Raw genomic sequence first — 288,358 nt, forward strand, 5'->3', positions numbered from 1 at the left:
GTATACCCACTGAAAGGCAGGTTAAAAGGCCCAATTAAAATGTTGTAATTTTTCTGAAAGGAACAAGCTATTCCTCTGAAGAGACTAGATTTCATCAGTTTTAAACAACTCAAGAGAAAGCCCTTTTCTTGGTGCCTGATAAGTGGGTTACCCTGGGTGACAATGTCCTCAAACGGGCCTCTTTGCAGATGTTAATGACAGGTCCCCTTCATAATGAGAGTGGTCATCTCAGTAGTCTAAGCCATTTAGGCCCTTCAGATTTAAAATCAGCCACCTTGAGATGAAAAACAACTGGCATCCTGGCTAAAATCCTGCTGGAATTTATATACAGTATAGTATTGGGGGGACTAATCCTCCACCCAGGCAGGATCAGGTAGCGACTACAGAGACGGCCTAAATGTATATTACAGCTGGCTATACATTGGCGCATCTTGCACATTGAATCATTACCCCAAAGAGGTGTCCAAGTGTGAGGGAGAATCCAACTGCCAGGGCCACAGATCCCATGCGTCCATTACGTCTCTCATCATAGGTGGCAAAGACACAGAGGACAAACTGTAGAGTCAGGATGATTTCCACAATGGTAGCTTGGCTTACATTTACACTGGGGTGCATCTGTAGCCAGGGAGATATGTGGAAAAATAGAACCATTAGGAACAGCAGAAGTAATTGTTCATTCCATTCCTAACTGCATTTCATAGGGGCTTTGGTTTCCAGAAATTCTTCATGCATACCAGGAGGGAGCACTGACTGCACGCATATCTAGCATAGGTTTGTGGCACTGGATATGGCAATCATATCACATTTTAATAGCAGCCATGTGATTATCTGCCAGACCTGAGTCTAGTCAAGCTAGAGGCTCGGCAAGGTGAGGCAGGGTTAAAGGAAAGTAAGGTAGGCCTAGAAAGCCACAGGAAGTCTGTAGCCAGGAGGAGAGCTCTGTCGATGCTTAGATGAAGGAGCAAGACAAATCCGAGAGTCTACCATCTATATCTTTATATCAAATGGCTAAATCAAACACAGTGGCACTTTCTAATACAAGTCTGTCTCTCACGTATAGCTGATTTTCCTCCTTCAGTTCTCTTAACTCTGTAGGGTGGGGGTAGAATCCTGACAATTCCCAGGGACACACTCATCCAGTTAGTTAATGCCAATGTGCCTTTAATCTTTATGAATCATCCTGACTGGGATTTGGAGCCTGGGGTAAACTTATATTTCTGTAATTGATCTAGCCATCTAGTCTGACTTTTCCACATTACATCTCTCCCCAAAGAAGGAACAACTGTTTTATTAGTATATTAAATATTTTCCTCATCTGAGACTTGAACCCAAAGATCCCCCCATTTGTTTATCCCATCATACTCTGTGTCAATGGGTGGATGAAGCGGGCAAATGGAAGGGCAGGGAAATCCACCAACTCCATTTCTGGCTCTGACCAGTTTTAGCCAAATTATGTCATCCTGTCCCACCACCACAATACACTTCGAAAATAAGAGTTGAAGGGGGTTGCCCAGAGTAAGCCCCTTCTGCCTGCAGTGAAGTTCAAGCACCAATTTGTGGACTGTGGATCTGCAGTCTCTGTATATCACTGGCCACTGCTGCTTGCAAAGCCCTCTTTTACTCCCAGCTGACTAGTGTTCAGAACCAGCTCCTGGTTTGAGTAGGTCTTGGGAAGTGTTTTTTGATGGCTACCCATCATTGCTGAGTAGTGGATTTAACGGGGGGGAATTTAACATGGGGGGGCAATATTTTAATTTCCCACAATGCCACCCAAAGTGACGTTTTGGCAGAAATTAAAATGGCAGCTAGACTAACTCCTTTTTGGTACTTAGTGCACCAAGCAGTGACGTAAAATATAACAGGAGGCCTAGCAAAGCCCTGCTAGTTTTCCTTCAGTCTACTGTCTCTCAAACTTATTGTCTTCCTTTTATCACATCTTCCTTTTGAGGCTGGACTGGACTTAATATTCTAACAGATCGCAGCCACTCACAAAACAGCCCATCTCATTCTTAATGCATAGGGTTAGGGTTCTGCACCCACCCCAAATTTCTAACTGCCTCAGGATCAACACTGCAGTCCAGCTGCATACAATTTTCTCCTCAGGGTCAAGGTCTTGGGGACAGCTGGTTGGCTCATCTCGCATTGAATGGTTTTTTGTACTATTTGGGAGCTGAAGGTGAAACCCTCCTATCTTAGCTGACAGAAAAATCAGTGAAATGGTGGAATTTTACTGATTAAAAAATAAAGTACAGAGAAACTTGAAAATAAAATAATAATAATCAAACAACACCTGCCTATCCCAGGTCCTTGGGAAGGACTTGCTAGATAGATAAAAACGCCAAATCCGGTCTAAACATCTGGCTGACTGTGCAACCCACCATAATAATGTTCCTGCTGAGTTTCAAGGCAGTAACATTTGACTTGCAAGGCAAAACTTATATTGACTACAGGTAGTCCTCATTTAGCGATCACAATTGGGCCTGGCAGGTTGGTCATAAAGTAAAGCAGTTGCTAAGTGAAACCACGACTGTGCTTACAATCTTACTTTTAGCTTTCCTTTGCTTTACAGACCTGCATTTACAATAAATGCAAGGATTGGTTGTAAAGTTACTTTTTCATCACTGTCATAAGTGCAAAGAGTCACTAAACAAGGCAATTGCTAAATGAGAACTACCTGTATTCTAGTGCAACAATTAGTGGTCTAAAAGCCAGTAGAGGTCATGCATTGGCTCAGCTGAAGGGGCGGTCCTTCATCTGCAAAGTAGCCAATGAGCTGCTGAGATTAGCCTGCCACAAACTACCCTGTCCCCATGGGACACCGTTGCTCAAGGTGTTGTAAGATGGAATGGTGTACAGTATTTTGGAAGCAGAGATGAGAAATGTGCCTTGAGGTTGCTTGGCAGGTGAGGGAGGGATTAAGAGAGGGCAGTATCATCCATTTCTGCCTTCCAGAAACAGTTGCCTGCCTATTCTAAGAGCAAGAAAACTAGGCAGTGCTGAGAAGCCCTGAATCAATAAAGGAACTGATAACATATACATCAGTTTTTCCCATAGCAAAAATGGGAGGAAATTGGCTCAACTATGGCTTCCCAGTAGCACTAACCATGATATAAATATATCATGGCAATGCCTTTTTTCTGTTGTGTCCCCATGAGCTCACCTTCATTTCATCCCCAGTCTGAGGAGCCCTTGGTGCTCTCTGACCTTGGTGATTTGCTTGCAGATGTTTCTTTACCCAACTAGGTAACATCATCAGTGATGGCAGCTAATTGGGTAATGAAACAACTGCAAGCCAACAACCAAACTCTGAGAGCACCAAGGGCTCCACAGTTCAACCCTGAGCTATAGATATTCTTTTCTTTGGCATCCCGAGTCTGTGAGTGAGATAGGCTTAAGCCAACCTTAATTGTACCAGTGTAAAAATAACTGTCTAAAGGCAGCCTCAGGATGTGTAAAATCTGTTAGGCCTTGTCACCTGTTACAAACAAACCTCTAAAAAGAATTAAAATAATTTCACAGTCTCTAAGAGAAGGATGAACACAGATGCCTTCCATTCATCTGGAACGGAACTGTATCATCATTAGAATTCTTCTAGGAATTTTAATCTCCATTATCGTGCACCTCCAAAATTTGATATCTAGAATTAGATTGCCAGCAAAATGTAAAAATATGACATATATAGTACACTAACACAGAATGTATTTAGTACAATCTAATTCACTCGGTCTCTGAATATTTCAAGATACATTCTTGGTATAATTTTCATTCAGATGATTGATATTTGAATATGCAACAGTTACTGCTCAAATCCAAAATATGGAGATTCAAAATCCATAATTAAAAAGCTTTTAAACTCAGCTGAAATGCTAGTTTGAGGGCTTTTAAAATACGTTTTCCTCCTGAAAACAGTTCATTTACTACCTAAGGGTGTATCCAAGGGAAGCCTTTAATGTGCTGTTACCCTGCCTAGCGATGAGGATCCTGAACTTTATCTTTCACATGAAATGTTCCTGTGTTTTTGCACGAATTCTAACTTTTCTCCTTTCACAAAAACAAAAATAACAGTTTCACAATTAGTAGTAATGATAATATTAGCAGACCTCCATCTGGGAATGTTCTAGCAGTGCAGCAGGTTTACATCAAGAGTGGAAGGGCTTTTTTATATAGGAAAGTTCATTAGATTTCATTCTAACTCACGCCTAATATATCTGAAAACCCTTAAATTGGGACTGTTTTTGAGAAGAACAATGTTATTTGATATGACCAGCCAACCAGCTGGGGATTCAAAGATTCTGGTGAGGAGAATAATCCTTGCTTTTCCTTCAAAGTGGAGTAGGACTGATTTATGTTAGAACTAACTGCAGATCTGATTAAAAGTTACAACAATGATAGTCTTGTTTCATGAAAAGTGCTTTTGATATCACTCATACTATCCTAAAAACTTAATCTGCATCTCTCTTCTTATAGATCTCTCTCTCTCTCTCTCTCTCTCTCTCTTAGTCCCACTCTTTTACTAATCTTAATACATCCTATTACAAATTCTAGCATATTCTCCTTTATCCTCTGTACTCTCCACACTACTCAGGCATGCAAAGTATCTTGGGCAATCTGGCTTTTACTCAACAACTACTCCAAGAGACTAGCTGAGACAAAAATAGTTTGCCAGCTCCCATGAAAACATTTCAGTCCTTGTTTCAGGTTCTGTGCTAACAGATTTGTCCTTCTAGATTTAGGGTTAAAAAGCCCTCCTATATGGGATGGCACTTTCTACCTTCATACTTCTGGTCCCCAATTAGTCTCCCTGATAATCCAGATTTTAAATGTCACAGTGTGCAGCCCTTTAGAGGCTCTCCTGCATACAGCAATGCTAACTCATTGCTTGTTTATAGCAATAGGGATACCACCACCCGCTCAAAAAGCATTCCCAGACAGCTCTTCATGATCCAGTTACCGTGTTGAGTGCCAGGTTACCCCGTAGTGCTGCTGGGGTGACTCCGTAAAGCACAGCTGCACCAGCCAGTCCTCCCAACACCTGGGCAACCACGTAGAAGACAGCACGGAAGAGGGAAAGTTGCGAGCCCAACAGAAAGGCCATGGTGACAGCTGGGTTGATGTGGGCACCGCTCACATGGCCTAGAGACTGCACCATGGTGGCTGCTACCAAGCCAAAGGCCAATGCCACCTGCAAAACATTTGAGGGGCCAACAATCCAGCGAAGTGAAGCCCCCAGGCCAAAAAACACATAGAACATAGTCCCAAAGAACTCAGCAAAAACAGCTCTCCAAAAGGAGGATGAGCGTGCCTCCCACATGACGTGTCAGGAGGAGGACAGACACTGAATATGGTGCAGCAGGATGATCTTCAAGCTCACTGCTGCTTGCTTCTTCACTCAAGCCCCTTGCTTTCTATTGTGGCTATGAACTTTATAAGGTTTGCTAGTCTAGTCCAGCCCAGGAGGTGGGAACTCAAATTGACTGACTGGGGTCTCTTAACTCTTCACTGCCTGACCTAAAGGTTTAGGCACAAGCCGATTCCTAGATCCTGTGGCTGCGATTAGAGCTTTAACTCCAATAAGTCGAGCCCTTTCATTTCAGCTTTTCCCTTTTCCTTGCTCATCTCTCAACTAAGGTGCTTTACTTTCATTTTCTGCATAGCAACTATTGGAGAAAGACCCCAAGTGTAGCTTGCAAATTGCTTCAGTGGAGCTCATTGGGAGGTGGCATGGAGTCATCCTTCACAATCCAAATCAAAGGCCGAGAGAACACACTTGCATATTCTTCCCGATGCAGAGGTGCACGAGAGGGAAACAGCCTAATTTCCAACACTTGCAAGCAGCCAGAGTTTTTGACTATTTGTGACATGCCATTGCTGGATCATGTATGTGAATGCCAGGGAAGTGTCACTGCTATCATAGGATATTATCTGTTCACTTTTCCCCATTGCCGAATTGAAGAGCTCCCAACCCATTCATGAGTTGTCAGAAAACTATACTTGCATGAATTTTGCTATCTTGATTGATGATCACTACTATATCTCTGTTGCCTCTGAGTGCATCTCCACTGCCACCTTGCTGTGGTTGGAAAGTGCCACATTTAGTGTTTGGTGAACATATGTCTTCATGATGTTGCCTCTGTCTCATTGTCAGTCTGCTGTTAGGGGAGCATGAAGACAACTCTAGGTGTTCTGGAATGGAAGTAGTGTTTTCAATGTTATTCCAGCAGAAGGCCTTCCATGTGGACAACCTTAGGCACATGGAGAAGGCTGCTTGAGATGATGTGGTCAGGGTTGATCTGAATTGGGACTTCCCCCTTTCGTTTGGACACTGGCCTTTGTGCCTGTGGTGCAGGGTGATTTTGGCACAGACCAGAAACCATGCTTTTGTAGCCATTTTGTGGTTTCTTTTTTGTTGTTCTAATAATTCTGTCAACTGAAGTGCTTGCTTCCTCAACTGAGAGCTCACAACCCAAAGCAGCTGGCAGATGGACACTGCAAAGACACCATTCCTATTCTTGAATACCATTCCCATGCATCTTGGGATGGTAGGTGGGCAGAGGGCCTTCCTCTGATTTTCTGTTGCTCTGGCTGTGGGGTAGACTGGAACCCAACTTCTGCAACTGCTTTAGTTGCTGTATTTTGAAGAGTAGGTTGATCTATCTACCTGCACACAAGATAGAAACCCCCCTTTCTCAAAATCCAGCTCTTCAACCACACTTACCCAGCAGATGCCTCTCAGTTGCACAAATCTGGTTGACCCCTAGATGGAAGCCAAGATACATCTCTCTCGTGCCATCTACTGGTTAGCAGGTTGAGAGGTCAATACAGTAATCATTTTGGGGAAATGATATGGCATTTATCCAAGAGCACCGCACAGCTTAATGCTTCTGTCACATATACCCAAGGTGATTGCTACATTGCAGTCAAAAGAGACAATTCTTCATTGTCTGCTAGGGGTCATTAGACCGATAGGTCAACAGTTCTTTGGAAAAACAAACAGGAAAAAAATGGATTGGACAGAGTGCTAGGACCTTACAAGCCTTGCCCCAGCATATGTCCTATACAGTGATTGGGGGTGACTTTTCCTATGGCTGGTGACATTCAGATTTCAGCCAGAGAAAACATCAATCACCACCTATACAGCATTATGCAGCACAGCTGTACAGACAGCAACACAGGACGGTCCCACTCCGAATGCACAGTAAGGATGCACTCTGGGACAGCAAGATTTAAGGTGACGGGATTGCCTCCTGGTTCCAGAACGGAAGGAAAACACAGCAGAAGCAGATGTGTGGAAATGTCTGTGTCAGTTCTCTGCTGTACCAGACTTACTTCCAACATCGTACCTAACACATTTTACACAGCCTGTGGCTGATAAGGTGGGGAGCAGGGGGAGAGAAATGCCGCTTTAGCATCAGTACATCTAAGAAAGAGTTAAAGCTGTCTCACTCACGGGCTGGGGGCAAGATGAAGGCAACATCACAGGGACTCAGCAAAAATAATATGTTGTCCGGAGGATGTTTGTCCTAGAGTTAGGTGTGAGTAGGAAAAGACCCTGTGTCTCTTAAGACTCTTTGTGATATTGTTTCTGACTAGCACTGGAAACTGGAGGCACGTCGGATGTTTTATGTTTTTATATTTTCTGTAGAGTATTTTTCCCCTTTTCTTCCTGGATTCAGCATCCCATAGGACGCAGTGACTGTTCTGCCAGTGAGGTAAGAGCCGTTCCATTATTTCCAGCCTGTCTCATTTGAGCATGGAACTATCAACATTTCATTAGCAAGTTAAAAGGAATGCCAATATGTTGCTTTGTTCTGTAGTCCTGAACCAAATAATTTCTCTTTATATCACTGGACATTTTTCTCCTAGAAGATCAGCATTTCTTGACATGTAACATCATATCAAGGGAAACCCTGCAAGTTATGCTGCACTGAGACCACCACAAGACTGACACGAGATGTGTAAATCCATAAGGGAGGAAATAAAATGTTTTGACCTCAACATTCTGGAAACATCTATGAGGATCTGCCTTAATTTTCATGCCATGTGCTTGCTAAGACTGAGGTGGGCAGTCCTATCATGATCACTGAAAACTTTTAATCAGGCAGTAAGCATAAAATCAGAAAAAGACACTGAATGTCTCTGCTTCTGATATTTTTCCTAGAGTTAGGTATGGGTTGGAAGCATGTCTGATGTTTTATGATGTTTTTTGTTTTCTGTACAATATTTCCCCCCCAGCTGTCTACTTCTGATATTTTCTTCTGAAACCATTCATTCATTAGCAATCCCAGAATCTATAATGTCCTTAATGCAGAATTGCACAACTTGTGGCCTTGTAGATTTAGTTGAAATAAGATTCCTATAATGCTGGTCATCTCAGTGAGCTGATGCAAGGTGGTAAGAGCTACTAATACAAACCATATTTGTTTATCCCAGGGTTTCCCCCAATTCTATCCAATTTATAGACCACCTATATCTCCTCCACTGTTTTTTCCCCAAAATAGGCTCAGGGGTATTTTTAGACTGAGATTTAATGTTTTAGCTCACAAACTGGGGGATAGCAGTACAGAATAACTGTGGAGGATGATTGCTATTTGTGAATTTTATCATTATGTTGGTTAAAAATAGAACAAAACAAGGATTCCACTCACAACAGTCAAGATACAATGGCGGTCCTGACAACTTCCTGAGTACCAGTCTGGTGACTAAAGCTTACCTGAGTTGTAAGCAGTTGCTGCTATTGCTACCCTACATGCTGATACCGCCAGAATAGGCGATGATTGTGAATGTTCTACAGTATTTCAGCCTTCCCAAACCTGGTGGTCTGCTGATATCTTGAACTTCAACTCCTACCATGATCACCCATCATTCCTATCAACAAAATGTGTTGCCAATAAACAGCTCTTTGTATTCTATACTCCATCATAATTACTAGGGCACAACTATTACGTTGAATGATATTACAGATCTCTCTGTGAACAAAGAATGCCATCTTCTGCCATAAAGCAAGGTGAGTAGGCCATGTGAATCTCTTGAATCTCTCTTCTGCAAGGCCAAAGTTTATTATCTATGATTTTCAGTGGAAAAGAAGAAAAAAACAAAATGGAAGTCCTGCCATAGGTAGCCCTCAACCCACAAAATATTGCCTGCCAATAGCATGTGTTCCCTGCATATTGAAAGAGTACCTACCTCAACATACTCAGTAGTTTGATACACTCAAATGATGGACACAGGTTAAATTAGGAGGGGTATTTCTAGACAGAGGAGTCCTGGCATTTCCATTCAATGAAAAAAAACAGAAAAATAGATTGAAATTACAGATAAGGACAATATTGTCTGGATCCCTGTAACATTTCTGAATGAGGCAAGGTAATTGTATAATAAAAGTCTTATCAAGAAGCACCCGGATGTATCAGGCAATACCATGGCCGAATTGATTCTGCCCATCCAGTCAAGTTATCAAGAAAGAGCCTGTTGCAGGTCCTCTCTCCTCACCAGGTACACAGAGTATGAACCAGGTGACAGGCCTTCTTAGGGGCGGCCCCCATTTTATGGAATAATCTCCTCCTGGAGGTCCAGATGACCCTGGCCCTACTGGCCTTTCATAAACAAGCTAAAACAGTTCTAATCCATCTTCTGTTTAGCCCTTAGATCATTAGTTTAGTTTTATGGGTTTCTGTGATGTTGAGATTTCAGATGGTTTATTCTAACTGTTTATTGTTGGTTTTTATTGGGCCTCTTGACCTTGTTGTACCCTGCCCAGAGTTCACTGGGACTGGGGCCAGTTATAAATACTGATAGATAGATAGATAGATAGATAGATAGATAGATAGATAGATAGATAGATAGAGCTAAAGTAAGAGAGCAACCAAGACAGAAATACATCTATGGAGGTAGAATCTTAGGGGTTAACTGCTCACTGAAGGGATGAGGATAAAACCACCAGGGCCCTCTGTGCTTCAAAAGAGGCCTCTCTGGAATATTTGTCATCGTAGCATTTTGAAGCAGCGATTTAATCAGAACTGTTCAACAGGCCCTAATTCTCTCTCTGCTCTAGGGGATTTATCTGCCTGCTCTGGGATTGGGCAAGTCGAGGAAAAACTGCCAAGTCCGAAAAAAGCAAGGACAATGGGATGTGCTGGGCTCAGCATTTGACCTGTTTGAAGTACACAGGAGAGGAGAATCAGCTTATGCATCACTTGCTCAATCAGTCTCCTACTTTATTGCACATCAGGTCCAGGGGTGGGTGTGAGTGTATTAGCTTAGGCCTCTTGTCAAACTCCATCCATGTGGCAAAGAGAAACACTGTGCTTTTCCTGAAATGTTTGCTAATGAGGGTGGATCCATCTCAGGCTTCCAGAATCTGTTTTGGCTTTTACTAGTTCCACTAAATAAAGCTCTGGTTAAAAAGTTCACACAGCATTCTGAAGGGAACAGTTTGGAGCCTCGGAACTGGCCCTGAATACTGAATATCAGCAATCTAATTTAGGAGGAAGGAGTAATATTGTGGCTGGTTGTCAAACCCTTGGAAATGAGACATTCTTGACAATCTACTTTTGATTGCCCAGAGATATACCAGTACAGCAGTACAGTACAGTAGTGCAACACAGATGTGAGAATGAGACGCAAATCTAGGGAAAAGCTCTTGTCTAAGGTCATGCAGTAAAATAAGAAGCAGAGTTTAGAATAGAAGGCAGAAGGCTTGGTTTCCGATCCTTCAGCTCACAGATTATCATATCAGTCCTTAGAACAGAAACCAGAACATCCATTTTTTTCTTAGTTCCTTTAGATTCATCTCATTAGCTCATAGGGTCAGCAAACTTTTTGGGCCAGTGGGCACATCTGGAATTTCTAGAGCAGGTCATGAGCACCTCCGTAAAACCTCTGCCATTGCAGGAGTGATCAATGACAAAATAATTACTGGACACTGTGACTTTTGCTAGCCCTCCCCAAACCAGAAGGCCCTGACACCATAGCTTACTTATATCCCTTTTTCTTGGCAGGCAGGCGCACTTCCAAAGAAAGCACTGGGCTCCATCCTGCAACCATCTTTAGTTTCTAAGAATGCTTCTAGGATCTATGTGGGATTTACTTTCCCCTTACATCTTTTTTAAATTAAGTGTATCTAAAATCAGTCAGGTGGGTCATGGAGACTGATAGATGACAAGGGAGGAGCCACCAAGTACACTGAAGCTGATGAGCATCATGTTGGGGTCCCATGCATTAGGTCCTATCTAGAAACAATGAGAATCTAGGAATCCTGGCTTCTCTCCTTCCTTGGATTACTCTATTTGATTCTATTTATGCTGTAAACTGTGAACAGAATTAGACAGTTCTGGTTGGGTCATGATGGCTGTGCTGTGCTTTAAGAACTCCAATTTCAGCTTAATGCCAGTACACATGCACATATATATGAAGCTGGATAAGATGGAAGGAAGCTGGAAGCTGAACAGATGGCTTTACAAGAAGACAAAGAGATGGGAAATTGCTGTTGCTTCCTACTCAGTGCCATGTTCTTCCTTGTCAGGTGGTTTAGCCTGAGCAGCAGCAGAGAGCGAAGACCGAGACATGCTGGCAGCCTCCACAATCTCAATGTCACGACAGGTCAGGCAGGCAACAAGCTTTTCCCGTGAAGCACTGTCAGCAAAGAAGAATTCATAGGATACTCCAGCCAAAACAGCACCCAGAATAGGGCCAAGCCAATACACCTGGAAGGTGGGAATGAGAGATAGTGTGAGAACCCTGACATAGCTTCTGGAACAGTGTGTATCAGCCCTTGGAAGGGTGGGAGAAGATGACATAAGAGCCAACAGATTGGCAAGAAGATGGTTGTAAAGTATTTTAGCTGAGGCTCAAGCAACATACGGGTAAGCATAAGGGAAGATTAGGAGAGAGAGAAAGAGAGAGGAAGCAGGTAAACCCATCTTGGGGGGAAAAATACCTAAACCTGGCTGAAATCAGTAAAGATGAGGAATAGAAGATCAACCAAAATACTATTTTAAAAAGCTGAAATGTGCGTTACTATTCTTCAGCAAGTTCTACGTAGCTTATAATCAATTAACATTAACATCCTGGCTGCAAAAAATGCAATATATCAGCAGAAAAATATTTAAAATGTTCCAAGTTATAGATTTAAATGCTGAGTATAATCATCCATTCAAGGTCTTCCTAAAAAGGAACTTCCAGAAAGTCATCCAACAGGAAGCAGGAGAGCCTCTCTTGGATGGGCAATCCAGAGACAACTGCCAAAAATGGCCCTCTCCCTCTCTGGCACCCAAGGGGTGGGGGGCCTTGGGCCATTCCTCTCAACAGGTTTTGCAGTAACCACTCACCCAGTGATGTTCCCAGAATCCTGTGATGACAGCTGGACCCAAGGATCGGGCTGGATTCATACTGCCTCCAGAGAAGGTACCCTGTGGAAATATAAGTTTGATACAAGCTACAATGGTGTTTTATCTCCTCCTTTGGCAGATGGTTCTATGAATTTTTTCCTGTTTATTATTTTTTAAAAAGGGATCTTCCTGCTAGCTGCTGTTGGTGCACCGGCTGAGCTTCTGGACCACTTGCCATCCCTGAAATTCTTGGCTGGGGCCAGTTTGGTCTAATGGTTAAGGCACCAGACTAGAAAGCAGGAGACTCTGAGTTCTAGTCCCACCTTAGGCATGGAAGCCAGCTGGGTGACTTTGGGCCAGTCCCTCTCTGTCAGCCCAACCCACCTCACAGGGTTGTTGTTGTGGGGAAAATAGGAGGAGGAAGGAGTAATAGGTATGTTCGCTGCCTTGACTTATTTATAAAGATAATAAAGGCGGGATGAAATAACAACAATAACAACACTCCAGAAAGGATCTATAGAGAATACAGTAAAGAGGATGACCTTGACAGAGAGAGGGAAGATCCCTTCCTAAGACTACGAGGAGGCTCAGATGAGAGCTGTTTCTTGATCTAGGGCTGACAGTATCTTCTAGGGCTGACAGTATCACACATTGTAATTTTTAATAGGAGAAAGGAATTATTAAACGCATAGGTTGTAATCACATTAACTATAATGGGATTTTTCAATTAACATGTAATTAAATTTAAATAAGTTTAGATTTTGCCCTGGGGGAACCCATTTCTTTGCTTGTGCCAACTACCTTTGGGAACCTGGTCCCCAAACCTCACCCCATGGCCAAATGTGGCATACAGGCCCCCAAATATTGCACAATCCTGTTGTAACTGATCTTATGTAGCACCTAATAAGTTGCAAGTAATGCATATGTATGTATACACACAGAGAGATATAAAGCCTTCAAATTTCGTTTATGCAGTCATTTTTTCCCAATAATTGATATTCAGTCTGTTGAAATTCTGAAGCATTTTTAAGGCATTAATTATTTACTTTAGTTTTTTGGTTAGCTCCAAGAGCTCAAGGCGGTATACTCTGCACTCCTTCCTCCTGGTTTTTCCTACAACAGCAGGAAGGGCAGAGAGAATGAGAGAGAGACTGGCCTAAGGGGACCCAGGGAGCCTTCATGGTCGAGGTGGACTAGAATCGGGTCTTCCTGGTCCTAGCCTGTAATGGTCTGTGGGAATGACCTGAGGAGACAGGAGGAAGAGCCGCAGACTGGACAACTGTCATGTAAAAGATATCTCAGTCCACAGAAGGAGAGGGGGAGGCACGGGAAGCATTTCAGAAAGGATTCTCCCTAATTTTCCAGACAGTAAAAGAAGAGGAGGGGAGAAATACTTTCATTCTTGCAAGATTCTGTTAATGTAATCTTACAATAGAGTCAGTGCTTATATTTGTGCTTCTTGTCTGACTACCTCAAAGGACTAACATAGCCTAACACTGTGTGATATGAACATTTTTTTTTATTACAACTAAAGGCCAGCCACTTAAGATAGCCTACTAAAACACCCAGACAATAAAGCAGCACACAGTATAACACATAGGAATGTAAAAAGCAATAGGAAATTATATGCTATCACTGCTGAGAGAAATGGATTACAGTTTTGCTGGGGACTGTTCATTATCTGTTGCTGCACTCTGCACATTGCTGTGCCAAAGTTTACAACCATATAGGTAGCAGCAGGTTGCCTGTCCCTGGGTAGTCTAATGGGCAAAACAGGTTTACTGTTTAGATCTCTATAAAATTTGCAATCTAGCAGGACACGCTCAACTGGTTTGACCAGCCATGAAGGGCAGATGTGCTCCTGATAGGGGATCCTATTAAAGCTGCCTTCCAGCTGTGCAGATGGAAATAAGTTAAATTGAGCCTGAGAAAAAGCTCTGTGATAGGCATTTCCAAGGTGGTAAGATATTTGGTAGGCTGCAGATTCAGACTCAGACTCCAGAACCTGAAACTCTCAACAACCTAACACCTACGGGAGTAGGTTCAATTCATTTTGTCACTTGCCTTCCAGGACTTTCTGTTTAAGAATCATCCTAGTTTTGTCACTGCCTGTGGACAGCAAAAACTGTGGATAAAAGCTGTCATTGCACTTTATACAACAGGGTCCACTTCCAGAGGAGGAGCTCCATTGAACAAAAGTGAAGCTTGAAACCATGGTTAAAGATCAGCAGCCAACACAAGTCTCCACCTTCAGTAGGCCAACCTTTAGCTGCAAGTAGGTACTTGGAACGTATTTGGGGATCTGATGCTCTGCCATCAGCAATTTGGACTGGGCAGCTTATTTGGCTGGGCTCTTACCGCAGCTAGAGCTCCTGCTATCACAGAGAAACCAACGGCCAAGATCCCAGCAGGTTCCCCTAGTTCATGCCTCCGGTGATCTTCTACAGCAAAAATGGTGAGAGCCAGCTGGAAAGTGGAAAACACCTCCATCCCCAGAGCCTGTCCTGCGTTCCCTTCAGTGCTGACCTAAAATGGAGAAGGGAAAGGAGGAAGGGTTCAGAGCAAGGGCTGTGATGTCCTGCAAGTCATCCAAGGGCTCGACATAGTAACTCGCATAAGTTTTGACTGTCCCATAAAATATTTTGCAATCCACATTTTAACTGCTGAAACTGTGCTCAAGCTACTTAGACGCAAGACTACTAGGGCTATACATCCTGGAAGAAAGCAATGGCAAACTATTTTCATATTGCTGCTAAGAAAGCTACATGGACGTGTCTATGAAGTCACCAGGGGTCAGAGAGACTTTACTTGTATAATTTCAAAATTGTTAACATAAAACATTTTTAGACAGGTGACATTAAAGAGATCTTATGATTTGACCACTTTTTTTCATCTTGCTATATTAACAGCACTATAATCAAAAGGATTCAGATATTAACTTACCAGATATAAAGTGAATATGATATATAGGTTGGCACATTTAATCTTTGGTATATAATAGAGTCTAAACAACAACCAAAACTTCATATGACAAAGATTTAAACTCATACAAATAAAGGGGATGTGTGTGAGAGAGGATAAGTCCTATAAATTGGGTTACTTGTATAAACCTTGGGTTTGTTCCTTGTTTTGTCATTATTATGCGACAGCTAACAATTTATTCTTTGCTATGCTTGAAAATATGTGACACCCCCCCACACACATTATATTAAGACTAAAACACCTTTACTTTATACATTGTGCATACTCATAAGAAATAAGGTATATTGGGCAGGGCAGAGGAAGAAATCCAAATAGATAGTTGTGGTAAATTATATTTCTGTCAGACTTTTGCCTGGCAGGCTAGACTGGAGCCATTGAAAGAGGCACACATTATCAGTTTAATTGTAAAAAAGCAAAGAAGCTACTACAAAAGACTTCCAGAGATTGTTGTGTATCAAAAGGGAGTGTTTTATATATATAGTGAAATCAACGTGTGTAACTTTTGTGCTTTGTTATAGACCTTGGAGCCTGGGAAATGAATGGCAATTCCAAGTTCCAAGATAAGAACAGCTCCACAATCCTCTTTTATAGTGAATGAAAGGTAATTACCTTCCCACTACATCATCAGATGATTTAGTACTGTAAGAGGATCAAGGAATCTCTGCCCTAATAAGGTAATGGGGTGCTTATGTAAACATATCCAGTTGCCAAGATTTCTGTAACATATCCCCGCTTTTCTTTTTCAATGAATCTGGCTGATAAGACACTAAACATCTACCTTTCTCTGTTGTGAATGCATGCTAGAGGCTTTTCAGCCTCTTTCTCTTAGATCGTGTTTCTCAACTTTGGCAACTTTAAGATGTCTGGACTTCAACTCCCATAATTCCCCAGCCAGTATGGCTGGCTGGGGAATTCTGGGAGTTGAAGTCCAGGCTTCTTAAAGTTGCTAAGGTTGAGACACACTGCTCTTATCTCTGTACGCAATGGGATGGATAGCCCTCTCATGGAGGCTGCAAGCCTCGTTTACATCCATTTCTTAGTTTAATAATGGCCAGATCTTCTATCAGGTTGCTTTCCTCTGACCCTCTGAGAATTAAGACTCAAACTGAGAGCCAGTTTGATGTAGTGCTGGACTAGAAACTGGGAGACTATGAGTTCTGGTCACCCCTTAGGCCTGAAAACTGGCTGGATGACTTTGGATCTGTCACTTTCCTCAGCCCAATCCACTTCAACGAGTAGCTGTTGTGGGGAAAATAGGAGGCAGGAGCATTATGTACACTTCCTTGAGTTGTATAAATAAAGATGGGATGTAAATCTAAAAATAAATACATTTCCACCCTTTGGATAGCCAATTACTTTGCACTTTCACTATCCAATAGGAGAAGGACAAGAAGCCAATGGGTCGGTGAGAGTTTATAGCCTGGTCATCTCAGCAGGCGATAAAGAGGTTAGGAAGTAGCAAAGTAAGAGTAGAGCAAATCACAAGTGATATGTGTAGCTAGCAAGATCAGGCTTCCCAAGCTTCCTAGAAGCTTTTCTAGGATTCAAGGAGCATCTCCTGGTAGCTGGTGTGTGGTGGGTAAGGTAGTGGATTAGGACCAGTGAACCTCAAATTCAAGTCCATCCTCAGTTGTGAAAACTTGCTGAATGATAGGGGTCAATTGCTCTCTTACACCACCCTGTTTTACAAGGAATAGAGGAAAGAAAGATCCCACTGTAAGTTGCACTGAGCTCCTGGAGAAGGGCAGGAAATAAATCTAACAAACAATTGACAAGAGTAGCACGCTTTGACCCAATGAAGGAAGATGACTTCCTCCGCTCCATTTCCATTCTTTAGCCAGCGATAGTAATACTGAACCAGGTTACTTAGCAGTGAACAACCACTGTGGGCTCCTGACTGATAGCACTGGGATGTGTTATGTAGTTTTATTTTTGGTTCTTGATATAGTGGCTAAAGTTAATTTCATCTCGTTGGATGTCTTACAGGAAGGGAGATCATCAGGAAGAGGGAGAAAAGGATGTAGCTAGCTTACCTTTGTGACCAATTGCCCAATGGCTGAGCTGGGCAACACGAGATAAAAAAACCCTGATGCTAAGATGGCACCCAGACACTGGGCCAGGATGTAGCTTGAGGCATGCAGAGCATCCAGTTTACGAGTGCACAGGAAGGCCATGGTGAGTGCGGGGTTGACTTGGGCACCACTGATCTTACCGAAGCAGTGCGCCAAACTGATAGCTACCAATCCTGCAGCAAGGGCTGGCTGGAGTGGAGTAGGCAGCACTTCTTTAGGGCCAGCAGGGGATGAGGCACCCAGCACTATCGAGACAAAGATAAGGGTGCCTGTGGCTTCTGCCAACAGGCCACACCAGAACTGGCGGCTCTGCAGTTCCTGGAGAAGAAGGAACAAGGAAAAGTCTAGACACAAACTGACAAAACAGATGGATAGGCGGTTGAGATACACTACTAAAAAACCTGTTTTGGGCAGAAATACAGGGAGATACATTGCTGTCGATCAGAATACCAATGGCCAAACATATTAGGAGTTAAAAAAAAAAAGTTTGTGATTTCTGTCTCATAAGTCAAGTTGGTCCAGCAAGGTGGGTGCACTCTAACTCTAACCAGGTCCTGTCAATTAAAGAAAGCCATCCTGGCAGGACCCGGGAGATGCACCTATTCTGCACAATTCCTGCCCTCTAGAATGAGCTCTCCCCAGAGATTCATGAGGCTCCCACCCTTATGTAATTTAGGAAATCGCTAAAGAGCCGGTTGTTCTCTGAGACCTTGAGGACAGGATGGCTGTGGAGCCCCCTTTTTGTTTTGTTTCGTTGGTCTGGGTTGTTTTGTTTTTGTTTTGGTATCATGCTATTCTGGTTGGTTGCATTTTCTATATATTGTTTTTTTAGTTGCAAGCTGTCCAGAATTGTTTGGGAGTTGAGCAGACAAATAAATAAACAAATCAATCAATCAATCAATCAGTCTCCAATATCTAACAAAGGGGCACTATATTATTATCTGTCAATGGCATCTGCTCTCAGTTGTCATGATTCCAGTCTTTGAATGGAGGAATCTCTGCAGAAACTCTGAGGGAGAATCAGAACAACCTGTTTGATGTCCTAATTCTGTATATCACCAGTAAATTTAGAAACAAGCATTCCCCAGCTTAGTGGTCACAATCCCAATTATCATCCTTTCGAAGAAGCCAGCAGCATTATACAAATCTGCAACATCTTCAGGCGCAACACTAGAAGAATAGAACCTCCAGAATTAGTCTTCTCCAATATGGTTCCCTCCAGATATGCTGGAGCTACAACTCCTAGAATTTCCAACCAGCAGGGCAAAGATCTGAGCTAGCTGGGAATGGGACAGCGCCAAGCTGGGAAAATCTGCTATAAATCAGTGGCAATTGCCCCAGCCCAGTGCTCAGGAACTTGTCTCATTTCTGTTTCATCTGTAGTGTTAACAGCTGTGGCCCTAAAGCATACCCATTGGTCCTGTATCTCCAAACTAGTCCAGGGTTCTGCTTCATGTAATTTCAAATGTATAGCCTTACCTCTTGCTATCTTGCTTCAGTTGCTGCCACCCTCTGAGTCTTTTATGGATCAGGGAGGTCTTTCTTACTCTCCAGCCAGATCTAAAGAGTGGGCCTCTCTGACCTAGTTGGTACAACTCCAGGCTTGTTTCTCAAAACAATCGTCCTCAACCTGGATCCCACCTGATGATGTTTTGAGCTACAGTTCTCATCAGTCTTGACCAATATGACCAATAGTCAGGGATGGCTGGTAATGTAGTCTAAAATATCTTGAGGGCAATAAGTTGAGGTTCTTTTTCTATTCAATGAAGAAAGATTCAATTTTTAATTCAACTAATTCTAGGGACAGGAGGAGCAGAATCTTCCAGCCCATTGGTTTGCCAATGAAAGCTCAGAATCTACAGCTAATAATATAACTTAGCATAAGTCAAACCAATGTTATGGAAGGAAGAGAGGAAGAATTATATTGTTTAATTAAGGAATCCTTGTAGTTAATAGAGTTCTATGAAAAGTTGGAAATTACTGTCCACCTAATTGTACTGAGGTCTTTGTATATTTTGTTTTGTAAAAAAAACACCCTTGAGAGAACAAATACCATGCTTGACCTTCAAAAACTATCTGCCACTATTTCTTTTAATATCTTTGTAATTGTCTCACCACATTAAAAAACTGACAAAACAAAATGAAAATACATTTTTTCTCTCTGAAATAGCTAGTATAGATCTATTCTGATTAATAAAACTGAAACATCCATTTTAAATATGTTTGCCAATTTTTTAAACATTCACACTTTTCCTCTCTGAAACAGCTAGTGTAGATCTCTTCCAATTAATAAAACTGAAACATCCATTTTAAATATGTTTGCTAACTTTTTAAAGATTCACCAGTTGAACTTAAATTCTAAATAATGGAAAACATTGTGCTTGGAGGTGAGAGGAAAAAATACAGGAAGGAAGACAGAATCCACCAGGAAGAAAATAACTGATAATAGAAAGGAATTTAGAAAACCAGTCAGTAAGTAGATTCATGGACAAATGCATTTTTATAGAAAAAGCCAGGTGGGCCAAAACATAAATGAGACTGTCCAACTTGTTGGCTGAGAATTATGTCTATGTGTGGTTACCAGGAATCAAGGTAAACTTGAGGGAGTCTTCATCGTTACAGTATCTCAATATTTAAAGAGGGATCTCCTTACCTCCCGGATGCCCATGGTGTCCTGCTTGCAAAGTCTGATTTGGGCAAGAGAAAGTGCGTTGTTGCTGTCATCTAGTGGTTGACCAAACACTGTCCTCTCCTCACATTACCCCCTTTCTCATCCTTCCTTATCATCAGCTAAAATCTAAAAGATGAAGCAGAAAAAAACCAAAAGAAAAGGAAAGGAAAATCTCAAGCAACAATCCAGTGATCAGAAGGACTTAATGCTGGAGTTCCAGAGATAGCTCAAGACGTTCCAATAACCTATTTTTCTTTCATCAGTATCATCAACTCACTCTATGCCCTTGATGCAGCTCCACCAATCAATAAACTACAGTGACCCTCGTCTCTTCCCCTTCCAGCTTCTGGGGGAAAAGAGAGAAACCACTTGGGACAAAAATGTTATAAATAATTTATTAAAAAAAAAAAACTTTAAAAGCAAACTGCCTGGATGCGTGAGTAAGGAGTTTCTGGCACATCTCAATAGTGAGAATGTCAAGGCAACGGGCTCTTTGAACTTAATCAGGAGGTCATGTGAAGGGGGTTGTCACAGTTACCAGTGTTCCAGCATGGGATTTATTTTTCTATGATCAAAGGAGGCTGCAATCATATTTCAATGAATTTACATAGAGAATGATTTTTTTCACTTCATTTAAAAGAGGGAAAATCCTACATTAATCAATTAAATATGCTGCAGAGTTTCCAACACTGTTAGCATAAGAAGCATGTCTAACCAAAAATGCACACTTGGAACATAATAGGTACTAAATCATATATTATTTATTTATTTTCAGGTTTAAATATAGCCTACATTCATCCCCAGAGAGTGCAGAAAAAGAAAGTGAATCTGGGAATAATGCAGCCATCTCAGCTGGCACACCTAGAATGGCAATACCCTGCCTTGAAATACTCCAGAACATTTACCTTCCCTATGCATTCTTAGACTAATGCCAATACCTTGTGTTTTACTTCGCCCAAAGAAACTACAACATCATTTGCAATAAAAGCTGGGAAAGTACAATAAAAAATAAATCAAAACACACCATGCAAAGCTAGCATTAATTAAATGACACACTATCACTAACTGTAGAGAGTAAGGAAGATTACCTTGATGGAAATATGCAAGAACTGTTGCTTAGGCAAAAGGGGGTGAAACATTTTAAGTCCAGAGCAATGAGATAACATTCAGAAGTGACTCAGGCAGACACCTCCCTAATTCACTGGAGAATAAGAAAGAGGAGGTAGCACAGCACAATCAGGCTTCTAAGATTATAACCAACTTATTATTTATTATAACAATTATTATAGCCAACAGAATCCATTGCTATTATAAAAGTAGTTTTAGCCTTCCTGTGGAGTTGGTTCCCTGGTCTGGTCTCCCTAGTATGGCTGACACTAACTAATATAAGCACAGCTGAACAGTCAGATACTACAGTATATATTTCTTCAAGCTGCACCATCTCTCTCTTTCCAGGTTTCTTTAAAAAAAGAAAGGCATTTAAAAATGGCATGCCTCACTGTGATACAGATAAAAAACCACTACGGTATAGTTATTGTTGGCACAGAGGTTGTGGGTTTAAAACCCATAGAGTGGATCAATCTCAGGGTATTTTTGAACTTTCCTCAGACTCTGCTTTTATGCAGACTGAGTGTCAGAGAGAGTTTGCATCTTTGTAAGCTTCCCACCTGAGACCACTCACTTTTCAACCAGCACTGACATGGGCACATTCCATGAATACTAGATGGCCTGGTGACTGAGCATGCTAATAGTATATAAGCATAAACTACCCTATAAAGCATGGGTCCTTAATCTTTTTGTGCCATGGACTCCTCTGAGAATCTGGTGAAATCTCAGATTCTATTAAATACATCTCAGAAAAATGTATTTATTTCTAACTGGGCACAGGGTCACCAGATAGTTGTCCAGCCACATTGCTATTTGAGAAAGAGGCAGAGAATGGGCAAAGACTTCATAGAGAGCAAATGCAATGGATTCTTCTACAATTGTAGGATTAATGACTTGTATGGATAGTTAGGAATAAAAGAATTTTTGACATTCAGACTAGGTTGATCATTATCAATTATATGCTTTTGGAAAAAAAAGATACTTCCCACAACCAAATGAATTCTGATTTGACTTTTTAAGGGTATCAAGTAATTTTTGATAGTGAGGTGTATTGAATTTAACAAACATTTTTGGCTCTAGAAGCCATGAATTATTTTGTAGCCTACATCTGTTATTGGATGAAAAGCTAAATTTCAGTTAGAGGTTTGTGAAAATAAAGTTGTAAATTTTTTTCCCATCCAAGTTCATGGACCCCCTGAAATCGACTCACGATCTATGAGCCCCAGGTTGACAACCCCTGATGTAAAATAAAGAAAATTTAGAATGTAGACAGCTTTCACATATTTTGTTATGATAAAGCACTCAGGACAGAAAGTTTTTATTTACTATACTTTTGCCTATATTCATCTTTGATCACTCACAGCTGAGTGGCCATACCCACGCAACTTCTGTTCCACAATTCCCTGTTCTCTTCCAGCTTCTGTGTCTGGCCATATCGATCTATTGTCTCTCTTAGTGTTTGTCCCATGTGGTTTCAGAGTCAGCTTGTTTTTGCCCTGTGCTCACCTAGTTCTCAAAGCAACATTATCATTGCATGATGCAATGAGGGGTTTTGTTTATCAGCTAGCTTGTCAAATAGACTGAGGTCAATTTAGGGCTGAGAAGGAGTGACTGGCCCAAGGTCACCTAGCTAACTTCTGTACCTAAGGGAGGACTAGACCCTGAATCTCCCTGCTCCTAGCCCAGCATCACCCGGACTCTTCTGTTGATATAGATATATTCTATATCTATATATCTATATCTATATCTATATCTATATCTATATCTATATCTATATCTATATCTATATATCTATATCTATATCTATATCTATATCTATATCTATATCTATATCTATCTATCTATCTATCTATCTATCGATAGATAAATATATAGATATATATATGATATATATCTATATATAGATATAGATTATATTCTATTCACCATAATACATCTTTTTTTTTCAGAACCAGAAACTGAAACAGTAACTATTTACAGGATATATTTATGGATCTGAACACCCTACATCCCTCGCTCAATCTTAGAATTTGCAAACAGTAATTTAGTCAGAAGTTGCATCAGAACTTGGTAAAATCATTTCTACATCCTGGACTCATAAAGTCCTTGAGGTATGCTGATTTCTTTAAAACTCATCCAAAGCTGGCCAACTATAATTCTTGACTGTTTCCCCACTGAATAGAACTTTGATTGTTTTCTGTGCCTCATGAATCAGGCCCCACAGTTGCTTATTCCGACAGTCATTGTGATTGATCTCTCTGTATTGCTTCTTTATACCTAGGACAGCACAGATTTCTATGACTGCAATGCAGAATCAGGCCTTTTAGAATAGTCACCTGATATGATCTGGGAGCTAGTCCTTTAGTCACCATTCCAGATGTCCATTTTTTTAGTGTTTTTCACCAGATTGTATGCACACCCAAAAAACCCTTTTTCAGAGGGTCTCTGGCTGAAAGGTTATAGTGTTCTACTTAATTAACAGTCCTTACTTCCTTGCAGTTTCCTACTGTTTCATGCATTAGCAAATTTCTACACATTGGGAGCAGATTTTTGGTTTTGTGACCAATAAGAGCTTCTCCTGGAGTTGTCAAGCAACTCTAAAATGGGGTATTTTATGGGGCCAAGAGAAACAAAATATGAGTTGGACTCAAATAATGAGTTTATCCAGAAACTTCTTTGTTGTTTTTAATAGCTGATTCTACTTTTCCACTACTTTGTAGATATTTTGGGGTGGAGGTAAGATGAATCAAATTCTCCTTCTGGTGAAAATAGCCTGAATACATCACTTTGAATTGAAAGCTATTGTTACTGAAAATTGTGCTTGGTATTTCATATCTGGAAAATGCAGGATGAAACCCATGTTAGTCTAGGGCAGCGCTCCACAACTTGGCAACTTCCTGAGCTATGGCCTTTAGTACACAGAGTTCCCCAGCCAGCATGGCCATTGCTAAGTATTCTGGGAGCTGAAGATGAAAGTTGCCAAGGTTGGGAAATACAGGTTTAGGGTACCCCAAAATGGGTCTGCTAGCACCTTTTAAATCAAGCAATTTTTATTTAAGGCATAGAGTGGTTTGATTGATATGGATTAAAATACAAATAGATGGGGTATGGAGAAGGGGAAGCGGAAGGGGAAGACAGGATAGTAATGCAGATTAAGGTCCCATGGGAGATAAGTTACAACAACTGTAATATGTTAAAAATCCATGCGTTTGCTCAGGCCTTCTGAGATAGCCTGAAACCTCTTTATGCATTGAATTCAGCTGTATCACACATAATAGTGCTGATGAAGTTTCTTTGAGGTCTATAAAGAAATGTCCTGGGAGTTTAAAATGCTCTGCTGTTACGTTCTCCTTGTTTTGAGTCCTGATGTCAAAACATACAGTAATTTTTTTTGCACAAAGTTTGTTCCATTTGTCCTACATAGATTCCAGAGGGGCACTGCTAGCAGTTGATGGAAGATAAACATGGAAAGGTGCCTCTGATTTTGTGCATGCACTTGTTGGGGTCTGTGATGGTGCTGTTGGTGCAGATGTGGGGGCAAAGTAAACAACTGGGTTTGCTCACAGTCTGGTATCTTGTTACTTGTGGGAGTCTGCTTCAGGGTGGGTGGTTGTGTGTATGCAAGTATGGGCCTGCCACCTAGTACATGAGAAAATGCAGTGTCATTGTCCAGTATGGGTTGCAGCTTATTAATAATTCAAGTTTAATAAAGTGTTGTTGTTGTTGTTGTTGGTCGCAGTCAGCCAGTTGTTTAGACTAGATTTGGCATTTTTGCCCATCTATCAAGACCATTTTCTATCAAGACCTGAGTCTATCAAGACCTGAGATAGGTAGATGTTATTGTTTGATGGGGTTAAGGGTATTGTCACAGGATATAAGCTGTTCCAAATAAAGCTGCCTTTTGCTGATGGTGATTTTGTCAATGCCGATGGTCTTCAAGTGGTGCTCCAGATGTTTTGGGATTGCAGCTAAGGCGCCTATAACTATTGATACTATCTTTGCTTTCTTTTGCCACAGTCATTCAACTTCTATTTGCAGGTCTTTGTCTTTTGTGATTTTCTCCAGTTCTTTCTCTTCTATTCTGCTGTCTCCAAGGATTGCAATGTCCACTATCCAGACTTTCTTGTCTTTCTTATCAACAATTGTTAAGTCTGGGGTGTTGTGTGGCAGGTGCTTGTCTCTTTGAATTCTAATGTCCCAGAGCACTTTAGCTTCTTCATTTTCTCTTACTTTGTTTGTTTTGTGGTCCCACCAGTTCTTGCTTGCAGGCAAATGGTATTTCTTGTAGATAGTCCAGTGCACCATTGTTGCTACTTCGTCATGCCATTGTTTGTAGTCAGTCTGTGTGATCTTCTTGCAGCAGCTAACTAGGTGGCCCACTGTTTCTTCAGCTTCTTTGCAGAGGCGGCACTTGCTGTCTTCTCAGTTCTGGCTTTGTATGCATCTGTTCTTAAGGCTTGGTCTTGTGTAGCCAGAATTAGCCCCTCTTTCTCTTTCTTCAACTTTCCTGCTCTTAGCCTTGTTGTTATCTGTTTTGCCTGCCAGTTTTTTTGGTGTACTGGCCATGTAATATTTTGCCTTGCCATGTCTCTTTTCTATTTTTCATTTGGTCTTTCTTATAGGCCAGTTTGGTTTCTTTGGTATTCAGTAAGCCTTCATGGTGTACTAGCTTCAGTGCATCTTCTTCACTGTCCTATTATTATTATTGGTTGAGTATGAGCTGTAGGTGATGACCAATGGTGTTATGTCATTCTGTTTTTCTGATCTCTCCTTTAATAGGCCTTCCTTGGGAATTGATCTGGCTATTGATTTGTGTATTGATCCTGCTAGGTGGGTAGTTTGGTGTCCTGAATGCCTAGTTTAATCCTATTAATTGAGCATCTCTGTCTAGTGGGTCAGGACAAATGTGATTGTAATGTAGGGCCTGGCTATAGATGGTAGATGTCATGGTATGTTAATCCCACATTAGTCAAACCATTCTATGCATCTGATGAAGTGAGCTGCAGCTCATGAAAACTTATGCCTTGAAAAATTGGTTAGTCTTAAAAGATGCTACCAGACAGTAAAAGTATTCCTTTAATTTCCAGGTCATTTCTTTGGCTCCTGTATCCTTCAGGCAATCAGTTTCTCAGAAGTTGGACTAATAATCAATAATAAAAGATACTGTACTGCTTTCTTTTAAAAGTAAATAACTCTTCTCCAATGGGCTAATGCAAAGTTAACGTAGTTTTAAGGTCTCCTTTTGTTGATGGTTGTCAAATGAATGGCAGGTCTCATACCTTTTCATGCATGCCTTCCCCTAGGTCCTTATCCCAGGCCAATAAACACACTCTTGAGCTCATAACAAGCAGCTTCAATCCCCACGTGTGACAAATAATTTTTTCCATAGTTCTGTTGCATAGTGAAGCTGGAATTATGCATCTGTCCACAGAATATAAGAACATCATATATTATTATCATTATATTATCATTAACATTATGTTTTTATACTGAATTCTTCCTTAAACTGAAAATATATTTTTGCTCCTATGGGCATTTGATTTTATTTGCAGACCAGCCTTCTAAAATTACTTTTTCAACCACCTGAAGTTATGCATTCTGCTCTTGAGCCTCTTTAATTTCCTTTAGAGTTTCCATTGGGAGTATGGTACCATGTTGATTGAATCAGTGTCCTAATATTCTTGAACAGCTTTTCCAACATAGGGTGGGAAAGTACAGTTCAGTGCCTCTACCAACATAAGGGCTTCTCCTGGGCCATATCGATTCTCAGCTCATTTCTGTAAGTGTGTCAACATATGCTGCACTCATTTGTGTGCTAAGGGGAGACAGCTGTCATAATGATCTCTAGTCGCTCGTGATCTGAAAGCACTATTACTAGTACCCATAAGTATACTGGTGAAAATGCTCTGTCCCAAACAATGCAACCAACAGCTTTTTTCCATTTTTGCATACCCTTGTTCTGTTGCTGACAGGCCTCTCTTTGTCTATTTTCTGTGTTGCTTCTGGTAAAGAACAGCATCCAACCCCTTTTGAAATGCATCATACTGTAGGTAGCATTTTAGGACAGGGACATTAGAGACCTACACTCGTTGCTGTAGGTCTGACCATTCCCACCGTATAGTCTGTTTTGTCAGTTGGTCTACAGTAGCAACTCTACTTTGATTGCCAAATGGAAACAGAAATTTGGCAAGAAGTTAATCATCCCATAAAGCACAGTACAGTACTCCAATCATATTGGCAGCATATTCTGAATTGCCTCAAATTGTTAGTATTTATTTATCACAGATGTTTTTGCACTGCTTTAATAATCAAGAGTGTAAGCAGTTCATAGCAGCAACATAATAGGCATTGGAATAATAATCATGCAAATCATAATATTTAATAGTAATTAAATAGCCCTACGTTTTTGTTGTTGCATGCTGCCCAGAGTCCTTCAGCATTTGGCAGCTTATAAATGCTGTAAATTAATAAATATATTGCAATTTGCAGACAACAAGGTCATTTATCTGTAATAAAGGACCCATTCTAGCCATCCCTTCAGCTCCCAAGATTAGGTCTTATGCTAGGCAAATAAATTCTCCTGCTGCTGTTGTTTTTACCATTTACCATGGAAGATAATTTGCTTTAGAAATAATGTCAAGGGAAATAAAATTTGGGGTAAGATTTTCATGGATGAAGTGTGGTGTTCCTCTCCAGGCAAATGATTGCTTTTGATAGGAAGACAGTATGAGAATCTGAATGTCACAGGTTTTTCCAGGCAGACCCACCTATAAAGTGCCATTCCAAACTTGTCCAACAGATGGGAACTGAATGCAGAATTATCCCAATAATCCTACAATAGCATGTAGAAAATATGCACTAATGTGATATGAAAACTTGTGTGCCATAAGAAATTAATGGAATAATTAAAAACTCCAATTAGCCTGCAGTGTTATGCAGGCAGAAACTACTAACTATAAATGCAGGCACCGCTGTTCTTTCCTACTAGTTTCCAAGTCTCCATTGATTTAGGTGATTGGAACCTTTTAATAAATAATTCTCGATGCAAAGACCAGAAACCCCTTCTTCTGGAGCAGCTGCCTCTGTAGGAATCAATGCTCTGAATAATAGGAGAGGCTCCTCAGGAATGTGAATAGTTCTTACTTTTGACATACAGGAAATCAGACTGAAAGCAGGGATGCTGTAAGATGGTGGAAGAGCCAAAATGTGGCAGCCACCACCGTGCAATCAAAGCCCTGCCCTTTTCATGTGCGTGTGTTAAAAAAAGGGGCCATCTTGACTTTTTTAAAACCCTCCCCTCTTCCCCAGTGTAGACGGTAGAGGGAACAGCCTTGAAGGACAGGAGGAAGAGCTGCTACCAAGGCAAAAGTCAGATAAGCGGGGCTTGAGGCCAGGCCAAGAAAATAATGTGAGGAAATGTCTCAGACAAGCCCCTCCCTAGTTCACATGAAGATAAAGTGAGGGAGGGGAAAGCACATTCAGACTTGCAAGATGCTGTTACAGTACAGTACACGCAGCCCTGACCTACATGCAATTGGTTTCTTAGTCTGATTACCTTGTTAGGCTGACATCTGGAGGCAACCCTGCTTCCGAGCCAAAAGAGTGTGTCTGTCTCGACTGAAGGAGGAGGGGAGTGTGCCCCAGCTGTCCAAGGGCTGCACTATTAGGCCTGTCCCCAGAGGAAACCTGTGCCTGAGGGTAGCTCAGGTTAGGCAGCGGCAGGGGCATTTGCCCCAACAGCTACAGGAACCTGAGAGGCTCCAGCCTTTGCCTGCCATGTGCTTGCTGTCATGTCAGCATCTGACTCAGCAAAAGCAAGGCCTGGTGCTGACCTAGGTTCCCCCCTCTCTCTGTTTGTCCCCTTTCTGTGGCCGGCCTTTGCTGAAAGACCCAGAACAATCCTGTCAGTGAAAAGGTAGCAACCGAAGCCATCTGCCTACACCCTACCACAGTCATGCGTCCTTGTTGCATTGAATTATAATTATGTAACCAACCCTGGGGGTGGCTGGCACCCTGAAGACGCTCCCATAGGTTAATAATGCTCATTTACCACCAATACCTTGGCATGCATTATTTATTTATGGGCATCGTTTTTATTGTATTTTAATTAGTATTTATTCTTGTTTTATTGTGGAGTCCTTGGGGTTCTCTGAGCTTGGTTGTTTTCTTGCACACGTGTGCAAGAAAACAACCAAGCTCAGAGAACCCCAAGGACTCCACAGTTCAACCCTAAGCTACACATACTCTCTTCTATTGTTTTATTGTAAACTGCCCAGAGTCGCTCCTTGAGTGAGATGGGCGGTGACTGGATTTGAAATATAAATAAATAAACAAATAAAATTAGGGTTTAGTGGAGACTCAGAATGCTACAAGGAAAACGAAGGGAGCAATTTTGAAATTGCTCATAGGAAAATAGAGGCAAAAAATGAGGTTGCCGAAAGTTTGCAGGAACTTGGAGTAATATTTTCAACATTAAATCTGTAAAATGATCTTTTCATACCAGGGCGGGGAACGCCAACAACACACGTTTAAATCTCTAAAACTGGTGTCTTCCAGACAAGGCGAGTTCTGATACTCATGAGAAATGATCCCCATCGCTGATCATTTACATATCTCAACAACCATCGTACCCCAAGGCCTAGGAGAATAGCCAGGTTTTCAGTGACCTGAACATCACACATCTCTGGGGAGATGCTGTTCCAGAGGGCACGCACCGCGACAGAGAGGGCATATATCCTAGGTCCCAATAGATGACATTGTTCAATTGAAGGGACCTGAAACATGCCCACTCTGCCTGACCTTACTGGAAAGGCAGAAACTATTGGAGATGGGTGGTTTCTCAAATAACCAAGCCCTATGCCACGAAGGGTTTAATAGTTGGTAACCAACATCTTGAATTGCACTCAGAAGCTGACTGATGATCAATGCATTTCATGGAGTAGTGCTGTCACATGGCTGTACCAAGGCATGTCCCTTACTACCTGCATCACCACATTCTGGACTAGTTGTAGCTTCAGACTGGTCTTCAAGGGCAGCCCCATGTAGAGCACGTTGCAATAGTGTATTTATGAGGTGACTAGAGCATGAGTAACTGTCTGAAACTTCCTAATCCAGGAAAAGGCACAACTGGTACACTAGATGAACCTACGTGGAGGCCCTCTTGACTACAGCTGCCACCTGCTCTTTGAGATGGAGTTGCAAGTCCAAGATAATCCTCAGATTGTGCACCAGTCTCAAATGGAGAAGTGTCACAAGTGCTATAAGAACTGCATGCACAAAATCAGCTGAAGTAGATTAATTTGTAGAGAGCAAGGATTTTGTTATTTTCTATAGTTTTATACTACCCCATATTACAGTGTACATGTAACAGTGAAACCCAGAATCCTCTAATTGAGAATGCATGCACTGATGTATAAAACATCTGTGCCTATCTTCACCACTTAGATGTTTAGAGGAGTGGGCAAGGGAAGGAGGAGGTGAGTTCATGTACCTCAGAATTATAGTACTGTACTACAGTATGTATGTATGTAGCTTCGGTTTGGGCTGTTGTGCTTAAATGGATTGTCTTGGTTAAGGGCAAAAATGTGGACTAATGATGTTTGCCATTTCCACACTAATGATTTGTTGCATCCTATAGCATTCTCCAGCCATTGCCATACCAATATATCAGTAATGAAGACAGGCTTTATATCGCCCTGGTGTTGGCTGGAGGATTCTATATATATATCTCTAGTGCCTTGTCATATTACCATAATGAAGTATGCACAATGAATATTAAAAGATCCATCCAGAAGGAGCTGCTGCTTTACCAAATTATTTCTTTCCAGGATGACAGGATTAATTATTCTTCTGCTTCTTTCATGCAGCCCACAGGGAAAAAGGAATGAATTGCTGTTGCATTAATTTAACACTAGTTCTGCTAGCCAAGGCAAGAGCAAAGTATACATTTGTAGTTTTTGATTCAGCAAGAAACCAGTCAAAAAGTTCTAGTACAATTCAGTCCTTGAAATCCAGGAAGATTTGTGTATGGCTGCCAAAAGTCACCATTCTTTTCTTTAAAAGATTTCTTTATTAAAGAAGCATAGCTTTTTTCCCCACAGATAATGAGCATCTTGGGGGAGGAATTAATATTGGAAAAATAGCACAGGGGAAAAGTTTACAAAGATTCTCATAGCACAACTGCTCTGATATACAATCCTAGAATATATGAGTTGGATTGGATTTTATAGGGGATGTAGTCCAACCTTATACTCTATGCGGGAATCTACTAGACAATCCTTGACAAATGCCATCCAGTTGCATTTAAAAACCCACAGCAAGGGGAGTTGATCCCTGTTGTGCATAGACAGTTCCATTGCTTAACCAGGAAATCCCTCCTAATATTCAGCCTGAGTGTCCTTTCTTTTAATTTCAATATGTTGCTCCTTGTCCTGCTTTTGATTTCAACAGTAAACAGGCCTGCCTCTCTTTTGCATGTGACAGCCTTTAGATATTTTAGAGCGGTGTTTCTCAACCTTGGCCGCTTTAAGCTGTGTGGACTTCAACTCCCAGAATTCCCCAGCCAGCTTGGCTGGCTGAGAAATTCCGGGAGTTGAAGTCCACACAAGCTTAAAGCGGCCAAGGTTGAGAAACACTGTTTTAGAGTAATATCTCCCATTAGGCTTCACTTGTGCAAGCTAAACATATTCAGAGCCCTTAATCATGGTTTATAAGATTTGATTTCCAGAGCCTGTTTCATCCGGATAGCTCTCATCTGAGTCCCCTCCAGTTTCTCCATATCCCCTTTAAGGGATGGTGTTCAATACTCCAAGGGTGGTCTAACCAGCACACTTTGCAAAGGAGTGATTACTTCTGGGGATCCAGTGTTTTTTATAATGCAGCTGAAGACTGACTCTGCTCCATTGCACTGCTTCTTCATGTTGACTGGTGCTCCACTAGTGCTCCCTAAATCTTTTATGTATAATTCAGCCCCTCTTGTACTTCTTTCTAAATGACAATAATGACAGTACAGTATTTTAAAATCACTGTCAAACTTGCATTATCACAATCTGTCTGAAAAACTGACCCAGTAAATTCTACTTTAGGAAAAGAAAAACTGATCCTCCCTTCTCCAGGCAATCAATTTGTTGTTAATTCCTAAACAAATTTACAAGAGGGAAATTGAGATATTGGGCAATATATTTTTGGCTAAGAGACCAAGGATCAGTTACAATAGTACAAGCTTAAGTTCCCAAGCTTAATCATTCTTTATACAGAATTTTTAAAAACTTGAGCCCATTTAGATAGTTGTATTTTTTTACTTTTGTTACCATATTATGTTTATAGAACTGCTGGATTTTCAAGCACAGTGAAATTTTTTTCTGATATTTCAAATCATAGAAGCATGTTCCCCCCTTTCAGATTTTTAATCATTTTATCTGATGAAAATGTTACAAAACTCCAAAGTTTGCATTTTTAGCATACTATAAACTTAAGGTGGATTTAAGCTCTTTTTTTTTTTCTTCTCTCTCTCACGGGAAATTGGCCTACTTTTACAACCCATTAATCAGGCAAAGTCAATGTAAGCAGGTGATGCCATGTGAAAAGAAGCTTTATTTCAGATTAAAATGGCTCCGCAGGAGTATTTTCTGAAGGTGCCGCCCTAAAATAAGATGGCGGCCCCTAAGTCGCGTTCGGTATCAGCAATCCAAGCCCTTTCAATTTCAAGATGGCGGTTGTCATCTATAGGCTGGTTCAGGTATGCCCTCCTCCAAGATGGCTCCCATATTTATCTTCAGACCGTCGGCTTCACGTGACCTATGAATTTCAAGATGGCGGCGCCCATCATGAAAGGCATGAGAGGTCAGGGCTGGGGCTTATGCACCGTCGGATACCGCCTGATGGGCCAGATGTTCCGGAGAGGTAGAAACTTTTGTCCTTTGCATTAAGATAAAAGCTAGCCCGTCGCAGTGAGCAGCTGCTACTGCAGCCAACACTCCCAGGGTTTTCTTTCATTCATGCAAGACTTTGGCCGTCTGTCTGGCACTCCCCGACTTACTCGTTTAAGGTGCTTCTGTGCCTTTCACAGGCGCGGGACCTGTAGAAATTCATTAGTAAAAATCTCTTCAGTCTCCATCAAAGGAAAAGCCGTTTTCTAGGTTGAATTTTCAGTCACGCTCCTGTTAAAGTTACATGCAGGATTTAAGATGAGGATGCATGGAAGTTTTTCTGTTAGTGGGATCCGTTCTGTTATAAACCTAATATCTTTTGGAGATTAAAGGATCTGATCCAACAGTACTTTTTGTTGAGGTGATTATCAGTTTACTTCTTTTAGTAGCGGGATTATTGGCAGAGCTCCAGGATTAAACAGGCAGAAAAGGAAAAGAGCGCGGCTTTTTCTAGCATGGAGAAAATGTGCATTTTTCAAGTGAATGTAGAAATTCGCAGCGTGAATTGAACTTGCTCATAAACGTCTTAAGTTTCACAGAGATTGTTTTCAAGTAAGCTTGCTTAGAGAGGTTGTATGAATATCAAAGCATTTTAACTAAATTTATGCAATAAACGGGGGTGGGGAGAGATACTTAAATATGTTAAAAATATGTTTATGTTAAAATATGTTATGTTTTATGTTAAAATATGTTTTTTAAAACTTTCTAATGCTAAACTCTTTTTTGTGCTGACAGATTTCTATTCTCACATAATTCATTACACAGTCAGATGCATTAGAAACTTATTTGGTGGGCAATTTAATTTTTCTCTGGTTTTGCTTTTTTACCAGTGGTTCGTTTGTTTATATTTTTGCTCCACTGTATTTTTGAAAACTTGCTCATTGCTTTGAGTAGCATTTTTACCTAGAAAGAGTATTAGAATCAGTAGCAACTGACACATCTATTCCCAATTAGCATATAGTGGATATCCTTCAAAAACTGCCCTGGAAGCAGGTGGCCACTTACAGTGTTCTGCACTATTGTTCTGCCAACATCTGGGTACTTGTCCATAATGAAAAATCTTCCACCCTTATATACGCTGACATGGAAAAGTAATGATTACAAATAAAGTATTCTGCCTTCTGGAACACCATCACCCCCACACCCCCAAGATTAGATTGGCCCTGATCTGACCAGCTCTTCGTAAAGCATTGAAGAACTGGATGTGCTCCAGGGCATGCGGGTCAGAATGTTAGATGGTCCATGAGTTGTCCTAGTCTTCCTGAATGTTTTGGGGTTATTCTTGGCAACTACTGTACTGTAATTTTTTAATGTTCTATTGATATTGTTCTCTTTTATTGTTTGTAATGTGTTGTGAACCACCCAAAATTGCATCCGTAAGATAGGTGGCCATATAAATTGATTTATTAAATAAAATGCTTTATTTAGTGACAAATTAGAAGGTGAACTTATTTACTTATATTTTACTGCAGAGTTTCCAACTTCCAGTGAGATATAGCCATAAATCTTTTAAAATATTAAATGTTTGTTATCAGATAATGAATGTCCTGCCATAGCTTCTCAATAGTGCTGCATTTTCATAGATTATGCTTCTCTGCTATCCATTCCATTTGTTGGATTGTTGTGAGCTGCCCAGAGTTGTTGAGAGTTGGGTAATATCCAAGTTGTATGCATGCATGTATGTATGTAAGATTTTCAATATGGCACAGATGGGCGTTCCCTTCCAAAATACTGCATTCCCTCCAACTTAGCATATTAACAATTGTGGCACTTGTAGGAATCAACCCTACAGAAGATGTAGGCTCCTGATAAAGCTTGCTATTTTATAAATGTATTGCCATTTAGTTGGCAATATTTGGAATAATATTTGGAATAATTTTAACTATGAAATCTTTAAAAATGTGGATTATGCACGTACATATTATAGCAAGCCTTTTCTAAAATAATTCTAGTTATAAAGGGCAGATGCATAATGTTAAGGAAAAATATTTTTGAACTATAACTGTATGTAAATTGATATGTTTAACTTATTCAACTAAATATATTTAATTGGATGAAAGAGATGCATTTACTAAAAGTAATCATCATCTATTGCAACTTTCCTGGTCTCATACCTTCCAGATAGTTTAAATTGCAACTCTTAGGACTCTTGGCCTTTGGCTGTGCTAGTTGGGAATTCAGGGAGTTCTCAGAATATCTGGAGGATACCAGATTAGGAAGACTGGTTAGGCAAAATATTACACTATTAAATGATTAGTAGAAATGTGCCACTGTCAACAGGAATTGGTAAATTGTTTACTAGTCATCTGGACAAAGAGTCACATATAAAGGTAAGGCAGAAGTTTGGTCCTTATACATATTTTTCTTATTGCAGAGATCAGTTTCAAATTAGATGAGAAAACAGCCCACAGCAGCTTGGATTTGTTCAAAAAGGACACCGGTGTCCTCTATCGCATGCTGGGGATTGACCCCACCAGAGTTCCCCAAAACCCTGAACGCTTCAGAGACTGGGCTGTAGTTTTGGGTGACACCGCCATCTCCAGGGGCTGCCATTACTGGGAAGTGACTGTGAAACGATCTCAACAGTTCCGCATTGGGGTGGCAGATGTGGACATCTCCCGGGAAGTCTGCATTGGAATGGATGACCACTCCTGGGTCTTTGCCTATGGTAATCGCTGCTGGAATGCCATGTTTGCTAATGAAACCACTCCAATCACTAACATTGGCCAACCAGAAAGAGTGGGCCTATTCTTGGACTATGACCACCAAAGATTTAGTTTGGTAGATATACAACAACACAAGTTAATCCACAATATGTCTCCAGAGTTCCAAGGTCCTGTGGTACCTGCCTTTGCCCTTTGGGATGGTGAATTGCTAACCCACTCAGGCCTGGATATACCGGAGAAGCTCAACCAAAGTTGAACTCTATTTAAGAGTGGTGATACTTACTGGGATTGGATTTTTTTACTCAAAAAAGCAAGTTCCCCCCAAATATGATTGCCATATTAGAATCCAGAGGTTTTCATTGCCCGATCCAATCTCCCTTTAGGAAATAACATATTTCTTCCTAGCAGATTGAAATATATTTCACTTTACAACAATGTAAGTTTTGACTCAGCAATGGATCAATGCTCTTAGACCTCTGTTTCCTTGCCTTTTGTGAGTGAAATTTGCCAACCTTTACCTGTGGCACATTTATCTTGCTCTGGCACTTTGGTTTGTCAGGAAAAGATTTACTTATGTTTGCTTGAAAAAACAAGCTGTTTTTAAGCAGCTATTGTCTATATGATCAGATGCCCCATTTGGTACCTTATCTCATACCTTTTAATTATGTAAAGATTTCCTTTTCCCATTAGAAGCATTTGCTCAAGCTTTCAGATATCTGAAGGACACTTCCATTTCGATAAGAACAGTGATCTGTAACACAAAGGAACTATTGCCTCCTACAGGTGTGGTGGGAGAACAAGTTAGCTTGGATCTAAGTGGATGGCATCTCATGAACAGCGGAAATCCAACTCTCCTGAATTCATAAACATTACTGTGCACAAATCAGTGTTATAGGAATTAATTTATTAATACAAGCCCAAGATCATCCTGTCCTACTTTGATTGAAGGAACAAGAGTCAACCCAATGTACATCTGCTGATACATATGTTCAACCACGGTAAAGGAATGATAATGACACAGTTGATTACAATCACCATAGTAAAAATTAGCTGAGGTCAACAAATATTTAAGCAGTGTTTTCTTTTTATGGGTGCTGGATGTAGTAAGAGCAGTCCTGTATGCTGTGTTGATAATATTGTAATCAGTAAAAATAAATGCATCTAAAACAAATTTTTATCTGGACTTTTGATTGAAAATATTCACCATTTGGAAATCTTCTGATAAAAAATGTATGCAGCACTTAAAAAGTCTAGATGGACAAACTAGCCTACCAGCCCTGCAGAAGTGTCAGTCTGGCAGCAGTGGTGAAGTGCAAGTGGTGAAGCAGTAGCATTATACTCCTTCAAGGTTTCAGTTTTTCCTGTTCCATGGCGACTGGTTTATGACTGGTATTTCTTTGCCACTCTACAGTGTCTCTGAGTGGTTCTTACTGGAGCAGTAGAATAGCTGCTGAAAGGAGAGGGGCAAGAAAAATGGCAGTGCCATTTCAGCAGCTGACAGAACATCTTCCCCCATGCTAGAAGGCCATTGCGATTACACAGATTATCCCTCTGGAATTCAAGTGGACTTATTTCAAGTGACAATACATAGGCTTAGGATTAAGCAGTAGTTTTCTACATCTGGTGGTAAGGACCCAGAGTTATCAACAGTCCTGACAGTATCTTTTCCCATACCTATGATTAATTTAATTTTTAGGGGAGGAGGAGAGAAATGAATGATTGGAGTGAGAACAAAAGAGTTTGAGGTAGTGGCCCTCAATATGAGAGAGCAAAGGAATAAATACATGTTTGAAAGCTATTTCCCCATTTTCGCTTTCCATTCTGTTGCTTGTGTAAATTACTTTTAGTCTCTTGAGTTTGGCTTTCTGAAAATGGATGTTTGTGAGTGGCTGCAGGTATCACAGCAGTCATGTTGTGACTGCACGTGACACCTTCAGCATTTCAAACACTGAAGAGATTGAAACTCCCTACTACTTGTTACTTAGCCATCTCAAGTTGACTTCCTTCTTAAGCCCTTGGACCTTCTTGGAAAGCTAGAGCGAGGTTTATTATCCAAGCCTTCTAGATTTAAAAGTGTTAACATCTTCACCAATTTATTCTCTCTTAACAAACATGCCAAGAATTGCTTGAGGTAAGCATGTATCTTTTTGCTGCATGCTCCTTACCTCACAGTAATTCACTTTTTAGATGCCACAACGAGAACACTAAACTAAAAGAAATTGTACCGTGTCATACTGAAAAGTTTTTCTCCCAGGTACAGAATACATTGTATAGTTTCTAACAAATGAAACAGAATTGGGAAATGCATAGACTGCATTCCCTTTTTGTAGCCCCCAACATTCTACCAAATCACACAACCCAGATTTGACAACATGCAGTTTTTATGGAAACAAGAAGCAAAACAGATGCACTAAATCTCTAATTTGGCCATCAGCTACTGCACCTTAAAAACCAACTCCCTGGAAAGCAACAGTTGTATCGCCACACCCTCCAGTGGCGTAGCTGTATTATCAAGAGATTGCCCTGCAGCCTTCCCAGATGGTGTGGGTGTAGGAGGGGGAGTGTATCCTGTAATAGCAGGAATGGTTGACTATTTTTGAAGGTGGGGGCAGGCAAAAGACAGAATTTGTTGAAACCAGCAGAGACAAGTATGTTTTCCCTTCTTGCTCAAGTACCTGTTGGGGGAATGGTTGGACATGGGAGAGGATCGATTCATAGTGGAGAAAATGAAAATATTCATTGTGGGGGCTTCGTTCAGTTAGAAAATTTAAGGAATTGAAGAATCCTTTTTGCTTAAATGCTTTCAGCCTTTTTAGTAATAGCTGCTTGGATTGTCAGGCAACCCAAAATGGTTTTTTGTTGTTGTTCAGTCGTTAAGTCATGTCCGACTCTTCGTGACCCCATGAACCTTTTCTGCAGCTAAAATTAGTCTCTCACCAAAAGTTATTAACTCAGTTTCTGGAGATTTTATCAAGTTTACTTGTGCTGTCAAAGGGGAGTACTGAGCTTTCATACAGAGTTCACCAGGGAGTCTCTTGTACAAGACTGTTACGGAAAAATACAACTCCACCTTGCTCAACAGGATGGAGGAGCTTAGAATGAGGAGAATGTAGTTCTCTCTTTCCATGTCTCTCTTCTTCAAGTCCTTAGCAGTAGCATGTTTACTGTTACACTCCTTTCAGAAGTGAGAACAATCAACTAGTAAAAACAGAGAAAATAAAGCAAACGTGGAAACTACCATTCTCACACCATACTTTCCAAATTCTCCTTGGAGAGGTCCTCAGCTGCTTCCTTGGCCTGTCTGGACCCCAATATGTAGTTTTCTTGATAATCCTTGAGCAACTTCACCACTTCCAGGTGATGAAACTGGATGGCATCATCCAAGGGAATGTTACCCCACCTGCAGAAAAGGCAACTTTATGAAGATGTGTATAGCTGCTGTCTGCCAAGAGCAGCTTTTCTCAACCTGATGCTCTCCAATGTGTTGAGGCTACAGCTCTTAACATTTCTAGCTAAAGGCCATAGTAATTAAGAGTTCTGGGAACTGCATTCCCAGCATATGCTGAAGATGCCAGGATGGAGAAGACTGTTCTAGGTGATGAGGAGCAACTGAAAGCTTGAACTGCCACTTTCTCAAATAAGCAGATCAAAAGTAAGTAGTGGTGGATCAATGATCCCTATTGGCTTAAAACTAGGACAATTTATATGGGCTCCTCAAATTACTATGTTATAAATGTTACTAGAGAAAGGGGTCTATGAAACAAGGAGGGCTATGTGTTTCTGGGGCATCAAATCATATTGCATGCACTAGGAGAGTGTAACTTCTCCCTAAGCAATCTGATTTGATGAAAATCTTTCTCCAAAAAGCATGATCTGTCAGGTGATAGCATTTCCCCAAAGTTATGGAAAACTTTATTGGGGCAACTCATCTGACAGCTTTTGTACTGTTAGGGCAATTCCTGATATTCCAGGGAAGAATATAGAGGCTGCCCAACACTCTGTATTTACGAAGCATATTAAACTGAAATAAAATACACTATGTTTAGCATTATATGAACCTATCTTTTCTCTACTCCAGATCACCAACTGTAATGCATCCTTTTCTCACAAGTAAAGGAGAGAGAGAAACTAAATTATAGTTGAGGCCTTTAGGTATGCACGGATGTCACAAAAGTCATGCTGGATCAGACCAAACTTTATTTTGTCTACAGTTCTATTCCAGCAGAGGCCAACTGGCCCTAAAACAGGTTATGAGTACTCAAACCTCTTGAGTAACAGGTATCAAGATACTGACTTGATCAGGGAGTACTAGGCAGAGAGAGGGGAAGTATATTAGAGGCAGCTGCTGCTGGAAACAGTTCCTTATGCCAAAATAAGGTCCCTGTCTTTAGCTTAGACAGGGAGAAGTGGGTCTAGGATTTTATAATTCTGTAAGTACAAAGCAAGATCAGCCCATTTGTTCCTCACCTGTCCTTGACAAAAGGATTGACTCTGCAGGCTTCCATCAGAAACTTCACAACCTCCAGATGTCCTGTGGAGAATCATAAAGCGAGCAGTTCAAAAAGAGGCTCTTCCTGCCCATTCCCAAAGATGAATTTTTGAACCATTCCCAACAAATCATGCTACATGTAACCTAGTCTAAAAGTTCTTCAAGGAGCAGGACTGAAGAAAGGTGATTACCAAGCAAGTCACTTCCTCAAAGTAGCCATTTCAGGAACATGATTGTGGTTCAGCTATGTAACCTCCCACTACAGGATGCAGATTTCCAAATAATCTGTTGGTGTTCACCAACACAACCCAGGAGAATTGACAAATCAAGAGTTATTCCAATACATTTTTTTTCCAGCATGCTTATACCATCTTTTGGGAAATGTGTTTTGGGGAAATTGCGATTGTGCAATTAGAGGTCCCATGCTTGCTGTAAAAGTGAGTTTTTTTATTTTGGAGGATAGCATGATTTATTAAACCTTTACTTTTAAAACTTTTTAAAAGAAAACTCCCTTTTAATATATCGATGTCTGGGAAAATTTCTCCAGCCTGGAGACAGAAATATTACAGCATTTAAACTTGCTTAATAGAAATCTTTGCAAATCTGGGTACAATTTGCAGTTGGAGGTGTAAGTGTTGAGCTTCTAGGAGTCCCAGTCAAATGGCACTGAACAATTATTTTATTTTTTCTTTCTTTGTTGTTTTGTTTGGTAGTAGGAAAAAACATGGAAGGGATACCAATGGAGATTATGACATCTGCTTGAGGCAAAGCAATTGCATAATAAATGCTTGGCAGCATACAGAATTTCCTCTTACACCTGAAATTGCTTTGCATTTTTAGAGAGATCTAAATGTGGGGAAATTCCCAAACCCTAACCCTAACCCTCAGTGACAGTCTGGTTTTCACCTTGTACTAGATACTTTTCACCTTTTACTGATACTTTTCATAAAACAGTCTCCTTCCCCCAGATCCAATACTCTTTGCTTTTTAAGATGGCTTATAGTCTTAAAGAGCACACTGGGTAATAGCGATGGAGCAATATTATATTGAACTTATGAATGACAGCATTGCCTTCCCTTCACAACCCCCCACTTTTTGTTAGAGATGAACCCCAGTGAGACACCAATCGCAGAAAGGTTGGTAGGTGTTTAAACTGTGCAAGCCTGCACGTGCAAATGTGGATTTAGAGCAGGTGCCTAGAAACCATGGCACATTTACATCCTGGGCATGATACCTTCAGCTGCAGCAACATGCAAGGCCGTGCGGGAATCATAGTCTTTCTGTTCCATGTCCATAGCTGACAGAGCAAATCTAGAAGGAAGCCAAGAGGACAGGGTCAAATGTCATGGGAGGAAAATTCAGATTTGCTTCTGAATGCCATTTCTTGGAAATCTCTCTCCAGCACCATCTTTCCCTAGATGAGTACGGTCATACCTCCGAAGAGCAGAGATATCTCCACTGTGGGCAGCAAACAGCAGATTCACAACAGTCTTGTTCTGAAAAATATGAAATGAAGTCTATTCAACATATTTGGTTTACAATGATTAGTTTTCATGATTCTGGAGGCTTTTAAAAACTCTCATAATGAAATACTGCAAATATATACCCCTAGGCAAAATCTTCTACAACTGGGTTAGAATATAGATAAAATAAGCCTCTAACTGGCTAGAATGAAGAAAGACATGTTTGTACATCTTGATAGTTTCAGGCAGTGCTGGTTTCTGAGTTGTTTCCTCACAGTCCCTCTGTACACCATTGACTGATGAACTGTTGGGACTGATGAACTGATGAATTGAGGATGGAAAGGCATCCCTGCGCACCCACTTCTCCAGCCTATTTGTAGCAGTAAGAACACAACAAAGGTGGCAAATTAGAGCTATAGTTGGCATCCAGAGCAGATTGTACTCTAATTTTCCAGAGACCACAGAAAAACTACTTCTGATCTGGACTGGGGGGAGGCAACCATTCACAGGTTGAGAAGAACACCTTTCTGGTGTCAAGAGCCACAGTTGGCTGGGTTACTGTCCCTCTTAAACTTCCTGAATTTTACTGCTGTGCACAGAGACCTGTAGCTGTTTTTCCAACAGACTGAGTAGACAGCAATGTGCCATAAGATCCTTTGGACAGAGGGCAGTCTATAAATATTTTAGATAAAAATTAATATTGGGATATGTTGTTAGCTGAGACTGTCTTGTTTATCTTGTGTTAGATTGTTATTACCAGGCATGATATGTTTGTTCTTTTTAATTTCCATATTTAATTATTGTAGCCCCCCAAATCTGTACAAGAGTGGGTGACTATTGAATGCATGAATACATTCTTGACACCAAGCAGGCAAAGATGTCCCTTATTTCCAACTACTGTACAGTCCTGAATTGAGTGCCTCCCTTTTCTTAGTTGGCAACCTTTATTCTGTGCTCTCTAGGATTTCAGGTCCACCAGTTTCTTGATAAAATCTCCTCTCTCTTTTATGCCTCCTAAGCCCTGGGCTATTCACCTGCTTCTGCTATTCTATCCCTCTAAGTCCTTTGAGTATCTCTTCCATCTTCCTCCACTTAAATCTTTCCATCATGAGGACCTTTTGTTTCTTACCCTAACTTCATCTCCTTCACGGCGTGGGTCCATCTTGCGGGTACAGTGTAGCAAGTTGTCATAGTTATGGAAATTGAAGAGAGACACCAATTCCTGGAGAAATGATAGTCAAAAAGCAAGAAGAATAAAAATGGGACACAAATGGAAAGTCATAACATGGACCCTGTAATGCTTCCTAGTAATTGATTCAAAGATGGAAGGAGTATATCAAAATTTTATACAGTAGAGATATCAACATTCAAGATACCACAGAAAAGTGGTTCTTAAACTGGGGGTATTTACCTCCAAGAGGCTAATTTGGACATATCTTGGGAGTAATTAAACAATTTGTATTTGCTTGTTAGTGACTTGATGTTCCAATTTGGAACTCCCGCTGCCAAAATGCTTTTGTAAAACGACAGTCGAGGGAGGGGTTGTGTGTATGAGGGTAATGACATTTGAGACCAGGAAAAGGAGTAATTGAGTCAAACAGTTTAAGAACCATTGCCTTAGTAGATATTCCCTACTTACAAGAACCTCTAGTACTAGAAGATGAAGTTAGATCAACACTCTGGTCATTACCAAGTCCAAAGACTGTAGGAATTGATGAAATAGCTACAGAAATATGGCAAACAATGGAAGAGCAATCAGTAAAGGTTCTAACCAAACTATGCCAGCAGATCTGAAGAATGAGACCCTAGCCAACGGATTGGAAGAGGTCAGTCTTCCAATAGTAATACCAAAGAAAGAAGACTTAACAAAATGTGCAAACTATTGCACAGTATCCTTAACTTCACATGCTAGCAAAATAATGCTCAGGATCATCCAATGCAGATTAGAGCCCCTTGTGGAAAGGGAAATGCCAGATGTTCAAGTTCATTTTAGAAAAAAGCTGAGAATCAAGAGGCAATACTGCTGAGAAATGCTGGAGAATCTAAAAATCCAAATAATATCAGAAAGAAGTCAATATGTGCTTCATTGATTACAGAAAGGCTTTTTATACTATTGACTATGGCAACCTGTGGAATGTCATTAGGAAAACAGAATCCTAAATCATCTCACTATCCTCATGTGAAACTTATATACAGGACAGAAAGCCTCAGTCCAGACAGAACGTGGTAAAACAGACTCCAGGTTGATAAAGAAATGAAACAAGGTTGTAGACTCTCTTCTACATATTCACCCTATATGCTGAATATACAATGAGGGAGGCTGGATTGGAAAAAGACAAGAGCGGTTTTAAAATTGGAAGAAGAAACCTCACTAACCTGCACTAAGTCGATGACACTACTCTGACAGCTGAAAATGCAAATGATCTAGAACTCTAGTGAAGAAAGTCAAGGAGCATGAGGAAAAAATTGGATTAAGTACAGTATAAAGAAGAATACGCTATTAATAAGTAAAGCAACCAACGTTCACAGTGACTGGAGATAGATAGCTTCTGCCTTTTAGGATTTACAATCAACTGTAAAGGAGCCAGCAATCAAGAAATAAACTACAGACTAGCATTTGGTAGGATAGAAATTAAAGCCTTGGGAAAGATATTCAGATGCCACAATGTGTCTATACCTAAAAAGATCAGAATCATGCAGGAAATTGTTTTCCCTGTGACAGTATGGAAGCAAAAGTCAGACTTTGAAGAAGCAGGATAGAAAGAATATTGACACTTTCAAACTTTGGTGTTGGAGAGGACTTCTGAGAATACTATGGATAGCCAAGAAAACAAACAAATGGATCACAGAACAAATCAATCCAGAGTTCTCATCTGAGGCTCAACTTATATTTTGGATATGTTATGCAAAGACTTAGTTCCCTTGAGAAATCCAAGATGCTGGGAAAAGTGGAAGAAAAGAAAAGACAACCAGTAGCAAGGTTGATGGATTCAATTTCAGTAGGGATGGGTGCATCATTGGAAGAACTGAAGGGCCAAATTGGGGAGAGATTATCCTGGAAAAGGTCTATTATGTAGTTTCTAAGAATCAACACCACCTTGATTACCAACACCAATATAATCAATTCTTTCTAAGAATTAAACACAAAATACATTTGGATCTCCCACAAGGGAGAAACAAGTAGTTTGATGGAGATTTGGCATACAAAAAGCTTGGGACCTCAGCTCTTCCTATCTTCCCTCCAGATGTCTGAGTCTGAAAACTGTACACTCATAAAGTGCTTCATGGTAAACATATTTGTACTTTCTTCTAGATGTTAATTATGGTATGTTTTCATGGTTATGACATAAAATATGTAAATAATGCCACAAATATATCGATTATGTCATTTTTTTCAGATTAACCTTCCTATAATGTGGAGAGGGCTTTTCCATTTCTATCTTGATTATAGTGTTACTCATAAGAAATGGAGACTGGGAGAGCGGTTTGCACAAAATCCACCCAGCTGTGTCACCAGTCCACACCATGGCACTCACAGGCTCTTTTAAAATGGCTCGTCCTATGGTTTATATAGTTTTATAAAACTTGCCTGACAAAACCCAATTCCTCTTGTGCTGTTGCCAGCTTTATCCAGAGGGGGTGACAGGCACATCACTCCCATAACGTTGGGCACTACTAGCAGGATGGCCCCAGAGACCGCAGATTTGGCAGGAAGACCAACCTGGAAGTGAGGACGAGAGATTACATAAAGAGTACAATGAGTCACATTTTAAGTATCTCAAAACCTTTCCTCCTATTCAGTGTTAAACCAAGTATAACTGCAGAAAAGCAATAAAGTGGATCCCTGCAAAAGGCAAAAAGATGCCCAATTTGTAGTATGTTCCAGTTGTACGATTAATTCTGGAACCTCTTTGCAGGTGTAAATTAGGCTTTGCCTAGTGCAAAATTACATTTCATGCTGGGCTGGGCTGGGAAAACGAAACTGGTGGCTATTGCCATGCAGATGGAGCAGGAAAATAGCACTAGAGAGAAGCATTTCTGAAAGCAGGAGTGGATCTGTATATAAGTAACCACAATTCTGATCTACTACACATATTTCTATTTTTAAGGATGGTGCATTTCTGGTTGTCCCTCTTTTGCAAAGCATTATGCCAGGTCTTAGGAGATGACTGAGGAGAGTGGACAGATGCTACTTATCTTTCAGAGACAAGTACCCAAGAGAGGGGACTGTATTGCATAAATCTGAGAAGTGCCCTATATTTTGCCAGAGAATGCCAGCATGAAACTGTCAGAACATGGGCTGAGATCAGCACTTGTAATACACAAGCCAAGAGGTATCCTACAGCATCTTAAGCCTCAGGCCTTTACAGCAAAAATGTTTTCCTCTGACCCCAAGTCTCCAGCATGAACGTAAGCCTCTCCAGACAAAACTGAACCATTTCCTGCTTATCTTGAATATCTGTGTCAGCCAAATTGTAAAGTGAGGCAGCTGGTACAGGCTGCCTAGATCTGGTTCACACCTCATACTATAATGTAGCTTATTTGGTTTTAGTTGACTATGTCATTTGAACCCAGGCAATTTAAATGTATTAAATGAAGCAAGCCATGGCTTAGCCCAAGGCATAGGCCCCAGCATAGTATATGAGCTTGCAAAAGTGTTGATTCTGCTCCATTTCCTGTTCAGAGATACAGTATTCCTTTGCTCATGTGATCCTCAGTAGCACCTGATTCATCTGACCATTTCAACAGTCCTTTGGAAGAGAGTTCCCACTGATATCAGCTGTCCTACCCCCTTTCTGGATGCTGACTACTATTTATTTCTCCTTCCAACCCACCCAAAACAGAGCAGAAACTTACATGGAAGGCAAACTGCCCTGAGAAGTCGTACATGCCACAAGAGTGCATGAGGCTAAGGGTGTTGCGGATGGCTTCATCGCTGAGGACACACTCGCCTGTGATAGGGCAGATACCACCATTGGCAAGCGTGGCTGCCATGACACTGCCAGACTCACAAGTCACTTCGACAGAGCACAACTGCGTAAGCGGCGGGAAAAGTGTTTCAAAAAGAGAAATTAATTATAATAACATGGTAGTAAGAAACCTAGAAATGGCTCCTAACCTCTGCTTGGAGTGGAAATTCAGGATCTATACGCAGAGCTGATTTAAACAGAGAAAGCACCTGATACAATATTTTTTGAAAAACTAAGGATTGCATATGTGAATTCTGCCTGTCTGAAGGTCTCTCTTCAGGTGGAAGAGTAGCATATGCAGGAACAAAGAATAGGGTGCTGGCTAAATATCCAGAATCAACCTCTTTGACCTGATGCCTGCCATATGCATAAACCTAAACTGTCAGGCCCAAGGATCTGCTAGCTGGGGATGATGGAGATTATAGCATAATGCATCTTGTAGACACTGGCCTGGGAGATACTAATCTAGAGGAATTTTTAAAAAATGCAACAAGGCACCAAACTCCAATCCAGTCCTGTAATATTTACTTAAAAAAAAAAAAAGATTATTAATCCTGAAATGGATTATTTCCCTGGGTCCAACCCTCTCAAACTCAAAAGGATTGCTTTGGACCCAAATCTCCAGCCCAGCTGCAGTTCAAAATGCAACTTACCTGGAAGTACAAGTCAAGAGCTGCCATCATGTCCACACCACGTGGAAAGCACTGCCAAGTCGGGACCAAAGAAAATAAAGTTGTGTCAGACCTTGGCAAAGTGGATCTTTCCCAGTGTGGGAGGTTTCTTTCATTCACCAAACGAGATTGCACTGATCCTGGTCTGCTAGAAAGCCCAGGGTTTCTCTCCCACCTTCCCTCTCATTACCTTTTTGTCTTTGAGATAGTAGCCAATGGCATAATTCCGATCTCCTGTTTCTTTCTCCGACTGAAACCTGTAAAGAGGCATGTACAAATCCTCATTCCTCCCCACCTCTGAATGTCCACGTTTGGAGAACTATCATTCAAATGAAACCTGACATGCTGTTAGGTGCTCTAAGAGCAAACCCATTAGCTCCTCTTATGGGAGTAGCAGTGGCTCTCCATGCACACACACACACACACAAACACATGTACACATGCATGTGCCTTACGTGGTATTGCTGAATCCCACATATTCATTTCCAGCCATCATCTTCAAGTAATCCACCACCTAGAACAGAAACAAAAGCTGCATCTGGAAGGGATCTCTTTATGATCCAGCTCTTTCCAGTCTTCCCTTAACCCATCTTTCTTTTTCTCTTGCCAGTCGTTTATTTGTATGCCTAATGACAGTATTTTTAATTCCATGCTACAATTTAGCACCATTTTGTCCCTTATCACCCACCCCTCAAAAAATAAAAATAAGAAAAAAGAAGCAAGTTACAAAAGTTACCCATTTCAGGTATGCCCTGAGATTGCGAAAGGGATGCTGGAGGACTGAATGCCCCTGCAGGCCACAGTTTCCCATCCTTGTCCTAATTGAATCTATCAGATATACTGCTTGTCACTTTGCCATTTAGAAAGCTTGCCCTTGCATCCTGAAAGTTTCTCACCCTTCATCACTAAATTTTCTAAGGGATCTTGAAACAAAAGACTAAATCAAATGTCAGGATTGCATTGCAAGATAAATGGTTTGATCAGCCAGTGTTGCCAGAGGATCAATTTCTTCTCCAACCCAATCTCTCAACCCTGAGAAAGGGCACCATGGAATTTTCCAGCAGAGAAGAGAAGGTCACACTCACATAGTCAAACTTCTCTGCTTTATTGCAGCCCATCTGATGAAGAGGAAAAAAAACAGAGAGAAAAGAATCAGATGGATTCTGAGAAACAGATAAATCTTGACAAATGTAGCCATCCAGGATATTGAAGTTGTTAGAAAGTTTAGAACTACATTATAAGTTCAGCAATGTATTCTAAACATTCTAATTAAGACGACTACTGGGATCCCAGATCAGGTCTTGAAATGGATAGAATAGCCATTAAATCTTGTGTAGAACTTCAACCTTATGTAGGACAGAAGAATGGAGGAATATTTATCTTTGAGAGAATTTTGAGTAGATAAGAGGCTCCAGCTCCATATACCTCTGCCATGTGAAACAACTTGGGCCAAGAATGAAAGAGCAGGAGAACTGCAAGCCTGACTAAGGAAGAAAACCATATGGGAAGATCATTGTAGCAATGGCATATTATGGCCTGTTGGCAATAGCAGCCATGACTGGAATGCAGCAAACAAACCAAAATTCTCTGTAATCCCACACCCTGAACACAAATCGGAACCAGAATTCATCTTTGTCAGAGGACATCAAAGCTGATCCTTACAGAATAGCCCAAATGTTGTTTCTGACTTGGAAACAAGGAGCACAGCTTCCAAAAAATTATTTGTAGGTAGCTCCAGGGAGTGGAGTGGGGGGAATAGGGGTGATGAAACATGCATTGCAACATAGACTTTGCATTTTATGCACTGCCCCTTATGCACTAGTGGGGGTTACTCACACAGAATACTAAGTCATAAATCATCGTTTACCAAACACAGTAGCTACTGGGTTCAAGCTACAAGCTAAGCCAAAACCAAACAAACCACATTACAGTGATTTGTGCAGTGAGTCCAGAGGCTGTCCTTAATCTGAACTGTATTATACTATCCAGCTATATTATACCATCCAGTGTTGGGTGACTCCAGCCCATGTCTGATACCAGTTCTGTAGTAGAAGAAACCTTACCTTGATAAGAGAGCTGACTACAATGGCCCCTGCATTCACCATAGGGTTGTGTGGAATCCCTGAATACAAAGGAATTGATTAAAACAGGACCCTTTGAGTTCTGCACCCTCTTCTTCCTCAGTTAAGGTTTCTCTAACTCGCTGGCCTTCCCAGTATGGTGGAATCTGTGTTGGTTGGGAGATGGAACTGCCAATCAAAGCATGGCCAGACAGAGCACCTCCTTTCTCTTTACATTCTAGAAGGGAGGGAACTGAGGAATGATGGATTTGGGAGTGTAGGTGGATGGACAAATCTGAGGGAGGCTGAGAGTTTTAGCCCTGGAAAACCTCCATCAGTCAGAGAGACAGGGTTAGGATTCTAGTTCCAGGATAAGCAAGTATTGACTGGCTATAACTACACCATAGAATCAAGTTAACTTGTTTATGAACCATTTAAAGTTATTTAATGAACGTCCATTCATTTCTTTGTTTTGAACTTAACCAAGTAACTGGGCTGTCCCGTATCTTCTCCCATGTTCCTTTTAGTCATGTCACCTCAGAAATAAAGAAATAAAGCTGCCTGGAGTTTTTCTAATTTGGCAGCCTTATAAATCTAAGACAAGAAAAAGAGAATTTCTAAACCTGATCAGGGTGTTATGATGGCAGCAAAACCAATGATTTTGCGGAGATCTTACACAGTTTATGGGATTCATCTTAATTTTAAGTAACAAAAAGAAAATAAGAAAAGGACACTCCCAACCAAGAGGTCTGTGATGGAACCACAATTCTCAAAATTCTCACCCAGCATTTTAGAAACTATAGAAGCCACTGATCTGCAGGAGCTCTGAGTTGGGGAAGACGGATATAGCCTTGCTAACAGTATAATATAAACTACCGTTTTCACTTTTCATGTGACCATAAATCATTGTCTCCATATGCCATGGCTTTATTTCAAATTATGAAGGCTTTACTGAAGGAAAAAAAACCCCACAATTACTTTAATGAAGGATGCATACTTTTTCACAGGCTCGTTAAGTACCATTCATTTAATATATGAATTTCCCAAGCCACAATAAAAAAAAAATAGGACCAGTGAACTAAAGATAATGGACTGTAAAACATCTACTGAATGATCAGACACACAGAAAAATGATGTTGGTAAGCAGTTCTCATTCCTCCCTTGCAATCATGCATGTTTCTGTGGGAAGATCTGCCTCAATTTTGGAAGGAATTTAAAGGGTATTGAAAGAGGAAAAGTCTTAATGGGACAGACGAAGATTCAGAGAAAAGCTCTCCTTCTTACTTTCCATGGGGATATTAATAGGGAAAAAGGAGATTTCCATACCATCTTTCAATGCACCAGTGCTTGTACACTGTTACCATCCTGGAAGGTTAAAACAAGTATTTCATATGCATTACACAACAGCGAACCTTGGTTTGTCACTCAAGAGAAGTTGCATCCTGGCTCAGACACTGGCTGGAGGTATATCTGTTTCCAATGCAGCTGGAATGGTCTCATTCGCACAGTATGGTTTTAAGTGTCTTGAAGGGGCTGACAAAGGACAGCACCTGTTTTACAGCTGGGTGTGCAAAGATTTAAACCTTGGTCTCCTATCCCCCCTCTCCACTACTCACCTTCTTCGTTGAGAGAGAGTTTGTCGTAACGCAGCCCACTGGGCTCTTTGCCGACATACTGATGGACTCTCTCAGTGCCCAGTTCACTGACAGCAACCGCATATTTTAAGGGCTTGACGCATGACTGCAGGCAGAAGGGAGTCTTGGTGTGGCCCATGGAATGCCTAGGGGAGATGGGGGGAGAGAAATAATGCCACCCCTTCTGTAACCCAATGACAAATGACATGGTGACCTGACATTTGGGCAAAGGTTGGAATGCAGTTCCCAAAACATTGGAAACTGTCTTATACAGAGCTGGACCACTTGTTCTTCTGGTTTTATACTCCCAATTGACTCTTCAGAGACTCTTCAGAATTTCTGACAGGGGCTGCCAAAAATTAAACCAAGGGATTCTTGCATGTGAAGGATTTGCATGACCTTTGAACTTCAGTCAGTCTCCGAGGTCTCCAGTATGAGACACTTAAGGGCACAGTGGAGTCCATAATTCAGAGTCTCCAACATTTGAGGAGCCAAAGGTAGATGTGGAAGACTGAAAAGGTGTTCTCGTGTGCCACCACAACCTGGCCAATCACAAAATATTGGGAGCACCCACTTTTCCCTCCTTTGATCATCCCTTCTGTCTGAAAGGCCAACACTAGCATAGTGATGAAGAGGTAGGCAGGAGTGTATGCCTGAGTAGTTCATGCCAAAGACTGGATCACATAAAGCTATCATTTGATAAACTGTGATTGCTGAAGCAGCCACAATGGCTGGGCTTACAATACCATAAGCCCAAACCAAGCAGACTCCCCCACTCCTGCCCAGGACTATTACAATCCCATCCCCATCTAACTGGACCACAAACCAAAAGGGGCTCTTCATGCTGAATAAAATTTCCTGGCCATTTCTGCTCTGCACAGCACAGAGCCTTGGCCTGGAGTCCAGCGCTGTGGCCTGCTCCCAATACTGAACACGCACTCAGCAGAATCAAGCAGAATGTCTCTGGCACGCTCTTTAGTTTTCCTATCCCATAACATATTCCCTTTTTTGCATCCAAGTTCCTAGTACGCACCGTTGTCCGTCCACCGTGCAGAGAGATACACCCCAGATGTCTGGATTACACTTGGCCATCTGTGGGATGTAATTTGCTACCTATATAAAAGGAAAGAGAATTTGTTCAGATGTGGGGCGAGCCCTAGGGGACAGCCATTAACCATTTGCGGCCCGTCTGAGGGCAGTAGAAGAAGTTTCCCTTGGTCTCTGTCCTACACCAGTGAGACGGTGGGATTAAACTGGAATTCGGAGAAGTAACCTGCATGAGTGTGTTAATGAACAAAGCCACCTGCAGAGGAAGAAATCTAGACTGCCACATAGATTTATAGTTTTATTTTATTATGATATAAAATAGCAAGGGGAGCATTAGTGCCTGGGTGTTAACATTCTGTAAAATTTACAAAGCTATCTGGGAGAATATCAAATCTCAACTGGTAGTTTAAAGAGCAAACCTCCTATTCTATATTTGAGCAAGCATTCTTTCAGCAGGTGTCCACATGCTATCTTATTTTCCCATTTTTTTCTAATGTTAGGTAAAACACCCACCCGTTCTTTAATTTAATTGTATAACAAATACATATTTCAGATTAGGTTTGTTCAGCAAATAAGAGATGTATGCACTGTGGGCTTGTTCTGGGGGGGTACTGTTTCATTTTATTCTTTTTTTTGCGTATAACAAAAAATAAACTGGTTTACCAACTGGTGTCTCCTATATGGGCCTATGCCAAACAAATTATGATATAGCATACAGAGATGTTTCCCAACCTTGATTACTTCCAGATGTATGGATTTTAAACATGCCAAGTTCCTGAACCTGCACAGCCATTGCCGAGAATTCCCAGAATTTTAAGTCCATACATTTGGAAGTGGCCAAGATTGGAAACAATAGCTTAAAGCAACAGGTGGGCAATTTCTTAACAACTGGGGCTAGCATTCAGACTTTCAACTTTTTGGAGAGCCACTGAAAGCTCTCTAGTGGGTGGTGATGTCGCAAGAAGTGATGACGCTGAATTTTTTTTGGCCTGTTTTAGAGGGATTTTAGTAAGGGTTAAGGGTACTTAAGGGGAGATATTCATGTTTCCTCTTCCCACACAGGTTAAATAAGACAACCTCTCTCCTTAATTCAAAGGCCAGCCAGCCAACCTCCCTACCTCCTTACCCACCACTTCCATATTCTACCCGAGCACTGGAGTACTTTCTGTACAGATTTTTTTTTTCCAGGATGACAGAGGAATTATATTATTTACCCTCTGCTGTGTGCAGTCAGATCTTTTTACCTTGCCCTCCCGAAGTCTTTTGGTGCGGTCAAAGATTTGCTCCACATGAGTTGTAAACTCCTGGAAGTCAGGGATGACAAATTTCTTTCGGAAAGCCTGGGTCAAGAGAACTATATTGCTGCTCACACACCTGAAAGCCAAAATAATAGATGAAATATTGAATGGTGCTGCATTCATAATGGAAGAAAGTAGGATGTCTGACAGACAGATGCAAGCAGACATGAAAATTGCAATGTCTATTTTATCTTCTTGCTTCTTTGCCTTGAAAACCAGCTGATTTGACAATATCAACCAAGCAACTCAAAAGCATGTTTTCTCTTTTCTTGCACTTTGAACATCTATATCTAACAAGTTAGCCAACTTAAAAGCTTGCTTCCAGCTTTTAAATGCTAACTAATTTATCACCTCTCCTATCTTCCTCTATAATTCTTTTTTGGATAACCTCCTACAATTTCTAGCTGCCACATATGAAATCCAGAGCAAAAAGAAGACACAAAATCTACCTTCCTTTCCCATATATTGGTTGAATTGCACTGTGCGATGGTTTGCTTAGTTGTAGTTTGTTGGCTAAGCCACAATTGGCTGGGTTCACACAATGGACTATGTCATGATTTACAAAACTTCACTGGTTGGGTTCACCCAACAGAGAGCCCAAGTGAAAAATACCACATTAAAACTTAGTATGTTGTTTGAATGCAGCCACCCTTAAACCAGAAGTTAGGAAAGGAGTAGGAATTCACCACATCCAAATAAAAACTGGAGGTTTTTCAAAATGGTTGGACATTTCTTTTAACATTCTCAAGCTACCCCTATTAATTACATATTTGCTATTCCTGAACATGCAAATTTAACTACTCTAGCATGTATATTGCCTAACCAAGGCAGCTCTCATGTTTTTATGCTATGAAAAATTGTGCTGGGCTGAGGGGAAGAAGATACAATCAAGTGGGAAGAGATGCAAACAGGAGATGTGAAAATATGACTACAGAAGGAATTCTGTAAAAGGGACGTGGTAGGTAGAGAGCAAAATTTGTGTGCAACATGACCAACAGAGAGACTGAATTTGCCTGCAGAAGCTGATATGCTTTGTTAAACAAACATTAGGATCAGGGTTCCAGTTGCAAAGGGCCAGCCACAACACCACCAGGGACATTTCTATGTAATTCCTACCTCCGAAAAAGTTCTCGGCTCAGCATTCCTCCACTGCTAGCTCCTTGGGTCGCTGTCCGCATCAGATTCATGCAGTCACGAAGACGTGGATCTGAGGTCCAAAGGCCAGTGCGTTGTAAGGCCTGAATTAAGAACAAGTCACGGATGAACATACAGCAAGATTAGGTTGCTACAACTGGATGCAGTACCCAGTACTTTAGAACACATTGGTACGAAGGGCGAGTTCTTAATTAAAATTTGGTACATGCACGCATATGCTCTCACATGCGTGTGTGGAACTTCCACATACTGTTTCTTGGGGAGTGTATGCATCTATCTCTAATTGTGCTAAGAGGAAGTTGGAGTCTTCAATGAAAAATTATGGATATTGCCCAGAAATGTTAAGCATGACAGTGAAGTAGCATAACATTGTATTATAGATAAAACAATACCCACAGTTACTCTATTTCTATAGGCATTAGAATAGCAAATGTCATTCTAATCCTTCTTTCCTACGGGGTAGCAATTTTGACAGTAGCATCACAGACAAGGCTCTTCGCAAATGATGCCCCCAGTCTTCCAACAATTCATGTCAAAAAGGCCTTCTCTGAGTGTCTGATGCCATACTGGATGCTCTATCATTTCAAATTATGAGATATATTTTATTTCCTAATGGACTGGAATGCCCAGTCACTTTGAGCTGCATACCACCCTCGGCCCTACCCACTTCATCACATGAAAAGGCCTACCAGCTGTGGCCAATTTTATATAAAATTTAGGTTTAGGTGAAGCCTCAAAGGTTCAGGTTAGGGTTTCATTGTGTGCAAACTTCTTTGGGGTAGGTTTTCTAGGCATCTTCATAAACTGCTATTTATATCACTCCCTTCCAAAATCTGTAAACTAGGAGAAGATGGAAACAGTATATTTTGCCTGGAAGCATTGTCTGCAAGCACTGAAAATGGAAAAGGCCCATCCTTTTGCCACAATATAAATCAGTGATAGGGAGCAACTCCCAATATCCCTCAGCACTGACCACACTGGCTGGGGCACTTGGGAGCTGTAGTTCAGCAACAAGTTGCCTCTAAAGACTCTGACAGAGTGAATTCATGGCACCATGCCCAGGCGTTGTTTCCAGACACTAGAATCTACAATATCTGCTCTGGAGGGGTTAAGACAGGGAAGTGGTATTCTCCCTGGCCTCTTAAAACTTTGCTAGTTTAAGTTCAATTATACACTGCCATTTGTTTTACTACTTGTGTGATTTTTTTAAAAACTGGAAGTTAATCACGTTAGCCTTCACATCTGCATTTCTATTTTATCTTCAGATTGTCACACTTATTGATTTCTTTTAAATGTACACTATTATTTTCAAAATAACTGTACAAAATCTAGACAGTTTATATGATAGGCATTGTATAAATAATGCAAGTTTTTACAATGCTAGCTTAGAGGTTTTCCATCTGTCTGCAATAAATTGCTGAAGAATAATCTCGCTTTATAAACCTAGAAATGGAACATAAAAACATTTTAAGCCATTTGATAGACCTGTTTTAAATCATTTTAAACAAGTCCCTTGAACACGGCTTCCCACAAGATACTTCTGTGCTTGGGCACAATACATAGTACATTGGGAACATATCTGTTATGAAGGGTAAATTTTTGTATTAATTTTGTTCTGCCTTTTAGGGGGGAAAAAAGAAGCAGTGACCAAACTCTTTTGTTTAATCATCTCTGGAGAACATAATGAATGCTGCATTGGAAACTTCTCAGAAGATGTATTTTGCCCCTCACAGGAATTCTGTATATAACACTGATTATCTTATGTCCAGTGTATTTGTTCTGCTTGTCTAGTAAACAGAACTTTAACATTCTCATATACCAGTGTTGTCCAAACTTGGCCACTTTAAGATGAGTGGACTTCAACTCCCAGAATTCCCCAGCCAGCCATGCTGGGGGGAATCCTGGGAGTGGAAGTTCACTCATCTTAAAGTGGCCAAGTTTGGACAACACTGTCATATACTTACCAAAATCGCTGATTTAAAACCATTATCAATCATATAATGCAATCACACAACTGTGAGGAGCAGAGTGTGTCTGCATGTATGTAAATGGGACTAGCAATGTACAAAGAAAAACATATCCATTGGTTAGAATGGAGGGTAATGGAGTTATAAGTTCCCATCCAATTTAGAGGGAAATTTGCACTGAAAATATTCAGTTGTATTAGAAATGAGGATGGTAAGACAACATTCCCGCCCAAACAATCCTAGCCATCCTTTAGAGCATATCTTACAGTGGTAAATTTATGAACAGAGATGCATTCCTGTCCTTCGGCTATTGTGTAGAAGAGCAGATCACTCAGACGTGGCAACATCCCATTCACTGACAAGTCCCTGAAGAGAGACAGGAGTCACATATCCATCATCATCATCATCATCATCATCATCATCATCATCATCATCATCATCATCCCACAGTAGGATGTAGGCCTCTTCATTGAAGGTTATAGACCATAATCTACCATGCTGGTCCAGTGCAATTCGATAGATGTTTTTCAGTTTCCCAGTGTAGGGCTTAGAAAATGTGACTGGACCAAAGTCACCCAGCCAGCTTCCATGCTTAAAGGAGGACTACTGTAGGTCTCCCTGCTCCTATATATAAAAATTAATTAATTTCTGGGAAGAGAAGTATCTCCTGAAAGAAAAGAATATGGGCAAATTAAAGCCATGCTACCAAGAGAGACAGGAAACATTTTCCCCACAGGAAAACCTAATTCCACACTCAATTTATTCTCTTCATTAGCTCCCACAGTTCTGCTTCTCAGTACTCAGACAACAGGAAAAGTGGATTTCCCCTCACTGGAGTTGGATAGAGACGGTTTAGAACACGTTCTCCAAAGTGGCCAATATTGACCCCCAAGGATTGATGGGACTATCCAAGGGATCAGTTGTTGTTGTTGTTGTTGCTATTATTATTTGTAGTATTGTTAAAGTAGTATTTATTATTTTCATATAATAAATGTTTGGGGCTTGATGAACAATCTGAAACTTCATGAAGGGGTGGATGAGCTGAAGAGCTTGGGGGCTCCTGGTTTAGAGGATTCCTGCACTGAGCAGGAGTTGAACTATGTGACTATTGATCAGGACCCTTCTGACTCAGGCATTCCGTGATTCTATGCCATTCCAAATACTGAAATGCCTCATAATCAGGATTCTCTGTGTAAGGCTGGGAATAATGCTGGGGATTTAGCTTCCATCCTCTCTACTGTGATGGGCCATGGGAACACAGAGGAGGCAGCAAGACAGTTAAGGGAGGAAAGAGGGCTGGTACAGAAGAGATTCTTGAATCCCGGGGAAGCGTTAGAAAGAGTAACTGCCTTAATTACACTAGATCAGGATTTCTCAACCTTGGCAACTTGAAGATGTGTAGACTGCAACTCCCATATGCTGGCTGGGGAATTCTGGGGAGTTGAAGTCCACACGTCTTCAAGTTGCCAAGATTGAGAAACCCTGCACTAGATATAAGTTGTGCAGAAGAATTACTGTGCTGGGCTTTTAAATTTCTGTCATATTGCCATGCAAGTAATAAAGATATTTCAGAAAATCCAAGTGGTTTTTGTTTCCTGAGTCTGCCAGCCCCAGGGAGCTTGACGTCTACCTACAAAACTCTAAATTGGCTTTTGCTTTTTAGTCATAAAAGTGGATTCAGAAGTATCCCTGTATCTTTTTATTCCTGAAAAATCCATTATACCCCATTCAAATTCATGTTCTAATAATTCTTTGGTACCAAATGATGTGGCCCATTGTCTAGGTATCTTTCTATATCCCTCCATCTTTATTAATTTATTTCTGGCAAGTGCTTGGTATCATTAATTTGACCATTATCTATAACTGTGGAACACATTCATTTCCAGCATCTTATTTAATATACAAAAATATGCAAGAATTGGGGAAAAGAAGAACATAAGGCTTTACTAATTATGCCTTACAGATATAAAGATGAGATATAAATTGTACCATGGATAATAATTCATTATGCTCCTGTTATTATTTTATTATTTACTTGAGTTATGTCTCACCTTACTGATCAAAGGTAAAAGAAAATTCTCCCTTATTTATTTTGTTATGGTGTCAGAATTCTACTCAAACTGAATATTGAAATTTATAACTATTTTAATGTCACATATCTGAAATTGCAAGAGGTCTGAAAACATTTACTGTAAAATGAATCTAGAGGAATTTCTAGATAAATAACTTTAAAATTAAAAAGCACACATATTTAAAATGATTTTCAGAAATGCTCTGGGCTCTAGAAAGGAAAGGAGCATGCCACTGTAATATTAATAACATGGACACTAATCAAAACACATCCACATACCTGCATGTTGAATTGCACATCAAATACGTAAAAAGGAAAACAAAATTAAAATATCAAGAATAGTAGCCTTGTACGACAAGTGGCAAATGAAGTATTATGTAAAAAAACCCCAATATTTCCCAACAACTACAAATGCTATTTGAATGTTAGAAAAATGCACTCAAAAATAAAACATGTATTTCTATGTTCTGATCTACAATGTCAAATTATGATCAGCTCATGCGTCTTACAGAAACATAATCACCATCATTTAGTGGAGATTTTATTCCCTGGAAAAAATTTCCGCAAAGTATTAACCATGTCAAATATATTTTAGATCGGAAAGTAGCACCAAGGCTCAGTTTGTTTTTCCTTTTCCATACTTGCATTTTGGATCAAATGCAATTCTGCTGCTGAGGGGATGTTTCTATGGCAGCCAGCATTTCTGCTGGGAACAGCCTCAGATCTTGCCCCTCAGACTGGCGGGAGTGAAGATGCTTAGCACGTCTCCAAAAGTGTCACCGGCTATAAGTGCAAAACAACACAGAACGTGAAAACGCCAAAAATCAACAGGCACCAACTGAAAGACAGGGACACTGACTTCCATGTCTGAAACATTAATATTTCTTTTGTGTCTTGGACTGATAGAAAACTCTCTGAGTGGGGATGCGCAGGCAATGTGAAGCTTTAGGTGCAGCAAAAAAAGAAAAAGAATCAATGAATGAAGAAAAAATAATAATCCAAAGGCTGATCCTCTGCTCTGGGCAAGTTTTCCTTTTCAACCCCACCTCCTTTGGCTCTCTATTTCATTTACTAACGTAAGATGTGACTGAACAAATAAATAAAGCTGGAGTAGCAGGAAAGCAGTATTTGACCCTGGGTGCCAATGTGAAAAAAGTCTGGGCTCGCACCCCTGGATCTATCACACGGAGAAAGTTCACTAGTGCAAGCAAGGGGCTGCACTCCAGAAGGAGCCTGAACGGTGCCAGGGGTTGGGATTCAAGCGATCTTACACATTTCGCCATTGGGAATGGCCAGAGGCACCCCAGTTTAACCTCCCCAAACTGCAGCGCGACAAGCGATAGCCCACGCCTCCCTTACTGGTCGGTGAGGCGCTGCTGAGGCGGCTGCGGCTGCTGGTGACGGCCGTTCATCACCGCCTCCCTCCCTTCAGCGGAGTAGCGGGCTCTACCCAAACCCGCGGGAAGGACCAGCTCCAAACCGTGCCCCGACGACCCTCTTCTCCAGTGGCACCGGATCTCCCGAGGCTGCAGCAGTCCCGTCACGATCCGGAGAGCGCCCATGGCCGCAGCCGGTGCGTTCAGGTCCCCAGAACAGGAGCGCACCTTGAAGCTGCTGGAAGGCGCGGAGGAAGGACGCCGCTGCCGCCCCCGCGGCCTCCTGGCCCTTTAAAAGAAAAACATCAGGCCGGTGGTTTCCAAAGGGGGAGGGAGGAGCGAGGAGGGGCTCCAGCCAATCAGCAAAACTTCAATTATAAGGAACTATATAAAGCCAATGAGGAATGGCGGGAGGAAGGGTCTTTGTGTGGTCTAACTGGTTTCGCCAAAGGTAGGGTAGGAAGATGCAGACAATGCTCCTTGGGGTTCTTCAGGTAGTGCCTCTATCAGTGACGAGGGAATATATGGTACAGGCATCTTCAACTCGTTCTCTGTTCCCTATTTCTGACGGAGAGCACTAACGCAGTTCTCCCCGGAAGTGTTAGGGGGGCGCCTTGTATTAAAGTTGTCCCTTTTTTTCTGTGCTAGAGGGTAATTAATGGAGTGCCAGTTTTGATCCTGGTCGGGAGCCTGTGATTGAAATGTACAGATATGAAGCTTCAAGTGTAGTTTTTAAAACTTGTCAGGCTGAACCAATCTACTGCAGGTCGGAGGCCTCGTCACTGAAGGCTGTGGACTGCACTCTACCATGCTGGATCAGTGTGGGTTGGTAGACAGATGTTTTTCAACTTCCCAGTCTAGGGTTGAGTGAGAACAACCGGCCCAAAATCACCCAGATGGTTTCTGTGCCTAAGGGAGGACTGGAACCTGACTCTTCTTGCTCCTAATCCAGTGCCTTAATCACAGCACCATGCTGGCTTTTTAATATGTATTTGCAGGCATGTTAATATGATTTATATTAACTGTGGTTTATGGAATTAACACACTTTCCTGGGGTCATGTGACACAAGCAACCCTACCCTAACCATGTGGCTTGATTTTTATGACATTCATGTCTGTAATGTGATAGACTAAATTGTGGTTCAGTATGTGATGCGAAACCTGGTTCCATCTGTCCTTTGTTATATTCTATAGAAAATATGTTAACATTCTTTCATAAATTACAGTATTAGGTTCATGCATTGCAGTGAAGGATAGATTATTACAGAGGGTTTCACGTGGTGCTCATTTCAACATTTTTCTTCATGTATCCAGTTGTTTCTTGAACAGTCTTGATACCTAGCTTCTTTTCTTGAATTAAACACAGGCTAAAGCATGTACTTCATTGTTCTACCAAGTTAAACTCCATTGCTTCCAAGGAGCTAGAATCTCAAAGAATGTCTCCTTTTATACTGGAACGGAGACCCTGAGAAGCAAGTTATTGTCTCCTGCCCCCATCCTCCACCTCACCACTGCCAAGGGACTAGAGTGGCCTAAAACATAAGCCTACTATCTTAGAGCTATTTAATATATTGTGGGGCTATTTTTACTTTATTATACAGAAACATTTTATTTTTTAATCATTTTATTACATTATAGAATACAAATAATAGTCAAGTACAGCAGTAGTTATACAATAGGAACTGGAAGCTATTAACATGGTAATGGTTACAGTAAATTATCTTTCAAAATAGAAAATGTATATCAATGTTAAATAAGATTTCTGAGATCTAAATAGAGTTGCTTAAATTATACTGTTGATGCTGAATATAACATTGATAAGTTGCAAACTACATCGAATTATTTTGTAATATGAAAGTTTAGATCTTTGCGCTTAATATGGAAGTTTCCACTGTATCTTTAATCATGAATACTAAAAGAAACGAAATGGGGGGGGGGGAAAGAGAGCTGAGATAGATGCTCACAGCTCTAGTGAAAAACTTTGCCCAACATTGGAAGGAAGATACAACACTTAGGATACCTGATTGCTAACTAAAACTTGGCGAACACACAGCAATGGTGAAATTAACAGCATGTATCCACAACAGAAGCTTATCCAAATTCAAGGAAGAATGGCTTCCATGCACACAACCTATCATGCAACGAGGCAAATACAAACATTTACAGTATGGTTTTTAAGAGGGTTTAAATGTTTATAAACACTGCAAATCTTTTGGAGAACAGAGAAGGGGGAAATTAAAGACTATCTACTTTTTCCAAGCAGCTTTATATCTTTCTAGCATATTCTGTATGCAGTACTGATATGAAAGACAAGTGAGAGGGCAGGAGGGGTCAGAATTTGGCTTTAAAAGTAACATGAAATCTTGCAGTTGCTTGTAATCAAAATCGCCATTGCCTGAAAAGGTACTCTGTTTGAATGCTGTTGTCTCCAGTACTATGTTAAGTTGGCTTAGCTTCTTACTCATAAACAGTTATCCACAGGCCAGATCATAAAGCTTATGGGCAACATAGTGAGATCCAGCCAGTGTTTACAGCTTTACAGTCATTCAGAAAAAAAAAAAACCTGATTCTTCTCTCTGGCCTTAGGGAGGAGCACTGTGTAAAGACTTAGTATCTCCTCACAATCCCCTCACTCCATTCATTAAAGGAGGGGATTGTTTGTTCTGTCCAAGCACCATTCCCTTTGGGGAAACCATGTCAGCAGTGGGCAAGGCCAAAACCAGAAATGGGGAGTGACCAAATGTAAAAGTGGTTGGAACCCAACTGCCTCCTTTCATTCCCAGTGCCCCAACGTGTTGTCTTTTTCTATCCTTCCTGATTTCTTACTTCTCCCCTTCCCTTTTGGCTGCCAGAGACCAGAGGTCACTTGGGCTCAAGGGCTGACTTGATCCCCTGAAGACAGTTTTTGAAATTGCTGGTAAAGTTGCTAACCCCTCCTCTGATTTAAAGTACTGAACCTGGCATATAGATATACTTTTCACGTATTAGGCTTTATTAATCATGGTTCATTCAGTAATCCACAATTGGCTGGACTTAACCTGCTAAACCTAAAACGAAGTAAGCCATCTTAAAATTTAGCATGTATGAACTAATATTTAATCATCTTGGTCCTAGACTCATTTCCTTCTTTCATTTGCTCCTCTTCTTGGCTGGTTTCAAAAAGCTGTCCTTGAGTTCCATATTTTTATTAATATTTAGTTACTCAAACTATCTGCATAAACAACATTAATGACATTTCCTTATAGATCCTACCTCAACTTGGGACACAAAACTTATGTCAGTATCAGTCGCCATTGTCCATATTGTTTGGGGTTGTTACACATCCTAGTTCAGCAACATCAGGTAGTGGAGGGGATCTGAGCAATTTCTGAAATCACTTAAATATTTAAAAAATCATGTGGTCATTCACTACTACATTGAGACACGCCACTAGATGGTGGTAGTTCTCCTGCTTCCCAGTCCCTTCACAAGTGACCCTTACTGTATCAAGAGAGTTCTCATGAGAATTACCAGTTTGGGCAATACGGGGTTCCAGAGTTACAGGAATTCAGTGAGAGATAGTTAAGCAATTATGCTTCATATTTCTGATTTTCACGAGAACCAGAAACTTTGTGCATGATAGATAGATCCGTGATTGTTTCTGAGAGAACATAGTATTAATCCCACATATGATACTTTATAATTCACTGTGTCTTGCAAACTCAGAAAATTGAATAAACCATGGTTATATTACATTAATTTGACTTCAGTACCTCCCTAGCCCAGTAATTCTTTTCTATGATTGGAATCTAGCCTGCTGGCACCATCTATTAGAAAAAAAATAAACTCTGCAAGTGTGTCTGCTGTAACAAAGTTGTGTGCGTAAGAGATTGCAAACACTGAGAATTATCCTTGTTCCTTGTTGCCCATCCTATTTGGATATCGGTTTCTTGGGCTTCTTAGCCATGGCATGAACCAATGCTGCTTTTATTACCTTTTTTAAAAAAATTGCTATCTGGCAGCAGTCATTCAGTCAGGTTGTAGTAGAAAAAATGCTGCACTAGCTTCATTGAGGGACCAGCACCTCTTAGCTCTTCCTTTTCTTGGACAGCATGCACTCAGGGTGATTCTTAAATGAATTCTCAACCTGCACCTAGATCTGTTTTTTTCCTCATCCCTCCCAACCACTTCTCCTCTTGTGATATGTTCTTTAAAAGGTATACCTGAAAACAGGGACTGTCTCATTATTGCTTTTCACATTTTCACTGTAAGCTATGCTGTGAGGCCTATGTAAACCATGGCCAAACAAACTGGAAAAAATGACACTTTTCAACCAGTCCCTGTAGATATTACTTTAACATCATTATCTGTGGTAACTCTGATTTTTATGCTGCAGTCGCATTGCGTATCTTTGCTTCCAAAACTGTGTTAAAGGCACTGCAACCAGCCAGCTAGGCTGGTTATCCCTTCCTTTTCTGTTTTCAACTCCTGTGAAGCACAAGACCTCTCTAGGAGCTCCAGAACTTGATACAACACAGCCTTGAACAGAAACCATTTGAAAGGTGTTCCTTCTAAGTTGACAATGTGCTTAATTTTCCTGAAGACTTTTTTTTTTTTTTTTAAATGCTGTCTGCTTTTCTCCCACTGATCTCAGGCAGGCCTATACAGTACCCATACCAGCCTTTCCACTTTCACGCTAAGAAGTGCAGGCAACCGATAATATCCTCTTTTTGAGAGCAGCAGTGACTCCTGGCCTGGATTTCCTTTATCTGGAAGCCGCAAAAGTGTTGAGGGATTAAGTAAAACAACGGCTGTGTGGGGCTTGCCATTGTTTGGCTCCTGCTCCCTTGAAGCCAGCTCCTCCTCAAGTCCCACTGTCCCCCGTCTCCAGCAACATATTGTGAAGTCAGCCATTTGGGGTCACTACAAAATAGGACCCACCCATCTCTCTCCCTTCTCTGCCTGGACAGAAAACTGTCTCTCAGCCAAAACAAACTGGCTACATATTTCCCAACCATTTTGCCCCCTCCTTCGTGGAGAGTTGGGCTGGCATCCAGCACATCTGCAGTTACTACAGTCAGTCTTGCCAGCTGGAAAACCCAGAGGCTCTGACGCTAGCAAAGGCTGCTTGGCCGGACGGTTCCCCAGATCTCGCCCTTGAGGAGGAGGAGGAGGAGGAGATGGCGGCGTCACTGCAAGGGCCTTCTTGGGGCAATGTTCTGCCTCCGGAGAAGTGAGGTTAGCTTCCGCACCAGAGCTGATTTCAGGGTCACGCGAAAGGGCCCGTAAGAAGCGATGAGCACAGCCAGATCCTAGTAGGTGCCCCGAATGTTTCCAGCAAGGCTGCACCATCATAGCCAACTCTCACAAATCACAACGAATGGAAGAGCAGAGCTTTCCAGACAGTCCCCATGCTTCACCATGGTTAATAAAGATGGGGTTTACTCACCCAAGGTATGGGTTTGCATTACACAATGAACCCTCGCCTAACCACAGAGACTGGGTTCATAAAACAGCCTAGGTTGAAATGTGGTTGACCAGTTTGTGAGTCTGCGTCACGCAAATCTGAAAGGAATAATGGTGGTTTTTTAGAGGTGAGGTATAAATTAAGTTTGTGTGACTCCCCGTGCAAATACTAGCATTGAGTTAGTAGTCATTTCCTCCTCTTCCCAGGAAATACTGAGAACTGTAGTCTTGAGAAATATTCCAGAGGTGCTGGCCTGCAAACCCCAGAAGCCTGCAAGTTCGTCTCCGACTGTAAGATAGACTTCAAAAAAAGTGAGGGAGAAAGTAAGCTGTGCTTGGTGGACCTGTAGGATTTATTTCCCACTTTTTGAGTTTTTGCTTCTGTATTATTATAGATTAATCTAAAATCTGATGGTCTACTTCCAAATCTCAATCCCACTTATATAAAACCTAATGTTTTGTTCACCTCCAGTGTTGCATTCTTTAAAACTCTGAGATTTGATCAGCTGGGCAATGAGTTGTTCCATCCCACAAAATGTATCAAAAGATGCCCAGCTATAATCTAATTTATTTGGGAATATTTGTCCCATAATGCTGATTCATCAACCCTCTCCATGTTTGCTTACAAGTAAATCTCCCTGAATGCTGTGGGGCTTATTTCAGAATAAAGATACATAAGGGTGCATAGTGGTAACTCTCTGTAGCACTGCATATATCTAATTCTAGAAGTAAAATTGATCACTTTCTATGAAGGGTCTGCTATTCTGACTCCAGAAATATAGACCTTGGAGACAGAAGCACACACTGAGTTCGCCATGCATCCTGATGGAAAGGAAGACCTCCCCCTCCCCCTCCCCCCGAGACTCATATGGCCCCTACTCTGGCCTCATTCAAGCAAGCCCTTAAAACTTGGCTTTTCCCCCAGGCTTTGGGCTGGATTTGGATTGTCAGGCCCCTGGTGGGAATGCTGTATGTTGAGTGGGTGTTGCTTTTACTCTTTCTCGATGTTTCATGAACTTACTTGAATGGCTGTTTTTTAAGTTTTATTCTAATACGATATGCCGCCCAGACTTGCTTTGGAGTTGGTGGGCTTACAGTTTTGATAAATGGAGCAAGCTGTGTTGGGTGCAATAACCAGGTTTTACAGCCCGTTAGGTACAGGGCCTGGCTGCCTGAGGGAGGGGCTGCCTATCTCCCATGGTTTGTCCCCATCCAGTTTGGACCACCAGGGTGTCACCTTGTGGCACTTGGAAAGCGCACCGACTCAGTTGCAGTTCCTGCCCTCTGGAATGATCTCCGCCAGAGATTCACGGGGTTCCCATCCTGGTGGTATTTCCAAGCCTTGGGAATGCAGGGTAACTGGAGCCTGCTTTCGTCCTTCTAGTTGTTTGGTTTTGTTTAAGTATCGGTCTGAACACTTTGCTCTTCCAGTCAGTTGTATCTTTTACATGTAAGTTTTAGTATGTATTTTGGTTGCTAGTCATAAGCTACTCAGAGTTGCTTGGGAGTCAGGCGGCCCATACTTTAAATAAATAAACCAAGCCACAGGTAAGAGGTCTGTTGCTCAAGTAATGAGAGAAACAAAACCTGCAAATGATTATTGCCACACACAACCCAAGTAAATGCAGTCAGAAATATACTAGGGACTAATGGTCATTACTCAAGACATTCACAAAGATATGGGATTTTTTTTGTGGCTTCCGTGTATTCGCAAGAATGCAACAAATGGAAACAGAAGTTCTTAGGTACCCAGCTTGAATTCAGTGGCTGGATTTGGTTCATAAACTGAGCCCCTCCACACGCAATCTTGCCCCAGGATAAAGATGCCCTACCTACTGTTTGCTGAAAGTGGTCCTCACAACTTTTCCTCTGTCTGTCAATGTGTTGCTAAGGCAGTCCAAAGATGGTTTAGTTCGGTATTTCTTAAACATTTTTCTCTCAGGACCTCTTCCCACTTTTAAAAATTATGGAGGATCCAAAAACAGTTTTTGTTTGTATGGGTTATATGTATCAATAATTACCGTATTGAAGATTTGATGCGTTCACTGCCACTACCACTTCTTACTATTGTTTGATGGGATTTTAATATTGTATTACAGTATTTTTCAACATAGGCTGGCAAATAATTTTGATTTTGTGGACCCCTGAGAGGGTCTTGGGGGGACCCCCAGGGGTCCTCTGACCACACTTTGAGAAACACTGGTTCAGATGCTCCAGTCTGGAAGTCGTGTTTCCTGTGTTACTCCAGCAGACATTCTATGCAAGTATTCGAGTGGCGTTTTCCCCTTTATTCTAACACCATCCAAGGACAGACTTAAGGGCCATCAGATTGGTTAGTCTTTGTGATCCATACCTTGGAGGGAAATAAGGGGACTGTAATAGCTTGAAACAAGGCAGGATAGGGACTGGCAATGTTTTATGCTAACTCTAACACGGATAGCTGGTGCTGCAACTTGCGGGGGGGTGGAAGGCCCTTGTGTTAATTTTTTAAAAAATAGCTTCATTAGATTTTTAAAATAAAGAGATAAAAACTAACAAGAATTAATAATTAAGCTAGAAAGTAGAAAAGAGAAAAAAGTAAAGAATGAAAAAGAAAACAACATCAGCTATTAAAATAAATGTTGATGGACATACACTTAGAAAAAGCACATGGTACTTTGCTTCTCTGTATGACAATGGCTGTGAGACTGCTTCTGGCTCAACACTGGAAAAACCAGGCACTACCTATAATTGAGGAGTCAAGCTGTCAGAATTAGCAGGAATGGCAAAACTGACCACGATTATAAAAGAAAAACATTGATAAAATGTAAGAAAGACTGGAAGCCGTTCATTGACTTTTTGCATGAAACTGAACATAATCAAATTGTGACATATGGTTTTGATGATTAGTTATAACTATAGACTATGGGGAAAAGTAGAAGCTATAATATAAAGTTAAACAAGGGTTGTATGAAAGGTTTTTTGTATATATCCTTTGCAAAAGAAGTCGGAAGTCGCTTCGTTCAATGTCTGTATGTGTTTGTATCTTTTCTTCTGTTTTTTTCTTTTTTTCCTATTTTCTAACCTGCATTTCTACTACTATTTCCCTTTCACAATTCTTTTATTTCTCATACTTTCACTGTAATCTTTTTCTTTCATCTTTTAATTTGTATACTATGAAAAATAAAAATAATTGAATCGTGAATTGCAAAAAACCCTATTAAAATAAATATTAATGAGGTCACTGCACAACCTAACTAGGCCAAGTTTTCTATCTAACTCTGGAGGTGGAGCTTCTGTTTAAAAGGATCAGAACATTTGCTTTCTCCTTTTGCATAAATCCCTTTCTTGCAGGCTGTTTTGTTTGACTGTTGGGATTTCTCTGTGCTTTGGATGAGCTTTGTGGATAATTTTACCCACAGCAAGAGATCTTTGTCTTGTTGGTAAGTTTATAGAGCAGCAGAGGAGAGTAGTTTCAACTTCACGATTTCTGTTTTTCCAGCAGTTGGGCCTTGTTCCCACAGCATGCTAAATCATAATATAGTTTAATTAGTTTTGGCTTAGCATGTGAACCAATTGTGGCTAATTCAGCAAATCGTGGTAGAGTCAACTCTGTGCATTGAATCTTTAGGCCTCTGGTCCAGAGATGGCGTCTGGTACTATTGGACTAAAAGCTATCGTGCGGTTACTTTGTTTTGATTTAGCTCATAGCGTGAACTAAATCAACTGTGTTTTAAGAAACTATGGTTAAGTGAATCACACCTCAGCAAGATAACGGGAACAAAGTCTCATTCTACTCAGTCTGACCTCCCTGCTTCTTTGGACGAGTAGCATGTCTTGCAAGGCCTTTGGCTTCGTCAGATGCACAGACCGCTCTCTGAAAAGGGCCTTAGCCAAAGCTGGGTCAGTGCAACAATGCTGAGCAAAAGGTGGGCCCAGGATCTATTAAGATGTCGATTTCTGAAGCTGGGGTATTTGTTTTAGTCATTTGGCTTAGCTCAGTGAGTGAACACAGTCTTGTAGCTTGGTTGAAGGTTTGTAGCGTTTTTATTTATGCTTGGAAAAGCAGAGTGGAAGTTTTTAAAATAAGTGCTTAAGTTCTGTGTGAACCTATCCAGTTGTAGGTTATTCAGAAAACCGTCGTTAACTAAGCCATTTAGCATTGTAGAAAAAGCTTGACATTTGAACTAGAATTACAAAAGTTTCTGATTTCCTACATCTAATAAGGTGCTTTCCATAGCTGAGATTAAATTAGGCTACTGAAACCTTTTGGGAAATCAGTGCCCACTTTTTGCGTGCAAGGACTGCAAAGTCGGTACTGCTGTTGAGACCAAATCTGAGGCTGAGCTTGACTTGAGATGCTCAGTATCTGTATTTCAAGAGTGCCACCTAAACATGGCAATGTTGCACCAGACAGTTCTTAACGAATACCAGGTTCTGTCACAGAACAGTGTTCCCGCCGAATTGAAATCTGCCTGCCTTCTCTATTCAGCAGGGTACCTTAAAGAAAAAGTAGACTTAAGGAATGGTTTAACCTAACCATGCGGCAAGATGCCTTCGCATAAAGACACCAAGCTCTATAACTAAAATACAGCCAAGCCAATGTAGGACACTGTTGCTGTTGGTCACTGGCATCCTTACAGTAAGGGTACAAGGAAGGTTGGTACTTTATTTTTCTCGGATATTTGTTTTGTTCGTTTGTATCTTGCATGAGAGCCAGTGTGCTGTAGCAGTTAAGGCATTAGGCTAGAGACCAAGAGTTCTAGTTCTGCCTCAGGCACAAAGCCGGCTGGGTGACCTTGGGCCGGTCACTCTCAGCCCTAGGAAGGAGGCAATGGCAAACAGCTTCCAAAAATCTTGCCAGGAAAACTGCAGGGACCCCAAGAGTCACCAAGCTGTCACCAAGAGTCAAGATTACATGCTTCCAACCAACAAGCTGGCTCAAGTGGTTCCCGCAGATGGCATTGTGGGGAGGTACCTCATCAAAGGTGTACCATACAAGGGAGATCTGCTAGGCAATCCAAGACAGTATCCAGGAATTGCTCTTGCCGCATTTCTGAGGATCCAGGGCCTTTAAAAGATGCATAAAGACAGGAATTCTTCCATCTTATGACTTTTCCCGTCATTATTATACTTAGATGAAACAGCACCCTGGCTCATACAGAATGTTAAGCACTGGGGGTGGTTGGTGGTTTGAGAATGCTTTCCCTTTCTTTTAACCCTGTATATATATATTTTGTAGATATTTTAAATTGTTTTTATTGCTTTTTTATTTGTAAGCCGCCTAGAGTCACTTGTATAGTGGGATGGGTGGTGTATAAATGTGAAAAATAAAATAAATAAGCCATGATTTGGTTAACCATGGTTTATGAGTAAGGTACAATGGTTCACCCTCATGCGTTCAGTGGGCCCATCCCGGACATCTGATAGATCCACTCAGTTTCCAAAGAGCTTGGGGGGTTTCTTAAAGCAGCCTTGGGCAGTTCTCTTGAGGTTCTTCTGGCTGTCCTCTGGCTGGGGCTCTTGAAGGATTGCCCCGAGTGGCCTCTTCCTTCATGCCCACCTGGGAGTTCCTTGTTGCACTGAGATGGTGGCAAAAAAGATGCCTGGAGTGATGCTGGTGAACAATGGAGTCACAATATGACTGGACACTGGCAGAAGCTGAGGCAAGAGAGGTGCGTCAGTACTTCCCCACACTTACTACACGTGTGGATTGCCACCCAGTGACCTGAGTGGAGTGAACAGGACTCTTGGAAGGATGAAGCAGAAGATTGCTCACAGGGTCACTGTGGTGAATTTACAAGGCAAGCGGAAGATGAAATCATTTGTATTTGCTCCCAAGGTTACACGCGGACACTCTGAGCCTGCTGATCCTGAGGAAGTAAACAGGGTTCTCTGCAACATCAGATGATTGACGAAACTTGCTAGGGAGTGACAGGAGGCTGGGTAGGTGTGGTGGTTAATACATCCTTTGGTGAGGAGTGATGTCATCTGCCTTGAAGGGGTAGGGTTGCACCCTGTCCACGGGCCATTACTTGACCTGGCTAATTGGGGATGGCCACTAGATAGGAACAAAAAGTTCGGGTTTTCTATATTTCTTTGCTGTCATCCTGATTTTCCAACCCTGTAACCCTAATGATGGCTCACCATAATGGGTAAACCCTGTCAGTAGCTGAGTGTGCAGGACATCTTGAACTTTCACCCTCAGTTACCAAACCATAATGGCTGGCTTCGTGTAATATGCAAAGCCAAAATCGAATGAATCGTATTTGGATTAGTGCGATGGTCTGGTTCAAATCACACATTAAGTCCTAGGCTGCATTCACACAGTGTAAGCTAAGTTATCTTTGACTGGTTCATGGCTCAGTGTGTGTGCAAATCCAGCCAGGGTGAATTTATGGTCCAGCATATTAGGTAAATATTGCTGTAATGTGACCACTCTCTTTTGGCTTAACTAGTGTAGTTGGTAAACCATGATTTGCGGTTTAGTTTGCTTTGCCACCATAGTTTCCAGAGTTTTAATGTATTCCATTATTCTGGCCCTTTATTCAGTTTGGGAGACTTAACTTGAGGCTAATCACATAGTGCAGATTAGGAAACATTCTCAGCTTGCAGGACAAGCCTTTGATAGCAATGGGCCCATCTTTACATTGTACTAACTGTGGCAAAAAGATCCATTTTTAGAGAATCTATGCTTCCATTCATCCCCAGCCCACAGCTGGGCTGAGGTGTTTTATATTCATCTTTATCTGTTCCAGTGTTAAAGCTGTGTTTTCCAACTTCTCCTGGCACAACTCTTGCCACATGAACAGTCTGAAATTCTTATAGCAGAGAGCAGTGGACACTCCAGATTCATACTTAGCTTCAGATAAGCTTTGAAACTTGGTTAAAATGTGGATTATAATGGAAAAGTTGAAGTTTAGGGTTTCCACAGCAGCTTAAACTGCTCATCTCCCATGGTGTCCTGCTCCTGAAGCTGATTTTTAAGAAGCCAGTCTTGATTGCAGGGATAATCAGTCTGGATTATGGCCACCACAGGCTTTGATTGGTCTTTCCCCTTCTTCTTGCTCTTCCTGGGCAGGGAAGAGAAGCCCCGCTAGTTGACCTCCGTGTGAGCACATCTACCAGTTCCTGCCTTTTCCGTTCCTATTCTTTTCCTTTGTTTTCCCAGATGTTTGCACATCTAAATGCCTTCACACCGCTTCCCATGTTCACTCCTTTGACAATAACACTGACCCTTTCTTTTTTCCCTTTATGGTACCATTGTTGGTCTGATGCTACAGTGATTAAAGCAAAGGGAATGTGCTCTTCCTTCATCCCTTTGTTTCATGGTGGGTCCAATGAAACTTTGTGGCAATGAATAATTGATGGTTCAGATTCATAGAAGCAAAGAAGTAGCATTAGTTGAAACTGTATAGCTTTATTCTGGAGTGTCCGTGTGGCAACTTAAATGCTTAAAACAACAGGAAAGCAAACCATTGTAGTACAGTGGGCACAGGGTGGGAAAGAAAGGAAATTATGCTTCACCCAGCCTGGTACTCTCCAAGAGATGTAAGGGTGGAATGGAGGCATGGTGATGGAAGAGGTGGAGAAAATATGTTGGCCTGGAGACTTTACCAAATTCATGGTCTTTATGAACCATGGTTGGATCAGCTAGAAGGGGTGGGTGGGAAGGAAGTAGCTGACCAGTGGATCTAGCAACCCAGGATGAAATAGCCATTTAGGGCAGTGACCAGGAATCGGAGTTGGCTATGCAGTACACAATTGCAGCTGGGGATATGACTAGACTGGAATGAAGTTTGGTAGACCAACCACTCAAAAGATAGTTCAGGATGGAAAATAGTACTTTTGAAGCGGAGCTTTAAACATGGGGCAGGGCTGCATTTGCAGTGGGCTCAAGTGAGTGGAGGCTGACATCCGTCCATGCACTCAAGAAATGGTGGGTGGACTGTACTGGTGAAGGGGCAAGCAGAAAGGGCAGGTTTGCCTTTAGTGGGTTCTGTGAAATTCCCTGCTTATATGCATGTCTTTTTAAGCCCTGAACCTAATAGTCTGACCAAGGGTAGAATTTTGCTACATCAGCAGATAGGGTATTTTTGTAAGATTTAGGAGTTCCTGTGCTGCTGTTTGAAAATAGCAGAATGCAAAAATGTTCCTGACAGTTCTGCATTTGGGCTCCTTCACCTAATCATGTCAGTGTCTTGCTGCCTAAAATCCTTGCGGTTCAGACAGGGCAGGCTAGGAACCTCTTCCAGTAGAAGAAATACATAATAGAAGTTTCTGGGGTGGCATTTGATGACTTGTACTGGCATTGCCCTGCTTACAAACACATGCTTCCAGTCCAGGGTTATGTTGAGAGTGCTCCCAGTTATAGGGGCTGGTGTGATATTGTGTGATCAGTGGGGGCCTTATCTTAGACCCCATCAGGACTCTGTTATACTAGAAGACTTCACAGAAAATACTAAATTTTCAAAAAAGTGGGTGGGTGGTAGGTGGAGTTGGAACACCAAATCTCAGAATATGCATTTGCCATATAGTCTGTTTAATCACTCTAATTTTCTGAATTTGAAGTATCGTTCTATCAGCAGTTTCCATTTTTTTTCTGATCCTTCATTTTTGTAATTTTCATGAACTTCTGAAAACTAAGGGTTTGTTTGCCTGTCTTGAGACAAATCTGAGTCCTCTTTCACATTTTAATTTAGTTCTTGATTTCCAAACATTTTTCATATTTTTCACATTTTAACTATTCTTTTAACATTAAAATATTAGAAAATATTTTTTCTCAATTTTTTAAAAACTCTCCTCAAAGTCCCAGGAAAACAGTGTCTCCAGATTTTGTGGTTTTTTTCTGCCAGCCTTCACTTCTGTAGCAAGTAGCACTGACTAATTTTGGGAAACACGAATTCTTTAAGGATGGAGTTTCAGAGGGACATTTTAGCATTTAAGCTGAGAAACAACATAAAGAACTTGGCCTTTTAGTTTCCAAGCCTGTTGCGACTGACATGACCTGGATGGAGATATTCAGATATTGCTATTGAGTGGTTGACTGTCTGATGGAGAGAAATTAAGTCAACTGGCATAAAGGAAATCAGAATGAAAATTGAATTTATTGTCAGTTTTGTATTTATCTAAAAGGAAAAGCAGAATTACTTCCTCAAATGAATTAGTTTTAAAAATGGGGGTGTTATCTTAAATTCACTGAGAATATGATAATGGAGATAAATGACATTTTTCTATTTAATCCCTTTTTGAGGAGGGTTTGTCTTAAATTGAAGGTTATTTTCCTTTGGGGTAAATATGGATATATTTCAGAATGTGCAGTTCTCTGTATGCTTTCTTCCTGTAGTTTTTATGTGATTATGGGTATTGGTGGTGCATTTCTGATACTTTATTTCCAAAAAATATAAATGCAGGAGGGGATGCTGAATGCTTTGTCCCAGTGGATAGAGCCCAAAGGTGAACAATGAAACCGGCAGATGCAGCTGTCCCGATGCAGCTGTTTATTGCCATGTGAATATCTTAAATCTTAATTAATTAATTAATTAATTAAATCTTACATAATTAGACAGTGGGTGCATTAGAAGGTTCTAAAGAATGGCTGATGAAGTCAGAAAACTTCTCTTTTCCAATATTTCATTAATGACTTGGATAAGGAGGTGAAGAGAATGGTTATTAATAGTTGATATCTAAAAAGACAGAAATTCAGAATTTTCTTGGTAAGTTAGTGAAATGGGCTCAGAATAACAAATGATATTTAACTGAGAAACATAAAGTTTGTCACATAGAAAACAAAAATCAAATACACAGATATGGGATGGTGGATACCTGATTTGATAATAGTACTTGTGAAAAAAAAATGTAGTTGCTTACAAGCTGAATTGACAGTGTGATGTGGCTGCAGAAAAGGGAAATGGAAGTTGCATCAGTAGAAATACAGCTTCCTAATCCAAGGAAGTAGTAGTTCAACCCATCTTGTCTTCAGTTCTAGCCACTGCGCTTCAAGAAAGGTTTAGTTGAACTGCAACAAGATCCGAGAAGGGCAACAAGGACTAAAACATATGACTGAAGAAACTGGGAATGTTTAGCCTTGAGAAGACTGTGGAGGAATGTGATAGCAGTCTTCAAATATCTGAAAGGTTGCCACACGGAAGAAGGCCAAGACCCGAGAGTGCAGGACACAGAATGATGGCTTTAATTATAGGAATGCAGAGGCCAATTCAACGTTAGGAAAAACTTCATAATGATAAAAGCAACTTGACAATGGAACCCGTTTCCCAGAAAGATGGCGGTTTCCCCGTAATTGGGGGTGTTCAAGCGGAGGCTGAACTGCCACCTATTAAGGACATTTAGATTTGGGTGTCTGCACCAAGCAAGGAATTTGATTCCTTGGCCTCAGTGCCACGTTTCAGATCTGTGTCCAGTGAAGACTTGATGTTATCAGAAGGTACAGAAGGCTTAAGTCACAAGCAGGAGACCACCTCTCCCTCTTCCCTGGGGAATGCATGGTGGTGGGTACGGTTATCGTTCTGCCCTTTGCCATTTCAGTTGGGTTTCTGCCTGGGAAGCAGCTCCCAGGGTAATGCACTTCTGTTAGAGGGAAGGTAGGAGACAGTACTCATAAAGGTGAGTGAGGAATCCCTTAAGCCTGAAGGAGAACATAGGAGTAAGAATCGACATTTCAGAATCTGGGGTGCAAAGGGTGTGAGATAGATGTCTTTCCAGGAAGAGTGGGATGTGCAGCAGAGCTCAATCAATCAAGAGATCTGGCAAGATTGCCTGTGAGGCCTAAGAGTTCCCACATCCAATGCAGGGGAAGAAGAGAGAAGCTTTTTTAATATTTCCTCCAATGGTGCCAAAATGTGTAAGAGAACACCCTCATTCTTTCAGTGAAGATTAATAACTACTTAGCATCCTTTAATCACCCCTTCCATTTTACTTGTGATTACCTCTGTTAAATAATGAGGGCTGGATTTCCCTCCGCATTTTTAGTTATGCTAATAAGGGAGCTAGAGTTGCCAGCCAATGAGAAAGAAAAATACCATGGCCTGCTCTTGTGCCTTAAAAAAACACCCACATCAGTTTGCAAAACTTTCCTTAGCATAGATATAACTGCTATTGCCTAGCGATGTGTGGATGTCACACATTATACTAGGCTACAACGTGGTTTAGTTTTGGCTCAGCATGTTGTGTAAAAGCAGCTATTGTGGTCTGTAAATCATGACTGATGGCTTAGTGCAATATGTGAATCCAGGCACTGTCTGTATATCAAGCTGGTTTAAAACAGCATTGATAATCCTGGTTTTGGTATCGGCACAGGTACACGTATACATGCATGCGCATGAATATACTGTATGGGTTGTGTGTGTTTGTTTTGTATGGCCACCCATCTCACCAAGTGACTCTTGGCAAGGAACAAAATTTTAAAAATAAAAACAATTACAATAATACAAAAATTAAAATACCTAGCCAAGAATTAATCACCCATCATAATCACTAAATTAACCCAGCAATGGGTCTCTGCACACACTTGGGGCCCCAGGCCTGGGCACAGAGCCAGGTCATTAAGGACATACAAAAAATCAGCATTCCAGGGCCATCCTGATCTCTGGAGGGAGAATTTTCCATAAGGCAGGCGCTGTGGCAGAAAAGGCATGTCTTTTAGGGGCTGCCAACTGGCATTCCTTAGCCAACGAGAACTGAAGCATGTCCATCCTACCTGAGCGGATCAGATGGGTAGAAACAACAGGGGAGAAGTGGTCCCTCAAGTACCCTGGTTCCAAGCCATGAAGGGCTTTAAAGGTGACAACCAGCACCTTGAATTGTACCCAGAAGCACGCTGGCAATCAATGCTGCTCATGGAATAGAGGTGTTACATGTGCTGAATAATCAGCCCTATTTATTACCCGTGCTGCTGCATTCTGCACCAGTTGAAGCGTCTGAATGCTCTTCAAGGGCAGCCCATTGTAGTGGTCGAGATGGGAGGTCACGAGGGCGTGAGTGACAATGAACAGAGCCTTCTGGTAACTGATGGACAACCCGAAGGTGTGCAAAGGCCCTTTCAGCAGGAGCTGTAAGTCCAGGAAGACCCCCAGATTGTGCACTGGGTCTGTCTGAGGCAGTGCCACCTCATCCAAGACCAACAATGGAAAGTCCCCAGCGCCAGAAGGTCCACACACCTAAAGCCACTCAGTCTTGTTTGGGTTGTGCTGAAGCCTGTTGGGCCCCATCCAGGCCTCCAGACACTGGGACAGGACATCCACGGCATCACTCAGCCTGGGGTGGAGATATAAAGCTGGGTGTCATCAGCATGCTGGTGATACCTCACCCCAAATTGTTGGATGATCACACCCAGCGGCCTCATGTAGATGTTAAAAAGGAAAGGAGAAAGAACCGAGCCCTGAGGCACCCCACAAAGTAGGGCCCCTGGACTGGCCCCAGAGGAAGGAGGAGAACCAACACGGCACCATGCCGCCCACCCCCAACTTCCTGAGCCAGTCCAGAAGGATACCATGATCGATGGTATCGAAAGTTGCTGAGGGGTCAAGAAGAGATAGGATGGACGCACTACCCTGCTCCTGCCAGAGGTCATCCAACAGCGCAATCAGTGTTGTCTCCATCCCATACCCTGGCCTGAATCCTGACTGAAAGAGGTCCAGATAATCTGTTTCATCCAGACTCCTTTGAAGCTGTAGTATGGCTGCCTTCTCCACAACCTTCCCTAGAAAGGGAAGGTTGGAAACCAGACAAAAACTGTCCAGACTGGTTGGGTCAAGCCATGGCCCCTTGAGAAGGGGTTCCACCACCGCCTCCTTAAGAGCAAGTGGAACCACTCTCTCCTTCAAGGAAGAATTAACCACCGACTGGACCCAATCACACGCCTCCTCCTGGGTGGCCGTGACCAGCCAGGAGGGGCATGGATTTAATAGAGAGGTTGTGGAACTAACAGTAACAAGAATCCAGTTCACTTCCTCAGGCTCAACAGGATTGAATTATACTATTAGAGCCAGTTTGGTGCAGTGGTTAAGGCACCAGGCTAGAAACCAGGAGACCATGAGTTCTAGTCCTGCCTCAGGCACAAAGTCAGCCGGGTGACCTTGGGCCAGTCACTCTCTCTCAGCCCTAGGAAGCAGGCAAGGTAAACCACTTCCAAAATCTTGTCAAGAAAACTGCAGGGACTTGTCCAGGCAGTCATCAGGAGTCAAAAACTGACTGAAAGGGACACACACACACAAAGTTATTACGTTTATATCTCTTCTGCAAAATTCATGATAATATAAAGTTGTCCCTGTTAAATTATGTCTGGGTTCACTAAAAAGTTCAAATTGATGAGTCTGCCATCATCTTATCTCCCACTGTACTTGGCTCTTTAACCAGAGCCTTGGACACACTGTGCCATCTAAACCCAAAACAATTTGCTATTTTAGTTTTGTGCAAACTATAATTTAAAATCAAGGGTTGTTGTAGGTTTAAAGCTCTGGTTGATGCAAGACCCTGGTGGTAGCTGTTCTGTGTCTGACATGGTAACCTAAAAAGCCATGTGTATTAGGATCTAAAATGGTGCACCGCTGTTAACCATACATTTGGTTTAACAGCACATGGGCAAACACAGCCTTTATGAAGAAGGTAAGGGCAGAACGTAGGGAGAATCTCTAGCCTATGGTATTGAGCTAATTCTGGCTGTTGAAGGCTTGTTATATTTCTGGTTTGAGGGCTTAACTCATAATTCTGGTTACAGGGAACCTATTTTTATTTTGGTTTACCATGCAAATAGATTTGAAGTGCTGTAATTATCTGGAACAAGATGAGCAGCTCAGGAGGAGCTTGTTGCTTTTATGAATTGTGGGAAATCAAGTCTCTGTGGAATTTATGGTAGCAAGAAGGTGGATGCCTTTAGGGTAATGGTTTTCATACAGTTTTCTGGACAATTTTGAGGTTCTTCAGATGCTTAGTAAGGGTTCCTCAGGGTAGCCTCAGTAATAGAACATAAGGTTGCCCCTTCATTACCCATTTTTCTACTTGGACCAAAACTGTAGGGGAGCATAAGTCATATTGTCCATTCAGGTAAAGGAAATGGAAGAATGTCTTAACAGTGCATTACGAGCTGGATGAATTCCCTTCCCCTACTAAGCCATAATGTGTTTTGGTTCACTTTTGAATTCACCCAACCACTTATTCATCCGACACCCCCACCACCACCTTGGCTTAGTACATTATGTGAACACAGCACTGGAATGCTTCCCCAAATCCTTTGTAAAATGCTGGAGTTGTTCAGTTGGTGAAACAATTCGATGAAATCAAAACCTAACTAGTGTTTTCTAGATAACATTCTAATGCAGGGAGGGAAAGATCTGTGGCTCTTCCAATGTTGCTGAATTATAATTCCCTGTGTCCCTCGTGGCTGGCACCCTGCTGATGCTGCTGAAAGTTGCAATTCAGCCAAAGGTTCCCCAACCTTGAGGAGATATTTGAATTCATACGCTTAGTCCAATAAAGGTTAGTAACGGAGACCAGTGTATGGGTGGGAAGGCCACTGAAAATCTCCTCCAAACTTTCCATAAAGTCACATCTAATGAATAAACTTGAAATTCCTTTAGACTTGTGCAGTGTTAGAGATATATACATTTTTGGAATGCTCTGAGTTGGAAAATTTTCCTGTGCAAATTAATAGGATTTAAATTACCATACTTGTCTCAGTATCCATGACCTGCTCAAGTATTTGGATTATTCTTTGAAGTGAAAATAAAATTAAATTAGCATATCTTATGTGGTTTGTCCTTTGCATTTAAGGAAACTAAAAGCTTCATGTGGAGAAAAAATATTTTTCTTGAAAAGTTGAAACATATTGGGCAGCAGGGCAGTAATAGTATGCCATGGCCATGCATTTTTACCTTCTGAGTTTCTTTTTTAGAACAAGATATCATACAGCTTTAAAACTGTTGAACATGCCTGAAGTGGAAAATCTCTGCAGTGCTGACCTAAAGAAAGGAGAGTTTGTAAGTATTGAATTTGCATATTGTTCTAAACTGTGGTTTAGGGTTTGTTGGCTTAGGGTATTGTGCAAACCAGCCAGTTGTGGTTTATACAGTAAACTATGGTGAAGCTAGCCATGCGTTAGTATAATGTATGAAATAGGCAACTATGTGGGGATTCATAATACTGAGGATGTGAATGTGATAAAGGACTGTGCAGATGAAGGGAGGAGAGTCTGTTTATCCCTTGCTGTTTTTCCCCCCCCATCAGTTAGAGAATATGGTGCTGAACTGCCTTTATAGATGATACTCTAGAAAGTTCCTTACACTTGAATGTTCCAGCAGGTCAAGATCCAGCAAAGGAGTCTCACCGAGATAAAAAAAGGATCCATGCACGTAGGGGCCTATTCATCTTGAATCATGAACAAGAGGAAACTGGGAGGAGAAGGCAAGGGAAGAACGTACCTGCCATTGACACATTGTTCATAGAACTGTTCCTGGGCAATGACTTGGTGGAATCTCCAACTGATTGCAGAAGTTTTATAGACAAATCATCAAGCTGCTATTGATGGTACTTGAATATAGCTTGTATCATAATGGAAAAGAAAGGTGAGTGAATGAACGGATTTCTGTTTAGCTATCTCAGTGAAAGATTTGCAGATCACTTTTAGGGTGAGCTTTTCCAAGGTGGTATAAACATGTAAACTAGATAATCATAACACAACAATTTTCTTTTAAAAATGGTAAAATCAAACTGGCAATATAATCAGAACACCATATAAAGAACGACCCTCTTAAAGGTCTACAATGATTGAACCTAGTAAGTATCAATTGGAACCAAATTAATAAACAAAGGGCTATTTTCAGGAAGGCCCTACTTCTCATGTCCATCAGCTGATCTCTCTGTCAGGCTGGTGTATGCTATAGAACCTCCACTACTGAAACTCAATCATTCAAGTGGACCTTAAGAATTTAGGGCTTTAAAGCCCATTGCCAGTACTTTTACACTGGAAACATTGGTATAACCATCGCAGCTGATAAATATATATGCGTTCAGTTGCTTTGCACCTACCAGTATCAATACAAATTTTTCTGAACCATCCTTAGAAAGATGCTCTACAGAAATGTGGACCAGCTCTCAGGATACCCTAGCCAGCAATAGGCTGGGATTGAACTCTATGTACTGGAGAGCATTAAGTTTGGAGATGATTGCAATAGAACATGGAAAACTGAAACAGGGTTCATTCTATCCAGATGTTATCTCAATAGGTCTGTTTAAACTGGTAAGAATAATTCCTAATTATTGCAGCCACCATAGGTTCCCCATACTCCAGGAAACTTGCCAAGGTCTGCTTGTAAGCCATCATCCTGAAGTGTTGGATTTCTTACCCACAGTACTTTCCTCTTGCCTGAGTTAAGTCTTGGCTTGTACCCCACACCAAGCAGCAGCTCCAGAGACCAGCTCAAAAGTTTCACAACAGAAAATGGAAAGGAATGATAGAGGTGAGTGTCAGTCCAAAGCTTTTAATGAGTTCATGCAGATAATAAAAGTTGAAGCAGATAGAACAGACTATTGTGATAGCATATAAGATCCTTTAATACAGTTCTACTTTTAGAAGCCATTCCTCCAGGCACAACTGCAACCATCATATCACTGTGTCCTCCAAGACCAACATTAATGATCAGTCCAGGAGTATCAAAAGCTGCTAAGAAATCCTTGAGGGCAGGTCAGAACATCAGGACTTATTTAGTAGTAGTTGCCTGTCCTCAGTTGCCTGTTCCTGCTTTTTCTGAGTGCCCAGTTGCAGCACTTATCATACCAAGGAGCAGGAGAAATGTATTTTCCCAGCAAAAGTATACTGATGTGAGGTATGTCTGTTTCTATAGGAAGCATTTGAATGGACATTTGATGGTGATGATGCTATCCGTTCAGTCATGTCTGATTCTTGGCGATTCTGTGGACCAGCTCTCTCCACATTTTCCAATCTTATACAGCTTCTTTTAGTTGTTTTATGCTCTGGCTGGTGTCGGCTTTGATGGTGCCTAGCCACTGTGGTTTTTGACGGCCTCGTTTCCTTTTACCGCTGACCATTCTGAGCATAACTGCCTTTTCCAGTGAGTTTGATTCCATGACATGGCCGAAATAATTAAGGGGGAATTTTGTGATTTTGCCCTCCAGCGATAGGTCTGGTTTTGTACGCTCCAGAACTTGCTTATTTGTCATCTTTGCTGACCAAGGAATGCACAGGAGCCTTCTCCAACACCACAGCTTGAACGAGTTGATTTTCTTCTTGTCTAGTTTTTTTTGTGGTCCATTTTCTCAACCATAGGTAGCTGTGGGAAGCACGATAGTGTGGACTAAACTACGTTTAGCTGCCAGGCTAATCTTTGCTTTTCCATATTCGATTCATGCTCATCATTGCTGTGCAACCCAGTGCAAATTGACACTTTATTTCTGGACTGCATTCACTGCTTTGATCAATCTGCAATCCTAGGAAAGTGAATTCTTGCATGCATTCGATCTCTTTGCTGTCAATTGCTATTTTGCATTTCCATTCCATAAGCTTGATCTTTTTGATGTTCAGGAAGAGGCCAAATTTCTTGCTTTCTTCTTTAATTTTTTTGACCAGATGTTTCAGGCCTTCTTTTGTTTCTGAGAGGAGAGTTGTGTCATCAGCATATCAAAGATTGTTGATGTTTCTTCCTCCAATCTTTACTCTGATTTTTGATTCCAGCTTCCTCATGTTCACTTTGGCATACAGGTTGAATAAGAAAGGTGAAAGGATGTACAGGTAGTCCTCGGGTTAAGAATGCCTGGTTTAAGCATGACCCGTAGTTAAGAATGGAGCCTATTATAGCAAAATTCGAGTTAAATACACAATGGTTCAAGTTAATTACACAATACTACTTATACAGTATTATACAATAATACTGTTCTGGCTTACATACAAATTCGACTTAAGGATGGTCTTTGGGAATGGAACTCATTCTTAAACTGGGGACTACCTGTGTTTGAATGGAAGTATTTGAATGGACATTTAAAACTCCTTAAATGTACAGTACAAAAGACTGGCTCTAGTTAAAAACAGCTACAGGTTTGTTGGCTTTAAGAGAAGGTATTTTTCCCTTTGCAGGGCAGAGAAACTCCTGGGGAATTTTTGCACTCCTAATGTTATGCAAACACTATAATGGACATCTTATGTCTTTTCTTTGTTTCTCATGGCTTGCTAAATCCTCTGATTTCCTTAAAACAGAAGTGGAGGGTACTTCCTATTCACTTTGGAATATTTGCATAGATAGGAGAAACTGCATTGTTCTGCTATCCTGCCTTATCCCCTATCCAAAGCTGTCTGGCTGAAAACTGACCACATATTTGAATACTGCTCAGTTATAAATACAGTGATGCTGTTGAGTTTATACACATCAAGACATGGTTTGCTTTAACCATGGTTTGTTAAATACAATGGTTAGGTTTATAAGTGTGCTAAGACTTGGTTTGCAAGACATAATGTCTCAGTTCATATACTATGGGTATGGCTTGCTCAACAAGGCATGGGACCTAAGCAACCTAGGACTTTGTGTGATACGTGAACTTAATCTCTGTACAAAGTATTATAGAAATTGTACATTACAACCATAACTTTCAAGTAACTTGAGACTACTTTTCCCCCCCAGAACAGTAATACCTCAAATGTGTGGTGGAACACAATACAGTGTCACGAAAGAGAACTATTTAATTTTTTCTAAAGACAATTGAGCTGAGAGGAAGTTTCATGTTGCATCCCTGTCTGATCTTACCTTGCCTCCTTGGAGTTATCCTCATCTCCACAAGAGGGTGAGTAATTCATTTGAAGCTTATCAGTGAACGTAGCAGAGTATTTAATCATTTCTCATATTGGGACAGCAGAATCATTTGCCACCAGGGAAAGTGGCCTTGCCTTTTTCCAGGCTGGAGCTACACCCAGAGCAATGGATTATCCACAGTCAGCAAGAAACTGGCATCTCTGCTCTGAGTCTGTGTGAGTCTCAGCCTTGGTCGTTAAGAGCAAACCTCTTTTGATTTTCCCCAGGTAGGAAAAGAAAACCTGTTCTAGAATTTGAAAAACATGTTATGGCTTTAATAAGTAAAATGCTGTGAGACTCTACTTACTCTCAATTCTAAAAATGACATGCAGGAATAATTGGAAACGGGTTATCCTAGGAAACCTGGAGTACAGGTAGTCCCTGGGTTAAGAACGCCCGTTTTATGGACGACCCGTAGTTAAGAACAGGGTCTATTGTAGTAAAATTTGAGTTAAAAACACAGTGAATTGAGTTAAAAACACAATGATTTGAGTTAATTACACAATACTACTTATACAGTATTATACAATAATACTGTTCTGGCTTACATACAAATTCAACTTAAGGACAGAACTTGGAATGGAATTCATTCTAAAACTGGGGACTACCTGTACAGCATTTTGTCCTGCAGCAATCATAATGTGGTTTTAGTTTGGATCTTTGCAGGGTGCTCATTAATCATGACCATGGTTTGGGCAATTATTGGTATGTTGCATCCTGTGTGGTGAAAAGAGGGGGCACTGCCAGCGTTTGTTGGACACCTGATGAATAGCTTAGCATTATGACATTTCTATTTTTCAGTGCAGCCAGAGGCTGAAGTTAGTGACAGGAATGCTTCTTGGCACATAAGGTCACTTACAGTTTACCTTCTGCAATTAGTTCTCTAAATTTCCAGCTCTTTTTGAAGGAAGCTCTCTTGGTTCGTCTAGCATAGGCATTAGGACCTGGCGGAAAGCAGGCACCCTAGCCCTAGATTCCAAGCTGGCTTGCTTTGGTGACGTAAGCCAGAAGCCCTGTCTCTCTCTCTCTCTCTCTCTCTCTTTTTTCTCTCTCTCTGTGTGAGTGTGTGTGTGTCTCTCTCTCTTCCCCCCCTCCCCTCCCTTCCCAAGCTCTCTAACATTAAAGCGAAAATGCTTCTTTCGGTGCCTCCTCGTGCAGGAATTGCCACTTTTGGCTACAACAAGAGCAACAAGAAGGTAAGGAAGCCGTCCACCCCATACCCCCCCCCCGCTTCCTATTTCCCAAGATCTTGGAAACGTCCTTGGCTTAAAGAGGGAGGAGAGGTAAAAAATAAGGGGGGGTTGTGAAGGTTCCCCCCCACTCTTCTGAATATCCTAGTACTGCAGGGGAGGGGGTGGTGGCAGCGATGAAGGAAATAGGGTCTTTCAGTTTTGGGGGAGACTAGAAGGTTGCCTTCTCAACAGGGAAACAAATCTCCTGGGTTGGTTGATCTTAGCTTCCGTTCCCTTGGTGGAACCCCCCCCCGCCCCCGTCCCCATTCTGCTAGCCCCCTGGCTAAGGCCAGAGTGCTCCCAAGGGCGAGTTTGAGTCCGGAGCAAAAAAAAAAAAAAGGAGCAAAAGAGCTGGGGAGACCGAACAGAGACAGAGGCAGTGAAATCACAGCATTTGCTGGCTCTCCCCAGACACAGATATTCTCTACGTTCTTCCCGGCACTCCTGCTTCAGGGATTTTGCATGGGGAAGAGAAGGAGGCGATGGATCCCCAAGGGACTGGGGGTGGTCTTTCTGTTTCTGGAAAGAAGTCGCAGTAGAGGTTTTAGACGTGGGCTTCAAGTCAGAATCACACCAAGGCCTGGTTTTTAACCCTCTCCTGATGCTTTCTAGGGTGAGACAGACTTCTGAACCCACCCCTCACTGGGTGTTCTTGAGGGTGGGGTTCCAGGATGTGGTTTCTATGGCATCCATGTGTTCTCAGGCAGCCTTGTGCCATAAAGAAGGCTTCTCTTCTCCCCCCACCCCCTTTCTGTCCCCCACGTCTCAGGAATGGGAGACAGGAGTATGGGTGGCTAGGAAGATGGAACATCTAGCTTGTAGGAAGCTGCAAGGGAGTTGTAGCAAATGTGTTTGCCGGGGGTGGGAGTTGTCTGACCCCCCCCCACACACACACACACATCAGAGCTATCACTGGAAACCTGGAGGGCCTTGTCAGCTATGGAAAATGCAGGTTGGCTAGCCTGGTTGGTTGATTCACTAGAAGATTGGGGCGTGGCTTAGTTTTCCCTGTGGCAAGAAGTGTAGTTTAGTGTGGGTACAGGGCGTTGAGGCACCTAAGTTATCTCTCCATTGGGGTTGGGAAGGTGGAGTGCAAAGACAGGAACTGAGAATCAGGACTTCCAGCATTTTGAACAGCTTATCTCTATTGTTGATTCACTGAATGACCTTGTATGCCTATGTTGTGAATTTAAAAGAAACGGAGGGAGGGGGGACTCTTGCTGCTTTAAAAAAAATTCCTCTGTGTCCTCTCCATAGCCAGAAGCAGGAGCTGAAGGTTCAACAATCAATGAATGGGCACATTAAAGTCACTGTAATAAAGAGGTTGGGCAGAAACCTGACAAGGAGGAAGCAGGCCAAATTTGGATTATTAATTGTGTTTGTCCATATTTGGGATGGGTATGGGTAACCAGTTGAAGGATTTCTAGCTGTTTTACTCTTCTTGTGCTTCCCTGCCAGCCTGTGTTCAAACCTGGGTCACATTTTCTCATTCTGATTTATTGGACGATGGAAATATATACAAGCAGGGAGGCTGAACCTGTAGGATGGTAGAAGAGTGATATAGGCCAGGAAGGTTTTGTGTTATATGCTGTTTATGAACACACACATTGGCTTGTTCTAAAAGCCCACTTAAGGACAAATCACCAGGCACCATTTAGATTCAAAGTAAAGTTGCTATCACTTCTGTAGGGGTGTGTATACGTATGTACATTTCTCACTTTTGCTACCACATGCATCCAGATTACATGTGTGTGTTGCATTTGTAAGTTTAAAAATGCCTTTATTATATTGCTGTATTTCTAGAGTGTTCTTGAGTGAATTTACTTGGGGGCTAAAATTTGGTTTCATGGATTTGGTGCAGTGTGTAAGTGCCTGTTTCCTAGTAATTACATTGCCATCAGTAATGAGGAGGAAATTCACCTTTGTATGTACTGGTGAATAGGTGTAACTGTGGTAGTAGATGTGCAATCCCATTTAGACATTTCAATATTGAATTTGTATGACAGCAATCATACCGGTGTGCATACCCAGATATAAATAGTGAGTGTTTGATCAAGTGTCACAATGGTAGGTAGACTGATGCACGTCTGGAAGTTAGTCTGATGGTATCCGTGCATAGTGGTGACTTGGATTTACAACAGGAGGGCACAGTCTGTGGGATGGAGGGTTGCAAGCGCTGCCCAGCATGTCAAGTGCAGCACTCCAAATGGGCAGGGCCAGGATCCACTGGGAGAGTGTCTCTGAAGGAGTCTCTGCAAAACTTGAAGGACCAATTTTGCCCCTTCACTCTTCCTCCCCAAATTACCCCCCTCCAAAAAAAAAAAAAACCCACCAAAAAAGGGCCACATGTGGCAGCTTCAATATGGAAAGCTGGTGGGTTGCAGGCAGACAGCTCCTTGGCTGCACCGTTTGCACCACTGAGGTACAGTATACAGATTTTACTTCAGCTGAAAAACTTCAACTTCTCCATCGCAAAGGTGCTATGTAGAAATAAATTTCATTAAAATCAATGGATTCTGGGCACAGTCTGACTTCAGAGCCAGATGTAGTCCGCAGAAGCTTCTAGCTGCAATCCCCAGAGCCCTTACAAAATTTGTGACCAAATTGCAGTTGTAATTTGTTACAGAAGTGGAAATTATCAAGTACCTGGGGAGTAATCCCATTAACTGTTTTGAATTTACATTGAGTTAAATTGGAATTAAATCCATTCTTGTTTTTGTCCTAATTCCAATCCTTTTTTTCATGTTGGCTCCATTTACTTTTTTGGAGTAAAGCGCCTGGCATGCCATTTCAAATGCCAGCTGTGGCCCTGGGTTCAAAAAGAGAGAAAAGCGTGTTCAGGATTGTAATGTTAGCCAATGGGTGTGTGCTGGCTTAGGCACAAGAACTGTTTAAGAAAGCTCTGGGTTTCATCCAGTGTTTCTCTGAATCAGCCCTCATTTTGGGGTTCTTTCTGTTCTGAATCAATGGCCACATTTGTGTGAACAATATTGCTCTTAAGATGTACATGTTGATTGTAGAATCTCCCTTGATTTGGAATAAGATGAAAACATGGCTCTTGGATTATGATAAGTCATTTTAACTACAGGTTAAAAGGTTCACACATTGCCTTGTTTACTACCTGAATGCAAGTGACAGAAATAATGCCATTGTATGCATAGGAGGAGAACTCAGTGTACATACGAACGGCAATGATCATTTGTGGAATGGGGTTAATACGAACTTGGTGGATATGTTTCTCTCATTACTCTGTTGTGGAAATTATACATTCAGCTTGCTTTGCAGTGGATCTGCTGTGTCTGGCATCAGCATCAACTTGAGTCTCTTAAGACCATGCTGAGTTCACTCATTGTTCTTAACCATGGCTTGCTTTAACCATGAGTTGTTGAACAATCCATTCACTCACAACTTTAAAACTAAACAAACTACACAATGCCTTAGTGCTAGGTACAGATTCAGCCTCCTGTATATAAAACTATCTTCTCAGTAAAGCAGATGGTACAGCTTGGGGAAAACTGTATCCATCTGTAGTTAAGAGGAAACTTGGTTATTCCTTTGTCCAAGTTTACCTCTGTAGGCAAACAATGGATTGGTATATAGATCTCTGGGTGGTCTGGAATAAAAGCACAAGGTTTATCTAATGGCAGTAGCAAAATTACCTACTCTGGCTGTATGAATAGGCTCTGAGATCAAATTTGTACTAAAAATTCTTGGTTCATAGTTTAATTATTGAGGTATGTCTTTTTATACCATCTGCTTATGAGAGGACCTCAGGGCTTTATTAAAGTTAAATAAATAAAGTGTAACTTCTTCAGATCTGAAGACCTGAAACAAGTGGTTCTTCCCTGCCCCATTATATCCTTATTAAGCTGATAGCCCCTCAATTCTGTTCTCAACTTTCCCATTTTCTTACAATGGTCCTTTTTCCCCACTTGTTGGAACAGCCATGTGATATTTTTGAGACTTTTCCCTCTTGACTCCTACTTTTTGGAATTCTCCCCTCAAATGACATACTGTATAGAGTCCAATCGAATCAATTTTTAAAAGGCCCTTAACTGCATCTTTTTTCAGATCATTTATGAAACTTGGAGAATGATTCTTTTTGGCTGCAGCATCCATTACCTGTAAATATTACGGCAGTGCTGGGGTTAGATAATTATTGTTAAATTCATGCATTTATTTTTGTGTGCTCATTTTATTGTTGTATGCTTGTACTATGCTTAGATATAGATATTTGTTTGCTATCAAACAAAGTACTACTACTGGGCAAGCTAGATTGAAAGATAGTGACTTTCATGAGCATCATGGCTGAGTAAGGATGTACATATATTTTGCATGTTGAATATTAATCAGTTTTCAAGCCTTGCCTTCCATTTATTTGTGAACTGGTCTGGTCACTTTCTGTTGTTCCCCAAGCACTGCATTTATTTCTTCATCTTATATATGTATTCTTCACCTTATTGCTAAGATTTTTTTTTTAATTTAATGTTATAAATGGCCATGCAAAAAATCTATACCAAAGGTAGAATTTTTGGAGGGGGCACATGGTGAGTGCCATTAAGTAAGTAAAGCATTGAGCTTAGAATCCTTGGTTAAAATCTCACCTCTGTCTGACCCTTATTAGGTGTCACTTCCTTAGCCTATCATTTTCTAGATGTATTGATTAAAACTACTATCATTCCCAGACAGGTTGGCAACAGATTTGGAAATACTGTATTAGGCACTTTCCTCAATGTTCTCTTCTCTGAAATTGTCGTGTTTTTGTTCATTTACTTTATGGTACATCCTAACAACTTTGTGAGCCCATTTCATTTTAAGATTTTCTGTGTTATCCTATTTCTTTCACTTTGTTATATTTGCGGCATTTAAAAAAAATGAAAATACAATGGTAGCACCATCCTATCTAGTTTGGACAAAAGGGTATTGAATTTTCTATGCCTCTTGTACCTTTAATTAAAACACTCCCTATTTTCAGCCTATTTTATTGAATTTAGATGGATATGGTTGAAAGATTAATGATGAATCTACTACTGTAGTGCCCCTTGAACAGCCTCTGTTAAATTACTAAAATTCAATGGAGAAAGTTTTAATTACTGTTTAATTTAGTTTATTTTAGAGTACAGGAATCCTACTATTATTCGGAAAAGAAATGAAAAGAGTAATCTGAAGAAATGGACAATACAGTCTTTCATTTTCTTGCAGGTCAAAACTGACAGTAGAGCAATTAAAAGAAGCTAGCCTGTCACTAATTTCTTTCTTATATTCTTCTGGAAGTATGTAAGAAAACTAGTGTACATATAAGGAGGAAGCTATTAATTAAAGTTGCAGTGCTTTCCTTACAATAACTATAAGAAGGTCTTTATACAGGAGGTACCACTGCTGGATAGTACAGCATTTTAACAAATGATATGGAGTCTATGTTTTAATTCCACTTTCATATAGTTGCAGAAAAGTAAGGTCGCAGGAACAATTACTGTAGAATCCAGGGATGTTAGTATCTCCCAGGTTATTCTCTCTGTGAGGTTTTAAGCATAAGTAAAGAAGGAGGTAAAGTGCTTTGTATGCTCTAATGATTTATATAAACATGAAGTGGTGATGGAGTTGTCAACTTCATGAGTGTTAGCTCATAGGTACCTTCCATAGTCAATCTTTCTCCAGTTCAGGCTAGTGATGCTGAATGTTTGCAGTATCATTTCTCCCCTTCAGGTTTTGTTCCAAGACAGAAGAATACACAGTGAAGGTCTATTTGTCCACTTGTTCCACTGAATTCTGTTTTTACCCTCCTTGCTAGCAGGAAAGAAATTTAAGCACCCATTGGGGGTGTGTGTGTGTGTGTGTGCGTGTGTGCACGTGTGTTACACATCATTTTGAGCCATGGTTTGTTTAATATGGGTTGCTGAATATGTAGGATCACAGCCAGAGAAACCATGTTACACCTTAGCATGATGAGTGAACCAAAGCCCAGAAAACATTTAGAACTACAGAGTACTGCTCTTGTGGTTTTTCAGATGTATAAGCTGGCACAAGTCTGTTGTCCATTCTGTCACCCCTACAGTCCATCTTTTTATGCATATTACCTGCCTCTTTTTCTGCCATGACAAAGTTTGGTGTCAGACATTTTACGCATTCTGAGATTGTTCAAAATGTGTGTGTGTGGAACATCTATGAAACACAAACATACCTGCTTCGGTCATGATAATTTCCAAAGGTTAATTTCAGAACTGGACATTTCATTTTCCTTTAGGTTTTTGCATAAAATCAACACCGGTTTTTACTCTCTGAAGACTGTGGTAGGAAGGGGCTGTGGCCGTTGTTTCTGGAATTCGGGTAGTGTTGTGACTGGTCCCCATATTTCAGTGTTAATTCTAATAGTCTTTTCAGAAAGTTAAAGGCTGCCTGAAGGAAGGGTTATTGTTCAAGGAGTGTGCATTGGTAAATATGTTCTTCAGTTTTATTCATTGTTTGAAAAGATTGTTGGAGCATAGGCCCACAAAAGAAGTGTATGTGTACATCCTGGGAACTGATGTCTCTCTCAGGACACATTCATTCTTGGAAAGTATTGGTTGTCTTTGCCTTTTTTATTTACACCCACTGCCTTCCAAATGGTTATTTTCTCTGATGTCTCAGTTCAGAGATAATTAAGATGCAACAAATGGTTACTCTTATGGAGCTTTGAATGGGTTGCCTTTGGTATCCTGCTTTTCCTCTTAAAAGCTTAGAGATGGGGAAACCAAGCTTTGTCCGGACTCTTGACATAGCAGTCCATCCAGGTAAGTCAGATGGAAAGACTGGGCCCTGCCTGAGGCCACCAGGTAGTTTCCTTCTGAAAAATCAGCTTTCATTCTACCGAAAAAGTTTCCAGCCCACAAGGCTGTTAAGACAGGTTGGAAAATACATTCCCAATTTTTGCTGTGACAGCTCAATAATCTTTTTTTTTTTTTTTTAATGATAAGTTGAGTTGTCTGTGATTGTAAAACATGCTATTTAATTTATATATTCATTAATTTGGTAACCTGTGTTCTTTCGCAGTGAGTTCAGGAAGTTGTTGTAGTTATTATCTTATCCTGCCTTTATATTTGGCCAATGCAAGGCAGCAAACATACCTAATACTCCTGTTTTCCTCACAACAACAATCCTGTGAGATGGGTTGGGCTGAGAGAGGGCCAGCATTCATGCCTAAGGCAGGCCTAGAACTCAGTCTCCTGGTTTCTAGTCCAGCACCTTCACTACTACACCAAACTGGCTCCTTTACAAATTATTATACACATTATTATATTAGTATAATTAATATAATTATACAAATTATTATTATACAACTAAGTTGATGTGTCTGTTTGTTTACACTTAGCTGTCAGATTGATGTCCTAACTTTCCTTCAAGAAAACAAAGTTACTTGTCTTTCAAATAATCCCAGGAAGGTGGTCATCACTGCCAAAATAGTATCTGGTGGTACCATCCCAAAGCTTTTTGGTATTCAAGGAGGAAATCCCAGTGCTCCATTCCATTTTCATTAGGAAAATAATTTTTCCCTAACCCAGGAATTTTGGAAAGTTACTTCATGTTTTATCCCTTGCGCTGAGCACAGCTGCTAAAAACAGTGGATAGGTTTAAGGGCGTGAATTTTGAGTTGCTGGGGATTTTGTAGTTGAGGACCTGCTGGCTGAAAGAGTACTATGTTGTTCATCTATATGGTTCGGGAGTACTGTATGGCTCTTCCTATAATCCACCACTGCATGAGGCAGTATAAAAAAATGAAAACAAAAACAGATATTTATGTTTACCAACCTAGTTAAGTTCTTCATCCAGCTAAGATTTTACTATTGTGTTGCATACTGGTCCAAGCTACATGCCTACATGTTATCCATTATTTTGTATTAAGCTGAGATCTTTTTTTTAATCCTTCCAGAGTACGGTATTTAAATATGTATGATCAAATTCTAATTAGCACCTTAATCTGCAAAGTATGTAGTTCATTCTGAATATGAATGTGCAAAGATCAAATTTCTTAAGCATTCCTAGAAAGAAACTTGCACTATCTAACCTATAATTATGTGCAACGTTACTTTTGCATTAAGTGCAAACTATTGGGGAAATGGTATCCATTTCATTTCCATCCATATCCATCCAAATCTCAGGTAGGTGAACCTCGGGGTGCAGACTTAACTCTATGTGTTTGCTTAGCCTCTAGCATCTTCTTCATTTAATTACACTTTTGGCCCCCACATAGACTTCACAGACCTTCTTAGGAAAGACAATTGATGGGTGGCTGTTTAGAACTTTGCCCACTGGCCCCAAGGAAGAAACTCAAAGGTCGGCCACAGTGGAAAAGAACATTGGGAGCGGGGGAGGGAAGAGGAGTGCAGTGCCCCAACAATTACCAGCCTTCTGGTAATTCAGAGATGGGTTGACCAGATATGCCCACCATAGCCACCATTTTGTATCTAGGCAGCCTTCTCCCCAGTTGCCATGGTTTCATTTTCCAGATGTGCTCACTAACGTCTATCAGACCCTTTTCGCTTTTTTGCATATTACCCATCAATAGAGGAAAGAGCTCCCAGCAGCCTGCTGAAACCAAGCTTATAACAGTAGTCCGAGCCAGGGCTGGCTGATGTCGTAGAGCCAAATATTTGGTAGTGTATATCGTTTTGCATGATAATTACAAATATATTGTCCCTTCCTTCCTTCCTTCCTTCCTTCCTTCCTTCCTTCCTTCCTTCCTTCCTTCCTTCCTTCCTTCCTTCCTTCCTTCCCTGCCATGCTCCAAAATGACTTCCAGCAGTTTGAGGGCATTAAAACTTTCTCTAAAACTATCAGAAGTAAAATACAAATCAAAGATAAAAGATTCACCAATAAAATAGAAATCAACAATAACAGGCAGCCATCACCCATTAGCCATGGATGACAAATCAGTCACAGTTCAAAGGCCCTGCAGAACAAAACAGTTCTTAGAGATCTCTTTAGGGAGACTGTTTCAAAGGATGGGACTGCAATTGCTGGTTCGGCATCCCAACCCCTCATAGAGGGGGAATCTGAAGCATGCCCTGCCCATTGGATTTTGGTCTTCAGAGAAGCAAAGATTATAAATAAAACCCCTTGATACAGGTGTTGTATGTGGGTTATCACCATCTGGGCTATGATCAGTTTTCAGACATGTGAAAACAGAAGGGATAAGCCCAAAGGGAGAAAATGTTTTTTTAAGTGAATCCCATGTTGTAATGATATGTGGAAATGACCTTGGGAGGTGGGAAAGAGAGATGCAGATGGGACAACTGGCAAGTAGCATGTAAAAGATGTCTCAGCCCTCAGCATGGGAAACATTTTAGAAGGGACCCTTCCTAGTTTTCTGGAGAGTAAAAGGAGAGGAGAAATACTTTCAGTCTTGCAAGATTCTGTTAATGTAAACTTAGAGTGAAGATAGAGCTAGTACTTCTGGTCGTGCTTCTCATATGGACTGCCTTGCAAGGCTAATACATGGTTCAGGCAAGGATCAGTGGGAATATTAGGAATTTGAGTGTTTTACTTATTTATTTGTAGGGCTTACAGGTTGTTCCAGTCCTCCAACTCTGAGCAGTGTGCAACTCCCCAATACATAATTGGGATTAAAAATATATAACCTATCTAAAAACAACTACATAGTACTCCTATGAAGCTGGGAGTCATGAATAAAACATTGACAGTAGTAACAACCCCAATCCATTGACCTGAGCGGTAATCACAACAACCCAACCCCCGTAACTTGGTGGAACACCCAGGTTTTTACCCATTTTCTAAAAGCCACAGGGAAGGGCTGATGGTACATTGGGAGGAATGCTAGGCGGGGCAGGGCGGGGTGCTGTCACAAAATGCCTGCTGTTGGAAAGTGGGATGAGATGTTGACTCCTTTGTAGCACATCAGTTTCCTGGATTTAAATTATTTTTATCTGATCTAAATGAATCTGTATTATTAGAAGAGAACTTCCTCCAAACTTCAGTAGCAAGTTGTCTTGTACAACTCATTTTGAATCAAAATGGCGATGACCTTGTAACTAAAAGCTAGTGCCTTAATTTGCATTTTTGCCCTTTTTATTCTGGATCATATCTTTTAGGCTCTAAATCTGAAGTCCGGTACCATCTTATTGTAAATCAGTGTAGAAATGTTATTAAAATGCTTTAAATAAATATTTGTAGAACAAAGTTGTGAACCTGGGGAAGATTTTCCTACTAGATTATACCTCAAGGAAAGTGCTTAGAATTGCTAGTATGCATTTGCCCATAATACTGTACTGATGTGTCCAAACATGAAGTGTTACGAAACAAATTAAACAGAGGCAATGTGTGTCCAGAAAGAGTCATGTTGGAGAGCTCTTGATAAGAGAGTTTAATTTAAAAAATCATGACTTTTCTGTAGCCACTCTGGGGATCTTCTTAAAAAAAACCACATTATTTTAGCTACTTATAATAGGCAGCTTCTCATTAAATGTAATTTTAAAGTAGGGATGGCTGATTTCATTTTTGTCCTTTTTAAGAAAGCTATATAAAAGACTGCACAAGATACTTCATTGTGCAAAGAACTGCATGAAATTCTTTTTGCCCATACTTGAGAATTTATTATATATAGACCTGAGAAGAGTTCAGAAGAGTAATGTTGGGCAGTTGGATCTGTTATCTGTGGTGCTGAAAGATTCTGCAGCCAAGAAAAATGTTTGGCTTATAGGAGAACTGGAGGTGGCATGTATCCAGCCATCTCTTTAGTCTCCTCCCAATCTGGTGCCCTCCTGTTGGAATGAGAATGCAGCCGTGGTAGCTAGAAATTTCTTCCCAGTACCACCACCCTTAGACCCTTTTGGTTGGGAAAAACTGTTTTCTTTCCTTTGCAAAAGTCCAGGTAGGTGGAAAGACTCCCGAGAAAAAGCTGGTAAGATATGACAGGGAGGGTAACAGAATGCTGCTTCAGAAGAACCTTTAGGGCCACCTCTCCTCCAACTGGAGCCCACTCTGTGGGCTGAGAAAGAGGTACAAATTATTTCTCCCATCTCAGGAAAACCTCTATCAGATCTGTATTTTCCCTTAGCACCAAAATACCTTGCTGCTCCGGGGAACATCAGATCTTATAGGCTGCCTGATGTTAGTTCAGGTCATAGATCGAATGCCATAGTATCTTGACTGGCTGGTATTGGTCTCCAGGTGTTTTAAATAGGACCTTTCTCCAGAGTAGTTTGAAAATAATAAGATTCGAATCTGGGGTCTTTTGAATGCAAAGTAAGTCCTCAACTGTTGACCTATGGCCCATCCTTTCATTTGAACCTACCATTCACTACCACTCACCCACCAATGTGGTACATCTAAGACCCTAATTATTTCAGTATATTTCAAAGTGACAGGCAATAAGTATTTAGGGAAGACTGCAAGAGGACCTGAACTGTCTTCTCTCCTTCTGCATTGGGGGAATTAGCATTTCTTCAAGCTGTGACTTTTGTGGCTGTTTTAGTCTCAAAGAGCAAGAAGAAACCATGACAGAAGTTACAGATCCTCCTCACTTGCAAAATGACCTATCCATCTAGGCGTTGTGGAACCAGGGTATAAAAATCATTTCCATTTCTAAATATTTTGAGCTCCAGGCATTCACTTTTGAGTTCAAAACAGTTGTTTATTGACGCCATTCTAGTATTCTTACTATTCCAGAAGTATTCCAAGCTTGAAACAGCTCTGTATGTGTAAGAGCAGCTTGAAACAGACTATTTTGAGCCTGAAATGTTTGAATTTGAAACATTTTGTGTGACACAATGAGAAACCTTTCTTCCTGATTTCTCAACTCTTCCTTTGCCCTTAGGAGCAGATCTAGGGTACGCAGGGCCCTGGTGTGGGAGGGGAAATCCAATCTATTCCCCCAGTTATGGCATGTTCTACTAATGGATTATCAGGTTAGAATTTCTGAGGATCATTTACAACAGGTTGACAAACTTTTCAAGGGTTGAGTATTTTCAGGGGTTGAGCAGCAGATTATGAACAAAAATCAAAACCAGGCTATCCACAAACTCTTACATGTTCATCTAAAATCTAATTAGATGTTGGTGTTACTGCCTGGCATTTTGTGAGATCCTTATTTTGAACTCTGGCATTTTATTAGTTTTTTTGCCATTATAATTTTTTAAAATTTAATTCTGATAGTTGCTGTCTATTGGGAATATGTACAACTCATCAATTCAGCAACATAATGTTCCAGAGAAATCTGGAACATTCTATTCCCCCTCCAGACTGAGCTTCTTGAATGACATTGGGCCAGGGCCAGTCCAGGGGTTTCTAGAATTATTCCTGGGAACAGCCAGATCCCAGTTCTCTGGAGGGATCCATTTCCAAATAATTAGTTTTGCATATCCCAACTATCTGCAAATGTCTTAGGTACTTTGATATCAGCAGGTATGGTTTTTCCAACCTCAGAGAAGTCACTGCTATATTTGTATCCACATTTTTTTGTGTGTGAACGTAAAATATATTCATGGATTATAGATACTGTCATCCCAGCCTTACAATACACACACGTGCCTTTAATGGCTCAGGTCTTATTTTGCTGTAAGGGTTCTGTCACACTATTATGTTTCTTTGTCTTCCCTAAGAACAAAGAACTTTTGTGTGATGGGGCATGTGCCCTCAAGGATCTGAATGTCTGCGCTGTTGCACACTTCAAAGCACCTTCATGGTTATTTGCCCATTTAGGAAATAAATGGCTTGGTCTGCACAGAACTTGTTTTAGACGAAAGCAGCTCTCGCTAATCAAACCTGCATGGCGACTGAATTTGGTAGTCCTGTCCCAGTGCGTAAAGCATTCAGGGGGCATGGTGTTGGGCTTGGGTGATGATGTGCAGGAATGACAGGGATTTTCTAGGTGAGTACAAAAGGGAAATAAGAGGAAACAGATTCAATAGCTAGCTTTAATGGTGCAAGGAAGAAAATGGAAAAGGGAAAGTTGACAGAGGTTTATCAACTCAGGAATCACTCAGAGCAAAATTAATTTGGCAGGAAGTTTAGGATAGGGGAATTTAAAAAAAAATTTTTTTTTTGGAGATTAAGCTTTCCTGTAACACTGGCAAGATTAAAAATTAAATACAGTCTAACAACCTAAAAATTGAATGCATTGAAGGGAATCAAACTAAATCAAGCAGCATTAAATGTACAATTATATTTTTAAATGCTTAAGAATAATTTTCTTATTTTTAAAATGTCTGCAAATGCAGCCTTGACCACAGAAGGGCCAAGCAAAAAAATACTAAAAATTGGAACAAGGGAACAAAGGTAGGCAACAGAAAACGGGTTAAGGTTCCAAAATGCAGGACCAGGAGTATGGACTATAAGCTGTAGATCTATTAATTAGATATTCAGATATACAGTTGCTGAATAGGGACAGCAGCATTCATGAGATTCAGAAGAGGAGTGTCTTGTTCTACCTCATCCAAAGCTCCAGAAATGACATTACTTAATCCGGATCACTATGTACATAGCATAATCTGAATTGATACCTGAAATTTGGGTATTTTTCATGAATTCGTGATTTGGAACAATAGATCTCTTACAATTTGGCAGGGAAGGACTCTAATATTTGATTTATAAGCATGTAAAAGTTAGTAGAGAGCCAGTTTGGTGTAGTGATTAAGGCATCAGGCTAGAAACCAGGAGACCATGAGTTCTAGTCCTGCCTTAGGCACAAAGCCAGCTGGATGGCCTTGGGCCAGTCACTCTCTCTTAGCCCTAGGAAGCAGGCAGTGGCAAACCACTTCCAAAAAGACTTGCCAAGAAAATGCAGGGATGTGTCTAGGTAGTCGCCAGGAGCCAACACTGACTTGAAGTCACCAAAAAAAAAAAAAAAAGCTAATAGAAATCTCTGAACCTTTTTTTTTTTTAGTTTTGACTTTAAAAGTTTTTTTTTAATGTCCATAATTTTGTTTTAGAACAGAAAGTAATGAAATATTCCCAATTGTTGAAAGCACCCATGCCAGATTTCAAAGGGTTGATTTTTTTTTGTCAAAAAGGGATGGGTGTTTTCGAGTGAATTCCCTAGATGTGGTGGAGTTGATCTGTGGGATATGGTGCAAATATAAATAATTAACTCAGTGGCTTTTTTCATAAAATAAATCAATTGCTAGAACAATTAGTTTATATAACTTAGAAGAGACCATTGTATCATTCACTACTCAAGATGAGAGAGTGTCAGTGAGATTCCATGAAGCAAATGGTAAACTAAGGCTCGCTCTCAACATCCACAGATTCTCCAGCTCCAAGAGCGAATGAGGTGATCGGGGTAATCTGATAGGAAGGATCAATATGACAGGAAGGCAGACCTCTGAGTTGCTGAATCCAAGACTTATTCTTCCTCTCTTTTCCCTCATAGCAATTTATGTAGATGCCACAAAAGGCTTCGCAGCACCCCAGCAGTGGATCAAGGCTAGAATGTCTCAGAGGCCCAGAATTATAATGGATTCCCATTCTTGGAATCCAGACAAATCTGATCACATTTTATGCATGTAGTGGTGGGCAGACTTTAAGCATATTGTTCAAGGGCTTCTTTTCTAACCAGAAGAAAGGCAGGTCCAGATGCACATGATCTGATTTGCAATGAGCTGTTGAAAATGAAGGAGAAAAAGCAGAGTGCCTCAGATTGTTCCATTGTTTTAGGGATATTTGGTCCCAGCTTGGATCAGTGAATGAGCATTCTTGGTTGCTGTCTTACTCAGCCTGCAGCGATAGCTTTTAGGTTGGCTTTTGAATTAAAACGTTGCCTTCAGACAGACCTAGGAAGGAAAGAAGAAGCCAAAACCCAGGAATGTCATGGTATCGGCCATTGCACACCACACCCTGACAGCGTCACCACAGAGGCATCTTGTGAGAACCTGTGATGTCATTGGCCATTTCCTCTGCTGACCAGATTCTCTTCTCCTTCTCCAAAGCAGTTGGAGGCTGTTGTGTGAGATTGTAGGTCATTGTCCGTCTGGTGTATGAGTCATCACACAGTCATCTTGGGGAGTGATTTAGCAAAGCAACTTTCATCCTGGTGTGGGAGCTGTGATTCATGATGTTTTTTAAGTTGGCATAAATGTATGTAACAAAAAGTTTGACTGAAAGATTAAAGAGAGCCTGTGGGAATCACTGGCATGTGTGATTTAGAGAATACCTAGGATTGTTCAGCTGTTCAGACTGTTCAGTTCACTGGTGACCCTGGACTAGTCACACTTTCAGCCTGACCCATCTGAATTGCTATAAAGGTAGGAGGGCATTATCTATACAGCTTGCATTCCTTGGGGAAGAAATGTAATATTTCTTGTAAGCTATAATATAGTCTTTAAGCTGTAGTTATGGAGGCCAGAAATGTGCTTCCCTGCACCTAATAAAGTTACTGCCATCAGGCACATAGTGCTTTACAATTACACAGGAAGTGATTTTTTAGCTCATAATTATATGCAAATATGTATGTCTACATATTACTCACTTGTTAGAAAACCCAGAGAGAGATGCAGCTATGAACTTTCTGCATACGTGAACAGAGCTGAGAGCTTGATTAAAATATAACTTGTTCTGATGGATGCATGTCTACATTATAAAACAGATCCTGCTTGCAAATGGTTTAACATTCGTTGTTTAAAGATCATCTTCTCTCCACTGAAAAATCCTCAAAACATTGGTGTTTTTGAGGGTTTGTGGAGTTTATTGGCTTTTTATTCCATTCATAATACCAAAAATCTCCCCAAAATCAATACTTTCATTTCAGTTGGATTATATGCCTTCCCATCTGATCGTTGCACTTTCAGATTCACATTGCTTACATTTTCATACTGGTAAACCATCTTATAAAATCCAGATTAACAGTGGGTTTTCTAATATTAATTTGTCTGGAGGAGGCGACTAAGGGCCAAAACAGGTATCTTTCAAATTTGGGTCATATTTCATTGGGGCTGAAGAACAATTTAATTTGCAAAGTTATCTTTTTTTTTCTTCTTCTATTGAGGAGAATTTTAAGTGAATCATAGGAAATATGTAGACATTTACAGGTAATATTACTACAGCTTTCTTCATACTTGCCTTTGCAATAACTATCTGATGAGCGTTCATTTCAGTGAAAGCAAACTAAATACTTCCAGATCACTCCATTTCTACTCCCCGGCCCCTTGTTTAAAACGAACCAATAGTTGTCCTCACTTTTACCAACTTTAAAATGCAGAAAACGTGGAAAGATCACCATGAGCCAGTCAAGGTTCCTTCCAGCCAACCAACCGAAGAGTATAAAAGCATTCAATCAGTATCATGCATCATGTCCTGGATTTAAAAAGGAAATATTCAGGTTGCCTTGCCCCCACTTCTTAACTTGAAACCCTCTCTGTGAACCTGAATGGTAAAGTTAGGCAGTTTCCCAATAGAAGAAAGTAAATAGAAGTCTTGTGGCTGGAGAGGAGGACAGGCAAGACTTCTGGTGGGAAACTGGACCTCTCTAAGTTTTGTTTAGCCTCCCCACTGCAAAGAAAATGCTACCTCTTGAAATACAATTTTCAAACAAATCAGAGCAGAGCCATAAAAAATCCTAACCTGGCTGTCAGAAGCAGCTGACAATTGCCCAGATTTGGAGTTGGCTCCAAAATGGCATAATTTTCTTGGGTGAAGGCTCCTAAGACCCAGAGTTGTCTCACCAAAAGCTACATGATAAGTCTGTGGAGAAGTGGGGCTTGTCCACAGATCTCTTACATAGGACTTAATTCCTACATTCAGTGTTTAGAAACACAAAGCTTGCTCAGAAATGCTCTCCAAATTATGTATTTCCTGTTGCTTTTGGAGCTGGCCTTTAAGTTTTACAAATGTCTTTGTTCCAAAGGGCCTTTCACAAGAAAGGCACCCGATTCTCAACAATCTCAGCTTTAATTTCCTTTGTGGTCGTGCATTTTTATGTATGCATGTACCCCTCCATCGCTTTGGTGAAGCTATAGCTCTAGAAAGCATGTCATAAACGTCCTGGTGAAATGAATAATAAAGTCCCTGTGAATTTTGGCTTGTGGCTGCCACTCCCGTCATACACTTTCTCTGGCTTACGTATCACCCCTCCATGTTCTGTACCCTTCCTCAGCTGGAAGTGCCACTGGGCTCAATGTATCTTCTCCATCATATTACGGTAAAGTGGCACATTTCTTCATTACTTCTCCCTGGCAGCCCGGGAAAGTTCTTAAGGGATGGGGTTCTAGCTAAATTATCAACAGGCATGAAAGAAAACCAAACACCCTTCTGTCTTGTTATTTCATATTTATTTTGTTTAAGGACTGGGCGTGTATATCCTAAATTTAGGAAAAGACAAAAGATGATTGGTGCTGTTGTTGCTATAATTCCTCCCTTGTTTGTTTTGCTTTTCCTTCAAGTGCTTTGTAAATTAGGGCTATTGCAGTTGTAACCATTGCTAAGGGGATGAAAGTATGTAACTCTGTTAGGGTGTCTGTTAATAGGAGCCAGAAAGAGAGGGAAATTATTTTTTTTCTTAAAACTTTTCAAGAGTGTGTACAGTTCTGTAGAAAAACTTATTCCCATCCAGAAATACTGTTCATACCTACCTATTTGCATGCCTGCTTGTTAATTAAGGATTCTGGTGAAAGATCACTTAAGGCTGCATCACCTGGGAGTCAGTCCTGTGCAGCTAAGTGGGACTTCCTTCTGCAGAGAACACATGGGATTGCACAGTAAAATTATACTTCCGCTTCTTGTCGGTGCTTGAAGAATCACCTGCTACCTACCAAAAGGGCTGCTAAAAATGAAGGTGCTTGCAGGAATTAGGTCAGCCAGGTTTTTTTGAGGTGACTGGAATGTCATGCTCAGGTAGGCTGTCCCTAAACTGAGAGGTCAGCTGAGGCAGTGATTATTGCGGTTATTCCCAGAGGGCCCCGAGATTTCTTTGAAAGGGCTGTAACTGGGGGGAAACTCTACTGCACGTTTGGCTTTCTGTTCCTACCTGGAAGTCAACGTAACCTTAATAGGTCAGAAAGGAGCACCTGAAGTTATGGAGAGATGCTGCCCAGGTGGACAGCCAAAGGCAAAGCCAGGCTAGGAGAAATGATCCAAAGAAGCAGCAGCTTCTTTCCAGGTTCCTTTAGCTGATCCAGGATGACTGCTCCATAAGCTATTCTTGCATGGGTTATCTTTTGACTCAGCAGTGATTAAATCTCTGAAGAGCAAATCACCAGCTCAACCAACTCAGCCTTCTCACAGCCACAGGTTAGAGAGGAAGAGATCTAAGTGAAATTTCCAAGCGAACATATTAGAGGTGAGGGGCCTAATTACCATCTTGCTAATAGCCTACTTCCAATAGTAGTAGTATTCTTATGCTGTCCAGCTAAGGACAAGAATGGTCCATTACAGAACTATATGCATTAAGCTAGATAGTCTCAACTTGGTGCTATCTGGGAGAGTTGAATAGCAACCCCCAGAATAGCTTTCTAACACTTCTGCAGGCCATGACTGGTTGGAAAAAGTTGGCTCTGCTGTGCAACAGAGCTGTAAACTAAGCAGTTTTAAATCCTAGAGATGAGGTACAGTTTGGGAATTAATGAATGATGCTGGGCTGGAATTGAGTTAGCCATATTTTTCATTTTAGAGATCACATTTGATCGCTGTAGTGGAAACTAGTCGGCTGCTTACAAGATGTTCTTTTCCATTCATTTCAAACTGGGAAGATACTTTTGAAAGAGATTTCTTTTAGCTTTGCTGACAGCATGGGCTGAATGGAGCGTCGATCTGAGTCGTCAGCCTAAGGTAGCTCCTTGTATCTCTGCCCTCGATTCCACTAAACATTTTTCTGGGCTAAATCCATGCTTTCAAAGGTGCTTGCTCCAAGCAGTCCTTTCTCAGCATTTTGCAGATTTTTATAATCCCAGAAATTGTTATGGAATTTGGCAGCTTTGCATATTCTTGCCATGTTGGCAAAAAAAGCGCTGTGTGGCTTTGAGCATGAAGTCCATCAGAAGCCAACAGTTGCTCCCAGCTGCTGTAAGAAGAATGAAGTCAAACAAAACGGGCATTAGGACCCGAGGGCCGCCTTGCACTTGAGCCTCGGAGGTTCTGGCAGTCTTTGTGGCTAAGGCTGAACTGAAAGCCAGCAGCAGCAGGTTATGAATCACTTCCTCCTGTTGCCAACACCCCCTGCCGCAGGGGCTGCCCTCCTTTTACCTTCAGCCCCAGCATGTTTCCTGAAGGAGCACATCCTCTTTTCTTCCCCTCAGCCCTCTCAACAGCCCCCCCAAGTTACTCTCAATGAAGAGGTCTTTGCAAGCGGTAGTAGGTGAGTGGAACAAACGTCTATAGAGTTTTCAGGGCTTTTCCAGGATACTCCTACGTGAATGTCTGGTGTTTCAAATACCCTTTGCATCTTCTGTTGGTGAACTGCTTCCACTGAAAAAGGACTGCTATCATCATGCTGTAGGTCAGGGTTTGGTCGCTGGCACAATATCACAGTCCCCCTTCCCCTGCCATTTGCACTAGTTTAAGTATTTCATTGGTTCAGCTGTTCAGTATAATAACCGAAAACAAACTCTCACTGAAGCATTAACAACAGAAGACTAGGCTAACCAATTAAAGCATGTCGCTGACTCTGTGCATGGTGTTAACTTTCTGGAAAGAGCTTTATTATTCTTTGTGGCTGCTACAGCTGCAGAAATGACCCTCTTTCTTGCAACAGACTTGTCCTCAGGTGAAAAACAGATGCTCACTCTTGCCCAGAGCTGACTTCTAGGCCCTTCCCTTTCACTCCATGAGGACTGTGTGGACTGGATGACTTATTGTGGGCACCCTCTGTGATTGTTCCCGTGACTTCATCGGTGATGAAAAAAACTCCCTGCCATCCCTGTTTCCATTCACACACCTGTGATGTTTTGTAGATTTTTATAGTAACTCTAAAGCGCAGGAGAATTTATGCAGCCATTAGTAGAATTGAAAAGCTGGGTCTGGTCTACCATTTCCTCACTCTGCCCAGCAACACTGGGACTCCTTGTGTTTCTGTCTGTCTTGCTAACCGTTGCATTTTGTACGTCGGCTTTCTGCAACAAAATTTGCATTTTGCAGAATATTCGTTTTTGCACAATGTAACTTGTTGTTTTCCACATATGTCAAACCAAAATGCTTTCACAAATTATGGGGGGGATACATTCACGTACAAAGCACTAGTCACTAGCACTAGTGTATGAGATGAAACATCGTTGTTGAGAGCTCATGGCCTCCTGTGGTCAAGACAGCAGGGAGTCCTGAGGTCTGTGTAGAAGGACCACCCCTGCTTGAAGCTACCCAGCCGGCCTCTACTGCAACTGTTAGTCCATCTTCAAACCATGTTTTTAAAACCCAACCCACCATATGCCACATATGCATGACAGGTAGAGATCTAGATATGCTTTTACCATTCTGTATGGTAATGTAATTAATGATTCAGTTCAGCTGTAGGTGTATCTGAACATTCACATTCAGTCTACCATTTGTTGTGTTTTGATGTTATCTTTGTTGGTTTCTCACTGTAGCCTTACTCTGCCGGGAATGGCTCAATTTATTCCCTTAGTTTAGAATAATCACCTCACTGGAAAGCATATTGATTGCAATCTTGTAGATTTCTGTACAGGTGCATCAGGACTAGGATGAGTTAGGCAGTTAGATCGGGAAGAAGAAGTTCACCAAGAGAGAAAGGCCATCTTCTAAACTAGCCGTCAAAACAACGTTCATCCTCAGGCCTGTTGGCTGCCAGAAGCAGGATTTCTGCATGGCATACTAGGGCAGGTGATAAGATTAAGGAGGGGATAAGTGGGGGAACCTGGGGCTAGCTATCTTTTTGTATGTTGCATTGTGAGATTTCATTAGTGGCTGTGCTCATACAACATGCAACCCAGGAATAATTTGCCTGTGGTTAACTCAACTTGGCTTTCTAGATTTGACCGAGACATAGTACTTTATACTAATCACATGGACTGGGTTTGCCCATGCTAGGCTGAATTGTTGCTGGCTAGCTGTAGGTCAGTGTTTCTATAACACAGATCCTTTACCCAATTTCTAGGCTGGAGGATGGCAATCCCACAACCATTTAGGGTGCTTATTTGTAAGCTGTCAGGATGGTAATTTTTGACAGAAGAACCTTTGCCTCTTTTACAGCTGCCTACAATTGTTTTTAAAAGAAACCTATAACACTGGAACTGGGAAACTAGCTTAGTTTTTAAAGGTGTCTGCAGTGTATTGTACCAGATGACAAAGGAAAATATGTGACGAGCAGTCTTAAAGGATGAGAATTTGGAGCATTCTCATCCATTGTAAATAAGTATCAAAATTCCTATCTGTCTGGCTTTTTATTAAAAATACTAAGAGCCCTATAGCACCTTAAGAACTAATTTATTCATATTCTTATATATCACATCACTTCATCAAATGGACTGGCCCTTGAAAGTTTGTTCTGTAATAATTGTGTTACTCCTCATGTGCCTTGACTAACTCCTGTGGAACATTGTGGAGCTATGTCAGTAGCTGAATACATAGGTGTGAAATTGGGCCAGGCCTGTGACCATATAAGAAAATGACCAACAAGTTATGGGCACTTCCATATACAGCCCAGCTTGACCCTTTATTCCCTTTGCAGTAATTCTGCCACACCAGTGTTTTTGCTGTTTATTATGCTCTATCCTCTCATGGGGCTTCTCAGTGTTCCTTCCAGCAGGCCACTGCAAAATGTGAAAAACTCAGTTAAAAAAAACAAACAACCCAACTGGCCAGGATGTGGGGTGGTAGCAAAGTCACCCCACAGAAGAACTAGGAAGGACAGGGTGAGGATGCCAAGGCATCGCATTGCCTTGACTGGTGATTCGGGCACAAGGAAGGAACTCAGAGAGGCAGGACAAAGCAGGAGTTTCCACCAGTGGAGAAGCTACCTGCTCTGCAGCTCCAGAAGCAGCTCTGCAAAACTGCCTGTTTGCAGTGTTTCTTTCGGTACAGCAGCTGAGCTGAAAGTTAATCAGCTCGGCTTGCAATGACCTACACAAGCTCCACAGCATTGTGGAGACACAGAAGCATGGTGCTGATCTCAGATGGATGCAACTCTTGCACAGGGAAGGGACCTATCACAGTCTATCAGTGGATTGCAAAAATAGTGGATTAATCTAGTGCCTTTGGGGCTATAATTTCCTGGCAGCCGGGCTGCACCTGGGTTTAAAGAATCTCAATCTGGAACCCTCCTAGAGAAGGATTAAATGTGTGGAGGAGAGGAAAATCTGCCATAATAATGAAAAACTCCAGGTTGTTTGTGGAAAGCTTAGGAAGATAGTCTGTACCCATTGCTGAGTTAAATTACTATCCAACCATTCTTGAACTGGCCGAGGTCTATGCAAGCATAAGGTTTGCTGTCCCCATTCTCTGCCCTGCATCAATTGCCTCTTTTTTGATTTGTTGCTGAATGGTGCTGTCTTGATAATGAATGTGCATGGTATGTTAAGTGTTTGGTTAAACCTTCTGGATTAACTATCATTCCCTTTCCAAATGTCACCGATCAGTGGAAACATCTTCCAGTCATGACAGAGATGCAGAGGTGGGGCCTGGGGAAGGGGTGAATTTTAGCAGGTGGCTTGGCTTGACTTTCCTGCTTTCCTGTGCACAGCAAAAAAGGACAGAGCTTTTCTCACCCACTCTGCAAGCCCATTGGACAGGCATTTGGGTGACAAGCTTTGCAGGTGGCTCAACCTGTGTTCTCCTACTTTCTCTTGAGAGTGCAGGTTTAGTGCTCTTTCTGTGCTTCTGCAAGCCTTTTGAGTTTTGAAAGAAGACTAAACTCAAAAATCCAGGCAAGGGAAGCTCTTCCAAAACCTGGCATCTTTGCAAGTCCGCTGAATTTGAAAGAGCTGCAGTCTTCAACTTTACCATGTTCTCGGTAGAGTGACTCAAAAGCCTCTCCATCTGCAAACACACCAAACCAGCTGAAGTGGCCAACAGGCACTGGGTTGATCCCACACTTCACAGGACATCTGACTGCACTGCAAACCGCATGGATGGTGATGGAGGCACACTTGGCAGACTTTGAAAAAGCCACTGCTTGCTGTTGGTTGAAGGGGGAAAACCTATCTTTAACACTGGTACAGTTAGATAGCTTATGACTGTCTCACACTTGGACTGAGTACAAGATGAAGGTAACATCATGAGGATATAGCAGAGTAAAATGTTGCCAGAGGGTGTTCAGACCATGATAAAATGCAAGTGGGGAAAGGCTCTTTTTCTGATGCCTACTCTTTAGAAACCTGGACTTCCTGCTATATAGTAATACAAGCACCAAGGTTCATAGAAACCTAGAATGAAAGGGCTGGAAGAGATGTTGGAGGGAGATCATGTAATTCAACCTTCCATCTCTCCAAGTGTAGGAATCTCCTACTACAGCATCCCTGATAGATGGCCATTCAGTCTGTTTATATACCTGATGCGAAGGAGAGGCCACCACCTCCCAGGGCAGTCAAACAGCTTTTACCATTACGATGCCTTTCTTGATATCCAACCAATGTCTACTTTCTTGTAACTGAAACCCACTGTTTCTTGTCCTGTCTTCTGGAGCAACTTGTTTGCAGTTGCCTTGAACCCAAATGTTTGTTTGTTTATAATACTTCTACTGGGCTGCAATCAAATGACTCTAGGTGGCTTAAAGGCTACATAAACAAGAGTCAAAATATCCACAATGAGATTAAAACCAATCATAATGATGATGACTATATCAGCCCCCACGTAGAAACAAGGACATAAAAACAAAGTTAAATGAGAACCAAAAAGCAAGATGGCATCAGATATGGACTCAAGGAAAGGCCCGCCAAAACAATTCATTTTTTAAATGTTTCTGGAAAACCAAGAAAGTGGGGGCCAGCCTGATCTCTGTTGGGAGGGTGTTCCACAGCACTAGCATGGCTACAGGAAAGCCGTCTAGCCCCTGCCCCACAAACCTCTTAGAAATGGGGAAGTACAAGAAGTTTCTCTCCAGCTGTTCTAACTGGTCAAGCTATTACTGGTTGGAGCAGATGGTCCTGAAGGTCATATTTAGTGGTCAATACACAAGGCAAAGATTTCAGGTAGGAAGAAGAAGAAGAAAAAAGTTTTTTTTGATCTCTTTCTCCCTCTCCACACCTTGGCGAGGCAAAACTTTGAACAGTGTTGCAAGACAACTACGACATGCTGGCTGGAGTCCTCAACAGAAACATTTCTTAAGGCCAGTGCGGGTCCTCACTTGTACAAACAAATAGCACCAATTCCTTGGCTCATTTACCTTATTCCTTTTGCCAGCTACTCAAGCAGCAGAATTCAGTTCAGCAATGTATTTTAACAATATTGGACCTACTGAAGGGCTGCATTTGGCAAAGGCTGTTTTCAGGAGTCTCTGGGGAGTGGTTTGACCTGAACAGGTAGCAATATTATGGCATCTCCAAGTCACCTGACCACCTGAATTTTGATGTGTGAATTAACAAAAATCCCTTTGCCCTGTCGGTCCACTATTAAATAAACAAACAAACAAATAAATAAATAAGGGAACTTGTCAGCACCCCTCACACGCACATATAATCCATGTATTTGGCTGTGTGTCTTTGAGTATCTAGTAGTTTGGGGGGGGGGGGAATCTTGAAAGGCTGGTATAGGGATGGGAGTGATGAAGGAGGATCGATTGTAAAAATGTAAACAGGATCTTAAGATTCTGTATGGTCACCATGATTTCAGAGCTTCAGCTACCTGAATTGTGCAGTTGACCTTGCTTTCAAAGGCCTTGCCTTTCTTAATGGCTGTGTTTGTGGTAGCTTGTTAGTAAACTAGGGAGAGTGAAAGACCTGCTCTAAACAGCACACACACAGCCAAGCCATTGGAGGTTGGTTTTCCAATGCACTACTGCACTGGTTTCACATAGTGGTTAAATAGCTGAACAGCAGTGGAGGTGGGTGGTGTGCAAGAACTTCCTTCAGGATGAAATAGATCATCCACGTTGGCAGAAGAAGCCTTCCCTGCCTACTAGTAATGGCGGCATGTTATGGATTTTAAAGTAACAGTGAGGTTTCCTTGTTAGAGAAATTGACAGAGAAAGGAGATGCATATATCGCAACAGCAATGGCATAACGGCTGCATCGCTAACACTGCCAGCAGATCTGCATTCTGCCAGCTGATTAAAAAGGGAATCTGAAAGGGTCCTATCTGATACATTTTTTTTGTATTTTCAAAACTTGAGGAAGGGAGGTGCGTGACTTCTGTGTCACGTACATCTTGCTTTGTCCTCAGAATGCAATCTAAAGCTGGTTCCCAAACATTGTGCCTGTTGGCTCCTTGCCTTGTACAGAAAGCAAACTGCCAGCCCTTGGCATCATTTTGATTTCCAAGAATACCTATGGGCCCCGTAAGCTTTCTTAGAAAGTAAAAATAATGGAGAGCTACAACCCAGTGCTTTGAAAAAAGCTTTGAAATCTCTCCCACCCCTCCAAGGATAAAGGCAATCAGGAGCAGTAGAGAGAATCCTGTGGGACAAGATGCAGGTAGCGTTTTAGCAAATCAGTGCTTTGCAATTGATTGTAACTGCCCTAGCAGTGGTTTTATGAAAAGGTAGAGTATCCCCACATGGTTTCAAAATTCCAGATGCGCTCAGCTGCCCCAAAGGTTGTGGACTCCTGGCATAAATGTAAGGTAATTATATTAATTTGAGTCACATTCCTAATATAGCTTCCCATGTTTTAATTCTAAATAATACCGGCTGACTTAACTGCAAAATTTAGCTTAACCTTGCAAAGGACAAGCCTATGCTAAGAACATTAAGACTTAAACTTGCAGGGATGTTCTTGTACTTGTAGTGTGTTTTGTTGCTGTCAGCAAAATTGTTTAGAGAGGAAAGCTCCTCGAACTAAACTCATCAGAAGACCAGGAGATACGCTTGAAAACGATACTAACAAAATTCAAAAGAGAAAGTAGACTCATTTGAATGTTTATCTTCCACGATTTCTCTAGATCAAAAGAAGGCAACCTGGTGCCCTCTAGATGTTTTTGGAATACTAGTCTCATTAGCAGGAGCCACTACAGCTGATGGCAAGGGATTTGAAGAACCAGAATCTTACGTGCTATGTAGATCGTGTTTGCACGTTTGTGGAATGCCACTGCTTTCTGGGTTCAAGTAAATGCATCAGAAGAGCCATCTGTTCCATAATGCCTAACTCAAAATATTTCTTCAAGTAAGAATAAGAGTCTGTTATTCTGGCAGAACAAGGATAGTTCCCCGTGGGACTCTAAAGCTCAGAGGGTCCAGCAGGCAAAAGCTGGAGGCAGACGGATCCCAGTGGCCTAGATCAGGAAGGGTCACACTGACCATTTTTAAAATTGTACATATATTCTGTTTTATGACATTGTTAAACGTTCTGGAAGAATACGCTTATATTGAACATGCAGGATATAGATTGTGAAAATAAGAAAGATGTCCGCATCTATTTTTTTCAGACATTTCGGGTTCTTGATATTGGTCTTAAATTTAAAGAGAGATAGCAGGAAGTAGTGATAGATTCCATCTTCCTTCTGGAAAAGGAGGTTTCTTGAGTCCTGAAAGACTTGGAATCAGTCAGCTGGAAACAAAAACCTGTGAAAGTTTTTACAGGCCAGGGTTATGGTGCTTTGCCAATAAGTTGTGTGAATCTGTGTCTCTTTAACACTTCTGCAGACAGAAGTTGGAGTGGTGGATGAGTTGGATCTATTTGGGAGTGGGGTTGCTTTTTCTTTTAAAGTCTTATTGGTTCCATTTCTCTAAAGAAAATAGTCCGTTTCCTCAAAGGCACTATTAGGAAAATAAATCCACAGCATCTTTTCATTTCATACATTCATATGAAGCTAGAAGATGAATCCCACAAGAAGTTTAGAGGGCTCTTTCTCATTGGGGCATTCAACAGGGAAGCAGCAAAGCAAGCTGGGACAGGCGTCCTGCCAGCATGTGGAGGGAGTGGGCCAAGACAGCTGAGCTGGCATTTCATTTGTCTATGCATCTGTCAGTTCCAGTAGGAAGAAGATGTGTGTGGAGCGTGGCTGAGGCCAAACTGAGAGTTAAGAGTTCTCCTCTTAGAGGATCTTTTATCTTTCCCCTGAAAGAGAACTGGCCTCCCTCAGGTAGAAAATTCCACTGTGTGGGGGGCCATCACTAAGAGAGCCCTGTAATTTTTCTTTCATTCTTCATGGCATTAGAATTCATCTTTATTTATATACTAGAGCAAATAGAGGTTGCTGTTAGAGCTGCCAAAGTACTTGTGTTAATGTAGGCCTTCGCTTGTTCATTTGGAACAATGCTTCCTTTGCATCCCACTAGGTTTATTGATGCATGCATCCAGGCGTCCATGGAAAATGCAGTAAACTTTACAAGAAAAGAATGCCCATAATGCCCAGCAGCAAGCTTTGCCACAGGAGGATATTCCATTGGGTGTGTTTATAATTTTTTGAAAAATTCTTTCCTTTGCCATAAAAAAACATGTATCTCATACTCTTTGCTTGCAAGTCCTTAGGGTTCAGATCTTGAATATAAAGTGTTCTTAACAATCTTGAGGGCTAGGTAGAGAGTAGTTCAAGAATTTGAACAACGCATGATTGCCCTAGGAATGTATCCAGCTAACTGGTGTCCCTTTCAAGTTGGCCCTCCCAGCTCTGTCTAGCTAAAGCTATGTAGGATGCTCCCTTTTAGCAGCCACTGGTCAGTCCGTCCATCTGTCCTTCCTGAAAAGGGGGTGCTTGTGTTAGCCTAGGACACTAAGGCTATGATATAATGGTAGGCTTCTGTAGGCTTTGCAAGGTTATTGCTCTAGATAATGCCCTAATTTACCCAGGGTGAAAATAATAATGAACTTGTTACAAATGCCTTTGTTTGGAGATTAAGAACTCGCAGCTGCTTCATCCAAGCTGGTCATCTAAAGACTGTTCAGATGAGATGGCTCTATATGGCTGAGAAGGGGAATTTACTCTCCTTTGAGGAATTGTAGGCTGTCATTGCTAGTGGCTGATCAAAAAGCTAAGCTTAGACCTGACCTGAGTCTGGTGCATGTGTGATACAGTTGTGGTGTTTTGTAAAATGGGTGACCTTGTGGATTTTCATTTATACTGATACAGCTTCCCTGTTCTGTCCTTGGAAAATATAGATTGGCACAAGGGAGATCCTGTCAAAAAATACGAGCCTGGACATAGGAAACCCAAGACAGAAAGAGGAAATATTGGTTATATCTTTCACTTGGCAGGGCTTAGTTTGGAGATTTCATAAAGCTCCAGTTGGCCTCCTATCAGCAAGCTGCAGGGCTTCCCATAGAAAAGCATTTGTTCCATTTTAATTCAGTCACTAAGCTTTTCCCACACTGAGGCCTTTGAGATGGGTGGTGGAGATGGCACCTTTCAGAATTACCAGCCAACCTTCTGTGAAGTGCTGTTACAGCACATCTGGAAGTAACCTAGATAGATTTTTTTTTAATGGCAGTGTATGGTACAGGAAAATGTTTCCTAACAGAGTTGAAGGTTTTCTCTTCAGTGGGAAAAGGTATGAATTATCTCCTCCTTCCCTCAGAGGAACCTGGATTTATGTGGGACTCTTCTGAATGTATTTTGCTTTTGGAATAAAGCAAACTTTTCTGTGGCTGCAGGATGGATCTTCTGGGTTGGGTTGGGTAGCTAAATCTTATACACACACACACTATGTATGTATGTATGTATGTATGTATGTATGTATGTATGTATAATATGTATAATTTTATATTCAGTCTGAATTTAATGCCTATTCTGCATTGGAATAGGAAATTTTGCACATTTATGTGCTTCTATCTGTTAAGTACATTTCATTGTTTTTATTGCTTTACTGATTTTTTCCTCTTTTTAAATATTGTTAGAAATGTTAATATTTAATTTACTGAAAGATTTGAATAATAATACATTCATACACTTCACTATCAGTTTAGGAATCAGTATAATGGACACCAATGTAACCGTCTTTCAGGGGCTTCCCTTGCTGCTGAATTGAAATGTTCTCTGCCCATTCTTGAGTCAGCAAAAAACTATACTGGCGTGAAATGTATATCCATTGGCAATCCCTGTCCTGTTTCTACTGTCTCTGTTTCAAGTCTCTGCAGTCCCCTTGCCTTCCCTCAGCCTAACAGGTTTTATACACCTTGAGGCAGCCTTTGGACAGTGCCAGAACAAGGGGGAAAATATTTCAAAACCTGTTCAGCTAAGGATATTTAAGTCTGTCTCCCTTGTGGGGTGGGGATGAGAAGAATGTGACATCATGCAGACATAGCAGGAAAAAGATGCCTATGATCTCCCAAAGGTATTGGGAACTTGCAGAAATTTGCTGAATTGCAACCCTCCTCATCACTAGCTGGGTTGGACTGTTGGGAGGTTTAGTTCAAGTTGACTGAAATTCCTGGGTTGATCACAGATTGTCTACTCCTCTGGGTGTGTAACGTGACTGCGGTTGTCCATACTATAGCAGTAAAAGCTGGTTAAAGAACAAGAGATTGTGGTATGCTGGACAAGGAAAGGGTGTCATCCAAAAGACTGATCAAAAACATAGAGAAGTTGGCTAGCTTTCCAAATAAAAAATGTTGCTGGCTAGACCTCCTCTAACTGACTGGATAAGCCTCTTCTTCATCAGCATTGAGAGGACATTTTAAATGTTCCTCCCCCTGGAAGTGCTTTAAAAATCCGTAGAACTCCTCCAAGGCTTTAACAGAAGTTAGATGAGACAGCAACATGCCCAGCCTAGATTAACAATAACAACAAAGAAAGGCTGCACTCTTTCTAATCTAGGCTTTCTTTTGTTGGGAGTGGATGGGTGAGATTGTTTAGAGAGTGGTTTATGGTAATTTTGCCATGTGATCAATAATTAGCATTATTCCTTCATTCTTAGTGGGAATGGGCCTGATGCTGGGATTATAGTTTACAGCAACCCTGAAATACAATCCACTGTTACAGTTTGGGGGACTGACTATGTTTGGAAAGAGCAAACTTACAGTAGGTCTTCAATATTCTTGACTCTTAATATCTCAGTCAAGTTGAGGGATAGTTGATGCACTCATACATCCCCTACCCCATCATGATTTCAGCTATTTTATTCAGTTACTACTTAGATTTCCTAATTTCAGGCCAACTAGCAGTATCAGGAAGAAGCCTCTTGCTCCACTGATCTGGGGCTAGGATTTTAAATAAAGGTAGTCCCCAGTTTAAGAACAAGTTCCATTCCCAAGGTCTGTCCTTAAGTCAAATTTGTGTGTAAGCCGGAACAATATTGTTGTATAATACTGTATAAGTAGTATTATGTATTTAACTCGAACCATTAATACACAGTGATTCATCGAACTTGAACCATTGTGTATTTAACTTGAATTTTGCTACAGTAGGCTCCATTCTTAATTATGGGTCGTCTGTAACCCGAGCGTTCTTAATCCAGGGACTCCCTGTATTCAAAAACAAAAGAACAATATACCCTGCATATCATATGAATGGAATAAAGATGATCAACTCTGGCAAAAAGTTAGAGTTTTATAGCTGTGGTACAAGAACCAATGTAGACCTTTCAAGATATTGGACTGTACTCCTAGATAAAACTCTGTATCTTGAGCCTACGTATTTTTACTATGAACCATGGAACTGCAGAATATATAAAATGTAGACTCAGAAAATTCATGTGTAATTATTAACTTCTTTCTGTTTTATTTTACTGATTACTAGTTCTGTATGCTGTGAGACTATTGATTAAATTTGTCCACTATGCTCCAGCTAGTCTTCTTGACTGTCCAAGATAACTTTATGCTCTCGTGGCTAATGGAAATTAAGCTGATCTAAACCTTTGCAGATCTGCATGCAATATTGGTCTTGACTGGCCATGAAAAAGCTCTGTCTATCAGAAATAAAACAGCAGATTCTCAACCTAGATTTACAAAAGAACCCAAGCTCTACTCCAAAAATCAGTAATTTAGGCATGCCAAGGAGCATTCATAGCTGCCAAATACTTTATCAACATTTTGTGCCTAACGCTCAAAAAAACTTTTGCATTAACCAGACTAAATGTTTTACTTTTAGCTCTTTCAGAAAGGATTCATATAAACCGGTCTATACCCATGTTCCTGGGAGGAAATGGAATCAATAATACACATCTTTCTATAATGACCTTTGTTTTCAAATTGGCATTAAAAAGTTTAGTTTAATTTCTTTCAGCAACCAGGCATAGCAAAACAGATGCCAGTCTTATTTTTCCCGTCAGAGATGATCTCCAGGAGAGGCCAAATTGTGCTGGAGTAGCATTCCTGTTCATCATGCCATAGTTTAGTTTTCCCTGTTTAGAACCTTAGGGTTTCTCAGGATAGAATTTTAAAGCTGTAATCTTAGTATTTTACACTGCTAAGTAGCAGTCAGTGATAGTTAACCAATTTTTATCATTCATTGATATCTAAAATTAGGTATGCTAGACTTATCACTGAAATAGTTCAAACTTTTAGTCATAATTGAATTAACATTTAAGTTCTTAATTCCTTTTGTTTTTAATATTTTATTCCTTTTGTTTTTACTAACTGATAATTTGTTTAATAGTCATATTACTTTAGCAAATTAGCTCTGTATTTTTTTATGTCCTGTTTTGTTTTGTTATGGTTCACCTCTGTCCCATTTTGAAATTATATTTAATTTTGGTTGTTGACTCCAGGAATAAAGCTACTACTGCTCCTTAATTCACTGAACTCAAACTTTGTTTTAAACCTTGGTTTTAATCTGGAATCTGAAGTTGTCATTCTTGTACTATGTCCTTAGAGGAGTACCCATTCTTTCCGTGGGTGATTGTAAATTAAGAAGACATTCCAGTCCTGGTTAGTAGATTTATAGCTATGTAATCAAGGTATGGTAGCTATTACAGTTAAATTAAATGAGAAGGCAAACGTGTGCTTCTTTTCTTTTCTTTTTCATGTGCAGCAGGACGTACACTGGCCTATTTCTGAGTTTTGTGTCCATTCTGATTCTGCTCTTCTTACTTTACAACTGCTTCTGATCCCAGCCTATGGCCTCTCTTGAGCTTTGAGCCAGGCCTGCTGAATAGCAGAGCAGTTTTGCAATAGGAATACTCCACCCCTTGGTGTCCCTGTGGGTAGGGCAGACTCAGTGACTTCAGCAGCACTTTACAAGGGGAGGTTGGGAATACAGCCTCTTCATGCACAGCCAAACATATGTGCATCTGGTCTAGTCCTGCACATGCCCTGGAGCAGAGAAAGAACTTGGAAATGCTCCACCTTCTTCCCTCTGCATCTCCTCCTTTGCTTCCCACAGTCACAGGATCTTGTAAAAAAGTGCCTGAGGAACGGGATACAGGGATCTTAGAAAGAAGATCATTTGGATTAGCAAGCTAACTTGGCAAAGTCATAGCACTGATACTGGCTTGTTCTTCATTTATGAAAAAAGTAAACTGAAATATATAAGAATAGAAAAGTGGTTGCAATGACTATACAGGTAGTCCCCGGGTTAAGAACGCCTGCTTTAAGGACGACCCATAGTTAAGAACGGAGCCTATTGTAGCAAAATTTGAGTTAAATGATTCCAGTTAAATACACAATGGTTTGAGTTCATATTACTTACACAATACTACTTACTACTACTTGCTACTTACCGCTTACATACAAATTTGACTTAAGGACAGACCTTGAAAACAGAACTCATTCTTAAACTGGGGGCTACCTGTATTAACCTCTGCTTCTGAGCCTTTAAAATCAGTTTGATTTGCAGATGTTAGCAGGTGGTAATACTTTTCACAGTATAAGTATAACCACCTGACTTTTGTAGCTAACGCTGCCAGATGCCTAAGAAAATGCAAAATCTTGTTTTTCCCTCCATACTGGCCAGGTGACCACTTCAGATATTAATATTAATTATCTTTTTTTTTTTTGCATTTTTTAGGTCTTCAAGAAATTTTCCAGTTTTTTTTTTAAATCTTAAAAGGCACAAGGACATATTTTTACTCCAAATGTACATTGGATTTATATTGTTATAATTCCCACCCCCACCCCAAAATCTTGGAAATTGTGTAATGTGCTGAGAATTATGTTAAGAGATCCTTAGTCCTCTTTCTTAGAACAACAAATTCCCAGGATTACCTGGCAAAGTAAATGACTGCTAAATTTATTTGTATTAACTCCCTGTTTATTCCCAGTAGCATGTTAGTGCTTGCAGAATGGTGCATCAGAGTCCTTGCTTCCTAAAACTGTAGAGATGGTCACCTAAACAATATGAACAAGGGGAGAAGCTGCATCCTTTGGCATTATAGACAATATTGAACATTACCCACCAGTGGAGTTCAAACCTTGCACTAAACCATAGTTGGTTTAAACTGGTGTGCTGAATCACAATTGGCTGGATTTGCATAACATGAGAAGCCAGAAACTATGGCTTACAAACCAAAATTGCTGAGTTTCTACAGTGTGCTAAGTCAAACCTAAATAGAGCTCATTATGATTTAGTGCAAGCCAATATGCGCTCACTAGATTAAGGCAACAGTATTCAGTGGGGCAATCACAATCACCAATAAGAATGAATATGCTAGTTAGAAAACTAGTTCTGCAGCAAATTGCTGTTTGGATACTGAAAAATGTTTTTGGATGGAAGACCCCTTGCTCTTTTGAAACATATGAGCTCTACATTTGTTGCACAGAGGCAGGAATTGTCTGTAAAAAGAGCCCAAGCTGAGAATGTTCTAACCAAATTTACTTGCTGACTGTATGATTATGACATCAAAGATGTCTTGGCCAATGATAGCAAGGCTGTTTTTTTCCCCCTTCCTTTTATGCTATCCTCTCTGATGGTGGCAGTGTTTGGGGGCCTTTGTTACATTCAGGGGTTCAGATCCATCGGGAGGGTGGAACTTCTGATCATCCTGGATGAGGAAACCTCTTTACTTCTCCCCATCCGGGGACTGAAGGCAATTGACCAGGGACCGCTTTGGGTCAGGATGGGTGGTGTGAGGGGGAAGGGGCTTGAAATTCCCTGAAGCAAACCTCCTCTGGCCCATTCTGATCTCACAAATGTATGTTTTAGTTTTACTTAACTTGTAAATGCTTCCATGTCTAGGAAGCAGATGAGAGGAAGAAATCTTTGTCCCAAGGGTCTCTCCCTCTGATGCAGACCCAGTGTGAGTAAATTAACTGGGGTCTTTGTATCAAAAGGAGACAAGAGAATTCTTCTGTCTACCACCTTTGAACCTTTTCAGCAAGGCATTCTACACATGTAACTTACAGCTCCTTTATACGCGCAGTGATTAGAGGTCAAAGTTGTCCATTTATGAAGAACTGAAAGAAAAATTAGACTGAATGCAATGGGAATTCCACACATTTCACTGTGTTTTTGTCAGCTGCAGTGGAGTCTTGTCTTACTAGCTGTCTTTGCCTTGCCTGTCCCAGCAACCACTTAATGAGTTCTCTCTCCTTGCCATGCAGCCTTATGTCTCAGTGGCCCAGCAGATGGCACCGCCAAGCCCCAGTGGCAGCTGCAACAACAATAGCAGCAGCAGCAGCAGCAGCGGGCCAGGTGGTGGCGGAGGTGGCGGGGACCAGCTGAGCAAAACCAATTTGTATATCCGGGGCCTGCATCCTGGTACCACCGATCAGGATCTTGTCAAACTCTGCCAACCGTAAGTTACTGTGATCCAAGAAACATTGAGGGTCAGTCATACGGTGGGAGGTAAATGATCCAGGGGCCAAATGTGGTATGCTTGCCATCTGCACCTTGGTCTGTAGTACTCTGTTTCCAGTGGGAATTGAACTTAATGGCCATCCCCAGTACTGAATGCTCTCCACCCTTCCTGAATTCAGCAAAAAACTATACCGACATGAAATGTGTGTCCCCATTGCTGATCCCTATCCTGCCACTATGGCCTCTCTTTCAAGCCACTACAGTCCGTGACGGTGACAAGTCCTAACTTGTCTATGTTAACTCTTGTCTTGTCTAACTCTTGAGGCTGCTCTTGGATAGAGGTGGAAAAAAGGGGGAAATAGTTCTGTAACGCCAGTACAGCTAAGGATGAATTAAGCCTCTCATTCACGGGGCAACATGAAGGCAGTCATATGGGACATAGCAGAATTTTTTTTTATACATATTTAGGTGCAAGTGGCGTGGTTTGTGCATTATTGTAATTTGATTGGGCAAAGTTGGGGAAAGGCTCTTGGAGAGGATATGTTCCTTCTCCCTGCTAAGGTAGATGGGCCCAAGTGATGTTGCAACAAGCTCTGCAAAATCTATGATTTACCAAGAAACATAGACAGTAAGCCATATTCTGATCATGTTCCTATGCCGAGGCCATGAGACTATCCACATTGATGTCCGTTCCTTCCTTTTCCTCATTCTGCAACTTAAACTGGAGCCAAGCCTGAAAGTGTATGGGCGACAGCTTGGCATTCTTCTACCTGGCCCATTTAGGATATTCTGGGTGAGAAGTCAAGAAACTAGGATAAATGTAAGTTCCTCCCAGCTCTTTGCATCTCTTTGATGAAAGACTATGGGAAGCTGGCAACATCAGATCTGAATCCAACCCTTCTGCTCTGGGTTTTACAGTACCTCAAACTAAAGTACAGCCTGAATAGGAGGGTCATTATTTGTAGGAAGCTGATCAGGTTTGGAGTGCTGCTATGCTGTGGATCACCTGATTCTTGGACCCTTGTGGAAATCTGTGATTCAGTGTCCTTGTTTTAAGGATGTCAAAAGCCTAAGATCTTACTGCTGTGGTTTCCATGTTGAACGCCCATGTCCTCCAGAAGCTCAGCCCAATATTCAAGTCTCGATTGATAAGAAATGTTACTTTGGTATCTCCCTGATTTTCCAAGTTATCTAAAGAGTGATGGGAAGGTGGCTGACTCCCAGCTAAAGAGTTCTGAAAGCGACTTCCGAGGAAAAAAAAAGTTGAAGGGGGCTAAGTGGAGTGCAGTCACGTACACATTGCCTGCAGCAACATATTGACATAGGGAAGTCTGTGGCTCCCTAATTGCCTGCCACAGTTTGCTCTACTCTTCGTCTCCAAGCCTTGCAAGAAGGAGACTGAGCGAGACTACAGTACTTGAAGCTAGGAGGCCAGGAGGGGTGGGTGGGCGGGCAGGGGGCTGTTCCTCGTTTACCTCAGCTCACCCTGGTCTGGAATGCTGGATCTGGCCCCAAAGCCACACTTGACAAACACGCCTGCTTCATACCAGGAATCTGCCCAGCTGAGTGTGAGAGAAGGGATCATGGATGAGAGCTGCCAACAGCGGGGAGCTTGGGGAGGACAGAAGGGAAGGGAAGGAAACAAGGCCAGAGCCTAATATTGGCAGGGGCTGGGATCTGGGGATTCTGGGCTGCATTCTTGATTCTGCCTGTATCTTGCAGCCTTTATGTGCAGTGCCCTCCTCCTGCTGGGCCCTAATTCCCACATCTGCAAAGCAGTAGCCCCCCCCCCCCCCGGCATTGGAGATCTGACCACAACCACAGCATTCAGCATGATTCATCTCACTCTGAAACCCCACAGCTGGACTCCCCTGAGTCCTGGCTGGGAGGCGCCAGGACTCGGCTGTTCTTGGCGCCGGTCGAATTTCCTGGGCTTGTCCTTCCCTGGGCAGGAAATCCTGCTTGGGGTGAACAGGAAGCATTGCGGGTGGGGTCAGAGGGCAGCTGGGATGGACTCTGTAGGGCTCAGCAGTTGGGGGGGAGGGGAGGGGAAGCCAGAGTCAGTTGGCTATTTTTAAAGGGAAACTAATTCAGGGCTTGCACTAGCACCAGTTTTGTTTTGTTTTGTTATGGGCTGGAAGAATTTAAGGCTAAATTCTGTCCCAGGAAGACTGGCCCAAGGAATTGCATGCATAAGGTTGAGCTGTGCCCTCACCCGCAGGATAGTGATAGGAAGTTAATGAAGTGGTATAAAAGAAAAAGCCTGTTAGAGTCATTCCACCACCAAGGCTGTTTCTCATGACCCCAGAACCACTCAGAGGAGGCTGGAATAACCACTGCACCTTTCAGGGCCTTTCTTCACTTGCCTTCAAAGGGACCCAAGTATCAACTGACTCAAGCTAATTTCAAACGTGGGTTTAGAGCTGTTCTAGCCAGGCACTAAACCTGTGTTCAAAAGCGGCCTGAAGAACTTGCGTGAGGAAACGGTGGCAGGAACATGTCCTGGTGACCATCTCCTCTGGCCCTGCCTTCATGGTGCTGCCTTCCTTTTGTCCATGATCCCTACCTGAAGTAGTTTGAAAGTTGTCCTTAGCTGCTCCAGAGTTAAAATGGATTTACCTCTTTAAGCATTCAGCAAGCCACAGTGGTTTTTACACGGGTGCTGCCCGATGCACTTCACCAGCTGTTTGGTTCGTGTGTCAGTGAGTCGACCCCTGGGGGCAGGATTGGCCAGGCACCTGTTGCACACTCACCCTCCTCTGGTCCCTGGGCATCCTCTTCGAAAACCTTTCCATTGAAGCAGCAAGAGAGAATCCATCCTGTACCAGCGAACTGATCCCTGGCTTGGTGATCTGTATCAGCCTAAATGGCAGGGGGTGGAGTGGGGTGGACTTCATCGTGAAGCAGGAGAGAGACAGCCCTCTCTCTGCTGCTTCACAGTGTAACTTTCCCTGTGAGCTGTTCTTCAGGCCGCTTTTGAACACAGGTTTAGTGCCTGGCTAGAACAGCTCTAAACCCACGTTTGAAATTAGCTTGAGTCAGTTGATACTTGGGTCCCTTTGAAGGCACCTGTACAAAACATGTGTGCAAAACCAAAGCAAGTTTTGACAGGTGGCTCAATTCACCGATTTAGCTGTCTGTCAAAAGTTGCCTCTGCCTCATCCCTATCCCACATTAAGAAAAGTGTTTTCCTACCACTTGGTGGTGCCTGGTGGGAGGGGAAGGAAACAAGTCGGGAGAAAACTTATTAATCCTATTTTTAGTGGGCGCTGCATGCCCATAAATAAGAACACCACCATTTGCCAGAATCATACCTGTGGCAGGATAGAGATCACCGCTGGGGGCAGCTTATGTTATGCTGGTATAGTCTTCTGCCAGCTCCAGGACTGGTGGTTACCTCAGCTGTGAGGAACAGCACCTTGGCTGTTTTAATGTTCCCAGCTCTCACCTTTCGAGGTTTTAAAATAGACTACTGCAAGGACAACATCCATGCTTTTATATGTGTCTATGAGAGTTCTGCCACCCAGACTTAGCATTCCGTATGTCTGGGATTGCATTGTGCAAGACTGGAATTTCAGATCTGGTGAGGAACTGCCCTTCTTGCAGAGTGTGACATTTATTTGTAAGTTATAATTAGGAATGTGGACTTTCTTTTTTTCTTTTTAAGTTGAACCTCATAACATGGCTTATGAACCTCATAACATGGCTTCCAAAAGTGTTTTTTTGAGGCTCTCAAGCCCATGTCTGACCAAGCTACCAAATACTGACTTCATGATTACTGAATTTGGGCAGCATGATTTCCCACCATTTGGAGACACCCAGAGGTGGAATAGGGTTTATAGTCTTAAAAAAATATAGAACTCCCACTCAAAAATGGAAGCTTAGCTCCATCCTGGTGCATAGCCAGCCTCCTCCCAGTTTGTATCACTGATCCCTCTGTAGCCCTCACCCCCCCCCCCCAAAGCCATTTGAGTATGACTTCCATGCACCAAACTCGCCCAGCCCTGTTATAATGCTTCATGTGAAATCCAGCATCACTTTGCCATTCTTCTGGACTCAGGGCTAGTGCCCTGGTACCTTTGAAATTCAAAGAGCCTGCAATTAATTAATGGTACCTCTTTGACACCGAGTTGTCAAGGCTGCTCCATATCTATGAACGTACAGGGACATCTCTTGACCATGCACTGAGGGATTGTCTCATGCTTCCCTGATACATGCCAGCCATATGTTCTTCAGTTTCAAACATCATGGCTATTCACTGGGAGACCCACAAGCTTTTTTTGCCAAGAAAAGTAGCAACTGGCTTTTTGTCAGGGTTCTCTCCGAATAGGGGCTCCTGTGGGTCTTTTCCCATGAACAGTTGCATGGTAGCAAAAGGAGGACCATGCCAGGTGCAGTTATGTCCACTTTGAAATTTATTTCTTTATTCACCTTCTTGAGCAGGCGAAGGGTTCCATCACAGAGATGGTACAGCTCAGCTTACAAATCTGAGGAGAGAGATATTGAGGAGATTAATAAATCAGAATAAACTTTTCTAGCCACTTTTAGCTTCTTGGTTGTCATGGTGAAGAATAAACCATTTACAGTTCTTCTGTAGGACATGGGTAGGGAACCAAGGGCCAAATGCAGCCCATGAAACATTCTCATCTGGTCTGTAGTGGTCCTCCAATTAATTGGAGAGCAGCTCCAATTCCTGAGTAGAGAAAAACTTTATTTTCAGGTCCTCTTGGGGTGAGGGTGCGGACGGGGAATAATCTGTGAGGGAGAAATGTTCCAGGAAGGTCAAGCAGTAGTTCCACATTGATCCACTTCTTGAACTTGCTGTAAGAGCTGTGCTAATTCTGTCCCTTATCTTGATGTCTTTCTATACTCATAGATATGGCAAAATTGTCTCCACCAAGGCCATCCTGGATAAAACAACCAACAAATGCAAAGGTGAGCTCAGCCTGGATTCTATTCTCAGCTCCATATGGAAAATATTGTGTAGTACCTGGAGGGAGAAGGAGGACTTGAATACAGGCACGGGTTTTGCTTGGGGTTTCTGAGAGGGGGAGTGCAGAGCTGTCATGTTTCGCTGCATCCTTGCAGTGGCCTGAGGATTAAATCTCTCGGGTTTCTTTCTTTCACAGGTTTGGGGTTTGCAGTTTCTAAAGTTGAAGCCTGTGTAAGGCTGGGGGACAGGACAGGTTCAGAACTGGATTCTAGGGCCAGGCTTCCTGAGGAGGATGGGCTCTGTCTGGAGGTGGGGATGGTTTATTGGCATGAGGGTGAGGGGGGGGGAGGAGTTGCATTCCTGTCATGCCAGACATTGCTGGGGAAGAGGGAAGGTGGAGCATCCACTCAGAGTATAAACTGGAGGAGGAGGAGGAGGAGGGGGAAGAGGAAGAAGAGAAGGGGAATCTTGCAGTCTGTATGGTCTAATAGTGAGACAGATCCTCCCTCTCTTGCTTTTGCGCCAATGTTTGCTAACCCACCAGATAACATTAGTCTTGCCCCTCAGAATGATTGCTGATTGTGGTGTGCAAGAGGGTGTGGTGCAGCAGAGAATGAAAAGTAGGTGGGTGAGGCGGGAGCTGTTCTGCTCTGCTGCAGAGGTGAGTCTCTTTGCTACTCACCTAGAAGTAGAGAGCTGTAGGAAGAATTCCCTATGCAAGCATTTTATTACCTTAGAAATGGGACTTCCAAGGTCAGCACACCTATCTTTCCTCTCCTTGATCCTACAGGTTATGGCTTTGTGGATTTTGACAGCCCCACAGCAGCTCAGAAAGCCGTGACTGCACTCAAGGCCAGTGGGGTCCAAGCCCAGATGGCCAAGGTAAGCCTTGAGCTGCAGCCCTACCTGGGAGAACACTCCTTACTTCAACCAATGAGAATGGGAATCTTCCAGATTAGAACCATCACCATTAAAATGCTAGTGCTACACCAACAAGACGTCTCTGGTGACTTTGCCCTGTTCAAGCAAGACCTTTCCTGTAGCCTGGCCTTTTGCAACATACAGCAGCATGATGGGAGAGGCTTTTCTGCAGAGTTTATTCCCCTGCATTACAGCAGTGTTTCAAGGGCACTTTGGGTGCCTCAAAACATGTGTTGGAGTGGTGGTGCTGGGAACAGTCACTACAAGTAGACATGGTGGTAAATTCTGCAGGAACTCAGGTTTTCTATTCAACCCATAATTCAGATAAAGCCTAAGCAAAGCAAGGGCAACACCCACAGCCAGTGTATCTCAGTATTACATGTGAATCAGACCCCAGCTGTTACATGAGACCCTACCATAGCACATCAAATTATTTCTCCATTAAGCCCAGTATCCTGGTCTTGGAATCCCAGAATAATTCCCAGTATCACTCAGTCTCACTCTTTTTGCCTAAGTCTTTTTGCCTCAGTCTCACTCTTTTTGCCTAAGAACTTGGAAAACTTGTGCCAGACCACTTGGTCTGGCACAAGTTTTCCAAGTTCTTAGGCAAAAAGATATTTTTTTCAAGAATCCTTTCAAACTAGAAATGTCAAAGATTGAAGATAAATTGTTCACATATATGACATATTCATTCCTTTCCAAACACACACCTCTTGGATCTTGCTGGTTATTTTAATTCTACCTTCCCCAAACTGGTGCCTGCTAGATGTGTTGGAATATGTTCTGGAAATTACAGTGCCATCATTTGGTTGGGGATGGTCGCTTGAATGGTTTGGCAGTTTGGTATTTGGTATTGAATCAAGGTGCAGATTCTCTTTCCCCTCCAGTGGGGTGGAGGGGGGGAGAGAGAGAGAGCCTCCTAGAGGCTGAAACCAGCCACTATCAAGGAAGCAGAGAGCTTCATCACTGTGGTTCCATGTAGGAAATAAGTGATGCTGTCTTAACCCAAGAGTATCTTCACATTTGATGGGTCGCAGATGTTATACCCTGGTGTTCCAGTAGAGTTTTTCACAGTCAATTACACTGTAATCAGGGGTGGGGAACCGGTGATCCTCTACATTTTGGTAAATTACAGGCCTGGCCAATGATGGGGTTCCCTTTGAACATCTTTGACAGTCTGAGAATATCTATTTGGAAAGAACACAGTGTCCCCACATGCACGTAAGGCACGTATGTCATTCACAGTGTGCAGTTCCTGCAGTTAGCACACTTGTGTATGTGATGTAGCAAACAATACTCTGGGCCATGTTTGCTGCCTCACTTGCTCTCCCAGATGCCGGGTCCTTCCAATGCCTCAGCCTCTCTTCATTCTGTTTCAGAGCAGTGAGTCTCACCGGTGGGGTGCCCAGAACAGAAACTGGGCTTCTGTACTGAGATAATATTTTGAGTTCTCTTTATAGATGGAAAGGCCTCAGTATGCCTAGAGAAAGGGAGGCAGCGAGCATCTCAAGCAGAGGCAGGTGACACATTCAGGAAGGGAAGGGACAGTCCAAAAGGAATGGGTCCCCAGGATGGGATGGACTATTGCTAGGCAACAGCCTGACTTCTTGTTTCCATAGCAACAGGAGCAGGATCCGACCAACCTCTACCTGTCAAACTTGCCTTTGGGCATGGATGAGGCTGAATTGGAGTCAATGCTGAAGCCATTTGGACAAGTCATCTCTACACGTATCCTACGTGATGCCAGCGGCACCAGCCGAGGAGTTGGCTTTGCCAGGTTAGACAGGATGGCTGGGACGGGGTTTGGGATTGTTTGTTTAGCGGCACATTTCTTCAGCCCTGCACAGTGGTGGTAGTTTAAAAAGATAGATAGGCATGTTGATGCTGTACCCGTAGCCTATGTTCACTCAGGGAACCCTCAGAAATGTGAACATGAGCCTTGAACCATTCCTTTGCCCAAGGATGATTTTCTGTAAGAATACCTGCACAGAGATTTGCTTGGTCAAATACTCCTTTATGCATGGAGCATGTGCAAATACGCTGAGCATTTGCAAATATTTCCCTCTTGGTTCAAGGAGGTGATGGATATTTGCCTTTCTACACCTACCATGTCCTATTCCTAAGCTTAAGGAAGTTATGTACCATCAGGCTGGAATAGCTGTTGCTTCCCTCTTCTGAGTTGGTTAACCTGGACTGGAGATGGACATTATGTTCAGCCAGGGATTAGGCTGTTCTGTGGAAGTTTTTCTACATGTCTCTGAAGCCGTATTATTTTAGCCCAGCTCACGGTGTAGGTTGGGACTGTTGTGTTGTGTGTTTTCCAGTTTCTCCTTCCCTAAATATGCCATTACGACATCACCGAGTGTTCCTGAACTGATTGAAAGATTAAGATAGGCTGCAGTGAAAGATGGTGGAACACTGACACTCAAAATGAATCATTTCCATTTTCAGCAGACAGAAAGAATAAGTTGAACTTCACGGTGCTCTTTGTCCTAAAGCCTTACAACATGTGGTAACTTGTGGGCCAAAGAAACCTCTCAGGTGTTTTAAGGTGGACTATAAAGGCCTAGGTTACCTCCTCCACTTTTCCTACAGCACCCAACTGCTGTTCAGTCTGCAGTTTAGCAGACTAGGGAGAAGCAAGATCTTTAGCCAATTGCTTGAGAAGGGAGGGGAGAAAAACTGGTAGCAGAGAACCAATGATTTGGAAATGGCTTGATCTGGAACAGGATTGCTGGAAGGTAGAAGCACCATCGATCCTATTTAAAGTCAAAGCTTCCCTGATGCTTATAACAGTGATGTTGAGCATTGTTGCTGAGAAGGAGGAAAATACATCTGTGGGCATTTGGTTCCCAACCCAAGCTCACTGCAAAGGATTTCTCTGACTCTGTAACTACCTTTAGGCATAGGTATGCCTAACGCTGCTCAAACACCCACCTGGGTGGGCCATTGTGTTCCATCTTCTCCCTTTCCTGAGTTAGCTTGGCCATTTTCTCTTATCCTACAGCACCCCCTGCTGCCAGATGTCCACATTGCAGCAGAGAGCCTGGGTCCTCCATATTCACCTCCTTTATCATACTTGAAGAAGTAAACTTGGACTATTAGGTAGAATTAGCAATGGTTGGCTAATTATATATTCCTGTCTCCTCTGGCTGGTTGTACTGGAAGGGGGGTCCTCATGAAGATAGGAGAGAAACTACAGCAATTATTTTCACTACTTTATCTGTCTGTCAAAGCCACTTTGCTCTCCCACTTCTGCCAAATGCTATAGCTCTAAGGTATTCTCCTCCTTAGATGCCTGTCCAGTAGTATTAGAAGGCTAAGAGGGAAAGCAAACGAACCAGGTTTTTAATCCCAATAGCACAGCAATGTGGAAGCACAGGCCAGCATTTTGAGAGCTCCTTGCAGTACTGGATCTACCTGGAGTCATAAATTTATACCCCACTAGTGATCAGGAAACTGCTGCATTTCAAAACCAAGTGGATTGGTTTACATGGTTTAGGTTAATTCTGATGTCGAATTTTGCATTCTTGGATTGATTTTTAGTTATCTCCCCAAGGAAATGTTGCCTAGGAATGGGCTATTTCATAAATTTTCCAGATGTGATTTCTAGACTTTGCTGAATCTTGATTAGTTTATAGGGGAATCACATGGGCAGTTAATTCCTATCTAACTTTTCCAAATACTGATGCTCACCATATCACTCTTAAAATGCAAGTCTCTGAGCATAAAAGAAAGGTAGGTACCTGGATTTCTGATTACAGTATTCTCCCTCAAGTATCCACCCGAGTGCCCCTGTCCCCTCTTCTCTGCCAGGCCCTTTAAATAGAAGCAGATGTTCAGGACATGGGGCTATTTTTCAGTTCAGCTCCTCTTCATGGAGCAAAGTGTCAGCTGATGGATTTTTCCATAGGAATTATGAGTTGGCAACCCTCACATCTACTATATTTTGAACTGCATGCCCCATCTATCAGGAGCAGGTTGTCTAGACATCTTGCTGAGGTTGTCCAACCATCTCTCCTGATGGCTGTATTGCCTACGTCGGAGGGACCTGGAATTCAACAACACTTGTTAGACAGCACATTCTTCTCCCTGCTTATTCCTGCATAAAAACATTTGCCATTTTCTCCATCCCAGCCTCATGGACACTTTCTTTTCATTGCTTCTCCAGGATGGAGTCTACAGAAAAGTGTGAAGCCATCATCACTCACTTCAATGGCAAATATATCAAGACGCCTCCTGGGGTCCCAGGTGAGAAGAGTACCCTAAGGGCAAGGGTGGATTGGTTCCTTGCTAGAGGAATAATAGTTTTTTTTTTTTTGCACTTATAAAAGGGCACCATACAAAATAATAAAATACAACATCAGGACATTAGTATAGTAATTCCTTATACTGCAATTAAGGTCACGACTACTGTATAGGGATTCAGTAACGTGAATGGCCCATAACTTTTAAAACAATTGTTGGAAGTTATATCTAAACAACGAAGCATTTTTATACAAAGAATTAATACTTAAACCAGCTTCACAAACCCCCATAAAAAGAAAGGTTTTAGCACCTTTTTAAATACTGATAAATTAGACTCCTGGGCATAACTCTGGCAGCAGTTGGTTCGAGAGGGCCAGCACTAGATGAGAAAAAGTTCTCAACCATGATGTCATGATTTTAGTACGAGGTAGTACCATTCACCCCTGGCTAAATGTTCAGATCACATGCGTACGGACAGGAACTACCATCAGATTTTCCAGTTAAGTAGAGGTGCCTGTGAAAGTCTGACAGCCCGTGTGCAAGACCCAATGAGGTAGCCAGCAATTAAAATTGATACCTTTCATAAATACCTAGCAGCTGTGCAGCCCACTGATAGAGGGTGGTAGGGGTCCGTTCAGGGAAGATCCAGAATAGCACACACTGCTGTTCTAGATCCAGATCAGCAGATAGAGTTAAGGAATCATACTTTTTCCGTGGAGTAGTATTTTAGTGTGGTTCTTATGGAATGGTGGAATGGTTTGACTTCACTCCAACAAAGGTTCTTATAAGTGGGACATCTTTATTTCCTTACTTGTGTCCACCTCATTCACATCTCAAATAAGTCAGTGAATTCCCAAAAGGACCAGGGCTTTCTTGCCATTTCCAGGCTGTGATCAGTTGATCATGTACAATAAATGCAGTATTGCACTATCTTCCGCTCCCTTCCCTTTGCTGTCTTCTATAGATTGTTTCTTGGTGGTGGTGAGGTTGTTCATTGTATTTATATCCTAAATTTTCTGTGAACACTCCAGGGGCTTACATGAAGATTGAACCTTCACTTTATTCCCACAACAATAAACTTGTAAAATGGATTATGCTGAGAGAGGGTAACTATCCCAAAATCACCTAAATGATCTTTGTGTCAAAGAAGTGGTTGAACAAGTCCATGATAGAAGCTCAACACCATAATGGCTACAGCTACAGACTCTCCATTGTAGGCTGGGATAAAACTAGGCTGCATAACAAAACTGAATTTGGGGAGAGGGAACACAGCCACTCCACTCAGAAGCATATATGATTGGAACAGACCCATAAAGAAGCATGTCTGTCCAACTACTTTTTGCCTCCTCTCTGACAAGCTATTTTAATAAGCTGCTTTTCCAAAGTGCCCATGCCTTGGCCCCCCACCCCCCAATACATACATACAGAATAGAGGGCTCCTTGATTTTGGTGCAGGTATCAGCTGGCCCTTCTGGCATGTTGGCCAAGGGCCCAGTGTTGAGAAGCAGGAGTAGTCTCCTCTACATAAGTGCTACTCATGTGGTAGCAATTCAGAGGTGCTATATAGCTGTATACACTCTCCCAGTTGTGGGAGAAGATAGTAGTTGCTTGGCAACCAGAAGGAAGGTTAACCACAAAGTTCAAGGGAAACAGAAGCATGACCCTGAAGTCTGCAAGTCTGGTTCTAAATGGAAAGTTGCCTTGGCCACACGAACTGTGGATGCAGGCTGTAGCATTCACTACAAAATGCTACTATGCCTAACACTGATATTAGAATAAAAATTTGCAGAGGGGCTCGTAGAAGTCACAGAATTGATGCTAACTAGCTCTTTTGATTTCACCTGGGCACAGCTGGTAGATTATAGATCCTGAACAATTGCAGAAGGTTTCATTCTCCGATGTGCCCAGTGAAGGGTGAAACAGAAGGTATCTGTGGTTCAGAGGTGGGATGAAATAAAGGAGAAGAAGAAAGGATGAGTTGCAGCAGGTCTTTGTCCAGTGTGATCAGCCATGGTTGTCCACTCTGGATCTTCAAGGCTACCATGGTTGATATAGCAGTTACTGCTATAAAGTAGTGTCATGTTAATGAGTACACAAGGGGTGGGCCAAGTGGAATTCAAGCGTGCATATCAAGTCAGCTGTGAAGAGGAGGTTTTAGGTTTAGATTCAAGTGCATTGAGAGAGCACTGAGTCCTAGGAACATCTTCCAAACTAGGACAGTCCAGATCTGTAATAACAAAAGGTCCCAGTGCTAATCCCAGCTTTATTTTTTCTACAGCTCCTCCAGATCCACTGCTTTGCAAATTTGCTGATGGTGGCCAGAAGAAGCGTCAGAATCAGGGCAAATATGTGCAGAATGGACGAGCCTGGCCAAGGGAAAGTGATACGGTAAAGGTGGGGGTCAGTAGGAGATTTGAGGGCTTCAGCAGGCACAGAATAGCCTTTGGCCATATATGGTGGCCCAACAAGAACTTGATAAAAAATTTATTTGACATGTTTGCTGCTGGCATGGAACTTCCTAAGCAAACTGGCTGCACATGTCTCCCTTTGGATTTTGTGGACTGGTCACCAGTTGTGCAGGTTGAGATTAGTGATAGGAGAACCTCTCTAAGGGCTGACAAGCCAACTAAGTTGGATGAGAGAACAGGCTTTCTACTGGCCTGGATAAGGCTTTCACCTTGTCCCTAGAAAGGTAAAATAATAACTACTGCTTCATTGAGCTGAGAACCTGGTGCACTGGGGAACAGGAAAAGGCATGAGCCATATATGAACTAACTATTGTTTCCTGCAGGGTGGGATGACCTTGACTTATGACCCTACAACAGCATTACAAAACGGGTATGTTTTTGCTCTTGTGCCTTCACCTTTTGTCAGTAATATTTTCATTGATGGGGCCTAGCAGAATTAAACCTGCATGGAAACCAGCGGGAAGAGAGGTCTGTTGAGACCTCTCTCAATTTTTGGACAGACCTAACAGGCTGCCCCTATTTTCTCTGCAGGTTCTATACAACGCCCTACAGCCTGGCCCCGAACAGGATGATTGCCCAGACTGCGCTCTCCCCTTATCTCCCATCACCTGTTTCCTCTTACCAGGTATGTCCCTTTGGCACCTAATCCTGGAGAAGACAAACTGGGACATGTGCCACTACAAGAGATGAGAGCTTGGAAATGGCTGTACCAAGAACGGGAAGGAGGAGGCAGTCTTTCTGTTCTTCCCTGCAAATGACAACAAATTGGTGTGTTGGCCATATACAATAACGAAATTCCATGCTTAACATGGATTTGGTGACTATTAATGAGTCAGACGTGTTAAGAAATGATGTGACAATATTGTGGAGGACCAGACTAACAGGACAGGGGCTGATGTATTTGTTTAATCCCAAGTCTTTCCCCATCAGGGAAAAATGAGAAGGCATGTCTGATTTTTAGAACAAATGGCACAGGTAATTCTGGTTGACTTTCCTGCTGTATCTTCTGTTCAGCTGAGATAGCAGAAGTGAGCTTGTCTAGATAAAAAGTAGTGTAATAAATTATTGGGAGGGGTAGGATAGGGAGAGAGAGAGACTAGCTACTGCTGCCTATGCCTTCCTTTTACTCTAAATGTAAAACCCCTATTTGCTGAAACTGTGGTCTGCTTTTAAAGTGGCCTTCCAAACAGCATGACCCATGTTCAAAGATCATGGGAGTCGTAGTCTGGAACCCAGATTTTAGGAAGGAACCCAGGGTGGGGCAAGCAAAGTTAAACAGAAAAGTCTACATGGGCCTAAAGATGTGAGCTGTGAACCAGAAATCCTGGGTTGAAATCTCACCTGCATCACTTGGATATTGTTGCTCAGCCTCCTCCATGACAGGGGGATAAAGAACTCCACTGATCTACTTTTCAGGATTGTTTTACCAAGAGACTGCGTGTAAAACATGCTATCTTATTCTAGGTCCACAGTCCATCTTGGATGCACCATCAGTCATACCTCATGCAGCCCACGGTGAGAACTGTTTCTGCCAAGCTACCTACCTGCCTATCTGGGGTTCTTAAAAAATGTTGCAAATGTTCTCATAGTGCTAATTAGGCCCTTTAATTGTGAATTTAGATGGAGCAGTGAAAGCTGGACTTGTTTTTGTTTGTTTTGAAACTGACAAGACTTTTGGCACTCTCCTTTTCTAGTCAAAATGACAGGAAAAGTTATTAAACGGTGTGGGGTTTTTTTGTCTTACTGGACCAAGAGAGGTAAAGAAGCAGGGGAATCCAATCAGGAAGGGAAGTGGTCCAGGCAGAACATTAGGACATTACTATGACCAAAGCGGAGAAAGGGGTCAAAATCCAGAAAGGGATTTCTTAAGCTAGCTTCATTTCTAGGTGGCAACTAGCAGCTTAGGGCTGCAGTGCATAAAAGCCCCAGATAACTCTGAAGCAAGCTTTGCAGTCACCTTTGCAGCTATGATCTTGGAGTGGAGAGAACCAATGGGGTCCTTTATCCAGCTGATGAACAACAGAGTGCATAACAGCAGCAGCAGCAAGAACAGTTCAGTCAGTGCTCCGCTAAATTCCTGGCCCAAGGCCCGGGGAAAAGCCAGTTCTTCACAGGTTCCTGGAAGGCCAGGAGGGTGGGGGCCCTATGGATCTTCAGGGGGAGGCTGTTCCATAGGGCAGGTGCTGCAACAGAGAGGGCCTGTCTCCTAGGTCCCTCCAGATGACATTGTTTAATGGAGAGGGCCTGGAGTGTGCCTACCCTTTCAGATCTGGTGGAATGGGCAGAAACTCTCAGGGAGAGCATCCCACAAATAACCTGGCCCTGTGCTATGCAGGTCTTTAAGGTGATGACTGGCACCTTGAATTGCACTTGGAAGTGTGCTGGGAACCAGTACAGCTGGCACAAGAGTGATATAGCATGGGTGAACCTTGGTCTACCCAGAAGTGTTCCCCCCACTGCCTTCTGGAGCACCTGAAGCTTCCAAGTGTTCTTCAAGGGCAGCCCCAGTAGAGCACATAGCAGTAGTTCAAGAAAGGACTAAGACATGAGTGCCCATGAACAGAGCCTCCTGGTCCAGGAACAGGTGCAGTTGGTGTACAAGATGGATTTGTGCAAAAGTCCCCCTAGCTGTGACTGCTACCTGTTCTTTGAGTAGGAACCTGAGTCCAAGAGGACTCTCAAGTTGTATACCAACTCTGGGGGAGCGCTACTCTGTCAAGAGTTAAAAATGAAAAATCTCTGGATCCCAGAGCCAGACCCAAAGCTACTTGTGTTAGAAATACATAAATAGCTCATACGTGTCATACACTGTCTATATTTTCCTAATGTACATTGTATGCACTTGTCTGACTGCTTGCAAAGAAATTAATATTTTTAAAAAACTGAACAGTTGCTATAAAAGGTAACTGCAAAGCCACCAAGTTACCATGCTCCTGTTGCTTTTAAGAGTCTGCTGCTAGCTGTGATGATGAAAGGACAGCTGGCTGGCAGTTTTGCAGCTAAGCACTTTTCCCAGTAACTGTATCCATGGTTGTGCGTGGGGAGGATGGAGGAGAGGGTGAAGTGGCTGTAGACAAGTAGAAGGAGCAGGCTGCTAAAGGTAGCCTATGAAGAAAGGAGATAGAAAAATTGCCCTGGGGCAGAAACAATCCCTTGCCATGACCCCACACAAAATGGAAGAAAAGAAACAGCATGCCCTAAACCCCATCCCCAAACTTAAAAAACACATCCAAGCAGCCAAAAGAAGATAGAAACACAGACTTTTACCCCAGCCTGTATCCTCAGGGCTACCATGCCACTTAACAGGATCTGCAAAGAGTCAGCGTAGCCCAGATAGCCCCCAAATGCATTTTAAACTGTACTTGGAAGAATGGTGTGCATTTGTCTGGCCGTATGCCAAAAAAAAATTAAAAAATCAGAGTACTTGCTGTAAAGAGGGATCTGCAAATTTGTTAAGCCACCTTTCCCTTTTAAGGACCTATGAATGGAACACCAAATCAGTTGAAGCCCAGAAATCAGGAGGTAGAGTGAGGAAAGAAATCTCGCCAATGGGAAAGGGGACCACCTGTAAGCTCTGCAGAGCTCCCTCCCTGCAGATGGAAATAACATTCGCTTGCCATTTTGCATCACCACCACAGAGCCAGAAAAAAAATCCGCTCAGCTGCCGAACACAAAGAATATAGAGATCTGATGCTGATTTGGAAGTGCTGCAAAGGACTGTATGGAAGTGCCAGTCTTTGATCTAAAACATTTCACAAAGTTATTCTGCTTGTAGATAAAGTTAATAATTGCTGCAAAAAGCAGAACAGCAGCTGAGAGATTGTTACTATTACGCCCCATTCGCAAGGCAGGCGAGCCAGACAGTGTATGACAGCATACAGTATTGTTGAGGATTTGTTATCCAGTCTTTTGGGTGTTGGCTCTAGGGGAGGGAGAAATGTAATGTGAATTGGAGAGGGGCCTGCTACTGTATATGTGTGTGTACAGTGTTAAGCAAGGTTGCATGTTGTCTTTTTGGTCCTGAACGTGGCCTCTCCTTTCTGAGAGTGCTGAAGCAATTGGGTGTGTGGCTGCTTAGGAATAAGTCTCTTCCCATGTATTGTAAGAACTCTTATTGCAAAAAGGCCCAGTGTGTTACCTACCCAGCAGGGCCTAAGAGTGGCCTGCAAGCTGTATGAAATGGCATTTCACAGGGCTGCCTCTGAAGACTACTCAGAAGCTGCAATTGGTGCAAGTGGTTGAGAGCTGCTACAGCACCAATGCTGTAGGTGTTCCAGCAGGGTTCAGTTCAAGGGGTTATTTTGAACTTAAACCTTTAAACCCTTCCTCAGGGGGAACCAAAGTGGAACACTAGTCAAGGTAGTAGAACCATCCCATCCAATACACTCATCCCAGTTTGGGGCTGGAGTGTCCTGAAGATATTCAGGAGGTGGGGTGAGGTTCAAGAGGTGAGGATGGTGGGAGCCAGAGATGACGTTGCTCAATGGTGGCCCCCACCTTGCGGAACAGCCTCCCTCTGGAAGTGAGATTGGGCACATCCTTTCTTGCAGGCTAAACAGTTCCACCGGGCTTTTGATGTCAGCCAGGCTGGGGAGAGTGCCTGTTTTATTGTAGCTTTATTACTTTCTTTTTCATCATTTGGGCTGTCGGTTTTAAGGTTTTCTTGTTGGTTTTTGGGAGGTTTCATTATTATAAACTGCTGTGAGACGTACAGTTCAGTGGTATAGAAATGGGGTGGGTGGATTATATAGTTAAAAGAAGCTAGGAAAAGTGCTCATTGGCTTAACAGAGTTCTGTTCTACCTTTCCCTCCCAAATGGAGATCAAGGCACTTAACAATTCCTTGTTTGGAAATGTGACTGACCAGGAACGCTTCTGTCTCATCTGCGTTAAGCAACAACTAGTTTGCTTTACTACCCATTGGGAAAATCTTTTTTGCTTCTAATTCAAAGCGCTGTATCGCCTGTGGTGCTAATCAGCATGTCCCACCTTTTCTAATTATTCTTCCATTTGAACTTTTGGGAAATGGAGTACTTTCATACCAGAATCTATTTTAGTGCACAGCGCAACTCTTGGGAGTTTATAGACTCACCCCTTCATTACCTTACCATTTTGTCTGTAATGTTACTCTCTTTTACTCACTTAATATTTTGTTGCCAAGCAGGGGACGGTGCTCACACCTGCCATGGACCACACCATTTCCATCCAGCCCACTTCCATGATGGGGCCTCTAACCCAACAGCTGGGCCATCTGTCCCTCAGCAGTGCTGGCACAGTAAGGACCCCTTTTCTCCTTCCCTTTTCTGTGGGGCTGAGGCCCAGGCCTGCTGCAGCCTCTTGATATCTTCTCTCCTTCTTACCAGTATATGCCAGCAGCAGCAGCTATGCAAGGAGCCTATATCCCCCAGTATACACCGGTGCCTTCCTCTAGTGTCGCAGTTGAGGTAAGAGGCCTTTTTGTCCTTTCTGCCTAAATTAGGAATCCTTCCTTGGTACAGATTTATGCCTTTACACAAAAATGCATACCACATGTTGAATTCACGTAACATCTTTGAGTAGGCTAAAGTGGGGATGGGAAATTTATGGCTCAGTTTCTTCCGGGAACTCAACCCTTGTCTTAGCATGCTATGGGAATTCACTTTTGTGTTAAGCCATTATATTGTGGGGTGGGGTAGCAGCATAACATGTTATGTGAACACAGCAATTATGGTTTATTAACTTGAGTTTGGGATTTGGTGTGTTGTATGAGCTCAGCCTCTGGGCTGTATATTGTCTGGGATGAATCACATGCCTATACAGAGATTGTTCATCTTGCACTGATAACACATTTTGGTTTTGTGTGGTTCCAATAAACAGGAGCAGGTTACCATGGGTGGGTGGGTGGGTGGGTGGAAATCAAGTGCATTTTTTATAGATTTTGAAAGTGCATCCCTTACATATTCAGGAATGAAAGAGGGTTTCAGGTTCCATATTTCACTACCACCCTTGCCATGACTTTTGAGACTTTTTCTTCTTCTTCACAGCCACCCTCTGGCTTTAAAAGCTATAGCATACAAACATTGGATGACAATATCTACCAAACTAGCTTAAATTAGTATCAGAATTTGATTGGCAACTAATCATTAACAGGCCCTTGTCTGAAGTGAGCTCTTGCCTCTACACACTGATGTCTTCCCCCAGAGCCCTTGAACCTTTTTCTTCCCAGCAACACAGAGTCTTTCTAAGCCAAGAGAAAGCAAAACAGAGAAAGCCTCTGAGTAACATCACAGGGTTGGGGATCTGAGTCTATGTTGTGGGTAAGATGAGAAGTCTCTGGAGGCCAGTTTCCTGTTGATAGAAAAGGCATACTGCAAGCTATTGAGCTCTTAATGAGGGAAGTGGAGAGGTTTGGTTCCCCACCAAGCCAAGTAGCAATTTGACCTTGCTCATCTGAGTGGGGCTGAAAGGTTTGGGGAAGATATGGTTGCCATCCCAATTCCCCCAATGGGTATTTTGTCACAGGAGAACAGTGGCCAGCAGAGCCACGTGACAGTGGAGTCTCCATCGGATCATGCTGCCTACTCGTATCAGTACAACAAGTAACAACAGGTAAGGACAGGTGGGGGGACTGGCATATAGTAGTCTTCTTCTTCCAGAGACATGTCCGTTCTTATCGGTCACTTGCTCCTTCACCGGTTCCAGAAAATAACTGAGTACAGGGCTCATGACTGGGGCATTGGGCATTGACCCTTGACCCTGAGCCTACAACACAGGAGGGTCCCTCTCAGGGTAATTTTCTAGGCAATCTGGATAGAGTCATCTCTCCTCCCAAGATGAGAGAAGGCCACTTCAAGGTGCAGAGAGAAAGATAAACGAAAGCAAGAGTTAGGAGGCCACTGAAGGTATTTTCTCCCGTAACTGGATTTGGCTCTCTGTGTCTCCTCCACATGCCAGGAAGCTTCCTGAAAGGAGGCTAGCGTGGCCCTTGAGACTTGGGGCACTGACTAGAACTGTGTCAGAGTGTGATGACTGGGGAACTTCATCTCTTTCTACAGCATCCAGTCACAGCCACTTGGGAAGTGAGATCTAGGGTCCTCCCCTCCCTGTTCTTTATTGCGGAGGGGCAGCAAGCGTGGCTTGGAAATGAACAATTTTCCCTCCTGAAGTCAGAAACCACACCGTGTGATTCAAGTAACTGCAGGAAGCCAGTTTGGGGACTTGTGCTTAAGTGGGCTTTAATTTCTAAAAAGCACAAAAGAGACTTGCCAAGCACAAGGCTTGTAGTGGAGTGGTGCTTCTTCCTGCTGCTTAATCTGAAAGAGAATAAAAAGGGCCTTGAGACCCTTTAAGGACAGACAGGAGGATGAGCTACTCTGTTACTCCTAAATAAGCCAAAGGAGAAAGGAAACAAAGTGGTTGGTGCATCCCAGGGGAATTTGGTCTAGAAAGGAAGTGGGAAAACACACACACACACACACACACACACACGGTTTCAAAATGAAAGCTATTAGGCCCATCGATCAGTTCATCAGGGATGTTGCCCATATTCCCAGAGACGGCTGGGGAATTTAGATGGAGGGGAACATTTTCCCATATCATCTGCCACATGCTCCCAAATGTAAACAGCGCCCCAACTCCAGCAGTCAACCATCACCAGGCATCCCCAGAGGAATTTGTTTGGACCCCCTTTATTATTTTCACAAGCTGCTGGTTGAAACTGACCATGCTGTGGGCTGGAAGGAAAGCCCAAATAAGACGATCCTCTGATTCCTTCCTGGGCCTGTGGGAGCTGACAGCATCCTGTGCTCACCTGGTAGAAGATGCAGAACTTGCCCAGAGAAGGGAAGGCAGTTTAGACATGCAGTCCAAGGAAGGGGCCACACTGATTGTGGAAACTGCCTGTAACACAGGAGAAAGGGATCAAATTCCACTTAGGGCTTGGGGAAAAAATGGTGTAATCATGTTTGCGTCCCTAGGAAACAGAAAGCCCAAGAGCGATCCTGGGACTTGAGTCTCCACATCATGTTCCACAGAGCATTTCTCTACCTGAGCCTTCTCTAGCTGGGCACAGTCCAAGTGTGGCCTTTGTTCCCAGAATTCTCAGCTGTGGTGACTGGGGAATTCTGGGAGTTGAAGTCTGCACATCTGGGAATCAGCCAGGTTAGTGGAGGCTGTCCTACCTCCTGAGCTCCAAGAATAAAGAGGAATCAAACTTCTCACTGGGATAGGATGCAAAATCTCATTCTAGTCCCAGGAACAGGCCTAGCTCCTGTGTTGGCTTCAGTTTTTTCTGTCAGGACCAGCAGATTTGAACCTTTGGCACAACCACAAGCTGAGGGAGCAAAGAGTGGAATGCTAATGGGACTTCTGAGTAAAGTTTTCCCCCTTTGCATAGCCTGGCAATTTGTGGCCATGTGATCTCTTCATCAGGTGCTTGAAGGGTAGGTGACCTCCAAGAACTATTGAAGGTCACCTGCTGTACCTTTTGCATGTCCTCTGTCCCAAGACTTGTTTGTTCTCCCAAGCAGGCTAATATGACTCTCCGCTTGGAATTCTGAGATCAACTCTCAGAATGACCTTTTTTGCAGGAGCTCCTGGTGTGACATCAACATTTCCCACAGCGAACACTTGAAGGAGGCCAATGTTCTGTGTCTTAGAGTGGGGTCTCCTTTGTTCGCTGCTGGAAACGGGGGGGGGGGGGCGCAAGGCTTCCTGCAGCAAATGTTAAGCGTAGAGCTGCCCTGACCAATTCAGGCCGAACTGTCTCTGCTCGTTCAGTTGAAAGGCCTTCTTCCTCATAGGTAAGTGGCTGAAGGTTGGGGCTAAGTGCCTGAGAAGGTTGCATGTGCTCAGATATGTCCTTCTTGAGTCTCAAATGCTTCCTAACACATTGGACACTAAGGCAGTTGCCAGAGGTGGGAAGGGAGGGCTGAAGGAGGAGGGGTTGGGACTGAGACAGTTTCTCTTCTTGCTTACCGCTGTGTGTGCCCACCAACCACCTCCGCCATTGTCTTTGTTGCCCACCCTCGTAATTCCCTCCATTTTTCATCCCTTTAGTGCCACCGAGCAGCTCAACTCTGAGCAATCACTTCGAGGGAGACAACTTTTTTTTTGTTAAATTTTGTGCTGCGTTTAGAAGATGTTGGAACCATTTTTGTTTTTGTTTCTTTTCTTCTTTTTCTTTTTTCTTTTTCTTTTTGGCAAAGAAAAAGGTTGTTTTGTTTTTTTAAAAGGAAATAACCGCAATAGACTTTTGTCACCGAGGAACCAAAGGAGGTTAGAATGGGGGTACAAAAAAATATACCCCCAACCCTTAGATGTACAGATGGACTAAGGACTATTTTAATACGAGAACATTTGTGTGTGTGTGTGTGTGTGCGTGTGTGTGCGTGTGCGTGTTTATTTTCTTGATAACAGCAAAGTCAAACGCTTTGGATGCCCCAGAATTCCCCAGAGAAGAAAAGATTTTTTCCCCTTCTTTTGGAAAGATGGTTCGGTACCTCTGGGAGGAAAGTTTTTTTGCTCCTTTGAATTCATTTTGTTTTCTTTGGTCATGTAAAAGATTTTTTAAAGGACAAATATGCAAAAGTGTTTGAATATTTTTTTGTTGTTGTTTTATAAGGAAAAAATGCTCTGAAAAAGCCCCACCTCGCAGCTGTAGGATAAAAATCAGTGCAGAGTTCTTTTTTCTTCTTCCTTGGGGTGGGAGCGGGGAGGGAATTTTGCTTTGAAAGGATTATTTTATTATTTCAAGAGGGTATTTTTTTTCTAAAAAAGACAAATTTACAAAAAAATAAAAAAGAGGAAATTTACAAAAAAAATTCAGAAAAAAGGAAACCTAAAAAAAAAAGTTGAACTTTGGCGGCAGCAAGAGGGGTTTGCTTAACGCTTGTCAAGTCGGAATGAGATGATGCGGCTGGAGGCATCTGATGAACTTAATCCTTTTTTCTTTTTTTGGCATAAATTTTGCCTCAGCCGAGAGAGAGAGAAACAGAGTTTGCTCCAGACCTCAATTTCTGCCCTCTGTCCAATTGGACTGTTTTTTGCTGGATGTTTTGGACTCTGATTTGAGCTTCTGTGCAGACCCGTCTTTGCTTCCATGGGGATCTCCCCCTCGCCTGCCCTGTCCTGCCCTGGACCAGGGGAACAATAAACGGACTAAGGAATCTGCCGCCAGCGATGCGTCATCACCTCTGGACTCTTGGACGTTGAATGGACACGTTGCCAGCAACAGTGCTTCACCCCGTCCCCCTCCCCGGGATACACACACTTACACACACACACACACAGTGCCTTCTGCTGCCTGCGGTCCGGACTGTGCTGCCGTAAGCCCCCCGCCCCCCAGTTCCTGCATGCCTGTCGAGCCCAGGTACACCGTGCGTCCGTTCTCTCGACCGACTCCGCTGGGAGCAGGTGCTTATCCTTCCGACTGGTGGGGACTGTGGGAGGCCTGTCCCGATGGCTGTAAACCAAGCAACCAAGGAGCATCGAGCACCTTGCAGGGGGATGGCAAAGCTCCCCGCTCTCCCCCTCCAGAGATCCTAGTTACTATGCACGTTATGCCTTCCCTTCCCCCAGCCCTTGATTGCTGGCACCCTGATTTGCAATAGGAGGAAACTATGTGCAATAATCCAGCCTTTCCTCCTGCGTGTTTCCCTGCAGAGCCTCCTGAAGGTACCAAGTGCTTTAGACGCCTCTGCATGTTTCCTTCCCCTCTCCCCCAACCAGATGGTGCTAAAAGTCATCCTTTCTTCCACCATAAAGTCACCCCAGCCCAGCTGGCATGTAGCTGACCCTTTCATTCTGTTGTCCAATGTTGCTTTCCCCACCATGGGCTATGATTGCAAGAAACCTTGTCCCCTTTACTCCCCCCTCTCCCCTCCCCTCCCCTCCCCCATGCTGGCCCCTTCCTTTGAAGAAATAGCTCTTATGCAGCTGACAATCAGGAAGGAGCAATGGCAGAGGCCATACGGGTGTCACACGAGTCTAGGAAAGCAAAAGCATGTGTGCATGTGTCCCTATCTGTCTTTGTGTGTGTGTGCCATCCATGTGTTGCGGGAGTGGAGACAGAACTGTGGTAGGATGACCTGTGAGGAGGTGGCCTAAAGACATCGGTGGAATTGGACTTGTGCATTTCTCAGGATCCTTTCGTTGTCTTAGCCATTTTTAAAGCATGGCCCTGACTGAGCAGGAGCCGGTTTACCTCCTGCTTGAGGTTTTGGGCGGGTTCAGTTAGCCCCATCCTCATACCCCTTCAGCCAGGCTCGTGTATCTCTCTTCCCAGTTGCTCGTGACAAAGGACCTCCCGCAGACGGGAGTCACAGCCCTTGCCCTGCTGAGGCTGCTGATACCACCCAGGAAAGAGAGGCGAGGCGAGGTGAGCAGAAGCCCAGGCCTGTTAGCGGATCCAAAGGCTGCGTTGGTGCCCCTTCCTCTAGCCTGGGGCCACTGCCCTGGTTAGCATAACAATCCCTTCCCCTTAGTGCTGAGATAAACTCAAGTGCCTTTTTTGGGGCATGCAAGCTTGCCTTCATCTTTATTTTATTTTAATTTTAATTTTAATTTTATTTACTTTTATTTACTTTTATTTTTTTAATTTAATTTTTATTTTATTTTATTTTATTTTATTTTTTTAATTTTATTTTATTTTATTTTATTAATTTAATTTAATTTAATTTTTATTTTATTTTATTTTATTTTATTTTATTTTATTTTATTTTATTTTATTTTATTTTATTTTATTTTCTATAGGCCTCACCCATGGCCAAACAATGTTTTGCAACGTCAGGTCTGAAAAATGGGTTGGGGTGACTAGTTGGAGAAGCAAATTAAAAAATACAGTAACAGATTCTGGTTCCAACTGACCTAGGCTATTTGGAAGGCAAAGAGCCAGTGCCTGGTCAGACCTGGAGACAGAGAAACACACGGTCTCTGCAGGACTAGGAAAAGAACAGGGACTTCTCAGATAGGTGCAGGGTTTATAGCCCCCGGGGCATTTTATTTGCCTGTGATGCTGGCATGCCAAACTACATGGTCACTTTGAAGCACCTCACATCTGCACCCAGAGCAAACGCTTAGAACAAGCGATGAAAGGATTCTGGTTGAGGATTTGGTTCTAAGTATGCCACAAACATGGGCTGCAGCCTCAGAGTACATCGGGATACACCTGGGCCTTACCAAACCACTCTCCTGCCCCTCCCAGCCCATTTTTTGAGTAGCTTTTAGAAAGGATATAGCAGATGCTCTCAATATCTTGAGTTTTCTCCTTAATCCCCTAGGACCGCTTCTCATGCACTCCAGATGGGTTAGAGCCCAGCTCCACATCTGGAAGACACCAGGTTGAGGAATGGTGTCCTGTGAAGTTTTCTTGGGAGGCCTCCTTAGAGCGAGTGAGATCTGTGGAAAAGCCCTTCCCCCTCTTGTTTTGGTAGGGTTCCTGCTGCCAAATTTCCTAACAGATTAGGGTTCATAGCTGCTAGTCCAAGTCCACCAGGCAAGATCCAACAGTAAGTGGTTAGCAAAATGCAGGTTTTTAAAAAGATAAAAGAAGGGAGATATTGCCTACAGGGTCTCATAATCCTTAAATTCAATTCCTGGAAATTGATGCGTTTACAATTAAGATTCTCCTGGCTTTTGTTAATAGACTTAATTTTAATCACCTCCAAGTACTCCTGCGCTTTTCTATTTTAGATTGGAATGGGAAATATGCTAGATGTTTAGACATTTGATGATGGCAACTAAGAATATGATAGGTTTATTCAACCCCTAGATTAAAATTTAGTCTGTGTGCATAGAGCCTTTAGAGTGAGGCCATTTTTAAATTTAGCAGAAAGTAAATAAATAAACTTAAAAAGTCCTCTAGCCCAAAACTCTTATTCTGAAATTTGTTACAAGAGAAACACTTTCCAAGGATTAGATCTGACCATGTTATGTTGCTTTTCATGTAAATTTCAAGCAGATAATGAAAGTATGAGTTAGCTTTCCATCCCGGTTTGGTAAATAGTCAGTTCTTAGTCATGGCTTAGGCATTCAGATGTAATCATTAAACTTGGGGGCACCATTTTCTAAAACCGTAGGAACAGTATTGAAATTAGCAAATCCTGACATAAGGGCTTTAAACCAGATAACAAAAACTTCCTAAGCCCACAGTCAACACTCAGACTTGGCTTTGCCTTGCCTTCAAACTCTAAAACGGAGCAGCACGCCAAAGGCCACTCTCCCGTAGCTCTATGCTGTGCACTACGGGGAATTGTCTTTGCATCTGAGATAGTTTGGAAGATCAGGGAAGTTATGGTTAACTTGCTACCTGGTTTATTTTGCCGCTTGTATGAAATGAGTATCCTGGCTTCCTAAATTCTGTTTCTCCTCTATGGTGCTCAGAGAAAAAAATGCGAAGAAACTCGGGATACAGCTCAGCAAGATTTAGTTAAGATTAAGACAGCAATCCTTACTAAGAAGGAAATCCCAATGAATTCAGGAAATTGACTTTTAAGTAAACGTGCATGTCATTGTGTTTAACAGCCCTACTGAAACCTCAAACATCCCTGTGCCCAGAGACTGGGGAAATGTTCAGGGCGGCTGGGGATGTGGGTTTGCAGATCTGCCCTCCATATTTCTGTCCCATCTCTAGTGCAATGCTAATTGGACCCTCGCTGAACTGGTGGGATGCTCGTTTGTGCGCAGAAGCGTACGTCTGCATCGAAGGCCACCAAAATAGCTGCCAGATCAGGTGCTGCTTTGGAACCGAGAGTCCCTTCTTTCAGCATACCTGCCTGTCCTGGGTTGCTTCCCTGATCCATGCATTGCATTCAGCTGCCGCTGCGTACCTAGTACAGCCTAAACCAGTTCCAGTGCAGAAAGGACGTGAAGCTTTCCTCAGTGCATTGCAAACAGATTACTTTCGTTGACTGTCCCTTTGGCAGCGTTTGTCCCAGTCCAGGGCATGCAATCTGTGTATTAAAAAAAAACAAAACTCTGTACCTTAAGATGATGTGCAATGGATCTATACATGTCTAGCTAAATGCATGCTTGCCAGCAAGGGGGCAACACCCTTGTGGTCTAGTCTACACGTATCCCGCTCGCATAATCTTGAACCCATAGGACAGAGCATCACAGCAGATCAGCTTATCCAAACTGCAGTATTCATTTCTAAATGAAGACAAATGGCCCTGAGATTTCATGCCTCATTATCCAGCCCACTTTCTTCTTTTTCTGAACTCTGAAAGAGGGTTCTTCCAAAGTGTTTATGTGTTTTAGAACCAGAGATTGGGCTGGCTCACGGTCGGTCATCTTCAATATAGAATAGGAGGTGGCATTTGGCAGAACTAAAGTACAGGATTTTGGATGGGTGGTGGTGGCAGGGAGGAATTTATCAAACAGATAGTTCTGTCTCTCAGGTGCTAGGCAGCCTTTGAGGATAAAGATGGTGCTGGACTATGAATAAAAGCAGTCTCAGCCTTGTCTACCAAACTCCTTCTCCCTAGGAATATAAGTGGCCGCTCAGCATATTAGAAACAAAAGTAGACCTGAATCTACAGTAGAATTGCCCTCAAAGGTCCAGGAGCTCCTGCCCAAGGGCATCGAGACTGTTGTAACAATGGTAAAAAAAGAGGTTGAGACAGAGTAGCAATGGCTAGTGTGTGGTATGTGGTGTGCAATCAAAGATAGAGACTGCTAAAAAAAGGCTTTTAGAAAAAAGGGCAAGTTGAGAACAAAAAGGTTTTGGAGGAAGTCTGCTATGCGTAAGGTTGAAGAAGAGCTAAAGCTAGGGATGGGTGTATGTAAGAGTGAATGTAAGCTAAGAGAAGAGAAGTACATGTGCAGACATGGATACCATCTAATTCCTGCAAAGATTCCTTTTAAGCCTCAGCTCTATTCTCATTCCTCTTCCCATGCCACTGCCTCACAACCCCTTCATCCAAACTAGACATTAGGTTGGTGCAATGCTCTGGAACTGGTTCCAGACAGGTCTTTTGGAGTGCAGACATAGCATCTATTTGCAACTCTTTAAAGCAGCTGTGTTTTTATCCCGAAACCCCTGGCGGCTATAGAGGGCAAGCATGTTATCCCAGGAAAAGATACAGGGATTTAAAGTGTTGCGGACAGGTGCTGTTTACGCTCTCAGATGCTCCACAGCACTGCGCAACCTTACTAGACATGTGCTTTGGGGTGATAGCATTACGGCTTATTCCATCGTATCTCTTTGGAAGAGAAGCATGGTGGTGATGAGAAATGCTAGGCTCTTCTTTCATCCTCAGTAGGCTGCAGAGTGCACCTTGGATGGCAGCCTTCCTGCTCTATCCCAACCTCACTGGTGTCAGCTCAACCCCCCCAGGAACTTCCTTGCTTCCTGACAGAGACTGCAAGTCAAGTCCACGACTACCGCTCAGCCACCTGCCTGCAGGATAGGAGGATCGCTGTTACGATGCTTTGCTATCTGTAACCATCCGTTGCTTAAACCATGATAGGAAGCCTGCATGCTTTGTGCAGGGACCGAACACAAGCAGCTGGGACCCTTGGAGCCCACACCTCTGAGCTGCTCTTTTTTTTTTATCTTGTGCCTTGATTTCCCCTGACCCATTCTGACAGCGGGGGAAACCAGTCCCTGCACTTTATAAATGTCCAGTCTAGTTCAGCCATTCTGTGTCAGTTTTCAAGGAAAGGATGCTGGAGTCTTCTCCTACCTTTCCACCTGGCTGCTGCTCCTTGTCCCAGCTCTCCCTAACCCACCTTCCCCCCGCCTTGCCCCCCGCCACACTGGAGGAGAAAGCAGCTGGCTGCCTCCAAGACCCAATAGATGAGCCTCACATCTTTCGTCCATCTTCCATGCTGATATTTTAGAAAGCGAGCACCATCATCCTGAACTCTAGCTGTACCATGCTGGCATTGAAACCCGTTCTCCTTGGAAGTTGTTGGTGCTACCTGGGGGGTGGGGAGGGTGGGGAGAGAGAGAGGAAACCCGGTTCAGAGCTTCCCGTCATTTTTACGCTCATCAATTCCAGTTTTTTGTCATTCTTGGCTACACATCTACCTCACACGCACTTGCAGTTCATTTGTATCCCCAGAACCGGGAAACTGCACCTTCACCAAGGGATACGTTCCCCACCTCATCCTTAAGAGAGAAAACCCTCTAGGCTCCTCTGCTTTCTTGAAGGGGAGAGAGAAGAAAAATGTTGGTTTTAATGAAAAAGTACCCGTGTTGCTGCTAATGAATACAGTTTATGTTAAATGTACTCGTTTTGCTTTGCTTTTCTAATTTTCCTTGTAGAATGTATTAGTTATTTAAAATGGAGCAGAAATATTTTATCCCAAGGAAGGAAAGCATTTTTGTGGCTTCAATTGTGAGACCCCAACCGGACAACAATTGACAAGGCCACGAAGGTGCTTCCCTCTTTCTCCTCCTCCGTTTTGGCGCAGGCCTCGAGTTCCAGAGTCCCTTAGGGCTTCACTGCTTGCACTGGAGGAGATACAAGGAGATTCCGGACTGACAATGGGCACCATCAGTTTTGGTTTGGTTTGGGGGTTTTTTGGTTTGTTTTAAAGAGAATGGTGATTACTGTTTTCTTGCTAAAGCAAGAGATTACCCAATTTGGGAACTATCAAGGTATAGAAGAGGTTACCAAGTACTCTTGTCAGATTCTGTGTCCTCCTAAGAGTTTTAGCTAAATAACAATATTCACAAGGGTTTGGGTTCAGTAACAGAAAGGGAATCATTGCCCCAAGTTACACCACACTTTCTGAACCACCAACACCTGTTTCTAATGTAAAAATCACCGGGAGCTAGAATGAATGCAGACAACAAAAATCAAGCCAGCCAGACCCTATTAACAAAATTAGCAGAAAGACCGTGCTTTTGAGCTAGGGCTTTCATAATCTGTAAACATTGTACAAGGTGATGAATAAATAATATGGCTTTTGGGGGGATCAGGGCGGGTAGGGATATATTTAGTGCTACTGTACTGTTAAAACTTTTCCAAAGATCAAGCTCTAGTTCGTAGTAAAGTAGATGTCCAGCTGGCTCCTTGGTTTGGCCCAGGGTTCTAGACCCCACCAAAAAGGACTACAGGCGTGATACAAATGAGCTCCCAGGAAGAGCTGTATAATGGCAGCCCACAGAACCTGGGAAGCCTCTGTCCCTGAGAAATGTCAGCTCTTCACCCCCAAAACAAGCATGCAAGACAGCACAATCAGCACAGAAAATGGGGTTCAGCCGTTCCAAATAGACTTGTGGTTAACCAGGAATTGTAGCCAGCCAATTGTATTCCAGGACTCTTGGTGCTGTGATTTCCTGCTTCCATTTTGGCTGCACGCCTGGGTCTTCTGGAGGCAGTCCCAACAGAACTGTTAGCAGCTGTTCCTGGGATGGGCCAAAGGTAGGACAGAACGGGCAACGTTTTCGCTTCCAAGTGTACCATGCCAGTGATGGATCTGAAACCGTTTGTGTGACTAAGAGAGCATAATCGAATCAGAACAGCCCCTTCCCACTTTCTGACTCTTGCTGTGGAATAAATCTGTACAGTTGCAGACTCTTTAGTGTTCTTCCATAGTCTTCCCATCCCTAGCAGGAAGGGCCTGTGTGGATAAGCTTAAACTAGGATCTCTGATTCAATGCAACAAGGTTCAACCTAACCTGTCTTGAACAAATAAGTCTCTAGCTTGTCTGCACTTTCCTCTGGAGCAATATGCCCTTAACCTGGGGGTTGCGATGGTTGCACTGATGCCTTGCCCTACAGCAAATTGCCCTTAAAACAAATAGCAATAGGCATCAACGTCCTTCTCATGCTGGATCATGGTTACAAGAAGCTACAGGCTATTTCACGTGCTTCGGTGTATTTGTACTTTTTCATGACTTGGGAACAAGTTAGCTAAATGTTTGCTTTAAAAAAAAAAACATGTCATGGATGTAAAAATGTATTTTGTTAAAACACATTTGGCAGTCAACCCAATTGAAGATGGAGCCTCGTTTGCCTTTATCCCGTTTCTTACCCAAGACCTTCAGAACTCCATTTTGAAGGTACTGGAATTCTCAAAGGCTTCCTTTTGCCACAGACATGAGGAAAGTTCCTGCCCATCTCGCCATTCATTGTACTGACTAGTTTTATTTATATACTTAGGACTATTTGTACAGGTTTTCTTAATTGAGAAGTTTCTATTGTTTTGTATCTTCCATGCTACATACCACCAGGCCTGTTTCTCTCTCTCTCTCAACCCTGTACAACTGCCCCCTCTGTGGAGCTCTGACTGGTCTCATTTTGAACAAATTTTTGTTTTGAAATAAAAGATGGGAAAAAAAAAAAGCACCGTGCCTTGTTTCAAGATTCACTTTTAAGAGGGAATTTGCACCTGATGATCATCAAGAAGCTTTAGTGGGATCCTGGCCATTTGCAAACGTTAGAGCAATTATCAAGATTTAATATGGATTGTTAACTTCAGACTATGAGAAAACCCTTTTGCATCTGTGGAAGCTTGTCAGCAGCTTTCTGTGAACTGAAGAACAAGCCAGCTTCTGCCACAGCTTGTTCACTGCTGTGCTTCCATCTGGGCAGCCATGGAGTTACAGGAATAACTGGCTAATTCTCCAGGCTGGAAACCGGGAGACGGTGAGTTCTAGTCCACCTTCGGCACAAAGCCAGCCGGATGACCTTGGGCCAATCACTCTCCCTCAGCCCTGGGAAGCAGACAATGGCAAACCACTTCCAAAATCTTGCCAAAAAAACTGCCGGGACTAGTCCAGGCAATTGCCAGGAGTCAACGCTGACTCAAAGGCCCACATGCATACATTGTATTCTCAAGGAAGCTGTACTTGTATGTAGCCAAGAAAAAAAAAACACTGGTCCTTTATAACTCAAGCTAGGCTGGATGATGCAAGTCCAGTGCAAAAGGATGTAGGCCACCGAATGGGGCTCAGAGCCCCACTTTTCTAAGCCAGGAGGTTAGCAAAAGCACCCCTTTGCAGCAGGAGAGATCCTGGAGGAAAGAGCTGAAGCCAGCAGCTCACAGACCTGAGGAACGCTCTTCCCTCTAACTGCTTGTGAACTGAAGAGGTACCATCTTGAAGCCCAAGATTCCCGTTCCCTAGTAACGCACAATGTCACTGCTGCAGAGCAGACCATTGTACTGTGTGAGAAATTAATTTCCAGCCAAATCAAAGCTTTATTAATGTACTCTTCTTTATATATCTCAGAGCTATGAAAATCTAAGTGCGTCAGGTTGTTTATGGTGTGAAGGTGGATAAGAAAACCTCATTATGGGAACATCTCAGGTGCTCAAGTTGTTCACGCATCGTTTCAGGCCAAATGGAAGTACTTTGCCCAGGGGGAATTATAGATGTGGTTGTGCAGAGGAGTGTGGTAACTGCTACTTTCTTTTAAGGGGAAAGAACAGCTGTATTCTTGGAGCTGTTTTAGCAGCTATCAACTCTCTATTCAAAGGTAGTAGGCCATTAAGTATTTGCAGTGGGAGGGGATGGTAGTACAGAAGTTCTCTTCCTGTCATACCCTCCTGGTGACTCCCCAAAGGCTTCTTATTAGCCACTACTGGAAATAAAATGGTAAGACAGGGAGAGTTTGGGTTGATCTGGGAGGACTTTTCCTGTATGACAAAAATAAGCCACTAACAATTTGTGGTGAAAATACCTTTCCCAGAGTAGAGGTGTTGCAAAGTATGACCTTGGGGTAGAAAGATCGTTTGAACTGCTTCATCTATGCCCTCTTCCCGATTAGTAGAGGCAGAAATTATGAAATGAGCAACAATATTTAAATCTGCATACCTTGTAATCAGTTGTATGATTCAGCTTTTCTTTGCCCTCTTTTCTTTGTACTACAGGCAAAGGAAAATGGCCCACAAAAATTGAACATTATTTTGACAGAGATAGAGAGAGAGAGAGCTTTTGTCTTAGCAGAAATTGATTAGGTTGGGGGACGTTTGATAGCAACAAAAGGTGTTATGGAATAGCACTTTTTCCATACACAGTGCAAGATTTCCACTTTTGGACTTGCTGAATTAGAAGCCAGGGGATCGTGAGCTCTAGTCCTGCCTTAGGCACAAAGCCAGCTGGGTGACCTCGGGCCAGTCCCTCTCTCTCAGCCCTGGGAAGCAGGCAAGGGCAAACCACTTCCAAAAATATTTCTTCCTGCGGTCACCAGCTGGGTTGAGTTGATGGATTGTAATAATGACCATTTTGGAAAATCAAAAAATCTCAAACACAATATCCTTGCACCCTGAAAGTTAATCCACCATCTGGGAAATAGTTGTGAGAAAAAGGCAATACTTGACCATTTTTCTTTGACAAACTCAGCATGATAAAAATGTTTTTTAAACACACCCTGTCCATTAAGTGGATCCTTACAGGAATAAAAGGGCAAAAGCAGTAGCTAAAGATAGAGCCAGTAACCTCTTAAGAAGTCAGATTCCAGCCCTGAATCTTTCCAGTGATCGTTTTAGACCCCACTGCCATCTATTTCAGACAGCTTTGCTCGTGACCTGCCTGGTGCTGATGCTGCACAAAGAAGGCAGCTGCACGGGACTCTCGAGCAGTGGGAGCAGCAGCTTACGTGTGACAGCACGTCCACAAACACAACTTGAGATTTTGCAACGGTAGCGAGCAAACCAGGGTGAGCTGTGTGCAGCCACTGGCAACACAGAGAACTTAGGATATGCTGCTGCTTTTGCCAATCTCAAAACTGCAGGTTTTATTCTGGGGGTGGGGAGGGGGCTTATTTCTAGCACCTATGACTGGCCACGTAAGATCTGAAAGATGGAGACAAAATCTGATGAAATCAGAGAATCCAGAATAGGACTGGATTTAAGTGCCTACAGATATTTCTGTCTCTGAATTAAAGCTTACCTATGCTTTGCCTTCATACTCTTCCTCCTAGTTTTTTAAAGCAGTAGTAGTATACTAGTAGTAGTAAATAGTGGCAAATGATCCCCAAGCATTCAAAATTAGCAGAAGTTGCTATTCACTCTCTTTTGTTCCAGTCAACTACCACAGTACTATGAGGTGACAGAAGGTTTAGGCTACAGTTCTGATATATCTGTAAGCAGGTGGGGAACTGCAGGCCCTGACACTTTCTCTGGCCCTACTACTGAAATTCAAGGGCACAAATGTAGAAAATGAGAATTGTGATTCTTTGCCCATTCATGGCATGAAATGCAGAAGAAATGTACCCTAAAGCCTAAGCCCTAAAATAGGATTAGGCTATGCAAAATGTTTTTAAGAAGTTCTTGAACTCAAAACTTCCAGAATGCTTGCAATCCATTTGGAGTTCAAAACATGTTTTGGATTCAAGACAATTCAAATTGAAATGTTTTATACATCACAAAACCAGGGGGGGGAAATGAAAAAACCCTGAACCTGTCCTCATTCATCTATTCTGTATCCTTGACTGCCCACTGCAGCACCTGCCCCCCCCCCCCCCAAAAGCCAAAGAGCGATCCCTGCCCACTCCTGATTTGGGCAACAAAAGGTATTTAGCCCAATTGCTGCTTGCTAAGTGCCAGTGTGCCTGGGAAGCTTCTTCAAGACAAGCGCATCGTAGATATATTTCCCTCATCCACTGCTCAAGAGGAGGAGGTGGAAGATCAGGCCAATCTTCTCTTTTCAACTCAAAGGCAAGAGAGAGAGAAGAAAAAAACAAGAGTTAACTACAAAGACTGGGCTTCTTTTAAGATGCATGTGCAAAAGCCTAGTTTTAAACCAAATGGATTTCCTAGAATGATTTTTCAACTTTCTCTAGCCACTGGGATTTCACCAGGCATGGGCTATGAATATATTTATCAAACATTTGCTTCAGCATTAACAACTAAAACCCTAAAAAAAAAAATAAAAAAAATGCTGAAGTCTCTTTTGCCAGGCCTGAAAACACATCCACTCGGCCTGGCTGTCTTTTCAGAGGTACTAGGGCATGTTGCATAAGAGCAGAGGAGGACAGGGACCAAGAGAATGCGCCCCGGCAGGGACAGTCACATCGTGTCAAGCTCCTATGAGAAAAGACAACATTCTCAGGCATTTTCTTCTCTATCAAACATGGGTTGTTTTTGTTTATTCTTTGAAACTTGACAAGCACTCTAACATCTGTACTTGTGGAAACATCACAAGGAAACAAACAAGAATTCTAGACTTTTTTCTTCCTTTTAAACCTTATTAAAAATGAGGTTGGTCCTAAAAATATAGAAAGAAATCAATTTAAATTCACAAAAAACTGTACATTATCAAAAATTCACTAAAACAAACACATTTGGTTATTCATATAAAAAGTTTGATTCCCCCCCCCCCTTCCTGCTGTTCAGAACATCTCACAGGATGATGGGTTGGTTGGTTCCTTTCCATTACCAAATTAAGATGAAAGGGGAAGAAAAAGCCAGTGGTTGAATGATAAGGCCAATTCTAGTTGCAATTCTTAAATTAAATTCAAAAATCCATGTAACTTTAAAAAAAACAAGGGTTTTATAAACTGATTGAAAAGACCATATCCCTTAATGAAGATCAAGATTAGGTCAAACCTGGATTCATTCTTTTAAGGAGTGTGAGGCTTTGAATCTAAAAATCTAATGTTTCTATAGCAAAAAAACCCAAAACCAAAACCACAAAACTCTAAACTAAAAACCAGAAATTAACACTTCCAAACTCTAGAGTTCTCTCATGACTGACAAAAAACAAAAACAAAAAAAAACCCCAAATGATCCAGAAAAAAATATTACTAAAAAACCCACCAAAAGAAGTTTTGTTACAGCACGTTTAGATAAAATATAAATATTTATGCATAATATAAAGTCAGTTTCAAATAGACTTCAACTCTACCTCTTTATTTTAAAAGCCAAAAAACAAAAATCCCCAAATTTAAAATAAAATAAAGATTGAGGTTATTTGATATAAAAAGGCTACGTTTTGTTGAAAACAATTGGGAAGGAAAGTGAGGTTGGGGTGGAGGAAGCACAGTAAGGGAGGTTTCCATCTCCAGGTTATATCACCTGTGGTTACATTTTACTTACATCAGTGCTCTTGCAATTGGATTGGTTGACGCGGATAGAGGAGAAAACACGCACGGACACACACACATGCATACACACACATACGCACCCCTATGTCACTCCAATGTAGCACAGGTGGATATCAGGGAGGAAAGCCATCTCCTGATAGGACCCTGCCAGCCAAGTATCTGCCCCAAGTGATACCCGTAATTATAATGGTTTGAGGAGCCAGGCTGGATATGAAAGCAGCAAGGGAGTGAAGGTTCCAGGGGGTGGCTTTCTATGCCTCTGATCCACCAAAAGTGGTGGAAGGAAAATGGAAGAACCAAGGTGTTTCCTCTGAACAGTCCCATATACCATCTGGAGGGTGCACCAGAATAGGGGCTGCTGAATCACCATTTGAGACCAGAAACCAGCAAAGGAGCAAAGAGCAGTCCCCTCGTTGTAGTGTGGCTGGGCTATGAGAGTCTCCAAGCCTGCAGCTCCTGAACAGAGCACAGGCCAGCTGAACAGGCTCTCTAGAAACCAATTTTCAGTAACAGAGTGAGGTGGGAGTTCCTGGATCATGTTCTGTCTTGGAATACAGGATGCAAATAAGCATCGATGTACCATCAAGGAATGACAGAGAGAGAGCTGCTACACTCAGACTGAAAAAAGTTGGCCAATTCATCTTATCTTTTCTTAATAAAAGTTCTCAGGGACATTTTTAAAGGACCAACCAGCCAACTGGTACACGCACTGGTATGCATGTGCGTACACACACATATATACATACACAGGCACATACAGAGATGGAGCCTTTGTTGCAACCACTATCCATTTCTTGCTTCAATAAGAGACAAGCAAGGGAGGGAATGACTTAAGAGGAGATTGGTTTCAACCATGACTTGAATCTGGCAAGCTTCTAGCACCAGACACCCAAATGCACAGGAGCAAATGACAAACTGGTAGAAATGATATGCAGGAAAACTATTATGGTTAGAATAAGTTTGCTTCCTCCTCTCAAAACATTCAAAACTAAGTTCAAATATAGAGTAGGTTAAAATATTCACATGTGGTATGTGTATAAATTAAATACTATATAGAAAATGTAGACCAAAATGAAGGGAAACATGTATAAACAGGTCTGGATCTTTAAACTAGAGTCAGCTGTGGATATTACACAAAGATGTCAATCTGAGCACAAGCTGCTCTATTTCCAATTTTTGTGCCTCCTGTGTAAATGCAGGAAGCAGTAACTTGTATCCCGCATCATGAGATATAAAGATTTCTACTTTGCCTTCATTTGCCTGTAACATCCAAAGCTGCATTTAGACTGAATCCCAGTCTTGATAATCAAAGGAGGCTGCACTCTAGATCCCACATATTAAAACATGGTCAGGAAATAGAAACCTAACATGGAAGAGAAACAGTGACAATCCTCCATCATCTTGTTGAGGTCCAGATAGCTACTGAAGAACAAAAGGATTGTATTCCTTCCATTATAATGGAGACAATCCCACATCTTTCTCAGGAGGGAAGCAACCTTACAATAGATTATGGGAGTCACATGCCAAGGCAGGAAACAAACAATCCTGCCACACATACACAAAGATGGCAGATCAAGCTTTGTAGACGGTAGCTATCCCTGAGGAATAACACTGGGGCAGAGTTGGATGGGGAGGGCTGTGGACATTCAAATAAGGCTGAGATCCCATGAAGATCTCCGGAAGAACCGGCATCAAGCATCCAAAAGCCAGTTCCTCCAAAGATGAGGATTGGAGCAGCCCAGTCCTGCAAGCTTGTATACTCTGGTCCCTCATAGCCCAATGAGTCATTCCAGCATATTACCCACTATTGGAGGGGAAATGAACTGTGTGACCATTAGACAGAGGAACCTCCTCCAAGATACTATAGTGACTTCATTAACTGCCCCTGTGGAGAGATCAGGAGGGGGGAGAGTGTAAAGATTAGTCCAAGTTAATCATCGTTTGCACACCTAGAGAAAAATACGACCTGGGCGCTAATGCCTGCTTAGTGGATAACTGCTCTGGATTATTTCCATTTTGTTCCATTTCCTTAGAAATAAAATTTGGATTAACTCAGCTCAGAGCAAGTGTGGATAAAGGTGACAGTTGATGGAAATTAATCTAATCAGGGAATATAACCCCACCCATGACTTTCCAGACAGAGGTCTGTATTTGGACACCTCTCCAGCAAAGGAGGACATCTTGGTTAAATAAAGGAGGCCTGGCTAGAAGGATTGAGAACTTTCAAAGGGAGCGCACCTTGTATCCACGTGGGCAGAGCCCCTCAGCATCCTTTCCCAATGCACACACCAACTCTAAACTCGACTCTTGGGTTTCAAAAAGGAAATCTGGCTAGAAAGAAAATGTTGGCCACAGAAATGAAGACTCTTCTGAAAGGGGAAACAGGGGTGAGGCAGAGTTGGGAGGGGCAAGGGGAAGAGAAGCAGCGTGTTTTAGTTTCATCAAGGTTGCCATTCCCAGAGGCAGGAGCGATCTGCTTTTATACATTTCAATGAGAATCTAAAAAGGAGGGAAACTTAACGTCCACATTACTGGCCATTAATGCATGGTACTGACACTGCACAGAAAAAGTGTTCTTACACATTCACTAAGAACTATTGCTATTATTAAATAGCCCCAGCTAAGGTGGGGATGTGGGTGGTTGTTTTTTTTCCATTTTGAAAAAAGGAGAGAGATATATATTTTATTTGGCTTATACAGTCAGAGTTTGTGTTGCTTGGAGTGAAGAGAATCAAGGCGTGATGTTAAATGCCAATCCAAGTCCAGTCATTGTGAAGGGGAAAAAATTAAATCAGCAGGTAGCAAGATGAGCTCCAGAAGAGACAAGTGTGCAGCCCAGGGTAAAAGGGGAGGCACTTTCCCCTTTGGCTCCTCGCACTTCTCCCCATTCTGCCAGCTTCATGGGTTTGTCTCATGTTTTCCCTGATAAAATTCCTCCCACCGGCTCTCAAAAAACTGGCGCATGGCCAGCCCCGCCTTGCCCACCTCCGACTCATCTTCATTAAAGGTCCGGCAGTTGTCAAATACCAGGGCGGCATCAGCAGCAAACTCCTCACAACGGCTGTATCTGTGGATCACAAAAAGCAGAGGTTAAAAGTGTAAAAGAGTGTAAAAGTACAGCATTGAGACACACAGTGCCTATTTATGGAGAATCTCCTTTTTCAATAGCTCCACCCTCCTCTTTTAATTTCTTCTCACAACTGCTGCCAATTTTTTGGCCCTTCTTTCTAACACCGAGTTTAAAGTAGGCCATATATAATCATATTCTAGCAATTCTTCAAAACCACCCCAATCTCATATGTCTGTCTTCAAACAGGCATTCAAACGTTCTCTCCGCAGCATCACTCTTTCCAGAAGATCTGAAGTGGGCCGCCAAGACAGCTAACCCTCCCTCTCCCAAACCAGGAGAAATGAAAATCCCTGCCCCATCCTTACAAGAAGCAGCCCCTGCTGCTTGGCATCATCTCATCTCCCCAGGGCAACCATCCATCCTCCCACAGTTGCCCACCCCCAACAGAAAGGAAGCACAAGTCTTCTTTGGAGGAACTGCAGTCCATCATTTACCAGGAACAAGCTAGCCAACCAGGTGGAATGCCGCATGAGACCACAGAATGCATACCCTAGCTCCAACCAGAACAAAACTATCACTTAACTATGATACATTCTCTTTACAGTCCCCTTATGTAAACTGAAATAGTCAGTAACTGAAATGGTGGCTTAATGATATCTGTACCTATTGTTAGAGAAAGAGAGGGATGGAAAAGGAGTATCCTGTGGCTCTTCCCACTGCCTTGCACTGGCTCAGTTAGTCACAGGTCCTGCCCTGTACTCACCCACCACGCAGCAGCCGCGCCCTCATGGTGGCAAAGTCCATGGGATTCTTGATGATCTTCCGATAGCCAGGCACTAGCCGGGGGTTAACAGGCTCCAAGAAAGGCCAAGCAGCTTCATGTGATTCCATCTCCATCAAGATGATCCTGACAAAGCAGAGCCAACACTGAGTGGCACTGAAGTGAAAGGTTCTGGCCAGAAATGAGGAGTGTTATCTACCCTCTTTTAAAAGAGAAAATCACTTTTAAGCTACAGATCTCTCTCTCTCTTCTCTCTCTCTTAACTTCGGTCTATGCATACCTGAATCCCTGGTCCCACATTTTCCCACTCTCTCTGGGAAATGTCCCATAACCTTCTCCCTGACCCTAACTTGCAGAGGACAAACACCTACTCGCAGAAGGTCAGGTCAGCGCTCTGGCCTCGGGTAGACACTCTTCTTCGTTTGGAGGGAGAGAGGCCTTCACCTGAGTATCGAGGGGATGTGTTTGCCAGGATATTATGTTGTTGGGAGGCGGCGGCAGCTGCTGCCCGAGATCGAGGGCTGAGCTCTTCCTTCCCCCCAAAAGTCCCAGAAGTACCACTTTTCCGCTTCTTGCCCCGTCGTGGAGATCCATACTCATCCTGATATTCCCCTTGCATCTACATCATGAAAAAGTTGGGGAAGGGAGAGGAAGGAGAGAAACTATAATCAAGTCCTGGACTAGGAGTCCATTTCAGCAGAGTCAGTACTACCTGCTAGGAAGCATACCAGTTTTCTGATAGGTAATCACCCCACCCCACTCCTTGAACACCAAGGCACTCAGTGGGAGCAAAATAAAACCCTGCCAAACCAGAAGGAAGAATCAGGGAGTTGGGGACAAGACAAAATGTATCTTATATGGAGCCAGCACCTGAGCAATGCAGAGAGAGCAGAACCAATCACCGTCTGGCACCTCCGTCATCTTGGGACGATGGCAATAGAGATGGCAGCCACGATCACAGCTATCACACAGCAGCAGATTCTCATCATCATCCCCTTTTCGGCACACAAGGCAAGTCTGGAAAGCAGAGAAGACAGAAGCGGATGACCCCAAATCTCTTCAGGAGGTGAATGCCACAGTCTAAAAGGATTTTTTCCTCTTTTTCTTTTTCTCCAAAGTTGAGCTCCTTCTAGATAAAATTCCTCCAGGCCAAACCTTTGCCCTAGACACACCTCCTCCAAACAGAGATACCACCCCATAGATCCAACAACTCTTTTTTCCCCTTCTTGTCAGCATTGGCTTAGCCACACACATGCCTATAATCAAGCCAGAAGAAGAATCACTGATACTCTTTCCTGCACCAAGCATTTCACAAGTTACTAAACTGGCTCTGATATTTTCCTTTAGACTTGCTTACATTTCCTCTCCTAAAACCTCTCTCAGCCCAATGCCCCTTCCTCACCGCTCTGACGACAGATTTCTCCCATGCTATAGAGCGCTCCAGTTGGTAGATGCACAAAGAAACTTGGGCTGCACTATGGCATCTTTCCAAAGTCTGGCGCCACATTCGCATCCGTGGTGTGATTTCATATGTACTGCAGAGGAAAAGTAATTGTTAGATGAGGGAAATCAATTACAGTCATCAAAACATACTATTAGTGAAGTGACATCAAAGAACCTTCTTTGTGCAAGGTCAAGTCTAGGAGATTTACATCTCAGTGTTTAGTATAGTAGACAGACGCAATGATAATCGGATTCAAGTTGCTAGAGGTTCAAATGGGCTGGAAATCAGATGACCAAGAACCATAAAGACCTATGTCCTAACAGTATAAATATGGCACTTAGGAGCTTGGTACCAGAATGCCAATGAACCCAGTAGATGAAGTTGCAGTGGCACCAAAGGGCTCAGGCCTCATATGCTGTTAGAGGATATGGAAACCTCTGATGATGCCAACATCTAGCTGGGTCCTGAGGAAATTGTGCTTAGAATGTGAACAGTAAGAATATCCAGATGAGAGAAAACAAACTAACAATTTTCTTCTGGACAATCTTTGACTAAACTACTTTGACTGAACTATCTGCTCTCTGGAACAGAATCCTCCTGCAGATCTGTACAGCTCCCACCCTGCAGCTGTTCCACAAGTCTCTGAAAACATGGCTCTGCTCCCATGCCGGAGGTTAAGGTGCCTGTCGAGCCTGTTAGTTTTCTTTTGATGCACTGGGTTGTTTGTTCTGGGCATGCATGTCTTTTTTCTTTTACTGTTTTCTAGTTTTAGAGATGTAGGCTGCCTAAAACTACTGGGGGTCAGGCAGCCTCTAAAATCTAAATAAATGAATAATCATCATAAAAGCAGCATGTTGTAAGATAATTTTATTGGATTTACTGAGTAAAACCTTGTCAGCGTATGCACAAATCAACAAAATAGCTTCCTCTAAAGGACCAAAAGGAACTGAAATTGCTCCATTAGTTGATTCATTCACATGGGCAAGCATTTTAAGAACGGGCCCCCTAGATGCCACACACCCAAGGCAACAAGAAGCCAAACATGAGAGAAAGAAAAATGTTACGTGAAAATTTAGAATAAAAGACTTAACAAGAAGCAAGGAAATTCAGCTACATCTCCAAAACAAGAATGCTGCTGCTGCTGTTGCTGCTAATGTTGAAAAGGTACCAAGCAGAAAAATGAGGGCGTAATCTGAAGACAAAGCTGGCTCCCATCAGAACTTGACTCAGCTTTACGGGCTCAAAGAGAGTACGACTTCTGCTGCTTGAGGACCACACTCCAAAAATGAAGGAGTTGAAATTGCGGGGACTTAGGGAGTTGAGTTTTTAATGAATAAAATGGGAACCTCAAGCCTCTGCAAGGCTCAAAGCACCATTTTTTTGCCTCTTAAATCTCCCCCAATGGCCCAAAATGCAAGAAAGGACCAAACATTTTGGCCCCACTATTCCTGGGAGGTCTCTATGGGGTACTGAAAGGATGCTTGTGGGCTGCCCACAGCCTGAGTGCAGTTTTTGTAATTTTGCTCTATTCAGATGCTGCAGTACAGTGTGTGATCCACAGACCATGAAGGACTTCTAGATCACAGCCCGCCTTTTCTGGCCACTTAAAATTCTTTTATTTTTAGTTCCCAAAATCTTCCACAATACCTTAGCTCATGAACATGTGTTTTTAGTAAATGTTAGCCATTTGATGAATGCTGACATTTTCTGGCAAATTTAAAATATTACCAATTAAATGCCACAGTCCACTGAATTATTTAACTGCAAGTATTATTTTCATACATTTCATACATTATTGTTTTCACTTGGTGCTACTGTACATTACAAAGAGGCTGCAAAAAAACAGAGCAAGAGCAATCTCCCTGCAGCTTGATATCGCCGAATTTGAGGTCTTTGTTCCTTTTAACACAGAGACACACACAAGACAATGAAAATCTCAAATCTTCCCATCCCACCTTTCTGTCTTTTTCATTTATCTTCTTTTTATCCTTCCTTTTTTCTCTAAGTTTGGGGGTTGTAGGCCAAACGCTGCTTTTCTTCTTTGCAACATTTTTGTGGCAAGAGTGTTGCCTCTCTTTTATAAGAGAGGAGGGTAAGTAAGTATCAGAGGACAGTAGCAAATAAACATTAATTGGTGCTATCCCAGTAAACCAGGTTTTCTGCCCCTCTGTGAATCAGCTGCCACTGCACAAACAATAGCAGTTTTGTCTTATCGCATCCTACTATAGTCTTAAATCTGGCAATTGGCTTGGAAATCAATCAGATCATTTTTTTCTAAAAAGTTCATATCCATGCCAGTCTACAGAGATGTAAAAAAACCACAATCACCTGACTTTGGGATTCCCAGGCCACTCTTTTTTCTTAGAATCATGGATATAAATTAACCAGTTCAGTCATTAATAAAAGAAGACACTCACATTTCTGTGATACTCTGCTCCAGGGTACTGGGGTTACTCAGCAAAGCTTTTTCTACCACCACCTCATGTGGGGGCCAGAGAGGTTCTCTGAGGTATCTCCGTTCCAAGTTCTGCTCCAGGTCTGCAAGACGGAGCACTGCAAGATCCAGAGGGTGGTTAGATTCACGCTGCAGGACAGGTCCCTCTCGCCTATTTTTTACGGTGATGTCTTCCAGGAGCTCTAGTTCATGTTCACAGTACTGCAAGTCTTTCCTAACAGAATCAGGATCTGGGCTCGTCCAGCCCTAGAGGAAAGGCAAAAGATCAAAACCAAAATGATAAATGAAAAAAAATATTAAGAAGAAATGATTACAGCACACACTGTGAACTCTCAGAAGTAATTTGCAGTGTTTCTCCAAATAATGATTCAAAACAGTCCTTGTAACTACTCTATGATGTTTCAGACTATGGTGTTCCTCTATCCCTGCCCCTGGAAAGTTTCACTTCAAATAGTGATGATACTCATGGAACAGAAGTTCAAAATAAGATTTAGAAGGAGTTCCGATATTTTAGAATGAAGAACACTTCCAAAATAAAGTTTACCTATCTAAACAAGAAAGCCTAAATTATGATTACAGGGAAGCAGTAATTTGCCAGGGAAAGGTAACTGCACCCCAAATACTAGTATTTTGCAGGTTCATATAGCTGCACAGATTCTAGTTCAGTGCAACTGTCTATCAGGAGAGTAACGTCAGTAAGTTAAGAATGAAAATATTGTTATAACCCATACTATTGTTTTTCGATAGCCTAGATTATTTCTCTTAGTCCTCTGTTTTCTAATCCTCAAAACTTAACTTCATTTAGCGTTGAATGATTATTTTCAGGTTGACCTTTGGGATCTAAGCCTCCTTCAACGCACTGGTCAAAGTGCATACAATTATCAACAGGAATGCAGTCTCCGCGGAATCTTAGTACTTACTCGAATCTGTAGATCAGCCATGAGCACCCGCTGCTCAAGCTCCTCCACCCACTGAAGCACTGATAGGTCTGTCTCAAAGGCACGCTCAGACATGGACCACTGCACTAGCGCTTCTTGAGAGATAAGGTGGCTGGCAGCCTCAGAATGAATCTGGAAGATGGGATCTAGGTAGGAAGGCAATAAAAGTCAATCAAAAAGATCAGGCTTGTGCTAACATAGGCACTGGCCCACAGAATGGGTGTTTCTTACCACTGGCAGCTCGGGCACACACATCCCGTAGGTAATCTTTGTGCTTGATAAGGTGCTTATGCAGGGCTTTTTCCCGGATGCCTCGTGGGTGTAGTACCTCCACCACAGCTTCCAGCTCCTCTGGATCCTGCAACCACCACCAGCCACTCTGCATCTCTGCGAGGGAAGAACAGAACAAACTCAGAGCCTGGTGTCCCCCCACAAACTACCAATTCCAATAGAAGAGAATCTCTGTAGCTCAGGGTTGAACTGTGGAGTCCTTGGTGCTCTCTGAGCTTGGTCGTTTGCTTGCCGACATTTCATTACTGACTAGTTAACGTCATCAGTGTGCACTGATGATGTTACCTAGTCAGGTAATGAAATGTCGGCAAGCAAACGACCAAGCTCAGAGAGCACCAAGGACTCCGTACCAATTCCATCGAGCTGCTTGACGTCACAGCATATCCAGTCTATCCACAGTTTGAACATACTGTCAAAAATGTATACATATGTATATATATATTAAAAAGTGTGCTCCCCCATAACCAAAAGTTGCTCGTCCCTTGTTACAGAACGGGACACAACATGGTTGTGGATTACCTATAAATGACACTGAACTCATTTTCCCAGCTCTGCTTATACAAAACATAAAACATTTTTTTTCTTCTTTTTGCTCTCTCTCTATCATGCCCTCACAGAATCCACTATATGGACCAAGAACTCCAGATGTGTTTGTCTCTTACCAGGAGGTATAGGCTGTGCTGTCAGCTGTGTCAAGTATTTCTGCTCAATCTGTTTGAAAAGCTTAGTGGGGGGGCGTCCCCGTCGCCTTGGCTGCCCTAAAGGTTCAAGGGCCTTCTTGGAAATATCCTTGGCTCTGGAGCAAGTGCTGTGGACCCTGGAGCTGGAATGCAGTGGAGCAGAGGACAGTGGTGGCAGTGCTGGGCTAGAGGTGGAATAGCCATTCAGCTGTGGGAGGGAAAATTCAAAAAGCGTTTGCACTGAACACTGCCATGAGAAGCATAACAACACTTAAAAGTGGTGCAAGGATTCAGGGAAAAAGCTCAGCTAGTGATCTTTATTAATGGGCCTTAATTTATACTCATTTCAATGGAGATCAACACCAGAGAGGCACTGTTGAAAGACAAATGTTACTAAAACAAGAAAAGACATCTCTAAGATGGGGCAATGAGATCTGCAAGTGATGTTAAGTGGTAGCATTTCCAATGTGGTAGCCACCCACAAGACTAGCTGACTGCCAGATTCTTGTTATCTCCTACTGCTTTCTTTCCCCCCAAGTGAAGAATCACTTCTCCACTGATTTAAATAGATGGGAAAAGAAGCACAACTGCCAAAAAGTAGTAGGCTGGGTGTGGCAAAGTCTTCTGCCTATCAAAGAACCTTAGGATAACTGGATCCAAGACCAAGGATGAGCTTCTTCCACCCTTCAAATATTCTCTGGCAGCAACAGTCAATTTACTTAAATAATACAAACTGAGAGGAACATTTCAAACATGTGGTGGCTCACCACAGTCTCACAGCAGCCATTTTCAAAGAATCACAGCATTAGAGAATTGGAAGGGAACTCAGAGGACACAGAATCCAACCCCTTGATCAGTACAGGATCCTCTGCTGCATCTCTGACGGATGACCATATAGCCTCCATCTGAAGACCTCTGTGAAGGAGCACTCACCACCTCATGAAGTGAACACAGCCTATTCCACTGGCTGACAGCTCATAGATTCAGGAAGTTCCTCCTGATATTAGTCTGAACCTCCATCTATGTAATTTTAACCCACTGGTCTTGCCCTCTGGGGTAACAGAAAATAAGTCCTCTCCTGTTTAATAGCCCTTCAGATTTGTTGAGACTGCTATCAAATCTACCCCTCTCCCCTTTTCTGTAGGCTAAACATAGCCAGCTACTTTAAGGGTTCTCACAGGGCTTGGTTTTCAGGCCCTTTGCCATCAAGGTAGCCCTCCCCTGAACTTCCTCCAATTTGTCACTGTCCTTTTTGACCTGTGGTGTGCAGAACTGGACTCAGTACTTCACATGGGGTCTGACCCAGGCAGAGTAGAACAACTACCTTCTGTAATCTGGACTCTGCTTTTGTTAATGTACCCCAAGATAGTATTTGCCTCTTTAGCAGCTGCATCACATTGCTGGCTTATGTTTAACTTGTGTTCAACAAAGACACTCAGGCCTCTTTCACATGTACTACTGCCAAGCCAAGTCTCCCACATCCTATATTTGTGCCTTAAACTTTTCCTACTCATTTTGTCTTCTACTCAAGATATTAAAAAAAAAAAAAGAAGCCAAATGTCTTCCTTGTTCCTCCTGCTCTAAAACTCATATTTAAATATTGATAAACGGAGTTGCTGGCAACACAGTTTCCTTCCGAATGCTGAATCTAGATCACCCCCTTTCAAATTCTAATTGGTTGCTTCACTGTGTCCATAGGGAATTATCCTGTTCTTTATGAACATAACAAAAAGTTGTTTCCTTCTGATATCATATGCATCTGAATACAATGGAAGCCACTTTCTCATCAGTGAAGTTTGTGTTGCTTTTCAGAAACAAAAAATCTAAATCAGAAATAAAAATCCCCTCTCCATTCTGCGTCTGCATAATCAAAAGCCACAGCTTTCCTAAGGAAGTGGTACTAATTACATGGTGCTAATACATGGTATCTAAACCCAGAAAGAGCCAAGCCTTTGCCTCAGAAATGAATAAGGTTTTACGTCCAATTCCTTCATCTCCAAAGTTAACAATTTCCTTCTGCTGATTCAGACCAGGTTAAAAGTGGAACCTGCATTTCCTAGTAAGGAGAAGCCTCTAGACAGCACTCACCTGCCGACCTGAGGTCTTTGACTGATCTCTGGTAGCTGGCTTGCAGAGCTGCGAAGTTCGAGAGGATTGTTCAGTGGAAGGACCAATTGAAGAGTCATTACATGGTGTCCTAGGCAGCAGATTGAACCAGGCCACCTGTGTTTCTGTGATACTTTCATCATCTGCTGTAGAGTCTGGCAGATCATCTGGGGGTAACTGATCCCCTTTGCCAGGGCTACTGTCTGGGGTGAGCACAGAGCTGTTAAACAATGAAGAGGCCTGCTGTGTCTGGCTGAGCCAAGATAGAAAGGCTGACTGACTGAGGTCATGCTGAGACTGGCCCAGGGACACAGGATCTTCCAAATACCCATTGACAGACAAGGGTGTGGGCTCTGGCAACTTGGATTCCAGGTGCTCTGGTGGCGACATGCCTACATTGCCTCTCCATGGCCAACTCCATGATCTTGAAGTTGTGCAGTTCATATAATCAGGATCTGAGGGTGTGCCAGTGTTCTCTTTTTTGATTGACAGTGCTTCATGTTCTTCCTCTTTCAGAGCCTCTCCCTTTTCCAATGAGTTCTTGGACACTGGGAGGGAGGCTGCTTGGGGAACAGCAAAACAGAGAAAGTTGGGTAAATTCCACCACTAGATGGTGCTCATACCTACTAAACTGAAAGATGTGACAGAATCTAGATGTCCCAGTGAAGCAACACAGTACACCACCAACAGTATCTATGCCACTTAAAGTACCCCAGGTCTCCAGGTACCAGATTCATGTTGCAAGGTAGATACCAGACTAGAAAAAGCAGAGGGTGTTCTAGAAGGAAAGAAATGGGGCAAACAAAATATTAAGTACCCTCTTCTTCCCATCACAAAGCACCCTCTCACGAATCTGTTTTCAACTGAGGGCACATTGGTCTAATAGTATATACAACCAAAGCCCAGAGGGCAATTTGTTCCACATATACTGTATTTCAGTGGTGGTGTTATTAAGGAAGGCACTGTAACACACTATTCTTTATTTTCTATTCTTCTGTCCTAAATGCCAGACTGACTTGTTACACTTCTTTAAATTTCTCCTACTAGTTCTTATCTATTGCCAATGGCAGCAATCCTGCTCCTTGTGGTCCTAGTAGTGAAGGTGTATTGTATACTGAAAGACACCACTGAGAAACCAAATGATGAGATCCAGAGAAACTTGTCTTCCTTTATAAGCAAAGAAAGATCCACCCACACCCACCTTCTATGATCTGCATACCTTCTGAGGCCTCACAACCTTCTATAAAGATCCCACCCAGATGAGGCAGGACCCAATACCGCCGTCGATACCGATCTTGCCCCAGTGATGATGCCCGTAACAATTGCGAGGAATGGAGCAGCTTCTTGCGAAAGAACATCTGGCGCTGCAGGAAAAATGAGAACACCAAGAGTGTAAAAAGGAAGGGTCATTGTGTTAAACTGTAATTACCAGAGAAAAGAGTAACACATTTACACCTATCACCTTAATGAGAAGCCCAAACATCCACTGCTACATCTAGGAGAAACTTCAACTATGCTATGCTATGCTATGCTATGCTATGCTATGCTATGCTATGCTATGCTATGCTATGCTATGCTATGCTATGCTATGCTATGCTATGCTATACATTTTTTCAACAGCAAGCATTTACCTTGGAAAGCTTTTCAATTTGCCTCTCTAGCTCTGGCACACTGGAAATCAAACTTTCATTCTGTGGAAGGAGGAGACAAGTTAGAACCAGATTCCTGACTACCTCCCCAAACAAGTTTTGTTTTGGAAACAATGCACCTCCCAAATGTGAAACACCAACTCTTTTGCCTCTCTTGGGAGCTGGAGTGTTTTCCATTAAAAGGCCAAGAGGGAAGTATGACACCTGTATTTGTTGATAGCTGTAACTCTTTAGGAAAATACAAATTCCACTTAAAGACAAAGAAGATGCAGAGAGTCCCCATAAGAACTTTAAAAAAGAACATTGTGCTGCTTACAATAGAACTCCTCAAACATTCTTCCTTAAAAAAAAACTTATACGTAGGGTTCCAGTTATTCAGTATTTGTTGTGTTAAGAGACTAACATAGTTCCATCCAAACCTGTTACTCGTTATTAGAGCAAAGATTCAGGAGCACATCATATTCCTCATTGACTCAATTGTGTCAAAACCTACTTCAGTATCTCTCCGGGCTTTGCATGCTCTTCTTTTTTCTTCTTCTTCTATTTCTTTATCCTCATTCTCCTCAATGATGCGGGAGCTCCGTCGCCATCGTCCTTCCTCCAAACCAGTAATTTCTGATTCAGGACGCCCAGTCCTCTTAGCTAGGGCAATCTTTAATCTTCAATGCAACAACAGGCACAGGAAGTATAAAGAAAGGGAAAGGGGACATATTGTTATATGCTAAGACTACAAGCTACTCAGGTGACCTATATAGTAAAGGGGAAGAACTGGGAAAAATGTTATTCCTAAGTCCTCTGGTAAATCAAATGTGGTGAAATATAAATCAGTAAAAACTGCAAGAGTCCTATGATCACAGTAAGATTCCATACTACTCTGATTTTCACATTAAATAAATTTGTGATCAGTATGTTTTGGATTCCTCTTATAGTCACTGCATTCCTATAGACAGAATACTTCCACAGTAGGTCAAAATTAATTCCACAGATACATACCGGCGTAGCTTCCCCTCAATGATCCATTTATTTCTTCTATGGTTGGACATGCTCTCTAGAGTCTTGTCAATTTCACTGCCAGATTTAGAAAGAAGCACAAGTTAGGGAAGTGAGGAGAACATATATCAGAGAAGAATGGTATTCCCTTTTTACCAACATCTGTGTGTAATACTCATTTCAAAAGACATCTGAAAGTACAATCTGGTTTACCACAAAGGAAATTCACCACTCCTTCCTTTAGGACAGATACACCCAGCTTATACAAGAGTAACAAGTTTTGGACCCTGCTCCCATCAATACTATTTTACTATTCTTTCCTAAGCTTGGGTATCAGTGGGAGCAATTCTACACTGGAAATACATTTTCTATCTGCCTCAAGAGAAAGGCATTGCAAGTACCCTCATAGGTTCTCCTGTGGACCAATATCCTGACATACAGCAGCCGGAATTCTTGTGGGCAGTACATATGTCTAAATCTGAGGTTGAAAAGCTGATGCCAAGGGCCATGTGTGCTTGCCCCTCCCACAGCCTTTGAGTGTGGCCACCATGGAGATTTCCAAAAGTTGTTACCCAATTGTAATGTTTTAACCTAATGTAAGACAGGAATTATTACATTCAGGTACTGCAAGCTGGTGCTAGAGCCACACTCCAAAGCTGCTTTTGGAGGCTGGATCTGATGTGTTGCGCTACCCTACTTGGCTCCCTTGCATGCTTTCCTCTTTCATCTCATTATATCAGAATGTTGAGACTTACACTCTATCCAATCACATATCAATATTAAAAGTTCAATGCTACATGTAAGATGACACATAAATCACACCTAGTTGTGAAAGACCCAACTGCAGAAAGCACCTAACCTGGCACCACTGACCTGATGATAAGGGTGCTGCTGTTGAGCTCGTTCACCAAGAAGGCTAGGATAGCAGCCTTTTTATCTGGGGGAAGTGCCTGGAAGGGTTTAGTTCTCAAGCTGTCACACAAGCTTTCATCTCCCCCATAGGCTATGAGGAAGCAGCGCAGGACCTCAGATACAGTGTCACGGTTCAGGCTTATTTCAGTGAGTTTTTCACCAAGGATCTTCAAAGTCTGGGAAGCAAAAGCAAAAAGAATAATAGTTTTCTTGTAAACGCAGACTTATCCTAATTCCTCCTATCAACAGCAGATAGAAATGAAGGACATTGAGTAAAAAGTGTTAAAAATAGTTATGTCCACTGTCACCTTTGCTGAAGAAGCAAGTTTTTATGTGATAACCAAACAAGCTTTTAAAAATTCAGCAATCCATATAATTTGTACTAGATTGCATTTTCTGCCATAATTGTAAAGTAGGGCAATGGTGAAAGGGGAAAAAAGAGATATTAACCTGGATTTTGTGAACTCTGCAGTTGTTATACTTTGTAGTACAAAGTCTGGTATAGGATAAACAGAGTCCAGCAGTCTGAAAATCCCAACTTTCTCTTTAAAAAACAAAATCTAAAACAAACTGTTTTGGCTGGAGAGACAGATGTGAAAATATGCAGACTGCACCTGGTAAAACCTCAAAACCAGTGGTGAGGTTGAAATAAATTTCCAAGTGGTCATAAAGGGAGTTGCATGCATAACATTCTCACTAAGTTACTAGAGACATATCAGAAATAAAAGGGGCAAATAATTATTTTTTGCACCATTCTACTTCTTGATTGTAGAATTGTTACTCTATTGCCTTTCTCCGCCACTTCTGCTCATGGCAGCAGACAAAATAGCTGTGACTGAATTAACATGAAGGAATATAAAAACTTGCAGCACAGTCCATCAAGCCTCCTTTTCTAGAATTCCTTCATAAAGGCATCCATGTTTCACTCTGCAACCTTGAAAACTAAAAAGAGGTTCACAAAACCTGTTACATGTCTTAGGAGTTCCCCTTGCAACAGAACTGTACCCATAAAGCAAGCAAGGGTCCCTGCAAAAGAGTGCAAATTTCTAGCATCCCTTTATTGTAATCCAGAATGTACATTACAAGCATACATTCTCCACTATGAAAGGCAAAAGAGTCTGACAAATGTTTGAACACTAGCCAGGGACTTCTTAACACCAACATTTAAAACATGCCTTTTCCCCCTTCAACTTGTACAGAACACTTTTTTTTTATTTTCTGCCCAAACTTGTCTATTGTGTCAGCTGGAAAAGGAAGCTTGGAACTCTGGGCTGCTGATAATAAGGAAAACAGGACAACAGCTTGCCAGGCCTCTGCAGCCCTTTGTTAGCTAATTCTTTTAGTACGGCACCTACCAAATATGTCTGTATGCCTACTAAGCTATAGCTTGTTTAATTGCGGTTTACTGAACACACCACAGCTAGCTAGGTTCACGTTATGCTGAACCATAAACTGTGCAAAGTGTAAGCCAGATAATCAATTCTGACTTTTGTTCTTAGCTTAGTCTGCCATAAAAACCAAATTATCAATACAAAAATATTCCCTGGACAGAAAGGGCTGTACTTATTTTGTAGGGCTGTGCAGCACTTTGGATTTGAAGAAAAAAATGCTTCGGAGCGTGCAGAGCACTTTTCCCCCTTTGAATCCAAAGCATTATACATAATCTTACTCTGTACTTGAGATTTAGGTCAGTTGGTCAATGCTAATGCATAGACCTTTTCCATGGATACCAACACAGGAGGATCTCTGTTAGCCTACAAGCCTGACTTCCTCTGTTGGCATTTGGTGACCAGCCATCTTAGTCCATATCCTATTAACAGAATGAACATTGAAATAAAGCTTCAGCCAACCCTGTATGTATGCTGCATTTCCATAGCAGAGCAAGAACCATTAGATGCAGCTTTCTCACACTCTTGGCTTTCCCTTATTTCTAACTTTTAGGACTTTGTATCTGCTTGAAAATGTGGCTGGAGTATTCTTAAGGCCTGAGGACTGGCTAAACAAGATGCTCAATATTTGAGTTATAGCTTCAGTTCTTTGCACAGTTCACCACCCTACCTGATGACAAAGGAGTTTACATGATAAATAAAATTAGTTTTGCAGGATTATGCAAAATAAGAAAATTATGCAATGTTGTTCCATTTTTCTTGATAAAGAATTCAGATTGTCTGAGGGTAGGGGACGCTGACAACACACACTCAGTCATACCTGACAGCATGGAGGAAGGCCAGGATCATACAATGCCACTTTCACCAGCTTTACCAGGAGATCCAGCACTTCACCCAAGCTATCTCCTACATTGAAGAGGCCTTCTTGGAGGGTACTCAGACTGGGAACTTCCCTGGCTACATCAAAGCCCAGCACCTTGCCATAGTTATGTAGGAATTCCACAATGGCTAAGCAATCTGAGAAGGCTTGGCTGGGCAAAACCAATCCAGGAATGCGAGAAAATTCTGGCAGGGGCTAGAGAAGATGGGGAAAAGGCAAAAATATTAATACAGTACAAAAGGGAAAGATGTGGCACAATACTCACATGTGTGCTATAAACTGACATAAATGGTAATTCTGGTTACTAGTTCCAGTGAGGTGGAGCTCAAGAGTATATACAGTGGTACCTCGGGATACGAACTTAATGCGTTCCGTGACTCTGGGCGTATCCCAAGTTGGTCGTAACCTGACGCAAATTTCCCCATAGGATTCAATGTAAATCCGGTTAATCCGTTCCGCCCTCCGAATTTGGTCGCACCCCGAAGCAAATTTTCCCATAAGGTTCAATGTATTTACCGTTAATCCGTTCTAGCATCCGCGGACCACGCGTCAGGGGCAGGAGAATGGCCGGGCGCGGCGCAGCGGGAAAATGGCCGTGGACCATGTGTCAGGGGCGGAAAAATGGCCGCGGGCCACATGTCAGGGCGGAAAAATGACCATACCCCGAGGCGGAGTTCGCACATCGAGGTAAATTTTTGCGGCCGGAGCTGGTCGTAACCCGAAAAGTTCGTTAGTAGAGGCGTTCGTATCCCGAGGTACCACTGTATTTCTAATACTGCCTGGAAGAATCAGAAGTGCTACTCAATGCCACCAATCCAGATTCCTTTGTTCAGCAACATGAATGAGAAGGATGCAAAAGCTTACAGCAGAAACAGAGCCTGCAAAACCTTATGCTATAGATACATGATTTACAGCACAAGTATGAAACTTGGTATGGAAAACTGGCGTCCTGGAGACTCTGAAGCTGGGTAGGATATAAAAGTTAGCCAACAAGTAAGACCAGCAAATAAATCTGGAGAACCTCAGATCCATTACTCTGTATGATGAAGTTTCGACTGAAATCCTACCTTCCCCCTCCTCAGCCATTTTTTGGGGTTACACTAAGCAGGAAGTGCTTAGAATTAAAATGTGCTGTTATTCTGATGGGGAAAGTCTCAATGAGAATTTCCATCCCAGGACTAGCGGACATGAAGGAGGAATTATACTATGTGCACTGCACATTTCTTCCTGCATAATATCAGGGAAAATGTATTTGTGTTTTACGCTGCAGTTTTAGCACCGTATACCATTGATTGCTGTATGGAGAAGCTGAAAACACCTTCAAAATTAGTAAGCTCCCTTAAATGCTAGAGACAAAGGTGGGAGTTAAATGTGCAGCTACAATTTAGTCATAACTGTCCAGTTCATGGAACATGTAGTTATGTAGAACTTCAGAAACCAGGAAAGAGATGGTCAGGGCTCTATTTTAGGTAGAGCTTCAACAATTTGCATAGGTTAATCTTTCTATTACTATTTTTCTCAATTTTTCCTATACTCCCAAAACATCAAATGTTTTCTAAGAACTGGAATCTTGACGTACACTATAAAATGCATTTGGAAATACTCTAAAGATTTAAAAAATAAAACCAAATAAGAAATATCATTATATGGGACATATTGATGAAGGTGCTATTTATGCAGCATTCACATTCTTCTGGTGCAGGAATCCCTATGAACCTTCTTTATTGAAGAAGATCTCTTTGAAACAGAAGAATGAAACAGGAGCCATGCCCCACAACATAAAACTGGCCAAGCAGTTCAACATACCTGATGGTCTCCTAAACACATATCCTCAGTGGGCTTTTTCATTTCCTCCAAAATCATTTGCTGCCGCTGCCGTTCTTCCTGACGGCGCTGAGCAAGGAGATTCTTATCAACTTTCCGGGGAGCTTTCCCTGATGGTGCCACTTTCTTTTCCTTGGGCTTCACTTTTTCTTTCAACTTCACTTTCTCCTTTGGCTTCTCCGGCTTGCTCTTTTCTGGCTTACTCTTCTCCTTCTTGACTTGGGGCTAGTGGGGAGAAGGTAACTTGTTAAGCTTTGCATAAGGTTATTCACAACCTGGCAACTGTCCTTCTTTTCAATGAACCCCTCACAGTTGGGATCTACCTTAGGCTTCTTTTTTGTTTCCTTAGGTTTGGCCTCCTTGGCCTTCGGCGTCTTGGCTTCCTGCTTCTGCTTATTTTGTAACTAGAGAGGAAAGCAAGCATACTGAGAACACAGGGAAAAACACCAAGGAAAAAAGTAATTGCTCCATTTTTATATACAGCAGTGGTTCCCCAAACTTCTACAGCATATACTTATCCATCATATTTTGCCTGTCTGACGTTCTAACCAAGACATTGTAAACCCTCAACATTCTGCTAGCCAAGACAGGATCTACTTCACATCACTTAGATTCACCAGGAAGTGAATTGCAGGATTTGACATTATAAGTACTTTGATTTTAACAAGCATCTCCTTTCCTCCCTCACAGATATAGAGAAACATTTGTAGAAATTCCTTCCTTCCCAATGTCCAAATTCAGGTAATTTTGGCTCTCAATTCTTTTCTGCTACTCTAATCCTTTTATTATAACCATTACTCCCAATGCCTCATTCTTTTAAAATATGAAAGAGTTATGTGAACATACATTCCAGTTTTGGATTTTCTGTGTACAATATAGACTGTCTGTCAAACCTTTGCATATCTGCAACTGTACTGGTAATTAAGAAAGAAGGTCTTACAATACTATCCCCAACCTGTCAGACCTTTGAGTTCAGGAACTGCCTTTTCTATCTCAAAAGCTGCCTACAGAGATGACCCAGCCTTAAGTAGAATGCACAGCTTTTTCCTACTCTGCATACCTTTTGTCTCATTTTCTTCTTGATCTTGGTCATCTTCAGCTTATCTTCATCGCTCAGAACCTCTGCAAATACAAAAAGGGAGAATGAGACTAAACAAGCTCTACATTTGATGTCTAACAATACCTTCATTCTTTATAGGAAGGTATCAGTTCTCCAAAAGATATTGGTGACATGGGCCGAAAGAAATATTCTCAGCAGGAACACAATACAATCTATTTTGATAGCTACAGTTTTGTTCCTTTCTCAAGGTTTAACTGTTTCAGCCATTAAATAAGCTTTCATGATCATGAAAAATCTCTTTAATATATGCTCCATTATGAAGAATGAAGTCTGCAAACTCTACCCATATATAACTCTACCCATAAATTAATGAGCTGTTTTTAAGGTATTTTGTGAACTGCAAGAATATAAATAATCTAAGAGCGCAAAATACTGAGCAAACTGCTCACAGGCCTGGCAGCAAATATGAATCTGGATGCTGCCCAGTTCCACACCTATTGCATGATTTTTTAGTGCTACTTAATTAATAAAAATAAAAATAATACCTTTTTTCACTAGGGAACTCTCTGTGGACTATAAAGTCAGATCAAGTGCATAGAAAAGATATAATGTACACATATGACACTGAGGATTCTAGCTCATTGTATAGTGAATAAAAAACTCTCCCTACTTGCCTCCACCTCTTGTGTATCTGCACAGTGGCTTCCCCACAAGAAATTGGCAGTAAGCCCAAAGAGTCATAATTAAATCAATGTGGATAGATTGCTCTCCCCAACGACACCCAGGCAGAGCTATAGCTTTATTAGGAAGCATTCAGCATTCATGATAGTGATCACGAGCATGTTACTGCTTAGGATATAATAAATATGGAAGCTAAGACACCCTGGATGCTTCAAGAGATATCAGAATGGCTTATCAACAGGGTTATATGTTTCTTGCAACTAAAGCAGAGGTAGGCTATTTCTGGCCCCAGGCTGGCCCCAGGACAGCATGTGGCCTCTGAGCCCCTTCTGTGTGGCATCAGAACATCCTCTACCCATATTTACTGAATACTAGTAACATAGTTTCACACCATTTTGAGCCAGGAAGCACACAGAAACTGTAGTGTTAAACCCACCATGGGCTTAGAATAGTTTAAGAAATAAAGAACCCGCACAAAATCCATTTCCCCAACTCAACAAAACAAAATCTAGCCCAACCCAATTTGCATCACTGCTTCATCTACTATGGTCCTAAGGTTACCAAAAAATATTAAGTGTGACCTGTTTTAAAGCTGCTTACAACAAGACAGGACTGATGGAGCACTCATGTGTGCGCTTCACAAGGATTCTATTTATATTTCTGATCCTAAGTCTTTCAGCTTTTTAAACAAAACAAAACAAAGTTCTAGCCCTCACTGCAGTGGAAACATGAGAGAGAGCTAGGAAGAAGATGGTACCTGCAAGTACTTCCAGCTCTGAAAGGCACAGCTCTTATTTTCTGTGCAGCTACCTGCCCCTCCCCTCAAATTCTCCAGTCATGTTCTCTTACCTATATATTCTTACTGCCCCTTGCTTATCCGTTCCTCTCTTCCTGCTGCCACACCGCTCCTTGACAAGAAATTCCAAATTTTGCAAAAACTCACACATCAGTTTCCAGAAAAGGCATGCAAATGAAAAATAAGCAGATTTGCATGCATCTTGTTGATTTGCATTATTTTTGAGAGCAAAAGTTGAATTTTCTTGCTGCACATAATGAACAGCCTTTCCTCCAGATACTGACAAACAACCACTGCCACAAACTAGAATGTTTGCTTGTGAAAGCTACAAGCATGCAAAAAGGGCTGGTCCAACTGGTACCTTGGGCTTCCAGCTTTTTCAAAGCTCTGATGTCCGTCTTGCTCAGCAGGTCAGGCACTTTAACTTTGGGAGGTCGGCCCCGTCCACGTTTCACTTTGGGCATTTCCTTAGCCTTGGCCTTCTCAGTATTCCGTGGGCGGCCACGTTTACCCGTGATGGCCTGGATACGTGAAGGGATTTCCTCAGGTGTCAATTTTACCCACTGCAAGCCCTGTGAAATGAAAAAAAGGATGCTGCAGATGTTTAAGCTTACACAGGTCGAGATCCCTTGTGCTGGCCATACTGGCTAGTGCTGATGGGAGCTGAAGTCCACAATACCTGGAGGGCACAGGGCAGATCCTCATAATCCACAGAAACAAATCCTTCCATACACACCCATAACAGATACTTTTGGTCTAGAAGTCAAAAACAGTTTTAGGGGAGAAGGAAGAGTGGACTAACAATGTGCTGCAAACTCAGAGTTTACTATGCCATTATGTCAGATACTATGCTTCAAGAGATACAGTTCTTCACAAGAATGTCCTCCCTTACTTAAAATATTGATACCAGGCCCTATGTAGTTACTCTCTTGTAAAAACTTCATTTGCACTTGGCCCCATGAGTGGATGCTGCATTTTGCCAGCACAACCCTGGCAGAAGGACAGATGCTAAGAAATCAAAAGGTGCCAGTGGTTCCTGGCAAATGCCTACTCTTGCAGAAATATCTACCTCAGATGTATCTCGCTCTTCAAAGAAATCTCCCACTGGCATTCGGGGACTGAAGCTGAAGTGTTCACGGCGGACGCTCTGCCCAACATTTCTGCTCAGGTACTGGTGGGAGAATAAACCACACAAAATGAGTGTCAATCAAGATCTTATACAGCACTTAGTTTCTTCTTAAGATGGAGGCTGTCTCTGAGGTGAACATGGTATCTTTGGACCTAATGAAATACTCCGAATCAGCATCCAGAGAAGCAGGCAGTCTAAACGTGCATGCTGGACATCATCAGCATATTATAACAGTTGAACAATCTTAAGTTCTTCTTGGTGCCTTGCAGGAAGAATTAAAAGACAGCAAAGCAAATCTTATTCCTAGACCAATGCTCCAGGCAGGAACTACATTCACATTCTGACAGAGAGGATGATGAAGGCAAGTTATATGATAAAAAAGGCAGAGGATGCAACACATTAGGGTTGAGAGTAATTGGAGTTTACGATGGGGAAATGGAGGAGCCTTGGACAACAGGAGGCCACAGTTTGAAACAGAGGATCAAAGAACAATAATAAAGTCAAGCAAACAAATAGTGCTGAATGTCATACTACCTTGTTCTTAAGCAGAGTTTTCTATACTGCAAAAGTTCATTAGCTGTTACCCAAATATAAGTCTGATGACAAATTACTCCTCAGGACTAACTGGGAAATAGCAATTTTGTTAATGGTGCCAGGCCAGGGAAGAAGAATCTGTAGATGTACATATTTGTCTTCTCTCTACAATACTAAACTTGCCTTTAGTTTTATCACTAAAACTAGAGAAGTGGTTGCTACAGCAAATGACTGAATGACTGAGGATCCATGATAAGAAAGGCAATCTGATACAATTTCTCTTTGCTTTGGTAATAGAGAAGAAAGAGGACTTTGGGCCAGAAAAAAGCAACATTACTCTCAGCAGACTAAATAAATGTTCAAGAATCATTTTAAAACTGTGCTGCAGAATAGTACATAAAATGGAAAAGTCACTTACAAAAGAAATCAGTCACCACTGCTCCCTGTCTGGGAAACATTTTTTTACCTTGATCACCTCTGGAAATTGCTTCATCCTCTTGCCACAGGGTCCATAGTACCAGGTTTCTCCCTGCCATCGGTTGCTCCCTTTCTTGATGCGCACCTCCCTTCGCCATCTGAGTACAAGAGTAGCCTATCAAAGACTAGAAACCTGCATCCTCACTCAGCAATATTATTTGCTGTGCAGGAACTAGCACCATTCAAAAGCAAAATCCTTTCCTGCCAGGAAAATGGGACTACCTACCCATGCTTCAAGGGGTAGCGCACCTCTTCTACTGTGGCTATTCTCCTTCTTGGAATATCACCTGATCAGAACAAACAACCATTACCAGTGCTATCAACTAAATTACCTTTAAAGGCAATGAAGGTGATTTACAGGCATAAAGAATTTACTTACTTTTGGTGGACACATTTAGTGCTGAAGCTTCTTTGCTGTCCCTGTCTATTATGGGTATAGGATTGCCTGGACAACTGCTCTTGACTGACTCTTCCAAAGAGGCACTTAGAGATTCTGGTTCAAGGGGTGCCTGTGAATCAAGAAACTCTGTGTCCTCTTGCCCTACTTCACTCACACCTGTCAGCTCCAGGGTGCTCTCTGTAGAAAAGAGAAGAAACAGTAAGTAGAAAGGCAGAGAGGAGAGGAATCAACACATTTTAGGAAACTGAAAATAGTTCATTGAGCATTGCAGGAAGTAAGTCATGCCTTAACTTCTACTGCATTCCTAGTCACTTAGTGGAATGCTATAAGCTGTTAACAGCATATAGTACTTGAGATATAGATCCCAAGTACTTAGCCTTGTCACCTAGGATCTATAAATACTTTCCCAAAATTCTATAAGGTTAAATTTGATTTCTCTCCTTCTAATTAATTTACTTCCTAACCATACCAAAAGTTTATAATCAGTCTGCACATATTTTGTTGAGTTCTTTCTCATTTATAGAGTTAAAATATTGTTCTCTGTCCCCAAAATTTGCAAAATAATTTAGCCTCTCCTTCCCCAGATCTATGCAATTTTTTTATCATTACTTGGAAGTATTCACCTCTGGATCCCACAACCCCTTTTACAAGCACTAAGCAAAAGATAATTGCTTGAAGAGAACAGTCTTCACTAGTCACCAAACATAGCAATTTCTTTAAGCATGGATCTTGCTCACCTTGCAAAACTGACTCTCCAAGAACAGGAGGCAAACTGGCACTTCCAAAAAGAGAGGTATCAGGCTGACTGTCATCTGCCAACAGGCTGAAGGAGTCAGAGTGGTTGAGAGACGGGCTGCCAGGACAATCCAAGGCAGAAATGTCAGGAGGGTCCTCCAGTGGAGACTTGCCACTCACAAGTTCAGATGTATCCATTTCATACAGATCTCCTGTCCCTGGGTCTACAAATAATAAATTTGTAAAGTTCTTACATGCTATCCAACCTAGCAATTTAATCCCAACAATATGTCTTTGCATCACTATCAATAGTTTAAATACTAAACATACATAGTGCTCTTTACATTTCTCTGTACAATTAGACCGGGCCTTAGAAACGCTGTACTAAAGAAATAATTTAAGGATATTTTAAAGAAATACCTTCGCTGTTTTAAAGAAAACAGACTGCAAGACTTGCCCAAGGCTACTCACACTTTAACATCCTAACCATTTGTTACACTGGCTTCCAAATCCCACCCATTGTACAACTTCTAAAAATCCATTTTAGGAAAGGAAAAAAGTTAGAGCCAGATAGAAAAGTATGGAAGTTAGCCTGTTAATAGCAACATTTAGATGAAGTATTCACATCTACTTCTACCTGACTGTACTACAAGATAAGTAAGCAGAGAGCAGAGGGATTAAGATGCTGGACTAGGAACTGGGACACTGTGGTTTCTAGTTGTCCCTTAGACGTGAAAGCTGGCTGGGTGACACTCTCTTTCAGCCCAATCCACCTCACAGTGTTGTTGTGGGGAAAATAGGAAGTGGGAATATTATTACGCCATCTTGAATTGAACAAAATAAAGGTAGGATATAAATCTAATAATAAATAAGCAGAATGTATTGCATGGATGGACAATCTACCTGAAGGAAAAGGCATACAAGTTCTTGGGTTGGAAACCATATATCCACATACTCATTGATATATACACGCCTCTACTTATTTACTCACTCAAAACACCACACTCAAAACATTTCTTCTCCCTTGTCCCCCTTTCTCCCATTGATCCCATGGAGATCACTTGTTTCCTGCTGCCATAAGCAGCAAAACAAACAAACAAACAAACAAACAGTAATTTGGTTCATATGAGTCACCTGATTAGATAATCATGTTAATCAGATTAGGTCAGCGGGGAGACTAGGCTTCATGATTCTAAACACAGCACTTTTTATAGCAGAAAATCTTATGTAGGTCTTTGGCCACCAATTTAAAGCAATATAGATTGTCCCTAAGGCACCTACTGAGTTAGCAGATACATGAAACAAGTACCGTAGAGGTGAAATCAGATTTTCTCAGCACAAATGGCTTTGGCCATACATGTAAGGGAATCTTTTCATATTCATTTAAAAATCAACAACCCAGGCTTTTTTTTTTCTCCAGTCCCTGGTGGAATTCCACAGTACAGTGGTACCTCTACTTACGAACTTAATCCGTTCCGTGACTCTGATCGCAAGTCGAGTTGGTCACAAGTCGAAGTAAATTTTCCCATAAGGTTCAATGTAATTACCGTTAATCCATTCTGGCGTCCGCGGACCACGCATCAGGGGCGGAAAATCGGCCGCTGACCATGCGGCAGGGCGGAAAAATGGCTGCGGACCACATGTCAGGGGCGGAAAAACGGTCACGGACCATGTGGAATGGGCGGAAAAATGGCCGCGGACCACGTGGAACGGGCGGAAAATGGCCGCGGACCACGTGGCACGGGCGGAAATGTCCGTGGATGTGGCACGGGTGGAAAAATGGCCGCGGACCATGCGGAACGGGCGGAAAATGGCCGCGGACCATGTGGAATGGGCGGAAAATGGCCGTGGATCCGGTTCGTAAGTTGAGGCGAGTTCGTAAGTAGAGGTAAATTTTTGGGGCTGGAGCTGATCGTATCTCGAAAAATTCGTAAGTAGGGGTGTTCGTAAGTAGAGGTACCACTGTATATATATTATAAAATAAGTTTACAATTTGGCTTACACATGAAAAATTCTACAAAAAAGGATGAGAAGTAACTTCATTTTCAAATTTATAAACTCAAGAAAATGTTGTATAAGAGAACAAATATGTGTTTAAACTTCTGATTTTTATAAGGCTATTATTTGTAAAGGAAGTAGATAAAGGAGCAATATTAAAAGCTGAAATATTTTGATTATCTCCAAAAGAGGTATCAAGTAGGACTTCCAGGGAAGAAATGGCGAACTGAAGATGGCTCTGTTGAGAGTGGAGCCGACGACCATGGCAGAATGAAGAGCTGGTGAGTGGACTGGCTCTTCAGGATTCCTCTCTGGAAAAGGAGAGGCCTTGGGATCACCCACAAGTGCTCCATACAGTTACTCCTTGCAAGGAGACTGCAAGACAGCAGTCTCCAGCAGGTTTAGAACTCTGGGTGATGAGGGAATGCCAGCTTCACCTAAACTGATGTTGGCGCCTTTATGGACACAGAGTTTGCATAGTCCCTTTTCTAATCACTTTTGGAAATTGCTTATTAACTGCCTTTCAGCTATTAGGAACCCTTGGAATGACAAATTTTATAGCACCAGGTGAGTTTCCTTCAATTCCTAGCAAAAGAAGTTTTAAATACAAGTTTAAGAATTTAAAACATTTCCCTCCCTCCCTTCCTCTTTCTTTTTTTGGAATAAAGACCAAAAGGGTGATTAGAACAAATAGTTTCCACAATATGATCTTGAACATCTACCTACCATTTTCAAGGAGAACATAAGGAAATATCAGGAATCTTGGGGCTTCTGGAGAAGAGATGGTGGACTGAAGATGACTCCGTGAAAAACAGAGCCAATGACTGCAATGGAATGAAGAGCCAGCTAGCAGACCGGCTCTTTGATAATTCCTCTCCAAACAAGGAGAGGACTTGAGATCTCCCACAAGCTCCAGACGGTTGGTCCTTGCAAGGAGACCACAAGACAGTGGTCTCCAGCGGGTTTAGAGCTCTGGGAAATGAGGGAATAGCCATCTTGCTCAAACCACGGTCAACGCCTTTGAAAGGACACTACGTTTGCATACTTCCTGTCAGGTTCAACCCAAGAATCACACAAGACAGTCCAGAACTCAGTACAGCTTCTTTATTTGCTAGCACCTAAGAGACAGAATCTTCTAGACTAACTCTAATTCCCCAACAAGAGCAACTATAACCATCAGGCCCTTAGGGAGGGGTCAGTCTCTTCCTCCTTACTTTTACACAGTCCAGCTGGGGGCTGAGGAGATGCTTGGAATGTCACTTCGCCCTCCCTGTAACCTTGAAGCTCCATTCCAGAATCCTCCCAGCTCATGCCTTCCATCATACTTCCTTTCTAATCACTTTCAGGAATTGCTTGTTAACTGCTTTTCAGCTATTAGGAACCTTTGGATCAACAAATTTTGTATTACCAGGTGAGTTTCCTTCAATCCTTAGCAGAAGAAGTTTTAACTATAAGTTTAAGAACTTAAAAAACAATTTTTTTTTGGAATAAACAACAAAAAGGTGATTGAAACTTTGATTTTAGAAAGCTACAAATAGACTAATATCTTGAAATAAGATTTTGAAATTAATTATAAGAATCTTTCCCGTGGGAAAATGCTGTTGTTCTGAATTCTTAAAAAAAAAAAAAATGATAGGATGGGACTTTCAAAGTTAGATACTAGAGGGAATCAGAAGGAACTAAAGATTACAATTAAAGAAGAACAGTTAAATTTGACTTGTTAACACAGAATGGAGCAAAATACTTTAACATTGGATGTAGTGAAGGATATTTGGACCCTGAAGTTACTTTTAAGAGTGTCTGCCATTACTGATTGACTGTTTAAAAGATGTTATGGAAGAGGAATAAATTTTACTGGATAAGACTGAGACTGATCTGAAAGTGGATTTAAAAATGACAGGCTACAAGAATGATATGGAAAAAGATGCTACACTAGATATACAAATGAAACCGGCTGATGTCTTAATAATTAAGAGGAATATACAAATAACAAACCAAAAAGAGTGATCTGGATAACTTTCCTATATTGGATTTAGACTTATTAAAGTTTTGAAGAATTTGTGAGAAGGGACAAAGAAAAAATGAAAAGAAATCAAGTTCTAGGACATTATTTGAAGGGATTAAAGATCAAGAAAAAAAAAAAAGTAAAAGGAAGGAATTTAAAGTTGGTTTATTTGATCAAGGTTAAAATAGATATGTTGTTATCTCTGGTAGCCTTTAATGCACTTTTGCTGATCAGGACTGAACCATGAGGTTTTAAGGATTTGTATATAGATAAGAGATGAGATATGGGAAGAAGAGATCATTTGTTGTATTTTAAGAGAAGGTGATAAGTTACTAAAATTGTTGATACTTGTGATGAAAGGGGAACTCATTTCTTTATATATTTCTTTTCTTTACTATATTCTTTTTTTTCTTTCTTTTCTATTTTTCTTTTTTCTTTTCTTCACTTTCTATTTTTTATTTTTATTCTTTTTAGTTTGTATTAATTTTTATCTTTTCAATTGTAATGTACAATAAAATTATTATTAGAAAAAAATGGTATCAAGCAGAGAAAGATGCTTACAATAATGACCTGGGGATGTATACATATTATCAACACTCTCAGTAATTTCCCCTATCTTAAGAGAATTCAAACAACTATTTGGCCCTAATAAGTTTTTATAACAGATAAACTGTTTAACGGCAGTTACTGGGAAATATATGGTTAGGATACTGTTTTTAAATATTAGGATACAAGATATAGTTAGGGTACTGATTTTAAATATGAGATAACACATGATCACTGAAGTTTACTGAAAAAAGATGTGATGTTACTGCGTATGTCTACAGATCAATTATAGTAATTTTAGATTTTAACCCAAAATGTATTTGCAGGTATTAGAATTATTACTGAATACTGGGGTGAGGTGGGGAGCATATGTGATAAATTAAAAAGAGAAAGAACACATAAAAATTAATGCATAAGTACCAATCTTCTCAAGTTAGGAAAGAAAAGCATAGCTAATACAGTGGTACCTCGGGTCACGAACGCTTCTGTTCACGACCAATTCGGGTCACGAATAGCACCGTTCACAAAATTTTGCTTCCGTTTGCGAACGCCGGATCGGGTGACGAACAGGATCCGCGGCCATTTTCCCTGCCGTGCCACGTGGTCATGGCTTCCTGTAGGGAGGGGGACTCTCCCTCCAAGCAATAACCGCCTCCCCACCCGCCTTCCTGTCCTCCACGCCAGAAGTCGCCTCGAGCAAGGTTAGCATTCTCTCTCTTCGTACTGTACTTTGTGTCATATTTTTGTGGTTAAAAAAAAAACAAACATATGGTTCAGAACGGATTAACCGTAATTACATTGAACCTTATGGGAAAATTTGATTCGGGTTGCGACCAGAGTCGCGGAACGAATTAAGTTCGTGACCCGAGGTACCACTGTATAAACTAATTAATATATATTAGCTTATATTATCGATTAATTAAGGTAAGAGATATTTGATACAACAACACTGCATATTGCGACTTCCCACATAGTTTTGCTTTCTTAAAACTTGTCATGTTTCATAGATTATGCTGGTAATATTTTGATATAATTCATAGCATTACTATCTATGTCTCTGACTTTATATTTGGTGTTGGAGAAAAATAATGGTGCTTTTGAGAAGGATCATATAAACAGGAGTAGCCAGACTATATTTGGTTAAACAATTGATTCTGCTTTTTCCTAGAATAGTAAAAGCACCAATGGGAACCATATGCAAAACATCAGCTTAGAAAGTATGTATTACTAGATTCAGAGTTAAGGAATACAGGGCAAATCTGAGGGCATCCCGGCCCAGTAATTAGGACTCAGTATCAGAACTAATGTCTGTTCTTTCATTCAAATCCATTCCTGGTTTCTCCCACAAAGTTTCTGAACCCTGTTTTTTCAAGGAGGGAAGAGAGTTTTTGCTGTGTTAACTGGAAATTAAAAAATCTTAGGTTGCTTTAATGAATCAGGTCTAATCAATGTGTTAAAACAGCCAATCTTTTTTCAGCCTTATGTGGAAGCCTGAAAAAAGATACCACTGCATTAAAAACATAATGCACTCATGCTTTTGTGATTCCAAAGCCCACTTCTGAATTAATTTCAAAGCACGCAAAGCCTTAGTAATTAATGTAAATCAGTTATAGATTTACTAGTACATCCTGATCTTCTCTACCCTGGTTTAGCAAGTCAAAAGGCAAGTTACTTAAAAGCAGCTATTAGAACTGGAGATTGTTTAAACATAAACTGTGGGCAGAAAAACAGAACTAGCTGTCAACCTTTTCTGTTCTAAATTTAGCTAGTCACCTACATCATGGTATTGCTCTCTTTCCATGTTTATAATTAAATAATAAAATTGGATTTTAAATCCATATGCATTGAACCAAGCCCCTGACACTGTGCAAAATGTAACTGAAGAACAAATTCACAAAGGAGACTGTGCTTCTACTGCTAGTCAACAGAATGTTTGCTTAAGCCTCTAGAATGAACAGCAATAAGATAGGAAAGAGCAAACTAACAGGTTTGAAGGGGGCTTGTTTATTTGTTGTTTTGTATATTGCTATCTAGGCCTAAATATAAGCATTTACATTTCCAAGAATAATGCTGCTGGAGAAACTGCACATCAGTGACAATGGTAGCAGACATTTAAATGAAAGTTATATCTAGACAAGGTAAGGTTTTCTTCTTTATCATTATTTACAGGCCTTAAGAGAAATTTTTTCAACATGTTTCCGCAAGGGTAGCCATGTTAATCATTTACAGCAATGTTAAAGTCACTGTGGTATTTTAGTCGTGCATCTGAAAGTTAATCCAGTTTACAACTGGATAACCTTGTACATCTCACAGTCCACTTCCCACCAGCAAAGTCCATGGAGTACTGCCATGATTGGTAAAACATAGGATACCCAGATCTCTGCAAAAGAGCTCTTGCACCTTGAATAGTAAAGAAGGGGAAATTTCAGCAAGTATAACAAACTACATTTGCTGAAATTCTGTCATTTACTTAAGATGTGGCAAACTTATATTTTTTTCATATTTTTTTTACTCTATAAGGACATGATTTCTAAGATTTGGAGGAAACCGTCAGGTCAAATCATACAGATACAAAAATGCAAAATTCCACCCATTTACCTCTGTCTAGTGACTCAAAAGGCTCCAAAGAGTCTTCCAGAGGAGGAGGGATCCGAGAAGCATCTTCAAGACAACCAGCCCCAGCATCAGGTTCCAAGACAGAGGCCTCTTGGCTAAGAGGCTCAACAACGGGAGAAGAACCATTGTAGCCACATATTTTCAACTCTATAGGGAATATTATTATTAAAAATGTCACACTGAACTTTCTAAATCATGATTTTAAAAATTATCTTTCACTTTAGGACTTGAGAAAACTTTAAAAATAAGCAGAATCTCACAGCAAACACATTTATATAGCATTTTAGACTAATCAAAGCACTTTTCATTCCTTATCTCAGTAATTCCGACCCTATGGCTTCATCTGCCTGGAAAAGATATTTTATCATTAATCTACAAATACTATTCATGTCCACGGTTCTTAACCAAACAAGATGAACAAAACTGGGCAATCCCTGGCCCAAGCAGTTTTCACAGTAACCTGCAATATAGATTTAAAAGAAGACCACAGTCCTTGGTAAGCCTGAAAACCATGTGACCCAGCCAAACTAGAAGTGCGTCAGGAAAAACAACGTATTACAGTAATCTGACTGCTGGTAGTCTATAACTAGGGCAAACAAATGATCATTGGGTTAATATTGTGAGAAAACATATTTCAAGGCCACACAGATGCCAAGATGGATATGCTACTACTACACTCAAGCATAGGAGCCACAGTCATTTATTTCTAGAAATACACATAAATAACTAGAAACTGAAGAAGTTAACAGTAAGCAAGGCTTGTACAGTACCTACTCTTCCAGCCTAAGGTGGAATTAATTATAAGGTATCACTGGCCTTATGACAAATCCAAATTTCAGCATGTCCTGAAATAAATATATTTCAATGGTAAGCAATCTGAATAAAAATTCTGAGAACCATTTGTGATTATACCTGGTTGTGCATTCTCCAGCTCCATACTGCCCAACAATCTGGTGCCATTTTCTGAAACTGTAGATGGTGGTTCTTTCACAGCCTCTTCATTGCTTGGCTCATCCTGCTGTGGTGAGAAATCCTGATTCCCTGAAGCAAGCATGGGAGAAGGCTGAGATGATGTGTAGAAGCTTGATGGGCCATTTTGTAGGATTTCAAAGTTCTGATCATCAGGGAACGAGTCGTAGAGCTCTGCTGAGTCAAAATTTAATCCTATGGTCCCTGGGGTGCCATTGGCCCAGAACTCTTGCCCACCACTTCCCCTCAGACTGGCGGTATGTCCAGGTGAGTTCTGCCGATTGTTCTCAAGGGTACCGTTCAATGGATATTGGGAGAACAGTGGACCATCTTTGAGGTTGTTGCCATTGCCAGAGGGAAACTGGGAGTAATTCCAGAGATAGTCATAGGGGTGATGGAGGTGAGAGTTGTTTGAGGAACGGGTCCCTGAAGTACTAGCATGAGATACAGTAGATAAGCCATTAACATTCATGTCTCCGTTTAAACCTGCCATGAGGAAAAGAAGAAAGAACAGAACAAATACTAGGAATAGTGACTGAGAGAAAGATTATCTTCATCTTTTAGGTCTGCTTCTTTTTCAAATTAGAACCAGCAAAATGAGATAAGACACAATAAAGTTGAACAGTCTGCTCCATTGATGCAAGTCAGTGTTTCCACACATTTTCCCAGGCCACATCATTTTCTGGCCATTTCCAACTCCATCCTTCTGTTTCTCCCACTATAGTTGCTTGAAGATATAAAAAAATGCATGGATACAATTGCCTTCTCATTCTCTTTCTTTTTACACTGAACTTTGAACCAAGAGTCATATCCATATTCCATGCACTTCTTCTGGCTCAATTTACTTTCTGCTATAGATATGCTTATCTCTGCAGTATACATTACAACAGGAAAAGGCTTTCCCACCTCTGTCACATAAAGAACAGTTAGAAAAGGTATTTTATCCTACTTTTATCTTGCACTAAAATGTTGTTGGGGGTGGAAGGTGTACTGAAAAAGAAACATTATAAAGGACATAGGCAAGGAGAAGAGTGATGAAGGCAGAGAGAACGAAAAAAGATTCTAAATTAATTTGGAAGGGGAAGAATAAGCACAACGTTTTTCATGTCATCTTCTAATTTCTAAAGTTTTGTCACATTCTATGTTGTGTTTTTGAGGATAACTATGAATGATAAAATATTTATTAAGTCTCCTGCTGTATGTAGCCACCTAGTATTGCTTCAGTATGGGAAAAGCTATAATCAAGCTGTTCTTTCTTAAGTTCTACCATTTTTTTCCTTGACAATTCATCCATAATCAGAATGGCTTCAGGATTGGACTAATCTTTATAGTACAGTACTTTATAATACAGCATTATTGGGAGGACATGAAACATTATTAAGCTTATTAAATAAGGAGGGAAAGTCAAAATAAACAGGAGCTAAAAAGATGCTCCCAATTAAGTTGGAAAGAAGGGCTCTGAGGAATGCCCAATTGATTCAAAGTTTGGCTCTGCCTTTCAAAATTAATGCCATAATCACCACCACACATTTATACCTATTGTAAGGTAATATGGCATTAAAGAGTCACACTCTAAATTGAGGGTGGCCAAACTTCTGTAAAGAAGTCCATGTTAATGGTAGGTAAGGTTAAGCAAAATAGTGGGAGTGGCCAACTGTTTTCTCTCTAATGTACTCTCTTCTCTCTGACAAGTGCTCTCTGTAGCTATTTTTCTACCCTTTTCTCATGAAACAGATTAGGTTAGACAGAAGTTTAAATCAGTTGTTTGAAGAAGGTTTTTAAAGTTATACTGACTAGTATAACTTTGAAGAAGGCTTTTAAAGTTATACTGACTAGTATAAGGTTATCTACCCTTATTACAGAAAGAACTGCAAAATGTTGCATTCTCCTGTACCATCAATAGCATTTAAAAGAGGAAAAGAGAGCCTGTTATAGGCCTCCTTCTGATTAAAATGCTGCACATCTAACCCACACTCTCCTTTTTTGAAATAGTTTGGGATTGTTTACCTTCTAGCAACAAGGCAAAAAGATAGCAGCAGCATTTCCAAACCTCTCAAAATAAGGTGGTGAACTTAAACATGTGCTGAAGGAAAAGTACATTTCATTAACAATTCTAGGATTCTATTCCCAGCACGCAGATTACCTTTAGAAATATTTTCAAAATAAACTAAAAAAAATCTTAGATCTAGATCCTTTTCTCCCCAACAATAAAATAGGAAAGCTCAGATTTTTTACATCAACTCTGCTACCTCCATGGATGTACGGATCCACAAAATCTTTCTTATTACTGTTATCCACCTCTATTAAGACTTCCTGAGACTCCCTTATGAACCCCACCTTTCATTGCAAAGTAGTAATTCTGCACAGAGAGAAACATAATCAGAACTATGCACCAAAAAGGGAAGGGTTGGCAGCATTAGCCACAGGACCATGTACAATCAAGGTTCCTGTCTACCATTAATAAATATCACAACAACAGTCCAGGTCCATTGGTCCTCACTTACTTTTGCCTTGCTGGGGGAAGTTCATAGGAGATCCATTTGTGTAGACATTGTCCCCTGAGGAAGGAGCAGGTTTCAGTCCTGAGGCAGCAGGTGAAGAGGGAAGGCCAGTGAAATTAAAATGGTTTGCCTCCATTTCTAAAACAAAAAGACATTCAACAAAGAGTTAAAAGGCAATACAAAGATGCATCCTAAGTGTGTGTCCGTATGCTGCATATACCACCTAGTTGGTGGATATGAGCAACAGTATGTTGGCTTGCATAGTAAATTAGAAACGCCAGCTTACACAGAATAACAGGAGCACGCCTGAGGTAAAACGGCTTTGGTAGTACTTTTGGCATACTTGCCCAAGTCTGCCAAAACTGACTGATACTGTACTTAGAGCTAGTAGACAATGCAGCATGGGGCACTGGTAACCTAACATACACCCTCTCTATCTTACTAAAAAAACATTAGATTGAAACCCCGATTGACAAAAGCCACATTGGACAGGCAGAAGTCAGTATCTATGGGCCTGTCTGGGCGATGAACACCTGGAATGAGTTTTAGCTATGTTTTTTCTTCTTGTTTCATGAATATGTCTTTAATATCTTTGGCTTATTCCTTAGTGCTGTTCTGTGCTCTGAATGTTGCTTATTCTTGAAACGATATATATTTATGTACTGTACGTACAAAGACACAGCTCTTCACAGGTATTTCCTTATACCACTTAAGCCACTCATTGGCCCAAACCAACAAAAATATTTAATATAATTATTTTATATGATTCCTTGTTCAAAATATTTCACAAACTTGTTCCCTAATCTTACAGGAAATGAACTTGTAGCATACATCAGTACTATTATTTTTACACTGTGGAAGGACAGAGGAAGAAAAGACTTGTCTCTCAAGGAAATCATGGCAAAGACATATTTGAATATTTTATTGTTGACTTATTCTCAAATGTCAATGCTAATGTGTAATACAAATAACTCCTAAACAAGTTCTTTTAATGTGATATTTGGGGACCAAACTTCTTTTTAAAATTGGTAAGAAACCATATTGCTATGTAGTATTGTTGAAATGGAGAACTGCGTCTATAGATTTCAACCCCTTCTATTATTTTACTGTTTAGGCTGATTGATGTCTCTTTCTAAGCCCCACGTACCAGCATGAGATGACAAAATATGTAAAAAATCCATATTGGGTGACACAAGCTTTACCAAACCTTCACCACTCCCATCTAGCTAATTACTTCTATTCCCAAGGGAAAGCAGATGAACTTTCACTGCAGCTCTACAGGAAAAAATAATCTCCTGTTACTTAAAATTAATACTTTAAATACTTTCACTTTTCAGAGAAGCCAGATAAAAATTTAACAGAAGACATAATCTGTTTTATACGTTCAGTGGGTCATCTCTCAAACATGCAATTCTATCCCACTGATGTAGGATCATTTTTTCTCCTATATCTTAAGGGGAAAATGCTCAAGGAAGACTTTTCAATTACTAAGGAAAGCAACACATGGCTGCAGTCCACTCTGACAATACAGGTAGTCCTCAGCTTATGTTTACTCATTCAGCGACCATTCAAAGTTACAGCAGCATTGAAAAAAATGGGACTTATGACCGGTCCTTGAAGTTCTGGCTGTTGCAACATTCTCACAGTCATGTGATTGTGATCCAGGCACTTGGGTGCCCAGCTTGCGATTATGATGTTGCAACAAGCTATGTCACATGATTCCCATTTGCGACCTTCCCTGCCGGCTTCCCAGAAGCAAAGCCACTGGGGAAGCTGGCAGGGAAGGTTGCAAATTGCCCCAGTTAAGTCGCTTCTGCTTTTTCTCCCAAAGAGCCTGCTACAGAGTATGATAGCAGGTTCACAATGTGTGCCAGCCATCCCGCAGCCTCTGCTGGCCCTCCTACACTACCTAGCACCCCCCTGCAGCCCCATGCTCCTTACCTGGCTCCCGCCTCTTCCCGCATACCAACACATGCATCCAGGGGTTATGATGGCAGCCAGGCTGCCAGGATTGCCATAGCTAAGTGATGTGGTCATATGATGTTGCACTTTACAGTCACATCGCTTAGCAACAGCAATCCTGGTCCCAATTGCCATTCATTGAATCAGAAACTTTGATTAGGAAGTTTTAACACATACATTCAAAGCTGGGTACAAAATTCACACGATATAGACACAGTTCAATTCACTATGTGCATTTTAAATCTTTAATAAATCTTTAATATTAAATAAAAATGCAATTTAAAAATTTCTAACATTTTATAATAACAATCCATGTGGCTAACTGAATTAATTTCTTGTGATGGACTGACATTTGTATTAGGAAATATACAAAGTAAACCAGCCTCAGAATTCATATAAAAGATTGTGGGTGATTTTCTTCAAAAATTAATTCTCAAGAACTTCAAGAAATTTAGTAATAAAATGTTTGCTTTGTCCTATGGCACTATAAGGATGGCTTATTGGAAAATCTCACTTCTTCCTCCTCCAAGAAACACAGCTAGGGTTTCCATGGTTTGGGTTTTTTACAGGACTGTCTGATAAGCTGCTCCTAGAAGTAAACATACACTAAGCTCTAAACAAGCCACAAACAGCTACTGTATTTTCTAGGATCTGATCAGTACATTAGGTACATTTCCAATAAGCTATTTTTATAGGTTATAAATCATCTAGCCATGCTTAATGACTTGAGAGTCACTGAAAGGGCTAGATAATCCAGAAAGTAACAAACTCAACAAGAAACTGATGCATTTGGTTAAGAGCCACAGCTATATTCTGAATTTAACAGCAACTTTAGAGCATGTTCTTATAGATATGCACTTCATTTATGACATGTTCTTAATTTATTTTAGAATCTGAATAATCAAACTATGGAAAAGAAATAATTGGAATAAAAAGCAAATCAGAGTCCCATTTCTTGGTTGCTTATTCAAATGACATGAGAGTCCACTTTACTCTTGCTAAAGATAATTTTTTCAGGAAGCAGCTCTTAGTGGTTAATGCTCTCAAGTACGAAGAGTATAATTAGAAAAGGCTTGTGATGAATCATGGGAATATCAGAACATTTTCTAAGTTGTAAAGAATGCACTCAATACTTCAGAAACATATCAGAAATATTCATAAATAACATATGCACACAGAAGCTAAGACTATATATGTTAGCATTAGTTTAAAAATAAAATGTTAATCAAAACAGAGTTTCTTCTCTTGAATCCTGCAGTGCACATAAGAGAATATACTTAATTTATTTTTTTACTTTATTAAAAGTAAAGTACATTGCAGTTCTGTCACCAATACCTCTAAAGCATTGTTCTACAGAAATCACAACAAATCAAAGAAGAAGAAAAAATTACTCTTTTTAAACTCTTTACAGACAGTTAAAGACATTGCACCACAACAATTTTATTAGAAGTTTAAAATTCAGTAAGATGGAGCTGCTTGAAATTTGGCAGAAATTCAAAAGTCTGAAAGTTAAAGGTTCAGCCACCACCGATATAGCCTTGTCATAGGACATCAAGTCCTATGGAGAATAATATAGTTTATCATTCTTGGTCTGATTCAGATTCAAATTCAAATAGGAGGAAATGGTCATTCAGATAACCAGATTAAAAATTATTTAAGGTTGTAATGATAACATCTCCAAAAATATATCTGTTTTTAGTAAAACCAGCTCTACTCTTGGCCATAAATTGTATTTGGGTCAGCAGATACGTATGAATGGTATACGCATTGGAAAAATGTTCTTGTTTATGTTTATACTGTAGGTGTTTCAAGGACCTGGGCTCTTAATGCTATGAGTTAAAAGGCATTTTGCAACTATTCCAACTTTTTCTCCTTATAGAACGAAAATTAATATTTTGTATTAAGAAAAAAAAGATGAAAAAAGCAGTGGGAAAATGCAAGAGGACTGCAGTTGCCTCAATATCTCTATGAATGGGGCAGGACACATGCATGAAAAAGCTTAATACAGCAACACCTAATGAGAATAATCCTGGGGAGGTTCTATCTATGTAGACACTAAGAGTTGACACTGACTTGATGGCACATAATCAATCAAACAAGGAGAAACGAGATCCTTCTTTCTACATACAAAAAAGTAACAGATAAAATAAAGGTTAAATGATATGTGCAAAATCAGTGCTAAACAGGATATGATTTCAGTTTTCAGACACCATTCCTTATAAATATAATTACTCTTTTTTGCTGCTATATTTACAAGCTATTTGTTAGAAAACAATGCTTTCACTCTATATGGTCTCATGGACTGAAAACAATTTGATGGCACATCATCATCATATATTGGAAAGCCACTATTTTTTAAAGAAACTGTCAGGCGATGTTTTGGGGGTAGGGCATTCCTTAATGTGGGGGTCATTATAGAGAAGCACCTACTTCTGACTTTTACCTCCTAATGTCACAGCAATTACTAGCAGAATTACCAGCAATTTCTCTTAGGATATTCTTACCAGACAGGTTGATTCTAGCAGCAGAAAGTGATACCACAGCACCAAGCTATGTAACTTTTATGAATCTCACAATCATTCTCTGTAATCTAGCAAATCATTTGTTAAAAGAGAGCCATGGGTGTCTTTCCTCTCCTGTTGTTTGCAATTGAAGTTCTTCTTTTCAAGATAACAACAGTCAAATTCCCCAAGCAGCTGAAAACATCACATGAATTATTTTAATCATAAGCCCAGGTTTCTAACAGAAAAATCTTAGAAACTTGGCGTGTAGATCTAATGGAGAGACAATAAACCAAGGTTTCAGGCAGGCAGTGGTCCCAGATGATTTCCACATACTGAGTATAAACTGGTTAGATATATGTTGGTGACCATCATTGGGAATGAACTAATTTGGGCAGAACCATATAGACTGAAAGTTTAGAGATAGAGCAAAGAGGCCTTCAGAACTGCAAGCTAGAAAGTAATATTAGGGTTCCAATGCTGGCAAAACACATTTCTGCTATGTGTAGTTCAAAGGCAGACTATTCCATATTGTTTAACTTGTTTCAAGAATTTTAGGAGTAATAATAGGTGTATAGTACATCATATTTTCCCCAAGACAGAGGAAACAGCAGCCATGACCATCTGTTGTGGAAAAATTTATACCTCACCTTTTAATGTTCTTAATTAAAACTCTTGTATCACAAGGATGCTGTTGGCAACAATAATGAAAACAGAATAAATATACTGTGACCCAAATATATCAAAATAAAAGAACAAAATGACAGAAAAATATGGGGAGAAAGGCCCATGTATTCTAGATTAAAATGATAAAGAAGGTTCTTCTTGTTGCTATATGGCAACTGAAAACTATATGTAGGAAAAGATAGGATTAGATATGGGCATTTCCTATGGCAGGCAGGGTTCACACCCAGTTCTAAAAAGTACTGAAAATCATCTGCACGTATGATGATGAACATGAAAAAAACAGTACACTTTTAAGTGCCCTTACCCACAGGAACAATCTTATGAGTATTTCATACACTCATAAGTATATGAAGGAGGGAAAGTGATAAGTGATTGAAAAGAGGAAAAAAACTTAAAGGGAGAAAACAAAAAATGTACAGCATTTTAGAATATATTTTTTCTTGCCAACCTGAAGTCAATTCATGTGATTGACCTAGTCTAAATAAATATTCCTTCACTGATTCAATAAATCTTGCATCAAGGAGCTTTTCTCTCATATTCACACACACCCTTCTATTCCTGCAATGTCATGCCAAGCTCTACCACCTAAACTAGGAAGCTTCTGTAACTGTAAAGAAAAGGGGGAAAAGGCAGCAACTAGAAAGAACAGAAGAAATATCCTTCCCACATCCCACTCTCTCTGTCAGGAATCCTCCAAGACTGTATTAAGGGCATCCTATGCCACTTACTGTTTCCCCTTCAAAAAGCAATGGATCATATCCTGACAATGTCCTGAGCCATAACATTGCTGTGCATATCCCTTTAAGGGCCAGGGTATCAGGAGAAAAAGCAGCTGCTGCTCCAGCACAGAGACAAGCTGGGCTGGAGCTGAAGTGAAGGGAGGTGCTAGAAAAGCATTGTAATTAAAGGGGAAGGCAGAATGGCTTGCTAGGAAAAAAAGCCAAGCAAAATGGTTGAATTAATTGTAGTCAACACAGGAAAAAAAGAGTTTAAAGGGGAGGGGTGTGGTTTCACAGAAACCACATATACACTCCAATAATACTGAGCAGCTGATAAGTCAAAGAGGCTTCATTTATCTCAAGACTATATTTCTTTTTTGACACCTGTAACAGTACATGTTTAAATATACAAGAAGAGTAGTAGTAAAAGCTTGATTGTTTAAAGAGGATTAAGGGATAACAACAACATATTTCTTTCACATAACATTTAACCCAAGTACAATTCTTTCCATGTACAGAGCAATGGCATTTGCAAGTAACTTAGATGAGGCATAGTCTTGTCTAGTCATAGCTTTTTCCATTCTTCATTAGTCTTTAACAAATGAATTATGGAGTTTACATATATTCATACTCACCCTCCAAAGAAACGAGGAATTGTGCCTAAAAGCTGGAGATTTCCTGACTTAAGTAGTCTGAATTTATTTTAATGTGCTCGGTTCTGCTGGAAAATCCTCAGACTCACCTTGAAATGTTCTGCTTTCCTGTTCTACCAAAATTAGCATTCTTTTAAAACAATGCATCACAGATGCATTTTAATTTAGAACTATATTTTAAAGGATCTGTTTGGCCTCACAAAAACCTAATGATCTTATCAGACTACAGAAAAATAAAGCTATGAAATGCCCATCAATTCCATGTCTAACAGGTATTTGACAATATCAGGTTTCTAACCAGAAAATGTACGGTGGACAATATTTTATTGAAGCTTTCCTTTTATGAAAGATGAGGAAGATCCTAGATTTATAACAGGAAGTCAGAACTTTCTAAAAAGTAATAATCAGCTATGGGCAAAGCAAGGCAATGCAACATCCAGGATGAAAAAGTACAGAATGAACATACAATTTTTCAGGCAGCAACTGTTCTCAGTCACTGTGAACTACTGAGTTCTTTATCTATTTAACTGGATCCTTTAAAAAAAAATCTCAAAAAGATGAACATCTTTTTTGTATCCTGTGGCTATGTATTTTTGTTGACTAGATGGAGCAAGGTGCAAGATTTTGAGCCCAATCTTTTTACTTTTCAAGATTTGGGAAAGAATTTCCCAATTTGGGGGGTGGGGGAGGCTGTTCAACTCATGCAAGTTCAAAAACTTAAGGCATCTAGTTTATTTGTCTTTATTTTTCAGAAGTCTGAAGAAGAAACAAGAGGATCCACTCTTTTAGATCTGATGCCAATCAATAGGGAAAAGCACACAGAAAAGGTAAAAAGCAGTGAGAACTTTGAGAGGAAGTGACCATGTCATCTTTGGTTCAGGACATTACAGAAAGACAAACTGGAACCTAGTCAGATACTGTATTCGCATTTAGTGAATTTCAACAAGCTTAGAAAAGTACTAGATAAGATCTCATGGATAGAAGTCCTCAGGTGAAAGGGAGTGCAGGATGGTTGGGAACTTCTCAAAAATAAAATACTGAAAGTATAGTCACATACTAATCTAATGAGTGCTATAAAAAAGAGGAAATTTGGGAAACCATTGTGGATGCAAAGGGAGTTTCATCTGACCTAATGGTTAAAAAGAAAATGGAAGATGGGAAATGGGAAATGGGAAATGGAAAGGAAATGGGAGGTAGGTGTAATAAGGAAGGTGTAGACCAGACAAAGATGGTGAGGAGAGGGGGAAGAAATATCTTAGAAGTCAGTATCAAGATTTATCTTGACAAGCTGAAACAGTGAGTAGAAGCCAGTAAGATGAATGTCAACAGAGACAAATGCAAAATCCTACATTGGATAGGAAAAACCAGAGGCATCAGTATTGGATGGGGGAACACCATACTGGGTAGCAGAGCATGTAAAAAGGGTCTTTGCTATCTTGGTGGACTGCAAGCTGAACATGAGTCAATAGTGTAATGCAGTTGCAAAAGCACCAAATGCAATTCTAAGTTGCATCAACAGTCGGTCAGACTGTATCTAGAATATTGTGTTTAAATTTTAGGAAGAACACTGAGAAACTGGAATATATCAAGAAGAGAACAACCAAAATAATAGAATGCTTGGAAGGTAAACATATGAGGAACAGTTGGTATGTTTAGCCTGGAAAAACTACAAGACGTAATAGTTATCTTCAGTTATAAGAAGGCATCTCATGTAGAAGACAGGACAGAATTGTTCAAAGTTCTTCAAGAAGACAAGGAACAATGGATCTAAATTATAAGGAAGGAGATTTTGGTTGGACCTCAGGAAAAATTTCCTAACTGTAAGAGTGTTCAACAATGGAAGAGATTGGAGATGGTAAATTCTTCTCCACTGGAGGTGTTTAAACAATAGCTAGGACAAACATCAGCAACCTCCTTCTGCATAGGAGCCAGAGGCTATGCTGCTGCCACTGCCATTTCTTCCTCCTCCACCTCACAGCTTGCTCTAACCAGCACCAGGTGGGGGACTTGTTGCTCCACCTATGCCAAGGCAGCTCCAAAATGGCCATCCGAGGTGGTGAGCTCTTCCAACTCTGATTATGATTTGAACTTCCTGCCAAAAATCACACCACAAAGCTACAAAAAAAAGGGGGGGGGTTAGATCATGTGGGTCCTTCCATCTCTACTTCAAAATATAGGCTCAATTTAATTTTCAAGGAATGAAAAATAAGGAATCAAGGAAAGTTCCTTAACTACAGCACACATAATTTGCCATTGTTAAAAAATAATCCTTTAAGTCAGGGTTTCTCAACCTTAGCAACTTTAAGATGTGTGGGCTTCAAGTCACTGGGGAATTCTGGGAGTTGAAGCCCACACATCTTAAAGTTGCTAAGGTTGAGAAACCCTGCTGTAAGTTTTTGCCTCACAAAACCAATTCACTTGAAAATGCTAGGTGAAACAAGTAACCAGGAATGGTCTACCAACAACTATCTAGGAAGAAGTTGCTTACTCTAGGCCAGTATTTTCTCATCCAATAGCATGCATACCCGTAATGATAAACAGAAGTAATACAACTCCCCTGCACAAGACTGTGATAAGCCAGGTAGAAAAGAAGGGCAGAGCTGCCATTCTCTAGTCACATGGTAAAGGAAAAAGAACTAAGCATCCTGGCCAAACCAGACTGAGAAGTTTGGGTTTAAGAGCCAGAACAAAGTAAAATAAAGTAATTGTATGGTAGCTTTCATTTGGATTTTGGTTAGGACATAAGGGAAGATTAGTCCAACAATAGCAAACACTGCTTCAGTTAGCTCTCACTCATTAATGTACAATTATGGTAGCACTGTCAGCAGTATTATTGAATTTTTCACATCAAAACTTAAACATGTATATTAATACTGGTCTATGACCATAATAAAGATTTGATTTGATTAAACATGTATGTCCTTCTCAAGGAAGCGGGCTTTTTGTTTCTATCATGGTGGGACTCAGATTGATACAATGATTGTCGGGTTTAAGAAATGAAAGGGTGAGACCCATTATGCCAGACAATTTATGGCATAAAGAACTGTCCTATATACAGGTAGTCATCACTTAGCGACCACAATTGAGACCAGCAACTCCGTCAGTAAGTGCCATGGTTGCTAAACAGAAAATCATGTGATCGCAACAGACTTATGTCACTTCCCATTGGTTGTTAAGCGAAACATCACATGACCATGACTTACAGTTTTATTTCTGCATTCCCCATTAACTCTGCTTCTTGTAAGCCAGTTGGGAAGCATGTAAATAGCGATCAAGTGACCATGGGACACTGTAACGGTCGTAAATGCAAAGTTTGGTCACAAAGTTTTTTTACACTGTTGTAACTCTGAATGGTCGCTAAATGAGGCAGTCAGTAAACAAGGATTACCTGTATTAAAGTTTGCCTTGAAATCCTTTAACAATACAAGTGAGGTCAACAATATCCAGAAAAGAAAAGAAAATCTGTACTGATATCTTGGCTTTAGCATTTCTTTCTAAAGGTATTTGCCTGGTAAAGAAGAAATGTTGTCTCTTCAGAACCATGCAAAATCTTTTTCCCTGGTATTTTTAAACTGAATTTATCAGAATAAGCTGCTTATTATAATTATTATGAATTTTATTCATATTATGAAAATATATTATGAATATAATTATTATGAATTTTAATTTTTAGTAAAACATGTTATCTCTTCAGCCCATGAAGCCAGGAAGGTCTGCTCCAAAAGCTCCAGCACATTTACCTCAAAGGTCCAGTTATAAAAAACTCCACAGGCATAAATCTATTGATGATCCTACTGATGAATAGAAGAGTCTTTAAATCTCTTGAAACTATTCCTCAGGCTGACAAAACCATTTTTTCCTTTGCTGAAAAATGAAAAAAAATGCTGGAGGGAAAAAAGTATTTTTTCTCCAAACACTACCTGCCCTAACGGATATAACTCTTTCCATGCAAGACCATTTACATGCATTCATATATTCCCAGCTACTCCCGGGATTTGTGCATTGAAGAGCAGATGTAAAGTATTAAAACTGTAATAATGCATAAAAAAGGATATGGTTTAGTTACTACGAAGTACAAACTCCTTATCTAGCCTACAGCCCAGGTATTCTTTGAAAGTCCATCCAAATCCTAACCAGGCTTGACTCTGCTTAGCTTCTGAAATCAGACTAAGTCAAGGTCAGTCAGGTGCTGCCACCTGCTGAGACATCAATGAAAGGGTACAGTATCTCTTCACTTCAAATGTTGGTAAATTATTTAAAGTCTAAAAAGTATATTCTTTATTGAAAATCATTTTAATGTCTGTGCAACTTCAAAGCTATATTTATGCAAGGATATCTTCCTCTGCCTTAAAAACTACTCAGAATAGGATGCCATGAGAAAATATTTATGTGTGAGAAAAACATAGTAAGTAGTTAATTCTTTTAAATTTAATTTTAGTACAAGTGTTGAAAGGTATACATGAATACTTGAAAGGGTTGGTGTCTCTGAGCAAGTCCATAGATATGGATCACACTGTAGGATTTGCCATTTTGCTAGATTAAATTATATGCATACGACTGCCTGTTTAAACCTCATGTAATGTTTTAAAGGGTGATATCCTCAAACTGCAGGAATTTTATTTATTTATTTTATTATATTTGGCTTCTGGGGAACAGGGATAATCTAACCAAGGAGCTTAGGGAAAGCCGTGAACTGAAACCATATCTGATTAAAAGGAACATTTCAAAAGCAACAAACACAGCTGCCATTTCCAGGCCACTTCCTGCAAGGATGGGGGAGGGAGCAGAAGAAGAGGATTGTTTGCATCAAGGTTCAACACACATGCTTCAGCAAGGGAAAACAGCAGCTCTGAGCATTCATTCACCCCAGAGCCAGTTACGGTGTTTCACTATGCTTGCATCCCACCTCCACACACACAAAAGGCTCTCTCAGCCTTAGCCATTATCTGCCTGAACTATTCTCTCAGTCTCCTAAAACAGATATTTTTTGCTTTTCCAATAATTTAAGAGATTGCCACTAAATATCATCTCACATTATCTACATGCAAGACTATTTCTCATACACATACTACGCCCCTGGAAAACGGAGATCCCCGGCATCAGAATGCACCTCCCCCACTAGGTATGCCAAGGATGGTGCCAGAATCTCCAGCTCTGCTACAGTCAAGAAAGCTAGGTTCTTTCTCATATGCCCAGCAAAAGAGCTCCTCTTGCCAGCACCAATCACACTCGAGTTAGCAACGGATGCCTATCAGCCAATACAGAAGCTCCGAGTCCCGTGTCTTGCTCTTTACCTGTATCTCTTTTCCAAAGCCATTTTCTTCGCAAGCTGCCTCACCAGGGAAGGATCCCTGAGAGGTAGTTAAGATTCCTCGGCTGGGTCACGTCCTGCCCTCACCTAAGAAAGTCTTCCTAACCCCGTCGGATGTGATACAAGGCGCTCTTCCCACATCCCCAGGAGCCTGTATATATGGCCTCTCTCCCCGCCCTCGGAGACCCGCAGACCTCCTCCTTTCTTTAAAAGCAGCGAAAGGACGGGGGTTCTTCGCTCGCGCCCAAAACTCTCCGCTCGAGGCCAACTACTCCACGGGCCTCCCCCACAAACGTGCGGAACCCCCCCCCAACTTTCCGAGGCTCCCCGCCCCACAGGCGAGGCTGCTGCGGTTGATAATTACACATTTCTCGCCTTTTTTCCACCACCAGGCCAGGCCTCCCGGCCGGCTTCCCATCATTCTCCGCCGCCGAGCCTCTCTCTCGCTCACCCCAAAGCTCTCCAGCCACCCTTCCCACCGTCCCCAAGAACCGCGCCTGCCCAGCGTCCCCCGTCGCCCTTTAACACGGGAGAAGCGTAGCCGCCCTTACTCCACCCCCCAACCCCCACCCGGCTGGGCTTTCCCACGAAAACGCCTCGCACCGGCTCCTTCCCCGGGAGGGCGGCTCTCGGCCGGGCGCTCTCCTCCCCACCCCTGGGGGGCGGCCGCCAGGACTTCCCCTCCCGCCGGGGCCATTACGGCTCTCCCCTCACACCCCGATCCCCCGCGCCTTTCCTCGCCGCCCGAGCGGGGCTAGGACGGACCTCTTTCCCGGCAATCGCCAGACCCCTCGCCGCCTCCGCCGAAGTAGCGCTGCTGCTGCTGCTCCTCCTCAGGGAGTCGGGCCCAAACTTCCCTCCTTCACTTCCCCTCAGAAAAAACGGGGCCGCGTCCCAGGCGCCCCGCGGCCTCCTGGAGGAGCTCTCCTCCCTCACCTGTGGGAGGTGTCAGCCGGCTCCCCTCACATGGCCCGCCGAGGAGCGGGGTCGGGCCCTGCGGGGCAACCTGGCCGTGGCCGGCGAGCGGAAGGGGCCGCCGGCCGAGGCGAGCGCAGGCAGAGGCAGGCCGGAGCCAGGCCAGGCGGCCGCTGTCGTTGTTGCCCTCCTCGTCGTCGTCCCTTGCCAGGAAGCCAAGCCAGCCTGCGAAGGACCGAGAGAGCGCCGGGACGACGGTCGACGGCAGCCGCCACCGCCGCCGGGTCCTAGCGCCCGGCCGCGAGAGCGCTGCCGACGGCGGAGTGGGAGGCGCGAGCGCCGCCACCGCCGCCAGAAGAGACGCGCAGCCGAGAGGAAGAGCGAGTCGACCCGAGATCGCCCTCCCTGTGCTAAAGCGAAGCTGCTGAGGCGGAGGAAGCTCTGCAAAGAGTACAAAGATAAGAAGCTGTACTTTCTTCTGCGAGGAGGCGGCGGCGGCGTGGGGATTGGGATTGCCGGTGGAGGTGAGTCTAAGGCTACGGAAGCTTGCGGGTTCAGCGCATGCTCTGCATGCGCACGTATAAAGTTACACGCTTCTCCAGTTAGGGCTGGGCTTGGGAAGGAACCTGGCATCAAACTCGGGGCGGCCTTTGCCATGAAATACGACGGAGGATCAGTAGTCTGAGGCAACTTCAGTTCACGTTCTAGACTTGGGAAGGGTGTTGCTTTGTGATTAAGGCACCCGGGATACGGTTCTCCATTGCCTCACTGTATTTCACAACAGATAGATCAGGATGATAGATAGGAACTCGATGGGCCATACAGTGGCTGAGGACCTAAACCAGCACTTCCTTGACCCATGCCAACATTGTGTCCTGCAAAACCTGATTCCAAACACTGCCAGGTCATCAAAGGATAAGAAATAGAGTACTGTAATGCATTTGCCTGCACAGACCATCAGGCTAGCTTCAATGTGAAGCATCTTGCAGGAAGTGTGGAAATGCATGTTCTTAAAAGCAATTGCTTGGGAAAGGGTTAGGGTTAAGGCCAGGAAGGGCTTAATTTGAAACAGAGAAGCACAGTAATTAGGAAGATGATAGATCAGGTGACTCACTATATGACACCAGTCCTTTGATTTTACAGATGCATGATTGTCATACAATGAACTTATATTGATGTAAGTTGATGCAATAATGAAAAGGAAAGGATATCATAGGAGGCTTACATTTATGGCATAGAGACATGCTAGAATGGGTTTCTAGGGACCAAGGGTGTTTGGTAGAATGGTGGCTATCAGACAGTGGGCAACAGACTGCATAACGCTCACCACCACTAAAGAAAATCCCTTAAACAGAAAAAGGAAAAAGGCATACAAGATGGTATGAATACAAGGGGGCGGGGGAATGGCTCCTGGCCTGATCTGTGACTGTATCAAAGTAAGAACATGATGCCATCACAATGAAACAAATTATTCATGGAAAATGCAGAGATATTCTTGGAGGTTAAGATTGTATGGCCATGGGCCTTTGGCTACCCTGTAGCCTGTTTTGGGGATGAGTATGGAGGTATGTATATTCCATTTAATATGGCATTTACTATTTATTATTTTTATTATTTATTTTATTTGTCAGAGAATCTGGAACTGTAGTAACCGGAAGAACACAAGGAGTATGAGTGCATATAGAGATATACAAACTGGTGGAGCTGGGGAACAAGCACCCTGGGAGAGAGCTGTTAACATGAGGATTTAAATTTAACAGCAAGTCTCTAGTGTGACCATTCCTAATCTATACAAATGAAAGGGGATGGTAAAGAATAAGGCAACTGCTGCTAACACACCCTAGGCGCTATTTGCTCTTGTGCTTCATCTTTAGTTTAGGAATAGTGGAATATTCTCTGCTGCATTATCAGAGCTCTCTCTAGATGCCATAAAAGAAACAGAATTGTATGCTTTTACCTTCTTAAAAACTAGGGTAGGAATCTGTGAAACTCTCCTCCCAATGTTACCAAGCTTTGTTTCCATACTGACAATGCTGGCTGGGGGGACCTGGGAGTGCCCAAGGTTCATCTGCTGGTCAAGGAGACAGAAAACCAGCAGTTCTAAGTAGCCACTGCTATAAACCTGTAGATGGCCAATTCTATTATTTAGAAGTCAGTGGAATATATGGCTCTCAGTCAGTCCTAATTATACTCTAACATCTGGTTTGTGTTTTTAGTTAATCTATTCTACTGTAAGAACATAGGAGTACATCTGGATTGAACCAAGTGTCCATCCATTCCAGCAACAGTATCCAGCTATATGTTTTTAGGACAACCCACACATTGTTAGATTCCCCATCCCCAAGACTACATATTTCAATCTATCTTTGATACTTCTAATTTCCTTCGAAAGCTACTGGCCTTCACTGGTTCATGTAGCAGCAAATTCTATGTTTAAGTATATAGCCAATGAAAATTCTTCTTAGCTCTGTGTGTGTGTGTGTGTGTGTGTCCATCCATCCGTCTGTCTGTCTGCACCTTTGAGTCAATCTTGTCTCCTGGAAACTGCTTGGACAAGTCCATGCAGTCTTCTAGACAACTCTTTCAGAAGTGCTTTGCCATTGCCTTCTTTGTAGCACTGAGAAAGAGGGACTGGCCCAAAGTCACCCAGCTGGCTTCATGTCTAAGGCAAGACTAGAATTTAGAGTCTCCTGGTTTCTAGTCCAGTGTCTTTAACCACTACACAGAACTGGCTCTCCTTCATAGCATTATTAAGAGGAAGATCTCTAAAAATAATTGTCTGGATGGAAGGTATAGGTAGCTGTGTTGGCCCATGAGCAGCCAATCCAAAAACAGCAAAGGGGTCATAGCTATTTTTGGATCAGCTGAAGTAACACAATCATTCACAGTATTATAGCATTTTTGTTGCTTCAAATAAAGCAAGGGTAGGCAACATTATGCCCTTCAGGTGTTTAATACTACAGCTCCCACAACCTTTTATAATTGGTCACGTTGATTTGGGCAGATGGGAGCTGAAGTCCAAAACAAAATGGATATCAGGTTACCTTCTGCTATGGTAAAGATAGAACTCAGTTGTTTTTTTAATGACTAAATGCAGCTGTGTTATACAAAGTCAGCACAAGAGTTGTCTACTTTGACTGGGAGCAATTTTTCTGGTAGAGCTTTTATCATGTGTTTACCATGATATTTTCTACAAGAGATCTAACAGACCTTATGTGTAGCTGTGGTTCCTCTATGTTATTTTATTAATGCAAGACAGTATTCCTAAACCTGGTGCTTTTCAGATGTGCTGAACTAACTTGATAATGCCCAACTGACATGGAGGGGAATTACAGGATGGATCCAGTCTGAGAAAGGCTTATGCAATACATTGCTGTACTTCACTTGTGCAATCTATTTCTTCCTGGTGCACTGCTCTCTATTAATACTAGCAATACTTTCGTAATGATGGAAATGGAAAAATTGTAGCTGACAACCATTTGTGTTTTTCTCTCATTAACAGGAGGGGGGGGGGAATCAAAACATGTCCCTTGCAGACCCTTACTCTTCCAGCCACCTGGATTTCCTCATCCACAAATTCTCCTATATTTTTTTTAAAAAGCAAATGAGGGAGTTAAATTCTCCTTACAGAGCCCCAGGTTCTAAAAATATAAGACCTCTAATCCCAGTTTTGTGGATGTCTGGTTTACTTTATGGCATAACAATCCATAGCATTAAAACCATTCACAAGCTTGAGGAGCAGGGGCTAATAGATCGGTTAGGACAGAGCTATACAGAACCCTTTTTGACAAGCCCACACAATGAGAGGCATGTATGTTGGACTGCAAGAGCAGCAGCTTCCCCATACAGATGCCAACTGCCAAGTTCAGTTTTCCCAGATGCTTGTGGTGTGAGGAGACTGGAACTGCCACAACTCACCCACCCCTCCTTTCTGAGATGCAGAAGCTGACGCCAACAATGCCCACAAAATACATCTCTTGTGGCTGCAGGAAAAAACTGAACCAAAGGGCGGGGGAAGGAATCAGAGGGCAGCTGGAGGACACAGGGAAAGCACAAATGTAAAAATCCCACTAGCAAATGGAAGAGTGGAAGAAACACACATGCTTGGACCCTGTCCAGAGAGTGAAATGGGGAAAATCTAGAATCTATAGGAAGTGAGACCCAGATACTGAGGAACTGGGAGAAAATGAAGCAGAACGTATCTTCCTCAGTTCCCACTTCCCTCCATTCTATGCTGAATCCAGCTGGTTGAGTCAGCCAGACACAGCAAAACAACTCATTATTGTTATCTTCCCTCAGCTCAGCCTCCCACCTCATATACTGAAAGCCACTTATTAATTAACCACTATTAACTATTTATCTACACTCTGCAGTTGGGGAAATAAAAGCACATGAAGCTCTGCTCTCATGTAAGTCAGCAGAGGAGAATACATCATGGCCAAGCAGTGTTACATGCTCTCATAGCATGTTTGCATTGGCTCTTCTGTCTCCCGTAAAAGCAGCAATGTGCTTTTAAAACCCATAAAGCTGGCTTCGAGCATTTACAGCCAAGAAGCATACTTTCCCTCTGAAGAACCTGCCCATTCCCCATTGTCATTGGAAGCCATTTCTGCCATAAAAAGCTTAAATATCCTTCATATCATTGTAGCTTATGTCAGGTTTGTATCCAAAGATTTGATGTCAAGAAGGCAGGCAGGCTAGCCGTCCTGAAGAGGACAACCGCTACCCTCAGCATTTAAAGTAATATCACAGACTACCCATACAGATACATTTTCTATTCCATAAAACATGGAAGATTATAATTGCTAAACCTATATTGTAACTATCAAACCTGTCAGGATCATAATGCATTGGTTAAAAACTTTAATAAAGCTACTGGCAACTTCACTTATGCTTCTGCAAAATAAATGGCTTGAGGCTTGTATGCTTAGAACTGCAGTGAGACTACTTGATAAGCAGTGGGATACACCTCTGGATGGATAAGAAAGGAACAGCTAACATCCTGTTCCAATCAATGTTAATGCCCTACACATCTGCCCAAAATGCAGTACAACAGAACGTTGGTATGAAGCCCCATCATTTTCCCACAAGGCCTCCTTCTATTTGCTGAATATGTAAGGGGAAGCTGAAGGATTTCAGTGCTGTGGGAAAGGAAGCCAACATGCAAATATTAGATGCATAGATTTCAAGACAAACACATCAGCTTTTAGATTTGAAATACAGATACATGAGCAAATCTATTAAATGCATTTTAACACATATATTCCTTAAATGTTTATACTTCCTAAGGACTTGATGGACAAATGAAGTTTCAGTTACAGTACAGGAATTCAGCTTCTCAAAAATACAATATTGTCTGCTTACTAAAGACATGTATCAGGCCAGCACAGAATATCTAATTACATAGAGTCCTAATGACTTTGCAGACTGGAAAACAAGGGTCTTCTAATCACTTTAGGAACTCTAGCCTAAACCAAAATCTGACGACTTCTGCTCCATCAGGGCAGTTATTGTAATCTATGATGAAAGCATGCTGGCTCATCTTCCAACCTGCAGCTAAGCCTGCTTGCAGCTATTTTCCAGTTTGTCCAGCATTTTCTGAGCCAGACTCTCTGTGGGAGTGCATCAGGCAAACCCATTAACCAAGAGCTGCAATCCCAATGAGTAGAAGAGAGGCTTTCCCTGCCCTGTTTGCTGGAAGCAAAAGTAGGTTATAGTGTGTTGCAGGAACCTTTTTGTGCACTCAAGCATAGGGTGGGGGATATAATGGATCTGAGACACTGTCTGACAAGGAAATATAAAGCCAACCCCCTAATGTTTAGATAGAAGTAAAATGGGTGTTCATTTGCCAGCACTTTTCCTTGGAAAAATACTTGGTTCTTACAGGAATTGAATTCTATTTATTTGGGGTTTTTGTTTTTGTTTTTGTTTTGTTTTCTAAGTTCAGGAAATCTGCCTAGGAACTATCCAGAAATACTAGAATCAAATAACTAAATAATTGCTTCACAACTGACAAACTGCTGTCCCTCAGCGCCCCCTTGCGTAGTATAAGGATACTTATGTCCTCCCACACAAACTTGATGTAAACTGAGTTAATATATGTGAGAAGCAGAGTATTATGGTAAAGTTGGATCTGAATACAAATTCTTACTCGGGTATAAAACATACTGGGTAACTTTGGACAAGTCAGATCCAGTCAGATTTGGCCCACACTTTGCTAACAGCCTGCCTTAACTATTGCAACATGTATTATATGGATCTATCCTTGAAAAGTGTCTGGAAGTTGCAAGCAACTAGGCTGCTAAAAGATGCAAGGTACAAGGTTCATATGATGTCACCACAGAAAGATCTACCCTGGTTGCCAGATGATAACCATGCACAAATTAAGGTATTTGTATTGACTTTATAACGCCCTAAAATGATCAGGGCAACTATCTGAAGGACTGCTATTCCCTTTTCAAATCTGTCCAGTCGTCAGGATCTGCAGGAGAGGCACTTCTGAAGATGCTCCTGCTGTCAGAGGCTTGTCTATATCACACATAGGAGCAGGCCTTCTTTAACATTGGTCCAAGGGTGCAGAATGTACCATATTTAAGGAGTTTTGTCTGGACCCTTTTTCTGTGTTTGGAAAATCTCTAAAGATGCAACTTTTAATCAGCCTCTTAATTGTTAATTGGTTTTCATATTATAGCAGTACTTAATCTTTTAATATTAGTTAATCTTTTGTGTATTTTTGCAAACTTGTGAATTGCTGTGAGTACTTGTCTGAGGAGAAAAACAGTATAAATTGAATTAATGGATAAATAAATACATTCTTGCTCTGACCTACCTTATAGGTTGTTAAGATGATGAAATGTACATTATTTTGGGGGGTTTTTTAAAGTCAAAACCAAGATGCAACAGTGACAAATTTGAAGTGAAATAATACGTGGTGAATATCTCCTCCATGGTGATTTTATCCCTTTGCTCTGCTTCCTTCATTTATCACTCCAGCCTCCAGAGATCTGCATCTAAGAACCCTAAACTTAGTTTTTATGCACCTCTCTCTCACATAACACCATCAGGTTCACTGCACGTTCTTTTTAGTCCGATAAAATACTGCGCTGATATGGTTCCTGTGTAGAAAATGTATGGTTTTACTTTTCATAGCAGAAAAGGAGAAAGTAAAAGCAGGAGTTCATGATGTGTATACCATAAGATACTAGTGGATCATGGCACAACATTGCTGTTGGTTAGGAAGTTGTTGAAAACCTAAAGGCTTGCGCTACTGGGAGTAGCAGCACCATTTGCAAATTCATTAAACATCAGAAAAGGAAAGTCAGCATCTATCAGCCTCTCTGTATGTCCTTGTAACTTACACAACTATAGGCTTTTTATACATTCCAAACATATAGAGGTTTTTGTATATAGATTTTCCTTTGCAGATGCCCACACATCTGCTACATAAACATTCAGAGTAGCAGCACTGTGGCAACCATAGAGACTGAGTAACAGCATGAATCCACAGTGCAATTCTATGAAAGAACCTATTGTGTTAAGTAGGAGAGTTGAAGTTTGTGTGTGTGTGTGTGAGAGAGAGAGAGAGAGAGATGGAACTAACTTTTCAAAATAAAATATGAAACCAATTCCTTATAACAGTGGAGATAGGGAGCCATTGTTTAGACTGATTCTTCCTTTCCTCTCCTTCCACTACAATCACAAACTAAAATCTATACAGGGTACCAAGTTGAAAAAAAATGATCTTTGGAATTCCAAAGATCTGTATGAATAGGACCTCTGCCAATGGATGAGTCTGCTTCTAGACAGGAGTATCCTATAAATCCATTCACCAGCAATAGCCTCTGTCCTGTCAGTCTCAGGAGCCTCAATAAACAAAGGGTGAATAAAGCAAGGGTGTGGGAAACATCACAGTGACTGGACAAGACATGACAAGTTTCCTCTGGGTGCTGAATGGGCAGAGGAGCTGATGCACTGTTTCTTTTTAATATACTTCAGAGAGAAGGCCTTCTCTCTGCAGATCACAAGCTGAGGGAGATGCATCTCAAGTCAGAGCGACTGGAAGCAGTGACCTGGAACTCTGACTCTAGGAACCCGCTAGGCCTCTATGGGTCCTTACAGAACCTCAGGCTGTCATAATGAAGTGCCCCAAGATTATGAACTGAGAAGCGGGTGGCTCAGTTTGGGCCTCCCCTTGACCAGCTGGGGTAAGCTGGTAGCCCTGGTTTTCTAAGCCTCAGTCCTCTTAGGCAAAATGGGGACAGTAATACTTGAACTCCCTGCAGAACAAGGATTACTAAAACCACATACATGGAGTGCTTTGAACATAAAATATTAATTAGCATGCTATTTCTTTTAAAACTAAAGACTCCCACAATTTTCAGAAAAGGAATCTATTGCTCGCCTCACTCCGCCTGTTTGAAGATATTTGGCTTCTGAAGGGAAATGTGCTTCTTATAGAATTTATCCTTCCCTGCGTGAAGAAGCCGAGGGGGGTTTTATGCTCATTTAGCAGGCAGGGAAAACTGCCTAGGACTAGCCCAGGCAAGGCCCCTACCTAACTGACTGCAAACTGAAATGAACTCCTCGGTGCGACACAACTGGAGTGAAAAGAGAGAGGTCAAAGGGACATAAAAGATAAGCATTCCGGGATGTACTGTACTCCGAAGTTTGTGTTGCGGGGGGCGGGGGGGGGCTCTTTCCCAGAGAGGCGTTGGGTTTTGCTGCCGGCGGCAGGGAACTTCGCCAGCAGCGCCTGGCGCGTCCTTCATCCGCTCCGCAGTGACAACCCAAATGCCCTTCTCCGAGGGACGCACGACGGCTGCGATGCGATCTCCTACCTCGCCTCCCTAGAAGGCTCGAGATGCAGGCGGGCCGGCGGGCGGCGCGAGGAGGGAGGCGCTTGGGAGAGGACTGAGAAGCAACTTCCTCGAGTCACGGCGAATAAATACTGGGGCGGGCAGCAGGCGTTCACTTTCGACGTGCTGCGCGCGCCTAGACAACACAGAAAGCACCCAGCGGCTTCTGGGGGTTGCGGGGGAGTTGGTCGAAGGCTGCTCCCAGGAGGCCGGCTGGACGAGGCCGGGATTGGTCCTCTCAGGCAGCTGGGAAACTCCCCGTCTCTCTCTCCTCCTCCTCCTCCTCCCCCCGCTCCATTTCGTTTGTCGCTCCCAAGATCTGTCGACGGTAGACACCCACCCACAAACAAGAAAACAAACCCAGGGGCCATTAGAGGCTGCGTGCGCTGCACGGCGCTGCTGCAAGGTGCAGGCGGGCAAGCACGGAGAGGCAGATGGTTTAGGTTTTGCAAGCGAGTTCTTCCTCTTCGCCCAGCCTTGCCCAGCTGCAGCCACCAAAGGCTTCCTTTTCTACCCAGTGAAGTCGCGGCAGAAGCGGATGGGCGCTCGCGCTCTCTCCGTGTCTGCCTGCCTGCCTCCCTCCCGAGGCCTTTAGCCCAAACCACCCTGTTCTCCGCCAGCGTGTGAGTCACGCTCAGGGACTGACTAGCACAGAAGCCTTTCCCGCCCCGAGTGAGGCGGTCTGGTAATTATCCCCACTAGGGAGAACGGCACGAAGGAAGGGCGAGCCTGAATTCAGCATACTGTCCTTCTGGATAAATAAATTCCACCCCAGCCCAACCTGCTGTTCTCCAGGTGACCTGGGGCTACATAGCAGCCGAGTCCCAGCCAGCCTGGCGAACAGCAGCTGTGGGTGCTGAGTTCCCAACAGATTTAAGAGGACACCCTATGTTGAGGAGAATTGCACTACGTTTACAGCAGTGAGCTGAGGAATTGTCCTTGTACTGACCTCTGCACTCCAGCATATCTGTAAGAATATCTGAATGCAATGGGGCTGTTTTTTAAATGAAAACAAAAAGGGAAAGAATGGCCTTATAAAGCACCTTACACTGATCTTGCAAAGTGGAATGTCAGTTTGATGCAACCACAGACATATTGGTGCAAGAAATCCCAAATATGCAGCGTCTGAGGAATGGTTAAAGGGCTGGTCTGGCACAGAAGCTCCCTGAATGACTTCAAGCCTGTCACTCTCTCAGCCCAATCTACTTCACATGGTTGTTGTCATGGGAAAAACTGGAGGAGGCCATGCCATGTCTGACACCTTGAGCTCTTCAAAAGTGGGATATAAATCTAGCAGCATATCAAAGGACTGCTGACTTCACAGAACTGTAGAAAAGTTTAGAAGGGACCTTGGACATCATATAGTTCAACCCCTGCCCAGTGCAAGAATCCACTTTTGCAGCATCCCCTATAAATGCCCATCCAGCCTGTTTAAATACTGTATTTCTAACAAAAGAGTCTATCACCTTCAAAGGTACTCTGTTCCATAGTTGAACAGCTTCTACTGTTAAGAAATTCTTCCTGAAGTTCAATATAAATAATCATAATTAATAATACATGTATTAAATTTATATGCTGCCCAACTCCCAGCGACTATGTTCCTTGTCATTTAAATCCAGTATTTGACTTGTCTCCTGGAACAACACGGAACAAATATACTTTGCCTTCTACATGGCAGCCCTTCAGGTACTTGAAGACAGCTATCACGTCTCCCTGCAGAGTTCTCTTCTCTAGGCTAAACATGCCCCACACTTCCTCCTAAGTTTTTTCTTCCATGCCCAGAGATGAGTAATTTCTTTCCTGAAATACGGTGCTCAGAACTGGCCACAATATTTAGGTGCAGTCTGATCAACAAAGAATAGAGAAGTATGTTGACTTCTCAAGCGTGACGCTATATTTCTATTGATGCAGTTTAGGATTGCATTGCTTTTTTTTTTTCAGCTTCATTACACTGTCGCCTCATCTTCATTTTGTGATCAACCAAGATGCCCAGATCCTTTTCACACGCACTGCTGCCCATTCATGCCTATGATTTTTTTACCCAAATGAAGGATTTTACATTTGTCCTTGATGAAATTCATCTTGCTGGTTTCTACCAATTTTTCCAACTTGTCAGGATCTTCCTGAATCTTGACACTATCCTCTAAAGTGTTAACTATCCACTTATTTTGGTATCATCCACAGATTTGATAATCGTATTTTCTAGCCTTTCATCCAAGTCATTTATAAATATGTGGAACAGCACAGGGCCTAGAACAGAGCCCTGTTATGTGCCACTCAACACCTTCTAGCTTGATGCAGTGCCACTGATGTATAATCATTGGGTACAATTGTTCAACTAGTTCTAATCCATCTAATGGTAGTATAATCCACCCACATTTTCCCATCTTCACCACTAGGATTTCATGGGAGGCTTTTTCAATAAAAGAAGACTTAAGTAGTTTTGAGTAACAGTGGTTAAAGAGTGAATAGAAAAGCTATGGAATTTGGAGCAGTGAACTGTCAAACCTGAGTTAAGGTGGTCTCTCTCAAGCAAATTTACTTTTTCCTCCTATATCACCTTCTGACCTTTGAAACTTATTGGGTCTTCCTTCTAAGAAATCCTCACCTGATTTGTAAACTATGCCACTACTTCAGGTGCAACCCTAGATTCTAAAACACACATGAATCCCGAACAAATTCCAACAATGTTATAAACGTTTGATTTATCACTGTTTTCTGAATAAACAATTGGCTGGATTTATACAACTGACAAAACCACAAAGGCTAGGTTCACGCAGCTTGCCAAGTGATTATCAAACAAAATTATGGCTTAGGTCTTGTGTGAAACCAGCCATATTCTCTTTTTCCATGCCATTGCATCTACCGGCTAAGGTTAGTAACCCTAGAATACTACAGAAATGGTCCTTCAATAAGTCAGTGGAGAGGGAGGACACTAACTTTGAATTCCAAAAAAAGTTATAGGCATTACTGGGACAGGCAAAATGTATGAACCCTTATACAGATGTTAGTTGTGGCATTTCACATAAGATTTATTTCAAACATTTATATACTCTTTTTACAATATTCAGGGCAATTTTGCAAGCAGTCATAATCAATGTGATATGCTTGCCTTCTTAGGATAAGACTTTATGTCCTTTTTTGACATGAAATTGACATGAAATTGAATCTGCATTCTGTTCATTAAGTGGTACAAAAAATGTGGGGGTTTGCCTGATCAGAAAAAAGCAAATGAATTATGATACTAAATTTGGAGACAGAGTTTACTGAAAACCTATATGATATATATTTTATCATTTTTTTTCAAAGTATTGGTAAATCTACTGTGCTTTAAAAAACATCAAGTAAATGCTACTGTACTGTAGTTTTGGCTTAGCAGGCTGTGTGAACCCAGACTAAGTTCTGAGCATCTGAGATGAAGAAAGTATATGCACAAAATGAGGTACTAAAAATACTGGTCCACAAAAACAAGATAATAGCTCACCAGCCAGCAAGTTTGTATTAGTGCTCTGTACACATATCAGTGGCATCATAGAAATCTCTAGGCAAGAAATGCATTGCTGCCTTGAAACCTGAAGGCTATTTTGCCAGCTCTAAGCTACTAGAGAACTGATTACTTGTAGTTTGAGCATCCTAACACAGTGTTTTTCTATAGAGTGGTTAATAAGCTATGGTTAAACAAATAATCAGCCCAACATGTGAACTCATTTATTGTCTCAGCCCAGATGTCATGCCAAATAATGGCTCTCACTAACCACAAAGCTGGTTTAGTTCTACTAGTCTAATATTCCTACTTGTTGACCCAAATTCCTTCCAAGCTGAATGGGAGTCAAATCATTTTGGTGTTATACATCAAGTGTTCCAGTGTTTAAAATGCAAATCATGGATTAATCTTCCTGATATACTGCCAAATTGCATTCTTTCTTTTTTTCTTTAACCAAATCACAATTTCAGCCAGCTTGTCTATTTTCAACTTCTTTCTACTTAGCATTCTTGCATTCAGAGGTTAAGGCAGATCAAACTTACTGTTTAAAGCCTAAAAATGCTGCAAATATTACAATCACAGTTAGCAAACCCAGTTCAAACTATAATTTCCAGTGTTAATTTGCTGGCTGGTTGCAATCCATTTCTGGTCAGATCATGCCAAACCCTGATTAAAATCTCCCTGGCAAGGAATGAGGTAATGTGCTGCCCTTATTTTCTCATCTTCAAGTATAAAGAAATGCCTAATTGGGGCCACATTTTTTTAATAATTTGAATGTATACGTCTTACAAAATCTAAGAATTTAAACAGGAAACCTCATTCTGAACAAAAATAAACTCCATAAGATATGGCTTTATTTTCATTATTTATTTATTTAAATTTATTGGCTGCCAACTCCACTGGACTCCATTTTTATAATAGAGTTGAGGTTTTGGTTCAAAGAAGATAATTGTCACACCATTTTTTTCTCTGCTGTGATTCTGTTAGAGCATGGGTAAAAGATAAATATTAAACAGTTCTTTTTACTTGTGAACTGCCCAGAGTTGTTGGAAGTCAGACAGTGAACAAATTAAATAAATAAGAACTACATTTGCACTTTGTACTTGCTAATTGTGTGGCTTGTTTGGTTTTGCTTTAGCATGATGTATTCACACATCCAAATATGGTTTATTGAATAAATCGTGTCTTAAACCATGACTTAGCATGATGGGTGAATTCAGTCATGGTCCTGGGAACAAAATGCAACTTTTGGAGAAGTTAGCTGATCATTTTTAGAGTCATGATTGCCAAAATGTGGTTCAAAATGTGTATGCAATGTTTGCCAAAACAGCTGGCCAAGTAAAAATTAAGTTAGGGAGAGGCTTTCAGCACCATGGTTAATTTGCCATCCCTCCTCACGTCTAGAAAAACCAGAATAAATTATGAGAAATATTAAAATCATACAAATAAGGAAGGGTGCCAGTTTCTATTCTCTATCTGGTTTTGCATAATTCTACATTAAAGTGAATGAAAATTATATAATATTCAGCTTTTCTCAATACAGAATTTGGAGTTTTCTTATGGCACACATCTTTATATAGCTCCTGTCGTCTACTAGATATCACGTTTCTCACCAAAAGAATAGGCTAAAACAGCCAAACCCAGGAACATCTAATTCATAGTTCAAGTGATCTAGTTTTAGGAAGCACTGTTACTAATACTCTGAGTACTGAATTAAAAGCCTTGACCTGAAGAAAGAGTTTATCAATCACTTGCTGTCGCACTGGTTTTTCAAACCAGGGTGCATGCCCTATATAGCTTTACTGTACTCAGACAATGCTAAGGGCAAGGTCACAAGGTGATTTTCAGGGGTCAGATTCAAGATTTGAGAGGGGGGCATGTGGCCATCCTGGACAGGTTATTACGGACAGAAAAATAAAGCATTCTGTTATCATTGTATTTATTTCACCTAAGGATGAGAAGAGGAGCCTTGTGCAATTTCCTGCCTTATGGACCAAAACTCATAGCCATCATGGAGAATTGGGCACCTTTGCTGCTCTGACTTGGGTAGACTGACACCATGAGCTGAATCTGTAGCCATGCTAGTTGCAGAAATCATGAACTAGCCAACCGTGTTTTAGCTCAGCAAGTTCAGTAAACCCAGCCCATGACGTCAGTTTCTAGTTTACTGTATCACATGAATCCAGGAAACTGTGTTATTCTTAAGGTTGGCTAAGAACATAAGCAGTGCCCTGCTGGATCATACCCGTGGCCCATCTAGTCCAGGACAGACTCACAGTGGCCAACCAACTGCACAAGGAAACCCACTAGTCTCCCAGGAGACGGCCTTCAGAGATAGCCATACTGCCATGGATCCCCATGACTTTCATGAATTGGTCCAACTCTTCTGAAGCCAGACAAGCTGGTAGCCAGGTTAACCACGGGTAGGTATGTTAAGTGAACACAACCGTGATTAAGTTGCATTTAATGATGTGGGTTACTTATTGGGCTACACTGGTTTAACAAGTTACAGTTAACTGTATACATGCATTGTACCAAAACACAAATGATTATTTATAGATCCAATAGCTGAGTTCACGCAATACAATAAGACAAAATCAAACACAGTAGATTATGGCTTAATGTGATATGTTAACCTAGTCAATGAATAGCAGCCTGCTCATGAATTTGGAGGTATGCTAAGAACCAAATAGACTAACTCAGGAAGACCAGGATTTGCCTGGGACTGAGGCACAAGGTCAACAGCAGAGGATTCTAGAGCAAGAGCATTTAAAAAAACCAAGACTAAGCAGCAGCACCTTCAGAAATGAGGACTTTTGCTGGTGCTTGAAATGAGAAAAGGGATCTCCAGTCCAAGCTCACTCCCTTCTTCCTATGAAGGTGAAGAAGCTGGCTGAAAAGGTCTCATTAGCATACCCACCTCTTCCAGGGTGAAAGGGGTCCACTGAAAGTGCTTTTCATGAAGACTATGAAAATCCAGGAGCTGCAAAGCAAATGCATTTATTCTGCAAACTCATTCACCTTCTGTATGGGTTAGGGATGTGATCTCCCAGTTTTACCTGGGAGGCAGCTGAGAGAGCAGGACCCAGGGAAGAGACAGAGCACAGCCTCCCAGAATAGATTTTCATCTATGTTTCCCCAGAGCTGAAGGGTTGTCATTACCAATATCCTCATTTTTTATCCACAAACCCCAACCCTGTGTTCTGGATGCCCAAATACCTTAAGGGGTCTGTCTGTTCGAGCTCTACTGAAGCATCTTATTCTCAGCCTAATGTTCCTAACTGAGGACAGAGCTGTGCTTCCCATTTCTAATCAACTCTGGGTGAAGCCAATTCACGGTGAAAGGAACTTCCAAAAAGGAAAACACCCAATGCCTCACTTCAGGATCTCAAGAGAATTGCCGAGGTATCCTAAGCATTAGATAACACTAATTTATCTCTCTTGGTGCTTCGTTTCATTCAGGGGACCTCCAGAAGCCAAGATAACTTCCTGTAAGCCGCTCACTAACCTTCCAATTTTTTAGACGTCTTTCCGGATTCAGTAGGAATTTACTGTTTCTTAAGTGCTCTGATGGCTTGGGATTGGACTGCAGGAAGAAAAATGAGCACTCGAGGAGAACTTGCTTCAGAGGGAGCCCCCTCCATTTGAATCCCCCTTCTGTAAAAGTGGGGAGGGGGTGTTGTCGCCCCCGCTAGGGCTCCCGACTGGTTAAAACAATGTAATGGAAAGCAGAAAACGTGCCGAATCGTTCTGCCTTTGGGACCCAGGGGATTCCGAGCGGCGGCAGCTGCCGCAGGCAGGGCATGAAGGACGAGAGAATAAGGCGGGGGAAAAGTGATGGTGAAGCAAGGACTCCCAGGCTCCGCCTGGATCGGATCCGATCAACTCGGTGGGATCGTCTGGGGTTCCCCCCGCTCCCCCCCCCACGGCATACGTCCCGCACCTTCCGTGCCCGCTTACCTGGAGGAGGAAGGCTCTCCGGAGGCAGACGGGGTCCGGGGAGCCGGGCTGGAGGGCGGCGGCGAAGGATCCGACGGGGGTTCCCAGCCGTTTCCTCTCTTCCTTCCTCTCCGTCTCCGTCGGGGAGCAGGTGGCTGTTGAAGCCCTCGCGCTGATGTCACCAGGCTGCTGCTGCTGCTGCTGCTGCTTCTGTCTCCTCCCCAGCCCCATGCAGGAGGCAGAGGCGAAGGCAGGACGATGAATTATTTAAAGGTGCAGGAGCCTTGCAGGCAAAGGCGAGGGAGATCGCAAAGGGGGGGACTCCCGTTCCCCAGCCCGGTTACCGCCCGGCTCCCGCTGTACCCAGAAATGGGGACATGGGGAGATCCCTCCGGCTAAGGAGCGAGTCGGAGAGAGGGCAGAAAGGATCCTTAGCGATAGGGATTTCCCCCCCCTCCCCCTCCGCCGCCGCTTCGTACTCCAGGAGGTCACTAATGGGTCGATGTCACGCGGTTGGTTGCAGGCGGACGCATCATCCTGGGTACCTTAATGCACCCTGGGGAACCAACAGCCGCGAGCTCTTTTCCTGCAGCCCTCGGACGAGAACGCCAGCCCTGCCTCCCTCTCTCCCTCCCTCCCTCGGTCCCTGGGAAACCACGAAGGCTGCGAGCGTGCACGGGATCGTCTCCCTGGATAGAAGTAAACCCTACCGAAGTCAAGAGGATTTATTCCGGCGGTGGAAATACGCTTTAGATCGGACAGTATTAATTGTGCCTTGCGGATGGGGAACAAACCACACGAACTGAAAGAAATGCCCTGGACTCTCCTGAATCGGACTGAGGAACCTTGTCAACAAGCTACTCCAAGCTCACGATGTGGGGTCCTAAGTAGGACAAACATTGCCCCCCGCCTTTTTATAACAGTCTTTGACAGGAGCAGCTCCAAAAAGGACCGCGGTCCTATAATAATGGCAATGCACCACCGCTACCCTAGAGAAAGTACCATTTCTTGGGGAGGGGGGAGAGACTTCAAAGAGTATCCTGTTTCATGCCATTACTGTACAGCAGTATTTCTCAACCTTGGCAACTTGAAGACGTGTGGACTTCAACTCCCAGAATTCATGCTGGCTGGGGAATTCTGGGAGTTGAAGTCCACACTCTACAAGTTGCCAAGGTTGAGAAACACTGCTGCACAGAATACATAATGTCAGTCACCTGGTCAATCAAGTTGTCTGCTTTTCCTTTTTCAACTAAAAGTTGCTTGTATGCATTGCTGTTATTTCTTAGCTTCAGCCTTTAACAAATCCTGCAGCTTATCTGAGCAGCTGGGATTCTGTTGGTGCCTCTGCCTTTAGGAAGACCCTGCTTTAGCATCAGATTTAGCCATGCCATCTCAAGTCCTCCAAAATAAGGAATATTTTGTAAGAAGTTGTTAAATTGTGTACTACACCAGCACTACTGACATCACTTTCCTCAGGGATTTTTTCCCCTCAACTTCTAGTTAGTCATTTATACAGATGGCAGGTTAAACTAAATTTGCCTTTTTTGCTGTAATTAAAAAAAAAAAACTGGGACAAATTCTATTCTTTATTGACTTGAGAAGGAACACTGTATTTTAAATCTAAATCAGAAAGTAAAGAACAAAGGGCAAGTCGAGCTGAATCCTGGAAAGCCTTTGCAAGATTGGAACCTTAAACATAATTTCTGTGGGATCCCTGTCCAATAAGTAAGTTGGGTCTGCCTAGCAAAACTGGGGTCACCATATCTGGGATGCAAAAATCCAGACAACAATGGGTGGCAGCAGCAAAGAATTAGAGATTCTGTATCACTTTGCTGTCATCTGGTGGATGTCCAGCTGTTTGCAACCTGGCCCTAAGCAAAGCATCTAAGGTTGGTTTTGCTGTTCATGTTAACTGTCTAAGGAGGGAACCTGCAGCAGAAGGATGGCCTCCGTCAAGTCAGTCCCAAAGCAGAATGACCCCAAAACAAACTGGCCTAAACAAAATCAGTGGTACCATCATAAGTTTAAGGAAAACAACAGAAATGGTAGATGGGCCCACACATGCATAAGTGCTGCTTACTAATGGAAGTGCTACCGAGTCAATTAAAGAAAACATAAGACCATTAAATCCATAATCTAGAATGATCTGACATCATCACTAAAAGGAAGGGCTAGCATATGTACAAAAAATACAAAAACTGGGCTATTGGAGTGGCAAAAGCTAAATGAATGCTGCAGACAAATCAGATGACCACTGGATGGCAGCAAAGATAAACAGTAAACTCTTAACCCTTTGCAGCCACCTAGTGTTCCGCTGGATTCTTGCCACCCAGACCTGGGAGCCCTACAAACACTCAGAAGACAACTAGCTTCTGCCACACCATGCCAAGCAGAGGCTACTGGGGAGGGGAGACATCCAAGTTCCCAGTCATTTGTAGACTTGCCTTGGAATGTATACATTCAAAGTACATTCTTAATCATCTACTTTGGAGTCCTTGGGGTTCTCTGAGCTTGGTTCTTTTCTTGCAAATGTTTCATTACCCGGCTAGGTAACATCTTCAAGACTCCACAGTTCAACCCTGAACTACACATATTCGCCTCCACTGCAATCATCCACTTATTGAAAAAATAACTCAAAGATTTAGCAGCGATTCCAAAGTTGAAATATTAAAAACCCTATCCACCTATAGCTTTATCATCTAAAACGTGGCTGGCTGGGGAATTCTGGGAGTTGAACTCCAGACATCTTCAAGTTGCCAAGGTTGAGAAACACTGATTTAAAATGATGTATTATTCTGTTAAATAGCCAATCAGTCTGCAGCATTTCATAATCAAGATAGCCGATGCAGTTGTCCAATTGTGTTGGAGGAGGCTGGTTTTATAAGCTGCTTGTAGTGGCACAGTCTGATGTTGATCGTCTGCAGTTAGTCACTAGCAAAGGCAACTCAAGGGACAAACTGGGTGTTGGCTTTAATACATAAAAGCCCCAGTTTTTGTTCCCATAGCCAGACTTTTCCCTGTACTGGGTTACGATCAGTGTGGTTAGCTAGCTCTTACCAGGCCAAATCAGGATCATTTGCCTTGTCAGACAACAGAGGAAGGGGAAACAAAATGGAGAGAAGAGGGGGGAAATGCAAGAATTTCTTCATTTCTTTAAGCATGGTTAGCAGGCAGGTATGGGACAACAGCTTTGCACCAAAGAATACAAACTACATTCTCCAGATAAACATTCTTTCCTGCTCTGATAACCTCTGGGAATTGAATCCTGGGGGAACAAGTAAGCTGAGAATGGTGGGAGCTGTAGTCTAATGTATCTGGAAGGCAACACAGGTAGTCCTCGACTTACAACCACAGTTGGGACCAGAACTTCTATCACTAAGTGATGCAGTCATTAAGTGAGTCATGCCTGATTTTACCACCTTTTTTGTTGTGGTTGTTAAGCAAATCACTGTGGTTGTTAAACAAATCTGGCTTCCCCTGTTGACTTTGCTTGTCAGAAGCCCCCTGGGAAGATCACAAATGGTGATCATGTGAACCCCGGGATGCTATAACTGTCGTAAATACATGCCGGTTGCCAAGTGCCTGAATTTTGATTACATGACCGCAGGGATGCTGCAATGGTCGTAAGTGCAAGGACCAGTCATAAGTAACTTTTTTCAGCATCGTCATAACTTCAAACAGTCGTTAAATGAATGATCGTAAGTTGAGGACTACCTGTAGGCAGGAGAAAACATCTCTATGTAACTCATCACGCCCTCATATCTGGTAAAGAGGCTTTGGCGGGGGGGGGGGTTGAAGCCCCTCTTGTAGACATTAAATTTTTGAGGATGTAGACTTGCCCTCTTGGTAGTAACTCTCATGTTACATCGTGGAACTTCTGATGGAGGCTCACTTCGGCTATCTTTTAAGCAGCTTATGTAGCAATTTAAATGCTAGCTAAATTGCAGTCCTTTGCATGTTTATTTAACAGTAAGCCTTACAATGGGACATACTTTTGTGTAGTCATTCACAGAGTATACCTATGGAATGTTTTTTTTCCCCTTAAATATTGTTAGATTTGACTGTGGGTTGTTTTAATTCTGGTTTGTTTTGTTTTAACTGACTTTAGATGCTACCTCATGTGCTGGCTTTTGTAAAGAATTGCAATGCACAAATGCTAAATATAAAATAAATGCTTAACATTCTCCATTATAATTAGTAAATGTTGCTAAAACTTACAACAAATTCAGAATTAAAACTAAGTTGTTAGTCTGGACCTCAAAAGTTGCTTTGTAAAGAAATGAATAAATATCATTAGGATGATAAAAACCAGCAAATACAAAAACACGTTAAGCCTCTGAATGTGTGATAGATACCAGTTTATCTAGCAGCCACAGCTGTGAAAAAGGACTTGGATAATTAACCAAAATAATCAAACTGAACTAAAACTCTTTTTTTCCTTTGCTTTTCCTTTTCTTGCTCTCCATACAGCCTCTGATTATCATTTTTGTGGCTCTTGGAGCTGCCTCTTAACTACAATGGTTAAAAATAGGAAAGTAAATTTTCAACCATTTCAAGAAATCAGTGTCTGATAGCACCTTTTCCAGCTAACAAATTGTATTCAAAGACATAAGCTTTCTTCAGCTGAAGTGTTAGATAAAGTGGGCTGCATCTGATCGGATGAAGTGAACTGTAACCTTTTAATAACATTTGTTAGTTGGAAAAGGTGCTACCAGACTCCTGATGCTTTGCTACCATAGAACTACATGGCTCTACTGTGCCTACAACGTCTACCATTTTGAGGCAACTAATGTATTCAAACTGTAGCCTAACTCCTAAAATAGGAGTTTAAAATGTTTTTAAACATTAATAGTTTAAAATGTTTAAAATGTAGGAGAACCTCAACAACATCCCTCCCCAAACCCCAAGAAACATGCCCCCCAAATCCTGGCCTTGCTTTGACAGGTCATACATGGTCCTGCCTACTTGGCATCATTGCTCAGCCTTCTGCATCTCTTGGTACCTTCCCAAACATAATGGGGAGCACCTGTGACCCAAAATTGCTCAATGCTATGGCTAAATGAATTCTGAAATGTGAAGGATTTCCTTTCTTCCGTATCTCTTCCAGAGCAGGCTGCATTTTGGTGATGGACAGTTTGCAGTCCTGAGTTACACAAGCTCCTTAGTACTCCCCCGCCCCAAAAGTTACTGAACCAGCCTTACTTCCCAGGTCCTATCATGTGAAGACAACCTCCCAGTTACTCAGCGGTGAAGAAATGATACTGCACATGCTCAGATACACCCTTGGGTCCTGTATTATTACTGTATATATTCTGTGCTGAGGCCTGTCCTAGAAAATAATCTTGAAATCTTGCATTATGCTAATCTTAACTTGAATTGAGCAATTTTTCCTTAGATGCTCAGCTGTTAGAAATAGGTTCGCCTCTACATGTTCCTTCTTTTGCTTTAAAGGGAATCAAGCCTGGTTGGAGATTTCACTTGAGGTAATGTAGCATTCTCCCAGGGTAGGTAATTAGGTGCTTGGTGAGCATGTAATATTATACGCTAATAAAGATTGAAATTGCCAGTTTGAGCAGAAATAGAAAAAAAGCTGTGGGTCTCAGGGGAGGCAAGGTAGGATAGCTGGGGCAATTGTTAAAACATCAGCCTGATTGCTGCAGGGCAGGTTGTAAAAGGTACTTAGGTGTGTTATCTTGCAAAGTCGCTGGGCAATGCAGAATGTTGATATCACTCAGGAAAGCTGTCTAGGTTTTCTTAAGTTGCAAAGAACAGATATTGCCCCTTTCTGTCTTGATTTCTGCCTACATTAGCTATCGATACTAGAATCCAGCTGTAGTGCTTTATTTTTCAAGGTGTAGTAAGGTTAAATGGCAATCAGTCTCTTCTCCCACTCTTCAGTCCCAACCTGATAAACTAAATAATGGCTAAGATGGGACAGGAAATGATGGTGTGGTTCTGGTCTATAAGAATTTCATCTCACTGGCTAGAAGCTCCATCCAACAGCCTGCAAATTTTCAGTGTTTGCTACTATCATTAGATGGGCAGGACAGTGAAAGGATACTGTTAGTATATTGTCCACCCCAGTTAGCGGTGGTGATTTCTAGCATGGCATTGGACTACCCTAGCCTTCTTATGTTGAGGGATTTCAGCGGCCATGCAGAGGTTGCCAATCGGGGTAGCTCAAGTTTTCATGTTCACTATGATGACCATGGACTTTTCCCAAGTGGTAACTTACGTAGCATGATACCCATTGAATCTGCTATGCCGTTTGGTTGGTGCTAATGATCTGAGAGTGGAAGATCTTGTTGCCCATAGACAAAGTCAGTTTTAATCTGACAAGTACTACAGAACTCTGCAGGAATGGTGGAGTGATGATTCTGTGTAGGTCCCTGATGAATCTGGCCAACCTGTAGGATAAAGATATTGCCTAGGTGGCTTAGTGCTATCAGTCTGTTCATCATACTCCTACAGTCAGAATTCTGCCAAACACATTCCCAGACCCGCTTAACAAACAATAACCTGGTTTGTTTGGTTTTTTTGCATTCGCTTTTGCTACTTTCCCCTTTGTATATGCGAGCAGTAACAGCATTCTTCCAATTGTCAGGCACAGAGACAGTCTTTACACATACACTAAACAAGTTGCACAACCACTCCATAAGCAAACCAGATCCATAATTTAACATTTCTCCTGTAACATAAACTACAACTTAACCAGTTTTCAACATTTTCACAGTATTTACAACTTTCTTTTCATCATCTTTTTTCCTGAACACTAACATTTATGGCATTTGTTTCAATTTCACTCTGTGGAAGAAATTTCTAAAATGTTTCCAGCGTTCCTTTTCTTCATTTTCATCCCAAATAATTTCCCCACTTATATTTTTAATCCTATTCACTGCACTGGAAGCTCCTTGTTTATCTCTCTTCACATTTCTATCAAATTCACTCTGCATTTTCTCTGCCTTTTAAAACTTTAACAGTTCCTTGCTTGCTCTCATTATATTTGCAACTATCTTTTTCTCCCTGTACATATTATAGAATATCTTTCATCTTCATTTTCTGCAGCAGTCATTCTCTTAAATATATTTTGTGTCATCCACAGCCTCTTTCACTTCATCATGTCACCTACTTTTTCATGCTTCCCAGTAGCAGAACTCAAGGCGCTTTTGTGGTACTTTGTGGAATTATTCTTTTCACCTTGTTCCAAATGGCTCCTACACCCTCTTTCCTTATGTCTACTTTACATTCATTCTTTGGCAATATTATCTTCTAATACTTCTTCATATAAGAGTCATACTTTCAGTCCCTGCAGTTATTCTATTTTCATTTCTTTCGCTTGTTTCCTTTCCTTGCATATCCATTTCTTCCCAAGATCACTTCTTGATACAATGAAAAAATTGATGTCCCACAGTCAGAACTCTCATCACCCTATATCCATCACTAATTCTCTCAGTCTTTCATCATAAACCTTAGCTATGCTATTACATTTATATTCATACCTTTGTCATGTGTTAACTGCATATTTAAAGCAAACCATTCTATCTAAGCAGATACTTATCAGTCACCATTTTCATTCACTCTTAGGTCTCCAAATGACTCAATCACTTTTTCTGTTCTCTCATTCATTCCCATCTATTCATGTCATCTGACAGAATATTTTCTCCCTGGATCACATTCATTTAGAATATTGTACATTACACACACACACACACACACACACCGCCCTGCCAGCTCATTCGTATTTAGTGGTTACTATTCATTGGAGCACAGCAAGTGACTATCACCAACATATGGATTCTTACTTTCATATACAATCACAACAAACTTGATGACTTTCTGACAGACATTTTAGCTCTTTCACTCACAGCTAAACCTACCATTCATTTCCCTAAATGATATATTCCCTAAATGTATCAGCTCTACTCTACCACAATCTGGCCGCTTCCATTTAGATCAATTACATCCCTGCCCTTCCTCTTAGCTTCACAGACATAACACATTTGTTTATCTTCTTTAATTTCATTTGTTAATTCATGTTCTTTACCGTTTAATTCTCTTACATTCCAAGCCACACTATTCCATATGCTGTGATTACCATCAGATGAGCCCATCATTAACCATTATGGTTTAGATCAAGTGAGGCTTTCACATAACACTTTTTAGAAGGGATGACTGAGTTACCAGCCTAAGTAATTCTATATCACAAGCAATATTCCTTACTAACAGAAGAGTCAGTTTGGGCACATTTTGTCTGGAATGCCACAAGTGCAAACCAAGCTGTTTTTCCCCAGCATCCTTATGCTGTATTATGCAAGCTAGGATCACTGATCTGATCATCACCTTGCAAGCAAATATATTGTTGCCCACAGCCCATTAATTAGGAGGCACATGCAGTATACAGAAATATTCTCAACATGCAAGTGTGGTTTGTGGTTTACTCTATACATGCCCTGTACCGAACACACTCAGGATTCAAGTGTAATTTACTCAAACTATGGTTAAACAAATCATGAGTCAGGATGTTGTATAAATGCAGCCATTATATCAAATGCAATTTCCCAACACCTACATATAAAAGAATTTTTCAGTTCTTATTTGAAATGCCATAAAAAATGACTGAATTTTGGCCTGTGGAAATTATTGTGCATAAAATCAGAAACACATTTTGGATACTTAGCAGAGATCCAGCTATAAAAATACTGAAGATTCCAGTTTTCATGTGGCTCTTCTTGCCTGAGAGAGAGAGATGCAGGCTGAAAACAAGCGGACTTTGGAGGAGGGACAATGCAAATTGTGTCATCCCCCCCACCCCCAATTGGGGCTACAATAGGAAAAAAGGAATTAAAGTCGTCTCTTCTGACCCCTGTGCTCCTGATGTAGATCTTCCCTCCATATGTATGTACGCAAATTACATTTTAGTAAGGAAAGGAAAAATATAGCTGCAAGCAACATCCATAGTATGCGATTTAACTCTTAGGTGTGTGCCTTCTAAACCTTCATATCAGAAGTACAATTTTCAGCCCACAGATTCCTAATAAACCAAGAAAATGGGAGTTTCTTGCATCAGAAGTCTTCGGGTTTAATAATCCAGGAGTATCATCTTAACGGAAAGAAAAAAATTGGCTTTGGGATAAAGGGAAAATTAGTTTTCTTCCTCTTCCACGGAGGAAGCAAAGGAGCTAAGTTCCATAGTCCTGCTTCAGGTTAAGAGGGAGACTGGAGGGGGGAGAGTGAAGCGATTGAGCACCCCCTTGCCCTCCGTTGTAATGGAAGGAAGCACAACGTGGTGCTGCCTTATGGGGATCCAGGAAAGAGAGAGCTCCAGAGAAAATAACAACTCCCTTCTCTGTTCTGCAGCCAGTAGTTCCAAAGGCATTGGTCAGAGGTACTTATTGCCCTGGTTGTCACCCCTTCCATTATTTTGCTAAATTGTACTGATCAGGGATAGGGAAGTTCAAAAGAGGAAAATCCTCAGGGACAAAAGGCAATGGCCTGGACTGCTACCCAGGGCAATAAAAATAAAAGGAAGTGTGTGTCAATCCTGACATGCTGCTCAGAGCTAGCATCCTTTTCCTCCTCCTCCTCCTCCTCTCTGCCATTTCCCAAGTGACAAGGGGGAAAGAGTAATTAGCAGAGGACGCGCTCTCTTGTTCCTGTAGCGCTCGGCAGAGAAGATTTCAGAAACTGGAGGTGGAAGGGAAAAAAAGAAGAAAAAGAAAAGGCAGAGTCGCTTTTTCTGTTCCTGCTGCATTGAAGACAGCGCACCCTGACCTCTCCCCACGGATGGGAATGACGCAGGCCGCCTCATCTTGCTAATTAAAGGGGAGTGGAGGCGGAACAGAACCACGTGGCACCCCACAGCTCTCCCTGTAATAAACCAGGTTTTCACAGAGACCAAGCAGAACTGTAGGTTGAGGGCTGCCCTGGTGGTTAGCTGCTACCCTAGCAACTCCCTTGGGAAAGGAGGAAGCCGACCTTCTGAGAACTGCAGAAATTTTCCGAAGAACTGGAATGGAGCAAAATGGATTTCAAGTAAAACAGGACTTTGCATCTGATGACCGGTGGCTATATCAATATTGAGACAGCGTGGAACAGCAAGCCCAGGGTCTTATATTTGCCTGCTGATTGTGTGTGTTTGCTGCACACAACCAGCCCAACCAGCACTCTCACTTCAGCCACGTCAAAATTTGCACCAATCAGACCGTTTCGAGAAGGGCAGAAGCTTGCAGTTAGTTGCAGGGTGAACTAATCCGCTCTGCAGAGAAAGGCTAAATGAGGCGGGCATTTAGGCCGCCGTTTTAAACAAGATCAAAGCTATCTAGTGCAGTATTGCCTACTGTTAGGAGCAGCAACTCTCCGGAGGGGGGGGGAGAGAGAGAGAGAGAGAGAGAGAGAATGCATTTCTTAAACTCTACATTTAGAAGTTCCTAGAATGTTGCTTTCCATCCTCTTTAATAATGCAAGAGTTTACGGTCAACTTCTTTTGTGGTTGGTTCAGAACAGACAAAAGGAAGTATTTCTTCAGAAGATGCATAATTTAACTGTGGCAATTTTCATTCAGTTAGCTTGCTTTCAAAAATGATTAGATACATTGAAGAAATATGGGGTTATCCACAGTTACAAATCTCAATAAGCAAATGGAATTTATCTGATCTGCACAATCAGATGCTAGGGATAACCCAGTGGAAGAGAACTGTCACATTTCTTCCTGGTATTTGAATGTCATGGGATAGACTTGTAATAGGGTTACAGAAATCAGAATGATCATAGCTGGCAGTAAAGAGATACAGAAAACTCTAACACTTTGCTGGTATCTAATGACTGTCCAGATTTTTGCAGCCCATGTATATAGTAGGCCTACCTCTGGTCATAGGCACGGCTCCCAACAGTGTAGAAGTCTCCAAATTAAAAGCCATACAGTCTTTCTTTGTTAAAAAATAGACTCTGTCTTCCTTCAAAGAAGAAGTATGAGCAGCCTTTATGGCCTCAGACCCATTTTTGTAGCCTTCAAAGCACACCCAGATTCCCCCACCATTAATTTTTTTCACTAAAAAGACATCATTTAGCTGTATTTAAGCCTTCACAATACTTAATACATCTATTTTGCATATTTAAAAAACCCCAAAAGAAGAAAAATGGGGTAAGGAATATATTTGCTCCTGCTTACCTGAATAAGATCATCAATTTACAATACTCACTCCCTGTGGTATTCAGAGGCCTCTCTCTATAGGACTCTGACCCAAGCCAGAGTGAAGTCACATAGATCATGGCATCATTGCACATATGACACAACGCTTATCATTGGTGTCATTTGTGTGATTACATCTCATTTTGGGGGAAGGAGGAAGGGTGAGAAAAAATCAGGTAGAAGGAAAGAGCAGGAAGGGGGAGCTGGGGGGAATGTTGGGGAAATCGAGGAAAGGGAGGGATGGCAAAGTGGGGTTCACGGTGGTACCTTGCTGGGCATCCATCCTGACACTGCCAGGATTTAGCAAATAAATGTTTCTCGTGCACAAAATTGCAGAAGTCTTCTTGTATGTACTAAGTTCTGCATAATTGTTACTATTTTTTTCTATCACTTGGTATTTGTTTCTGTTTTGGAAAAAAAACCCCATGTAATGGTGCTTTTAGTGCACAATCCTATATTCCAAGGATCATAAAAAGTGATGCTTAACCTTGTTTTGCCAGTGGCAATAGTGAGGCTGCCAGCAAGCTAGCATTACTGCAATAAAACTCTGTAGATGCCCTGCTGGTGAGTGAAGCCAGTCCTAAGGGAAGAAGCGAGGGGGCTACGTGAGCCAGCCAGGGTGAGATTCATCCTTGGGCCTCAGAATATGCTCCTCCAGTCTGAAGACATATCAGAACGGCACTCTCTGGGTCTGGAAGTGATATAAATAATTTCTCTCTCAATGAAGTTAATGGGAGTGGGGGGGGGGGAAGATTGCTGCCCTACCTTTCACCCCACCCATGTGAAAATGATGGAATTGAATACCAACTCAATGCCCTAAATAACATTGTGCCATTGTGTGTACATAAAGGCCACCAGAGAGAACAATAGTCAGGTATCCTGGGGGTGCGTGTTGTCATACGCCAGACTCATAAAGAGAGGGGGGGTGATGTTGGAGACTCCAGAAAAAGGAACTTGGCAGGAAAAGGGAGCTGCTTGCATTCAGCTTTCCTCTTGCACTCCCGGATGAATTTGCTTCCACTCCCGACACTTACCCATGGAGCGCCTGGACCCTTCCTCCAGCATCCAAGATCTAGCTGTTTTCACACTCTAGAGGGTGCCAGGAAGACCATCCCATGTGCATAAGCTAAGAAAGGAGAGAGTCATTCTGCTCGAGTTAACTGCTTGGACGTTTCCGGCCTCCGTCTCCCCGACCTGCATTGCGCTAAAGAAAAATGGCATCTTGGCTGAACGTTACTGCTTCGCACCTTTCCCTTCAGCAATTGCTTTATTGTCAGTGTCTCCTCCCTGTTCTTTTACTTAAAGGGCATGCAAATCAGATGCCAAGCATCCTCCCTACGCAGGAAAGGTGCACGTATGCAGGTGCCAACCCTTTGCCCCGCTCTCCTGGCCACTGCAGTGGCTAGTGAAACAGAAGAGGGGGATTTTTGCTTTACAAATCCACCAGAAGGATGTCAGGGCAGAGTAAGCTATCTCCACACATCCCAGCCTTTCGCCACCCGACACATCCAAAGGGAAGGCCATGCTCACTTATTATCCTTTCCCCAGGGTGGGAGGCTGTGCTGTATGGGTAAGCTACATATGGTTGACTCGGTTGTGGTTCACTCCATTCACCCAACTGCTGGCCTCGGCACAACAGTGTACTATCAGCTAACCATACAAGCTGAGTTGTCACAACACAGAGGCATAAACCAGGCAGACAGATTTTAGCCTGGTGTGTTGTGCGATTTCCAAGCCCTATGGCTCTTCCCACCCAGTTTTTCTTTTGGCCACCACTCAAGGATTGCTGCTCTTCGTGGCTCTTTCTTATAGGTCGAGTCTTTGAGTTCCTCTCCTGGTAACTTCATGGGTGTATCTATGTAGTTTTTTCAACAGTATTGCAGCAGTGGCTTACCATCTTTTTCAAGCCATCTTCTTTTGACTTCCCAGCCTAGCCTACAGTTCTGCGATCTCCTATCCAAATATTAATCGGGTTGTATTCATTTGGCTTTGTAGATCAGCCAAGGTCTGATCTGATCCTGAATCATATTCCAGGAGCAGAGAACTCACGAATCCCCTGAAGTCTGAACTGCAGCTTCCAGAAGCCCCAGGCTGCATGGACCACAGTGAAGCATACCAAGTTATACTTCAGCCCCATTTGAATAGAACAGTACCCCTTTCCTGTTTTACCCCACATTCTTCTTCAGTGGGAACTATCAGGAACACCTACCCATTACACCACTATTTTGGATATCCTCACTAGTAAATTGTAGTTAATGTACTTTTCCCAGGCTCCTGTATTCTTATGCCCCAGGCCAGGCAATCTGCAACAGATAAAATTGATTTTGATGCAGTGTAAAGAACACACGGCATCTGTTGCCTGTCTTTACAGTTGATATGCAGAGCTGAACAGCTCTCCTAAAGTGACTACTCGCATCCTACAAAGCCTCTTTTCCATTCAGGCTCATCTGGCTGTAAGATAGGACAATGATAGAGCTGCAGAGCCTAGAATGTACAGAAAGAAAATTGGATCCTTTCTGGACTTAAGACCACTAGGTTGCAAAGGAAGCCACTGCAGTGTGTACAAGCAATTAAATTCTGCTGTAAAATTGCAGGGAGATAAGAGTGGCTAGATCTGCTGGGCCAGTAGTGCCAGGCAGAATCCTACCAGGCATGAGCTTCATGGAAAAGGGGTGGTCCACAAGGACTGGCTGACCCATATAGGAGTTAGGCTATTGATCTATGTCAATAACCTGTCCCATCCAGCTGATCCTAGCCAGGAAATTAGCTACTGTTGCAGTTAGATGCAAAGGTGACCATCATTGTGTAAACCACACAGGTGATGTATGAAATGTATTAGGGTCACATGAGCATCAAATATACTTGGAAAGGCACCCAGGTACTCCTATAGCAAGTATGAACGTTTTAAGATTAATTCTAGGATTAAGATCCTAGACTGAATGAAACAGACAATTCTACTTCCCTTGAACAGAATATGCCATGGTTCACACGTTGCATGGTTTGATCAGTTAACTAAAATTGACTAGGCACACAACACATCAAATCCCAGACAGACTCCATTATGGTGCAAGGCAATTGTGAATCCTGTCTAGGTTTACTAGAAATCTCTCATCCTAAGCATATGAGGGGTACAATTTTGCTTTAATTGTTCCTAATGTTTAACTTTTACCATTGATCTTTTAATTGTGTCAATTCTAATTGCAGAAATGTAATAAAGGGTACATAACTATCAAATCTGAGTTTTGCAGGAAGACACAACCAATGTGTGCTAAGCCTTATCAGTCACAAAAGAAAACCTTGAAAAAGACTTTTCTTAACAAAAGCCCTACTTGCTTTAGACCTAGTTATGAGAAATAACCTTTGCCAAATGGACTTGTTTTGTTTTTGAAATGGTGTCAGGAGAGTTTGTAACTCAACACTTCCAGACCTAAACAGAGCAATAAGCTTGAGAAATTGATAGTAGAGCAATTACTGATCCCTTGAGCCTCAGCTGATTAATCCCAATTACTTTCATTTCACAGCTACTGTAGGCATTGTTATCGATTTCTATTCTTTCTTAGAGCATCAAGGCATAACAAGTTTAACACCTTTAAAATGAGTTTTTGATGACAAACTGTGTGTACTGGGCAGTCACATCAAGGCTAATGTTGCCTATTCTCCTTACAGCAGGTAAAGGAAAAGAGAACTGCTGCCCCCCACACCCCAAAAGGCAATTTTAATAGCCACGGTGGATAGGGGGAAGAGAAACACATCTCGATGTGTAGTGTAGTGTAGAAGTCAGTTAACAAGATTCAGGAGGAAATTGCTTAAGTAGTTAAAAACCACAGTTAGCCCAAGATTGAAATAGCCAAAGTGGACACTGCCTCTTTTATCCCTGACTCACATATAGGCCTAGGCCTAGGCTAAAGGCTTTAAAAATAGCTTGTTGATTCAGATTTTTTTTTTTTTTAGGTTTACACACCAAGATAGTTTTGTTAGCCCCATTTTACTGAACTCGGTTCACACAATACTTTAAGCCAAAACCAAACAGACAGTGCCGTGGCTTGGCATAAAGCTGTAGAAACGCCAGAGGTTTGAGTGTCAATCAATCTTTGGATTCTATTTGAGGATCAAGGTTTGGGAGCACCTTGGCATTCTTTAAGTAGTGGTCTTTTCAAACACTTGTGCAGCCAAAGATCTTTGAGTTGTATCCACTTAACTGCATTACAGAAACTGCCACTTACTTGGCCAAGCCTGGGTGAAGCTGCCTACAAAAGTTTTGGAATTCGTAGCAAGCATGCCTATTCAGAGGGGGACGCGGTGGCGCAGCGGCTTAATGACGCTGAAAGTTGCTGGCCAGAAATGGCTGACGCTTCAGCGGTTCGAGTCCAGCCTTCGCGTTAAACAGGGTGAGCTCGTGTTTCCTCCCCAGTTCCTGTCAACCCAACAGGTCGAAAACTCACGTGAGTAGATAAATGGGTACTCTCACTCCGGTGGGAGGAAAAATGCTGGCGGCGCCTTGCAAAAAAAGGAGTTGGGAGCAGTTGCCGGTAAGTGCGAAAAACCGCGCATGCCCAAAAAGGGCGCGAAGCAACGGAAACCCCGCTTCCTGCGCTCGCCAGCTGGGCTCTGCCCTAGGAAGGAGGCTCTGGCAAACCACTTCCGAAGAACAGTTGCCTTGAAAACTGCAAGGACTCGTCCAAGCAGTCACTGCAGGGTCAGCAATGACTGAGCACAGACAAAAAAAAAAAAAAAAAAGCCTATTCAGGGAGATCAAGATTCAAATGCACACTATCTAGAATATTCAGAGGAATTTCTGGACTGCTCTTCAAGGAATCTGAGCCTGCATGAGTGGCTGGCTGCAGGCCAGCATATTAACTATGCTAATCTGTCTTATTTGGCAAATGCTTAAGGGAGGAGGAAGGAATCAGCAAGTGCCAGCACTTGAATGATCTTTACAAGTGTAGAAGGATTTTCTGCATCAATCCATTTTACATCAATTCTCTCTGTGGAATATTCTGGGTAATCACCACATTGGAATTAAAAAGTACAACATTGCTTTCCAATACGGTCAGCAAGAAAAACCCCTTACTCTTGGTCAGCCAACCCAGAGTCAGCAAATTCAGTCTGCTTCAAGCTACAGCACACGTGCTTCTCTTCCTGCTGCAACAGGACCATTAACTACTTCTATGATTGTACCAGATGGTTTATTGGAAACTTTTAAATATTTTGCAGAACTCCCCAGCTGTGAGGCGGAACAATGTGAACTACTGGACATTTGAAAGCATACAGGCTTTGCCTCAGAAGTAGACTCATGAGTGTTCTTCAGCTAGCTTCTCAGCCTTTGCCACAGCTTCCTCAATGGGTCCCACCATATAGAAAGCCTGTTCTGGGAGGTGGTCATATTCTCCTACAAAGACAGATACAAAGTCAAGAACTGCAACCAACAAAATTGTTTAGAGGAAACAGGAGATCAAGATTACATGCCTTTTTTGCCCATTCTATCTAAGTAACAAATAGTAACTGCACACCATGGCTTACCTATACAGGTAGTCCTTGCTCAATTATGGTAACTGGGACCAGAATTTCCTTCTCTAAGCAATGTGGTTGCAAAGTATGATGTCACGTGACCGCATCATTTAGTGACGGCAATCCTGGCAGTCCCCACTGCCATCATTAAGCGAGGATTGTGGGTTGTAATGCAAGGATCTCCTCACAACTTCCAGCCAGCTTCCAACAAGCAAAGGCAATGGGGAAGCCAGCAGGAAGTCGCAAGTCCTGGGCGGTTTGCAAGCAGGCTGGTGGGTAAGTGGCTGCTGTGGTGTGGCATGAGCACGGTGGCGCTGGGGATGGCTGCTGCCACGTGCAGGAGTGTGCACTGGTGGCTGCTGTGGTGCTGCACCCAGGCGTGCACTACAGGCTGTGGGATGTGGGGGGTGCTGCAGGCACCGTAGAAGGGCTCCTCAGGAGAAAAAGCAGCAGGAACTTGTGACCTTCTCTCTGGCTTCCCCATTGACTACACTTGTGGGAAGCTGGCAGGGAAGGTCGTAAATGGTGATCATGTGATGGTGGGATGCTGCAACCATAAGTGCAAGCTGATTCCCAGGCACCCAGTCCATAATCACATGACCACGAGAGTGCTGGGACAGCCAAAATTTCAAGGACTGGTCGTAGGTACCACTTGTTCAGCGCTATCTTAACTTTAAATGGTCATTGAATGAGTGGTTAACTGAGGACTACCTGTAATTATTTATAGCTCCATTACAGAAGGTTATTATTTTCCTGAGTCTGAATAGAAAAATGTTGACAGTAGGCTGACCAATAGACAATAACTTGGAAAATATGCCTATACACACATCCTGAAAAGCAATTAGGTTGCAATGCAGCAGATGCCTTATGACTGGAATAGGGAAAACTATCAACGAGAACACGTGACAACAAGGTGCCAAGCACCTTTAGGGGCTGTCAGTTTCTGTTGCGGTACATACCTGTCAGAATCTGTTGGAATCCTTTGATTGTTTCTTTCAGAGGCACTAGCTTGCCTGCATGGCCAGTAAAAACCTCAGCCACCTGGAAAGGCTGGGACAGAAACCTCTGGATCTTACGGGCACGTGCCACTGTCAGCTTATCCTCTTCAGATAATTCATCCATACCCAAAATAGCGATGATATCCTGGAGGGACTTGTAGTCCTAGAGAGAGGAAGCCTGGATGTGAGATGAGACAGCAAGGGCACTGTGGAATAGATCAAGCCACATGCCATCCTCTCTACATTCTGCCTTTTCCAAACAGCTCTGTTGTTGGCTTGCAATATCACCAAACCGTGACACTTGCTATAAAAATGTGTTAATTTTCTGAATACAAAATTTAAAGTGTTCACTCATTCACAGGTTGGAACATTTTCCTTATTCCATGTTTTTCATGCTCCCTACTCACCTGCAAGATCTTTTGCACCCCACGGGCCACATCATAATGCTCCTGCCCCACAATATTAGGATCCATGATACGTGAAGTAGAGTCTAGAGGGTCTACAGCTGGGTAAATGCCCAGTTCTGCAATGGCACGAGACAGCACAGTGGTGGCATCCAAGTGGGCAAATGTGGTTGCAGGAGCCGGATCTGTCAAGTCATCAGCTGGCACATAGATGGCCTTGGGAGAAAGAAAAAGGCTTACTACATTAACGTTCCAGGTGTACAGGCAGTTTTAATGCCAACCATTAGCAGCTTTGTGCAGCTCTTTATTTAAGAGGGGAGCAGTTGCATCAAATCCCATAGGGAATGGTAGGGATGAAAACAGAATTCCCTTCACTCCAGAAATCAGACAGTAACATAGCACACCCTGAACTGGTAGAAAATTTAAGTTTAATGGAGAAACATATTTACAGCAAATTACCTGCACAGAGGTGATAGATCCCTTTCTTGTTGTTGTGATCCTCTCCTGCATGGTACCCATATCAGTAGCTAAAGTAGGCTGATAGCCCACAGCTGAGGGGATTCTACCCAGCAAGGCAGATACCTGGAAGAGAAGAAATGCTTAAAATCTTTGGCAGTTGACAAGGTCTCTTCGTTTATAGATACAAAAGTCTTAGACACCCCATCCATGCTTCCATTGCCCCCAATTTGGGCAGATCCCAATCTTAATACTACAAGCAACCTTGAGTGGACCAAAAACCAACCTGAAATCACTAGAGCATTTTTCAGAATCCTACCATTAATCCATTCCATTCTGATTGACAAATTAGTTTAAAGCTTACTTCAGATCCAGCCTGTGTGAAACGGAAGATGTTGTCAATGAAGAGCAGTACATCTTGACCCTCCTGGTCTCTGAAATATTCAGCAACAGTCAAGCCTGTCAAAGCAACTCTGGCACGAGCACCGGGTGGCTCATTCATCTGCCCATAAACGAGTGCAACCTGTGGGAGAGCAAAGAAACTTAAAGTAACACAGTATTAGTTATCTCACTCATTAGCATGTGGGCTAAAATTTTCCAGCTTCATTACAATGAATTGGTGTATTATATTCTTACTATCCTATGAACTCTAATTTCTTTCTGAAACATAATGTGGATTTGCTTCTTTCTAATAATTTACTTCCTCTTCCAGCCTATGTAATTCCTTCAATGGAGTGATTGTCTCATAATACCTGTACACTACATATTTTGTTCAAAATATTCCAGGTGCACTAGAAATCCCTTCAGTCCTTGATCTTTCTCTAGTACTGTCAACATATGACCCAAGATCAAAATTGGAAATTGAAAACTGCATGCCCTCAAGAATAACAGCCAATTTCTGGTGCAAGCAAGACACCATATTAAGGTAACCCATATTGCACTTTTAGAGCCTAGGGCCACAGCTAAGAGCCTGACTAGTTTGCTTACCTTGGATGTGGTATCCTTCAGGTTGATGACACCAGACTCTATCATTTCATGGTACAAATCATTCCCTTCACGGGTTCTTTCTCCAACACCAGCAAATACTGAGTAGCCACCATGAGCTTTGGCAACATTGTTGATCAGCTCCATGATCAATACAGTCTTGCCTACACCAGCACCACCAAACAGACCTGAAGAAAAAAGCTGCTTCAGTACCAGAGAATGATTATGAGCTGCTTTACAATTTCCCATTTTCCTTCTCAGAAGAAGAGTTGCTTCAGCAATCTCAGAAGAACGAAAGTCATGAGTTTTGCTCATCAATGAAGGAAAGACAACTAACCCTGTACCAGGTATAGGTAAAACATTGAGACTGCTAATGATTTAAAATCCAAGGAAGCTCCGGAAACTCAACTCACCATTCTACCCGGTTTAACTTACCAATTTTACCACCCTTTGCATATGGGGCAAGGAGGTCCACAACCTTAATACCAGTCACAAGGATTTCCTGTTCCACACTCATTTCCACAAACTCAGGTGCTTCAGCATGAATAGCAGCAAACCTGAAAAAGGTAATTGGTCACATGTCAAGTATATCCTTTTCCAAGGTGAACCAAACAATACATATTTCTCTTAATACAGACATATATTTCAGAGTCATATTTCATATTACAGTGTTGGCATTTTTATTTTCTATTCCTTTCCATGTTCCCTAGCATGAAATGTGCCTTGTCCATAGCAACTATATTGTACACTAAGTCCGCATCTTCACTGAACCATCCACTATGACTCTCAAGACCATTTTTCCTGGTTAGGTAGATAATTCAGATGCTATGTATGTGTGAAATTGTTTTCTCGCCCCTTCAAATGTTTGGGAAGTGGCATGGAAAGCAGCGTATATAGGTGTTGTCTCTCCATTTCCATTTCACTGATGGGATTCTGCAGTTGAAATAATGTTCCTTAGTTGAAGAGGAATACCAGCTAAGCAGGCCGACCATATGAAGAATGATGGCTGCCTCATTGTCTTCCCTCAAATTCATGCTTACTGTTTGGTCGTTATTGGACCTCTTTCATCTATTGGCTCTCCGATCACATTCATGATTCTGCCAAGGGTCTCAGGTCCTACAGGAATTCTGATTGGTGCTCCAGAATCCAAGACCTTTTGGCCTCTCACCAAACCTTCAGTACCATCCATAGCAATGGTACGAACAGTATTCTCACCTGCAACAGAAAAAACATAACAGATGCCATTACCCTAACACAATGCCTGAGCAACAGAAATATCTTATGTAATTGGAAAAATTATTTTACCGCCATGGTAAAAATAAATACTAAAAGAATCCAAATAGCTTCTAGGGAAGTTGACAGAAGGTTGTTCTTAGAAATGATGTACCTTTTATCATGTTACATAACTGGTGATGCCAGCTCTAGATATGCAAAATTTATTGAGTCAAGAAAATTATTTTAACACAAATAATTTTGGCTGAAAAATTAACTGGTATTGGATGCCAAGTCAGACAGGCAAAATTTTAAGTATTCTTTTCTCTTATCTGAGAGCTTCAGAGACAAACTGAGCTTTGAGACATAACAGGAGGCTCATCAAAGGTTAGACTGGTCCACAATACCAATCAATATTGCTAGCCTACTTGGCCTTTCATTGAAGGGCCATCAAAAGCTTCCTGATTAACAGATTTAAACTTCCTTTTCAGATCATAAATATGGCTTCATTACGTTCAGAAGAACGAAAGTCATTTTTATTGATCATCACAAGGAGCACTAACAGGATTAAAGCCAGGTTTATCAATGACACTTACCTAAATGCTGAGCCACTTCTAGCACCAAGCGTGTATCTCTGCCTTGCACCTCAAGGGCATTGAGGATTGGTGGCAGGGCCTCATCGAACTGGACATCAACCACAGCACCAATGACTGCCACAATATGTCCAGTGGCAACTCCAGCTTTAGCTGCAGGAGCTGCTTGTGGAGCATAGTTCCGACCTAGAAAAGATAGCACAACCATCAGACAAATTAGATGCTTAATTATACAACTTCATATTCAACAACTTATAAACAAACCAAATATGCAAAAGAAGTTTTAAGATTGAGATTCTCCTCTTTCAGGGTAACTTCAAAGAACTTCAGTCTGTAACTTAATTTCCAGCATTCCAAATGCCCCACGTCGTTGGGAGTTGGCCAGCATATACATTTTATAAATAATAGTAATTCTGACATTGGCACTATGCAAAATCACTCAAAGCAGCAATCCAGTCAGAGATTAGATTTTTGTCAAATACAGAAGTTCCCTCACTCCCACATACAGAACTCTGGAGGAAAATGAGGCTCAGGCTTCCCCTATGTTCTGAAAGGATCTTATTCTAACACTGCATTAGTAGCAAGTTTTTAAAGAAAAACTTTAAAAGAAAGAACTGTTTTGCTACATCAGTGTGAATGTTAAGAACCCCTGGATCTTTCAAGGCTTCTGCGACACCTTTACAAGCTACAGAACGCCAGGCTTTTGCAGTGGTCATCCAGGAGACCAGTAATGGTAAACACTTCTTTGAAGGAAGCCTTTCTTTATCACAGCTGGAATTCTCAAGGGCCAATTATAAGCTCTGAAGAAATTCAAAATGCAGAGGCCCATAGAGCTCCCCCTCACTAACAACAAATTACTGATAAAATCCCTTCCCCATAAAGCCTGGCTTGTACACACTCCCAGCCAGATTATAGAAAGGATGTCTCATCCACCCACACTCATGCAGGGAACCAATGATCAAGCAACGTTTGATTATGTGCCATTAAGTCGCTTTCGACTCCTTGCGACCCCATAGATAAAACATCAGTTCTTGTACAACGTTCCCGAATCCTGTTATTAATTGAAATCCTTAAATACCCAATTTAAAATTGTCTCACGCACCATGCAAACTCGTGGAAGGAGGGTCATGCCGAGATCTCAGAGAACCACCGGCAATCCCGTTTTATCTTCCCGGCCATTCTGCTGCGCTTTTCTTTCCGAAGGCCCTGCTCCTCTTTCGAGAAGAGGCGGCACCTTCGCCACGCTCTCCAATTACGGTACCCACAAACGAGGGGACGACGACCGCGTCCAGGACCTGAAAGGCCCCGGACGCGTCGGCAACCCTTCCCCATGGCTGCTCCATGCCGAAGGACGCCATCTTTGTCCTCGGGAAAGGAGCAGTCAGCTCCGCGGTCCCAGGCCGCTTTCTTCACTCTCCGGATGCGGCGGACGACAGTGTTCATCGTCCCCGGCCACCTTGAAAGCAGGATGCGCCGCGACAGTTGTGGGGCCGGCGCAGCCGCACCAAGGCGCTTTCCCGCCCGTGCAGAAAGACCAGACCCGAAACGACCGTTTCCCCGTATCTAACGGGGTCGGCAAGGCCTGGAGGACCAGCTCGTCATGGAGAAAACCCGTCTATGTGGTCGCTAAGAGGCGACACCGCCGGCACGCAATCAATGAGCGGAGTCCGCATCTGGCTTTCTGCAGAGTCAGAGGAAGGCGCTGCAGGCAACACGCCGTCCCCTTACATACACTGAATCCAACCATGTTCTGAATTCGGGTGGGCTCATGCACGCGAGTCTAACACGTGGCCCGGGGAGTCGTGAGAACCCAACAGGCTGAAACAGGCAAGCGGCCCGATGCAGGCCGGTAAGCGAGAACCCCGCTTCCTCTTTCTCGAACGCAGAGAGACGTGGCAGGATTAGATGGGGAGGCAGCCTCTCTTCTGGGCCAAGCGACACCCTCGGCGCAGATGCCTTTCTCGGTACTCCTCGGACTGGAATCATCCCGAGCCTAGCCCAGCTCCCACCACTAGGCCGCAAGGTGACCCCGCCCTCGAGCTCCCTCTCTTCTTCGCCCACCACTTACGGGCTTCAGCGGCAGCAGCAGCAACGCCACCCCGAAGCTGCAGCAGATCCTGGAGAGGACTTGACGCGCCCCGCGCCCCCCGCAGCAAAAAAGCGGCCGAAGAGGCGCAGCGGCGACCCGTGAACCCCAACATGGCGGCCACCGGCGAAGTGGATGAGCAGCCCTACCGCCAACCTTGATCGGCTTTCCGAAGGGCTCGCTTTATAAATTCTGACTCTGCCATTGGTCAGCAACGTTTACCTTTCTAAAGTCCAATTGGGGCATCTTCCTGTCACTCACTTGCTTTGAGGCCTTGCTGATTGGAAAAGGCTTAATTCTCTGCGTCGCTCAGGCTTCAAAGGGCGGAGCTATGGCATATGCCGAGCTCTCCAAATACGAAAATGCTAGCTTCCTGGGCATGGGCTACTCGCTTCACTAAGGGCCTCTAGTATTGGGCAGCATCGATGCATTTCAAAGACATCCTGCTTAGTAATTGGGCAGATTTTAAAAGCTACGCCTCTAAAGGAACTTTTTAACCAATGAGTAGAAAAAAGAGCGGCTACAAAATTTAAAGGGGTAGTGCTCTTTTCTATACAGAAGGATAAACACGCGTCCTAGGTTTGTCCTTGTCAACTGAAAGCTTCGGTGGTTTGGTAGGTCGTAGAGATGTACGGTGTCCGACCATCAGCTATGAAAACATTACGAAACGTTACATTGCATTAAGAATTACTCGGATCAGATTTACATTTAACTGAAAAGCTATGATTTTGTGCAGTTAACCATATTTAAACCCATCGATTTGAATTTATATAAAACATGGTTCTGACCTAAGTTAGGTCATTAGGTTTCCAGTATAACTACAAAGGATTGCAATTTAAGAATATTAACTCCCCATAGAATCAGGGTAACGTAATCCACAGGCATGCTTCTGAGTAAATATGCGTAAATTAAGTAATGAACACTATAATCTCTATTTAGGAGGAAAAAATGTAGGTATTTAGGATGGGCCATATGTTAGATTTTAACACTTTTCCATAAGATTATACATGCCAGGAATCCCCCAGTTTTAAAGATTGGGGGCACACTTTAATACTGCAGCAAAACACATACCTAATGTCTGCACTTTGTGATCAACTTAGAGAATAACCCATACTTGAAAATATAAGACGAACCAGTGCATCCTGCCTTCCTTTCCACATTAAAGCTGGAATTTGGAGTTACATGATAATTTGGGGAATATTCTTTACATCTGTTAGCTGCTTTGCAGAATTGTAAAGGTCTCTTGTATTATCATATAAATTGCCCATTTACTGGGTGGGTAGGGGATTAATCTCTCGCTAGAACTCACTATTTCAATGGGCTAAATAACTAGGGATAGATCTAATTAGGTGGTTTAATTTTTCAAGGCATATTTCTGCCATGCTTGCCACATGTTGTCCTAAAAGGTGAACATAATTTCCTAAACCCAGTGAATGAAGATTTAATCTCAGGACTATTAATGCATTTTGTGCAAATGAGACACAGGTCTCCACAATGTATATTGTATATACCTGGGTAAGGAAGGGGTTGTTAACAGTTCACCTCATTATAATAGTAAGTATATGTTAATTGGATTAGAATATCTCTCAATATATTCATAAGCCAAGATTTTAGTGGCAAATAAATCTTGACATTCTTCCAAATTATCAGGAATCTTAGATTAAGCATATCTGGTTTTCCATTTTTTTTATTGTGTCTCAGTAAGAAAACTAGGTTGAGCAACAAAGAATAGCTCAAATTCATTGTGTGAATTTATGTTGCATTTCCAAGCTTCACTTTTGCCAAACAAAGCTGAAAAACAAATCAGGAAGCAAACTAGTTGAAACTGATTTAAACATCAACCAAAACTGAACAAGTTGGAATAATTTAGACCTCTTTGAATGTATGTTAGTTCAAAGCTACTTTATATTGTAGAAAGTTATGACACAAAAGACAGGAATTTTCTTTTCTTTTTATTCTCAGACTATTTTTATACATACAATATTACACTGGCAAAATATATACAAAACATGAATTTTCCTTTTCTAGAAATACAAGCTACAGATTTCAAACTCTACTGAAAAATAGGAATGGTAGAATGGCTCCTTTTTTGTAACTGTCACTCACAAAAAAGGGGGAAGGCTTGAGACCCTTACACACTCCCACCCTGAAGTCATGCATCTAGAAGCAAAAGTGTCTTGTTAACAGATTTAATTATTCCAAAGCCAAAGGTGAGCTAACAGTTAGGTAATCGGGAAGAAAGGCACCCTTTTTGCCAAGAAAAGTAGCCTCAGCCTTGGCAGCCTTGTAGAAGATTTCAAAATTAAGAAATCAGGGCATCTAGTCTACATATCAGGTTTATGGCTCTTGATAGCGTAAATGTTGGTATTATCCTATGGGTATTAGGTATTAGCAAAATACTTATGAAGCATGCGTACCATCTTATCCCACAGACACTGTAGTTCATCTAATGAAGCTTAGTTTAACAGAAAAGGACACTGAAGAGGACTCCCGGTTTCTATTCCCTAATGCAATTGAAAGAAGTTGGGACCTGGTGAACTGGCGGCCAAGCTAATTCCAGCCTTGACCTGTAATGGTTAGTGAATAAGAACAGGGTGTATGGATGTCCCAGAATTTCCAAGATTAATGGATGTAGTGCTCTGAGGCTAAATGAGAGCAGAAAACCATTGGCTTGTGTTGCTTTCCAAAAATGTCTGGTCCATGATATCCTGGACATCAGAGTGCCAGGGTGTCCTTGATGAGGCGACGCATGGTGGTAGTGACAGAGGTCCCAAGTGAGTCAGTGATCTGGTAAGAAATCTTGTACAAGTAGGGCTGGACATCCCTCAGCCCTGTGTCAAAGACATTATCCACCTCTGACTGAGTAGGCATCTTGGGCAGGTACTCATGTCGGTTCATCACTTCTACAATGTTGATAATCTTTTCACAAAGTTTTTCACCCACCTTTTCACGACAGATCTGCCGTTCCTGCTCATTAGCCAGACTCACTACATTTACTTTGACTGTCCAAACTTCCCAAGGGATGCATTCATCTGAGAAAGGCCATCGTGATTTCTTCTTCTGATAAAATTCCAGGGAAATTTGGCCCATCCCATCGCTGCCTGAGTTTCGCAGTGCATCCTGGGGGGAAAAGCATTATTCTGTGTTTCACAGGAATAATTTTCCAAATTAAGTACACGTATAGTGAAATATTATGAATAGTTACTTAGAACAAAGTTATGCCATGCTCAGTGCGGTTTACTCTTTCTGTAGAGGAGATACTCTAAAACTGAAGCCTCACTAATGAAAGAAACAATGTTTTTTGTTTTCACATGTCACCCTCTAATAAAAAGACCTGAAGAAAGGCCCTGATAGTATGCCCACATGGGCATAAATATTGACTATTCTCTCAACATCTATTTCTGGTATATTTTGACAAATATTACTATAATAGTAACTTGTAGAGGCTGGACAGCTTTTATGCAGATACAGAAGTGGCTACTGACATTTTTATCTAGGGGAGGTAATGAAGCAATTACCAATCCTAATTTACTGAAAAAAGGATGATAGAACTTTAACACTTTCTAGAACAATAGCCATTTTAGCCTGTTGCAGTATAAATAAAGCATCTTGTGGCACCTTAAAGATAACATTATGACATAACCTTTCATATGTACCAAGAATTTCATCAGATGCATGCTTTATAATATATTTACTTTCATGGCAGCAGAAGAGAAGGAAAAGGCTTATTAACAGTGAAATGTATAAAGTACAGCCAGGAATAATTGCCTTATAACAGTGGCCATTTACAAATCATTTACAAAATGATTGTTGAGCATAATATACTTTTGCAGTGGAAAGCTGTGAATAATAAATAGCATCCACAGAATTTTACCAATATGCACATTTTTCAAGAGGTAATAATGGTACTTCTAACATAATATTGAAATAGTGATCATATTAATGCATATGATTTTCAAGTTCTTTCTTTGTCTCTTGCACATATTCCTTAAAGGCCAGAATGGCTGCACTCAAGCAGGGGAGGAGAAAGCTTTTTATTCCGCAGCTATTGTAAAATCTCTCATTTGCCAAAACGAAGATACCATAATCAAGAAATGGAGTCTGGGATGGGATTAGGCAAAGCAGTTTTATACTAATATAATGGGTATTGAGGCTAGCCTGGCCTAAATGATGTCACCAAGCAGATCTCTTTACTTTCACTCATGAAGGGAATTTACTTAATGTCAAAAAATGAAGTATTTGACTGAGGGATAATAAAGCAGAAATCAAACATATTTTCCATTTCAGTTAGTGAGTTTGCAGTACTATAGATATTTATCCAGGAATAAGCCTCACTGAAAATAATGCAGCATATTATTTTGATTTATTTGATTTTAGATATCCTTAGGCAAAAGAGATAAAATGTAATCAAATATATACAATGAGGTAATGCCAATTTAAAAGCAGCAAACCATTCAGCAAACAAAAAATACAGGACATGTTTTTAGCAAACCTATTGGATTGTTTTGATCACTCATTTATAAGTCACAGAAGCAGTGGCATAAAACTGGGCCACTTTTTTAGAAGTTGCAGGAATCTGGTCTATAAGAAGAAAAAATTTAAAAAGTGCATTTGGTTTGCTGGGGAATTTCACAAGTATAGAAAGAATGATACAGGTAGCAACTGCCTCGTTTAGCAATCATTTGCAGTTACAACAGTGATGGAAAAGTAATTTTGTGACCAATCCTCATATTTATGATCTTTGCAGGTCTGTAAAGCAAAGGAAAGCTGAAGAAAGATTGTAAGCACAGTTGCGGTTTCACTTAGTGACTGCTTCACTTAATGACCAAGTTGTCAGTTCCAACTGTGGTGGCTAAATGAAGACTACCTGTATCTCTTTGTGCAGAGTCATGTACTACAACCTGCATGTGCTCCCTTTACATATATGTAAGTAGTAATGATAAAGATGAGTATTTAAAAATTATGATTTCTAAATACGCACAGACATACTCATATCCCTCATTATTCTAATCCAAGTATAATACAGTGGTACCTCGGTTCACGAACGCTTCTGTTCACGAACCATTCGGTTCACGAATAGCTCCGTTCGCAAAATTTTGCCTCCGTTCGCGAACGCTGGATCGGGTTACGAACAGAATCTGCGGCCATTTTCCCTCCCGTGACACGTGGTCGCGGCTTCCTGTAGGGAGGGGGATTCTCCCTCCAAGCAATATCTGCCTCCCCACCCGCCTTCTTGTCCTCCATGCCAGAAGTCGCGTCGAGCAAGGCTAGCTTTCTCTCTCTTCGTGCTGTACTTTGTGTCATATTTTTGCGGTTTAAAAAAAAAAACATATGGTTCAGAACAGATTAACCGTAATTACATTGAACCTTATGGGGAAATTTGATTCGGGACGCGATCAAAAATCGGTTGGCGACCAAATTCGGAGGGGTCAGAACGGATTAACTGTATTTACATTGAACCTTATGGGAAAATTTGATTCGGTTCACGACCAATTTGGTTCGCGACCAGAGTCACGGAACGAATTAAGTTCGTGAACCGAGGTACCACTGTACACACATTCAGTAGTAAGAGAAAACAAGTACTAAACGGCATGTCAAACTGAAATCTGGGTTGAGATCTAAGGCTATTGATCATTCCCAGCTGTGCATTCCTAGAAATCCAGTAAAGTACCAGAACAGATCATGGGATCAGGAAGGAGATGTAACCATAGTCTACAGGAACTCTCTTTCTCTAGGCTGTCTATTCAAGTGGCAATCTAGAATGTTTGCATTTTGTGTTGAGCATTTGGAACGGGAGTTTTTTGCTGGTATACTGCCCATTCTGCTGATCTGATGGAGGTGGTTTCAGATTTGATGTTGAGGACTCCTAGAATATTGGCTCTAGAAGACTTCAGTATTCAAGCTGGGACTGCTTTGCAGGAGCCACTCAGAATGTCTCAACTTGTTAACTGCCCCAACACAAGTGGCAAGTCATACTCTGGATTTCTTTTTTCCTAGTGGGCAAGTGGATGGTGGTTTGAAAAGGGGAATATGTTTACATCTGTTCTTCTGTCACAGACTATTTTCTGTTGAAACTGAGGTTTGCAGAGACTATATCTCGCTGCAGGGGTGAGGAACCCTATCATCCCAGAAAATGACAGATTCCAGTGGCTTCCAGAAGGCTCTGAAGGATTCTCCAACATCCCTGTCAAAAAATTGGCTACAGTTTAAACAATTTGGGCAGTTGAAACAATAGCTCCTCAATCTCCTCTTCCCAGTGCAGAGCCCGTTCAGCCCTTTGGTATACATTTCAGCTGAGGGCAAAACAGGCAGTTGGAAGAATAACACACAGGTGGAAAAAGCCTCATCTTAAATCTGATTGAATACTAGTAAGAATTCATTATCAAGCCTACACTGTGACAATGCTGGAGGAATTTTGCTTGCATTTGATACCACCACAATGATATTCTTCTGGAGAGGTTGTCCATGTTAGAAGTGAGTGAAATGGGCTTCAAGTAGTTCAGCTCATACCTGGATAGCCTTCTTCATGATGTTTATGTTGCCTAGTTCTGCAAGGTTTAATTTTATCCCCTACGCTGTTCAATTTTTACATGGAATCACTGAATGAATTTACTCATGAGATTTAGAGTAAAATGTTATTGGTATGCTGATGATATTAGTCTCTATCTTGCTTTTTCATAGGGGTCCATGTGAGACATTGTAACTGCTGAATCAGTGCCTGGTTGCAGTAATGGACTGAATGAGGGCCAACAAACCGAAACTCACTCCAGAGAAAACAGGGATATGGTTAGTGGATAGTTTACCTTCCAGATGAGCAGAATTCCAACTGTTTTGGATGGAGCTGCACTCCCCCAAATGATTAAACATGTGGCCTAGCATACTTCTGGATCCATTCTGACTTTAGAAACACAAGTGGTCTCTGATGCAAAACAATTTTTACAAACTCAGACTGGTGCATCAGCTCTGGCTTTAATTGGACAGAAATACCCTCATTATAGTAATCCATGCCCTAGTAACTTCTGTAGATTATTTCCATGCATTATACATGGGGCAGCTGTTGAAGACAATTGGAAAACTTGTTAGTACAAAATGTTGTAGCAACAGCACTTACTGGAACTGGGTGATATGAATACATCCTGCTCATTCTTAATTATCTGCATTGGTTCCCCATTTGTTTCCAGTCCCAATTCAAAATGTTGACTTTAACCTATAAAGCTTTTCCCAGCTTGAGACAATAGAATCTAAAGGAACACCTCCGTCAGTATGTTCTTACTCAAACTCATAGAGTTCTCACACTCTAAGTCATACTGAAATGTGTTGAGTGGCTAGCCGGGAGCAGGCCTTTTCAGTGATAGCCCCCTGGCTTTCGAATGCTCCCCCACCAGCACCATCCTTATTGTTTTCTTAGTGCCACGTAAAGACATTTTTATAGTCCTAGGTCTTTCAAAACTATTTTAATGATGGTATGATTTTTAACTTTTCTATTCCAGCTTTTTTCTATTACATTTAACAGTTATCTTGCTGATTTTGCATTTTTTATTTTAATGAAAGTTTAAATTTTGTAAACTTATGGTTTTTCACTGTAATTATCATTTTAATTGTAAATTGCTTTGAGATTTGTTTTAATACAGAAACAAAATAAATACATAATAAACAAAAATGCAGTAATTTAAATGAAATAATTTAAATCATTATAAAGAGAATAAATATTTAAATAATATGGAAATAATACTGTTGTCACAGCTTGTTAACTGATGTCTACTGATGGTGTCAAGAATACTTCCCTAAACAAGTTGTTCCATAATCTGGGTGCAAAGATTATGAACACCTGTTACCCGACAAATAGTAAAGGAATACAGCAAAGGAACAGAGTTTCTGGGCATTGATTCCAGAGATGTTCCAATCCCAATATAGTTTGGGCTTTGTAAGTTAAAACTAACATTTCGAATTAATCCTGGAAAGAGCCTGGTAACTATCTGGCATCTGTATTCTGGACCAAAGGACAATTCTGAGCAAGCACCATGGGAGCACCATATCATTACAAAATAAACACATTTTACCTTGAATTCTCCAACTGCCTTTCTCAATGCACGATCAAGCTCCTCAGAAGAAACCCTGACATAGGTGAAATCAATGAAGTCACAATCAACATCTTGTGTGCCAACTGTCCCAATCGAGTAAGTTCCTTCTTTCTTGTAATGGAATTTCCCTGTGCTGCGATGAAGTAATATGGTGTGCAAAAGCGCCAGCATAGCTTCTTCAATCTGGCGACCCTCAACTGATATCTCCAGCACCTCTGAACGGCAGTTCATTGTGACTTCTGCAAAGGAAAAATAAGCAAGCAACCCTCAAAAAAAGCTACATAAGCAGAATGGAAAATTAGCCTCTGTAGAGGATGGGTATGTCCAGGTGGCAAGTAATACAAGCAGTAGTATGCAAAATGTCTAGTTCCAAATTGTTTTAAAGAATAGGATGAAACCTGCCATTTTGAGGATTTTGTAATTGTTTTGACTTGCATACTAAACAGCTGTCTTAAGCTTGAATCACTTCAGAAATGCTCAAAACTGTCCCATTCTCTGCTCAGGTTAGCAGCTTTGTGCTCAAAATGTGGTTTTGTAAATTTCAAGCTAGAAACAGTTCAAAATGAAATACTTTGCGCGCTTCTAGGTACACTAGTACCTCGGGTCATGAACGCTTCTGTTCATGACCAATTCGGTTCACGAACAGCACCGTTTGCAAAATTTTGCTTCCGTTCGCGAACTCCGCATCAGGTGACGAACAGGATCTGCGGCCATTTTCCCTGCCGTGACACGTGGTCGTGGCTTCCTGTAGGGAGGGGGACTCTCCCTCCAAACAATAACTGCCTCCGCACCCGCCTTCCTGTCCTCCATGCCTCAAGCAAGGTTAGCGTTCTCTCTCTTCATAGTGTACTGTACTGTACTTTGTGTCATATTTTTGTGGTTTAAAAAAAAAATACATATGGTTCAGAACGGATTAACCGTATTTACATTGAACCTTATGGGAAAATTTGATTCGGGTCGCGACCAATTCGGGTCGCGACCAGAGTCGCGGAACGAATTAAGTTCGTGACCCGAGGTACCACTGTACATGCAACCACCATACATCTTCAGCACTTGTCATCTCAGGCTGCAGCAAGTAACAGTACATTTCTTTCTTTCAACATAGCAATGGTGTTCTCATAAAGATTCACGCCAAACAATCGTTTGCTCCCAACTCCCAATAGCTTTCAGACTGGCTTTAGAAACACCTTGGAAAACTGTATGTCATTGTAAAAATTCCTGTGTTCAGATAGCAAAACGTAGACAAGCACTTGATGTCTTCCAAAATACTGAACTGTCTTGGTGTTTTCCAAATATTGTAGTCAAGAACAAATGTGTCTTTGACATAGAATTATCAGTCTGAAGTTATGTAAACAATCCTATAGATTTTTACTCAAAATATTGCAGTAGTAAGGCATGTTGAAACTATGTAAGCTAATGTAGCAACTCCTGAACAGCATCTCTAATAGCATGGCAATTACAAGAGACATTTTCTGAAGTATCTAGTATATATGAAACAGACTTCTCCTGTTGGTATTAACCTTAAGCTTTTAAAAAATACTTTTAAAGCAGCCTTCTACTGATTTACAAAACAGCACATTTAAACTTGTTATTTGAAAGGCTAAATATAATATCAATTTAATATGATTTCTTCAACTTCTTATAAAAATGGGTACTGGTTAGGAACCCAACTGAGTCTTCCAAAACAAATATGTGATTTCAGAAGAAGCAATAGTTATTGGAACTACAAAGTTCTAATAAAAATGCTGACAGTGAATAAATTACCAAGAAGCACTCTAAGGCAAATCAAAACCAGTTTTAAATTCTACAGAAGTTTTAAAAATTGCTTTCTGAAAATTCAGACAGTCCAAGCCAATAATGCTATAAAAGTTGTTTACTCCTCAAACTGATTTAACAGTTATTTTTCAACCAATATTAGCTCTTTGGAAACAAAACAAAACAAAAGGAATAGAGCCAATATTATAACAACTCAGTATCTTGTGTCATCAAATGCAAGGGTTGAAACAGATCTCCAAACCAAAAAAAAAAAAAAATCCCATTATTTGCCAAGAATTTTGGAAGATGCAACAGTCCTCAACCCAGCAGCACTATAACATGAAAAACTGCATTTAAAGTTACCCATCTATCCAATAATAAAAGTATAGGCATCCTTTTGCCTACGCATGAGGTCACATTTATTACTGAATGATCTAATTGTCTGAAGCTTTTAAACCTACATAGCCCAGCACCTTCGCCACTACACCACACTGGCTTTTGAACCCCCCCAGAGAAGAACATGTTTTGTTCCAAAGCCCTAAAGCCCCCGAGGGGGGTGAGCCTCTTGTGATTTCCGCAGTGCTGTGACCAAAACATTCCCAGGCTTTCCGGGGGGGGGGGCCGTGGGTAACTAAAGCAACCGTCTAGACGAGGGCTCGCGCCTCCCGGGAGGTGGGGGGGGGGATAAAAGGCAGAGGTCTCCCCCGTGAGAAGAACAGCTGGTAACTCACCTGTCCCAGCTCCGGGTGCCTCCCTAGACAAGCAACTTAATCTTTGGATTAGCCCAAGTAAGGAAGCGTGGGAGAGAGGGGTCTGAAAAATCATCCTCAAGAGCGAACCGGAGCTATTCTTCCCGCCACAATTCTCCCTTCTGGACACCCGTCCGTAGGGAGAAGCGTCTGAATTTCATTGACACAGGGCCTTTCCCCCTTTCCAGGCTTTTAAAACATAAATCCCCGATAGCCTTTCCCCTGCCGCTCTTGGTACCATCCAAGAAAACAAACCACAGACAGCGGACGAAATCATGAACGGGGAACTTCCGGCCGAGAATCAATTTCGCCCTTTGCTGCCCCCTACAAATCGAAGACGCGGTTGTAGGGCGCTGTAAGGTTGAAAGCTGGGTGATGCTTTTTATTTTACTGGTTAAAAAACATGAGACGCTGTACAAAAATGGATAATGGAGGGCGGGAGTTTATTCATTTGTTTTCGCTTCATACCGTGCGAGACTGCGCAACAAGATGCAGTTTCCCCCCCTCCCGTCCAGAAAATTCCAGGCTAGCCCCCAAAATATCAATTTTTTAATTGGCGGCGAAGTAGGGGAGGGAGGAAAAAAAGCTGTATCTGCGTGTTTCTTCTACAGAAACAAGGGCCGGTCGTCCTTTTGAGCCCGATCTCCCTAGACCGACTTATGCTACTCCTGGCACAAGGTTTTGCATCTTTCCTACACCTTATAGTGATAACCGCTGCTTTATACTGACCATTGACAAGGAAGGCATTGTTTATTAACAGGACTCTGGGTCATGGCTACAGATTTAGTACGGCAGCATATGGCGAATCAAATCACATTATTTCTCGGAACAAAGAGCGATCTCCGAGGCTAACATCTTCACTCTTCTACCGCGGAGCCAACGGCAGATTTGCCATACCTTTACGTGCCTCGCTAGATCAACAGCATTTTAGTACCTAATTTGCACTGACGAGAACTGTGGGCCGCGTCTGCAAGTGCGCACGCGCCTTCTCGCCTCCTTCTGCGCAGGGCATAATACGTCATTCATGCGCCGGGCTTCAATACCGGAAGAGGCTTCAATACCGGAAGAGTAAGGTCGACGCGAAGCGGGAGTTCTGAAGTTGATTGAGCGGCGGTCTGTGTGAACGGGAAGTCTTGGCGTGATCGCGAACCGTTGATGTTTGCGGTTAAAAACGGCAGCTGCCGGGTTATATCAATTTCCGCGTCTTCTGTGCGTCTTTCCCCTCGTTTGCTTTTCCCTCGTTTCTTTTTGCAGCAATGCTTCGCGAGATTTTCTTTGTATCTCTTCTAATTCCATCTTCATTCATTTATTTCAAGATTTATAAGGTCGCCCAACTCAAACAGCGTGACTGGGCAGCGTACAAAATAACCCCATTATAATGATAAGAATAAAGAGCAAAGAGAATAACAATAACAACTAACAAACAGCCAACAAATAAATACAAAATCTAGAATCTAAACCAACTTATTACAAATAAGGCGTCTTTATATTTCTTCTGGCAGTGTATGTATGTATTTATTTATTTGTTTGGTAATTTCATAGTAATAGAGTAAAAACTACATATAGTAATCAATTTTGGGGTTTTTTGCTGGCTAAAGAGCTTTGTTCAGTCCAGTTGTTTATAAAGCCTCACGTCTGGTTCTCACCATTGTATTTATATAGATATTAACATATTTGTAGAAGTGTAATCTCTTTCAACCATCAAAGATCTGAAGGTGATCTATACTAGTTACAAAATAATACACTAAAACAAATAAAACCCTTGATAAAACTATCAAAGAGACTGTTAAAAGATGTTTATATATACGCATGCCTTTTTTCCCAAAAAGATATCACCATATTTGATCACAAATATGGGAATAAGAACACGCATATTTAAGGTTTCAATTTCATAATCTTTAAAGGCAGCCTAAAAAATTGTTTATTGGTGACTAAAATAAAAGGATATCTACAGTACTCTGAATTTGGGGAGAAGTATCTGAAGTGCATGACTGAAAGTGATAGTTTATCCAATTTTTCTTTTTCATCTTTGCTCCTGAAATTCTGGATCTCCCCCCCCCCCCATTTACTGTGTTACCTTTCGAGTGATGGACCTCCCAATGTTTGAGGCTCCCTTCTTTATACCCTACTGCAATATAAGGGTTTATTTTCCCTTAGATAATTAGAAAATGGAATTATTCTACTGATGACATCTCTTGATGGCATCTCTATATTTCAGTAAAATCATTGAAAAGGTAAATGGCTCATGGTGGCAAACATTTTAAAATTGCTCCTGCTGCTGACAGCTAGAAATGTAGATTCCTTGTCTCTGACATTTATAAAACTTGGTTAGTCATAGGATTTCTTCATTTCTGTTTGGATGAATTGCTATGGAAGTGCTGAAAAAATGCATTAAGATAGCATCATTTATTTTATTTTTCTTTTAGGCTACCCTTTCTCCAGATGTGCAGGCAGTGCATATGATTCTCTTCATTCTACTTCAGGCTGAGAAACAGTGCTGATTTCACCCAACACATAGCTTGTTTAAGTATGGTTTACTGAGTAAATCATGCTTGGTTGAATGTACATAACATGCTACTCTAAAAATCTGCCACATTTTGGCATAGCCTATTGTATATTCAGTATTACTGAGTTAGGGCCACAACTGAATTTAACCATTTGAGTTAATCCCAGAATTGTGCAGCTGTAATGACTGCCCTGTTTAATAATAAAAACATTAAATTCTTCCTTGGAATTTTTTTTTAAACTCAAGTTTTAAGGACAGGGATCTTTCCATGTTTGTAAGTGCTTTTGCCAGTTTGGTTCCTATGACTTGAATCTTGGCTTTGAGATTAGAGGTTAGGGTTTCTTTAGTAACAGCATCAAGTATTAATATTAACAAAACATAGAAGAATAAACAACCATCAGTTTCAAGAGTTCTTGAAAGAACTTGAATAGTCAGTTATTATTCTGGTGTGATCCTTGAGCCTGGTGAATATGATTAAATTTTATGAATTGTTAAGTGAACGGAAACTGTTTTGGAGACAAATAACTTGTAGCTGAGCTAAGCTATCCTGATTGGCTGTATGACTTTGTGTTTTTGCTTGACGTTATTCAGTACTTGTCAGAACTCAAGACCAAATTGCAAGATCTAGATCAGCTTATTGCTTTCCTTAATGCTTTTCTTTTTTCACGCACACAATGTTTCAAAGCTGAAGTGGCAAATGCAGTCTGGAAAAAGGCAGTATGGTACATTTTCATCCTATAGGGATTAGGGAATACACAAATTTTATTTCAGAAATGTTGTAAATTCAAGGCTTTAAGTCACCAGGAGTCCAGACTGACTCAAAGGCAGTATATTTATATTTGGTGAAGAACTAGAATTCCATTTTGCTGCACTGTTCAGTTCCCTATCTATATGGAAACTATGTGTGCACTGTACTATAAAGTCATAGAATCAAAAAGCACCTCTGGATTTAGAACTGAATGCCAAAGCTCATCTGTCTTTGAATTCTACATGCTAGATCTAGGTGCTGATGATTTTTCAAGCTTCAGAAGACTTGAGCCTTTTTTTCTCCAAAACATTATGTTGTATTGAATAACTTGCATGTTAAGTGGACAAACAAGAACTCGGAGTAAATCAGTTGTTATTACTACTGTCAGGGTCATTAAGGAAAGCAATCTAAGATACCACAAAGTTGAATGTTTCATTTCCTAGGTTACTCAGCCCTAGTTTGCATCACTGTTCCTTGGGAATTGCTCTTCTTGAAATCAAGGACTTGAAGTAATAGCACACATTGGCTTTTTCTCAGAAATCACTGAGTACTCTGCAAGGGTTTCAATATTGTTTCAACAATCTGTTTGTTCAAGTTTTTAAAAGCTTCATTTTCTGCATATTCAGATTTAATTACAGTAATTCAAAGGGGCATTTCTAACAGTCCAATCATAATTATATTTATCATAAATATGTAACTTCCTTCAGGAACCTAAATCTAATTTCTTAAAAGTGGCAGAATTGACAATATGTACCTAGTGTGTTGGCTTACAGTCTTTTACAGTTTACATGGGAACAATAGCATTTTAAACACCGGGAGATAGTTGTAAGTATGTATGTTAGAAGCCAGGCATTCAAGTATCTGATTCTAACTGGTGTCTAGCCTGAGCAAAGCTTTGATAGCAAAAGGGAACAAGGGCTGGTAGCCAGCCTAGACCCATGCATGATAACAGAAAATTCTGCTTTGACGATAGTGCTACAAGTACAGTTCTATAAACCAAGAAGTAGAAAACTTTTTTAAAAGTAGTGCCTTAGAGGAACTGTTTCTCTGTAATCCCTTAACATCTAATGTTCCAAAAGTAGAATCTGGAGTTTGCTATGTGAAGTACAGTATTGGAACTTCACAAAAATTGCTTGGTAATTAATATCTAATAGTTGATACAATATACATTAGGGAATCAGGGTTTTTTTTTGTTTTTTTTATCTTTTTTATCCGCACTCAATCGTTACCGATTCTGCGGCGACTGCCTGGACAAGTCCCTGCAGTTTTCAAGGCAAGGTGTTTCGGAAGTGGTTTGCCATTGTCTCCTTCCTAGAGCGGAGCCCAGCTGCTGAGTGCAGGAGGCAGGGTTTCCGTTGCTATTTATACGGTGAATTCAAAGTGTTTATCATTTTTGATAGAATACTGTTTGAATTTTGTTTGATTATTAGTCAGCAGTTATAATGCCAACTTTCTCCAGCCTGATGGACTATATAGTGCAATTGTTTTCATCAATTCCACAGGTACAAGAAGTACAGCCCAAAGGCCACATGTATTCTGCCAAAATTACTATTTGTAGCCTCCAGATTTGGTGAACCTCACATTTGGGTTCTTTCTTGGGGCTGAGAGGATATTAAGGAGTACCATATATTCTTTGAAAACTTCTGAAATCCCCTCTCAAAACAGACCAGGATTCTACCCATTCTTGGATACGGCCCTTGACTTGCCACCGAAAGCTTGGTGTAGTGCTGTGGTGAAAAGATAATGTATTATAGGATTTGCTAACTTCATTGCAGCGAGGGTTACAGCACACATAAAACCCAGTTATTGCCCAAACACTCAAAATAACTTCTGAAAATGTAAACTCTATATCTTTTAAGTCTGTACTAATTGCCAGCTCCAAACATAGGATGACTGTGTTGCTATGCATTATTGTTATTTAGGTCTAGAAAAAAATCCTACTAAGATGAACATACAGTAATATCTCGGTTCACAAATGCTTCTGTTCACGAACAATTTGGTTCGTGAACAGCAGCGTCCACAAATTTTTGCTTCTGTTTGCGAAAACGGGTGCATCGGGTGACGAACACAACCCAGGGCCATCTTCCCTGCTCTGACATGTGGTCATGGCTTCCTCTAGGCAAGATCGCAGTCGCAGACAGACGCTTGCTGTGAAGCTTTTTGGTGTCGCCTCAAGCAAGGTTAGTGTTCTCTCTCTTCATACTGTACTGTACTGTACTTCGTTTCATATTTTTGTGGTTAAAAAAAATACATATGGTTCAGAACGGATTAACCTTATTTACATTGAACCTTATGGGAAAATTTGATTCGGTTGGCGACCAATTTGGTTGGCGACCACGTTCGGAGGGGTCAGAACGGATTAACCTTATTTACATTGAACCTTATGGGGAAATTTGATTTGGGTCGCGACCAATTCTGTTCGTGACCAGAACCGTGGAACGAATTAAGTTTGTGAACCGAGGTACCACTGTACTTATCATCTAGCATTCTGGAAATAAGACAGTGTTTGTGGTATTTTATATTAGGTATATTAAAAGTCCAATACATTTCTGTGTTTGTTGTACTTGATTTATAATGACCATGTTATTAAAGACCATTCACAGATCAAACATGTTATTCATGACTGAAATATGGAAATAGAGCAACAATTGATCTTGTGTATGTGGTCTGATTAATGACCACTCCGGGTTCCGTATTTCATCAGCAACTGCCAGGTTTCCTCACTGAACTAATATTCCTCAATAAATACTGTGTAAGTTTTAGACATAAATGGTATGGCCCTATAGCATCAGCCCAGATGCGCTGAATTCAAGGTTGAATAAGCTTATACTTACTTCTTTGAGGTCCACTAGAAAATCGTCCCTTACATAATAGTGTAGCTTATATACTGTGCCCTTGACCCAACTCTGAACAGAAGGGTCAGCAGTGGCTAGAGGTAGTGCAAGAAATACAGAATGTCCTCTGTGTTGAAACCAGCATGATCTACTCTTGTGATACGTGGAGCAAAACAAATGACTTTTCATACCAGAATTAGTTGTGACCATCAATTAGAGATGAATAATGTATGGTAACAGCACAGCCCACGGCAGATAAGTCTGGTTGTGTAGCTAGAGAGGCAAAGGAAATTGACTGAAACCAAAAGGCGCATTTTGTGCAGGGCAGCTGATATGTGAGGGAACACCCCAAGGTTAGGAGACTGACCAGAGCTGGTAGATTCTGCAGTAGCATTATTGCAAACAGGCAAACTAGAATAGCTTAGAATTTAATATTTTGAGAACTGGACATTCCTGTAAAAGGAAAAACTACAGGCGTGGGGTTGAAAAGAGAATTGTTATTTTTGTTGGGAACTATGCTTATACTCTTAAGTTGCAATATTTCTGCTTCTGTAGGAATCAGACATTGCTGAACTCAGGATAGTTTTGAACTTCAAAAATCTGAACTTTTTGACTTTTTAAAAACATCACTGGTACTGAATGCCTGCTGCAAGTATTCCTTTGTCCACTTATTGTATTACTTTTTTTTCCTAGAAAGTAATGCAGTCTCGCTATCCTCTAAAGAGGTGGTCTCCAAAGTGGGGTGTGTAAAGTAATCAATATGGGGAGAAAATATTAGAATGTCTATTGTATTAATTTTTATGTAAGAAAAATAAAGCTGCACTAATTAATAAACAAACTGACACTATTTTTTTAGTGAGTGCAAGAGGATTTGTAAATATTGTTAATAAGCAGCATTCATGCTCAGTTTTTTAAAATTAATAAGTATATGCGATCAAAAAATTTTGGAGACTACTATCAATATGGTGTTTTGCATTTCAGTATGCTGGCTGATCTCCAGCTGGCATATTTATTGGCTGAAGAGGATGAGAATTTTCATTAAATACATTTGGAGAGCATCACATTGAGGAAGGCAGTTCAAATTGCTAAATGAAATCCTTCAGAGAGGAAATATATTCCTGTACATTAAGAGATCATTAACTTTACAGGTGTTGTTCTAATGTTTCCTGATTAATGATTGCTTTTACACCTGCACGCAAAGCTGAGTGAAGATTGGAGCCAAACTCAGAATATTTGTCTCTTGTATCACCAGGGAGAGTGGAGATTATTTATTTAATTATTATTTGTATATCAAAGTTGTCACTGCCCATCTCATTAAAAAGTTACTCTGGGCAGTTTACAGAGGAGATAAAATCCATTAAAATACAATATAAAACAATCTTAAATAAATTCCAAGGGATGATAAAATTGGCAAACAGAATACAGAAAGCTTGTGTTTGGTCATAGCTCATATTAGAAGATAACTTGTTTTTCAGATAGCTTTAGTTGTGCAAGCTTTCCCCAAAGATTCCTACAAAGCAATTAAATATTCTGTTAAGATACTCCTACCCCCACTTACAAAACCAAACTTCTGTGCACCTTGGGCCAAGGGAGCTACAGTTAAATCGAGCAATAATATTGATTCTCTTTTCTACTTATTGGTAATTGTTATCCTATTAGTGTAGTTTTCTTTAACTGATTCTCCAAACAAAGTTTCTGGCTATGATGAAGCTCTTCAACACTTTTCTCTTGGGCTTCAAAATGACCTGCCCAGTTTCCTGCTTTCTTCAGTTACATAAGCTAGCCAATTGCTTCTCTTCTCCTGCCTTCATTCAGACCTTGTAGCAGGTTCTTTCAATTTCTGAGGCAAAAGTTATACAGGTAGTCCTTGCTTAACAAACCTAATTGAGACTGGAATTTCCATTGCTACGCAAAGCAGTCATTAGGTGAAATATCATGAGACCACATTGCTTAGCAATGGCAGCTCCAATAGTCCCAGTTGCAGTCATTAGGCCAGGACCACGCCATTGTTAGGTGGGGACCTCATGCTTCTCCTGCCCTGCGATGTTGGCCTCCACTTCATCTCCCCCTACCCACCTGTCTCCCCCCATCAGCTCGTGTTGGAAGCGCTCCTGGAGACCTGGCCTGCAGGCTTCAGTGATGGGTGGAAGCAAGGCCAGCGCTAACAGAACCTACCTGCAGGCCTTCTGCTCGCTCTCAGCCCAACCTTCTTCCTGCAAAGCCTCACAAAGGGCCAGCACCTTCCAATGCGCTGTAGCCCGCAGACCAGTTCTCCAGGGGTGCTTCCAGTGCATGCTTTGGAAGCTGTTGGCCCTTCCCTTGCTGCAGCCTGCAGGCCAGGTCTCCAGGAGCGCTTCCAATGCAAGCTGCAGAGTGTGCGCTGTGCTTCCGGGATGCCCTTGTCCCTCCACTTCCTTCAGTACTGCCACCACCCTGAACAGCGCCTTCTGCACCTTTGGCCATGGAGCCGACTCTTCTCCTGCCTTGCCCAGCAATGGAGAGTGCTGTACTTTGCTGTCCTGTCCTGCTGCCTCCTCCCAGCCGGGCCCAGAAAGCTCCCTTTGGAAGACAGCGAAAGTCAGCTGAGGGCAGTGGCGGGGGTGCAGCAAGGGTATGCAGTGGAGCGCAGGGTGGCCAAAAGGGCAGAGATGGGGGGAGATAGACAAGTGGGGGGAGTTGAAGCGCCCCTGCAGTTGTAAGTGTGGGCGGGCTGCCAAGTGCCTGAATTTTGATCACATGACCATGGGTGCTGCAACAGTCAAAACTTCAAAGACCAGTCATAACTACCATTCATTCAGTGCTGCCATAACTTTGAATGGTCGCTGCACGAATTGTTAAGCAAGGACTACCTGTTATCCTTTACATATTTACCTCAGGGTGAATCCCACTGAATTCATTGGAGCCTTCTGAGAAAACATGTAGAGAACTGCACTGTTAACATGGTCTGTGGCATCAGGTGACAACCCACTATCCTTTCCAAAGATGAAATGCGGGGTCATGTGTTATTGAGCCAGTAAAGGTGCGCACCCTTGTCAGTTACTGCCTGAACTTGACCAGGGTTCAAAGAGGGGCGTAATAAGTGTGAGTGAGCTTGCCGCATCTCAGATGTCTTGTCTGTGGTCCAAAATGACTTTGTGTCTGGACATTTATGGTATGGGTTACTCGCCTGTTCTTTTTACAGTCAAGGACACTGCTAAATCCAGACCAGGTTATTATTCCACTTGCCTGGCATGTCTGCCAAGTCCTTCCCCAAGAAAGTTGCAGCAAGGAGATGTGTCAATTCACTCTGAATGCCTTTCCCATTACACTGGGCTCTTTCTGCACGGGGCTTTTCCACTGAGCTCTTTTCCCTCTTAAGTAGATGACTTATCATACGCAGAGGGCTGTAGAGGCAGAGGGATCTTTTTTAAAAAAAGAAAATAGATCTAATTTTGCATGATACAGAGAGAGTCCTGACGAGTACCTTGATTGCTCAATTGCTTCTGGTCAGCCATATTAGTGGAAGATACATGATGCTCTCCTGGAGCAGGACACTTTAAGGGCAACTTACTACAGTAAAAAACTCAAGAAGTCTCAGTTGCTAAGCCATTTGCTAAAACTAAATAATTGTAATCATTCAGATCTAAAATGCTGCTTTTCCTAATGAGAAGCAGATTGGATAGGGCCAATTTGGCTGCCCCTCTTTCATGTCTTTGAGTGCCATCGTATCTTCTGTTTGTCTTCTCAAGGCTAGAGACCTTAGAATAAGAAGTTAGGCAAAGAGTGCAGTTGCTGAAGCATTTTAAACTCTACTCTGAAAGGGGCTTCCTTTTACTTCTGGCCTGTTTAATCCCAGATGTGTGTGATTATAGTAGCGGTTTTTAAAATATATCTCCTCTACACAGTTACGTAGATATCATCCCTGCAGGAGACAGTGGGATTTAGAATGCTTCAAAATGGTCTGCTGCTATTATTCCAAAGACACCGCATCTACGGCCCGCTTGAGATCTCAGAAAAAGACAGGACATAAATACAGTAAATAAATACATATTCTAACCTTCCCATGATTTGTTTTGTGGAATAAGGAAAAAAGTGTACACAGTGGTAGAAAAACATGGGATGACTAATTTGTGGTTCCATGCGTTGTGCAAACACCGCCATGTTATTGGACTCCGTTTCACTTAGCCTTATAGCACATGATGAACTCTTTCCATTTTATCAGGAGGAATCGCAGCAGTGAGAGCCATCTGATGAAGCGAGCTGCAACTCACAAAAGCTTATGCCTTTTAATAAAATGTGTTAGTTGGAAAAGGTGCTATAAGACTCCACGGGACTTTTTGCCATCATAGACTAACACAGCTCTCCTCCTATGATGAGAGGTCAAATGATCTCTCATCGCTTCCTGCCAGGCTGCACTGCTCCCCCATAAAGATGCACTAATTTTCCAACCGTAACCCTTTTTCTGTCCTAAACTCTTGAGGCATTGGCATTGCCATATGTGCCGATGTTTTTCAGCATATGTTTTTTAATCTCTTCTCCACATGGATTACTGGTTTGATTTTTCTGGACTGCTCTATATAAAATCACAATCTGAGCTGTTCTTTCTCCTTGCAGTCCACAGTCTAGTGATGGCCTTCCATATTACAAAAGTTCCAGCAGGAGCTATAGCTCCCTTACCCTAGAGTTGCTGCCCATTTTTTATGCCTTAGAACATAGGAAATGCCATAGGAACATAGGAAAAAGAGCAGAACATTTGTTCTTTTAATTCCAGCTTTAAACACACAGGAATTTAGCATGTGAAATCTTTTCTGACATGGTAATGTGGGGTAGGAAAAGACTATTTTGCTTCTCTGTATTAGACTTCTGCTAAAAGCGTGCAAGCAAGAACAGGTGAAAAAGTGCCGACCTACTTTTCACCCCAAATTGCTGATCTGCAGCAGCACCAGGGTATTGTGCCAGTAGCTGTGACAGCAGAGACGTGTCTGTTCCAATCTTTCCATGCAGCTGGGCATCAAGCCAAAATTGTGCTCAGGGAACATCCTATCTCATGCTTGCAAAAATTGCCTCGGGCTTCCCAGCTCAGGTAGCAAGTAATTATTGATAAATATAGGGGCATTGCCAGGTATATATGTGTGTGTATCCCCTGAACAAGTCAGGTCTTTTAGTTCCTGTACATGACTAGCCACCCAGTGACTGGTCCAGCTTTAGATCCCCCAGTTGCCTTGTTTTTTCCCCTTAATTGCACAGTTACCCCTTAAAGTCAGATTGAGGAAAAAAGGATGCTTGGCAAGAAGAGGAGTGACTTTCCAGTGACTATTTAAAAATAACAACAGGGTTTGTGCATCATATATAAAAGCCCCATACAAAAAAACACACACACACAAAGAAGCCAACACAGATGCTTGCTAAGAACAGTTATTGAAACAGCCAGGACACAACCATCTGGAGGGCACCAGCTTGGAGTAAAGATTCTTTCAAATTACATGACAGCTCCCAGGTCAACATCTGCTGACATCTTGGATTTTAGAAATTAATATTCCTTGATGGAGCTTTGGGAATATAATCCAATTTCCCACCAACACACTAGCTACAGTAGGGCTCTTAAACCATTGCTAAATCTCGTAATAGTTTTACTTCCACAATTAGCTACTGTCTGTCATTTGACCATTGCTGGTATTTAATGGGTTCCACATATTCTTATTATTTTTGTTTTTACATCAATTCTCTACTTAAGCTTCTACTAATCTTGCTTGCTTGGAACTGTACTACAATTTTTTTTTTAAAGTACAGATTGCTCTTGGTGTTCTGTGAGCAGAAGACGGGTAAAAATATATAACAACAACTGGCAGCATCATATGATGTCATTCTTGGATGTCCACAGCTATATCTGTGTGAGAGAGATCCCTCTGCTAATCCAGCAGAGCTGTGCCAGTTCCCGTGTTCCAGCCTTAGGCAGAGAGTGCAGAACTAGACACTCTGAGACCTGTTAACAAAACAGCCCAGCTAGGAAGTGAACAGAAAAATACATGTAACCTAAGAGGGAAGCCGCTATGTGCGTGTTGTATGTTTATCTGTTTCTATGGAGGATCAGCACGTGATCCTCCATAGAATCTGAATTGCCTGCCTGCAGCTTATACACGTTTTAGTGCTGCTCAGAAAAATCTAGAAGTTGTCTTTCACTTACAAGAGTTGCAGGTAAAACCCAGACGAATTCCTAACCCCTTTCAAATATATTGGGCTGTGAAGGCTGGCATGGCTTTTCACCCGTACCAGAGGTCTTTGCTAAACTTCCTGTTCCCGCCAGCACTAAAGGAATCTTTCAAGGCCGGGCTTTGTCAACTCTGTTCGCCTGTTAATTTTTCACAGGCTTCTTGACTGAGGAATACTACGTGGTTAATTGCAGAACTGTTAAACGTCTTTGTGAAAAGGGCTCTGCCATTCTTGTGACATCAATTAGCTTCGTCTTGGCCCAGTTTCGATCCTTACGTGGGAGACAACTGGGTTGCTTAGTTACCACCCAGGCTGCTTTGCTGCATCCTAGACAGTTTTCTCTTCAAGGGTACTGGATTCCATGGCTGTATATAGAACATCTGAGCAACCCATCTGGTGGCATTTTAACTTGTCTTGGAAAATTCCCGGGAGAAACATAACCCAACAACATTGACTTACAGCCCAAGTCTATGCATGCACATGGAAGGCTATCCTACTGAATTCTGTATCATTTATAAGCATGTATATATGGGATCGCTCTCCCTCTCTGCTTTTTCAGTAGCGACGCTTTGCTAAACTACTTCTATTCCGTCAAAGATTCTCGAAAGTCAAGGACATTTCGAAATCTAGTGTGACTGAAACTGAGTGGCAAGATGAATAGTCAGGTCTCCAACATCATTGCTCTTCTTCCTGCCTCTGTTATGCAGTCTGCAGGAAAGACCCTGCTAGCGCACTGTGTGCCAAAAACGGCCACTTGGACTACAAAATGTAAACATGGATTTGCAATTTATCTTTCCAAGACTCATTCAGGAATTCTGAGTGATGAAGTAATGTATTGGTAGCCATGCTGAATATATCATAGTCCTCTATGAGATGTTGAGATATGATATAGGATAACCTTATGCATTTGTTTGGACAGCTATAAATATATTGTGGACAACTATAAATATTATGGTACATTTTATTGTGGACTGGAATGTGATTTGAATTGGCTAGGTTTACCAATTAATATCTACAGTACTTGAGAACTCATGGGAGGTTTCTCTCTGAAAAACAAGCCTGGGATTAGGCTTGTAAGAATGTTTATTGGGAAAAAAAAATCAAAGAATTCAGCAGGATTTTGAATAATCAGTGTTTGATATGATTATTTAACAATAATTTGTAACAATACTGTACACCACTTTAGCAGTTATAATATGTTGCCAAGCTTTATGTTGTACACCAATTAAATAATCTTTATAATGGACAGGGCTGTATGGAGTCACATTTTGTTTAGTGTCTCGTTGTTAGCTGAAACTGCTCAGAATGTTACAAAAGAGAGTGCATTCTGTCAAACATGAAGGTATCCTCTTATGAAGACTTGTTTTATATTATGATGTTATGACAGATTGTCATGTATTATTGTTTCAATTATTTATTCTATTTTTGTACTGTGCTTTGTTATAAGTGCATAATAAATAAAATTAGTACTACTAAAACTACTAGTAGTATCTGAGAATAATCGTCATGTAATTATTATGGCTTGAATATAAAAATCAACATACTTCATCAGCATACATGAAATCAGACAGATAATGATTTTATATGCCCCCATTTGTGAAAGCCTTAACTTCTTAGTTTCATTCAGTGAGAGTGTTTTATTAATAAATGAAATTTTTTCAGTCCAAATTGTAGACTATATACTCATCGCTTACAAAAGTGATCTATAAATATATTTGCAAAGTTCTCAGATGCAATTAAAAATGTAAAATTAAATTTGCAGTGATAAATATGTAAAGTTCAGCTGCTGTTGATTATGATCTTACATGAGATCTAACCCCATCCTATCCTAACCAATTTCTTTTGATTAAAAATGGTCTCTCAGTCTTGATCAGAGAGCAGCATAAATCTAAGAAGGTTTTTGATTATACTAGTTTCTCCATTAAATTATATGGGATATGACTGGTGTGGAGACATGGACAGCAGATCAGACATAGCCTGTGGCGTCACTTGTGGCTCCAGCTAGATTAGCTCGAGAAATCCTGAAAGCTAAGTTCAGAAAAACTCCTGAATTTCTTTCAGTGGAATCAAATCTCATCTGTTACATTGAATTATTCAACCACTGAAATGTGAGCTGGGAACTAATGCTACAAATTGAAAATTGATCTCCTGGTCAAAGCAGAAGCTTCTAGGTCGCTCTGCCACACTGCTGAATCAAAGTGGGAATGAACATTTCAAATTGTGGCTTGCAAGGGTCTCTACTACTAGAATAGTCAATATTTTTCTAAAAATAAAAGCTGATTTGTCATATTTAAAGTCAGTGCTTGAGGAAACCAGATGTACCTTTTCCTATAGTGTTGGAGAGAAAATCTTGATAAAAGGGACAATGTTTAATTGTATTGCTCCATTAGGACAAGATAAACCATTCTTGGTAAAATTCCTCCTTCTATACAACTAATGGCTCTATTCTGTCTTGCATTTGGTCACCCAGCTTATACCTATTTACAACGGGACAAACTCATCCTTCGTGTGCCTTGTGATTAGAAGCCAATCCTGGTTAGCAGCTGGCCAACAGAGGGAGCCAGCACTTCAGACTTTGCTCTGTATTTTTGGCAGTTGCTAAACAGTTCCATGTTGGCATGATGGCCAGAGTGCTGGATGGTGGAGAATCCTCTAAGGCATTCCCAGTCACCAGTGGTGTTAAACTGGGCTGTGTGCTGGCACCCACCCTGTTCAGCATGATGTTTACTGCCATGTTGAATGATGCCTTTCAGGACAGTGATGCTGGAACCAGCCTCAAGTACAGAGTGGGTGGGAAGCTCTTCAACCTGAGGAGGCTTCAAGCTACTACCAAAGTAAAGGAAACTGTTCTGAGAGACTTCCTCTTTGCCGATGATGTGTCCTGAATGCTGGCTCAGAGCCAGAAATGCAAGTCAGTATGGACAAATTCTCCATGGCTTGTGACAACTTTGGACTCACCATCAATATTCAAAAAACTGAAGTTATACACCAACCTGCTCCACCATACACAGTACCCAAAATCACAAAGGGCAGAAATTACAGGCAGCGGACCAGTTCAATTACCTTGGCAGCACCCTCTCTCGAGCAGTGACCATTGATATAGAAGTTAACTGCAGGATAGCAAAGGCAAGTTCTGCTTTTGGTAGACTGTGCTCCACTGTGTGGGAACATCAAGGAATTAGTCTAGCAACCAAATTGAAGGTCTACAGAACCGTAGTACTCACTACCCTTCTGTATGCCTGTAAAATATGGACTGTGTGTTGAAGGCATGCAAGACAGCTTAATCATTTCCACATGACTTGTCTTCTCAGAATATTAGGCATCAGATGGCTAGATAAAGTACCAGGCGCTGAAGTTCTCCCGAGAGCATGTCTACCATCTGTCCACACATTGCTGATGAGAGCACAGATCTGGTGGGCAGGTCATGTCATCCATATACTTGGACCAGGGCATACCCAAGCAGCTCCTTTTCGGGGAACTCTCTGCTGTAAAACGCTCACTTGGAGGGCAGATGAAATGCTACAAAGGCCTCCCTGAAGTTGCCTGACATAGACACGACCACCTGGGAAACGCTGGCACAAAACCGCCCAGCCTGGCATGGCCTCATCCACAAGGGCTGTCAAGCCTACGAAATAAAGCACATTGCTGAAGCACAACATAAGTGCAAGCTGCACAAGTCTAGAGCCAGCAGTGCAACAACTACAGTGCCTACACGTTTGCCCAACTTGTGCCAGGATATTCCGTGCCCAAATTGACCTGACCAGTCATCTTCAGACACACCACATTCAGTTTTAACATGACTAATGGTGTTGAGGTCTTCATCAACAATGTTGATGAACAACAAACAAGGGAAAATATATATTTGGGTTGGCCAGTGTCACCTGACTATACAAGCTCATGTCTTCCACTACAGGATGATGGCGTTCTGTTTCCCCAGTCAGATACTATTTTTTTAGTGGATTTGCGTCACTTGCTATGAGCCCATTCTCATCTGGGGCATGTTTTTCTTCCAAGTGATAACTGGATGTTTTTGAGTATGGATGGAGGAAACTGCTTTGTCGTGACTGGTTTCATACATGGTATTGAACCATAATGCGGTTTATTTGGTTCTTTGAATTCTTACCAACTGGTTTATTCAGTAAACCATGATGAAACCAATCATTGCTTAAAGCAGTAATGAATCCACTTGGCAAATAAAGAAAAAAATCGAGTGATCAGATTAACTCCTTTTCAATAGAGAAGAGGAACCTGCTTGCTTTTCATTGGATGGCCATAATCTGAAGAACCACGGAATCACATCTGAATAGCTCTCCCCAGCTTGTCATACTCAGGATGTTTTGGACTACAATTTCCATCACTCCCAGGTAGCACGACCATAAGATACACTGGCTGGAAATAATGGGAGTTCCAGTACAACACATCTAAAGAGCAAGTTGCTATCCTACAGTCACAAAATAAGACCATGCAGGAAGCAATGGATAGCTTCTTTTTAATAAGGGCGGGACTATCCCTTGCTTATTAGCAGTTCTTGTTTCTTAGTTACATTAAAAACTTTTAAAGGACATGTAAAATATGAAATCATATTTGAATACATAACACATTTATCCCCTCCCTCCTTTAATTTCTTTTTAAAGAAAACCTAAATACAGTTGACTCCACAAAAGTTACTGGCCTACCCAAACTTCTAAGTAGCCCATTTTCTTTATATTACCCATTTCTGGTAAACAGAAGCTGCTCATAGATATTAAATATGGGTAGAAGAAACACGCATATTGACGTGTGGGAAAGCAGCAGCTGGGAAAAAAAGGCTGGCCTTCTCATCTACATATATTCAACTGTGAGAAATAAGCTCATACACTCATAAATTAATACGTACAGCACAATGGAGAACTTGGTTCCTTCCTCTAGATTTTGGACTATATTTCCCATCAGCCTCAAACAACATAGCTAATGGCCAGCCATAATGAGGGTGGCTGTCCAGCAGCATATGAAAGGCTACAGTTTCTCTCATCTAGACTGATCAGCTTTTGCCATTCAAATGAATGCATATACAGTAAGTGGGAGATGAAATCAGCTGCTGTGGTTTCAGTTCTGTACATTCATCCATCCTGCACTTGTTCTTCTGAGTGAACATTGCTAAGTGGCTGAAGAAATGGAAAGGAGAGCAACTTATTTTAAGTTTGTCCATCAGGTTGCCCATATTTTATTTTTATTCACCATAGATGAGTAGCCAGCTGTGCAAAGTGGACCTCCAATCTTCATAAAAAATTATATTCATCTATCATCTATGTCTGATCTGTTTTAAACTCAAGTACGGTTTGACAAGAAGGATGCATGAATATCCCACTCCCCCAGAATGACTTGCAATTCCTCAATTCCAAGTTTCTGGAGTTTTAAAATTAAATAAATTGTTTATTTAATCTATGGGTGGATAAAAAGATAGCTAGATAGCAACTGAATGTAGAAACTGCTGGTTGATACTCTCTGTGGGCATACCACACTATAAATAGCCATGGCAAGGCTGGGTGTGAAATCTAGATTTCAAGCATGTGCCAAGGTATGAGTTTCACTTGCTCTGTGCCAAAGATTGAAAGAGTGAGAAAAATGTGACCAAAGTTGGCGCCTGACTTCACAGGCGAGCTGGAACAGACGTACCCTATCTCTTAAATTAAGTGAAACTCTCCAACAATATTTTTTCTTTATTCCTCCCTTAATACTGCCTTGGCTTCCTTTCTTGGCATGCTTCTCTTCACTGTTACTCTTTAGCACAAAGCGGGTGAAATACAGTGCTTGGCGCACACTTGTAACCTAGGTTTCACTCCCAGATAAGTTGCCAGTGCTAAATATAACCCTCTGTGCCCACCGATGGCAGGAGAGGCAGGGTTGAGACAAACTTCATGCCTGGATATTCAAGCAGGCCTCCTCTGAAGCCTGTCTTACCTTTCCCTTTACGTCTGCCCAGAGGATGTTAAAAGCCATCTTTGAATGATGAAAAAGTGATGAATTTCCGAAAGCATGTGGAATGTGGCTTTCGTGAGAATCATCTACTCCCAACGTAAATATCTTGCAGACAGCCGCATCTTAGAAAAGTGGAGGAACGTGTGCCATTCCAGCCAGCAGAGGGCAGGCGTCCTCTCCCATTGGTGTGATTTCGGCACTGCCCCTTGCTCAGTGTTCAACACAAGGAGAGGAGGAGAAGCGAAGGGGAGGCTCTGCAGCTTCTAGGCTTCAGTGGCGCTTGCAGAGAAACAACTGTGAGCGCCATGAGTACCCCGTGTGCTGCAATCTATGCTAAAAATGGAGCAATTCTGAATCACAGACTTAGTGAGTTGGAAGGGACCACAGGTCCAACCTCCCGCTCATGACAGTAAGCCAAATTAAAGCTTCTCCAACAGATGCCTTGACGACCTTCCACTTGAATACATCCAGTGAAGGGGAGCCCACCATCTCTCTGGATAATTGGTTATGCTGTCAAACTGCTCTCCCCTTAGGAAGTTTTGGCTCATGTTTGGTTGCAATCTGCCTTCCTGTAATTTAAATCCGCTTCTGCTGTAAGGCATCAGACTGCACCCTCTCAAAGCCATAGAGCACCTCCTGGTGAAACATCTCTGGAGGAAATTTGTCCCCAAGACCTGCTGACTGGGGTGGCTGACTTTGCACCTCACAGTATAGTTTGCATGGATCAAACATTTGATTATAGCTATGACCATCTCTGGGCATCTTTCGGCATGTTGTCTGGCAGAGTAAAACGACACTATGACTGACTAATATGTTGGGCTCAAAATAATAACCTGCTGGTTGCATCACTTTTGAACATGCAGATGTTTCTTTCATACCAGTCTTAGGTCACCATCAGTTCTGAAACTGGAAACCAACTATCTATGGGCTTGGGCCATGAGTAGCTTTTCTTCTACACCTCAAAAGCACAGAACAGTAATGGCAATACTCCCCCATCTGTTCTAACACCAGAAACAAATGGAAAAGTTTTCTTCAGCAAGGCAGAAGGACTTAAGCAACCACACTATTGTGAAGAATATTTGGCATCAACTGGAAACCTGCTACTTCGTATGAATTTCAAATCTGGATGTGCAGATTCCTTATACTAATGATTCTGCTTTCCTTCCCTTTCTGTTGACACTACTTGAGTTTACTATTAAATGAAAGTGAAAAGCCAGCCCAGCAACAAAATATTGCAGAGTATCTTCCCTCCTGATAGAAATACTTTCTGATCAGCATTCCAGCTAGTCATCCATTCCTCTTCTGGAATACTCCTTTTCCATTAAGACACTTTCCTGAATCTTTTCAGTTGTCACACTGAGCATTCTAGTACAGCATGCTCAGTGATATCTGGGCTATTTTTTTTTTTTTTTGTAAAAAGATGCATTATCTTGTAAACATCAGTGCTTATTGAAGCATCCTAGTATCTCCTCAATATAAATCACTGTTTTACTCCAGTCCTGTGATCATCTGAATTTGCTATTAGATCCTGGGTATCATCATGTCAGGGGACACCTCTTCTGGAGCACACCAGGTTCCATGTTCCATCTGATTTTATGGATTAATTTTATACTTTTTTTAAAAAAATGAAACAATAAACGTATTCCTAAGAATGCCTCTGGGTCCTACAGATTATAGAAGCATTCTCAGAGTATAAAAATTGAGGATGGCTGCAGCCTAGTGCTCTGTAAAGAATGAACAGAGGTGAGATGCTGGAGGAGGTATGGAGAGGAAGTATAGAAGGTGTTAGGAACAACCTTAGTGTCAGCCCTTGGAGGTAAACCAGACCTCAACACCAAAGTCATGAATACTTATTATAGGGTTACAGTAACAGAATCTTGCAACTCTCCCCTCCCTGATTTTATCCTAAAGAGAACTAGGGAAGGTCCACCCTGAGACACTTTCTCCAATTCCATTCCTGCTTTGGACTGAGATTTCTCTTATCTGACCATTACCTTGGCTGTGGGTCTTCCTCCTCTTCCTTGAGGTTATTCTCACAGCCCATTACGCTTCATAATTAACCAATATTTGGGTGTTTTGTGAGTGCCCCCCTCTCATGATAGCCATTTTATGAGAATGCTTATGACATATTCACACAATTGCAAATGTGATTTTTGGGCCAAATGGATGAGGACCCCTGCATCAGATGAAGTGACAAGTGGAACTTTCCATAAAATGTAGTAGTGAATCTTATTTCCTAAGCAGAATCAGATTAATGGGGGGGGGGGGAGGTAGTCCATGGCAGAAGAACTGTAACTTTTTAAGCCATTATGCAAGTCATTGCAGAAAGGAGCTTATTATGTTTTTGTTGTGCTGGTGCCTATGTGCAACTCAAGGTGGCTTACAACACTATAACATCATATTATATCCTTCTCAGTTTAGCTGCCAACCCCAGTGCTGATTATATTTTCCACCTGTTTTTCTCTTACCCAGGAAAGGAGAGGATGTAGTGAATCCAAAGTTTCCACCCTTGTACTCCTCCCACCCTAATTGCCTTCAGAGCGCTGGTGGCTGGGTATTTTGGAGCAGAAATTTTGGACACCATCCCAAAGGGACAGCTGCAGGCCCAAAATTCAATTGACCAAAAATGTGTCCCCAATTACCCAAGCAGCTGATATTTTTTTAATTGAATTTAAGTAAGTGAATGCAGTACTTGCAAATGACAACTAAAAAGAGCATTTTTTCTCTGCTGCTCCTGTGATTATGCCTGTGATTCTGACATATGCTTGTATCACCTAATGAGAAATGTATTTTGCTTCAAAAATGTATGACTAATGTGTAGATTTATTAATATTACCTATAAACAACTAAGACTCAATGAATTGAGAATTGCTTCATTAGGGATCACCCGTCCATCACATTTTACTAATCTCCTCAGCAGATTTTAAATTTTTGGGTTTGCATGATACACCAAAACACAATCAGTCAACCATAATCTTAGCTAGCCTGTTGTGCAAACTCAGTCCATGTGTAACTGATGGATCACTGTATTAACTGGGCTACTTGAATAAACCATGGTTTGGGGTATTCCCATACTATGACATTTTCCCCAATCCTCACAAGTCCGTCTGAAGGCAGCTTATGATCTGGCCTTGAAAGGCAAAAAACGGGCAACTCTACAAGCCAATCAGCACTCTTTCTCCAACCAACCAATAGGAGACTGCGTAAGAGTTACGTCAACAATTTGCTACTTCAAGCTACTGCAGGTCCTGGAAACAATAAAATCATCCCCCCCCCCCCGACCGTGAAGGCAGGAAATAAATTGCAACCCTCCCCCTTCCATGTTTCCAATGCATTGTGTACAGTTGTCTGGTGATTTGGGGAAAAGAAAAGGTACGTAAGTAATTGCTATAAAGGGGTAACTCCAAAGGCATCAAATCACCATTCCTCTGTTGCAGCTCAGCCCGAGCTGAACAGGATAGTTGTAGAAATAAAATGGGAGACCAGACCCTCATGTGCCATACCTTCATTTCCCGAAGAAATTGGGGTGGGGGTGGGAGGAGATAGAAATGCAATAAAACATGAAAGACCTAAACGCCTCTTGCCAGCCCTTTTGGTGAAAAGATAGCGTGCCGGCAATTTTGCTGCCAGGTGCTTTTCCCACCAGCTGTCACCATGGTTGCCTGTTGCTGTGGGGGCAGGAGGGGAACTGCATTCTAACCTCTGCTTGCAGAGAGGCATCAGGAGAGGGAGGAGACTGTCCCTTAGCCTCCTCTGGACTTAAAAGAAAGGGGGAGAATTGCTGGCACCCTGCCCCTCCGTCACGAAGCAGGGTCTGCAAAAGCAGAAGCAGCCTGCAGCTTTGTAGGGGGGGTTGGTCCTCTGTGAAGAAGAGGGGAAAATGGGCAAAGCTTGCCAATTTCATTCATTCTTCCTTTCTCTAGTCTAGTACTACCCTGTTCTAAAGCACCATGACTATTGAGCTCTATATGACAAAATGCTGTTCGGTGGTGAGCAATGTAAGATTCTGCACTTAGATATGAAAACCCAGACCCGCAGGTACAAGAGAGGGAGTCCTTGCGAGAAGGATCTGGGAGTTCTGCTAAACCCCAGATTAAGCCGGAGCCAGCAGGGTGCTGCAGCTGCCAAAAGAACCGGTGCAGTATTGGGCTGCATCCACAGAGGTGTAATGTCAACATCATGAGAAATGAGAGTCCTGCTCTATGCTCTGCTGGTCAGAGAGGTGAGCGAGAGGCCACAATGATATCACTCTTCTGGCTGTTAGGCCAGAAGGGTAACTGGCAGAGCTCTTCTCAATTTCACTGTTTTTTTTTCTTTAATCTTCTTCTCCATGAGTGAACTTTTGAAAAAAGGCCCAGCTTTTCATCATTCTGCTGATAAACTGCTTTGTTTGGTTTTTTTACTTTACTTTCAGTGGTCCTCTACAGGTTGCCAACCCTTCGATGGCAGCAACTCCATGTGACACAGAACGTTCACCTAAGAGGCCTCCTTTTGCCTTCTGTTCTCCTCTAGATCCTCTTGATCTGGCTTCAGCGCAGGCTGGCCCTGAGATGTGAGAGTGTCCTCTATGAATGGTAAGCAGGCCATCTTGGAGCAGGCAAGGAGGACGTTGGATGAGCCCTGTACAGTATCTTGCAATTTAGCCAAACAGACCCTTGACATGGCTGATGGCTGTGACTGGTAAGATAATCCCTACTCTCAAGCTTGCCATCCCAAAGATATGGCCACACACACACACACAAAAGGATGAGGAGGGAAGTTATACTTTTTATTGCAACAACCTGCAATAAAGATAATCCCCATAGCATGATCAAATGGTCATTAGCCAGAGGTCATGCCTCTGTTGTTTTTGTCTCCCTCTTCTGTGATGCCAATTGCAAATAGGGCTGCCAGGTAACATTTTATGGGAGGCCACCAGCACCTGGGGATCAGGCAGATTCTGAGAGATGAGAGTATCATTCATGTTATGTTACAGGCTCTCCAAACCTAGCCTGGAATGGCAGTGGCAGTCTCTTGGGAGCAGCTGGGAGGATTTTTAGAAAAAGCAATTGCTGGATGACTGAATCATCCAAGATCACGTGTGGTTGACACATAAAGGTGAAGGAGGGGATGGCTGGATTGTTCATACTGTGGAAATGGTATTCTCGAGATCCTAAAGTGTCAGCCAGGTATCCTTCCTTTCCTCCTCCAGCACCTTTCCTTAGATTGGAGGCAGCAAAAGCGAGCCATTCCCACAAACCAGGGACTTACTCTCTAATTGTTCCAGTTTTAGATGCTTCCATGTAGCGCCATTTCCATCCTCAATCCCTCCAATGGTTTCAGCAGCAAGCCATGAAGTCACCATCACTTCTGCTGACCTTGGAATGCTGAGAGACCAAAGATAGGATGAACCAGCTAGGGCTTGTTCAAGCTGACCATTAAGAGAGTGCAAAAATTGTCATTTATGTCCTAGTCCTGAGCTACAGCAGCTCCTGGAGTAACAAAATCATCCTCATCCTCATCCCTACTCTGTAGAGAAAGTGGAAAAATAAATTACTAACCTCCCCTTCCCATTATTTTCAGTCCATACTATGTGCAGTATTTGGTTAGTTTGCAAAAAAAAAAAAAAAAATTGAACTGCCGATATTCAGAAGTTATACTGAGTGAGTGCAGAGGGAAAGAAGAACTGCAAGAGGAGGCTGTTTCCTCTCCTCTGCAATTTCTGAGTCAAAATGGCTTCCCCTTTTGTTAATAATTCCACAACGGCAGATCCCTCCCTCAGAATCTGAGTGTAAGAGGTAGCAGCTTCTGGGGTCCAAGGTAAGCTTTTAAATTGCCTTCCCCCCTCTTAGCAACACCTTACTGATTAAGTTAGCAGTCCCATGTGGCTGCACTGAAGCAAACAAATATTGTGATCACAGATCTCCCATATTATGTCCAATTCAACCTTGACTTCAGGATAGCTTTTCCAGAGGTACTCCTAAAGATCAAGGATATTTGTGAACCCAGATTTCCAGAAGCTATGTAAGGACTGAAACTATTTTGCTATTATTCTGAGGTATCTTGAAAATGAAACCATTAGCTTGACTGTGCAAGTCAAACAGAAGGCCACATCTAACCAATAACAGTGACAATGCCACCCTATGAGAATCTGAGAAAAATATGTTTTTTTTCTTTCATATTACTTTAATAATCCAGAATATTTCCATTCCATAATGTTTGAAAAAGTTAGCGACACAAAAGCACAGTGTTGTACTTTGAGGCTTGCTTAATCTCTACCAGAGGGATCAACTCATACATCTAAGCTAAGAGGCTGTGCCTGCTTCCTTGGGTGGAGGATCCAGAATCTCCCCGTGGAAGACCTGCTGGGGATATTATCTTTCCGTCCCTGGGACTTCCAGAGCTTTGACAGCCAACGTGCACATCAGGTGGATTGTCCAATTCAGGGATCAGCTCGGAGGTACTGTGGGACTTCTCAGCCCCCCAGAGAGAGTGGATCAGGGTTCCCAAATGCAGCTTTGGAGGAGGGTCAGAGCCACAGACTCTGCAGGCAGCTCATGTTCTATTGTGCTTGGACCCTCGTTGCCAGCTCTTTTCGCCAGTGGCAGATGATCAGCCAATGCGAATGACACTGGGTTAATCCTCATAGTAAATGCTGTTGGATGCCTTTGCAGATGGAGAACTTAGGTCCTTTTCTATTTCCAAGAACAGCTGACTATATGTTCTTCAAGTGTTAATTATATTTATTATGCTATTTATGTTTCATATGTTTGTATCCCACTGTTCTGCTATGGTAAATCATAGTACAAGTGTTCTGTCAAAGTGACTTGGGCTATTCTGCATATGTCATTCTAGACCCCCGAGTCTACCCACCCACAATATTTGCCATGCCCAGCATCCATTATCCACTCATTTTAATTAGTGCACCAATCCGCATTGTATATTTATAGTTTATGCCTCTGAGTCAGTTTCGGCAAATCCATGCAATTTTCTTGGCAACATTTTCAGAAGTGGTTTTGCTCTTGCCTTCTTCCGAGGGCTGAAAGAGGGGGACTGGCCCCAAGTCACCCAGCTGGTTTTGTACCCAATTTGGGGCTAGAACTGATGGTCCCCCAGTTTCTAGCCTGGGAACTTAACCACTGCACCAAAGTGACTCTCCCATCCACATTACCTAAATTCTACAGTTTAGCAACCTGATTCAAGGAGATTCCAGAACTCCTTACATGGTCCAGCTGGCTTGGGAATCCTCAGCTGGAAAATGTGCCAGTAAGCATCAGCAGCCTGTGAGAGTATCTGAAATCTGCAACTTCTTTCTGACCATTTCTTATGATTCCCTACAACCTGTTCAAATCTGAGCTGAAAACATTTTCATTTGCATTTCTACAGTATTGTGAGATGGTGCCTCCCAAATATCCTTGCTGTGAAACAATACATTTACTTTGAACTGTAAAAGATACTGGAATGGTGCCAAGATAAACTGCCTCGGAAATGGAGTCAGATATATTTATATATATATTTATTATTTATTTATCAAATTTGTATGGCTGCCTATCTCACAAAAAAGTGACTCTGGGTGGTGTACAACAATAATTATCAATTATTAAATTATTAAATTAAATTATTAAAACAATAAATATATAAAAAGCATTAAAAATGATAAAAAGCACACGAACAAGACAGGATGAAGTTAGCTGCAGTTAGGAAGCCATTGCAAGATCTCCCCAGTCCCCTGGGACCCCAGGCCTGATGGCATAACCTGGTCTAGAGGGACTAGCGGAATGTTAAGAGGGATAGAACTAACCTCACTTCCAGGGACAGAAGATTCCACAAGGCGGGCACCACGGCAGAGAAGGCCCGCTTCCCGGGACCCGCCAAATGTAATTCCCTGGCAGACGGGACCCGCAGCATGTTCCTCTGACAGATCTAATGGGATAGGCAGATGTAATGGGGGGGGAGGCAGTCTCCCAGATAACCTGGCCCCATGCTATGAAGGGTTTTAAAAGTGAAAAGCAGCACCTTGAATTGGACCTGGAAGCAAATTGGTAACCAGTGCAACTCGCGGAGCAGAGGTGTAACATGCAGTTCTAGGGACACGCATAACTGCCCATGCCACTGCATTTTGCACCAGCTGAAGCTTCTGGATACTCTTCAAGGGCAGCCCCATGTAGATTGCATTACAGAAGTCCAAATGGGAGGTGACTAGGGCATGAGTGACAGTGAGAAGAGCCCCCCAATCCAGAAATGGGTGCAACTGGATCACAACACGAAGCTGTGCAAAGACTCTCCTAGCCTCTACTTCCACCTGCTCTTCGAGCAGGAGTCATGAGTCCAGGAGGACCCCCAGACATACTCCCCGAGTCTGTCTGGGGTAGTGCCACCCCTTTCAGCACCAAAGATGACATAGTCTAGAACTGGAAGGCCCCAAAACCCAAAGCCACTCAGTCTTGCCAGGGTTCAGCTGAAGCCTGTTCCCCATCCAGACCCTCAGAGCCTCCAGGCACCAGGATAAGACGTTAACAGCACTGCTTAATTCACCAGGGGCAGAGATATATAATTGAGTATCATCACCTCACCCAGAAGCCTCATGTAGATGTTAAATAGGAGAGGGGAGAGTACTGAACCCTGCAGCACCCCATTTAGTAGGGGTCAAAGGCGGGATCTCTCCTCCCCAATTACCACCAACTGGAATCGGCCCTGGAGAAAGGAGGTGATCCAGCCCAGCACTGTGCCACCCACCCCCAATCCTCTGAGCCAATCCAGAAGGATACCATGGTTGATGGTATTGAAAGCCACAGAGAAGTCAAGTAGGGCCAGGATGGATGCACAACCCCCATCCCACCCTCAGCAGAAATCATCCAAAAGTGCAACCAATGCTGTTTCCATCCCATACCCGGGTCTGAATCCTGACTGAAGGGGATCCAGATAATCTGCTTCTTCTAAGGTCCTCTGAAGCTGCTGTGCAACCACCTTATCAACCACCTTCCTCAAAAAGAAGAGGTTAGATACTGGATGAAAATTGTCCAGTATAGTGGGATCCAGAGATGGCTTCCTCAGGAGCGGGTGAACCAAAGCCTCCTTAAGAGGCAAAGGAACAACCCCCTCACTCAAGGAGGAATTAACCATCACTAGAACCCACTCACATGACACCCCCTGGGCTGCTTTAACCAGCCAGGAGAGCATGGATGTAAAGAGCAGGTAGCCAAGTTAGCCTGAAGGACCCCATCTACTTCCTCAGGTCCAACAGGTTTAAACTATTCCCAGATAACAGGGGAAGACTCCTTCCCAGGCATTTCCACCAGAACTGCAACAAGGCCAGCATCCAGTGAGAGCAAATCTGAGCAACTTTGTCTGACAGATGCTGAGCAAATTCCTCCTCACACCCCTGCAAGAGGTTCTCTGAGCCCCACTTACCCAGGAGGGTTCATGTCACCTGAAATGGCCGCAGGATGGCTATCTGCAGACTCAATAAGAGCAGAGAAGTAATGACACTTTGCCACCCTTGCTGCCACTAGGTAGGCCTTAATAGTGGCTCTAACCCTTGTTTGGTTGAGTTTGACCCTCGTTGAGCGCCAGCGATGCTCTAGATGTCTCTTCTTTTGCTTCATCTCCCTCAGCTCCTCCATAAAACATGGGGAGTGCCGGGATCCCTGAGAGGGGAGAGGTCGCATGAGCACAATCCGATCCAAAGCCTCAGCTGCCCCCTTATTCCATGTGGCAACCAAGGCTTCAGATGGACTATGCAGCAAAGCAAGCAGAAACAACCCCCAGCTCTCTCTGGAACCCATCTGGGTCCATTAGTCATCAGGGGCAGGCCAATCTAATGGGTCCAGCCTCCCTGCAGTGGATAGCGGTGCTAGAGAATCTCATAGTAATCAGGGCATGATCTGACCATGACAAGGGGGCACCAAAAGCTCCCCCAATTTCAGATCACATACCCACTGCTTTGACAGGAACACCAGATTCAGTGTATGGCCACTATCTCGTGGTGGGCTCTGGATGACCTGCGATAGGCCCATGGCCATCATGGTGGCCATGAAGTCCCGAGCCATCTCAGACCCCACTCCTAGAGAAGGCAGATTGAAGTCCCCCAAAACCATAACTCTGGGGAACTCCACTGCCAGCCCAGGAATGTAGTCAAGTTGCTCAGGCAGGGAGGCTGCTGTGCAGCAGGGAAGCTGGTACAACAGCAGCAATCCCAAGTGATCCCTAGAGCCCAACTTAATGAACAGGGTCTCACATGTGGTGACCTGTGGTGCGATGCCCCTGAAGGCTATAAGAGATTCCCGGATGACAATCCCCACACCTCCACCCCTGCCCTGGGATCTCGGCTGATGTCACACCTGAAATCCAGCTGGGGCTATCTCCGAAAGGGCTAACCCCCCTTCTGGACCCAGCCAGGTCTTGGTGATATTTGCCAGGTCAGCCCTCTCATCAATGATTAGATCACTAATGAGGGAGGCCTGTCATAGTACAGACTGACCTGGCATTCAGAAGCAGCAGCCCAAAGCCAGGGTCTCTGAAGGTCTGCTGACAGGGTAGCGGGGCTGAGACCAAGGAGCTGGAATGCAAAACCAGTATAAAAAAACGGTCCCACGTTCCCTGAGAACAGCCCACTCCCTGTCTCCCACCATATCTCCCCATGTCTGTCACCACCATAATACTTTGGCCGGCCCCATCCCCCCAATGGCAGCCCCATCCCGGTATCCAAGCCCCTCAATTCCCGAGACCGGGAACCTCCCATTGTCCTCACCAAGCACCCCTGGGAGGGGAAGCTGGGCACCCCGAGGCACTTTATCTTTACCAGCTCTCAACACCATCAGGGTACCGAGCAACCATCTCCCCACTTCACTACAACACACTCACACATACTAGCATCCAAGGCACCCCTCCCCTGCTGCTCCCACCAGCTGGCAGAGGGCTCCCGTCCCATTTACCAACCGCCACCTCTGGCTCTCAGCCAGAGGAAGAAGAAAGAGGAAGGAGTCAATACTCAGTCCACAGTGGGAAACCCACAGTCCACCTCTCAGGCACTTCACCATTAAATGGAAGCCACAATGTTTCTTCCTCCTTGGGGTTACAGGAGGGAAGGCAAAAAGGCCTCCGTGGAGGAGGGGCGTCCAGAGTACTCTGCCATTCTACTGCAACCCCCCCCCCCCTCCAGCCACCGTCTGCACCTCCGAAGTCCCAGCATCCGACAACAGATGAAACAGCCTGTCTTCTGCCCCTCCTCTGGCCCACTCTGGCAAGAAACAGCCTGAGCGGTCCTCCAGAGCAGCCTGAACAGGTCCTCCCAGCAGCAGACCCCTTAAGAGCAGCCAAGATGGTCCAAGAAAGCTGCCGCCAAATTAAAAAAAGCCACCAAGTTCACAAATGTGGCGAGGGCAGTTGGTGCAGTAGGTGTGGCCAGCGCTGCCAGGCAGCAAGCGTTGCTTTCCTCCAACACAGTCCTGCAGCTGAATAAATCCAAATTGGCCTGGGCAGTCCAGCTTCCATTCAGGGGAGCGCCCCCCCAAAAGACATCCCTCCAAACACACAGCATACAGCATACCCAGCATAAAATTACAAGGACAGTGGCTTTGTAGCTCCCCCTCATCTAAGATGAAGAAAATAGCTGAGAAACCCATGGACCCCAATTTGCCAGTGGATTCTCCGCTGGTTCTTGATAAGATCCCAGTCCCAGCTGAGTTTTTTCCCCCTTCATTTCTAAGGGGAGGAAGGTGGTACTTGCCAAAGGCCTGTTTCTGAAAAAAAGCTGTCTGTGGGCAGATAAGTCACTCAGTGTCATATAATCCTCTTTGCCAGGTATTGTTGAAGCCTTGGTGAATGGATGTGATGGTCTGTGGGAATATCCTTGAGAGGCCGGAGGAGGAAGAGCCACAGCCAGGGCAACAGTCAGATAAGAGACATCTCAGTCCACAGGAGGGATGGGGGCGTGAGAAGCATCTCAGAAGGGACCCTCCCTAGTTTCCCAGAAGGTAAAGGCAAGGGAGGGGAGACGTGCTTTCACATTTGCAAGATCCTGTTCCTGTAACCTTACAATAAAGACAGTGTTAGAACTCATGGTGTTGGTATCTTGTTTGGACTATCTTGAAGGGCTGACAATGTCTCAGCCAATGCTTTGTACGGAAATATGCACACCAGAAACATTACAAAGATGTGCTAAGGTGGTAAGGAGCATCTTAAGAGGCAGGGAGGCTTGGCACAAAAATCTCCATGACAGCCATTTAATGGGAGCGTCCCCTCCACTTTTTCTCAAAGTCCTAAATGTGCTTATGGCTTAGAAGAATTGCCTAATATAAAGTTCAATTCCATGTGTATGTGGGACTCGTGCATGCATGTAAATACACATACAAACACTCCCATCCGCCTGACTGTTTCAGCTCAATATCTGCTCATCTTTAATAATGTTAAGTATTGCATCTAGGTGAGTTTCAGTCCCCCAAAATAAAAATATGAAACATTCAGCTTTGGTCCAAACTCAACAGCCACTGCTGAAAAAGTCCAAGGCCATTGTAAGGAGATTGCATTCGTTTAAAATCCAGCCACCCTTGAAGCAAAGGAGCCAACTAAGGCTCCTCATCAAGGTTACTTAGCAATGTCATCCCTGCTTGATGATAAATTTAGCCTTGACTTGCTTATAAATTAATACAAGCTGCAGCTGTAGGTTGGAGGAAGTCTCAGAGGCCTGCTTCTCCAAGAGTGTAAGAAGACGACAATGGTGACAACATTCCTCCACGTGTATATCCTAATGAAAATGGCTTCACCCAGTTGGGCTTTGACCATCACCCAAATGGCTGGAATTACAAGCCCAGGGCAGGGAGACTGAAGCACGATCATTGATGGGAGGCTGATTAAATCCTGTCTTACAGAATAGCTCAGATCAAAGAAACAAGGGAGAATGTTTACTTATTGTTCAGATGTACAAATAGACACCAGCTGTCCTATCATCATCTGTCAACAGAGAATGTTGTAGTTTTCATCCCCTTTTGCCTTGCTAAAAGGGTGCTACAGTGGTTTGCCAGCAACATGATTTTTGAGCCTTACCTTACTTCTGCATGTCAGATGTATCTTGTTACTCATTCATATATAGATTCCTATTTAGTACTACAATATCTATCTATTATCCACCTCTATCTTCAATCTATCTACATCTACATCTACATCTACATCTACATCTACATCTACATCTACATCTACATCTACATCTACATCTACATCTACATCTGTCTATCATCTATCTATCATCTCTTTACATTACTCTGTAAAGTATAGCCCTGAGAAGGCAGTTTACCTAGACAATCAGAGAACAGATGAAATTAATAAAAAATTTTAAAACCCTGCTAATAATGGTTTAAGAATAAATATATAGGTTAGCATCATTTCATTAAACATAGCTTGGAAGCACTTTGAGAAAGTTCAGCAAGTTTCATCCAGCAGGTGTATTAAACATATTCAGAAAAATTGACCTGGAAGATGAGTTCTTAAGATTATAAATGCATGCATGCAAACATTAAGTTCCTATGCCATGCACAACCCTGCCTTGCCCTGCCTTTGATCTGCAGCTTCTATGGTATGTTTTAAATGGGTGGGAACATACATTTTACAAGTGTATTTTTAATCAAAAGAACAATCATCTGTGTGGCATGTCACTCAATCGATTTAGGGCTGCAGCAGAGTATATGAAAGCAGCACATAGCCAGGCAGAGGTGAATGTATGAGAACTGAGGAGGCAGGTTTTAAAGGCATTTATTCATTTGGTTATTTATTTATTTACAAATGAAGAAATATACATGCTGCATCTCATAACAGAATATTGGATACTCTGGTATGATTTCTGAAATGGGTAATAAGCAATAGCCACAACTTTACTAGTAAACAGTGTACATAGAAGAACATGCACAGTTTCAGTGACAGAGTAATATGAAAACTTGAGTCCTTCTTCACCATCTCCTCCTCCTCCTTCTCCTCTGTAGCACTGAATGAGAATTATTTATTTATTTTTGTATATACTGTATTTATTGATAAGTATAACAACCAGAAAATATGATAAAGTAGAACCAAAAATATAGCAGTGCTAGTAAAATCAGAATGATTAGATAGATAGATAGATAGATAGATAGATAGATAGATAGATAGATAGATAGATAGATAGAAAGAAAGAAAGAAAGAAAGAATAAATCCTTCTTCACCATCTCCTCCTCCTCCTCCTCCTTCTCCTCCTCCTCCCCTGTAGCAATGAACAAGAGTAATTTACAGAGTAAATTCACTGTTATATTTAGGGTTGGATGTAGTTCTGAGTACGTACCAACCCTGCTACTTTCATATTGCATGTGTAGGCATCTGTAGAATCCGGGGTGTTAAGAACTTGGCAAACTTCACTGATCTAGAAATAAAAGTCTCAGCAAATTCAAGGAAACAAGAATAGGTTTTCATCCTGTGTGGAACAGCAACACAATACATTTGATGTTCTCAGCACACTTTGCTTAGCAGAAAAGTGACCCTTGCTTCTCTATGTTCTAAGAGTCTAGGAAAAAGTAGCTCTCACTTTATAGCTTCTCTGTGATTCCTGCCATGCTCTTTCAATACCTAAGCACCATGAGAGCCTGCTGGATCTTGGTCTAACGCCTTGCTCTCTATGAAAGAGAGAAGAAATTGGCAAGGGGCAAATCAGAGCCAGGTGTATTCAGAAATGTGTAATACTGGATATGCTGCCAGGCTGTCATAAATGCAGTTTGACAAATCTTGGCACCCACCCTCTAACTGAATTTTGCCAGCCCCAAAGTTTTCTTTAGCTTACTGCTGGGAAAATTAAAGCAATATGAGAGCCACATTGGCACTAGGCAAATGCATCAGGGAGCACCATCAACAACTGGCAGGAACAAAGTCCAAAGTGAAGAAGGTTACTCAACTGTGGGCATGCAACATCCCTGTTCTGGGTCAAGAACTGGTTACACAGCTCAAGATCTAATTCCATATGGGTTTCTCATAGCCAGCAAGTCACACACAGGATAATCTAGAAGTCAAACTCAAACCAGTCTTAGGCAAGATTTCAGAAGGCAAAGACGAGAAAGCAAAAGTTGTGATCTAGGCAGTGTAAGGTCAGTACGGCAGGGAGGTCTGCCATGTAGCTGAAGTGCAAGGCACAAGGGAGCCAGACACACAGGACTGCAAGCAGTAAACGCTACTTCCAGCCCAGAGCTTGCTCCCAAACAGAAAGCTTTCTATTGGAAGCTCTATCTATGCCACCTGCACCAGATGGGGCTCCCCAGGCTTGATCTGACTTCCAAGCCACCCGGAGTATACCTTTATTCCCACATGCATGGGTTGCTATATAGACCTGTTTAGGTCAGGATTCTGGCTTAAGGTTAATGGGGACAAAAGGGAGCCCAGTTTTTATGCGAGGTCTGGCTCATCTGGGGCAGAGGGCATGGAAAGATCACTTGACCCCATCTTCCTCTGAGAAGCCTTCCACACATGATGCAACAATGCCATCCCTCCTATTTGCACAAACATGCTCAACCAATGAGCTCTCCACCCAATGAGAAGGTCACAGCCTCAAAAAGCACTGGCCCTTCCCCCAGCACTGACTCTTCCTCCTAGAAATGTCCTCCTGGGTGGCAACTGGGCTTTACAATGGGTGGCTAGGGTT

At 42.0% G+C, this 288,358-nt stretch overlaps 8 protein-coding genes, 2 long non-coding RNA genes and 2 other non-coding genes across 29 annotated transcripts in view; 4 read left to right on the forward strand and 8 right to left on the reverse strand.

The window, feature by feature from the left end:
• MIP (major intrinsic protein of lens fiber) overlaps positions 1–5,420 on the reverse strand; it is an 8,531-nt gene extending 3,111 nt beyond the window's left edge. Inside the window, exons 1-2 of the mRNA XM_007428263.3 lie at positions 4,952–5,420; positions 451–615 (exon numbers count right to left, since the gene is read on the reverse strand). Coding sequence (XP_007428325.1) covers positions 451–615; positions 4,952–5,311 — 525 coding nt within the window. The 5' untranslated portion in view covers positions 5,312–5,420. The remainder of the gene's footprint in view (positions 1–450; positions 616–4,951) is intronic.
• Positions 5,421–11,348: 5,928 nt separating this feature from the next.
• On the reverse strand, positions 11,349–20,048 carry LOC112540642 (aquaporin-4-like). The gene is made up of 5 exons (XM_025166694.2): positions 20,034–20,048; positions 17,342–17,698; positions 14,685–14,852; positions 12,327–12,407; positions 11,349–11,702 (listed from the first exon to the last, which is right to left on the reverse strand). The coding sequence occupies exons 1-5, from the start codon at positions 20,046–20,048 to the stop codon at positions 11,493–11,495; spliced, it is 831 nt and encodes a 276-aa protein (XP_025022462.1). The 3' UTR covers positions 11,349–11,492.
• A 12,882-nt stretch (positions 20,049–32,930) lies between these two features.
• SPRYD4 (SPRY domain containing 4) lies at positions 32,931–36,922 on the forward strand. Its single transcript, XM_007428264.4, has 2 exons — positions 32,931–33,059; positions 35,460–36,922. The coding sequence occupies exons 1-2, from the start codon at positions 32,957–32,959 to the stop codon at positions 36,005–36,007; spliced, it is 651 nt and encodes a 216-aa protein (XP_007428326.2). The 5' UTR covers positions 32,931–32,956; the 3' UTR covers positions 36,008–36,922.
• On the reverse strand, positions 36,922–60,229 carry GLS2 (glutaminase 2). The gene is made up of 18 exons (XM_007428265.3): positions 59,936–60,229; positions 56,772–56,871; positions 54,500–54,621; positions 53,330–53,459; positions 52,072–52,151; positions 51,021–51,184; positions 49,408–49,466; positions 48,430–48,462; positions 47,800–47,858; positions 47,535–47,601; positions 47,327–47,377; positions 46,561–46,737; positions 45,293–45,424; positions 42,833–42,925; positions 41,675–41,736; positions 41,475–41,551; positions 40,219–40,282; positions 36,922–39,151 (listed from the first exon to the last, which is right to left on the reverse strand). The coding sequence occupies exons 1-18, from the start codon at positions 60,136–60,138 to the stop codon at positions 38,995–38,997; spliced, it is 1,830 nt and encodes a 609-aa protein (XP_007428327.1). The 5' UTR covers positions 60,139–60,229; the 3' UTR covers positions 36,922–38,994.
• Positions 60,230–69,876: 9,647 nt separating this feature from the next.
• On the forward strand, positions 69,877–81,003 carry LOC148216301 (uncharacterized). Its single transcript, XR_015795771.1, has 3 exons — positions 69,877–70,035; positions 80,285–80,369; positions 80,688–81,003. It is a non-coding gene; the product is annotated as an uncharacterized LOC148216301 (long non-coding RNA).
• A 4,207-nt stretch (positions 81,004–85,210) lies between these two features.
• Positions 85,211–150,910, forward strand: RBMS2 (RNA binding motif single stranded interacting protein 2). Of its 7 annotated transcripts, none has more exons than XM_007428271.4 (14): positions 85,211–85,384; positions 119,857–120,050; positions 124,929–124,987; positions 125,776–125,867; positions 127,532–127,683; positions 130,078–130,157; positions 132,433–132,548; positions 132,946–132,992; positions 133,154–133,247; positions 134,087–134,137; positions 137,783–137,896; positions 137,985–138,065; positions 139,123–139,209; positions 141,658–150,910. In XM_007428271.4, exons 1-13 carry the CDS (start codon positions 85,319–85,321, stop codon positions 139,201–139,203), a joined length of 1,227 nt encoding a protein of 408 aa, XP_007428333.1. In that variant the 5' UTR covers positions 85,211–85,318; the 3' UTR covers positions 139,204–139,209; positions 141,658–150,910. The 7 variants fall into 7 exon arrangements, with proteins under 7 accessions (XP_007428333.1, XP_007428330.1, XP_007428331.1 ...); XM_007428268.4 differs by having other exon boundaries at positions 85,218–85,384; positions 127,526–127,683; XM_007428269.4 differs by having other exon boundaries at positions 85,219–85,384; positions 127,526–127,683; positions 137,786–137,896.
• Positions 150,911–154,613: 3,703 nt separating this feature from the next.
• BAZ2A (bromodomain adjacent to zinc finger domain 2A) lies at positions 154,614–220,952 on the reverse strand. Of its 8 annotated transcripts, XM_088138152.1 has the most exons (30): positions 220,503–220,952; positions 219,463–219,525; positions 191,459–191,593; positions 188,898–189,440; positions 187,968–188,132; positions 180,823–181,044; positions 180,065–180,262; positions 179,912–179,972; positions 179,675–179,783; positions 178,615–178,716; positions 177,907–178,117; positions 176,069–176,130; positions 175,332–175,412; positions 174,991–175,233; positions 173,125–173,379; positions 170,878–171,092; positions 170,008–170,082; positions 169,508–169,673; positions 168,997–169,056; positions 168,567–168,729; positions 167,348–167,925; positions 165,242–165,467; positions 164,520–164,675; positions 164,271–164,434; positions 163,313–163,596; positions 160,854–160,986; positions 160,322–160,468; positions 159,823–160,070; positions 159,434–159,577; positions 154,614–158,667 (listed from the first exon to the last, which is right to left on the reverse strand). In XM_088138152.1, the coding sequence occupies exons 3-30, from the start codon at positions 191,589–191,591 to the stop codon at positions 158,499–158,501; spliced, it is 5,313 nt and encodes a 1,770-aa protein (XP_087994278.1). In that variant the 5' UTR covers positions 191,592–191,593; positions 219,463–219,525; positions 220,503–220,952; the 3' UTR covers positions 154,614–158,498. The 8 variants fall into 8 exon arrangements, with proteins under 8 accessions (XP_087994278.1, XP_087994275.1, XP_087994277.1 ...); XM_088138149.1 differs by lacking the exon at positions 219,463–219,525; XM_088138151.1 differs by lacking the exons at positions 219,463–219,525; positions 220,503–220,952 and adding an exon at positions 213,041–213,289.
• Positions 220,953–236,833: 15,881 nt separating this feature from the next.
• ATP5F1B (ATP synthase F1 subunit beta) lies at positions 236,834–244,075 on the reverse strand. Its single transcript, XM_007428277.4, has 10 exons — positions 243,893–244,075; positions 241,828–242,010; positions 241,060–241,234; positions 240,455–240,576; positions 240,023–240,207; positions 239,400–239,558; positions 239,039–239,161; positions 238,583–238,795; positions 238,137–238,338; positions 236,834–237,058 (listed from the first exon to the last, which is right to left on the reverse strand). Exons 1-10 carry the CDS (start codon positions 244,023–244,025, stop codon positions 236,961–236,963), a joined length of 1,593 nt encoding a protein of 530 aa, XP_007428339.1. The 5' UTR covers positions 244,026–244,075; the 3' UTR covers positions 236,834–236,960.
• Positions 240,272–240,343, reverse strand: LOC112540643 (small nucleolar RNA SNORD59). Its single transcript, XR_003084723.1, has one exon. It is a non-coding gene; the product is annotated as a small nucleolar RNA SNORD59 (small nucleolar RNA).
• LOC112540644 (small nucleolar RNA SNORD59) lies at positions 241,714–241,785 on the reverse strand. Its single transcript, XR_003084724.1, has one exon. It is a non-coding gene; the product is annotated as a small nucleolar RNA SNORD59 (small nucleolar RNA).
• Positions 244,076–244,474: 399 nt separating the features above from the next.
• On the forward strand, positions 244,475–250,691 carry LOC148216302 (uncharacterized). The gene is made up of 3 exons (XR_015795702.1): positions 244,475–244,524; positions 248,658–248,836; positions 250,592–250,691. It is a non-coding gene; the product is annotated as an uncharacterized LOC148216302 (long non-coding RNA).
• Positions 245,850–255,500, reverse strand: ATG101 (autophagy related 101). 5 transcript variants are annotated; one of them, XM_025166693.2, is made up of 3 exons: positions 255,430–255,500; positions 251,971–252,230; positions 245,850–247,030 (listed from the first exon to the last, which is right to left on the reverse strand). In XM_025166693.2, exons 2-3 carry the CDS (start codon positions 252,220–252,222, stop codon positions 246,626–246,628), a joined length of 657 nt encoding a protein of 218 aa, XP_025022461.1. In that variant the 5' UTR covers positions 252,223–252,230; positions 255,430–255,500; the 3' UTR covers positions 245,850–246,625. The 5 variants fall into 5 exon arrangements, with proteins under 5 accessions (XP_025022461.1, XP_025022460.1, XP_025022459.1 ...); XM_025166692.2 differs by having other exon boundaries at positions 255,393–255,479; XM_025166691.2 differs by lacking the exon at positions 255,430–255,500 and adding an exon at positions 255,225–255,381.
• Between the last annotated feature and the right edge of the window lie 32,858 nt (positions 255,501–288,358).

Source organism: Python bivittatus, unplaced genomic scaffold (assembly GCF_059951505.1).
Source record: "Python bivittatus isolate LINGU-HERP-01145 unplaced genomic scaffold, Pbiv_v1 ctg000220_np1212, whole genome shotgun sequence".
NCBI classification, from domain to species: domain Eukaryota; kingdom Metazoa; phylum Chordata; class Lepidosauria; order Squamata; family Pythonidae; genus Python; species Python bivittatus.

Excerpts from the sequence above, each read along its gene's own strand:
- LOC112540642 (XM_025166694.2), bottom strand. Across the intron at positions 14,853-17,341 it reads TTGGGCAATTGGTCACAAAG|GTCAGCACTGAAGGGAACGC; the intron begins GTAAGCTAGCTA and ends TCTCCATTTTAG. Across the intron at positions 12,408-14,684 it reads TAGCAGGAGCTCTAGCTGCG|GGTACCTTCTCTGGAGGCAG; the intron begins GTAAGAGCCCAG and ends ATATTTCCACAG.
- SPRYD4 (XM_007428264.4), top strand. The coding sequence starts at position 32,957 with ATGAATTTCAAGATGGCGGCGCCCATCATGAAAGGCATGAGAGGTCAG. Across the intron at positions 33,060-35,459 it reads GGGCCAGATGTTCCGGAGAG|AGATCAGTTTCAAATTAGAT; the intron begins GTAGAAACTTTT and ends TTCTTATTGCAG.
- GLS2 (XM_007428265.3), bottom strand. The coding sequence starts at position 60,138 with ATGGGCGCTCTCCGGATCGTGACGGGACTGCTGCAGCCTCGGGAGATC. Across the intron at positions 53,460-54,499 it reads AGCCGAGAACTTTTTCGGAG|GTGTGTGAGCAGCAATATAG; the intron begins GTAGGAATTACA and ends TTTGGCTTTCAG. Across the intron at positions 42,926-45,292 it reads GAGGAATTGGGTTTTGTCAG|GAATTGGTGTCTCTCTTCAA; the intron begins GCAAGTTTTATA and ends TCATTTCTCCAG.
- RBMS2 (XM_007428268.4), top strand. The coding sequence starts at position 85,319 with ATGCTTCTTTCGGTGCCTCCTCGTGCAGGAATTGCCACTTTTGGCTAC. Across the intron at positions 120,051-124,928 it reads CTTGTCAAACTCTGCCAACC|ATATGGCAAAATTGTCTCCA; the intron begins GTAAGTTACTGT and ends CTATACTCATAG. Across the intron at positions 127,684-130,077 it reads CGAGGAGTTGGCTTTGCCAG|GATGGAGTCTACAGAAAAGT; the intron begins GTTAGACAGGAT and ends TTGCTTCTCCAG.
- BAZ2A (XM_088138149.1), bottom strand. The coding sequence starts at position 191,591 with ATGGAGGCAAACCATTTTAATTTCACTGGCCTTCCCTCTTCACCTGCT. Across the intron at positions 176,131-177,906 it reads GAAAAAGCTGGAAGCCCAAG|AGGTTCTGAGCGATGAAGAT; the intron begins GTACCAGTTGGA and ends TTGTATTTGCAG. Across the intron at positions 167,926-168,566 it reads AGGTATGCAGATCATAGAAG|CCTCCCTCCCAGTGTCCAAG; the intron begins GTGGGTGTGGGT and ends TTCCCCAAGCAG.
- ATP5F1B (XM_007428277.4), bottom strand. The coding sequence starts at position 244,025 with ATGTTGGGGTTCACGGGTCGCCGCTGCGCCTCTTCGGCCGCTTTTTTG. Across the intron at positions 240,577-241,059 it reads GGTCCAATAACGACCAAACA|GTTTGCTGCTATTCATGCTG; the intron begins GTAAGCATGAAT and ends TACCTTTTTCAG. Across the intron at positions 239,162-239,399 it reads TCACACAGGCTGGATCTGAA|GTATCTGCCTTGCTGGGTAG; the intron begins GTAAGCTTTAAA and ends CTTCTCTTCCAG.
- ATG101 (XM_007428279.4), bottom strand. The coding sequence starts at position 254,571 with ATGATTTTTCAGACCCCTCTCTCCCACGCTTCCTTACTTGGGCTAATC. Across the intron at positions 252,231-254,477 it reads GGCACCCGGAGCTGGGACAG|AAGTCACAATGAACTGCCGT; the intron begins GTGAGTTACCAG and ends TTTCCTTTGCAG. Across the intron at positions 247,031-251,970 it reads AGGCAGTTGGAGAATTCAAG|GATGCACTGCGAAACTCAGG; the intron begins GTAAAATGTGTT and ends TTTTCCCCCCAG.